This window comes from Marmota monax, unplaced genomic scaffold, assembly GCF_021218885.2.
Source record: "Marmota monax isolate L192 unplaced genomic scaffold, Marmota_monax_Labrador192_F-V1.1 WCK01_AAM20220418_F8-fsc00025, whole genome shotgun sequence".
NCBI lineage: Eukaryota > Metazoa > Chordata > Mammalia > Rodentia > Sciuridae > Marmota > Marmota monax.
The window spans coordinates 7,104,157-7,392,514 of NW_026691950.1; the positions used below are offsets into that span (position 1 = coordinate 7,104,157).

Genomic DNA, 288,358 nt, shown 5'->3' on the forward strand with positions numbered 1-288,358 from the left:
TTCTACTAAGAGTTTGAGGACGAGTAATAGACCTAAAGAGAAGGGCCAAAATGAATGACAAAAACAACTAAAAACAGAAGAAAGAGATATGAATCAAAGAAAATTGTACTAGAAATACTCAGAGAAGTTTCAGGATAAATTTAATTCAGAGAAAAACATAAATGCTGTTGTGAAAAGAAAAACATATTCAAGATATTCATACTTAAAAATATAAAGTACACATATTCATTAGTCTGTATTTGGGCAAAATATATTACCTGAAAGAAAATATGAGAAATCTCCCAGTATCTAGAGAATCAATCTAAAGGTCTTTGGAGCTCTGTTTAATGTGTCACCTGTACAGAAAAGAACAAAGGAAACAGAGGAGGAGAGAGGCATTTCATTTGCTTGTGCTTTAAGATGATAATTTTCCTGAAACTAGTGCCCACATTGAAAAGACCCCACAGAAGCGAAGATATAATTACTTCCTTTAACTTTCACTTACTAACAAAATAATAAAATTATAGTGATCTTAAAGTAATAGAAAACATCACTCCTTCAAGATGGGAAGAAAAGAATAACTCTAAAAATATTGAAACAAAATTTATATGAAATTTCTGTTTTGCAAAACCAGATACTAGAAAAATTAATGTCTGAGTGATATTTATTTTCAACACAAAATTACTCACATTAATACTTTGAATTTAAAAGATAAAACATAGATATTTTGAGCCAGAAATACTAAGGATTTTTAAGTCTGCTGAGAGCCATAGCCAAGTAGGAATGACGCATGGCATTTTTGGTTGAAAGGTGACTCCAGCAAGCCATCTTAATCATTATGTTAAGATATGCATTCAATTGGAGATTAGATCCTTGCTGTCAGCCTCGGCCTGCTACTTTGGAGCTCTCAGGGACTCCCGGAGAGTCCCCATTGGTTGGGGAAGTGCAGTAGGAGGGGATTCCGGAGGAGGGATTTCCTGTTGGTGTAGTGTGTCCCAAGAGAACGCCGAATGCCTGGTTCCTGGGAGAATTTCTGGGGAGCTTGTGTGGAGTGTGCTGGTGGAGTTCAGAAATAAAGTTTGTTCCTGCTTCAGTGGCTCATGATTTGTTCCCAGCCAGACTGTGGCAAGAGTCTTAGCTTACTTTTGGGAGACATTTTAAAGAATTCCTTGAAAAATTCATGCAAAACATTTTTTATGATAAAAATAAAGATAAATATAATAAGTATAAAATAAGCAGTATTACAAATCTGGATTATTTTCTATTCACAGTGATAGTGAACAGTAAATCACTATCTGTATTTTAATGTAATGTATGGTTACATAAAATTTAGAACTCATTAAAGTAAAAGTATATTATGAATAAATGTTAGTAGCATGAATGTAATGATCATTCAATTTAATTAAATTATCTTTACCTAAAAGCTATTTTAAAAGTTACATGATTATCCCTGATAGATCTTCAAAAAGCATTCAATAAAAACCTAATATGATTTGTACTTATTAAAGAATAATAGCAGATTTACATTTAAAAGTTACTTAGTTTTTTTAAAAAAGTGTAAGAAATTTATCAAAGACATCAAACTTCATTGTGAAATATTATATATAGTTTCATTAAGGTCAAGAAGTAGATAACAAAGATGTTATTCTTCAATGCTGTCCTGGAAATGTTTTGATAAGAAACATGTGTGAGATAAAGATATAAAGAAAATGTGATACACACACACACACACACACACACACCATGGAGTATTATTCAGCTATTAAAAAAAGAATGACTTTATGGCATTTGATGGTAAATGGATGGAACTAGAGATTATCATGGAAAGTGAAATAAGCCAATCTCAAAAAGTATAAGTAAATGGCAGAAAGATCAGTTAGTAGAAGGAAGGGAACAGGGGGAGGGTGGCGGAAAAAGGAGGGGAAAGTACTAGAGACTGAATAGGAACAAATTATATTCCATTCTTTTATAATTATGTGAAAATAATTCCTATTGTCATGTATAACTAACTAAAAAGAACCAATAAAAAAAAGAAACCCACAGGTGTTTGCATATAAACACACACTACAGCTATTGGAAAGGAAGAGAAGCAACTGTGAATAAATGCATCCAATTTGTTGTACGTGAACTCCATAAAAATATGAATGTTATACAATGATATATCTTCAGAGGCTAGAAATTATACTCAATACGTAAATTTCAGTGGCCAGACAAAATGATGTATAATCATCAATAACTCTCTAATACAACATAGAGAAAATTAAATAAAAATATTAACATAGCAACAAATGTCTGAGAAACCTAAGAAGGAAACATAAATGCATAATGTCTGTAATAAAGAAAATTCTGTCACTTTAATTAAGGGAGCGTACATAGACCACTGAAATAAATTTAGAATATTGCATAGTCTTGATAGAAATATTTATAAAATAGAAATGTCACTTCTCCAATTAATTTTAAACCTTAAAGAAAGTAAAAGGACAAATAACAGACTGTATAAAAACACCTGAATTATATGAAATTCACTGGAAGCAGAATGTATAAAAAACTAAAGAGTTAAAAAAAAAACAGGTCAATAGAGGCAGAAAATTCACCAAATATATATTATAAATAACCTACCCATAAAGATAAAGTTTCTCAAATTCGGAAAAGTTAATAAAAGAAGTAAATGTAAGTTTAAATAACATTGGGCATCATATTTAATTGGGCAGCAAAAAAAATATTTGACAGTTCATTAATACTCTTTGCAGGTAACATTCTGAAAAAGAGCATTCAGCAGGCAACCTTTAGACCTATAGGTAATTAATTATGTCAAATGTCCTGCACTTTAAGGTTAAGGAGTGTAAAAGGAAAAAAAAAAGAATAGTAGATAGCAAGTGTGAATCAGAGGATATGGCAGAGCTAGGTATGCCTAGAATAATAAAAAACAGACAAAATTCAAAAATGTACATAAAAGAAAAAGAGTAGAATTTATGGTGTTTTTTTTTTTGACATACAGAATCTCTTGCATATTCTAAGGAAATATATTGAGTAATTAATATACTTCACATGCAAAAAAATGTTAACATATAATTGGAATATAAAATAAAATAATCTTTCTTTTCCAGATACTGCAAACATGGCAAATCCATAAGCATCACAGAAGTAAAAATCAACCAAAACCTACAGGAGAGTCTAGAACTAAGCATGTAAAAGTACTCACCTCACAGAAAGGTGGCAGGATAATGGTTATCTAGAGACTGGGAAATACTGAGGTGAAGACAACATCTGGGTTGATCTATGAAATGAGTGATGAGCATAGAAATTGTAGAACATTTAGGTTGAGAAATCAGAAGCATTTTTTTTAAATATGCAAATGCTATTATTTTTGAGTTATAAAAAATGTAGACACAAATACATCCCATCTTGTTTTCTCATCAAGGATCCAACTTACAAAAACAAAAGGAGATGGAAATGGAGAAGTAGGGACAGGCTGAGAGATATTACTTTCCAGAAAGTAAGTTCCAATTACAAGCATTTGTGCCACTCAGGTCACAATTTGGTGGGTTCTGGGTGCCAGCCGTCAGTCTTCTCCACACCATCTGTCATTTAATACACACTGCTGACCACTGATACCACCATTTGTCAAAATGGAAACTTCAGTAAATTTGTGCCAGCTATTATTCATGCAGCTATAGTGAGCACTTTTTTTTTTCCTGAGAAATGAATTATCTATAGTTTTCCTGTAATTAGAAAGTATTTAAGGTCCCATTTTCTTTCAAAAAATTTAGACATTATATTCATAAATATTAATCATGCTGCTGTTACCATTACATTTGTGCGTTTGTGTGTACATCTATACATACACACATATAAGTGTGTGTGCGTGTGTGTGTAATTTTTTTTAGGCCAGAGATGAATTGTGAGTATGGGAAATTTGCATATATTTCACAGTAATACTTCGTTCTTCTTTCAAATAAAGCAAAAGACAATGTTGTTATCAAGCACAGTTAACAGTATCACTCGAGCAATCAACCTGCTGAGTATTTCATTAGTCTCTTATGACAATACTTGATACTTGACTGGAGAAATGATTAGGGTCATGACATGAAAGAGCATTTACAGTTGTGCAGTAAAATAAAGCATTCTATTGGTTCAGTTTTGCTATGGATTGGGTGGGAGAGGAGAAAAGTAAGAAAGAGCTACACAGTGCAGAAATGTACTTTGCAGTGATTCAATATGGATTATCTCCATGACTGGTTTAGATATGAAGTATTTCCCAAAAGCTCATATGACAATATAAGAAAGTTTAGAGATAAAATGATCAGGTTATGAGAGTTTTGACCTAAACGGTGCATTAATCCACTGATATGGATTAAGGGGGCAATAACTATAGGCTGGTGGGGAGTGGCTGGAGGAGGCAGGTCACTGGGGCAGGCCTTATGGGTTTATATTTTGCCCCCAGTGAGTGATCTCTCTTTTTGCTTCCTATTGCCATGTCCCGAGCTGCTTTACTCCTTGATACCCTTTTGCCATGAGGTTCTTCCTCAGGTCCTGAGCAATGGAGTAAGTTGTCTATGGATTCAGATCTCTGAAACAATGAGTGTCCAAAAAACTTTTCCTCCTCAAAAATTGCTCTTGTCAGTTCCTTGGTCACCTCATTTTAAAATCTGACTAAAACAATGACCAGACTCTAACCAGGCTCCTCTGAGTCCTCTCCTTCAGTAGGTCTCAACTTTGGCTTGTAAAGACTTGAACAAACACCAGCAAATGTTCTAAGGCCATACCCCTAAGATAACTTCATCTTCCCTTCAAATGCCTGAGGCAACTCAAGGCTGCCAAAAATTTACCATTGTTTCCAGCCAACACGGGAGCAAAGGGTCTAGCCCCATAGTCTCTTGGGATAATGCAATCTGAGGGGATCCTTGCCTACTACCAGACACAGCTGGCCTAGGGGTATTTACATTTATTCACCCCTCACTCTGTCTGTCTCACTAATTCTCTCTTTAAAATGTCCAGTCACCTTTGTACAAATTGAAGTTGAGTTCACTGTGGGCCCTTTGCTTCAGTGAAAAATCTGTCCTTACTTTAAGCAGTGTCTGGCTTTGGTTGTTTTTGACAGACGAAGTACACAAAAGTGCAAATTACACTTCTAAATACTAAGACAAGGAGTCCACTCTAGTGACTTTGCAGGTGTGAGTGTGAAATAACTGTCACATCTCCAAGGCAGACAATATTTTTTCTCACTGTGTACTGCACATCAGGAATCTGAGCCTTTAGCTGACTCAGATTCATCAAGGGTGAATCCTGCCTGTCTTTAGTTACTCCAAGAGAAAGGAAAATGCATTTTTTTTAAGAAACTCATCTGTCATCTCTCAAAATATCTCAAAACCAGCTATATCTTTATGGAACCAAATGTTTTACAAATATTAATATGAAAATATGATTTCTTAAAAGTGATTCAGAATCAAAGAGAAGGGAAACATGACCATTCCCAGATCAGTAAAGAGACTGACTTCCTTTTCATAAAACATCTTGAACACCATGATTCTTAATGGCATTTTTCCCTCCTCCCAGCTTTGTTCAAGAGAGTGGAAAAAGCATTTTCCTTCCCAGTATGTGATTTTACCTGTCCACACACTGGCAAAAATTTGGCTTCAAAATGCATTTATGTCCCTTATATCTTGTAATTTCTTCTCATCTTTTTCTATATTTATTAATTTTTTTAGTCTGTGTTTACAACACATCTCTCATCGTTCTACTAATGCAGAGACTCCGTTTGCAGGCTAACAAATAAGACACTTCACCACTTAATCTGTGTTGCTTTACTCTGACATAAGCAAACGTTCCTCCTTTTTTAAATCCATATTTCTCTTCTGAAAGATATTTTGATAGCTTGTTTATTTTCCTCCATCTTGAAATAACATTATCAAACTGAAAGGGAAGTCACCTTGCTAGGATGATAATTTATAAATGTCAAAAGCTGAAGGTTAGGCATTGGAGAGAAGAGAGTGATTCTCTTATTCCTGCTTCTAAAAAGAAAGGGACTTAAAGGTTACAAAATTTTGCATGTATTGGATGTAAAACCTTTGTTTGTTTTTTAATCTCTGGAAATTTTATGTAAGGGATTATATGATGATTCCATTTATCATTCCATTGTATAATAATTCCATTTATCATTTATGAGGGTACATCTCATGAAAGCTTGTTAATGTGGCAATTTTCAATGTCCTTTTTTTTCCTCACAAAAATAAATGAAGCATATTGATTATCAGAATTAAATTTTAAATACCATTAAGTGCCATTAGTATTTGGAAAGGATAGAAAACACTTAACTTCATTGCTTTTACAACAAAAGTAACATATGGACAGAATCCAAAGGAATTCATAAAGCTATGCAATGAATAATATATACCAAATGAGATTTACAGAATAAAAGTTATTTAGGGATTTAGTGAGGAAATAAGTAGCTTAATATGGAACTTAACCTTCAAATAAAAAATAAATACTTGCTGAAGTCAGGCACAGTGTTGCATGCCTGTAATACCAGCTATTTGGGAGGCTGAGGCAAGAGAATTTCAAGTTCAAGGCCAGCCTCAGAAACTCAGTGAGATCCCCACTGTCTTAAAACAAAAAATACAAAGGGTTGGGGATGTAACAAAATGGGAGAGTATCTCTGGGTTCAATTCCTAGTACCAAGAAATACGTACATACATACACACTTGCTGAGATTCAACTCATCAATTTATTGCTTTGACAAATAAGGATATTTATGTTCATAAGTATTTGAGTTTTTTATTAATTATTGTTTTAATTGTATATATTTATGGAGTAAAATGTGGTATATATGTGTGTGTGTGTGTGTGTGTGTGTGTGTGTATATATATATATATATATATATATCATAAGCAGATCGGGATCATTAAAATTTCATCTCCATAAATTTACATAAATATACATACGTTTTGAAGTATGTATAATACAAGTGTTTCAATTAACGTTGTAATGGTATGAATTTAAGGAGTAGAGTGATATTTCTACACATGTGCTGTATGTACTGATCTAATTTCCTCTACCTCCTTCTCATACTTTGTGTTTGAACCTTTGTACTCCCTCCTATTTATTCATAAAAATGTATAAAAGGTCATTGTGAACTATAGACCTTCCACTGTTCTATAGAACACTAGAGCTTACTTTTTGCTAACTATATTTCACCCATTGTTAAACCTCATTCTACCTCCTTTCACACCTTTCCAAGACACTAGTAACCACTGTCATACGTTCTGATCAACATTCTTCAGCATCTACATATGGGAGAGATCATGTGGTATTTCTCTTTCTGTGTCTGACTTATTTCATTTACCATAATTTCTTCCTGTTCTGTCTGGATGGGAGCTATGTACAAATCTCTAAGTCCTGAGTTAAGAGGTACTGAACAGGTACTGCACCCCACAATACAATTTGGACTTTACCTCCGCTCAGATAAAGAGAGGCAGCTCCAGGATCGGGCATCACCTGATGGGGTTGGATTACACCCACTTGTTTATTGTAACTCTACCCCCTGCCTCATTTGAATGGCATATCCCCAATAAATCCCAGTATTTGAGGCATGCTGTCTCTCTTTCTTGCCTGCCTTGCCCCCCTTGTGGCTGAGGAGTGGTCACTGAATCCAAATAAAAGGTATTTTCTGTGTCTTGTGTCTTTATTTGGTCCCCAATTTCACCTGGAGTGACCCTGACCAGTTTAGTCGTATGTCATGACACTATTTCATCAATTTTGCAGCAAATAATAAGACATCATTCTTTTCTATGGATGAGTAATACTCCATTGTGTATAGGTCCAACATTATCATTATCCATTCATTAATTTATGGGCTTCTAGATTGTATGTTTCTGTGAGTTTTGGACTGAGAAATGCAGAAGAGACAAGTAGCTGATCATAGTGATGACTCCTAGAATGGTGTGTTCTTATTTTGTTTTATTTGTACAGAGCATTATAAGAGGCTTAGTTTAGTGATCTCACTGCAGAATAGATTAGAGGCAGGGGGTCTGTCTGCAATAATCCATCTAAAGGATATTGTGGTTAGCTCTGTGTGAAATGACAAAGGTCAAATTTAAAGATATGGCAAGAGATGCAGTAGATGTGGCAGAAATTGTCAGAACTTAGATATTTCCTGGGTATAAATGCTAACTTTCACTATGGAAAAATTTATAATATGGACCTAGTTAAAACAAACTTAGGTTTAGGTGCTTTTTTTTTTTTTCGTAATTTCTGTGTCAGAAAATATTTAGAAAAAATGATACATATTAAACTATCGGTGAAAACTTATTTATGAATCCAGAAAATAAAAATGTAGTAGATACGATAGACATTTCTGGAAAAGTAACAATTATAAGGGATCCAAGAGCCAGGCACCTGATAGTCAGTCAGCGAGTCTATGTAGAATAGCATCTGTATGAGCACGCAGGTGTGAGAAAACATGACATGTATTATGTGTTAACTCCAACAGACTAGACATTTGTGTCACATACACACATATGATTTATGATTTAAATTAAGTGCTTAGTACAACCAATGCACATAAACCCACCTAGTATTCTTAGCTTACACTAGAGGAAGTATCACTGATAATTTAGTGCTATATGTTTCAGTTAAAGACTATAACCCATTTAAACCAAGAGCTGAGGTTTTTATTAAATCAATAGTCTAAGAATTCAATTATTCGGGTTTTTCATGGCAAGTACTTATTTTAGACAAGTTCTAAATTCTCAAAAGAACATAGTTAAGTGTCATGCCAGTTCAAACTTAAAGAAAGAATAACTTTAATGGCTATTGAGTGCCTACTCTGCTGCTTTACTATACTAGACAGTTAACACTGTCAGGTTGGATTTTCACAATGACTCTGGAGACTAGATGTTAAGTAACAGTCATAAAACTCACAAACATTAATTATTCAATGCTTGGCACAGTTACACAATGACCTAAATGTGTCTGTTCTTTATTTTTTAAAGATAAAACTACTGATAATCATTATAATGTGTAACTCTATACTTTTAAGTACCTATAAGTATCATTTATTTATATATACGACCTCATTTTCAAATAGCAGTGTATCCTTTACAAGAGGCTCTGTTACACTGCAGAAACCAACACTAGAATTAGACAACCAGTATTTTTCTCTCTTACATTCCATGAGCAATAAAGGTCAGTAGAGGACCTGTACTCATTGTAGTCACTCAGAGACCTGAGCTGACAGAGATTCCATCTTAAGGTTATGATAGCAGGGGAAATAAAATATGATTAGTCATGCACTAGATTTTAAAGCTTCCATACAGAAAAAAAAAAAAAAACCCACACATCTCATTACCCAAAACACGCATACAGCCACATCACACTTGGAAGTAACAGATGTAAACATATGCAAACAGCCTTAATGAAAGCCGCAAAATATGTGAATAATTTCTTAATTGGAAAATATCTCTCAATAATAATGACTACAACTAATTTTTTTGACCTAATACTAGAAAAATATTTCAAAGAATTGTATTCATATAAACCTTAAATTTATTTTCTGGTTACCAATATAATAGTAAATACTTGTAATCAATTTGAGCAGTACACTAATAGACTTGTGTCTCTTCTAACAAATCTATAATATTTTCTCTGTTAAAAAAAAACTAAGATGAATTAGAATCCAAATTTTAACCCAGTATTTTGAAAAAAAATCTAAATATATATTTAAAATGAGCACAGATCACAATGAAGTAGTTGAATCACTTATTAAGAATAAATTCTAAAAATGATGTATGGAGGTAGTTCAATATGCCTGAATGAATAAATAATTCTCAAGTGGAAAATATAAAGATGGCTAAGTTTTACAAGAAAAGCTTTTCTATGACTTGATAAATGCTTCTTCCAAGTATACCTGAATTTTAAATCATCATTTTATGGATGTGCTTAGCCTTGTTTTATGTACTGACCTCATTTTCTCAATAACCAAAAGCCTCTGAACACTCATTCCTTTACAGAAGTAAATTTTATTCAAAATCTGTGGGGAAAGGTTAGCACAATCAAAATGAATACATTACTTTAAATTTTATACCTCCTTAGCTCTCTGACTCACAGTATATATCTTTTAAGCTCTTGGAATTTCAACATCTCTAGCCACAAATTCGAATAATGTAAAAATATATTACATTACAATTTGTGAAAAATACCGAGAAATGCCAGATTTTTCAAATAAATTAATAAAAGTTCATATCAAATGAGGTGGCTATGCTTTTGGAGACACAGAGATCTTTTTTGAAGTCATTGGAAAAGTTACCTAAATTATCATTATATGAGGGAGAAAGAAAATTTTGCTGTTTCAATCAGCATTTCAATCCAGAACACTAAATGTTGATCCACCCTAAAAAGGTTTTATTTAACTTGCATGATAAATATAGGACAATAAGAGGAAAAAAGAAAGAGACTTAAATGAAGACTATCTTTCAGACATAATTGCTAGACAGATAAGGGGTTCAATGATTGAAAGATAGATGACAGATAACAGATGGATAGACAGATAGATAGATAGATAGATAGACATCAGTACATACATGTTCACATACATAAATATATAACTTGGTAACATATTGTGCTAGAACTTTCTGTTACTCAACAAGTATCTGAGATAATTTCTACAGAGAAAATGATTATTTTCTCTTGCAGTTTCAGAAGTTTCAGTTCATTTTCTTTTGTTCCATTGCTTGAACCTATAGAGAGTATGACATCGTGGTGGAGAATGCATGGAAGGGCAAAGTTTACCTCATAACCCAGTGAACTCTCCTTCAAGGGTACAACCTCCATGACCAGAAGATGTCCCACTGTGCCTCACTTCTTAAAGTTTCCATGACTTCCCAATGCACCAAGCTGGGGACAAAACCTTGAACTTGTGTACTTTGGGTGTGGGGCAGACATGTTCTAGCTCTGCTTTAACATTCTTATTTATTAAGTGAAGATAATAATACCCACTTCACTAGCTTGTTGTAATACCATTAATTATTCAAAATATATAAATACTCCCCTCCCTCCTCTTTATTAAAGGCCCTATGTTACGGTGGTTCCATCACTCACTCACTCAACTGGTTTTTTTAGTGCACACCAAGTTCTTAGTACTATGGAGGCACCAGGAATTCTTTATGTAATAAAACACAAAATAACCACCCATGTGAGACTTATATTCTAATGTTTCAATAACACTTAAATTTAAAAAAATGGAAAACTTTTATTTTATCATTTTTACCCTATGCCTTTAACAACTGATTCCTCGAAGGCAAGATTCAAATAAATGATTCTTTCTCTGCTCTTTCAATGAACTAACTACCCTATTCACTCTGCCTTTCAGAATTTTATAGACACAACATCACTTTATTGTTGAATAATGCACAAACATCTAGTGAAATTATTGTAAAAATATATAGAAAAGGAAAATTCCTATATTTTTCCACAGGTTCTTTTACTCCTTTCATAGCTTAATATAAGTGATATTCAGTTAGTTATTAATCACATCATGTGAATAGAGCTTCTGACTTACTGTGGTTCTCTTTAAACAATAAAAGTCAACATTATGCCTGGGAGTCAAATACAAAACAAAATTCATGTTTTCTTTACAAGAAGAAGTAAATTTCCAAATACTGCAAAACAATCCATGTTTTCAATGCAAAATTTTCAAGTAATGAACTGGAAATCTATAATTCCCAAATAGCAGTCTGAGGCCTGATGCTACAAAAGGAGTCAATGTCCTGAATTCTTTTGTCATTCCTTTCCTCTAGTTTAACTGAAATGCCTGATGTTATTGATATTGTGAAAATAGCTAGCTACATTTTGAATAGAATAATGTTCAACTCAGACACAGGGATTGTGAAAGAAAACAACATAGAGGATTTCTCCAGAGATCTAGATCTGATAATATTTCCACTTACTGCAACAAAGGCTACTGGTCCCATTGTTAATATTAAAAAAAATATCTGGTAAACTCTAATCTTAATCTCCCTCAAGGCAGCAGTTTAAACCTCTTCATACTATCATTTAAAATCTTGCTAAAAAAATATTGCCATGTTTGACATTCTAATCCTCAGTGGTCTTGTCAATCTTAGGCATTTATTATACCTTGAATGTTTAAATTCATGTATTTCAGCAAAAATAATTTTGTACTTTCTCGTCATCCTTCTAAGAAGATATTAAGCAACATGATTTTCAGATAATAAATCAAAATTTATAAAAACACAATGATCTAATAGTTAGTTTATTTAGAATTCAAATTTAAAGCAAATTCTATGTTAGGAGGCCTTAAGAAAGAATCAGTAAATTTATATACATTGAGACTATTTTCCAGAAGCACATTCTTACTTGCTCTTTGGACTTCTCATTTGCAAATGAAAATTTAATTACTATTAATTACTCTCTAGGTCTCACTTCAGTCCACTGGGACTCTTGTTAGTCTCCTCTCCTACCTCTTCTCACCCAAGGTAATAATCTTGTTCATGATTCCTCAATCTCATCTAGCAAGTTTAGGCTTCTGTGACCTTGCTCATAAACTCTCTGTTTAGATTTTGCCCTTTGTAGAGCTGACAGCTTTTCCTCCTTCAATCTTATGTTCTACTATCTTTTTATTCCCAAGAAACATTACCAGAATTCCAATGGTGTTTCCTCAAATCTATCACAGCACACCATCATGAATTTCTGCACCACAGAATAAATTAAATGTCTTTAAATGGAATCGAATGTCAATATTCTTGTCTAATCAAATGAAAATATTCTTGTGTCAACCATTACATTCCAATTGATTTAAGGACAGATTCTGTTTCTCTTTGCAATTATGGCATCAAATCTAAGCCTGGTAGGTAACAAACATGAATATGTCTGTTTGCTTTGGTGTAGGTGAACTCTCCGACACATTTATTCAGGAAGTCTTTAATATGTAATTACTGAGTTTCTACTAGGTGTTAGGTACTCTGCTGGGGATCAGAGCATATACCCTATAGGCAAATATAATAGCTCTAGAAGAGCTATGCGAGGGAAAGCACAGGGCACAATTGCAACCATTAGGGTATTTTAAACATGGTTTTGGAATTTGAAGACAATTTCAGTAAGACAATGATAGTCAAACTAAGGTCTAAAGTTAATACAGCTAGTGATCCTCTTATCTGAAACCCTTGAGCCAGATAAGTTTCTGTCAGACTTCACAATGTTTTACATTCTAGAGAAAGGTAGCATGATGCATACACAGCATATTTTGTAGCATCCCTAATGGGATTCAGGGCAATACTCCAGTATGTAAAACATTTCTATTTCAGCAAATAAATGCAAATATTTACTATAATTAATAAATAATAGGATAGTTTCACTTTAGTTCAGGTCAGATCTTGCCTCCAAATAAGTGCAGGTCAGGTTAGGTCTGATTTTTTGCCACAAAAATTCCAACAAGCTTTTTATTTCCAGAGCTTTGGGGATTTTATAATAGGGGATAGATTATTTGGAGCCTAGAAGACTAAGAGTAAACATTTCCTAGTTCTTACTTCTTTATATGCTTATGATTGAATTCTTATTACAGCCCTATAATGGGTATAGTATTTTATGAGGCAGACAGAAGTTAAGTTCATAGACTTAAAGTCACACTGAGGACTGGTTTAATCAGATTTTAGCAAAGGCAGTACGGTGCCAGAGTCCATGCCTTAAATAAGTGCACTGAAATGTCTTCCCATCATTTATCTAAATGAACGAAGTTAGCAATGGGGTAATAGAAAGGGAGAAATGAATGAAGAGGGAAGGAGGGCGAGAGCACACTCTAAAAAATATGCCTAGGGTGTAGCATTGGAAGTCACAGTTAAGGTTTTCTTATTTACTTGATATCAAATAGGAAAGGGGGTGGTAGACAGCAAGGAGCAGAAGAAATCAATAACTTTATTCTCAGCATTTTAAATTTCAGGAGCTCACAATTTGTTCTAAGGGAGGTGTTCTGGTCAAATAGAGAAGTGTGGATGGCACAACTGGAGGAGTGTGTGGTGGCTTTTCAGGGATGAGCCTATCAAAAAAGATGTATTTGCACCCAAACAAGTATGCTTTAAAGAGAGGGAAAGAGATAGGAAAATAATAAATTCCTGAAGAACAAATAATGTAAAAGATCAGAGGAAGAATAAAATAGCCTTATCTATGTCCTATATGCTGATACAAACATTATTGCAATGTTATTAGAATGGAGAAGTACTTTAAAAATACTATATTACAAACAAGAGAAGTTTTTGAAAATTATGAAAATATTTACTAAATAATGTGCTGGAGGAAAATGTAGAATCAACTTTTAGAATTTAAAGAAATTGGTAAAACATAATATAAAATTTTGCTTATGAAAGTTCTTGTTAAAATAAGTCAAATAATTATTTATTTGATTTAATACTGCATAAATTGATTGTAATTCCAATCATAATATTTTAGGATGATACATAAGACTCATGAAAAAATTGGTAAGTCAAGAATATTCACTATAATTATCATTACTTAATATTTTTCTGTTTTTACCTTGCAGTGTTTTGTATCAAATGAAAAAATAATGAGAAATAATATTGAAAAACAAAAAGGAAAAATAAATAGGGTTATAAAATTGGATGATTCAAATTAATGGCAATCTATTAAAATAATTTTTCTCTTTAAATAATTTTTCTTCTCAAAGATATTTTACAAAAAAATAAATAGAAATAATAAAAAATAAGAAGATAAAAGAAAAAAATCTTATGTTTAAGAAAATCATAGACGAAAGTAAAGTCCAACATATTTATTGAATCAAATACATAAAGCGCTCTGAAAGCAAATTTACTACGTGACATAAAGGTAAGTTAACTAAAGTAAAATTTTTATTCTCTGCTAAAGTATATGATATTATTTTATGGTTACATTGTTTCTTTAACTAATATGTAATGTTATTCTGTTGAAATGACCAATATTTTATTTGTAGATCTAACATCTTAAATTACTTTTAAATTTTTGTAAATAAACATATGAAAATATCTAAGAAATGTCTGAATTAAATAATGAAAACTCATAAATTCTGTTCCTCCAGTAGAGTACATGCAATATCGGACCAAAGGGTTTTGAAAATATTGTGTTTTGATTCAGAAGACAGTAGACAAATTGATGAAACAGAATTGAGATTTTAGTAAGGGAAGGAGATGTTCACAATATTTATTATATGCTAAAGGTGCTATTTTAAATCAAAGGGTATCATGCATTATTCCATAAATAGCTCTTAGAAAATTAATAAGACCCTTAAATAATACCATTTTACAACCATAACAAAGATTCCAGATATGTCAATAAGTGAATGAAAAACAAACCAAAAAAAAGGAAGTAAAAGAAAAAAGGCAGGTAAGTAGGAAATAAAGCTTTAAAAGCAACTCAAAAATCAACCATAAATGTTCATCCTATAATATAACAATAGGAAGAGTTTTATAAAACAAATGCAAACCCCAAAATAGAAATAAAATTATTAATTAAATTGTTTTTAAATAAAAATGAAAATATCTGCTGCAAAGCTGTCTTTCATAGACTCAACTCAAACATCACACTGAAGAATCTGTGGTAAATAGAATTCTAAGAGGCCAATACGATTACTACCCACTAATAAAGACAAGTTGTACAACATCTTCCCAGTTAGTGTGGGTAGAATTTGTGATGTGGTTCTAACCAACAGCAGATGGCAAAGATGAACAGAACTCTGCAGATGTGACAAGGTTTCTAGTCAGTTGATTTTGAGTTAGTCAGAAGAGACATGGGCTTGTCCAGACCTACTTAGGTGAGTTTCTTTTAAAAAGGTCCAGATTTTTTCATGAAATAAGAGACAAAACAGTGGAGAGTTTCCAACTGACTTTGAAGAATCAAGCTCTCATGACTTACAAGATGGCCATGTGTAAGGAACATTGACCTTGACTTTTACTTTGGATTGTGAGACTGATACTCTGGGATATCCTTTTGACCTGTTTTTGAGGTTTATTATTGCACATATTACTTTCACAATTAATTTTAAGAAAGCATAATCTGGGAGGAAACAGACAGCAGTGTGATGACTATTCCTGAAAGGAGGAAGGTGGATCAGATAAAGCAATAAGTAGTCAGAACTGAGATATTAAGGAGTCTCTTTATGATATGTTTAAATGCTGATGGCAACCACATGGAAATAAGGAGTGCTTGACAATAAAAGAAAGTGGGGTACGGTAGAATCAGACCCCAAGAGTGAAAAAAAGTAGTGGTTTTGAAAAAAAAAAATTCAGTGCTTCATTCTTAAGCAATCTGAGTTTTACTGGGCCATTCACAAGACCAGACAGATTAGACCTGTGACAGGTTGAACCACAGGAAGACAACATCTTAAAATTATTTTCCTGAATGCATTTCCCCCCTAGAAAGTTTGCCATTTATTTCTTTCCAGAAATTTTAGCACTGAATCTGAAAATAACCTGGAGAGCCTGTGTAGTCCAGAGATTTTCCACGCTGTGTTAAAGGAGGCAAAGAGAGTCCCAACTTAGATACGGTGATTCTCAAGTGAGGAGAAAGGTCAGGGAGCAGAGTAATAGAATACAATTGTAGGGAAGTACCCAGCAAGAGAAAAGATATTTCAAAGAGCTGTCACATTTATCATCTAATTTTATCCTGAAACATCCCTGAGGCAGGTAAGCCAGGGCTTATTATCCTTACGTTTCAAAGGAGCATCTGAGGTATCAAAGGTTAAGTAACATGGACACCTGGCAATTCTGTGCATATTTTGGTGATTTCTATCTATGACACCATGTGAAAACTCAGGGGCTTCAATGGCTTTTCTGAAGATCAAAACACCATTTGATTGTTTTTGAGACCTTAACGGGTTTTGTACTCTAAACTTTCATCTCTCTTGCCATTAAGTATAATATTGTTTTCTGATCCAAAGATTTCTTGACAGCACTTATTCTGAAAGGGAGGAATTATAGGTGATTTTTACTTTTCTTCTTCCTTTTTTTCTTTTTCTATAATAAAAATATCTCAGATTTATAATTCCCAATTTTTAATTGTTATAAATTTTCAAAATTTATTGTAGCATACTATCAAAGAATTCCAGACTACATAATCATGTTTAACCTACACTTAAAAATGTCCTACAGGTGGAGATAACTATTTTAAAGAAAAATATATTTATATCAAAGACCAGAGTCACCATTAAAAATAAGATAATTGTTTAGAGTATTGACTACAAATACAATTTCTCAAACCATACTTTTGGGTTCAGATCCCAGCTTTATATGACATAGGAAAACTCAGTAAACAATTGCTGCTGATACTGATGATAATTAGGCAAAGTGATCCAGATACATAAACCTCAGCATTAGTAAAACTTGTAGAAAACTGGCCTCATCATTATTGAATATGTGACCTCTTACAGAGCAGAGGTCCCAACCATATCTAAGTTGGGACACTCTAAACATTAGTATCCTCATGTGTAAAAGAGGGATATTACTCTTGGTATACAAATTTCATTGAACAGTAATGCTTGATTTTCATTACCAGTTAGATTGTTAATAACTAAATTAATTATTATTACTATCATTAATAATTACAGGACCTTTTTTGATATGGTATGATGACATTCATGAAGAATTAATTATTTTGTGCATTTTAGTTATTCTCTGAACTGGTATTAAGGAAATAATTCAAAGATGTCTGAGATAATTCTACCATGATCAGAAGAATATTAGCCAGTAGGCAGATTCCTTGGTGAGCCCCTGTGGAAATATGGCATATGTGTTGCGTACTAATTTAGCTTTGATAAGAAGACCCATAATCTTTTACTCAGAGAGTATTTCAGAGGAAATGTGCAGTTTGTGTGTCAATTTCAGAATCACTCTACATACTAAAAAGGACTCAAATCCACTTCTCTAACATACTCATCACCTACTGTCTCCCCCATTCAACAAATATTGACTTGTGCTCATACAGTAAGCATTATTCTTGGGTCTGAAAATAACACATCAGCAATGAACAAGACTGACAAGTTCACTTTCCTTGTCAAGTGCAGAATATAAGCAGAATAAGCAATAAAGATATAAATAAAATAATTTTGGGAAGAAAGCAAAACAATTATTTGATAGAGTGACAGAGAGAGGGCAGTGATCAAAATTATTACATAGGGTGGTCAGAAAAGACCTTTATAATGCAGTCACATTGGAGAGAAACTATGAGTGACAAGAAGGAACAGTATATGTAAAGCACAGGGGAAAATTATTATAAACAGAAAGAAATACCATAACTGGTTTGGTGAATGAGACTGACAATGATATAAACTAAGATTAAAGTGATTAACAATGACTAGATTCAGTACAGTCTTCTGGCTAAATCACAAGGTAAAACCTTCTTTGTGTCAGAAAAGGTGCAGGAACCATTGTCTGCAATTGGGATGTCTTGCATTTGTGGGACTCCATGTCTGCTATGGTACTATAGGGCTGGAGGGACGGGCCTGCCTCGGATCAAGAGAAACCACATGTATTGCTGATCTCTGACTTTCATTCTTTATTGCTGCTGCAACTAGATTAAAGATGTCAGACATTTTCCTTTGTTTACACTTTGTTCTAAGCAAAATGCATTATTATGAAGGCCAATATCTAAAGATCCACATAATGTATATAATAATCCCTCTTTAACTCTGTGTGTGGTAATGCAGATATATGTGTGTCTGTGAGTGACTAGTTTAAGAGGCGAAAAAGGAAGACAATTTATTCAATTTGTTTTCTTTCTAAGGACATTATGATGGTACAATAAATACTGTGTGGAAAAAAATGTATTATTCTATTTCTCATCATGTTAAAGATTAGAAATATTTCCATTAACAACTCCTGAATCTTTAACATTAGAAGAAAATGGGCTTATCTAGAGTTCCCCTGAAATAACTAGAGAAATATGAATGTAAGATGCCACTCTGTCTTTTCTGATTCACTCACCTGTCATTCAAAATAAGTACTCAGTATTAGAGCATTAATGTAAAAAAAGACTATTGAAATATGGGGGATGAATGAGGTAATAGCAGAACGATTTTCCCCCTCTCTATCATTTTCTTCATTTCTTAAGGTAAAAGCATTCTTCCCAACCATAGCTTTTGCTAGGAATAGATGCTATGAATGAGATTCTTTCAGACTATGTTTTGAATACTGCTAATCTCTCATTTTGCTTGTTTATTATATGTAAATAATTTTTCATTCTCTAGTTATCCGGAAAGAACAGGGCTTAATCCTCTTTTAATCCTTCACTTTTGATCATTCACACTATAATGTGAATTCAAGAGTGTACAAGTAACTGGCAAAGCTATAATCAAACTCTTATACTCCTCTTTCTGTGTGCACAGTGCTATACTGAATTTCTCAGCTTTACCTTGTGGATAGATCTGGTGATTTGACATATCACAGTCAATGGAATGTTAGGAAAAGAGATATCTGTCATTTTCTGAACTGACTATAATAACTTCTATGTACAGTTTGCTACACTATAGCTGCAGTAGACAACTTGATGAAGGATAATATTAGAAACCTGAAAGTCATGCATGTGTTAAAGTTGGTAAGGCCACAGGTGAAGGGGACAGTACTCCAAACCACCTTCTGGAGGGCCAATTATTGGTCAAAAACATCCCTTTGTGAACTTTATGTGAAAAAACTAAATGTCTCTATATTTGAGATCTTTTTGATACAATTATTTTAGAAGTTGTCACTTTTATGACACAATAAATTCAGAAAAAGAAGATATGGAGAAAATGTATACTTTATAACATAAACAAAATCAGACAGTAGTTCTCAGAGAATCTAAAACATCCAATCTTTCAGACACATGCTCCTGCAATGAAAGTCTTTCTTCAGGAGAAAAACTAGTCTTATACTCCCGCTGGAAATACCATCTTGTTACCATCAGCCCATTGACTACCAAAGAGACTTACTTAATAAGAAGAGGTAGAACTGGATGACAGGAAAAGTAGAATAAATTATTACTAATATCTCTTTGACTAAACATAAGAAATATTTCCACATGACTAATAAAATTATGCTATATTTTTAACCTACTTCTAAGTTTCTGGGTTCAAAAATTTTACATATTGGCAAAAAGGAAAATTAAAAAGTATTCATTTCTCATGATTTTCAATAAAACTATTGTGTAAAATATTACAATTAGGCTTTGAATTGAAGATTTTGTGATATTCACAAAGGGGGAAAGACATTATATGATCTAGTTTGGGCTACAAATTGAAATTTAGTTAAAGTCTATGGGTCATGCATGGTCTTATCTAAAAACAGATATTTTACATGAAGATGACACATGCTAATAAAAAGAATGAGGGTTAAAATAGGTTCTAACCATGGGCTTTAGCTAGTTTGTTTTATTATCATTTAGGTTCACAAGCCTTATATATGTGGATAGGTATTTTATTTCATGTTTTCTGGATTATCTGTAAATAAAGGTTCAGTTTCTCTTGGTTTCTCCCATTTCTAGATACATAGAACACATTAGAAATAAAATCCAAATGAGGTTCATTTCCATCACTGAAATTAAATAGAAAACTAAAGTTCAAGACATTATTTTTTAGCCAAACCTAAGGATGCTGCCAAAAGAAAAAGGAATTTGAATGTACTGAGTTTTCACATTCTTGAAAGAGTAAAATAAATCCAGGATGACAGCGCTGTCCTTCAGCACCACTGGTAAGTCAGCCTCTGCAGGTCAGCTATTCTTTCAGCTGTAGACTTCTTTGGGAACTTCACTCAGCCCCATCTGTCTAATCATTGTAGAACACAATAGGCCCAGAGGAGTGATTTCTCTCAAAATATATACCTACAAATAAAATGCAGGCTTCAAGGTGTCCATCTTCTCTTTGCCAATTATTCACTGAAACCCACCAAGTACAGAGTATTAATTATACTACGTATATGTTTTGGTTTGGAACTGAGGTGTCCCCCAAAAGCTCCTGTTAATGAAGGAATATTTAGAGGCAAACGGGTTAGATGATGAGAGCTGTAACCTAATCAATCAGTCCATCCCAGTTTGAGTGGACTGACTGGGTGGTAACTGCAGGAAGGTGGGGCATGACTAGAGGAGGTGAGTCACAGGGAGCAAGCCCTGGAAGGGTGCATCTTCCCTGAGGCCTTTCCCTCTCCTTCTCTGTAATGCAACAGCTGACTAACACAATATGGGAGCAAATTCTCAAATGCTGAAGAAATTTTCCTAGACCAAATTGGGGCCTCAGAAACAACTTGAGGAAATTCCCACTTGTAACTATGTAATTTCAGAACACTATAGATTTGTTCATTTTTTTTTTATACCAAAGTGAATTTCTGGAAATACAGTTTGTGCGATAACATTTTTAAAAATAAGCTTTAGGAAAAAAATGGTGGAATTTTACTGATTTTTTTATATGTAACTGTTTTAGAGATATCTTTTGTTCTGAACTTTGAAGGCATAAATTATCAAATGTCTCTTCAATTTAAAGTTAACATGTATATTTTTTCATTATTAGAACAAATAAAAGACCTGAAGCAATCAGATGTTTTTTGTTTTTGTTTTTAAAGCAAATAAAACTTACTCTAGAATAGTTTAGTTTTATTGAGCTTTTATTGCTGACTTTTGGGCAAGCATCTTACTCAGAATTCATCAAAGTTATTTTTACCTTATTTTTCAAACCAGACACCTATATTCAGGATTTTGTGTGGGGTGTGTGTGTGTGTGTGTGTGTGTACATAGATTACCTTAATATAGACTTTTTATGAAGTAGAATATACAAAGAGAAAAGTACAAATCACAGTTGTATAATAAAATGAACTTTCAGAAATTAAACACACCTATGTAGCCAGAAGCCAACTCAAAGAGAATATTATTAGCAACCAAGAAAACTCCCTCATACATACACTCTTTCAATTTATAAACCCCAAGTATAAATGCTTTTAACATATGGACTAGTTTTGCCAGTTTTTTACCTAGTGAAATTATATATAGCCATTGTTAGTTTGGGGCATGAGTTTATTTTTAATCTGTACACTGCAGTATATACTGTGCCATTGCATGAGTATATCACAACTATTTAATCACTCAACCTTTGATGTGTTTTTGAGTATTGAACATAAGAGCCCACAAACAGATTTATCCTTCTATCTCTTATTTTAAAATATTTTTAAAGTTAAAAACATATGTTCTTAGCAATCTCATGTATGGTTTAAAATATAGTCAGTGCAAATGGATATTTTGCCAATAGTAGGAGGAATCTTGAAAAGTCAGTATTTTGACATGGAAAACCAGAGTTCTTTTTTTAAAGTGCTCCATTCCAAACTTACAACAAATCATTGTAAAACTTCTCAAAAATAATCAACTTAGAAATCTCTTGACTGTTAAAGGGCTTATTCTGACATCTTATTCTTCAATACTATATTATTCATGATACCTGCAGAATTAGTTTTCTTTGCCTCGAGGAATTGTAAAGATTTCAAGTTCATGTATCAAGATTAAAGAGAAATTGAATAGTTAAATCCTTAAATGTGTGTGACAAGGAATAAAACTACTTCTGTACTTTTCCCGGTTACTCTTTGGCTGGCTGCCAGTGATGTTCAATCAGATGGAGACTTCTGACAAGAAGTGCTGTTTGTGAGTTAGAAGGTCCATATTAAAGCTCCTGACAAAGGCACAGATGTCAGTTGAGATGGTCCAAGTCTTCCAGCCTGCTGAAATTACTTTTCTTTTGTAATTCAGATAAAACTGATATTTCTCCATCCACTCAGTTAGACCCCCAAGACCCTTGCTTTTTTTTTTTTTTAATCAGATATGTGGCGGTCTGGTGCAGATTAATGGGGAGAAAGTGTTTCTCCATATCACCTCTGGCCCCTTTTGATTCCTTTCTTTAGGCAAAACTGGGTCTATTGAAGTATTTTGCTTAAACAAAAGTACATGTAACTTAAAAGGAGTTAACATCATTGGTGTTGCAATTTGATTGCGTCCGTTCTAGTTTTAAATTTTCATGTTTTGAACAATGTTTTTTTCATGGCATTTCTTCTTTGTAATGCTTATATTACAAATTCTAGGGCTGTGGGTGTAGTAGAGTGCTTGTCCCTGGGTTCAGTCCTCAGCAACACACACACACACACACACACACACACACATACACACACATAACCACACAGTTTACCTTTTGCCATGAATATATTTTTCTTTTCTTAAAGTTAGTTTAAACTTCATCTTCCCACCCCAGGACTGACAAACTCCTGTGGGGATGTAGTTTGGGATAAATTTAAAAGGTAACATTGTTGTTATCATTTTGGTAGAAGGAATTGAACCTGAGGATGCTTTACCTCTCAGCTACATCTCCAGTCTTGTTTAGTTTTCAGACAGGGTCTTGCTAAGTTGCCATCCTTGAATTTTCTATCCTCTTCCGGAAGTCTCCCAAGTGGCTGGAATTACATGTGTGTTCTACTGCACCCAATTCAAATATACTTGTAAAAGGCATGATGTTGAAATAATTGACTGTGATTGAATCTCAATTCTGACAATTATTGGTTGAAAGATCTTTAGCAAACAATTCAATCTTTTCTCCTTATGTAAAAAAAATGTAATAATAATAGGATTTACTCCCTAGGGTTGTTGTGAGTTGGTTCCTATGAAGTACCTAATCAGTGCCTGGCACATGATAAGCACCATATATATGCTAATTATCAACATTATAATTATTATGCTTCAGAAATACTACACATAAATATCACTTGTGAAATTCCAAGCTACAAGAAAATTAGAATAACCTGGAACCAGAAGATGGTCTTGATTAGGTTTATATTTTCTAATCTGCAAATGAGGCACAGTTATCTCTACCATGAAGAGGTGTTCCAGGGATTTAATAATAAAACTAGAGGCATGTTCTAGCCAGTACCTATAAACCTTAAATAAATAGAAGTTTTCTTTTTTATATTAATTTTTATTTATATATGACAACAGAATTCATTACAATTCTTATTACACATATAGAGCACAATTTTTCATATCTCTGGTTGTATACAAAGTATATTCACACCAATTTGTATCTTTATACATGTACTTATTTGGTTAACAGCTGAGTGGGACATTTTTATAGCCTACATTCACTTGACAAAGGGTGAAAAAAACAATGGTCAAGGTGTTAGAAGATGAGAGGTAGAGAGGCAAAATGAAATCACATTTAATCATGTCACAACATATTCTAGACTTGTGTTCAATGAACCAGCAGAAAAGCACACAATGTGGGACCTTTAAAAGAATGAAATCTAGTCCATAAATAAAACATGACACTCTTTATTCTTGACAGTTTTTCCACCACTGAAGATTTATCTTATAATCAGCCAAAAAGATGGGTGTACCTCAGGTAAGCAATATTCACCAACATGAGATTGTGTCAAATTAAATTCAAGCAATGACTTGCAATCACTGACTTAAATTTTTGTTATTTCAGAAAAATACAACTGAAAATATCCTTTAATCTTCCAATTATTTTCTTTGCTGGTGTTTACAACTGGAAAATAAGTTGGAGAGAACCAAACAATGATCACAATACCAAGGAACACAGTATTTATTTATTCTACAATAAGGCTGTTAACTTTAAAACATATGTAAGTAGAAATTTCATACATATAATAGTATGTTGGTTACTTGTACTAATGAAAGAGAGGGAGAATTAATGATGCTAGTAAATGTTATCTAAAAACATCATCTAATTATTCATTGTTTTGTAAGAGGGAAAAAAGAAGATGACTAAATACCCACCAATATACATTATTGGACAAATAAAAGGAAAATTAATCATTGATTTTTAGTATGAATGCAGTAATAACTGAATGAATAATTAAACCTAAGTTGATAATGAAAACATATTTTTCCCTTTAAATTTCTGAAACTATAACTTGTTATCATTTCTTAAGGGAAAGAAAATGGCTGGAATAGTTTTGGAGCTCTCAAGTTTTCAAATTTTGAATAAGAAACCTTTACATCTAGATAATACATCAATTTTTCCTTGAAGTATTTACAACTAGATGTGATTGATCTTTATGTATCTTGAGTTGGAAATTCAACTGAGGTCAAATATAAGAACTTGAGTTCCTTGCTTACACTGTAACAGGAATTCAAAGGAATTTATAATTTCAGACTACTGGCACTCTGTGTTCAAAACTATTCTACACCTGTGTTCCTTGTGCTAAATCCAACAACAAAAAAATCTGTTTTCTGAGAAAAACAAAATTAGCACATATGAATAATATAACTCTAGAACTGGTCCATCCACCTACGAGCAAAGGTCAACTCAGGAATCTCAGGAAAGTAAAATAACTTTAATATTCTCAAAGTTTTCTATTAACAGCAAATTTTTAACAAATATAGTGATTCTTCTCAAACTTCTTTAATATTTTGTAGGTATTTATATTTATTCCCTTCTTACAAAGGACAATTCTCCTTCATGGTAGCACCTAAGAATTCATCTCTTTTTCTCAGATACATGCACTCACACTGCTATATGGAAAATCAATTTTCTGATTATTCCAAATTCTTTAATACTAACCCAGATCACTTTAAAAACCTCCAAACTCTGAAGAACCTGACTAAGAATCATTAAGAAAAACTTTCTTCACACCACTCCTTTGGCCCAGCATATATTTACCTATTCTGTCTAGTTAAGGGTGCCATGTTTTTATCAATCCAATTTCTAAAGCCAGAAATATGGGAATACTCCAAGAATTTTATTTCTTCCTTTATGATCTATATATCTAATTGGTCATTGATATCTGTTCATCCAACCTCCTAAATAGCTCACACTTCTATATATGCACACATTTCCTGTACATAGTTGAGATAACATTTCTTGCTGGAACCTTGGTTGATGACCTTGTTGTTGTTTTTTTTCTTTTCTTTTCTTTTTCTATATCTTTCCATGACTGAACTGTAGTCAGAATGATTCTAAAATGAACCTGGACATAGTGCATGCATGAATATTTACTCTATCCACAGAATGCTTAGCACAAAGTCCCCGCTACTTAAATTAGCATACAAGACATTAAATTGATCCTTTTCTCTTCAATGTGAAATCCTATCAATTCAGCAATTTACACTCCATCTGCATGGCACTGTCATGATTTCCTTCAGGTCATCTTTTGTACACACAATATTTCTGAAGCATCCTTTTTTTTCCTCCTACTCCTTGTCCGTTCTTCATCTAGGTGTCCTTGTCTCAAGGACCCTATTGCCGAACATTGTTCTCTAACATCCACTAGAAGGTTAGTGTGATGAAGGCAGAATAAGGAGTTCAGTATACAGTCTTCCTTACAAAGTTGTTAAAATGCCTGCCTGAAATTTACTGTTAAATTTAATAAAAATGAAGAGAATAAAAACTTATGAAACTTAAATTATATTTTATCACAAAGTAGAAATTTAATAAGTAAATTCCATCATTTCTTTCAACATGTCAGATAATAGCATTCTAATGTGATTATTTAATGTAAATCAAATGCCATTAATATCAGATTTAGGAAAAAAAACTGAAAAATTAAATATAAGTAGATTATAGCAGAGGTTAAGATCTACATCTCCAATGTCACCAGATTACCTGGGTTTTATTCTCAACTTTAGTATTTATTATCTTTAATAATATGAAAAAGTAATTTAAATCATCTGAATTTCAGTGTTCTTGCTGAAACATGTCATCAATTTAGTAAATTTCATAAGGCTGTTATGTTTAAAAAATTAATTAATACATAGAGAGTTCTCAGTTTTTATAGCATTGTCCAGCACATCGTGACCATGAAATAAATGCCATTATTATTAGTGGTGGAAGTAGCAGTGGTAAGATGAGTAAAATCTTATAAATGAGAATAGCAGCAGAATGTGTGGTTTTAACATTTGAAAAACATTTTCTACTACCATAATAATACCATGGTAATACTTTGGGAAACATTAGCTTCAAATGGAATGGCTATGAAATTAAAAGGTTTTTTTTTTTTTTTTTTTTTTTTTTTTTGGTACCTGGGATTGAACACAGAGGTGCTTAACCACATCCCCAGCCCTTTTTAAATATTTTATTTAGAGATAAGCTCTCTGAGATGCTTAGCACCTCGCTATTGCTGAAGCAAAAGGCCATTTTTATTTTACATAAAAATTATTTCTGACAAGCCAACCAATTTCAACAGCCATTCATAAAATCTTATATGGTTATGTGATGCAAATTTTAAGAATTCAATAGTACATTCTTTATTTATTGGCTATTATGAACTATAATTATGAGCACATTTTGCCATATTATATAAGATCTGCCATCTCACTCTGCTGTAGTCTTTGTGACTTATTTCATTTTCTGAACACTTTAATCCCTTTCTCGTTTTTTTTTTTCTGCAAAGTATGTTTATAATAGCACAATTCACAATAGCTAAATTGTGGAACAAACCTAGATGCCCTTCAGTAGATGAATAGATAAAGAAAATGTGGTATATATACACAATAGAATATTACCTAACATTATTAAACGAGGATAAAATCATGGCTTTTGCAGGTAAGTGTAGTTGGAGAATATTGTTCTAAGTGAAGTAAGCCAAACCCAAAATACCAAATGTTGAATGTTTTCTGTGATATGAGGAGGCTGATCCATAATGGGGTTATGGGGGGAGCATAGGATGAATGGACAAACTTTAGATAGGCAAAAAGGGAGGGAGGAGAAGGGAGGGGGAATGAGTGTAGGAAAGATGGTGGAATGACATGAACATCATTACCCTAAGTAGATGTATGAAGACATGAATGGTGTGACTCTACTTTGTGCACAGAGACATGAAACATTGTGCTCTATATGTGTAATATGAATTGGAAATGAATTCTGCTTTAAAAAGAATGCTATTGCTCCTATAAATTTTCTTCTCACCCTTCCCATCTTCTCTTCAACATTACATTTTAAAGTAAGATTTTGACTGAATTTGAAGTAGTTCCTCCTCCCATCTCTCTCATGTTCTCCTATTCTCTTTTATTTTCTTCATGCCTCATTTCAATCATAATTTTAGCATTTTTTCATTTTCAGATTTTATTTCTAAAGAGAATTTACTCTACACAAAGGCTAAGATGATGTCTGTTCTTAATATAATATTGACTTATTATACATGCTCTCTTCTTTAAGTATTTCATGTAATTTCATCTTTATTCATAATATTCTAGTATTTATATCATGTAATTTTTGCTAATACTTAGCAAGTTTAAATTCATTTGAAAAAATATTATAGAGAAAAATAAAAGCTATTACATTTTATTACATTTATTGGATAGGCTAATTCCACTTGTCCTCAGGGATAGAAATGTAATGGGATATCATTTGCAATCCTAAATATTTGGATGAAACAAGTATGAGTGATAATTTAACTTCAGTTCTATCAATAAATGAGTCTTGTTATTTAATATTGATACTTAATACTGAATGACACTTGGATAATTTACCAATTCATGCAGAGTTTAAATTATTTTGTAAAATCTCAGCTAACAAAGATATGGACAGATATGATGATTAAAATGATGATTAATTTTCAGTTGGTAACAATACTATTGTGTCTGATAGCATTTGGCAGATTATTGATTTAGAAAGAAATTAGAAATGACTATATAATTTCCTCATTCTTATGTAAGCCTATCTAAAAATTATAAGACAGCCAAACAACAAAAACAACATATACAAAAAGAAATGAAAGTTAATGATCCATTTGACTAGTGCTGTCAGAAAATAATTAATATCTCATGCACTGAAAAAGCTGTGCTTTGTGATGATTTAGTGGGAATTCCATTCAGCTTAGAGCAGAAAAATAATTTCAGGGTCAGCATGTGTTGGACCTTAAATTCTTTGAGAAGTATCCTTATCTTTAAAGTAACAGTATCAGTGTACTTACATATCAGTGGTGAAAATAAATGAGGATATACTTACTGCAGAATTTTGCACATGCATAGTCACCATATTATTTCATACTACTAAATATTCCAATATCTACACTGTGATCTAAGATGAACTAAAACATTATGATTTGTGACAACTTGGAGGTTGTTTTAGTCAGTTTTTTTTTTTTTTTTTTTTTTTGCTGCTGCAACTAAAGGACCCATCCAGAGCAATTGTAGAGGAGGAAAAGTTTATTTTAGGACTTCATGGTTTCAGAAGTCTTAGTCCATAGAAGGCCAGCTCCATTCCTTGGGGCTTGAAATGAGGCAGGACATCATGGAGGAAGAGTGTGGTAGAGGAAAGCAGCTCACATGTTGATCAGAAAACATAGAGACTCCACTCTCCAGATATAAAATATAGACTCCATAGCCATACCTCCCAGTGACCCACTTCTTCCAGCCACACCCCACCTGCCTCCAATTCCCACTAAGTTAATCTCATTAGGAATCAATTCACTGATTAGGTTGAGGTTGTAACCCAATCATTTCTCCTCCAAACCTTCTTGTATTTTGTCATATGTGAGCTTTTGTTGGACACCACATCTAAACCACAACAAAAGCATACCTCTTAGTGAAAGATTCATTGTAAATTCAGTTTCCCCAATGAGAAAGCATTCTCTCTGATGTGAAAAATTCAAACATTTTCATTGCCAATAAGCATTGATGAATATGTACTGTTCCACTCTGAAATTGACATTTATAAGTTATAAACAACCCACATTCAGTATTACACACAGTAAATTGGTGATAATAAAAGACTATGTTCTTATATTATAAGCAAACATTGAATATTTGGAGATGTTAACACTAAAAGTTTTGCTTAGATAGATAAAGGACCTTGATAAAATAAATCATTCACAAACAAAAGACAATGAAAACAATATGCAGAAGATATGCTTGGTTAGGAATCTGAAGATAATGCAAACATCATGTAACTAGTTTCTATACACAGCATTGTTTTACTGGATTTCTAAGCTCCCAGAAGGAAAAAAAAATACCATATTTGCTTTCCCTTACCTGGAAAGCAAACAAAAACCAACCAAAAAACACTAGGAGCTAAAAGGTATGATGGCCTGAAGCAAATATTTGTATCAGTTTACAGTATTAACCTTGAACTTAAGTAGAGATAGAGATTCAAATATACCTACAAAAGCAAATCCATTTAGGATTTTTATTTTTCTTTCAACTTTTAATATTCTAAATTTGTTGTTGTTTGGGAAACTATTAGGCTAAGTGAATAAGCCAATCTCCCTCCAAAAAACAAAGATCAAATGTTTTCTCTGATATGTGTATTCTAACACACAACAAGGGAGAGGAGGAGGAGAATAGAAGTACAGTGGATTAGACAAAGGGGAATGAAGGGAAGGGAGGGCAGACAGGAATAGGAAAGAGAGTGAAACGGTTCTGACATAACTTTCCTATGTACATATATATGCAGTCGAGGGAAGAAATAAGAATGTCCACACGCTTCTGACCCTTTCGATGCTTTATTCACTCAAATTATCCAATACAGTTTCACTCTATAGATTCTTAATCAAGAAAACAATAATCCTTAATGCTAGGCACTGCAATAGACATAATCAATTCAGAGCAAACAATTCTAGATTAATTCTAAGCACTGCAAAACACACTTAATCATGATAAGCTAATGACAGACATTCCCTCTGCATGCTAAATTCAAAGGTCTTAAGTATTAGCCTTTAAGTCCAGCAGATGCACACTCACTCAGACCGTGATGATCAGGTCCGGAACCAAGGCAGACTTTTCCTGGTGTGGAGTGGACGACCTGTTGAGGAGGGGATCATAGAAGAAATTGCGGCTCTCACCAAGGTCCAGACTAGGTGATAGAGTTTGAGAGCAGTGAGGATCACGCAGAGGCTCAGGAATGATGACAAGTGATGGGATGTCAGATCCTCATCAGACTCTCCAGCTTGAGTGCATCCTTGTTTCGGCTGGCTGAATCCCTGTTCATTTGTTCTATCATTTATACTAAATTTTGGGTTGTTTTTTTTGGCCCTCCTTTCAATCCTTATCAGTTACCACTGGATTTCTCAGTGACATCATTTACCCTGAGGTCAGAAACATCTGGTCTGGTGGTCTCCACCCTGACCTTCTTGCTGTCCCTCTCATCAGGCTCATCAGGCGAGGACAGCCTGCCAGGGGCTTCACTCTCTTTTATTAGAGTGAGGGGAAGTAACTTGTTTGAGGCCATACTGGAGGGATCTATGGATGCGCATGGTGAAACTGCAGGTCTTTTAAAATGAAGTTTTTTTTTTAATGGAGTTGCTTAGGCTCAGGCCTAAAGCCATCCTAACAATATGTGAATACACCACAGTGAATTTCTGTATCATGTACAACCACAAGCCTGGGACCCTAATTAGAATAAAATGTACTCAATGTTTGTATAAATTTATCAAAATAAACTCTACTGCTATATATATTGAAGTATTAGTAAACATTAGTACAGTGCTTTAACATTTTCCTCCATATCCCTTTAGTATATTTGACACTGAACCAAATTATCCTATATTTAAGCTTTTCAAAGGAGCCAAAGATATCTCAAGAAAGTAGTAGGTCAGAAATCTGGAAGCAAATGCATATTTTCTCTGGGATAAAGGATACACAAGTTGTGAGGATTCCCACAAATTAAGATAAGCGTTACATGAATTAATAACCTAAGATCACTTAACATATGAGATTGTAGAGCTATTTGGATCAGATAAACAAATCAAAAAGATATTTCCAACTAATTTAGATTCCACCAAAACATTTCAGATATAAGATAAACAATTACAGTGATTATAAAAAAAATTAAAAATAAAAGATAAAAATCAAAAATTTTTAGGAAACGAATTTCAAAGAGTTTTAAGAAGATAAAAAATGTATCAGAGAATTTTAGAAATACAATACATAAAATATTGCAAACAAAATATCAATGGATAAATAACAGATTAGATATTACAGAAGAAAAATATAGTGAATACGAAGGTAAATGTGAGGAAATTACCCAAAATGAAATGCCTTTGCAGGGTATTTCAGGGATGAGGGAATTATAAAGACAAATAAATGAATCCAAATAAAAGAGAGTGAGGTATTCCATCAACTTTTTAATCAGTCATTAGAAAAGAGATTAAAGAAATCTGATATATGAAGAAAATGTGACTCACTCTGGAATTATAAAGAACAGAAATCCATAGACATAAAAAAGCAGAAAAAATACTAAGAAAGTTTTAAAAAAAAAGCCAAACAAATTTGTATAAATTAAGAACGGTAAAAAAAAGAAAGAAAGAAAAAGAGGATCCTGAAATAACCAACAATGTACAAATCAGACTTCTTACCATAAAGTGGAGACCAGACAACACAAAACAGGTAATCAAAATTCAAAGATGATTTCTTAAGAAAAGATTCTGTTTGTATAAATTTATCAAATATGAGAATAAGAGCTACGTTTCTGGAAAAGTTTCTACCAAAAATATTATATCATAATACAACCTACAAAATGAGATAAAATGGAGGATTTAATCTGGAAGAGAAAATATCAGATTACAGAAGGAACAGGTACCCAATAAAAAAGAATAGAATACATAAGAAAACGGGAGGTATGAACTCTAAGCATATATAAAAAAATAAATTGAATAAAAAAGAAGAAAACTTCATGTCATACAAAAAAGGGAAGGAAAGATTAAAGAAAATAAAAAGCATAAAAAGAGAAGAGCATATAGGAACCCAAAGAATGTAAATGTAGAAATAAGTCTATCTTTAAAAGCTCTCAGTAAACAAAACTGTATTAAACTTCTCACTTAAGAACACATTGACAAAAACGGATTTAAAATATCATTTGCAGGTAAATGGATGAAGCTGGAGAATATCATTAAGGAAATAAGCCAGTCCCCTAAAACCAAAAGCAGATGTTTTATCTGATGTGCAGATGCTAATTCACAATAAGGGGGTGGGTGCTAGGGAAAAATAGAGGTACTTTGGATTGGGCAGAGGGCAGTAAAGGGAGAGGAGGGAGTACAGGGTAAAAAGGATAATAGAATAAATTGGACATTATTATCCTATGTACATGACCAGTATGATTCCACATCATGTACTCCCAGAAGAATGAGAAGTTATATTCTATTTATTTATGATGTGTCCAAATGCATTCTATTGTCATATATAACTAATTAGAACAAATAAAAATGTCCTACAAAACTGAAAAAAAAATATAGTGGAAATTGTGTGTGTGGAGGCTGTGATGAGAATATGATGTAGTATATGAGATTTCTCTGTATTTCATCTCAGTTTTCTTTTATAAACACTCTAGAAAATAAAGTTAATTAAACAGAAAAAAATATTCAACTAAATGCTATTTTAAAATAACTAATTAAAATATAAGTACAACTGAGGATTCTAAATAAAGAGCTAAGTTGGGAAGACTGTTCATCAAAAATAAAATCATACTAAATGAACACAAATAAAAATTAAGTAGGATCACTATAAAATTATAAGATTTTTATTTCACCAGAAAGATACAACAATTCTAAACTCATATGTACTCAATAAAAGTCTCAATTACGAAAGCAAAAATTGATAAAGTGCCAAGTAAAAGCCAATAATGCAATCATAAGTTTATCAATTAATTACAGTTAAGACAAAAATTTTAGAAATATTTATGAATTTTGAATAACCCAATTAGCAATCTTGTTTTAAAAGGAATATGTTGATTTGTTCATCTGTTATTAAGAGTGAACATTTTTCTCACAAACTGTCACAAATCAAGTATAAACAAATTAAAAAGAAATATGTATCCAACAAGTATGTTACCTTTTTTAAAATTAATTATGTTGGAAACCAACAGCAAAATGTAAGTTAACAATTTCTTTAGTTTGAAAATATACTTCTCTGTAATTGAATATAAAAAATAAAGCCTAGAAGAGGTTTGAAATTAATTATAATTGAAAAATTAAGCAAGTACACAGAACATTCAGAGGAGGCGGTAGAAGCGATATTTGAAGATAATGAACAACTGTTGATGTTTATATTGGGGGTAGAAATTCTGAAAATTATAGACTTCATCGTATTTTTATTCTTTTCTCGACACTTCTTTTTTTACCATTTTTATTGGTGCATTATGGTTGTACATATTGAGGAGATTTGTTGTTATATGTTTATATACATGAACAATACAATTTGGCCATTATTATTCTCCAGCATTTATTGTCTCCCTAGATTCCTCTATTTACATGAAGAAGGCAGAAAAAAGCCAGAAAATTATGAACTATATGTGTATCTTCAAACACAAAAGGTAATTCTTCTTGGAAAAAAATTTGCAAAACTGGTAAACTCTGAGTTAGATTCCTAGTAATACAATGTCCATTTGTTAATATACTTTATGGGCACATAATGAGCCAGAACAATTGCTTCATTTTTCAACATCTCAGGCAATTAGTTTTGTCCATGTGATTAAGTGCTAGGCAATGAAAAGAAAGCAATTTTTCTTATAAGACAACTGTCACATGATATGTTTCTTTGTTGTTTTTCTTTGTCTTTTATATCTTCCTTCTGGCTAGATACACATCATGGCTGGGGATGCAGGAGCCATCTCAGACTCTCTGTCCATGGAGTGATTTTGGAAATAAAGGTTAAGAAGGGTGAGTACTAGGCTAAAATGAGGTGAATTCCTGGGAACCTGTGCAACAAAGCCTTTGTATTAGTCCTAGACCACCTGTCTTCAGATCTGAACAAAAGTCAATTTATGTATTTCCAACTTAGTCAAGCCAGTTTTATTTTTAGTCACTTATCAATTGCATTCAAATCTACTTTTCTTTTTTGTCTGATTATAACTATTTTGTTGGAAGAAAAGACTCTCCCAAGACAAACTTTCTGTTTTTGAATTTAAAAAATAAGGTGGATCATCAATTGAAAATTAACTGGCGAGGTGGGGGTGAATGAGGGTGAAGCATTGGTCAGAAGGAAGAAATAATATAATTATTAAAAGAAAAAGAGGCTCATTGGGGGTTAAGCTAGCATTGATCACACATTCTAAGGGCTTCCTCTTGGTGCTGACAGTAATTTAATGTTGAATAATCTATCAAGTGCCTAACTTTTCTCCAGCATGCGTTAACTCTTTCAGTTGAATTAGAGAGAAGGCAGACTATTTGAGTTTCATCAGAAGAGATTAGGGAGAGAACATATGGCAAGAAAGTGAGTGTGTTCACCAGAGATTTATCATTAACAAATGGAAACAAGGACCCAGATCAGTCCCAAGAGAAAAGTATTTAAGAATCGAGGAAGTAAGGAGATCAGGATTATAAAGGTCTCAGTGAAATTAAAGAATTTTGAGGACAAATTCCTTGGGAAGGGATATGGAGGATTTAAAGACCATTATGTGAGAGAGGAATAGTTGAATTGAAGATTTTCCAATTTCTCCTCAAGCGCTTAGTGTTGAGCTCAAAACCCATCTCCACCTCATGAAAATAAGACTAGGCAAAATATTGCAACAAGGCAAAACATTGTAACATAGTGCCTCATGAAGTGACAAATAAAATTGTTATTTAATAAGAAATTTTTAAACATTTCAAAGAAAAAAAATGGTCTTCAGAGAAACACGTTTCCAATAGCTACACGGAAGATGTTCTTGAGGAAATTGCACATTATTGCACAACAAATTATCAAAGAATTTAGAATAAACAACACTAAAAAAGATACATATACCTCTCACTACCCAAACTTCTGTTATATGAACTTTCAAACTCATTAGAGTTGAATATATTTCTTTATAGATTGTTCCAGGAAAAAAATATATCCCTTGTTATCTAAATTTGAACTTTATGATCTCTTTTTGATATCAGAAATAGAGGTTCAAATATATCTCTACAAGAAGGAGATCCATTTAGGTGTATGTATTATATTTTTCTTTCAATTTCAATCTTTTATATTCTAAATGTTTTGTATGGGATTATTAATAAACCTTAGCAAAGTATTTTAACATTTCTTTCCACATCTCTATTTAATATATTTGACATCTTTGATGATATCCTGCTAGCTTCAATCTTAAAACTTTTCTGCCTCTTCAATCATTTTTAAGCCATTTCACTTTGATTCTTCATTTGGCTACTTTTTAAAAGACAATCTGAACAAAAACATAAAATAATACAGAAAAATTTATGTGTCTGAAGTTTTTTTCATGCAAAATGGCTTACAGGACTTCAAACAGTTGCATATGTCAGAAGTCATTTTCAGAGTGGCATGTAATGTGCACAGGTGATCAGGATTGGCTGAGATAGTTACTAATAATGGTTACCTACACCTTTTCTGTATTTCCCTGGTGGGGTTCATTAGCATTGCCAAGTAATTTAAATTGAATAGGTTAGGAGCATAATTTCAAATGGTCGAACGTCTTCAGAGAAAGGAAGTTCATAAACCATAATAGATGATTGTGGGAGTTAATTTCATTCCAAGTGAAATTAAGATGCTTGAAACAGACATAAGCTCTAACCTCCATATTATTTTCATTAAAACTAAAAGTAGAAAAAATACCACATCAGCATAATGTATAGGTCATGGAGAACTACGGACTTTGAAAATTTATTAAAGGTTCCACTTAACATGAGCTACAAAAATCACAGTCATCTGTATGCTATTAGCTTACAGAAGCAATGGGCAGAGTCCAAAAGACATACTGTAATCGGACCAAGATGAATACACTCTACTTCAACAGCCATTGTCCTTTGCATTAAACAATGAGTTATTTAAAGTTGGTACTCTGATATGACCATATTCAGATTGTAGAAAACTTTGCTGAGAAAATTAAAAATCAATAGGGATGGAGAGAGACAGGAGAGGAATGTGTTTAAAGGGAAGAAGATGGGGACCTGAACAAGTGGAGGCTCTTGTGAATTGTGCTGCTATAAACATTAATGTTCCTGTGTCACTACATATGCTCATTTCAGTTCTTTGGGTTAATTATGGAGGAGTGGGATAGCCAGGCCATATGGTGTCTTCAATCCTAGTATTTTGAAGAGTCTCCATACTGTTTTGCAAAGTGGTTATATTAAATTTGCAGCCCCACCAACTATGCATAAGTGTACCTTTTCCTCACATCCTTAACAGTATTCATTATTGTTTAGCAAAACTATTTCTAAACCATTCACCAGGATATTAAATGCTAAGGGTTGGTCACACAATTTATACACGCTACATATTCTAACGATTAAAAAGATACAAAATCTTGTGAAAGAACCAGCACACTTCTAAAGTATTTCCCTTTAGTCATGTGGAATTTACTACTGACTGCCTTGAAGATGAACATTTTGGGGTTGATTTGTAAATAAGGAGCCTACATAATCCATGTGAAACTGAGAATTACAAGGCAGTTATTACCATTGATTTTACAAAACCACAGACCAGTGGTTGTTTGCTGTTGTTGTTGTTGTTGTTTATGTCATGATTATGGTCCATCACACAAACTCTGGAAATGATGGAAATAAGTCTGCTACAGTTATGCAAACCCCTTTGAGAAGATGTTTAACAGGTGAATCATATTACTCAAGGGAACCACAGATACACTTATTAGTCATTTCTATATAAGCATTTGTGTTTCCATAATGAAAAAAATGATTCTTATTATATACTAGAACTTTTTCTTTCATTATCCTGTGAGATTATATTAATGGTTATAAAACAGAACATTGGAGCCTCATATTAGTGTTTGTTCCCAGGTTTCCTTGACCTCCATTTACCTAGGCAATTAAATAAGGAGACTCAGTAAAAAGCTATTTCTAAGAGACAGACATTTTAATGTCACTAAATCTAATACAACTTCTAATAATACAACTAAATGAGTTTTCCCCATTGGAGGTGAGCAATTATTCTTTTATAAGAGAGGAAAATGCATCAAATATTACATCTTACTTGGAGTTTTGACATATCAGTAAAGTTTAATATATTTCATATACTAAAGCTATTTTTAAAATAATTTAGTATAATTTTCTGGAATTATAATAAATAGCTATGGAGTTTCAATAATATAGTTGTTATTTTTAAAATATTATTTTAATAATAGTGGTTGAGTCTGGTATTTTCTGTATGTTATTCTTGACGTTTTTCCCTTGCCTCATTTGTGTTTTACTTGGCTTTAGATATTCACTTTGGAATCAATTACAGAGACTTAAATGGAAAGAAATACTATTTTACATGAATATAGGCAAGATTTCTATTTTCTCAGGAATAATGTCTGGAGCATAATGTAGAGCTGTTGACCAAAATCCTTGCCTTACTTTTCCCTGGTGATGTGACTCTGGGCAAAACCTTACTAAACTACACTCAGACTTCTCATAAGTAAAGTGGGTATTACACAAGTACGTGCCTCATATTTATATGATACTTAAATGAGTAGATCCATGTAGAGTTCTTCATGAAGGGCCTGTCAAAGTAAATCTAGCTCTACAAATATTAACTGTGTTTAATAAGAATTAATGGTTAACAGAGGAAGAGAAAAAGAAATAACTTGAAAATAAAGAAAGGGATAAATCTAGCTCCTGGCTTACAGTAGATTGATGACATGGACACTTCTTCATCAGGAAGACACAAGAGCAGAATGGAAAGCTGATTTGGAGTCAAGTGGCTTGAAGAACTCCATTCTCAAGGCAGAGTCTCAACCTGTGGATAGCCAGCCATCTGATAATCTAAGGTAACCCAAACATCTATAAATGTGTAGAAATGCTTGCCTGGCAAAAGATTATGGCACATAATGTCGGTGGCACCTGTGATCAAAGTGAAAGTGGAAATGATCATAAAGAAAGGGAGAGAAAGGGTCCCTTGTTGCTATAAAATTAATTTTTATATGATTTTTAATATAAATATAATATAATTAATATAAAATAATGTAATATAATTTTAATGTATTAATTAATTTAATCCATTCACTCAAAACTCATGTGTTGAAACAGTCATCAATATGATAGTATTTGAAGGGGGTATTTGGGAGGTGATTAGATTATTATCATGAAGCTTTTCCCTGCTCCTTCTGCTATGTAAGGACCCAACAAGAAAACCAGCTCTCTATGAACTAGTAAGCTGACCCTCACTAGTAATTGACCAAGCTGGCATCCTAATCTTGGATGTCCAGTTTCCAGGAAATAAGGCCAATAACATATGTTATTTATAAAATACCCAGTCTGTGCTACTTTGTGATAGTAGCCAAAACAAACTAAGACACCTGTGAGCAAGATTAGCAGTAGATATACCTCTGATATACAAGGTTCTGATTAGCAAGGACTCACATAATTTCTCCACTGTTTTAACTTAAGTAGTATCAACAATATAATCAATATCAACTGTACTTAAAAATTAAACTACCCCAATAAAGAAGATACAATTGTTAAGATCTATTGCTAGTTTCTATAAGAATATTTTCTAACTGCAAAGATGATCAAAATTTATTTAAAAGCACATTGTGGACAATTTATGCAAGTCTGCCCCCCTGAAAGTAGCAGCAAGACCATTCTTTTTTCTACCAGTTATTACCTCTAAATTAGAAAAAGGAAGTCCATACTAATTGCTGTAGTTTGGATCTGGAACATCCCCCAAGGGCTCAAGTGTTCAAGATTCGGTCCCTACCTGGAAGTACTACTTGTAGGTGGTGGAAAAATTTAGGAACACCTAAGTCACTGGGAGTGTGTCCTTGAAGTGTATATTTTGTCCTCTGCTCCTTTGTGTCTTTCCCTCTGCTTTCTGGCTGCCATGAGATGGACACCTTTGTCTGTCACACTCTCTGTCATGATGCTATCTATCATCACAGACCAAGAAAAACAGAACAAGTGACCATGGAGGAAAATCTCTGAAGTTGTGAGCCAAAGTAAGTATTTTTTTTTCCCTGTAGTTGATTTATTTCAGTTATTTTATCATAGTGGTGGAAAGCTGCACAATACACTAATATTATTGGCAATTTTCAAGAAGTTATCAGGATATGGAAAATGGAAATGGCAACCACATACACATTTTGAAAATTTAATTTCCCTAAATGAAGTGCTGTAAGGTGAAGAAAGAAGGATATATGGTAGCAATGTCTTCTGGTAATTTGATTAAATAATACTAAAACTAAAAGTAATTAGAACAAAAACAGGAATATTTTCCACATTTATTAAGTCATCATAATGTACAAGGTACTGTATGTTAAATAATGTAGTACTGTCCAACAGTTCTATAAATTAGACACTTATGAAGACAGATAACACACTTACTTAATAAGTTAGAAACTGGGACCAGAAAAATTAAATCAATTACCCAAGATCACAGAACATACTGAAGGGATTACTAAAACTCCATGTAACAGAGGTGGTTAAATTGATATTTTAAACCAAGAGCACTGTAAAGACCAACAGGTACAGAAAATTATTTTAAGATTAGGGACATCAAATGACCTTAGTCATACATTTGAAAGTGGACTAGTCCAACAGCCAAATGTACAAAGAATGAAACTAAGGGTATAATATTCACCTATATGTTGGAAACTACTGGAACTTATTAGCTTCACTTTACTTCAATGCTGAGTGAACAGAGGGAGAAAACAGGGGTGGATAGGGAAGTTACAGAGTCTTTGGAAGACAAGGACATCTTAAATACACGGAACAAAGCAGATGTTTAAAAATGACATAACAGAAGATCCCAATCAGAAGATGAGAGACGTGCAGAATTCTGACTTTTAATTTGAGAAAATCTGAGCACCATGAAGTATGAGCAGAAAGCTATAGAAGGGAATGAGACAAAAGCAGAAAAGGAAATAGGAAAAAAGTGAAACAAATTATGACAAAAGACAAATGTTAATAACAAAATTAAGATAAGATTGGAAGGTTTAAAAATAATAAATTTGCATCCTGTAAAACCAGATGAATGAGCAGTTAAACTCCATTTATGTATGATGTGTCAAAATGCATTCTCTTGGCACATGTAACTAATTAGAAGAAATACAAAATATTTTAAAAGATTAAACCATTATGTACTAAGATAATGAGATAATCAATGTGTAAGAACCTTGAAAAAGTAATAAATTCAGAGGAAATCACATTTGCCTCCCTCGGGGATTAAATGAGAATATTTAAAAGAAAAGGAAAAAGTGACAAAAAATATGTGATAAAACAGATGACATAAAATGTTAAATAAAGAATTAGAGGTAATTTTGGATAAACAATCATATATTTACAATAAAACAATAATTGTGACATATTGTGGGGAAAAGTTGTGGGAATATGTTGTCATTTGTAACTTGAGACAGAAAATAGTCACCACTTCTCCAGAAAAGCAAAAAAAAGGAGGTCTGAACTCATGAACAATCTGAGAAATTATTTATATTTTAAGACACAAACAATTTAAGAATCCAAAGAAGACTGGGGATGTAGCTCAGTGATATAGAACTTGCCTAGTGTGTAGAAGGCCCTGGATTCAAACCCCAGCACCAAAATAAAATCAAACAAAGTAAAATAAAAATATGAAATAGTTAAATTACAAAGTAACATTAATTTTCTCCTGTAGACAAAATAATTGAAAACCATGAGTAGCCCCTATGAAATACTTAATGGAAAGCTCAGGACCAGGAAAATTTACATGCTTTAAAATTACCTTTAATGAATAATGACAACAGTAAAATATTTCAGAGAAATGAAATTTCAGCATATGTACCAGCAATATATTTGCTTGAAAAACATTCTAGCTAACAGAAATGACTCAAAATTAAGTTGGTTTTTTTTTTAAATAACAGCTGCATTCGCTTGTGGTCACTGTGACAAAATATATGTGAATAATGACTTAAGAGAAGGTAAGATGTATTCTGGCTTAAGGTATTAAAGGTTTCAGTCTGGTCAGCTGACTTCATTGCTCTGCATCTGTGGCAAGGCAGAGCATCTTGTTGGAAAGGGCATTGTGTAGCAGAGTTGCTAACCTTATGATGGCCAGAAAATGAGAGGAAGGAGGAGGAGGAGGACAGAGGAAGAGGAGGAGAGAAGAAAAGGAGGAAAGGAGAGGAGGGGATTGAGAGAAAGAGGGCAAGAACTAGAAATATCCTTCCAGGGTTCATCCCCTGACTTAGTCAGATTTGTATCACTGGGACAAAAATATCTGACAAGAACAACTTAGAAAAGCAAAAGGTTATTTTAGGCTAATGGTTTCAAAGTTTCAGAGGGAACAGAGAGAATAAACAAAGAGTTCCTCAGTGAACTATATCCTGCCTATAGGCAGGTAGGTAGCCTATCCCTACCTGCCTACAATTATCTCCCAGTTAATTAATTCAGGTGAAATAATCTACTTATCAGGTTATAGCTCTTATAATTAATAATTTCAGCTATGCACATTCTTGCGTATCTCACACATGAGCTTTTGGAGGACACCACATATCCTGGTTCAGTTATGGTTTCAACACCCTCAGTGGCCTACTTCTCCTACTTCTAATTGTACCCTACCTCCTACAATTTCTACCAACTCCCAATGCCATTAAAGGAGGCCAATTTGAGTAAGTTCCATGATGAATCAATCTAGTGATGTGGCTAGTGTACTCATAATTTAAACATGGAAATCTAGTTGCTGTTGATGACTCCCCCAGTGTGATCACTTTTGTTTAACTATGATTATATTTTAAACTAATGTCTAGGCTTGCCCCATTGTATTTAGTTGTTGTTGTTGTTGTGTGTGTGTGTAAAGAAAGAGATTACAAGAATTGGTTCATGTAATTATGGAGAGTGAAGGTTCATGTAACTATGGAGAGTGAAAGTTTCCATGATCTTCAGTCTATAAGCTGGAAAACTACTTATGGTGGTTCAATTCGGTATGAATCTGATGATTTGAGAACCATGGGAACCAGTTGTGTACATCCTGACTGTAGCCCACTGAAGATTACATAACATACTGTGTTAGTCCCAGTTGGATTATAGCTGTCATGGCTCAAACAGAGTGTATTCTTCCTTCCTTCAACTTTTTGTTCTATTTGATCCCTAAATTAATTGGATGATACTTTCTGACATTGGCGAAGGTGATAATTAATTTTATGTGTCAACTTGAGTGGCCTAATGCATACCAGATAGCTTTTAAAATAGCATTTCTGGAGGCTGGGTCTGTGACTCAGTGATAGAGCACTTGCCTGGCATGAGAGAAGCACTGGGTTCGATTCTCAGCACTGCATGTAAATAAATAAAATAAAGGTCTATCAACAACTAAAAAAAAAATAGCATTTCTGGGTGTGTCTGTTAGAATGTTTTCAGAAGCAATTAGCATTTGAATCAGTAAACTGAATAAAAAAATTTTCTTCACCAAAGCAGAGGAGAAGAACAAAAGTCTGAAGAACAAAATTGATCATTAATTTAAATTAGGCTGGATGCAGTAGAGCATACCTGTAATTCCAGAGACATGGGAGGCTGAGGCAAGAGGATTACAAGTTGTAGGCCAGCCTCAACAATTTAGTGAGGGCCTAAGCAACTGAGTAAGACTCTGTCTCAAATTTAAAAATAAAAAGGATTATGGATGTAGCTCAATGATAGAATGGTCCTAGATTCAATCCACAATACCAAAACAAAACAAAACAAAACAAAAAAACAAGATATTGTGATATGTTTACTAAGTCTCCCTCGTTTTTAGGTAGAGTTTGAATGAACATTGCAGGAGTTTGCTTCTAAGGATCTTCTTTTGTTAGGTTTCTGTGGCTGATCAAGAGTCCCTGCAATTTAAATTTTCTATTTTGAAATGTTAAAATATGTAATATGATTTATATTCGTGTCCATTAGGCCCGAAATGCATTTTATCTATTAAATATGAATTTAAACCTTATTTTTTAGTTTAGGATTGACTTCTCAGAGGTCAACTTCATTTCTTTGATTTCCAATATTTTGAAAGATAGAGGTGCATGTTTAATAGATCCCTAAACTCTTGGGATGATGTAAAAGTCCTGAATCTAAAATATAATATTATTTCAATCATATGTTTAATAAACTGCCTTTCAGCTGCAACATTCAATATGACAGATGTGATTTTATTGTGTAACTCTTAAAACCCAAGAATAATAATTGTAATCGAGTAAGAAAGCAGGCAAAGAGGCAGCCACAATCGGCTTGCTCAGAAACTCAGTAAGACAAATCCCATTTTTTTCTAACTTATATTCTACAGTTGTTATGCAATAAACACTGTCCTTCGTGTACTGGTTGTATATATATATGCATTCCCGTTCATCCCTATATTCGTAACCTGCCTGAACATCTGGATTCCTTGTAAAAACAGGACTTAATTTTTTTTTCTACAGAGAATGAGATGAGATTACAATATAAACATTTAAAATGAAATTTGAATAACATGGTAAATAGATATGATGTGGGTGCCTTTTGGGCTTTTTGTTCCAGAAGCCACATGTTTCCCACTCCACAAAGGACTGTGTTCCTCTTAATGAAGCCCAAGTGTTCTGTATTGCTGCCCTATAATTTTCTGGACAGAGTGAGCAGTTATCTGTGCCAAGAGAGAACTACACACTCCATTATCTTTTCAATAGGCTTGAAAATTATTTGTTTAAAAATCTTTTCCACTGTCACTTTCGGAAGTGTTTGTGAAAGTGATTGTTACAGATTTCCCTCTCTAATTACAATTTCAGAATTGCTTCACATTCATTCTCTCCTATATTTCAATAAGAAACTGAACTAGAAGTTTAAAAGTCACCTATTTCTTTCCCAAGGATCATCCCTTTTTATTCATCAATATTTTGGTTCACAAATGCTCTCTTCACATGTATTCAATTATTTACTTGTCATTCCCATGAGAGCACTTTATAGTGTATCTTCTGACGGACAGATTGTACCATGTCCTTAATTTCTCTCTTCACTACCCACAAAATCATCACATAACTGTGCCAGAAATTTATCTTGTACAAAATTGCTGATGTGTTTTAGCTTAAGGAATGCTATAATTCTGGGGTAGATTTTGACCATAATTTCCCACAGTATATTTCTAAAATAATTCACCATCCAATTCAATAAACAGCTTTATAATTTCAATAATCTTTATAGAGACCCAAATATAGTGCATATATAGAGAATTTATAATTTTTAAACTCTAGGCTGGGCTTTTCAATCTACTTTTAATTCTAGATCTACGTAATGGCTAATGAGCAAAATCAATCTGAAATAGCATTAATTCCTGACTACTATAGTTTGAATGTTGAGGGTTCCACTGTTGCAAGCCAGCCATGGGCTGTGTGTGTGAGCTATGGGCATTTGAGTGTATGGGAGGACTGGCCTGGTGTTGCATGCTCTTTGGGCCATGCAATACACTTGTGCACTTTCCTCTCGCTCTGCCTTTTATCCCACACAGCACCTGAGATGAGTGTAGCCTTCCAAGATGTCAGTCAATCTGCTGACTGCAAGGCATCACAAAGCTAGACTCAACCCCCTGAAACCTGACCCCTTGCCTTATTTGGAAAGAACATTCCATGGAACCTCACTTTGCGTCCTCCCCACATTAAAATAAAGAATCAGGTACAAGCTTTCTCTCTTTCCAACAGACCCCTAAGGTTGAGAGCCATCCCAGATTTTGAAAAGGTATTTCTGTGTGCTTGTGTGCTTTTGTCCTCCAAGGTGACAGTATTGAGAGGTGTAGTGAATCATTAGCATCTTACTGGAGATACTTTGCATTTTGGCATGCGCTCCTGAAGGCTGTATATGGAAAACCCACCTGGTCCTCTCTCAACTTCCTGGCTCATGATGTAAGCTGTAGCTCTGATATATATTCATATCATACACCACCATTTTCAACTTTTCAATAAGCTTGCCCAAACAAATGAGCTGCCCATTTATACTTCCAAACTGTGAGTTAAATAAACTTTCCCTTTATTTAAGTAAATCTTCTCAGGTATTTTATCACAGTGACACAAAACTATTACTCTGGCCTTATCATACACTACATTTTCTCACCATATAGTTCCCACCTCCAATCAGTACCCTTATTTTATTAGTTTTTCTACAACATGGAAGATAAAAGTTATTGTCCCTGCCAAGACCTGTTTTATATAATGAGGATTTCAATATTTTTATTCAGTTGGATCAGGCTTTATATCTGTTGTATTAGAAATCAATGCATTATATATAATTTGGTGGAATTGTTGCCTATCTATCCCACCATGTTTTGAATATGTTTTCCTGTTCTGTTGAAGTCAGCACATTAATATCTTGATTTTTCAGTCCTGTGCATCTAGAGCTATGGATTAGATTTGGATTCAGACAAATTGTTTAAATTCATCCAAGAATTGAAATAATGAAAACCATGAGAAGAAAAGTATCTTCTGCTCTGTTGTTCATGCTATGAAGCACAGTCCAGGAGATTTCAGGCCTAATTTCAGGAGTTATAGTAAAAATACTATTTTTACAGCTCTATAGAACTTTAAAGGCAACATAACAACATACATTTTGTTCATTTGGACTATGACTTAAACATACCATTATATTCATGGCTCTAAAGTATAGATTTGCCTTGGAATGATGATCTATTGTGGCTATGGTATCTGTCTCACACTGTGGTCTTCTTATAGAAGAGGTACCAGTTTTCTTGATAACCATTCTGCAGCACATCTTTGACTTCTCTAACCTAAACCTTCCTTCCTTATATTTTTGATGATTCTATATGAAATTTATATCCTATGAGAAATTCCTTTCTACTTAAAATTGAGTGGATTTCTTTTGTTCTGCATATGAATACTGACTTATAAAATAATTGGTAATGATTGTTAGAAATTAATGGTTTCATAATAAAATGAGGATTTGGAGGTAAGTGATCTGATTTCCTTGGCAATGTTTGTACTAGCATGAGTTTAAAACATGGTACCTTCTGACATTCAATATTAGAAGAGTTCTTTTAATTACCAATTATGTGACATTGGTAGAAATCATAAACCAGAGATTTGTGGCCTATATTTAAATACAGTTTTGCCATCTATTAACTGTGTGATTTTTTAAAATTATTTAACCTATCTGCCTCAATTTCCAAACCTTCATAATAGGACTAATTTATAGCTTTATTGTAAAACTAAGATGAATTAATTTTGAAAAAACCTAGAAAGATATCCGATATGGAATGCTCTCTTTGTTATTTGTAAATACTATAGTTATTATTGTTACCATTATGGTTGTTCAGTTGTTATGATTCAACAAACGTCAAGTATAAACTTTTACTTTACATGTCAGCTAAGAGGTTAGGCCTTCACAGTTTTCCAGATATTTGCAAAAGATAAGAGATTACTTGGTCAGAGACAAAAGAGAGCGTATTATTCACTGTGCTAACATTAGCCAGAATTCATTGCGTTTGAATCTATATCCTAAGCCTACATTCCTATGGGACAACAACAACAACAAAAAATCAGCAGACATATACACAAAATGTATTATAGTACAGGAAAGAAGCCTCAAGTTTGGGGATAAGAACCATTTTTAATGGCTATTAAACTATCCTGATGTTGGTCCCAGAGTAAAATATTATCAATATCATACTGGGCTGTAAATAACTGGACTTTGGCACTATCTCTGTCTTTCAAGGCTATCTACTACATAAACATATTTGAAAAGATGTTATGGACAAAGGTCATCAGTTCCTTTGCTCACAGAATAGGAAGAAATGTTTAACAATTGTGGAGAATTGTGTTCAAAATGTCTACTCCTTATTTCTGTGCTCTCTTTATTTCTGTTTAATTTTTCCATGAGTATATGCACTTTAATGACTTCTCTGAGAAATCCAAGTGACAGTTCAGAGTATATTTGTTCTCATGCAGCATTTAATTAATGCTCTTATCAACAGGATCTCTATATTGTGCCCATTTATGAAAGAAAGAGCTATTTAAAAATCCAGTGCCTGAATAAGGTAATTATTTAAAGCACTCAAGTTTAAATGGATCAGTTTTGATTTTATTTTAAAGCAACTGATATGTCTCATAAATTTAAAAGAAAATATACAGGAATATGAAAGGTATTCATTTTCTCTGATCTGGCTAAAGTTAGTTGTTAAAATTTTAGACCTGGAGTTTTCCTGTGGCCTAATGGAGGATTTTCATAAAGTCTTATTAAATATGTGAATTTTCATATTTTTGATTAATTCACTTCAAAAGTAGAGAATTACATGGAATTGTTGCACAATTTAATGGACAGATCATGGATTTGACATTTAATATGCTAAAAATATTTTTTAGGTAGTTTATTTAGCTTGTGCTCAAAATAAATTATCCAAAATGCATACCAAAGACATGAGAACATTAAAAAAAAACAAGAGATTAAGTGACATGGTGGATAGTGTGCAAAAATCTAATATATATATATATATATATATATATATATATATATATATGGAAGAGAAAGTATAGAGAAAAAGAAATATTTAAAGGAATAATGACTGAGAACTTTCTAGAACTAGGAACACCAGCAGATTCAAAGAATCCCAGTGAATTTCAATCAAAGGGCGTGAAAAAGCATAAAACCCACATCAAATAACATCATAGACTTCTGGAGAAAATGAATATTGAATATGTGTGAGCAATTCATAGTCTAGTAATTGGCATAGGAACATGCAGTTAGGCACAAATTTCCAACATAATGGACTTTGAGCTTGATACATAGTCCAGGTCAATGGAAAGGTTGTGGAAACAGGACTAAGCTTCACTGTATAAACAGTGAAAATCTAGGGATGCTAGCTTTTCTCCTATGCCACACCTAGTTATGGGATAGCTGTGAAGGCAGACAGACAGGAAATGATGTCAAGCCTGACTCTGTTCAAGATTAGTTCACAAAGTTTTCTGAAATTTTGTCTGTGGTGTGCTCAAATAATACAAAGCATGCTATAAATAATCTAGTGTTTCAGTTCTATTATTAAATACTAGCTGTTGTTTTATAATTTTAAAGTAGTAGGAACTGATGTTCAATTTAATAAAAATTATAATAATGTGTGCCTAATAACAAGTTATTAATAGTGATTTTCTGTGTAAACAGAACTTCATTATTCTAAGCAAAAATGTGAAATTATCAGATCTTGCTTTCAGAAAATAGTACCATATTGCCTTAAAATAAGCTAATTAGCTGCTTGTATTAAACATTACATATGATCACCATTTCTCTATCTGATTTTCCATATGGAATAAAAGGTATCCAAATTGTAAACTTTGCTTTATTTTGCTTGATAATAGTGTGACCAAACATGTATTTATGAAGATACTGAGTAATGAAGAAAAAAATAGATATTCTAGTTTCATCCTTGGTGCTTAACAGAGACTCTATTTTTCAATTATAACATTTGTTCCAACTCCATCCCAGTTCTGTTTCATTTTTAATCCTCTTGTTTTGGCCTTGTTCTTGTAATTTGTGTCTTTTTATTGTAAACTTTCTAGAACATTTCCTGCCAGATAATTTCTATTTGACATTACACTTCAGTCTTTCTAGTCATGGATTCTTTAGGATAGAAAACAGAGTTTTAATTTTGTTTGATAGGGTCGACATACCAATCATAGTCAATGTATCAGAGCTGCATCCACCTCCATACTCCTAGAGAAACCATGACAGTGTGGGTCAGTATGAACATAAATGGTCCACATTCCCATTAGATAATAGAAATGTTTACAATAAGATTTATGAAATGCATATGCACTTTGTTCTTTTATTTGCTCTTTTATGTTAACTTTATATAGACAAAATATTAATAATTCTATTATAAATTAAATCATTCTCATTTACCCCATTTTTTTCACTTCTTGGGCTGCTTTAAAATACCGCTAGAGCTGATAAATATTATATGAGAAACTTACCATATTGTTAAAAATTTCTTTGTTTTCATACCTTTTGACATGTAAAACTATTTTATCTCAATGATATCAGCAAAGGTAGCAATAATCAAGAGGAACTCATTTAAATAATATTGATTGTTAAAACATATATCCAATAAGAAAACTGCAAGATATCTGAGTTTATAAACAGAATCATAAACTGGCATCTATCTAAAGAAAGAAAATCTTATTTATTTTATTTTATAGTTTCATATAAAAGTAACACTTTTATAATAAAAGGTAACCAATTTTCTGGGTGAACTTTTCCATTGCACCACTTTTTTGTATGTTAGAAAGATCCCACTTTGCAATTCATGATTTCCCCCCAAATTTTCAGGACAGATTTATACTTTGTCTAACTGTATCTTTTTTTTTATATTTTAAAAAGAGTTTCAAGAAACTAACAACATTTAAAACCACTATGATAAAATAACATGTTATATCTCAATATAAAAAAGCCACAATTACAATAAATTCCATTCTGATAAGAAACCATGTAATCATTAGAGTATTAAAAAAACACAATTTTCAGATCAAATGTATTTAAATAAATTTTAATAAGTACAAAAAAGATAATGTTTAGCATTAACTTGCAAGTGATTAATTAGGAATTTTTAAACAGCAAACATAAGGACACATTCATTAAAGGTCAAATTTTCCACATATGTAAAACTAGTGGCTTTTCCCAATTACAAGGTCACAAATTACAAATATTATTAGATCCCAAATTATTTCTCAACCCAGGAAATATACGATATTAGTTTCACCCAGAAAATTTCAAATTGCATGTAATATAAATATTCAAAGTTTAGTGTTAGAGCTTCATTGTGAATTCTCTATGTAAATAATTTAAAAATTTAAATAGTAGCCAGGGGTAGGCATTTCATTTCTTGTATTTATTTATTTTACTTTGCTAATGTAGTAACAAATATGAAGCTTTTTCAAGTTTCCATGCACATCACCTCTAATGGAGACAGTTCATGAAATGTCAAATTCCTTTGTTTGGAGCACACCAAACATCTCAATTCATATCTGCTCAGAAAAATCTTGAAAACAAATAGGACATCAACAACTTAAAATCAAGTATGGCAAAGACCATAAGGAATCATGGACTTTTCTAGGTATGTTGAAGTTTAATTCATGATTATGTGGCTCAACAGTTCAGTTTCATTTATGCCTATCTAATCATACATCATACAGCTTTACACATGATTCTGGATTTAAAGCATAGAGCTCCAACTACTTTATTGAATATTCTTAAACAATAGGCATATTTGGAACAAATTTATATGTCATTATTTCTAAACCAATTCTGTGTTTTGCTTTTATAGTATTGTTTGTTTCTACAAATATACTTTGTGGGAAATATTTATATTTATCCAATAATGTAGGATGGCATTTTGGCAGCATGTTACGGCAAAATAAATCTTCTAAAAAGGAGAATAAAGACTGAATTTTCATTCCAACTAAGCTAATTCAACACTTTCAGTGGGGAAAAATGGCATTTATTTGGGATTAATTTAGGTTTCTTTTTATAGACAGTAATTTACCACAAAATGTTCAATAAAACCAACATATAATTCTTTAAGTCCAGCGTGTTTAAATGTCATGAAACTGACAGATGGCAAGTGGAAGCAAAACCTTTACAACTCTTAACAAATCTGGCAAAATAAGAAAAAAATTGAAAATAAATAGGTTAAGTACTAACTTTTGTTTGCTTAATCAACTGTTAAGCATTTTTTAAAAATAGATGTTAATTATCTATGGACCATAAATGGAAAATGCAATGTGTTTATATTTGTAACTACTGCTAGTGAATAATGAACATCACAGAAATGGAGTTTTGATTTCTGAACAGTACAGTTCTCTTGGTTTTGTCCTGTTGAAAAACAGAGAATGGCCTTCATATTTGAGGGAATTTCCCCAAAATGATATGAATATTCATTTAAATTAAAGCAAGGAAAAATGAAGTTTTTCATTTTTGTAAGTTTCCCTAAGATATGTTATACTGCTGTGTTGGTGTATTATATAGAAAATATAGTCTTCCAGAGTTTCAAGTCACACAGTGATTACGGTTATTGTGAATATTGAATGTTGAATGAGGTAATATAGTGTGTGTGTGCACGTGTGGTATATATTTATGTTTGTATACACACACACACACACACAGACATATGAAGGTCTTAGAACACTGACTAACTTGCAATGAGCTCCTGATAAGAATATACTCCAAATCCTTTTATTTAAAAAATAAAGTATAAAACAAATCAGTAATGAAAATAGATTACTTGACATTTGGAAATGATTACTGAGATATTTCATTTTGTATAGGAAAAAGAACACACAATATTTATTACACGTCTAAGGTGTGGGAGAATTAGACTATCAGATATTTACTTTTTAAAAGAGCTTCCAAAAACCTTCACTGAGAAACTTGGAATTCAGTTTTTTTCATATTACTTTCCTAAGCAGAATTGCAAGATCATTTATAACTTAATGGGTTAAAACAATCAACTAGAAATACTTTGGGAACATGTTTACATCCATATAGAAAGAACATTTCTAAATATATATGACTCAAGACCAATTATAGATAATAATTTGGTTAGACATCTATTGAAAAAGGAATTCCATTGACTGAATTAATTGCTATTTTAACAAAAGATACATGTGTTATTGGATTCATTAATTAAAAAATAAATAGTTTGGATATTATAAACTTACCAGAATTTCTCAAAATGCTCATTCTTATACACCTGGGAATTTTACACACACACACACACATACACACACACACACACACACACACAAAGCTAAGACCTTACTAAAGGTTCATTGGGAATATCACTCTATGCCAAAAGTGCACATGTTAATTGTTCTTCCTTACTGGCAATATTAGCTGTTATTATGTGTTAAGTACAACACAGAGTGGTTTATGGTGGAGTATAACTTACCTATACGACCTGTTCTTTATATAAATAAGCAGAAATAAAATATTTTAACTAAAGGAAATGGATATGCTAATAAGCTCCTAGTTAAGAATTTTTTTAAAAATCTTGTACGAAATAGATTTTGAATAATTTATCATTACCCTCCCCAAAGGCCCTTCACATGAACTATATCTTAGTATTTTAGTAATAATGATTATGGTGATAAGATCATAACTGTTAAACATTTCTGTATATACAAATATGTTCCTAATTTATCCACTTTCTTAGGATTTAAAAAGGAAGGATGCTGTACTTGGTTTAATTAGCTCCATTATTCCTGTGGGTTCTTCTCTTTGATATTTCTTTCCCTATTTTTCTCTTTGAATTTCATAAAAGAATGAGCTGTTAAAACTAATGGGAAATATGAATATCTTTAATAAAAATTTTGATAACAAAGGATCATTTTATGAATAATTCTATTAAATATAGTCATTTTTATATCATTAACAATACAGAAAAATATCATATGCATCATGTTCACACTAAGTGGTTTTGGTACAGTGTCTTTGGTTCCCAATTATACAGATGTTAAAAATAACTGCACCACTTGTCACTTTTGCTTTTATGCTCTGTGTAGCCTGAAGAGCTCATGAAGATCCATGAAACCTCAATTAAAAGGAAAATAAATGGCACTATAAGGCAATAGGTGCGCTCATGATTCCCTCGAAATTCTTAATCTTTTCATATGGAAAAAAAAAACCTAGCAGTTGCCTCAAAAACTTTGAAGATGGATGTAAGAGTGCCAGAAGACTAATAGAACAATTTATTTAGTATCAATATGGCCCCAGATTTCAAATTAAGTAACAAATATTTCCTATATTTCACAGACCGCACCTGAGGGTATTAAGTAGGGAACACGTGAAACAAATTCCTAACAGGTACAGAAGGACCATGACAATATAGAAAGTGATTTGAGCCATTTCATTTCTCCTCTAAATTGAATAATGACAGGTCATTCCAAAGTAAAGTGCCCACAGAGCTCAGGTGCCCTTCACAAAACCATCCTAATGTCATGGCCCAGTTCAGTTCCCTTAATCAGTAACAAGCAGAGTTACATAGATACATGTGATATATAGAGAACAATTTGCCTCTCTTACCAAATATATTTACCAAAGAAACATATGAGTAAGATAATAGGTTCTGTGTTGTTTTAAAAAATAAGATATAAATTTTTAAGGGAAAAAATTAGCAACGTGTCTCAAGGGGATCACTTATCCAATCCTGAGATAAATTCAAAGAGAGATCCCTGAAAAAGAATTTCTAAATGTTAACATTGGCACTTGAAAAGACTCACTGGAGTTTAAAAAATACTAAATGGTTAGATTAGTTCCATTTTTATAACCAAACAGAAACATGTATAGCAAAGAAGGCAAAACAGCCAACATCTTAGCATAGTAGTGATGTCATAGGTCATTAAACAACTCTCTGTACTAAATTAATTTACGTGACTCATTTAGCCTTTGATATTAAGTATTTATAAGAGTGAGATTTAATTCTCAACTAAATTATGTGAAGGTGATATGTGTAATATTAAAACCTATGTGTAATATTAAAACCAATCTCAGGCCATTGTATAGAATAGGAAGTCAAATACATAACTCTATTAAATATCTACTATACAATAGTGAGACTCTCTCTCTATATATATACATATATTTATCTATATTTTGTACATAGTGTAACTCTTTGTTGTTGTAGAACTGCATACAATAATTTATGTGTTATTTTGAAGGCCAAATAGACAAATATTAATATATAAAAGTGTGTTTTCTGAAAAATTGGCTTTATGGTGACAAATTCATATCATTTGTGTGTTTTTAAGTTGGTTTATGGAAAAGTGAATAATTATTAAAAACCCTGGTTCAGTTTTTCAAAATGCTTTACCATGGAACATCCTTCCTCTCTCCAGCAAGAGCCAAACCTTTTGATTTATCTGAACATTAAAAGAATAAGTACGGTGTAAAAATATACCAAAGTTATAGAAATCAGAAAATCATGAACAACATTATAGGGAAATTGGAGCCATCAGAACCATCATTAGGCTCAAATAGTATTTTAGTGATTGAAGTTAAAAATTCTGTTAGATTATTTCAAAGAATAACAATAAAGGTAAGTTTTCTATCAATCTACCATAAACACTCTAAAACTGTTGCCATCAATGTAGACACAGCCTTTTGTCAAGTTATAGATGAATCTTTTCAGTTCTCCTACAGAAACTGTTATTTACAACTATTTTTACATATGTACATATTTTATAATGATATAATTCATAATTTATATTCAGACATTAGGGAGAAGTGCAAATGTCTAAAATATTTTAAAGTGCATACCACACAAAGCATTTTTATTATTTGCCTTTGAGCATTATGAACTTTCTCATATTATTGCACACAAACCTAAACTACACAGAAGACCTATATGTTTAAATGTGTATGAAAATAGAATATCTGCAATTTCAATGCACATTTTCAAACTACTGAAATGACAAAGAACGTGTCAATAGAAGGGTTTTAAAGAAATACATTTATTGGCTCAAGTAACAATTGTATTTTATTTATTAAGGATTATGGATTACTTTTTTTGTGAGGGAATTTTTAATGTCAAGTCTCTCTTCATGGCAAATTCTGTTAATAAAGATGCATTTGTGACCTTGGTATTAATACAATCATGCAAAGCACATAGTAGAGTCACACTAAAACAAAGAAAATTAAAATAAATAAAAAAATAAATGAGGCAAAGAAAAAGCAATTTTTGTTGAGATTTTGCTTATTTTCATAAGATATTCTTTTATTGATTTGTAAACATATCTATTTTGCACTATACTCAAATACTGTACAAAATTGCAAGAAATGTCACTATTTGACTATTTGTATTTCTACAAAAACATCATTGTGAAGGTGCATCTATTATTAAAAGTCAGCTAATAACTGCTAATGTACAAGTCAATTGAAAGTATTTTAGATTTGCCAGAAATTTTGAATCTAAGCATGATACACAATTGTTAACTTTTATTAGCATATTTCAGGGACATAATGATATTTTCAAATAGTAAAAGAAAAATAAATTTACCCACTAATAATTAGCAATAATATAAAATTGTAATTTTGTTTTGAATTTAGTTATGCATGTGTGTGTGTGTGTGTGTGCACGCGCGCACGTGTGCACACATATATTTGTGCACGTGAACCCACAATCTGTTGATGATGTTTTAAAGTTATGGTTTAAAAATGTTCAACACTTACCAAAACCTCTTCTGGTATACAAAGCTGTTGTAAATTTGAGTCAGTGAACTTTAAAGTTGCAATTTACAAAAGCAGATTTACATTAATCCTTATCTGAAAGAGATACTTTCAAGACAGAAAAATGTGCCAACTAACTGCCCTTTCCTTTATAATTAGTGGCTTCTGAGTCCTGATGAAAAGAAGCCTTAAGGCAGAATTTGCAGTAAACAGGAAAGAAGAGAATCACATAAGTGCTATAGTCTGGAACACCTATGAATTCTCATCAGTTGGAGTTTTTGGCACAATTTTCTAATCCAGTATGAATGTTGCTCCACAGCAGCCAAACTGGATTCACTTTCCAGTCTCCAGCACCAAAATAAATAAATAAGATAAAATAAAATAAAATATTTAGCTGATTCATTTTAGTTCAACACATACCTGGAAAGAGTATGACACATTTGTTTTGTTTTCTTTTCTTTTAATTTAAGGTAGTCCCCAATGATTAAAATTTTGAAATAGTTGTGGAATCCCAATCATTACTTTCAAATAAACTCTGAAGCTAAAAACATAATGACCATGACATCCCAATAGTTATGAAATTGTAGGCATAATTAACATCCTGTCAGGGTGACTCATAATTGTTTGAGCTTGTCATGCTGTAATATGTACATGGCTATAGATACTATACAGAATAAGTAAAAGCTGATTTCAGATTTCTAGTTTTTCTTCTTCTGCGTGTCTGAGTCAAGCTTCCAATTGCATTAGCAGGGATTCTGTGCATTCATGAAGGGAACTGATGTTGCAGATATAAGGTTCTGCTATTTTGAAGTATTCATCTTTGAATGACAATGTTATCTTCTATCATAGATAGGCAACAGTAGAAAATAATCCTATTTAATACCTAAATCAAAAGGTTCCATAAAGGGTGATACAGGATCTCCACTTTCATCATTATTAGGATAGGAAAAAAAAAAAATCAGGTCATCTGAAATCCACTTGAAACCAAATCCTAGGGGAAATCTTTAAAAAAGACAATGGCTCTTTTGGCATGGGGTGCTTTCTGCCCATAGTTCCATGAATTAGCAAATGCATGTCTCCATTAAAGGTCTACTGGTAAGCTACATCATTATATACATACTGTACATATTGGTTCACAAATTAGCAGTTATTAGTCAGACTGTACAGAGCCAAACACCCAAGTTTAATGTTGCTATACATCCCAAAGATAACTTGTATCTAGATTCAAGGACTGACCCCTAACACAGGCTCTCTGTTTAAATACGTGGCCCAGTAAACTAAATTAAATGTACCAAACAAAACTGGGAAAACTATTCTGGACATTCTATCAATTTTGCTAACACTATTGAAGGTTTTCTTGGCTTCCGCTGGCTTGTTTTCCGGCTTCTTGTTGGGTTCTGGCGTGGTTGCGCTCTTGGAGATGGTGGAGAGTACTGGATCTTTTGAAAGATTCGGGGCATAATTGGCAACAGCCACCGCATAAGCATTGTTCTGTATCATGACAGAAGCTTTTTCTTTTTTCTATTGAAAAATATAAGAATTAACAGTGTGGGTTGAGCTTGCCACTTAGAATTTTCCAAACTCCAGTTCAAATTCTGAAGAAAAATATCCTGATATCATTACCCATTAGAAAAATGAATTTAGGAAAATAAATGACACGACTTTATTAAATCCTAAAACCATTAGGATTTTATCTCAGACTAAAATCATGGTGTTATTTTTTTTAATCAATTTTGTAGTTTTCATGGAAAATACAACTAGAATAAGCAATACATATTTTTACCTATGAGTCACTCAAAAATTTGTTGAATTAATGAGTGAATGAATAAATGAAATGAAGAAATATTTTAACAAGAGGAATGGTCATCTACAATAAATTATCCCATATTTCTAACTTGATAACAGAATTCCTTATGTTAAAAATCTTACAGCAACACTTTGCTCAGATGCTAGGAAATTGTAACCTTATGCAGATGGCAGTGTAAAATTGACTAAAACCATTTAAGGAGAATGAAATACCAATTCTTGGGATTTCACCTAACTCATCCCCAATCTGTTTCATTTTCTAATTGCTAGTTCACCTATCAACAACTCTTGCCTGGGTTATGTTATCTCCTGTCTGGATGAAGCAGTTGCTTGTGCTTTTCCTGAGAGGCTTGACCTTGGTTAAGTCATTAGACACACTATAGCCACAGGGATCTCTTTAAAACATAAATTGGATCACATCATTCCTCTGCTTAAACTTCTTAAAAAGTATCCCCTGAAACTTATGACAATTCTCACCATGACTTCTCTTTATTCATTACATGAAAGTCTTGCTGAAATAACTTTAGTTTTCTGAATACTTCCTCACTTTGTTGCCTCAGACCATACTACTTCCCCATCTTGGAATGCCTTCTTCTGAGCACATTTTTCACAAGATCAATTCCCTTTCGTATTTTAGTCCAAGTTTAAATGTCATTTGCTCAGAAAAACCTTTCCTTAGTCACTCTATCTAATGTAGTCTTTGTTTATCATCCATATCCTTTCAGAGCATCAAGACTTATTTCTTGGATAGCATTTTTTAGTGTATAAATTCTTAGGTTTGATTGGCATCTTCTTTTTTCATTAGGATCTAAGTGTGATGAAAGCTGGAACTGCTTCTTTCTTGTTCATCTCTGTAACCTTGGCAATTAGCATGAGACCTTCCATGAGGTAGGCACCCAATAAATAGGTGAATTAATGAAATCAGAAAGTATAAGTGGTATTTATCTTTGTTTCTATGCCAATATAAGTAAATTGTGAGTTATCTAAATGCAAAGAAACTTGAGCTAGCTATGAATTATTCAAAAGAGTAAGACCACAGATTTAAGGACAACTACAAATAAGTTACTTTAATAATGAATTCTCAAAATATTAAAATAAAATAAAATAAGGAAGGAGCTCTGAAAGCTCAGGAGGAAATGGAAACAGGTCTAGATTACCTAGCTTTCATTGGCAGGGTTTTTCCTACTGACAAGATGTTCTTCCAGATCTGCTTAGATTTAAAAGAAGGGACGAGGGATTACCATTTGGAACTTTATAAAAGCTAAAATAACAGCTCTCCTTCCTATTGATGAGTGTAGTTTCGTGTTACAAATGAAGCTTAATCACCATGTGTATTTCTAGTAAGAAAATAATAGCTATCACTTTTCCACCCTAGAGTGTGTCAGGTTGTCAAGTCCAGGGTGTCACCTATGGGCTAGGAAGCAATTTCCATTTTCACCCCACCTAATAAGTTCAGAAATGGAGGCTAACCAGGTCTTGTGACCTGACCAGGTAGTCTGTTAAATGCCTGAAAAAATCACAAATTAGATGTGTCTGACTTCCAAACCTTTGCTTTTAAGTTATGTTGAATGACCTGTCTGAGGAAGTTGTTTGAAACTTGGGAGTACATTTTTTCTTTCCTAAAATATCCCAGTTGAAATTTATATCCCTATGGCAATCTTCAAAAAGAACTTGGCAACTCATAAAGGGTATAATATCTGTTGGTTATACTATTATTTCAACTACTTCTAAACATCATTTATGATGAAATCCAATTGCACTTATACAGAATTGGGGTCTTGGAAAGGATCTTTAACCTTTCCCTTCTCTCCTTGCTCCATCTTTGGTTTGAAGAAAGGAGATAAGAACAACAACGCTACACTGGACGCTTGTAATAATAATATAAAAAAGTGAACTAATGTATATTCTAGCCACATTAAGAAATATAAATTTTCTTAGTGGAGTGCAGAGACAATGATCACTATTATATGTTGGACAATGACTGCTGGCACACAATATGCATAGATAACAATTTATTATGTATTAGGAGGAAGAAGACATAAACATTGTGTGGAAAAACTTAATGAAGTTTTTGTGGAAGTGATACATTTAAGCTGGATCAGGAATTATGGTAGGATTTAGACATTTAGACAAAGAATCATACAATGTAAATGTTTTTTGTTGCAATAGGAGGCTATAGACAGGAACTCTAAGCCAACATCCCTGTACTTGTATACCCTTCAGTTGCACATATATGAAAAAGTCATTACTAAAATCATTTAACAAACTTTAGAAAGCAGCAACTAACCAGTAATCAGTATAAATACCCTGACCAATCAGAGTGGACATTAGTGGTAAATAATTTGAAGAGATCTACAGCTGGTTCACCAAATATCATCCCTGCATATTTATATGTTAGCAGTGGTTTTTGTTTCATAATAACACTGTGGTTTCTATAAGAAGCAGTGTTAAAAAAAAATCACTTCCAAACTTATTTTACCTAACTAAGGTTTTATAAACAAACTCAGTGAGCTACTTAAGGACAGAATTCACCTTAGTTTTTCTTCATTATTCAAAATATGGCTTCAAAACCTGAATATAAGTAGAGAAGGGCTTAGCATTAAACACACGAGATGGTGTTGGCTTCAAAATGCTCCCTTGGAACTTGGAAACTTTACCATTTTCAGGACCAATATCAAGGAAAGTGTAAAAGCCATATGGTCTTTCTTCAGTCAAGATCCAGGGCTGGCACCTGTAATTTCTTACCAGTTCACTGAATGAAAGGCAGAGCCCCCATATGGTGCCATATCTCCTCAATTCCTAGCACACACAAAAAAGCTTTCCTGGCTCAGGATCTTACAAAATCTTGTATTAAAGGAGAAAATAGTTTCCCTCAGTCCATTTGAAAATAATAATCACAGATCTACAGTCAAGCACTGTTTTCTTTGTTTAAAATTAAATGTGCATAGAGGAAAAATACTATTGAATTCACAGATGACTTAATAATTTTAAGATAACCTAAAACAGAGTATTCAGATTAATTCCTCGTATTTTATTATTATTCTTTATAAGACAGATTTGACAGTGATAGTACCAAAGAATAGACATACCCTTAAGCCATTATTACTAGGAGATATTACCTTATCCTATTCAATACAGAATTCTATTAAAAAGGTTGAGAGAAATTTTACTGTAAAGAGCTCTTTGAATATCATGCATGCCCTGGATCAAGCCAGACCATCAGCAGGCTGAATACTTGGGCCAAATGACTTCGACCTCTCCAAACTAATTTCCCTACTTAGCATAACCCTTAGTTTGCAGACCCTTGAATAAAAATAGTACAATGAAACCATTGTTGTGTTCACTGTTCAAAAGAGTACTCACTGCCAGAAAGCCACTTTTTAATGCCCTTATAAAATTTTCATTTGAGAAGTAGGAAAGTTCTAGTAGTTCTTACTACCTAATGTTCCATAATCTAATTTAATCCAATGCTGTATGTCTATTTTAAGGCACTTAAATAAGCCACTTCATATCACTTGGAGGATAAGGCAGCTATGGCAGAAAAAAATATATATATATATCCATACATACTATACATACATATATATGTATGTATACACACACACACACACACATAGAGTGGGTTTCTGAAGTAAAAATTTAAAAGTAACATTAAAAGTAAAAATTGGAATAAATTAGAAGGAAAATCAAGATAGACTGACAATGCTATCTTCTTTTAATGTTGAATAATTCATGATTTTTTGATGCCTATACATGGATGACTATTAAAATATCTCCCGAATTCTTTTTTTAATATTTATTTTTAGTAATAGGTGCACACAATATCTTTATTTTATATTTATGTGGTGCTGAGGATGGAACCCAGTGCCTCAAGCATGTTAGGCAAGCGTTCTACCTCTGAGCCACAATCCCAGCCCCCACCCCCACCCTAGATTTCTTAACCACTATGTTTCACTTCACTTCCCCACCTACACATACCTCAGGTAATTAAAATATAAACTATCTAGAAATACACTTAGCCTAAATGCTCTCTCACTTTCTGCCCAAGTCTGTATATCATCCCGTTCTCCCTGACCTGTGAATGGTACCATAATTCCACAGGAACTGGTAATTAACTTTACACTGGTCCTCCCATCAGAGACATTTTATTTTCTTACCATCACCAGACTAACACTGACTCAGTTGTGAGTCACATGTATTGAGATGTCACTTCCTGTTGCTGGTATTATGTAGCCCTTCTATTCCTTTCCACAGCACTCTGGCACTTATCTCTATATTGCACATGTGTAGTTTTTTTTTTTTTTTCTCTCTCTCTTTTTCCCTTTCACTTAATTGTAAGCTCCTTGAGGGCACAAGGTGCTGCAAAGCTCCTAGCATAGTTCCTGGCACAGAGCAGAATCAAAAAACATTTGCACAATGATAAGTGAATGATAGTTACTAGAATGATTATTATGATAAAATGCATATATACAATGTAAAGTATAACATAAGAGACTATGTTTATAAGAAACAATAAAATATTTGTTAGATTGGTAGAAACAAAATTCAATTGCTTTTCTACAACTCTATTATGTAAATTATCCCCAGAGTCCTGAATTTTACCATCTAGAGACATAGAAGAGTGGAAGTTAATAAAATAAGCTCAATCAAAAAATAATGCCATGGACTTTTTTATCTGTGACTGGGACCCACATAATGAAGAAGGGAGTGGAATTGGGTTTACAAATGAAATTAATAAATGACATCTTTATACACTAGGTGGGGGTAAAAGTGTAAACTATGCTGTTATGTAGTTTGCTGACAATTCAGTTGTCAGTAAAGTAGAATAAAAAGGGAATGTAACTCATAATGTTCATTTCAACATTCTAGATGTTTTATAAGATTCAGAATATTTTTAGTTTATTACAATATTAGAGTCTCTCAATACATATTTAAAATGTCAGGTCAGGTAACTTCCTGACTACAGAAGTCAAAATGTCTTACACAATGGTGGCAAACCAAATTTGCCCTTCTTTCTGTAGTAGGGAAAATAATGTCCTAAGTAATTTGAGCAAATGACTACCTATGATGTATACACTAATGATATGACATGTTAAATGAATGAAAATAATAACTGCATGGTTCCAAAGTTGGAGAGTGTCTCAGAAATTGCTCTTTATGAAAAAAAAATGGGCTTCTTATATCAAACACTGTATTAACAAGCTTTGGAGAAAACCTGGGTCTCCAAAGTACAAATTTATCTTCTACCATTCCATGTTGCCTTTTTACAGTTACTGTGGCTGCTAAGAAGCCTGTTATTTGTAAAACAACAACATGCTCCCTGGCCAGATAATCTATGGCCAACTGTCTGCTAACCACCCTGACTAAGAAAAGTGATACTTACAGAAGATTGTTTGAAGGTTAAACAGTCCATCCACTTCTCTAAGTACTCTAAAGTTTTTCCTTGGATTAAACTGGGCCATGAGAAAGCTACATACTTGGACCATATTAGTTTAGCGCCTTGAAGAATTGCCTTCACTGAGTTGTATGTTAATATAATGCCTTCAGCTTTTATTGAAGGGGACTACAAGAAACATCAATATGAAATTCATTACTGAGTTTACTGGGAAAAATTTGACATCACTTACTACAGTAACCAGTTTTCCTTATGATAAACCCCACGTGGCATTTTGATTTTAAAAAAGCAATTTCAGTAGAAGAAAAAGCTTTTCACTGAGAAAATTTGTTGTCATTATTTGATTAATGAAAAAATAATTCCCCCCCATGTGTTACATTTGTTACCAAGAAGCTTATAAATTGAAACTCTACTACTATAGCTGTGGACTGCAAGCTAATGTTGGCCCAATGGTGGATATGTCAGAACCTATTTTCGTTTATCCTGGTTTTCTATTTTTATTTTAGTTAATCATAGTTTAAAAACATGCATTCTATGTTAAACTGCCTGAAATTCTTTTGGAACAAGACAAGATGTTAAAAATGGAAATAAATAAATAAATACACTTGAAAAATGTGATGTTTTCTATGAATTAAAGTGACTCAGAAAACAATGGCACATTCCAAAAGAGTTTGGATAGTATGTTGATATGTCTGTATCTTAGATAATCTTTTATCTCTGTATTCCATATTTTTCTTATCCAGTTTAGACTTACTGCCCCAGATTTATGGAAGCAATCTTAAGAAATTAAAGTTAATGAATTTTTAAAAACTATACCACAATTAAGCTATGTGCCAGATGCTGTGCTAGAGCAGATACAATAATTAATAAAACAAAACTTATTTTCTCTCATATATAGTAACCTAGTGATAGAAAATGATTCACTGACAATAAAACTAGAGATTAATGAGATGTTATAAAAGGAATTTGTGCCAAGTGCTGTGGAAATACAATGGGAGATGTCTATTATATTAGTCTGGAAAGTTTTGAGGTTAAATAATATCAGATATATCTTAAGGAATAAAAAAGGAATTTGGTATTCAAGAAAGGAAAGAGAGAAGATTATTACAAGAGGGCTCAGGGCCTTAATATATGCAAAATACTGTGCAAAGGACAAAGAAATAATTTATTAAAATTAACATCATTATCATTATTATGATTGGTGAAGGAGCTGAAAAAATATGCAATTACAAACTATGGTAAGGGGTCTACTGAAAATTGGAGGGCAGTGTACATATTTGCCACGAGGTCCTAATTATTTTTGGACTACTGGTGCTGAGAAATTTCCTGAGGAATTGACATATGGGCTAGGGAGGAGCTGGCTGGGAATAGCAAATGGCTGGGCAGTATGCTTACTGATGCAGATAATCCTCAAAATATTGTCAGCAATATTCTTAAATAGGGGACTTCACAGTAAAAAGTAAAGCTTAAGCAGCATCAAAGAAAGCTGAAAGGACTGTCTTTGGGAATAAATAGGAACATATGCTAGAAAGGCTGGATCCACCATGAACTCTGGCAGAGAATATGAAAACACAGAAGGAATCATGGCAGCTTCCAGGATATGAGGGAAGGAAGCTGGTATTCTGAATTCTGTTTTAAGAAGACAAAAAGTTTCAGGGCTGCCCCTGAAATAGAGTCCTGGGGCATAACAGCAGAAAGGTTCAATAAGATCCCTAGAGAAAAATGGAAAACTATCCAGTCTTAAATATGGAGGCTACTTGTGCCCCTCAGTTACAGGATAGTAAATGGGGGAAAATCAGATTACAGTAGGCTAAGAATTAAACTGAAAGTAAGCATTTTTTTTTTTCAAAGTTTGAGTGGAGAAATGAAGGTAGAATCTGAGGAGGGAGTGCTGTTGTTGATTTTATGGAAAATTAAGCATGTTAAGCATTTTCATAGGCTAAAAGAAAGTCATAAAATGGAAAAGATTATTTTGATGAAGTAAGAGAAAAAAAAACATAACTGATGGAACAAGTTTGATAAAAACCACAGACAGAAAAGATTGAAGAGCTGGAATGGTAGAATTAGTCTTGGACTAAAGAAGGAAAATTGTATGTGAAGGAAGATTCTAGAAGTATTTGGAAGTTGCATAGATAGGTACTTTTGTATACAGAAGGGCATAAAAATTTAGAGTTGGATTCTTTCATCCAGCAATACAGATTTAAATTGATAAAGTATTATTGTTCAGTTTCACAAAGGAGGCTAAAAATAGTGTAAAGTCCTTTCCACACTAAGAGAGCAAGGTAGACTCCATTTTCTAATACAGGGTTCAAAAGAAACTTGAACATAAAGGAGTGAACCTGCCAAATCTGCTAGTTTATTTTCAAAAAACATCTATAAAAATCAATATGACACAATCTACAAGCAAACAGTGGATTGTTAAATCCATATTTAAATATGTTAAAAATATATTTACTGTTTATAAAAATACCCAATCAATTTATAGCTCTGAGAAGTGTGTGTGTGTGTATATATATATACACACTTTGGGGATAGTATTGGGTATTGAACCTCGGGTGCTTGACCATTGAGCTATATCTCCAGATATTTTTATTTTTCATTTTGAGACATGAGCTGACTAAGTTGTTGAGGGCCTTACTAAGTTCTGAGACCGGCCTCAAATTTGTGATCCTCCTGCTTCCGGCTCCTAAATCAGTGGGATTACAGGTGTGTACCAGCAATCCCATCTCTGAGTAGTTTTTCTTGTGAGGTCAATTGGTACTTGCTATTTTACAAATTTTAAGTTTTCTTATGCTCTTTTTATTGACAGATAATTTAATCGTATCTACTTATGTTCACAAAAGCAAAAGACTTCCTTCAGACATGTTAGTCTAAAAGGACACCCATAATGGGCCAGGTACAAAACTCTTTAAATCAGAGGTAGACTGCATTGAAATTTCTTTTTGGCAGATAGGACATCTTTAGCACTTCTAATTAATTTCCTCTGAGTTCTAAGAACCTGTTTTTTGTCTAAGGTTTAGGAAATATCTCTCAAAATTCATCTGCATCATGAAATTGGATAGAGTACCCACTTTTAAATTCACTGTTGTAAAATGTTTAAAACATTTTCATGAAGGCAAAGGAGTCCTCTCATTGGATTTAAGATCAGAAATTCATTTATTCAACAAATATTTTTGAAGTGTCTCAGTGTCAGGCACTGTGTTAGTCACTCTACCTAAGGAGAAGCCAATACAAACAAGCAACATGTCTGATGTGTTATTCTAAGTAAACCTCAGAACTAAAGTAATGATGTTAGTTGCTTTCTTCAATATTAGATTGGAACATCAACAATTTCAACACAGATTTATCTTGTCCATGTGGGCAGACAAATCCAGTATTGGTTAGTACTAGGTTATTGCATTTAAAAATTATTAAGAAGTTTTTTTTTTTTTAATTGATCAGGACTTCAGTTTTCATGTAGAAGAGTTGAGAAGGTAATTATTTGATAGGCCTAATCAAAATGTTAACTTGATTGGCACCACCAAGTATTGAAAATAATACACCAAATAAAATCTTACAACAAAACTTTATAATTTATCTTTTGTAACATATTCACGAAGTACTAATATTCTATCTTAAAAATGCTAGTACAAAAGAGCATGTGTGACTAATGCAGCTAAAAATAAGTAATTGCATAGATAAAATGAAAAGTTTTACACTATATGGGAAATGAAAACATAAATCAACCATAAAATGTAATAGAAATGCTGAAATAGCCTAGAAGTTAAGCATAGAAAATTGATCAGATACTTTTTAATATGTATTAATTGTATCTGTTAGTAGGCCAGAAGAAGAGTTGATAATATGAAATAAAGCAACACTCTCTAAAACTTCTATAGATGATGAAATTTAGGACAAAGAAGCAAGACTTTTCAACTAAAACAATCATTATATATATGTTTAAAGGGCTTTATGTGATAGAAATGAAAAATATACATTCAAATAATTAAAGAAGAAATAAAATCAGCAAATGTTATTCTAAATTTAAAGAAATAAATTTAGTAGACATAGAGTTGAAAGAAATTCTCCAAGTAGAAGTCTCTACTATTATTATGAATATTTTATATCTTATTATAATCTAAAGCCTTCTCTTAAGGAAATAATTATTATATCAAAATACCCACTAGCTTCATTACTTGCAACCTAAAATATGGAAACGAATAATATTAAAATAAGTTAATCTTAAAAGCAAATAACTTTTCCCATTTAGACTATATGAGCAATTTAAATTCCTAGGTATTCTAGCACCTACATATTTATTCCACATAGTATGGGGAAGATATGAATTCTATTTGGGCTTTTACAACCAAGTGACAAAGATGGGAAGAGGTGAAGGATACTCATCCTATTGATAGAACCTGGAATTCTATTACAGTGAAGTTAGTTCCCATTTTCTTTTCACAATCTCTCCCCTTATTCAGTGTAGTGATTTACGAGCATGAACTTGATGGTCAAATAGACATATCTGGATTCGAGTACACTTATTAAACAGCTGTGTGAGCATGGTCAGGTAAATAACTTTACTAAGCTTCAGATTCTTCATCAGTGAAAAATGAGAATTAAGGAGAGACCCTAGTTTTAAGATGGCTGTAAAGATTATGTTGAGAGAGCATATGTAAAATCTTAGCACAGTGTCTGACACATAGAGCTCAACAGACGCTGGAGAGTGGTTTTAACAAGTGTTACTACTGCTATAGGCACTCCTAAAGGATTTCAGGCAAGAAAATACTTTGGTAAACATCGATATGATATACAACCATATATGAATCATATACATATATGAATTTCCTTAATGTCAAATTAATATCTGCCACAAGGCAGATGTGTTAGGGGATTCTATTAAGATCAGAAGGGAGTTCTCACTTACCTTGTCATTTACTACACTCTTCCCATCCCAAGCCCATCCTCTTTTGGTGAAATAATTAACAGTTGCAAATTCAATTAGGGCAGAGAACACAAAAGCATAACAAACAGCAATAAACCAGTCCATGGCAGTAGCATAAGCCACTTTGGGGAGAGAATTTCGAGCACTGATGCTCAGAGTTGTCATTGTCAGAACAGTTGTTACTCCTGCAAAAGAAAAGATGGAAACCAACACATCAATAGGTATTAGCAAGAGAGTGTTAGAACCAGTTGTTCATTTTTATATTGTTTCTTTTCCTAAAAGCTATCTTTGGATGCCATTTTAATTTCCCAAAAATTACCTGGTTTAAGAAAACAGTGCAACAGTGTTTAAATAGTTTTAGTTTTTGAAGTAATGACTCCTGAACATGCCTTCAATTTTCATTATTTTTCTGTATAAATTATCTTTTTTTGTTTTGTTTTTAGCTAGTTTAGGTTAAAGAGACTGACAACAGTGATACAGAACCTTTGAGGAAAACCTTACACTTTAAATTGACCCAGTGCTCATTAACATAAATTAAAAAATGGACACACAACTCACATTAATTTGTTCATCAACTGTTGGAACCATTCTAAGAGATGAGCCAATCACACACACACGCAGGTGATCACAACGGAACTATGATTAAGTTCTTCATTCAAGTATGATTAAATAAGTATAAAATTAATTCTGGGTTGCTCAGCGTTATGAGAATAGTTGCTTTTCTTATTGTAGCTTAGAATCTACATGAAATAAAACAAGGCTCTAAAAATAAAACTTTATAAAAAGTATATACCTATTTTCAAAGAATACTTTATATCCTTGTTGGTTTAAAATAAAATCTCATTCACTTTCTAGTTTTTCTGCCTATGGTCAGGACAGTCACACTTGTAAAAATAAAGGAAGGCGGTGACTCAGGACATAAGTTGTGCTATCAGCACTGAAGACGGCCACTATCACCCGTTTTATTAGAGGTCCCATAGACTGATGAGATATTTACTTTTGAGACTTTTGTACAGAAGATAAATATGAGACATATACACACATATACACATATGTAAATAGATGATAGAAGTTTATATGTACACATATGAGAAAGGTTACTCATTATGTGAAAATGTACTTAAATTCACCATCAGTCAAGGAAATACAAAGCAATAATGAGATACTTTAAAAAAAACGATTATCATCAAAATACTAGCAAAACCGTAAAGGACTGATACTGTGCTAATGTTGAGGAGAATGGAAGGCAACAAATATTCTTTTTCATAGTGATTACAAGTTGGTGTCATAGCTAAGAAATTGGATATCAAATTTTGAGTATGATATAAGGTAAATATCCAATTTATTCTTTTGCATGTGGATAGACAGTTGTACCATCACTATTTATTGAAAAGGCTTGTTCCCCATCATGGGATCTCTGTTGAGAATAAATTAACTTTACTTATATGTCTTATTTCTGGGCATTCAATTCTAACCCAATGACCTCTATATCTACCTATATACAAGTTTCACACTATTTTTGATAGTCCAGCTTTAAGTTTATTTTTCAGATCAATAGGTTGAGGTCCTTTCTTATTAAACATATCATTCTTTTTCAAGTTTTTTTTTTTTGGCTATTTGTAGTCCCTTATATTTTCATATGATTTAAAAATCAGCTTGACCTTTTCTGCAAAAAAAAATGTTACTGGAACTTTGGTGGTTATTGCAGTTAATCTGGAGATTGCATTGGGTAAGTACTACTATCTTAAGCATATTAAGAGTTTCAAGTTTTAAACATGGGATTTTTTTTTCCATTAAAGATAGAGAAACTGGATAGATATAGATAAATAGAAAATGTTTCCATGTTTTTTTTCATTCGACAACATTCTGTTGCCTTCAATGTATAAAATTTTCACCTTCTTTGTTGAAATTTTTTATAGATGTTTTATTTGCTTGGATGCTAATGTAATTGGAATGATTTGCTTAACTTTATGCTCAGATTTTTCATTGGTGGTGTATAGAAATACAACTGATTTTGTAGGTGCATATTGTACCTACAATTTTGGTGAATTTTTTTATAGCTCTAATATTTTTATGCTGTTTACTAAAGGAAGTTTCTATGTAGAAGTTCATGTCATCTGCAAATAGACTTTTACTTCGTGTGCCTTTAATTTTTTTCTTTCTTTCCTAATTGCTGTGGCTATTGCCTGCAGTATAATGTTGAAAGAATGAATGAGAATAGACATTTGTATCTTGTTCTTAATGTCAAGGAGAATGTTTGTAGTCTTTCACATATATATTTCTTAAATACCTTGTATCAAGTTGAAGAAATTCTCTTCTATTGCTAGTTTATTGGGTACATAAAAAAAAGTTGTGTATTTTATCAAAAGTTTTTCTGTTTCTGTTGAGATAATTTTCATTTTTTTCTTTCCATTTTCCAGAAAACAATGTTGAATTACATTGATTAATTTTTATATTTGAACCAACCTTGCATTCCTGCAAAAAATCCTACATGCATATGATATGTAAGACTTTTTATTTTTTATTTTTTAATTTATTTATTGGTTCTTTCTAATTATACATAACAATAGGATTCATTTTGACATAATTATAAAAGAATAGAATATAATTTATTCTTATTCAGTCTGCAGTAATTCCCTTCCCCTCTCTTACTTCCTATCCCTGTTCTCTTCCCTCTGATCTATGGATCTTTCTGCTATTTACTTATCAATTTGTTCTTTCTTAATTAGTACTTTGTGGATGAACTTGATGTTGAGATTCACTGTGGTGTATTCATATATGTTCATAGAAATGTTAGGTCCGATTCATTCAGCTGGCTTTCCCTATCCCATCCCTCCTCTCTTCCCTTCATTCCCTTTTGTCTACTCCACTGTGTGTTTAACCCTTTTTAAATGTGTCTGGCCTCAGTTTGTTTATATTTTGTTGAGGACATTTGTGTTTATATTCCCAAGGAATATTAATCTGTGTTTATTTTCTTCCTGATGATTTCTTCCTCTGGTATCTTGATAATATGGCATAGAACTATTGAATGTCCTTGTTATTGTTTCCCTGTAAGTTGAGTTGCAATGCTCCCTCTTGTTTTCCTGGTTTTAGAAATTCAAGTCTTCTTCCTCCTCCTTTACTTATTTATTTATTTATTTTTGTACCAGGGATCCAATCCAGAAGCCCTAATCACTAAGCCACATCCCAGTCCTTTTTATTTTATTTTTATTTTTTACTTTGATACAGGTTCTTGCTAAGCTGCTTAGGGCTTTGCTAAGTTGCTGAGGCTGGCTTTGTACTTTGATCCTCTTGCCTCAGCCTCCTGAGCCATTGTCCTCGTCACCTCCTCCTCCTCCTCCTACTCCTCCTCTTCCTTCTCCTCCTTCTTTTCTTACTCTTTCTAGTTAAAGATTAGGAAATTTTGTTTATCTTTTAAAAATCAGCTATGGTTCAATATTGACATTATCTATTTTTATTTTTATTCTCTATTCCATTTATCTCTGCTCTAACATTTATTGTTTCTTGTTGCGTTGAGTTTAGTTTGCACTTACTTTTCCACTTTTTAAGGAGAAAGGGGTTAGGTTATTGACTTGAGATCAATTTTTGTTTTTTAAAAATTTTTATTTGTTCTTTTTAGTTATTCATGACAGTAGTATGTATTTGGACATATCATACATACATGGAGTATAACTTCCCATCTTTGTGGTTGCGCATGATGTGAAGTTAAACCGGTAATGTATTCAGATATGAACATAGGAAAGTTATGTCCAGTGAATTTTCACTATTTAACATAGGTATTCACAGGTAAAAATTTCTCTTTGAAAAATGTGTCATAGTCCATAAGTTATCCTAAAGTTTTTAAATAAGTTGACATATAAAATTGTGTATATCCATGTGGTACTATGTGATATTTGATACATATATACATTTTTAGTCAAGTATTTTCTAATTATATTTATTCTATATAGGTAAATACAAAAGATAATATAAATATAATTATTATTTTAACTCCTTTTCTTCCTATCAGATTTGAAACATAGGTGCATAAGGCAGTAATTATATATCTATATTGATATATATATATATATATATATATATATATATACACACAATGTATAAAGATATAAGTTGTGATATAGCAGCATAAAGAAGGGGATGGAGCTGTATAAAAGCAAAGTGTTCTCATATTATTAATATTTTATCATCAATAGTGCAAGCTAGATTGTTAAAACTTTAATCTGCAAGACAAACACTAAAAATAATTTAAAAATATGTAGTTATAAATAATAAAAATTACATTAGTATATTTCCTGCTGCTGTTACAAAACACTTGAAACTGGACTTTATGAAGAAAAGGATTTATTTAATGCAAGATCAGGTGACCTATCTCTTCAGACTGAGATGAAAGGATACTGATTAATTACTCAGATTCACTGGAAGAAATAAAGGACAACAGTAAAGATATCTGAAGATACCCTTTAGAGTTTTTGTAGACCAGGTCTGCTAATGACAAAACTTAGTTTTGTTTTTCTAAAGATATTTGATTTCTACATAAATTTTGAAGGATAGTTTTGATGAATATAGGATTCTTAGCAAACACTTTTCTTTTCAAAACTTTGCATATGATATCCAACTGCCTTCTGGTTTGATTCTTGAAGATTTGTTAAGGGCTAATTACATTGAGGATGCCTTTACATGAAATGTCATTTTTGCAAAAGTGAGTTTTCTCATTTGATGCTGTAAGTCTGTATCCTTTTTAAGTTTAGGCCCTAGGAGTCTCTGTTTTGTTAGTTGAGTGATCACCTAATGACTAGACAGAATTTTCCTTAAACACCTGAGGAAAAGAAACAAACATAAACAAAAAACCCAAGCCCTTATCTTTGCAATATAGTTCTGTGTGCAGTTCAGGCTATGTTTTCAACATTCAGCCTGGCTGCTTATATTTCTGCCTTGGTATTCACTTCCTGCTTGTATAAACCCTCAATAACAACCAGAGGTGAGAAAATAGGGCTTACTCTGGTCTTTCCTGAAGATGTATAGAACACTGGGTTATATATGTGGCCCTATAGACTCCAAGAAATATATCAGTGCTTTTCAAAATTCTTGTGTAACATTTCATTCTACAGCCTTTCTGACGAATTTTTGGTTAGTCTATTATTTGACCCAGATGTTATCTGTTGCTTCAGGTAGGATAAAACTAAAACATTTGTCTATAAATACTTTCAGTGAATGAGAATTATCTGTCTGGCAAACTAAAGACAAACGTTTGGACAGGGTCTTCCATGGAGCCATCATTCAGATCAAATGATGACAATTCTTCTGAATGAGCAGTTGTAGCCAAGTTGAGTGGCCAAAATAGAAAATGCACTTGTGACTGATTTCTTATTGTTTCACATTTTTTTTTTGTTTGTAAATGAAATACCAGGAAAAATTAAAGGATAAAATCTATAAGGAAAGACTATAAGATTGTAATACTAGTTAGTTATGGTAATTAATAATGAAGGGATTTTATCACTATTTTTTTCTGTGTTTTATTTTCCTGCAGTAAACATGTTTTCCTTTAAGATAAAAACATACAAAGGTTTTAAATTTAAAAAGAGATACTTCATGTCATCTCTCATTTCTAATTCATGTGTAAATTCTCAGGACAACTGATGGATGACTAAAAGCTAACAGACTTTTTAAAAAAAGTTAAATACCTCTAGTATAAAATAAAAGCTCAAATGATGGAAAACCATAGATTAAATTCTGTTTCAATGTCTATACTTGTATCTTAAAATTAGATTTGTGTCTGTTCATTCACACTAATAAAATATTATAGCAATTTCAATATGAATTTACAGCAAGGCTATTTTTCATTATATTCAAATCTCCCCTCTATCTAAATTTGTTTTCTTTCATTTTATTTTGGAATTTTGACAATAATACTGATAACATTATCTATAGGATCCTCCCTTCCCTTCCTGCATTCTTTCCCTTTTACCATTTAACTAGGAGGACAAAATTTTTATGTTAGCTCTTCTGTTTACTGCTTCAGCCTCGCCTGATCTCATTACACTGTAAATAGAGCAGAGCATTAATAGACAGGTGATGTACTTATCTGGGAAGCTCACAAACCTTGCATGTGTCTGTCTTCCAACCCTGGGCATTTTTCTACACCTTGTAAGATATGATGTAAATGAGTGCTCCCTTAACATCCCTTCAACAGACTGTCTCTTCTTTCATCAGCTCTGTGCGACCTTCACAACATATTTCCCCTATGAAAGACTTACTTGTCTTTTTTCTTAGTAAAATAAAAAAGGCAAGTATCTTTGGTGCTCTCAGCACAAAAATTCCTTGCTTATATCTGAAATGTATCTGATCATTCCCCTTGCACAGACAGTAACATATGGCTTTTAAAAATCCTAGTTCATTTTACATATTATTTCTTATTTAAGGTGTAGATGCCAAAAACATTACACATCTAATTGGTATTTAAACTCATAGTAGTTTAGCAAATGGTATTTTAGCAAAGGTGGATGAAAACATGCACTGAAAGAAAAAAGGTCAAATCAGAAGAGGTGCTTTCAGCACAGATACACAGGTGGGCTCCATGGCCAGGTTTCTGTGTTCTGAATCTATGACCTTGGGGAACTTTTCTGGCCTCTTTTTATCACAGTTTCCTCATTTTTAAAGTGGTGATTACAACCATCAATAGTATTGCTTTTGAGATCAACTGAGTTACTGCATGGAAAGCTGTGCTTCTATTATAAAAAGATACTTTGATGCATGCAAAGAAAAATCACCCTGAAAACATAATCAAACAAATTTAAATAAGAAAAATAATGTAAAATGAAATCCTCCAGTAGACCTTTATTTTATCGAGGGTTTGTATGTCAGTGTTTGTATTGGGGTGTTGAATGGAAATTAGAAATCAGACACAGAAACTGCAATACAACAAATGTAAAATTGTTTGATACCACCTGCTGGTTACTGCTAGAAATGGCAGAACAAAAAAAAAAGTGTTGCTTTTTTTCTTTTTAGAAAAGCAATAAACTCTTTCCAAAATAAAATAAAATGACATTTACAAGTACAGACTAAATACACTATAAAAGATTATAATTTTAATTCATAACTGTACTATATTTGAATGATTAAACCACTAAACCTTCTACATGTTAGAGAAATTAAAATCTGAATAACATATCTTTGTCATAAAATCTAATGCATTCAAACTCCACCAATTTAATACAGAAATAACTATGATCTAGAAGAAAACATTTAGAAGACTAATTACTCTGTGGGTCACACTCTTGAGGGAATGACAAATTGATTTTTTGTTTGTTTTGTTTTTCTTACCTGAATATATCTGGGATTTCATATATCCAATATTCATATCACTCTCCCTAAACCCTTTTCATCTTGAAGTTTGACACTCAGTGAAAAGCTCCACAATCTAAATGATGCCATTTTCACATTCAAGGTTGAGGTGTAGAAACATAAATATTTTGTCAGTCTGGGCAATTGTACGTGCTATTTACTCTACCTGGAGTCTTTCCTCTATCGCTCATTCCTCTCTTTTCTATTTAGCTAATTCCCATTTATTCATTTAATAAATTATTAATGAGCACCTACCAAATGTCTGGTAATTTTGCAGGCACTGGGAACGCATCAGTAAACAAAATAGCAAAGACTCCCACATCTCAGAGTACACATTCTGTTAACATTGCCATATACATAGCACAGTTTTTACAATCTGAAGGATTTTTTTCCCTAATGACACCTATGACCTGATCCAATGCACAACTCTATCATATCCTATCCTTTTCAAATTATTTGTCGGTTTGCACAATTTTATACCCCAATAAACTATAAGGATTAGAGCCTATTTTTCTTCTCTCTAATATCTAGGATGGTGCCTAGTGGAAGGTAAGAGCCAATTAAATAGTTTTTGAGTGAATTAGTATTTATTGAAACCATGTTCCCAGTGATCTGTAATGGATAAACATTTATTTATTAGAATAATTGCAAGAAACCTATTCCTGCTTTCATGAAGGAAGCAAGTATTTCATCTTCACTTTGTGCTGGCTCCGTGGAGCTGTGAATGGAACACAAGCCAAACCAGATAAGCTAAAAGATATTAAAAAGCAAGAATAAAAAGTATTCTCATGCATATTGGACAAGGTCATGCTGAGCTACGATAGGGCAATCTATCTGGCCCAGGTTAGATAAGTCTTCCCTAAGGAAACAAGGGGAAAAGTAAAAGGGGGCACCAGAGAAGGAAAGTTAATATTAGACTAGAAAATAACATGTGCAGAACCCAAGGAAATGGCAAAGTGGGGAACTTAGGAAGAATGTTAAGAAGGCTGCGAGTAGGGATGGCAGAAAATGAGGGTTTAAAGGAAGGAGATGACTCCTGAGAAGGTAGAAGGAGCCAGACTAGTCAGGGCCTGTTTGACTATGTCGAGGTATTGTAAGTTGACTTCAGGAACAATGGATAGCTGCTATAGAGTTAAATTTCCTCAGGGTAGTGACATGATCACTAATTTTTGTTTAAAATATTAATTTGGCTATTCTTCCTCTATAGTTAAGGTGACAATTTATTTATTATTTTACTTTTGGGTTTTTTTTTTCTTTCTATAGTGATTTTCTTTTTCTTTCTTTCTTTCTAGATTTCCTCTGTCTTTGGTAACTCAGTTTTTTGAAGATACAAGCTGGTATTCATGGTATCTTTCTTCTTGTACTCTTTATCTTTCTTAGAGATCTGTGAACTTTCTCGATCTGTGGTCTGTTGTCTGTTTTCATATTTGGAAAGTTCCTAGCCACTATTACTTCAATAAGTCTTTTGCTCTGTTCTCACTTTCTTTTCTTTCTGATATTCCAATCACGAGTATGTCATATCTCTTAAAATTGCAGCACTGTCTGCAGGTCATTTGTTTTGTTGTTTATCGATTCTTTCATTCTTTTTCTACTTGAGTTTCTCTTTAGGAGTGTCCATGACCTAGATAGGACCTTGGCCATTCTTTCCTTAACCATGCTGAATGTATTGGATGAGCCTATTAAATGCATTCTTTACTTCTTTACTATGAATTTAATTTCTATAACTTACTTTGATTACCACTTAGAGTTTACCTATATTACCCATCTCTGGCATATTGTTTCCTTTTCTATTAGAGACATTGTCATAGCAATAGTGATTAATAGTACTTTAAATACCTTGTTCAATGATTTCAACATCTCTAGGGTCTGGTATTTGCTTTGTTTTTTTCTGGCCATTTTTGTTTTTATATTTCTTTTTGTCAAGTGATATAATTTTCTGATGAAAGATGATGATGTAGATTTGAATAATAGAAACTTAGATAAATAGACTTGTAGTGTAAGATTATATCACCTCTGCTAAGAATTCAGTTTAATGTCTGCAGTGTTTAATACTTTTTATAATTCTGGGTGCCACAGGAAAAGAAAGTTAATACTAGACTAGAAAATAACATGTGCAGCCTTGTTTTTGTTACCTATCTCTCACTTTGTTATGGTTTAGATGTGAAGTATCCCCAAAAGATCATGTGTGAGACAAGGTAGGAAGTTTTAGAGGCAAAATGATTGGGTCATGAACCTTAATACAATCAGTGAATTAATCCCCTGGTAGGGATTAACTGAGTGGTAAACAAATGAAGGCAGAGTGTGGCTGGAGGAAGTGGGCCATGCTTTTGAAGTATACGTTTTGTCCTTGATGAGAAGAGAAGTCTGTCTCTTTGTTTCCTAGTGTGATGTCCTGAACTGTTTTCCTCTGCCATGCTCTTCTGCCATGAGGTTCTGCCTCACCTAGGTCCCAGAACAATTGAGTCAGCCAGCTATGAACTGAGACCTCTGAAACCGTGAGTCACAAACTTTTCTTCTTCTAAAATTGCTTTTGTCAGATCTTTTGGTCACTGAGATGTAAAAGCAGACTCAAACTTCTAGTACTTCTCTTTATCCTAATCTAGTTCCTTGAAGCCCCAACACTGATAGCTATGGGGTTACCTCCCACTCCCCTCAGTTATGTCTGTGAGGCTGGAGGGGATGAATGGGGAGGAATGCTTTGACATCACTTGGGGTAAGGCCTTTGCCAAGTCTCTCCCCTTGAAGGTGGGATCTTTCTTGGAGAAGAGTCTGGTCATATTTCAGAATTACTACTCTTCTTAACCCTTCTCCTGCCATAGTCAGGAAGGATGATTTCTCAGATCTTTACCTTGAGACCCTGGTGGGATTCTAAGAGGTAAAGCCCATGAATATGTACAGTGCCTACAATACTGGGGTTGAAAATTATCTCTTCGGTGCTCCAACCAGAATTTGGTTTCCACAGTTTCTCTGCCAGGTAAGGTGATCCTGGCTATGTCATTCTGAATACACCTGCCTTTTCACAATGTGAGGTGACAGTTTTGCCTGTCACCTCAGCTCTCTTGTGAATGCAATAAAAGTCTTTATTTTTCAGTTTGTTCAGCTTTATCTTGTGGTAAGGCCAGGAGTGACAACTTGCGAGCCTTGCACATGTCAGCATTGAAGCTGATGCTCTGGGCCTTAATGTTTATATGTGTATTGTTTTTGTTTTTCCCCCAATAATTTCCTATGCTATTGGTTGATGCTTATTCTTTTTCTTCTTCTGAGTTTTTTTAAAATTTTGTTCTGGGTAGCTGAGTTTGACAAATAATCAGAAAAACTGGGTAATAATTAAGGTAATGAATCAATATAATATAGGCAATCTTTGTGAGTTAAACAATATGCTAACATCAGCAGGTGATTGATACTCAACAAGGCAAGTTCATAAATCTCTGGATCTTGCCAGTATGATTAAATGGACACTCGGGTGCTCTAGCAGTTCACTATCTTCCAGGTAACTGAATCTTACAATAGGAACTTAGAATATGAAACTGAACTTAAAATGAATTCTAATATAATGTCAAAAGGTTGTTATAATACTGCTGCATCTATGGCATTTTCAAATAACTTGCTAAAAATGAAAATTCAAAAAGTGTTTAATTACTATGAATTACTATGTATCTGAAGTATTCTATCAGCTGGCCTAATCCCTCCATTTACATATATACCCATGGATATTCTGGAATTCCTGGGAATCAGTGTGGAGCTTTAAGCTGTGAGAATGAATGAATATTCCAATTCTGGGTTGAGTCACTTCTGTATTACCAGATAGTACCTTGCATATTTCCATAACATATCATAATATATAGCTTTTTGTTTTTCCTTCTTACCTTCTCAAACAGACTCTAATCTCTGTGAGGGTAAGGATCATCTCTTTCTTGTTACCACTGTATCTATAAGTCCTAGCATAAAGCCTGGAAAGTATTGACCAACTGCAAGAATAAATACACATAATATATAGAGCAAATGCCCCTATCTGTGTGGATATAGACATAGAAATAAGGGAGTTTGGTTGCATGTATTTGGGATTAAACATAGAAAGCCTGATGGTAACTATTTTTTAAGAATTCAGTCTACAGAAATGGTGACTTTGAGATTTTTACATAGAAAAAAATCATCATTTTGAAATTTTTAAATAAATGTTTGTCTGCTCATAAATCTATTCAGAAACCATACATAAGTATTGGAAAAATTGTCAAGCTAAGCACCCAATAAAGGCTACTCTTGGAGTGAGCAGATTGCATAAGATGAAACGAATTTTCCTCTCCTCTTCCTTCTTATTTAAAAAGTGTGACATAAGATATTCAAAGGTAGGAGAGACCTAGGACTCATCGTTTTTATTGTGTGTCTCATGGCCTTGAAGTTGAAGAAGGCTGCATTCTAGTAAACAGAAAGGCAAAAAGGGAAGGAGAGGAAAATATGTTTCCTTTGAGCACATATCAGTGAAATTTAGGCCACAAACTGAAAATTAAATATGTAGGTTTTATTTGTATCTCTTCAATAATTTAGTCATATGATCATACCTGGCTATAAGGAAGGTCAATAAATGTAGTATTGATTCAATGCACAGAGCTCAAGTCAAAACTTTTATTATCATTTTTGATATCAGGAGATAGCTAATCATCTCTGACTGAAGGAGAGTTGTGATCATTTAGCCACAAGCTGTGAAAATTAGATCAAACTTGGACAGAAAAGAAAGAGTATTTTATGTTGACCCTCTAAAATCCCAAACTATCTAAGAAAATAATATTCGACATAAATACAGTGACCTCTTGCCAGGCATTCAATGTGTTTGCTATGAAAATACAGCTTTGGGATAGTTCTAAAATCTCTTTCCCAAATAGTTTGGTCTCATAGAATCAGAATTTCTAGAGCTACTACTATTTTATACACATTTTATCTTCTGACCACTACTCTTTTCTTCCCTTTGACACTGGTCATTTAATTGGTGGTAGTCTGCAAAGTACCGCACAGTCCCTCTACTCTTCTTTCTCTATTCTCTCCCTTGACAATCTCTTTATTCTCATTTATCAACCTGCTCCCATATGATGTTCATCCTGGATGCATTCGATGAGCTCCAGACTCAAGTACTGCACTGTCCCTGAGCATCTTCACATATACTCAATAAGTTTTTGAATCTTCCATATGGCATTTATATATTCATTAAAAAATGTACCCAGATTATTATGTGCCAGTCACTTTGTTAGATATGAAAACCATGAATTATACTCTCAGGGAAAATACAGCCTACTGAAAGATGGAGATAATAGCCAGACAATTTACATCAGATGAAATATGAAAGGGAAAGTAGGTATCACTCCAAAACTATCCATGGGATACCTTATGCAAGACTTAGGAGTTAAAGAAGCTTCCTGGAGGAAGTAATATTTAAAATAAGATTTGAAAGTCCAATGAACCTGTTTAATACACAAAACTCATGTTTCTATGTCATATGTAGGTCAACATAGCCAAAAGAAAAGTTCCAGCAGGTTAGGCTGGGTAAGCTCATGATGGTAAGGGGTTAGTCAATGGCTGCCACTTAGAGTCATGGAAACTTTTCAGGTGGGAGAAGGTTTTATAACTGGAACTAAGTATTAGAAAAATTACTCTTGCTACATTGTGCAGAATGGGATAAAGAAGGTAAGACTTGAGACAAGGAGATCAGAGTCATTGATGGTATACCAAGAGAGAGGAGACTTACAGAAAGCTCAAATGTAAAATACTCCCAACTAAATCTACAACCAAAACCTATTACATCTTTCAAAATTCTCCATTGCAGGAAATAAATTTCACTATCTATTCATTCAAATAGAAATCTAGAAGTATTCTATAATGCCTACATTTCACTCGCTCACCATGTTTACATACTTTCCCTCCCTAGTGTTTCTGAGATCTGTAATTTCCTCTCCACTAACATGTATGTTCCTATTCCAGGTCCTCATTGCTTCTCACCTGGATGATGTCAATTATCTTGCCTCCAGTCACCTTGTATTCATTCTCATCCCATTTAAAACTCTATTTATGCAATAGTCATCTTAATAACCTTCCCCCAACTAAAGTTTGCCTATTTAACTTCCTTGCTTAAAATACCCTTCAAGTAGTGTCAAGTAGATATAAGGTTGCTCAAGGACTGGGTTCTATTTGAACATGTGTAAAACAAATGAATCCTCTGCTTAAGACAGACTAATCAATAACATGTTGTATTCCATATGCTCTATAGTGTTTATGATAATTGTGGATCCTGTGCTTAGAATTTGGCCTTGCTAATTTGTGAAGTTTGCCATGACTTCCTTAGATAAAATTTATTCTCTTCTTTGTGTCATTAGCTTATTTTGGAATATTTCTCTTTCATCCCCTGTGGGCCTTTGCTACATTTATTTATTTACATTAATGTCTAATGCCTCCACCCTCTGAGCAGCTTGTGGACATAAGCTCTTTTTAAAATATTGCCACCAAACTCAGATTCCAGCAACAATAATAATTACTCTTTATTTGTTGGTTCACTAAAAAAAATATTTTTAAAAAATCATGAAAAATTAACACTAGTGGGTGGTACTTACAGATTCCATTAAAAGGGATATGCAAGTTAAGATTATAGTAAAGTTTAGAATCAAACAAAGCTTTAATCACTTTATATTTGCTCAATTGCATACATTTATGTCTTTTGCATATAACTTTTATATTCCTACATTATTCCAGATTGAATAACTTAAAATTGTCACTTAAAAGGAGTTACTATGTGTCAGTTTCTATTTTTAACATGATTTCATGTGTTATTTGTGCAATTCTCATAACAACCTTGTTATTTAGGTATCATATCCTTGTTACCGAAAAGAAACTTCAAGCTGAAGGAGGTTTAGTATCTTACTGAAGATCACACTGTTAGCAAAAAGTAAAGGGGAGATATAAAATGGTAGACAGACTCCAAAATTTGACAATGATAACTATGTTATAATTTACCACTACCAAAGTCCCACTACTAATGTGACTTTCGAAGCCACTGGTATGCCAAAATATTATATTTTTCAATATCATTGATCTATTCCTCACTTGTACTTTAGTGGCATAGAACCCAAGTTCTTTATAGATTTTAAAGTTGTATAATGTTGCAAAGTGTGTAAATTGCTTAAAGAGTAGCTATTCTTAGGGAAAAATGGGCACAAAGGTCAGGCTGAGGTTTGTATTCTACTTCTGCCTCAGGAGCTATGTTAGTTGCTACGCCTCAGACCCTTTCCCCATTTACATAATGGAGATTATACTTTTCTAGAGAATAGAGTAAGGGCATATACACAATTGCCCAACCAATATAAAATTCTCCTTTCTCTGTCTATCCCCACTCCTTTTCTTCTGAGCTTCAGTGACTATCTCCAAAATGAAAACTAGAGTCAGCATTTTATAGACATTCAAATACTGAATGGCACATGCAAATGCCCTGCGTAAAACATGTCAGATACAGAATACTATAGCTTTTCTGCTTCCTTTAGTTCATTAGACCCCCAAATAAGTTGTGCATAAAGATGTTAAGAATACAAACGAAGGATGCAAGAGTCCCATCTAGTGGTAGTTAAAGAAAAAAAATCAAAGAACAGTGATTGCAAAGAAAGCCTAAGGCAATTTTATTTTAGTTATTCATTTCTCAACTTGAGAAAGAATTTAATGTGGCTCATAAGGAAAGAGAAAAAAAAGTCCTGACCTAGATTTCCTTCCAATCTTCCATTGTTCCAACAAAGTCCATAATCTTTTTGGAATGGATTCACATAATTCTGGTGTCATTAAACCCATCGCTTCATGACTGAACTACTCTGTTCCTACATTTCCAAAAGGATATGATTCAGATCCATAATTAGGCATAATTTAGCAGTGTCATAATGACCCAAGCCCAATCTCTTGCAAGAATAACATCTCATAATCTACTACATTTGAGATGATTTCCAAGAAATCTAGCATGGTTCACATCTAATCTCAAATGAAATAAATTGGAATAAGTTGGAGTTTGCATTAAAGGAAGGCTGAATCTACGAACTCTCAAATATGGATGCCTAAGACCCCTGTCTGTCTGCTCCTTTACTCAAGAGGGTCCATTCTAGTGTGGCTACTGTTAAGCATCACAGTGATATTCTGATTTTATGAGTATAAAATAAAATTGTATGTTTGATATGGTGACAATAAGACAATAACAGAACATAAGTCTACAGAAAACCTATCCTACATGACTCCCCATTGTTATCTAATTCTTTTTCTATTACAGTCTTATAAATTGCACTGCCATAAAATGCAGTGTGGCTGTTCAAATGTTAATACTTTGTTGATTTCTTATAACTCCATAGGATTATTTAACTGGGGAGATATCATATTATTTGTGATGAATAATGCATAATTGGAGAATTTTTATCACAAAAAAAGTCACCCAACAGGAAATCATTTCCTTGAAAGATTAGAACATATTTGAAAATAAATAATAACTTTTATTCTTTTTTTGAGTTAAAAAACTAATACATAAACACTTAACATGTTGTTGTTGAAAGTAAATGCGTCACTATTTAGTGATTGTGAACCAAATTTGGAAAAATATTAAAACAATAAGAGAAGTCATTATTTCTGACATTATGATCTCAAAGCTTAAGCCAAGAAAACAAAAACTATATTCACAAAAAATCAAACTGGAATAAAACAAGAACAATAAATGCTCTTAAGCCCTTGCTCCAAAGTATATTATGCAAACATGAATTTATAAAATGTAGTCAAAAGCCATAATCAAATTATTCATTTTAGATTCCATGAAGTTTCTAATGACAAAGATGATCCAATTACAAGTAGCTATACATTTAAAGACCTGGAATCAGCCAAGTTAATTTTGATTAAAAATACAAAACATGACATAAACTGGATAGAACTTTGAAAGCCATTTTCTTGGGTAATTGTTGTCCCATAATTTGAGAGTAACAAATTTTGTCAAGATATCCAAAATACCTCAATAAACAGCTCCTGACAGCTAACAGTTTAACTGGGAGAATCCAAATAGTTCTGATCTACATTCAGTGAACCTGATTCTCAAACAGAAATTGCTCATTTATCTAGCAATCAGCCAAGATATTTTTTACTTCAATCTCTAAAAGAAATAAAAGAGAAAATGAAAGGTTTGTTTGATGGTATAGGCAATAAAGTAAAAGCGTTAGAGAATTCTAAGGTCCAATTCTTTCTTTGGTACTGGCCTGCTGTTTTGATAAGGGAGTAGCCTCTTAACAGCTCTGACTTTCAATGTTCTTGTCTGAAAAGAGCAGAAAATGTTCCTTTCCTAACTGGGATCTTTTTCCCAGAATTACATGACAAATAGGTTTGACATGCCTGATACAGTATATGGTGTACTGAAGTGCTCAATAACTGCATTTTAATTATTTTCTCATCATTATTACTACATAGATGTCAGTGCATGAAATGAGAGTGGATTACATGTTCTTATGTCTTAAATGGTCATAACTGGATTAAGGGAATATTTTCATGTCCTTACCCAAACCTCAAAATTAAAAATTAGAAAAAGATTTTAATTCTGTCCTCATTACAAGGAGACAGTAGTTCATCCACATTGATTATACTTAACCAGCCTACCTATATTCCTGAAACAACTTCTCAGCCTACCTCTAGACTAGAAGGAGTATGGCTGTCTAATTTTCCTTGCCCTGGTTTATTAATATATTTTGCTTCAGTCACTTTCCTAATTGGCAGTGGGCTGACTGGGATGGGACTCTGACAGCATCAGGGAGATGGGTGGCTGTTGGGCTGGCAGCTTGCATCTGATTAGCATGTGCTGTCTGATGCCAAAGTCAATTCTGGGATGCCAGGTATGCCTCCTGTTAGCACTCTGCAGCCTATTTTCTGGAAAACAGGGATTGGGACTCAGTTTTGCTGAAATTATTTCTGCCCTGTATAGGCTTTCTGCTCATTATTTTCATATCCTGCTACTGTCCAAGCATTCTATTTCCACTGTGGCATTCTTCCTAATTTCCAATTAAAATTATGTCTCCTTTTAAGGTTGCCTCAATTCTTTAGCCTGGACAAACTGAAGCTATGCTCAAGTGACTTTCTGATTTTTTTTTCTCTGTTTTTTCCAGGGTTTATGGGATGCCTTCTCCTATCTTAGCATGCCCTGGTCCATAAGCTTCAAATTCAGATGTCCACAGGGACTTGGAAAGAAAAATCAATCAGTAAGGTAAGCAACAGAATGGAAAGGGTAAACTAAAGATTGTGGATCAAAAGGGACTCTATTCAGTCTCAGCCAAGGGTTGCCATGCAAGAATATAAATCCCCATTTTACCAGATCTTCTGAGTTTTTGATCACCTTCTTAATCAATGGAAAATAGTGCATGTGTATGCATGTGTGTATGTGTCTACATATATAATAATATTTCTATCACCATTATCCTTCAAGTCCCAAGTCCTATGTATGGTATTAGCAATCCATCCAGATATAAGACATAAAAGAAGTAGTCTTGTCTAAAGCTACTGAAGATTATGAGGCAAGGGGAAAGGAATTTAAATTCAAGAAAAAAACACATACAGAGAAACACACACACACAAAAACAACCTACTTGAATCTACAGCACATTCAAGAGTATCCTTGCTTCTCAGGAAATAAACTTACTTGCAGCTTGTTAAATGAATAAAATAATATGTATGTAAAATAATATGTATGTATATAAATATACAAGTTTACATAAATTTAACTAAATGAGATTGAAGAAGTCCTTTACTTACATAGTTTCAAGTATCTTGTTACCATCAATATAAGGGTGATAACATGTACGACATTAATTTACAGTAGAGCAAACACTGAGTATAGAGAGGTCATACAATGTTCTCATGCTAAGAGTCATAAGTGATGCTAGTTCTCTTTATTCCTGATATAATATTCTTTCAATCATGTGGTTAAGTCATCAGTAGTGTTGCTTGTTTTATTATTGAAGAAAAATTTCTGTATTCCCTACTTCAGCTCATGATTATTGTTGTTATGATGATGATGATGATGCTGATGATGATGATGCTGGGGATGGAACCTAGAGCTTCATGCATGTGAGGCAAGCACTGTACTACTGAGCCACATCCCCTGGCCCCATGGATATCTCTTTATTAAACACTATAGTAATGTAATTATTGAGGTTTTTTCTTCCGCAAAGATGACTTATTTCTCAAAAGTTGTAAATGGGATATTCTCCTTTTTCCTCCACCAGTTTTCTGGCCACATAGAGTACATAGCTATGATTCAAATAACAGTTACCTAAACCTATTTCCTGTGTAGCTTTCTAGAACTCTATGAAGATGCATGTTTTTAACTCACTATTTCCACTGTAAACAATGTATTTCTAACTTGAAATATTTGATTGGACATGCTAGTGGGGGAAAGGAATGCTGTGGACTAGGACTAACGTGATAAAGGGATTTTCATGATGATGAGGGAAACAGGACAAAAGAGGTAAGGAAGGGGAATAGATGTAGAGGAGTAGAGACAATATCAACAAAGGTATAAAGGACACAGATAAATTGATGAATTAAAATAATAAGCTAATGATTAGAAAATTAATATTTTACCTTATATACTGTATGTTGAGCAATGAGTCCTAACCTTATTAAAAGAGAGGTCTAGGCTTTGTCCTTGGTTTCTGTAAGGTAACCTCTTGGCCTTGAAATGTCATCTGGTATGAGAAGATTTGCTTGGAGGCATTTGGCCAGCCAGATAGAACAACTTCTGAAGAATTGAAACCTGAGGTCAGCCTAGTTTACTGTGCCCCAGTGACAGAGCCAAGATGCAGGTAGGCTTCCCTGGCTGGCAACACTGTGTTATAACACATCAGAGCTAACAAGGTAACGCCATTCATGACTCACAGGGACAGGATAATGGAAGCTCCATATCTATAGCTTTTCCCAAATGAGGTGCTTTTTCCTTTCAATGTTGCTAACCTGTATCCTTTTCCCAAGATAAACTACAACCATGGGTATAACAATTCTCAGTGAGTAATCTGAAATATTCCAGTGAACTGTGAAAAGAAAAGGTGATTTGAGAGCCCCCAGAACCTACACTTAGTGTCAGAGTGATGCTGACCCTGTGGATTATGTTCCCTCTAAATTTCATAGTTGACTGTTGATACATGATTTTAATTTTTTACCCAATATTCATTCCATCCTTTGGAGATGGTTCTCCATGTTCTTATGACTACTTGCCTGTTGTACACTTTTAGTCTATGTGGATTTAGTCTTGCTCATCTAAGTCTTGATAAATTCATAAAAGTGTGTGTTTGCCTATCATTTATATATATATATATATATATATATATATATATATATATATATATATGAATCTATTACCTTTCTACAATCTAACTATATAAAATAATTTTCCTTTTAATTGTTTATTGTCTCACACCAGTACCAGTGTTTTGATTTCTAAATTATAAATTCTAGTAGTAGAAAACCCCCTTTTCATCTCTCTGCCTTTTTATTTATTTTTCCTTTCTGTGTCACAGTGATGTGTTATTCCATATTAAGAGTCATATTAAATGAAATAATATTTACATTATTAAAAATATCACATAGAAATGTCTCTCTACATGTATTCAGATCTTCATGAATTCAAATACATATTTCACAATAAAGTTTTACTGAATTCCACTGTTATAAAAAAATGGAATCTTCTTTCCCTGTCCTTTAAGTTACCTAACTCCTATGCCACTATGCCAGAAACCTAAGGATCATGTATGTTAAATAATTACAGCCACTTCGATGAAGACACTTATTGATTCTAAGAACTTATAGTTGCATGATTCTGCTTCAAACTACACTATAATGTATAAATAATAATTTTCTTATATTTTGGGGATGCAAATATTTTATCCATCATGCATTAATTCATTGTAATATTAATATTAACTGAGAACCTATTATTTACCATACATCCTTCTTAAGCTTATCAGTTAAAAAGTATATGAGAGGGGGGATATCTTCTTTCCTGAAATTTAAATTCTAGTCAGGGAGATAGAAATTAAACAAAATATGGACTGGGGATGTGGCTCAAGCCGTAGCGCGCTCGCCTGGCATGCTTGCGGCCCACGTTCGATCCTCAACACCACATACAAACAGATGTTGTGTCCGCCGAAAACTAAAAAAAAATAAATAAATATTAAAAATTCTCTCTCTCTCTAATAAAAAAGAAATTAAACAAAATATGTTGTCTATAGAATATTGGAGGATGATACATGTAATGGAGAAAATAAATAGAGGTGCCAAGAGTCAGAATCAGGAAAATGCTTGAAATTTCAAGTCAGGTTATCTGACACAGCTCTTCAAAAATATGGTAATTCAGAAAAGCCCTAAAGAGGCAAAAAAGAGAGCCACTCAAATATCTAGGGACAGAGAAGCCCAGAAAGAGGAAACACAAAAAAACAGTGGGCGAATGCCTGGCATGTTCATGAATAAAAGGTCAGTGTGGATGCTAGTGATAAGGTTAGGGATGGGCAGAGGAGCAGAAGATGAGCTTGGATGTGGAGGGAGTTCACACTATATAAGGATTTACTGATTTTAGATAGACTTTTGTCTTGTACTTTATGGATACTGGTGAGCCAGTGAATAGCTTGGAGCATAGGTATGACATTATCTGTTTTAGAGTTTGAAAGAATCGCCCTAGTTGCTGTACTAGTAACAGACTTACACCAAAATGGAAGCAAGAGTTAAGAATATACTACAGCCAGTTGGGGTGATTTGTAATCCCAGAAGCTGGGGAGGCTGAGGCAGGAGGATTATGAATTAAAAGCCAGCCTCAGCAAAAGCAAGTCACCAAACAATTCAGTGAGACCCTGTCTCCGAATAAAATACAAAATAGGGTTGGGGATGTGGCTACATGGTCAAGAGCCCTTGAGTTTAATCCCCAGTATCCCTCCCCGCCCCCAAAAAAGAGAGTCTAATGCAGCCATGCTGGTGACACACTTCTATAATCCTGACAACTTGGGAGGCTAAGGCAGGAGAATTATAAGTTTGAGAATTGGCCAATGGAGTAAGAACTATTGAAGATTCTGACTGGAATAGATTTGGTAGAGTAGCACCTGTTTACAAGGGTTTGAGAGACCATAGGAGGAGATTTATATTTTCAAGCAAAATCTACTCAAAAGGTTAAAATGAGATCAGCTGGTATCTAGGGAATTAGTGGAGAATTAGTGGGGATTTTATTTGATGATTAGGTGACATGTTAGTCAGCTTTTCATCACTGTGTCCAAAATACACGAAAAGAACAACTTTGAGGTAAAAAAGTTAATTTTGCCTCATGGTTTCTGAGGTTCGGTTCATGGTTGGCCTACCCTATTGCTCTGCACCAATGAAGCAGCAGAACATCACAGCAGCAGGCCATGGTGGGGTGGGGTGCGGGGCGGGGGGGTGCACTGCTCTGCTCATGGAAGCCAGAAAGCATACAGAGAGAAAGAAGCCACAGGGAAGATGGATCCTTCCAGAACATGAACCCAGAGAGCCACCTCCCTCAGTCATGCCCCACCTGCCCACAGTTATCACCCAGTTAGCCAATTCAAGCTAGAATGGACTGAAAAGCTTATAGTCCTCATAATCTAATCATTTCCCTCTACATATTCCTGCATTAACAGGAGGTTTTGGGGGACACTTCGTATACAAACCATAACATTTAGTCCCACAAAAGCTCATGTCCACCTCACAATGAAAAGTGCATTTTGTCCATCGCCCAGAGCTCCCATACACTTAACAGTTCCAGCATTGCCCGGAAGTCCAAGTATATAGTCTCATATGATACCAAAGTCAAACTTTTGGCTGTAAGCCCCTGTAGAAATTAAAAACAAGTTACATATGCCCAATATATAATGGCACAAAGTAAACATTTCCATTTTTGAAGGGAGGAGTAAGGGAATAGGAAGAAGAAACAAGACCAAACTCAGCTGGTCAAACAAATCCTGTAGCTCCATATCAGCATTTGGGGCATGTGGTAGCAAGATGGGATCTTCAAAGGACTTGGGCTGCCACATCCTTTTGCCTTGACTACAGACAGTGGGGCCTTTCTCTTACCCTGGCTCTGACCTGAGCCGACAGCTTTCCTTTGCAGACATTTCATTTTATTGGCATTTTTAATCCCTCGGGTTATTTATTCCAACTTTGCCTTCTTCAACTTTACAGCTTCACCCTCAGCCCTCTCAAGGAAAACCTGCAGGGATTCCAACACTAATACACTTTGCCTGGCCTCCCAGTCCTTCCTTTGAAAATTTGATGTAAGCCTCCATCATCCCCTAACTCCAGAATCCTTGGTTTCTGCAAAACCAGCAACACATGGATGATGTCAAGTCCATGGCCAGCTCAAACTGTAGCCAAGGCCCCTTTGACCATTACTGCTATGGCCTCTCAGTGTCCGGGGAGCCAAGCCAGGTGATAAAACATTCTGAGCCTTCCTGTGTGAGTAGGGTGCCCCAAGGTCTCATCTAAAATGAATTTTTATTTTTATATCCTTGAGCTTGTGATGGTTGTGGTCTTGCCAATTTCTGATATACCCTAAATTCATCTTTCCTATCATCTCTGTAACAATGGCTGTCATTTCCTTAAGAAGCAGAACTTCTTTGGCTCCAGTTTTCATGCATTTTTTTTTCTGGCCAAACTGCAAGTCTTAAAAAGTCTTCTGCTATACTTTCTGCTCCAAATTTTCACAGTAAACCATGGTAAAAACCAATAGTGATATTCATGCCACCACCTAAATGCTGTGCTGCCTTAAGATTTCCTCCACCAGATTAATTAGTCCATCACTTCTAAACCTAACACAAAGTCTAAGGACATGGGCAAAATGTAGGCAAGTTCTTTGCCAGAATATAACTCGAATGGCCCATCAAGAAATTCCCATCTGAAACCTCATGAACAACATCTTTACCATCTGCATTCTGATCCACCAAAATGATCCATTAAGCTCTGATTACAACATTCTAATTATTTTCTATCTTCAACCATTTTCAAACTCCTCCCACAAACCAGTTCCAAAGGCTTTTGAAACACATGGTCAAATTAGTCATGGCCAGAACCCCTACTTCTAGTAACAATTTCTCTGTTAGTCAGCTTTTCACATGTGTCAAAAATACCTGACAAGAACAACTTAGAGGAGAAGAGTTTATTTATTTTGCCTCACATTTTCAGAGATTCATTCCGTGTTGGCCTATGACATTGCTCTGGGTGCAAGGTGAGGGTAGAAAATCATGCTAGAGCATGGGAGAGGACGATGGCTCACCTCATGGCAGACAGGCAGCAGAGAGAGAGAGGGAAAGGGACCACAAGCACAATGAACCCACCCAGGCATGCCTCCAGGAACCTAGCTCTCCTAGCCTACAGTTACCACCCAGTTAGTTCATTTAAACTAGGGTGGATTGATTAGGTCACAGGGTTTATAATCTAATCATATTACCTCTGAAAATTCATGCATTAACACAGGAGCTCTGGGTAGACACACCATAACCCAACTATAACAGGTAATTATTGACATATTTGTCTCTTTCTAGGGATAACTGAGTGAGGAAGGGAGAAGTGAGGACTGCTGGAATAATGGTCTTTAGCAGGTGAAAGGAGATGCCTTCTGGTGCACAGATGAATGGGTTGGCTACATACAGAATCATGCTTAAACAGGGCATGTTGAAGGCAGTCTCCAATTCTGCTTTCCTTTAGAACAGTACTTTATTTCCACTTTCATATCGACAATCCACACTGGCTCAAGGAATTACCTGTGACTCAAGCCATGCTAACAAATGTTTAACTGGCTAGGCACGAGCATGTGAACCATGTCTAACCAATAAAATTCATTTATGGGATTTCAGCACAATATAAACATCTAAGATGTTCTTTCTTGCTGATGCTTATACATACAAGTTCATGATTAATAGCAATTAAGTTAACAGGCATTAGACAATTTGACTTGGATTTCATTTCAACTTTCAACTCAGGAAGCTTTTATTAAAACTGAACCAGTACTGGTATATTTTGCTTAGATAATAAAATGTCAAAGATTTAAAAATTCTCTCAAGCAAAACCACTGATAATATGATGTTAATGAAGCTATATTTCTGCCCAAAGCTATCCTCTTCAGAGGTTCATAGAATTCCTAGCTCCTGAAATTGGCCACCTTGCAATGTGATTATAACTATTCAAACTGAAACAAGATTTGACCATCCTTTACCTGTGTGATGAAAAAAGAAAGAATTATGTATCCAATAAGAAACAATCAAAATAATAACAAATACTTACATAGTACTTCCTCTGTGGACCAAATTTGTACTAAGTGCTCAATTTGTGCATGAACCTGAGTGCATACACAAAATTCTCTAAAGTGCCTAATGAGGAAGATATTATATTAACTCAGAATTATGGAAGATGAAACTAAGGCACAGGTTAAGAAATTTACTAGAAATCACAGTTTCATAATAAAAAAAAAGCCAGGATTTGAACTAAGATACTCTGGCTCTAGAATTTGTACTCTAAATCTGTTCATAGCTTACATAGCAACAACCATTTTCTTTATTGTGTCAGAAACCACAAGCTACCAATGTTATATGAGCTGAACCCAAAATACCATAACACTGAAATTACTCAAGTTGGCAATTGTTCAGACCCTCTGGTGATAAGATTGTTAGACCACTGTATTGGGAAGGATTCAGGAAATGCTCATTATATGACAAACAGAAAACTATAGGTTTTCTACCTTTCTTTACTTCTTCCTGTTTCTTGGAATATGAATCTAATGACTGGACTACTATCAGACTTTTTGGTCTATGAAGCAAAATCACAAGCTAAGGACATCAAAGAGAAAAAAATGGATACTAAGTGCCTAATGGCTACTTGCTTATGGATTCCTTTTACCTAGGAGTATATTCAAGCCAGTATATTTGTGTTCTCTAATATAAAAAGTCAAATTGAATCAGGAAAATCTGTGGAACTCAGAAGAAAAAAAATCATCAATCCAAACACATTCACTTTGGGGTTTTAATTATTCCAAAATTTATATAAGACATGCTGCTAGTGTCTTCACATATGCCTTGAACTTTGTACGCAATAAACCATTTGAACTCCCTGTTCTTTTTCACCAAACGCCTACACCCTAACGGATGTCTGTTATTTGATTTTAGTTTTATTGGAAAAAATATTATCTGCTATACACTGACTATAATAGTGAGTCAAAAATACAGGGAAAAATTCATGTATACTTATTCAACAATAAAAAATGATTTGGCTTCAAATATAGAGACAGTAATTTTCGTAAATTCTTCACAATTATTTCTAATTTATAGGAAGTTCTGAAGAATGTCAAACAACTGAAAGGACCAGAAGCCATAATTTCTTAAAATCAGCTGTACCTCAAAATGAGATTTGTATATTGTGAATGTGTTATTTACTCTCTCCAGCCTTGAAAGCACAACACCCAAAGAATAAGATAAAAGTATTCCCAAGTGCTTTCTTACATTGGCAGCAGAAAGCAAATACCTCATCATGAAGGGAGCTGTGTTTGTTTTCTGTTCAAGGATGTTTGCAAGCCTCTAGAACAGTGCTGACAAATAGATGCTCAGTAAGTATTTGCCAGCGTGGAATGAATAGGGAATAGTCACTGAGAGGAAGTCAAAGGAGGCTTTTATCATTGCAAGATGCAAGGACAGTCTCTTTGAATTAATATCTTTGAAATACATCAGGCTGGGTCAGTATAACCACAAAATAAATACAATATACAAAAAATGAATAGAAAAAAATCCAATATAATGGAGCAAATTCTATCATCTCAAGGGATATACACACATTCAAGTTTCAACTTCTTCGCCTAATCTCTTGTTTACTCTATTTTCTTATTCTATTCACATCATGAAGGCCAGAAAGACCTCAAAAGTTGAAAATTCAACATCAGTCTCTCAGAGTATACTAATTTCTTCACAGTAGTAATTTTTTTTTGTTTTGTTTTGTTTCGTTTTTCTGTATTTTGTTTTGTCTACCACATGAATGGATTACCCAAAGCCTTGGACCAGGGGAAGGCCAGATGTTGTAGCCATCTTTCACCAGGGAAAGAGGCTGTAAATGTGCCTCCGAATTTAATGTGATAAATTTCAAGAGAGCAGAAACTTTGACTAGGTAACTGCTGGGCATCATGCAGATGATGTTCATGCACACAACGAAGCAGAAAACAGTGAAGGGTGTTTGAGTGTGTACAATAAGGAAGTTGGATAACTTATAGGTCCCATTTCAGGCAGGTCTTAGCCTTTTTGTCTTTTGGTAGTTCCAACCCACACAAATATACCAATATTCAAGCAGAGTTAAATTTATAACAAGCTTTACACGGAGCAACTTGTACAGGTTATATATCACGTTTCCATTACCTAACCATCTCAATTTACTTGAAAGGAGGACTTTCCATTTCTTAAACCTACATCGTAAATAGTGCATATAAAGTTTGTGCATGCAAATATTGGCCTGGATTCTTAATTTTACATTATATTTATCACCAATCTCTAAAATTATTTGTAAATATATTGTAGTTAAATGTGGTGGTAGCCTCGATACTAACACTTTTTGCTGATTCAAAGTTAAATATTTATTTATCTATTTATCTCTCCTCTGTATTTGAGTAGGTAGAATCTTCTATTGGCTTCTTTGAAAATATGCATCTATGAAGTTATGCTATGATTATCTTTTTTTAAGCATAGTAACCATTTTATTTTTTTAAGCATTACAATTCTTATAACACATATAGGGCACAATTTTTCATATCTCTGTATATAAAGTATGTTCATGCCAATTTATGCCTTTGTGCAGTACTTTGTTGTTTTTTTTTGCATTACAATTCTTTTATTTATTTATTTATTTATCTTTTTTTTTTTTAGTTATCGGTGGACACCACATCTTTGTTTGTATGTGGTGCTGAGGATCGAACCTGGGCCGCCCGCATGCCAGGCGAGCGCGCTACCGCTTGAGCCACATCCCCAGCCCCATTACAATTCTTAATACACATATATACCACAAATTTTCGTATCTCTGTTTGTATATAAAGTATGTTGATACCCAATTCAAATCTTCATATATGTACTTTGTATAATGATGTCCATCACATTCTACCATCTTGCTGTTCCCCTGCCTCCTCCCTTTTCCTCCCACCCCTCTTCCCTATCTGTTAGAGTCTGTAAACAAGTCAGGATGGCGCCTGGCAAAATGCCAGAGGGAGTGGTTTGTGAAGTAACACCAGCGAGCTATTAAGTGTGGAGATTTCTTATTGGTTGACTGATGTATCTAGTTTATGCTAATTAGATAAGCTGTGTGGAATGTATAAATACTGCTCCTGTCCTGCAATAAACGGCTCCCACTCCTGCTGTATCAACATACACAAGTTGTTTGTCACCCCCCCGGTTATTCTGCTGCAGCCGTACTCCGGCACCTATCTAGAATTCATCTATTTCTCCCATGCTCTCCCTCTCCTACCCCACTATGATTCAATCTCCTTATATCAGAGAAAACATTCGGCATTTGTTTTATCTTGATGCAATATTTCATTTTCCTTATAACTTTTATTGAATGAAGAGTGAATTATTTTATCTAGCTTGTTATACATTTACATGTTAGTCTTTCTGCAATATCACTTATGCCCCAGTAATTTCCTGCTTTTCATTACTACATAATTATTCTCTAAATGTTTTTCCTGTCTTATTTTTGCTCTGAAAATCATGATGTCTTATTTTTCAAGTAATCTGAAAAGTTTCTGTTGTTTTGGTTACATCAACTTTTGTCTTTGAGTAAATAATTTGCAAAATATGATGGAAGATTCCACATAGTCTTAATTCTGAAAAAAAAATAAGAAAACAATGATATGGGGCTGGGGTTGTAGTCAGTGGTAGAATATTTGCCTAGCGCATGTGAGGTGCTGGTTTGGATCCTCAGCACTACATAAAGATCAATAAACAAAATAAAAGATATGTGTTTACCTATAACTAAAAAAGTTTTAAAAATCAGTGATATGAAAATCCAACACTATTTTTTCTTTAAACTCATGACTTTTCACAATTACTTAACTGCAAAGAAATTCACATAACATACAATTAACCATTTAAAAGTATATAATTCAATGGCATTGAATGCACTCACAATGATCTGACACCACCATCTCTCCAGTTTAAAAATATTTTTAATCACCCCAGAGGAACACATTTCTCCAATAAATTAGCATTCTCTGTTGTAGAACACCCATCCACTGGCCTCCAGTAAACCATTTTCTGTTTCTATGCATTTACCTATTATGGATAATTCATTTTTTTAAAAAAGGAACAATGCAGCATTTATTGGCTGGCTCCTTTCATTTGGCATAAAGTTCTCAAGTTTTTTCATAAAATTCCATGAGTCAGTACTTTAATTTTTTTATGGATAAATTATATTCCAGTAGGGTTCTACACTACATTTTATGTATTCATTCACCTGATGATACAGATTTGAGATATTTATACCTTCTGACTAGAAATGGTAATGGTATAAGCATCTAGTTACATATTTCAGTGTGAACATATATTTTCATTACTTTTGGAGACATACCAGGAGGTGGAATTTAATGAATCATATGGTTATTTTTTTTGTTTAACTTTGTGAGGAACTCACCAACTGTTCCAAATTCCCACCAGCAACATATAAAGGTTGCTATATCTTTCTATCCTGCAATACTTATTGTTTTCCATGCCAAAAAATATTATTGCAGTCACTCTAGTATAAAATATATTTCACTGTGGTTTGAATTTGCATTTCCTTAAAGACCAATGACATTGTACATGGTTTTACATTCTTGCTATTTGTATTTTTGGTGGGAATGTAAAGGTGATTCATGCTAATTGTTCTGCAAATATTTGATAGAATTCACTACAGAAGGCTTTTAGTCCTAGACTTGCTGGGAGGTTTTTAATTACTCATTAAATCTCTTCATTATCATAAGTGTATTGATGATCTATTTCTTTTTCCCAACAGGATTACTAATTTTTATTTTTCTAGGGATGTTTCTATTTCTTCAAGATTATCTAATTTGTTGGTACACAGTTGTCATATTATTTTCTGTAAAGTTGTTAGTAAAGTGTTCACTGATTTCAGTTTTTGAGTTTTTCCATTTTTTTCTTAGTGTAGCTGAAGGTTTTTTAATTTTGCTAATATTTTCAGAGAACCAACTTTTGGATCTGTTTACTCTCACTGTTGTTTTTCCATTTTCTATTTTATTTGTTTCTGCTCTAATCATTATTTCTTTTGCTCTGCTGGATTTATGTTTAGTTTGTTTTTATTTTTTCTATTTTCTTAAAGTGTAAAGATAAGTTATTGATTTGAGGTCTTCTTTTTTTAATGTAGGTACTTATTACTATAAATTTTCCTCGGAGTACTGCTTTCACTGAATTCCACAAGTTTTGGTATGTTGTGTTTTTATTTTCATTTATCTCAAGGTAACTTCTGATTTCCTAATTGACTGATTATTTCACTAATTGATTAAGTGTGTTTTTGGATTTCCACACATTGGTGAATGTTCCAGTTTTCATTCTGTTATTGATTACTACAGTCATTGCAATGTGTTGAGAGAAGAGACCTTATGTAATTTCAATCTTTTTCAGCTTATTGAAAATTATTTTATAGCTTTAAATATGGTCTCTCCAGGAAAATATTCCACATGCACTATGTAACCAATTTTGTTGTGTTGTGATTTCTTTTCATTTCTTTTATTTCACTGCATTTTCAGTGTGTGTTTGTTATTTTTATGGTTTGCATATAAGGTGTCCTCCAAAAGCTCTTAGGTTAATGCAGGAAGTGATTTGATTACATTATGAGAGCTGAACCGAATCAGTGGATAAATCTATTTGATGGTTTAATATTTTGAATAGATTACTAGGTGACAACTGTGATAACAATAGTTAGAGGAAATGTGTCCCTGGGGGTATCCTTGGGGATTATATCTTTTATCTTCAGGTTCTCCTGCTCTCTGCTTCCTGCTTTCCCTGAACTGACACCTTTCCTCTGCCATGCCCTTTCTCCATAATGTCCTGCCTCTTCTAACATCCAGAGCAATAGAATCAGCTGTCCTTGGACTGAACCTCTGAAACCATGAGTCCCAAATTAAGCATTTCTTCCTCTAACTGTTCTTGTCGGGTATTTTGACCATACTAATAAAAGTTGACCAACAGGCATTTTTCACTATGCCCATATTAATTTTCTATAATTGTGTCATCTCTTTGTTAAATTTCTTTGTTCACATCTCCTACATGTTCTGTTAGTTATTCTAACATGAAGTCTTACAGATACAGTCTATATACTTTTATATGTTTATCTGACTTTGTTCTGCTTTGTTGTATACAAAACAGTAGAAACATTTGTTTATGCTTAGAGTTGAACATATTCTTATTTTCTGATACTATTTTTTTAGTAAATTTAACATTGAGGAGTTGTCCATTGCCACACATAACTTAATTTCTCCTCTGTTCAGTTATATGTTATGCATTCATCGTATATTTTAAAGCATTTATGTTGTTCCAAGCTCTATGGTAATAACTGTATGTAGAAACTCTCTGAAGAGCAGGACATGTTTGTAAACAGAATAAATGTAATAAAATGTGATCAGTGCCACAATATTAACATGTAAAGCACCACAAGAGAAAGATGGAGCTTTTTAGAACTCTTTGGCACATTGATGGGTGCAAACATCAATGTATTAATACATCATACTACTTCATGTTGAAAATTATGTATCCATTCAAATTGAAGGCCATTGTTCTCTTGAAATTTCCTACAAAATCTTACAAGCCCTAAGTTGCATTTCTATAATATAGTGTCCCTATATTGTTTCTTCAATGCACAGCTTTTAAAGAACCATATATATTATGAATATTGTCCTATATAATTAAGCTAGTGGTTATTCAAATATCAATCACTTATTCACTGAGCACAAAATATTCAATAAGGCATGTATGTAGAAAGCAACCAACTTATACAAAACACCATGTAAACATTTCAATTTCTCTATAATGAACTAGAATTACTTGATCATAAGTATGTGATATTAGTGCAAAAAATGATTGGCATTGTAGTAATAGGTGTTAATAATCCTAAGTCATATTTTATTTTTCAGATATATTCTGAATTAAATTTCATATTTGAAATATTTCTATTTTCATATATAGGTGAGTACATTTTAAAGGAAATATTGATTTTTTTTATTTCATTCTCTATTCTTTCCTCTTGCTCTACTTGTTTATTATATACATGTTGTGTTTGTTTAGTTCTTTCTAAAATTTTTTCCATCAAATCTAATCTGCAAAATGTTCTGCTATAAGGACTGGAGTGTAGCTCAGTGGCAGAATGCATACATATCATGTGTGAGCTGCTGGGTTTAGTTCCCAGTATTGAAAACACACACACACACACACACACACATACAAAGTTCTGCTATATATATAATGTATAACTTGTTTGCAATTTTAACACGTTATTGCTTGAGATTATTTATAATATAAATCATGTTTATAATTAGTGTTACAGTCTCTAATAAAACGTGTTCCTCTAATAATGTAATAATGTAAGGTGTTTTTCCAAGATTAAGAAATATCTGTGTGTTTGTTAAATAGTCAGGCCAAGATTTGTAAAGAGGAAAGCACTAACACTGCCCATATGGGACCCATTATTATAGGGATTGGGAGGCACAGTTTCTCTTTGATGTCCACCCAACCTGATCCCAAGCATTTTCTTTAGCTAATTGCTCAGCTGAAATTCCTCCTCCTCCCATATCTTCAAACTTTTTCTTCCTAACTCCTCCCCCTTAAAAGAGAGTCAAGAAGGTAACATAATGTAGTTGAAGAAACATAAGCTATGGAATAAGTTTCTGCTTCCAGGACTTGGGGAAGATACTTCAAATTTTAAAGACTCAGTCTTCTCTCTAAAAGGGAGATGTTAAATTCTACTTCAAGATCAACATAAGAAGTAAAGAAGTATGTAACATGCCTAGCATTTAGTTTGGCATAAAGTATTGCCTTGCTTTTCAAATTTCCATATTAATAATGTTATATTCATGATAATTATGGTTTAATAATAACAACAACTCACTTGTCTATTTTGATACCTTAACCTTTCTCCTCTTCAAATTTTCATGTGTATTAAGCTCCTTCTTTTTCTAATTCTCACTCCTATTTTAATCTGCTTTTAGTTCAGAGCAACTTTTCTCATTTAATTCATTAATATCAGTAAGCTTCTACTACTCAAATTTCTTTAATGCAGTTTGTACTTATTTGTATTGATATAATACCATACATCTAAAATGGCCATGTGTGTGTACATGTATTTGATATTTCAATTTTATTGTCTTCTGACTTCCTAATTTTCTAATCATTTCAGCTTTCTTAAATTTTCTAAATCCTGCCATTTTAATATTTTTAAGGATGCTGTCCTCTCATTTCTCATTCAACCACCTAATTAATCTGGGAGACAAGTTCTAGATCTGTAACTTCTTTCAGCTCGTAGCTAATGAATACTGTGATTTTCAACAGCCCCTACTATTCATCTATGCTCCATATACTTATTTCTATTGGTCTACTAGACATCAAATTGATATTACAAAGAACTTCAAAGTACACATAATTCAAACTATATTCATTTTCCCTATTTCTCATTTTTCTTTAGTTTTATATATGGCAACATTATTCACTTAAACTGGCCAAGAAAAAACTGAAAAATATTCTAAAATATTATTTTTTTCTGTAGTTGCTATATATTTCAACAAATCTATTGCTTCTCTTCCCTAGCCTCCTTTCATCCAATCCCCCTTCCTTTGTTGCTCTGTCTTCTTGGGATTAACAATTATGTCTCATCTGGACTATGTCAGTAGTCACCTAACCTTGCAATCTGCCTTTGGTTACTTCCATATTCTAACTCATCTTCCCGAAAGATGCCATATCTTCCTAAAGTACAAATAGGATCATACTAATGGCTAGAAGAATATCTTTATTTTGTCAATATAGATAAGATCTCCAGAATGAGTTCTACTGTATAGCACAATGCCTATAGCTAACAATATTTAATAGTATATTTAAAATTTGCCAGGAGTGAAAACTTATGTCATGTGTCCTTAAGCCCCCAACATGCGTGCGCATACACACACATGCACACACACCAACAGTAATAAAGGAGGTAAGAATAAACTTTGGTAAGTTATAGATACATCTATGGCCTTGATGGTGGTGATGGTTTCATGAGTGTGTATTAATTCCCAGTCTCATTGAATTGTACATATTATCTATGCATACCTTTGTACATGTCAATCATAATTCAATGAAGTAGGTAGAAAAAAGGAATAGCTTACAATTGTATAATACTTACTAAATGAAAAACACTGTTTTGAGAGCTTTACTGATACAGTCTCAAAACACTGTGATGGTTTGTATATCCTAAAAGATAAAAGCACATTCTGTTAATAGGGCCTATTGGGCCACTCTCATGTAGGTCTCAAACTAGCTTTCTCTCGGCACCTTCACTGACACAGAAGTAGCTCACAGTCACTGAATATGCCATGTTCTTACATCCCACAATGTCACTTCACCTCTACCCTTTTTATTGATTGATTGATTGATTGATTGCGATACTGAGGATTAGATCCAGAGCCTTATGCATGCAAGGCAAGTGCTCTACCAACTGAGCTATATCCCCAGCCACAACACCTCTACTCTTTCTGGCAAGAATTCTTGACCATATTATCTGCTTGGAAAACTCCTATCCATCCTTTAAGAATTAGCTTAGATATTCATTCAGCCAATTACTCAATTAGTTCTCCTAGGGAGGATACATGTCACCATTTTCTATAAAGATTTGTACATGCTTCTTATATAATGATTTTACCTTATATTGTCATTGCCCTTTTTCCACTTATTCTGCTGCTATCCAGTATACTAAGCTCTTTGAATGTAAATCTATATTTAATCTGTACTTGGACCTCTAAACCCTGGTACAATATCTAACAAAATAAATTCTCAATAAAACTTTTCCAAATAAATGAGAAGACCAAATATATGATGGTTTTCTGCTTGGTTATAAATACGCTTAGTATAATTCTTATGTCCCCAAAATAGGAAGCAAATTCCTCTATAGGTTTTAATCAAGAAAGTGAATTTTGATATTAAACACACTAATATAATGAAAAACACCTCGTTCTCTCTCTTATTTAAAATACAGAGATAATATTTTTTCATTTCACAAAAACATAAAAAGCATAGAAAAATACTATTCCAGACTCTAAATTTGAAATCCCTTCTGTCTGGTTTCAATCAAGAAGATCAGACACAGTAATAGAAATAAATGAAGTCTCCCTCCATCCCTTCTCTAATGGGAAATACTAATATTGTCTTTTTTCATCTAAAAACAAAAGAAAAACAAACAAAGGATTTGTAGAAATATGGTACTCTCAGGCTCTGAATTAAAACCTCTGAGAATATTCTTATACTAACACGGAGACAAATGTTAACAAATAATGATTTAAAAGAAAAACTACTGAATGTATTTCTGAGGTATTAGAGTACAGCTTATAGGCTTATTAACAGTTGACACTGACTGTTTTTTACCTCTGATCCTCATCTTCAATGTGAAATCAATACAGCCTGCCTCATGTTTCACAAAGTATTGGTGTGAGAAGCAAGAAGGAGAACATTTTGGGGAGTACGCTTTGAAACATAATGTACTGTACTATGACGTGTGTAGCTATTCACTCACCAAACACAGTTCTTGCAGGCACAGATTCTCTGTTAAGCCAGAATGACACTTGGGAGAGAATGACAGTCATGATGCAAGGCAAATAGGTCTGAATCACAAAATACCCAATTTTTCTTTTCAAGTGGAAATGAGCTGTCATTACAGTATATTCACCTGGAAGAAAAATTTAAGTAGCTTAAGGAACTGTAATAGTCAATAGTTGGAACATTTTGAAAATGGAAAAGATGTTAGAAAGAATAGTCCCTGATTAAAAAATAAAATGAACACATACATATCATGAAAACTATACCAAACTTGAAATCCCTCATTAGCACTGCAAGAGCATTTAAGACAAATTTCATAGTTATCAAAAAACTTGCATTGCATGTTTTTTCTTTGGGTCATGCCTACTGACCATCAGGATTCAGAATTGAAAAGGCTCTCTGCTGGTGGATTATCTTACTTGCTCAGGTTTCTTATTATCACTGGTACTCACTTCCAGCTTCTGCTATAATAGATCTAATTTGGTCCTCCCTGGCTCTTCAAAGTGTTGATCTCTGGCCTCATACCTAAGACTAGTCTTCTGGCCCAGATTCCCACTGCCAACCCCACCACCCGTTCTGGATTTCTCTGTGCTGTGTGTCTGCTCCAATTTGCTTCAGTCAGTTCTATGTGATCTTTGTATCTACCTTCCCTTCTTCTCGGGGTTTTAATTATTGCCAGATGTAAGCTAATTAGTCCAAACAGCTGCTATTTTCTTAGATGAGGGTGGCCCTTAGAGAGAGAATGAGCTTTTCCACACAGGCTAGTAGTAATTATCCATAAATCAAGAGTTGAATAATCATAAATTATCCAGAACAGAAGGAAAAGAATCAGAAAAGAAGGGAAGTTGTCATCACAGATGTGGAGACAAACGTTAAAATTGATCTGAAAAGACAGCCACTTTTTGAATATGTAGTATATTTTAGGCCAGTGTCTCTGAAACTTTAATGTGCACATGAATCTCCTTGGAATCTAGTGAAAATACAGGTCCTAATGTAGAAAGAGCTGTAGCCTAAGATTCTGAATGTCTAAAAAGCTTCTAAGCCACCTGAGCTGATAGTTCATGGACCTCAAGAGCGAGAAAGTTTTTAAGTAATCTGACCCATTTCCTATAACTTTAACCTATTAATTTTTGCAGGCATTAGTTTTTCTTTAGACTCATTTTACTAACCTGTACTGGATTTAATTGTCTCCTTTCCAATTGATTGGCCCAGCAGATCATATTGATTTAACCTGGAGCCATCAGGAGCAACCTGTACTGAGTCAGATGCATTGTAAGTCCAAATATAAGTGACCTCTGAAGTTGTATATGCATCTGTTGGAAATCAGAAAAAAAAAATCTTAAACACTTTAATAAGAACCACCAAAAGAATGATCAAAGGTTGTATATTTCATAGAATTACTTTTTATTAAAATAATATTTAAAGAGGTCACATTTCATGGCAAAAATAGGTCCTTGAAGTTTATGATTTTCATATGAAATGTGTGAAGCAGACCAACATAACAATCATGAGAACCTGAGATTAATATCATTGCAACCATTGTGAGAGCTGAAGAGCAAACTTCTCTGCAAAAATCACCAGGCTCTTAGATGGTTATATTGTTGCCCTTAGTCCTAGGGATTCAGATGAAGACACTGTATTAAAGAAATCTACTGGAGTAAAAATAGCAACCATTTAGGAAATAAAAATCATAATCCAAAATTATGCTGTCTTCTGAACATAAAAGCAACTTAGTTAAGTCAAATGACTTAGCAATCAAATTAAAATGCATTGCAGGAATGGTGTGACTCTACATCATGTACAACCAGAGAAATGGAAAGTTGTGCTCTATTTGTGTAAAAAAAAATATTACAATGCATTTCATTAGAAGACTGAGAACTAATTGCAAGACATGTAAAGTAAATCAGAACACTATATAGTTCAAACATCGGCAAACTCTTTTAAAAACATTTATTTTTAAATTAATTAATACACACAAATGTCACTAGACTACAATTTTATAGCATACCATTTAACTTATGAATTCAGAGAAAGAGATAAAACAGAGACAAGGTAGGCCTATATGATTTCTTAGGCCTAGGATGCAGAACTTGCCGAAGTGAGATGACTCTAGAGCTGGAGTACAGGTGAGAGAGCTGGTCTTAGCCTTCTGCACTGGCATTTCCTCACTCATGCGTGTTCTGTTAGAGAACAGCTGACCTCTCCTTGCAGGCAGTTTCTCCACAATTGAAAAACCATAATTTCTGCTCTAACAATGACTTTGGGAAGAACTTCTATGAATTTTGCTCATGTAAATGCTTAGAAATATTAGTTACTTCTGGTTCTTGAACAAAATTCAGCATCACAGTCAAATTTTTAGCTGGGGAGGAAAAGGACCAGTTGTCTTGGGCAATACCTCTGCCTCCAGCCTGCCAGGACACTGACAACCTCATTTCTTTGCCAGGTATAAGTTACTTCCCTTAATACCACTGGGCTGGGGTGGTCCTGGTGCTGAACATTATTCGAGGTCCATAATGGCAAATGAATTTCAATTTAAGCATAAGTAATAATACAGTGAATGTTTATGAGTTCGTGTCTTATTTGTTATGCTGCCTTTTCATGACATATTTCAATATTCTCTGGTTTTCTGAATGTTGTTTCTAAATGTTAATATAAGCAAAATACTGTTTTCATTACACATTCATTCATCTACATCCACAATTAAATTATGTGAAAATGTTTGAAATAGGATTATAATAAATAAAGATATATATTTCTGCATTTTTAACACAGATAAATATGTAATATTGTAGATGAATGAATTCTTGTCATTTTAAAGTCTAAATTTCTTAATAATTAATTTCAATTAATTAATCACTGATGATTTTACTGATAAAAAATCACATAATAACTTAGTTTTGCAGTAAGTAGCCCATTTGAAGATCATAATGTGGCTTGTTATTTTTCTTCCATAAATACACATTACTGTCCCTCTCTTCAAAATAATTTCAAATATCACAAAATCAACAGATTAAGAAGATACATTGCCTTTATCACTTATATATTAGAGAATCATATTCTGTAGTTGAAATCTTAATAAATTATGAAGTTTTTAAAAGTAAATACAATTGTATAACTTTTGAATTTTAGGGTTACTTTTGTATATATAAGAGAAACAAAAGCCTATAAATGTGATTTCATTCCTAAAAATTTGTGAGACACTCATGAGCAGAGATTCTGATTCATGTCTATAAATAGATTATAGCTTGTTAATGTTAGATTAATTTTGACTAAAATTAATATTTTAATTATGTTATAAAAGATGCAGATCTCGAGAAGAGCCTGACTCTTTTTCAGAAAATGACTGATCCTGCATCTATTTTTTACAAATGAAGTCACTGCATTGCATTAATTCAACAGGAATCTACTGCATTTTATTTTTTAGATTTGGGGTTTGATGACAAAACATGTAATGGAAAGTTGTACAATGCAGACTGAAGAGGCTGTTCTGGTACTCTAACATATACCTAAACTGGGAGGCCAACATGATGCTTCTCAATTAAGCAAAAATGGAGAGAAGGATACTTTGTTTAGCAAAATTCACTATAAATCCCACCACTAACCTAGGCTGCCTGTAAATAATTTTATTTAATTTTGTTTAAAAAATCCATGTTTGAGTCATGTTGTGCACTATACAAGTACATACTGACTGTTAATATTTGGTAACCAAGCAAAATACTCCCAAATCACTTTTATCTAGTAAATTTTATCCTAAAAGAGGATTTACAATGCATTTTTGGCTAATACACAGAATAATCCTAGACTTCTGTTCAGGAAGTTTTAAATCCAGGGAAACAAAGAAGAATACAAAGATGTGAGACAACAGGTATAAAACAAGCACAACTGAATTTAAAATTGTACACATGTAGAAAAGATGCTTCTTTTATTTGAGGACAACAACAAAGTCCCAGAAATTCAATCATTTTTGTAGGTGGGAAGGACTTGTAAGTAAGCATGGAATCAATGTCTAGGGGGAAAGTCATAGCTGCTTCTGCCAAATTTTGCTGTGTCAACATGTTAAGGTTTGGCTTGGCTAGTTGGTCTATTATTCCACACTGGTGTCCATACTTTTAACACCTATGGATCAAAAATCTACCATAGAAAGATAAATAAGAGAATATGCAAATTTTTATTCAACATGTCAGCATATAAATGTGAAGAAAACAAAATGAATAATAACTATTTAAATAGGCAATGCTTAACAAAACTTTTGTGCATTGACCATAGACTTTCTGGATACAGAAAACTATAATCTTAAGCATGCAATATTCCACTACTCTGTATCTGCAATGTATCATATTTTTAAAGTTCACATAAAATATTTTTGAGCAAATTTATCTCCTTTTAAGTACTGAGACATCACATCATTTATATTTGATGTCAAAATTCCAATACTTATCGACTGAAACATGCCTTTCCTTATATCATTACAGGCTCTTGGATAAATTCTTTCTTTGGTATGAAGGCTTTTCAAATTTCTGTTTAATGTCTCTTATGCAATGCAGATGAGTTATTCTTCTCTGCATCTGCTGTGGTTTTCTCAGCATCATGTTTACATTGTATAACATGATTGACTATCTTAAATAAAGTTGGAAGAAATGCCAGTGTTAAAGTGATGGTTTCCATGACAATAAAGAAATGCTTGTAGTCTGACAAAGAGGAGATTCTCAAAGAAAATTGAGAACAGACACCTTTTGTAAAAATGTTCAGAACAAACAAGACTGAACTTCTCACTCCATGAAACTATGGTCTTCAAAATTATTAGGAGGTTTTGCATTCATTTTAGCCATCATTCTTCCCCCTTTCTTTAACTGGCCACTGTCAGTGAGAAGAAGGTACACTCTTTGGTCATACAAAGTTTTAGTCAGGTGAGAGAATTGTCTTTTTGTATTCAGCAGAGAAAAAAAAGAGCCTAAAAGTGTTTAAAATGAATGGACAAAGATGGGGGTTCCAGAAAAAGCACAGCTTCTAAAAAGATCAGAGAAGAGGACGTGCTCACACAAGGGAGAAGCTGCTTAGCTGGGTTCATGAGTTTAATTTGAATCTGCCTGGAGTGTCCTGTGAGCCTAGGAGGAGGATTTGACCTTCCCCCTTTTCCATTATTCCGGGAGTGTGCATGCTTCAGCTTGACATACAAGATATAACCCAGGGACCTAAAGAATAGCCAAAGGCACAGAGCCTTTTTTGAAATGTTCTAAGTACAGAAGGTGCCTGTGTAGCAATCCATCTACATTATCTTTACATTTATTTTAAGGAAAAATAACCCTTCCATTATTTAGACAGTAAAAGACAATTACACAGACCCTGTTCCTGTGACTGTCCTTTCCAGCAGGCTGATGACAAATAAATAGAATCTATCTTTCGCAATTCATTCTTAGTTGATGAAAAAAGACATTTATTTGGCATTTTTTAAAAAAATATTCTAGCACTGGAAAATAAATTAACTACAGCCCTCACCTTAAAGGAGCTGCCGGTCTAATTTTACACAGGTAAAAGACACACGATGTTCCTTATCAGCATTAAAAGAAGTGACCATTTAAGCACCATGATTAAAATTATTGAGAGTACCAAGGGCTAGCCAATTAGTTCTTCAAGGGGAACCAGCATGTCTTTTATTATAGCATCTTATTGGGCAAATAGTGAGCATTTCTTAACATGAGAGGAAACTACACAACTCAGCAGCACTGCTGACTATTACTGATATTATTGACCCAAAGCATATATTTTCATCCTTGTACTTACAGCTGCCAAATTTCAGAGGGCATGAATGAGCATCCATTGGAAAATCCTCCAAGTGCATTGGACATTCAGCTTGAACTGTAAGCCTAAAAGTCAAAATTCCACTCTTTGTTTAAGCAAATTGGCAAGTCAAGAAAAATCACTCGAAAAGTCACTGTTGTCAATAGAGTTAATGATGAGGTAGGACTTTCATTACAGCATCATGTTAGGCTACTTCACATTTAAATACATTTTTTTTCTTTCACATTTAGGAGTTCCCTCAGAAGACACTGGCATATACAAAATATGAACAAAATAACAATATTGGTTATTAAAGTCATACTTTTCATTGTCACTTTCTACCCAGTAGTTTGTTATGAAGCAAAGAAATTCTATATGCATTTTTGAAAGGCTGTTTCCCCATTAACTTTACTATTAATATTCAAAATCTTAAAAATATTTAAAACACCATCATAAGATGAATGCCATTTTTCCCATCATCTCATCAACAACTGTGCAGCAAATATAAGAGCTCAATATTGGTTGAGAGGAACTCCCTTCCAAATACGCCAATTGTGAATGAGTATCATGCTGTACATAGATATAAAGATGTAAATATATATATCTCCTAGGATATCTTGTTGATACTAAATCTATGTCCATATTATGCTCACAGACTGTGAAAGTTAAATATATTTTTCTATATCTAAATATAATAAAGATCATGATAAAGAATAATTGTAGGAATTTTTTTCTTATAAAGAAAGCTTTCGATTACTCCATTGCACAGAAAGGTAAAATGAGTAAAGTAAGCTCTAAAAGGAACTCAAAGAATGATCTGTTTTAATTGGGCAGAGCAAATGTGACCAACGATTTATACATGATATATATTTCTAAGAGAGTACTTAAATACAGCCCCATGCAATATTTTGTAAACTTTTATATGTTCTGTGCATATATCTTGCTTAAATACCAAATTTCTAATCATTACTTTAATCCATAAGAATGAGTAACCAAATTGTAAAGTCAGCAGGAGTACTGCATCTGAAGATAATTGTAGATTCAGTGAGAGAGGCAGAAAGAATAGCCAATAGTTCCATTCTAGGTAATGGCCATCTAGTAATGAGTCCTCAGGAGTGGTTTCTTTCCAGATCAGAAATAGTACAGGGCTGCATTATTGCCCTTCTTAAATAACTTTCATGACTGAAATTGAGCACTTGCTTTGCATATGAAATGAGTAACTCAACAAATGATGGAACACAAACATCTGCATACACAATGTTAACAATTATCCAGTCTTTAAATCTTTAAACATTAACTTTTCATTCTGCATCATTTTACTTGTTACTTTTTTTTTCCTTTCGTAATACATCTGACTCATTTAAAATATCCATGAGAATAGTTAAAATGGAATAGTTTTAAGAATACAACTGTATATCCTTTGATAATTTCATTAAAGTTGAACCATATGAAATTGATGCTGTATGACATGTTTTGATTATAAAATGGCAATTTCACATGGTCCAATCTAGTATATATGCTTATGGTATTCAATATACTTATAAGCCTTAGTAATCAAAAACTCTCAAATATTTTTTCCTAGGGAAACTTCATAAGGGGGACCAAAATATTAAACTAAGTAAAATGATGCTTGAAAAATCACTTAAACTTGATGGAATATAAATATGGGATAGCTGATGGAATAAGAAAATGAAATTACATACTCATATAAACAAAATTAAAGTCAAGGTATTAAAACCATACTTGGTTAAAATGCAGTGTTGAAGAATTAATAACCAAAAAATAAACCCTCAATAATTAAGGTAGTCTTAAGCTTGAAAATATTGTGATTAAAATTGAATTTGTAAATACTATTTTTTTTTTGCATTTTTTACATATCCAACCATGTACAAAGCATATTATGGGTACTTCAATAATCTGTTAGGAAAATGTTCAACTTTTGCTAATATCTGACAACTGCATTGCCTAGGGTTTTGATGTATAGACTTATCAGTATTATATGTCACATCAAGCCTAGAAACATACCTCATTGTGTACAGTAGAGTCCCGTCATCCTGGATTCGAAGCAGTTTATTTGGCATTGTCATATTATGAGCTACTGACTTTTTGCCATTGTGAAAGAAGGTATCTGGAGTCCAAATTTTGCTAGCCATTAAATTGTTAAGTCGAAGGATATTCATAGGTCCTTTAAATTTCAACCGTTCATCTTTCCATTTTTGTCGAAAGAAAACATCTATAGTGTATTCCTGAAATACAAAATACCATTCTTTGAAGACAACAAAATTTTAGATATAACAGGACCCTACAAAATTCCAACCAAAATAATGTTCTAAATAGTTCACAGAGAGCTATGGTGAGAGAAGTAAATTTTACCTCCAAAGGATTACACCTTTAGCTTGTCAATAAATGTTGCCAGTTAGAATGGGATAGAATATATGTATTTATATACTTAGCTACATAGTCATTTGAAAAGAAAAGAAGAAATTGACTGTGTCTGGCCTCTTTCAGTTGAACAACTTCTCAGACAAACTGCTTTACTGCATCTAATAGTTTAAAACTTCTTGAAGAAGGCATATGCTCGGACAGGGTCTGGGTAGGATGTTTTCATTAGATTAGCCCAAGAAAAAATGAGCAGGTAGACTTCTAGGAGAAAAAATTAATAAATAAGAAGAAAGGAGGAAGAGGGAGAAAGAGAAAGGAAAAGAAATGACTTTTAAGCATACTGTCCGAACTGTGTGAGTCATCATTTCCTGTTGCCAAAGAAACTGTAGAATAGCATATTTCATTTGTAATAAAATATAGTGGGATATCATATTGTTAACAAGAATGTGATAGGGAATGATTTCAATAAAGTTTATTTGTGAAATTAGTTTTAACACAAGTACTTTACAAGTTATTGGACCCTGAAATATGAATATTTTGTAGTAGATATTCTCAGGTTAAAATGTACTTTCAAATATTCATTGAGACTAACTAGTGATCAATTTCTCTATTATCATCCCCTAGTCCTTTAATTTAGATGAACCTCTCTCTCTCTTCCTCTTTTCTTTCCTATTACTATCTTTTCCTCCCACTTTCGTAAGAGAATGTATGTATGATAGATGAAATACACAATTCACAATTGTGATTGACACTAACAATCTATTGGATGTTAAAATTTTTGCCAATGTATGTTTGTACATTTACATTTTAAATAATTAAAATGTTCAATTATACACCTGAGATTGGAAATTCCCAAACTATCCTTTGAGCACAAAACCAGTTATCACATATTTGGAAATAAATATCCTAGCAATTGAGAATTTCACTTAACTGATTTTTTTTAAAAGACAGATTAAAAGAGCCATATGATGAAAACATCATATCAGTTACAGAAATTTGAATCAGGTGATGATTTTCAATGATTCATCAAAATTTGAATGGGTGATGATAAAAGCAAAGTATCAACCACAGATAATGAGTAGGAGATGAACAGTGGCTCTGGGCTATGCCCTTAATCCTGAAGGAAAATTTAATAATCTAATCTATCCTCTCTTCATGGTATGCTTATTTACTTTTTAATTTTTAATTCCATTTAAATGGAAGCAAAAGACGAAGAAAAAGATGAAAAGATAATGCTTTGTACTAGAAGTTTTCATTCAAGTATTTCTTTTCAACAGTGGTCCCTCAAATTTTAGCCTAAACTAAATAAAAGTGGTGTTATTTTTTCCAGGCAAGCTGAAGATGTTTTAAAACTATTTATAAAACCTGAAATTCAATTTTTCTACTTCTGTAAAAGTAGAGTAAGTTTTATCTGTTTCTGAAGCTACTGATGTGGCAATCATTTCCAGGAGATCTACCACATAGGACATTCTTGAAGTTTTCAAACAGAAAAGTTTCAGGCGATCTTTTTCTAAAACTTGTTTTCAGGAGCAATATCTATCTTTGAATCCTCACAATGTCCCAAGTGAGCCCTGTCAATCTATTGATGTGATCAGTACCTTTTAATTACACTCCCACTAGGCAAACTCATGTTACCCTTTGGCCAACTTTAGCAGTCCTCCCTGCTTGTCATTCCTTCAATACAGCAAGCCCTCCACTTGCCTGCACCAGGAACTCTACTCACAACCACACCCCCATTGCTTCACCTGGAGTCAGTGGTGGGAGGTGGACTTTGCATATATATATATATATATATATATATAATATATTATATAAATATATGTAATATATATATATATATGTAATATATATATATAACAGCAGAATGCATTACAATTCTTATTACATATATAGAGCACATTTTTTCATATCTCTGGTTGTATACATAGTATATTCTCACCAATTTGTGTCTTCATACCTGTACTTTGGATACTAATAATCATCACATTCCACCATCTTTAATTACCCCATGCCCCCTCCCTTCCCCTCCAACCCTTGAGAGGGAGTATGGGAGGAAGGGGATTTTGTACTTTTATAAAGCTCTCCCCTACTGTGATGTGGTTTTTATTGCAATTATATATTTGCTCCTCTACTGCCCAACTACCTGGCAAATATTTAAGAAAGGGACACTTCTTTCACTTGTACTCTATTTCATTTCATTTTCAGAAACATAAAATAACATAAAGATTATTACACAAAGCTTGCAACCATCACCTAATTGAAATATCACAAAGTCTGGAACCCTCCTTCCTCTATTCCTTCCCCCCTACTCCCTGAGGAAAGAATTATCTTGAATTTGGTGTATACCATATACTTATACTTACAAATTTACAATATAAATAAATGTACTAAGTGTCACATGTAAGCATTTATTAAATGGTATCTTACTGTGTTGATTTTTCTGATATTTGCCATTTTTTTGGTACTTTGTTAAGGCTTATTCATTGCAACATATCCAGCCCTTGGCTTCAGTTTCATTGTATATAACATTGTATTGGAAGGCTATCTCACTAGAGAGTTGTGTTTTCCTTGTCTTTCAATATTTCCTCTGTTTCCAGCTTATCACTGTCAAAAGGAATATTGTTGTGAATATTCCCCTTCAACAATTCAAGTACAAAGGTAGTAGACTTACTCTAGACCAGAGCAGCAATCTTTTTCCATAAGTAGCTAGTTAATAAATGCTTTGGAATCTGTGGGCCTGTGGTCAGTATCACAACTATTCAATTCTGCTATTCTAGTGTGAAAGCAACCAGACAACAGGACCGCAGTGAGTCAGCATGGCCATGTTCCAATAAAACTGTTTAAAAAATAACCAACTGACAAAGTCAAGAATGCTGAAGGCTATTGAAAGCTCAGGACTAGAGTTGTGCAGAAGCCAGAATGTAATGAGTTGAGGAACAAACAGGGTGCAAGTGGATGAAGAGTAAAGTACTCTCCTTATTCCTGAATTTGCAAATGCCAGTAAGGAAAATCAGAGTTCAAGCAGCAACAAGGCTGACCACTGTCCTACACTAAATCTACTAGTGGAATTGCTGAAGTTCATTATACATGCACCTTTAAAGTAACTAGATGTTATCAAATTGAAATCCTCAGAGGTAGGTAGATTTATATTTTCACTAACAATGTAAAAGCTTTGTTTCTCTATAATTTGGTATAGATAAAGACTATTTCCACTCAGCCATTATGCTCAGTGTAAAAGTTCCTGGTGTTATCATGTGCTTTTCTCTGCTATGAAATTTAATATACTTTCTTGTTTATTAAAAATTCTACTTTTCTCTTTTATGAATTGTCTGTTCATTTCATTTACTCACTTTCCTTTGAAGGTGTCTGTCTTTTTCTTATAGAGTTAAGGAAATACTTTATATATTCCATATATAAACATTTCTGAAGGAACACATAACTCAATATGAATTATCATATCAATATACTAAATATCATAACTGTACTCCTGAATATTTCTTTTAAAGATATAAAAGTTCTTTCTGCTTCTCACATTTAGGCTGTTCCTTCAGCTGGATTTACTATGTTTGATGGAAGGTAAAGGTCTAATTTTATTTCTTTTCAAGTGGAAAAAATCAGCTTTACCAGCACCATTTATTGGCTAGTCCTTCCTTCCCCAGATATACCATGGTATTTCTATCGTGGATTTAGTGACCATAGAATTATGAATCTGCTTCTGGTTTCTATTTTTTTACATTTTTTCTATTCTAAAATCAATGCCAAAATCATGATTACAAAATCATAAAAGTTTGAATTAATAATATTTTCAATATTATTCAGTTGAAAGTATTTAATAATTCCCATATGGCTTTTCTTTTTCTACTCTTGGAGACATTGTGGTGAACTGTGAGGGTTTTTTTTTTTCATTATTTCCAAGTGTATTCCATATTCCCAGGCTATATTTTTTAGTGATGACAATTAAAATGATGGAAATAGAAGAGATAACATTTATATTTACATAGTTATATGATGAAAATAAATAAGAGGAGAATTCAGGAAAATTAAGGAAGAACAATAAAATGAAACACAGAGCATATACACAAATTACAGGAAACATATTAAATTCAAAGAAAATTTTGGAAGATCATCAATGATGAAGACTACAGAAAGATGATGAAAGCTTAGGACTGGAGACTGTAGAGGTCAGAATGCAATGAGTGCAGGAGCAAAGAGAGTACAGGTTGCAGTTGGTAAATTACTCTCTCCCTTTCCTAAATTTGTAAATCCCAATAAGAGAGATTGGAGAGTTCAAGCACTAAAAATCTAGAAACCAGCTAATATCAGTTAGATGCTGCTGTGTAATAAAAAGAAAATTCAGTAGCTTAAAGTAACAAGTATTCATTATGAGCCCAGAAGTCATGAGGCTAATATTGATAGACCTGACCTGGACTTTGTTTGATCTTGGCTGGATTTGTTCATGCATCTGTGGATTAGAAGGCTATTGGCTGATTTGGGCCACCTGGACAATTCAGCTTGACTCAGTGTTTCTCTTCTCCTCCAGGGACCACTGAACTACCCTGAGCTTGTCTTTCTAATATCAGTGGCAGGAGTACAAAAGAGAAAACCCAAATGTATAAGCCAATTTCAGGGCATTGCATGTGAAATATTTCTTACTATCTCATTGGCTAGAGTATCTATCTAACATGTCTGAACTGGTTGACAGATAGTATAGGAGGTGACCCTACCCACAGTGGGAGGCATTACAGAGTACTTATGGTCTGGATATGCAAAATCCCAAAAAGTTCATGTGTTGAAAGGATGGTTATCAATACAATAAGGTTCAGAGGTGGGACTTTAAGGCAATAATTGGATCACAGGGGTTCTGACTTCATCATGGATCCATCCTCAACCATTTGACAGATTAATCAATCCACTGAGAGCAGGATGGACTACTGCAAAGTGGGATCTAGTTGGAGGAAGTAGATCACTAGGGATGTGCCCTGGAAGGGTTTATCTTATACCTCTCTCACTCCACCCATCTCTCTCCTAAACTGCCATGAGCTGAGAAGTTTATCTTTGCCATGATGTTTTTTGTCATGGAGCCAGTCAAACATGGATTGAACTTCGGAAACCATGAGCCAAAAAAAAAAAAAAAAAGACACCTTTCCTTCCCTGAGTTGTTCTTCTCAGGTATTTCAGTCACAGTGATGAAAAACTGACTAACACAAAAGTTAAATGAAAAAGGTGTAGATAAGGAAAATATGAAGAAACAGAGCCAGAATTCCATGTTGGCAATTTAGCATAGCAGGCCTCTGTTAGAGAAAACTAAGATGTTGGTAGTCTGAGAACCTCTGAAGCTTCAATGAAAATCCCATGAGTCTAATAATATGGAGGCAAGCAGTTTATAAATTAGTAAATATAATAAACTACATTATACCAAAATGAAGAGCAAGATTTTATGCAGGAGCAGGATAATCAGTTTAGACCAGTGGTTCACAAAATGGATATGTACACTCATTTAAGTGTAGGAAGAAACAATTAGAATTTTAATTTTTATAAGCATTTTTTTCTAAATAGAAGAAGTAAATGAAGCTTTGCAAAATGATAACATACAATATACTATATTTGATAAAACAACATGATATTAGCATTCTCACTCTGTTTACAAGTAAATTCAGGCCATACTTTAAGGAATTCTATGGAATGTGGGGGCAATACTGGAATGATTGAGTGATACTTCATTCATTTGTTCTCAATGGACTGTGACTATGCCCAGTTAGGTGCGTTTATAATACTTGCTTGGGATTAGATTAACTCTAATTAAAATGGGAAAAGGGCTTCAGAATATTACTATGAAGACGCCATGGAATAAAATAATAATTACACAGCATAAGTAGAAAACAAGAGAAAGAGTACATCTATGCCCAATGTGGGTCTTCATTAGCCACATGAAGAATGATAAACTAATCAACACTAGAAATTTCTATAAAACCAAATTTGAAATGACACTATTAAATTAGGGCCTTGCATCTATTATAATACATATAATATTAAGTATGGGATAATGATAGTATGTTGTTATTGCAAATAGCAAGGCATTTTCAAAAGCTAAACATACAGAACATGAAGACAAATATCTAAGATTGGTGAATGACTAAAAAAAAATGAGAATCACAATTCAGTAAATATTGGCAAAGATGTGCATCTTAAATTTGAATTCCCCTATATTTCAGTTATCACAGTCATTATAACAAGTATAAAAATAATATGAATTTATAATTAGATATTTGAATTGTTTTATATCACAAAATATTTTAGGAAAATGCTTAAAAATAAGAAAGCACATTTAAGTAAGTTAATTACAAAATATTATAAAAGTTGAGGTGAGATTTAAAATACTTTTTCTCAGTATTTGAAAGGAATATTCTTGAAGTTTTCTTAAAATTAACTTTAGTTTTCTATAAGTATATGCTAATACAATAATGACTTGATTTGTGCTTTACTAGAAAATTACCAAAAAGTACAACACAGCAAATTTTTTTTATAAATGGAGATTCTAAAATAAATAAATAATAACATTAATTACATAATTTGTAGTGGAATACACAGACAACTTAAGTATAAATTTAGTAAAAAACAATAACATCAAAAAAATAAGGACATATTTGCATACATTTCTCCTACAGAGTACATACAGGAGAAATAAGAATGATTAATGGATGAAAACAAGGAGTTGAAAGATCCATATTCAAGATTTGAAAAATTTCTTATAGGAAATTTAATACATCTTCTTCTTTGATAGATGTGGTCATAGATAAATGTAGTAAATTTCCTGTTTCCAATATCAGTAGGAGCACAACCCAAACAAGTATGCATTTTCAAGTCCAATGGTTTCACCACCAAAAAAAAAAAAATCTACATTTATACAATAAAGTCCTTCAGTATTGTTTCCATAATTTTTCCTGCAAACAAGCAGATCATTAAGTCTCTTTTTCATATCCTGGTAAATAAATATGATTTCAAGGACATATTTACTTAGTGCAGACAGCATATTCTTTAGTGCCTGTCTTCATTAATTAGAAGTCAATATATATAGACAATTTCTGAAGAATTATATCTACTCCCTAAAACACAACCAAATTGCAGGACTGATCTTGGAGTGATTCCTTATTTATTTTGATTTACTACATGTATTTAAAAGCACCAAAATGCATTTTATTATTCCCCTTTTGCTAATAAAGGCTAGTCTCCCCTGAGTAAATTCCAATCTGTGTGCTGCCTCTATAATGAAGAAAAATGTGGTTCAGAAAGCAGGTATGCAGCAATTAAGTAAACAACACCCTTGGAATATACAAGAATAGTAAACCTCAAAGACTTCATTTGGCACTTAAAGGGAGCTAGACAACACATTTAGCATAGTATTAGTGTTTCAAAAATTGCAAAGAAGTGGGTCACTTAAGAACAACAGATCAGCAGAACGCCAATAAAACCAATTAGTACAAAATCATAAAGCCCTAATATTCAAAGAGGCTCACACAAACAGAAATCATGAAACAACACATTTACTACATATTTGGGCTTTCCCTATGAAATTAGTGGCCAGGCAAATTTCACTAGTAAACTAGAAATTGATACTAAAGATTCAGATTCTAATAGCATGTTACTAAAATATATTTAATAAAACTATTCAAAATAATTAATTATTATATGCAATGTAGCAATTCACTTTGATTAATTTATGCTATTTAAAATTTATATCAACTTTATTAAACATGCAAAATTATATCCACTTCACAGGCAAGAATTCCAAAGCAATATTAATTTTTTTTTAAAAAAGCCAAATTTAAACTTAAACCCTGTGCTTGCAAACATTAGGATCTTTTCACTATACTATATCAAAGAAACAACCTCTAAAGGCAGGACACAAAAGTAAAATTACCTTCCGTCATAGATAAATAAATGGATACTAATCATGGGTAATGAAAGATTACAGAAAGAATTAAATTGCAGGATTGAGACTGGAATTTTAGAATCCCTTAAAAGTATACTCTTCAATTAGTGGAATTGGAAAAACTGGATATTCACATGCAAAAAAAATGAAATTGGACCTTTTTCTTCCATCATATGCAAAAATCAACACAAAATGGATTGAGGACCTCCAAAAAGTCCTGAAACTCTATTCCTAGAGGAAAATTAGAGGAAAAGCTTCTCAACATTGGTCTTGGCAATGATTTTTTTTTTCTTTTTTGTATACCAAATACTCATGTACCCGATTACCAATAACCTAGATAATGAAAGCAAAATTAAACAATTCAGACTATATCAAACTGAAACCTTTTTCACAGCAAAGGAAACAATCAACACAATGAAGACAGCCTATGAATTAGGAGAAACACAACTCAATAGCAAAAGTCAAACAAACGTTAAAAAAAAAGTTAAAGTAACTGAATAGACACTTTTCCAAATATAACCTAAAATGGCCTAAAGGCATATAAAAAGCTGCTCATTACCACTATTCATCAGAAAATACATATTAAAACTACAAAGAGATAATAATCACATATCTATTAAGATGGCTATTATAAAAAAGACAATAGGTAAATGTTGGCAAGGATATGGGTTAAAGGAAACACTTGCATACTGTGGGGAGAATGAAAATCATTGTAGCCATTGTGGAAAATAGTATGGAGGTTCCCAAAAAATAAAAATAAAAACAGACCTATCACATGTTCCAGCAATAATTCTGCTGGGAATCCACTGAAACAAATTCAGCACCTCAGAGAGACATTTGTACTCCATGTTCACTGCAGCATACAATAACCAAGACACGGAAATGACGTAAGTTTCCATTGATAGATGAATGAATAAAAAATTGTTTACATATATGTATGCATAAAATATAAAATTGTGTATATGTATATATATGTATGTGTATATACATGTGGAATACTGCCATTTGTGACAACCTGGATGAATCTGGAGGACACTACACTAAGTGAAATAAGCCACACTTGGAAAGAAAAGTAGTGCATGATCTCACCTATATGGGGAATCTTTATAAAAAGAAAAAAAAAAAACTAGTACATGGAAACAGGAAATGAAACTGTAACTACAGGCAGAGAGAGAGAGGCTACAAGACAAAGGATAAAAAGTTGGAGATAAGTAGAATAAATAAGTTTAGAGATAGAAGGTAGTACATGAGGACTGTAGTTCTAATTTTTTGCTGTTATGAAGTTACATAAGAGAATAGATTTTAGGTGATCTTACTATGAAAGAAAGGAGGAAGGAAGGAAGGAAGGAAGAGAGAGAAGGAAAGAATGGAAAGTACAAAGTAACTATTTGAGTTATTATATATGTTAACTTTCTTGACTATAATAACTACTCCACCAGGTATAATTATACCAAAGCATCATGTTGTACACATTAAATATATGCATTAATAAAAAACTTTTCATAATTAAAACTAACTTACATACAAGATCAAAGGATAAAATGCTAATAAATTAATTTATACGAAATTGATGCAAGAGCAGTCTCTTACATTAGGTAGATCAGGGCACCTGACCTTAAGCAGGTTATTTAATCTCTCCTTATGTCAACTGATTTATTTTTAAAAATGGTGAAAAAAAAATAAAACCTACCTGCTAGGACTCTTATAAGGAAGAGATAAGGTAACATATGTAAAGGTTTTAGAAACAATTTGGACATCAAAGAAGGTAGCCTGAAATAAATCACCTTCAAATGATCCTCCTCCCTCCTCTCATATCTAACAAAAGTGTAGCACAACAAAATAGGGACATCCAACAGCTAATAGTCATAAAGTAGGGTGCAGGGCAGCAGCTGAGTGGGATGCCACAAGAGAACACCAACAGAGGACAAGGTAGCCGTGTTATGAATGACTACATAATGAGATCCCCCAGAGGAAACATAAGTGTGCCCTATGAAGGGACAGCATCTCTAAACCATTTATCTACAATACAAGTGGCCCTGATTGTTGAGAGAGATTTACTAACCAAACCAGATAAGTAAAGGGATATTTGACCCTTTCTAATCTCCCTCATCCTTGCCTTGACTCTGGAGAACACAAAGAGGAAAGGAGGAGTAGATCACTGCCCAGCCCACATAGTACATCCCTCAGCTGTAAATCAGGCTGGGAAAAGGTGAGAAGGTGTACAGGACTGAAGGGAATGGTGCAGAGCATGCACTGGACTGGACACTTTATGAGCTGCGGAAAACACTAGGATATTGTCATGATGTGGGAAAGGTCATTCCAAATAACAGTGTGGTTAAATTTGGTCAAGTTGAATTTCTAAAGCCTTTGGAATAAAGTGCAAACACTTCCACTGTCTTCAAGGACCTACATGAACGTAACTCTCTAGCCCTATCTCTCTCTCTCTCTCTCTCTCTCTCTCTCTCTCTCTCTCTCTCTCCCCGATATAGTAATATGATATGCACACTCACCGATCTCTGCTGGAATCACTCTTCTCTAATAGCTCCCTACTTCTGGCCAACTTCTACTCCACACTGAGAACAAGGGCCATGACAACCTTCCTCATTGGTGAACACATGAGGAAAGCCATCAGAAATTAAACATAGTAACAAGGACTCACAGCAACAAAGTCCTTAGTGGGACACAGGGATAAAAGGCATCAGCAAACACAGTCAGCAGAAAAGCTTTCAGGTGTTTAATGGCAAATAGCCACTTGCATATAATACCCTAATTCTTCCATTCACAGGTATGAAATGTCATGTGTGTGTATGTGTGTGTGTGTGTGTGTGTGTGTGTGTTTGCATGCTGTGTCTTTGTAGTGTATTAAACTATTCACAGTAAGTTTTCATTTGGTTTAATAGTTATAGTTGAAGGATGTAAATATGTCCAAAAAAGCTGTGCAACAAGAAATTACCTGATAAAAAATCTGTTTTAAAGTTTTATTTGTGCATATGTGAATGTCTTATAGGGGCAATTAGCTGTAACACCCTTAATACAGGGACTCTGAGTACTTTTCTAGCCCCCTCTCCCACAATATTCCTGAGAGCATCCATGAACTTTTTTATATTTCATCAAACTTAGCAAACCCTTTCTGTTTGTCCTCCTCAGCTATCTATTCTTTTTTCCCTAGAAATCTTTGCAATGTCTAGATCTACTGCCCACATTCCCTCAGCTACCATATTCATCCATATATGCTTCAATAAAGGACTTATCACACTGTTTTAAAATTAATGATTTTTCTTAGCTGTCGCCCACTGTACTAGGGCAAGTCCTGGTTATACTTAGATATTTCAGCTCCCAAAACTGTGACTGTGTGTGTGTGTGTGTGTGTGTGTAAAGTCTTGTTGAAATAGACAAATATAGTCGTGTCTTCTAGGAGACCAGATCTCAGGAAAACAAAAAAGACATGTAAAGATTTTTATAATCCAGTGTGCAACGTCATAAAAAGCAGAATCATTGTGAAGTGCAGCATTAGGAAAAGAAGGTTTGACTATTTGGAGTCACCTAAAAAGACATTAGAGAAAATAAAATTTGAGCTTGGCCATGAATACAAAAAAGATCTCCAGTTGGTGAAGGAGGGAGGGAAGTACAACAGCAATGGGGAAAACACATACAAGGCCAGAGCTGTTAAGGATAATGGCCTGTTTGGAGAACAGTGAGAAGTTCAATGCAATCTTTAAAAATAAAAGCCTCATTGAGAGTTATAATGCCTTATAACTGTTGCCCTCTGTCTCCCCTCCTTTCCTCAACCATGCTACTTAAAAATGCTGCTTCCACACTTTCTCCACTTCCTCACCTCCCACATGCCTCCGCCCACTGCAATCTGGTTGCTTTTACCACCACCAGCAAACACCTCCTTGTTCTTAATCTATTGACACATTTAAACATTTTTCTTGGCTTTACCATAATATAGGACATGGTTATTTTCTCCATGCTTTTGCAATGCTCTCCTGTATTGACATTCCCAAACCACACTTTCCTGGTGTTTCAGCAACCAAAATGAGATTGTTCCTCCTCCTGTGGAGGAACTATGAGATCTTAGCCTTTCCCCCGCCTGTCAACTATCTATATGGAGTGATGTCTCCTGGACAATATATGGGAGTAAAATATAAAGTCCATTATTCACCCAAGAGACAGGCTCCAGACTTGCAACCCAGAAAAGAACAATTTCTGCAACTTTTATTTCCAGAAATCATAGTTGTTTTTCATGTAGTTTATGCAAAGTACAGGAAGGGTTTTAGGGAATTCTACTCTGTCCTTAGGAGACCAAGAGAGCTAAGAATGGATGCACTAAGTCTCCACAATCCTTTTTCCCCTAGAAAGATAATAAATAATGTTAGACTTTTTAACTCGCCTCTTTCCTGAAACTGTTACCCCACTTCCCAGGCAAGGTTTAACTGTGGGCAAATATTGCAGGTTCATGCATTATCAAATGAGCCATATGACCTTCAGTGTACAGAATCCAATTTTGGTAAAGAACTGTGATACAAGTATCGGACTAGTACTCATCATTGCATCTGATAAGGAATGAAGTATGGCGGTCTCTGACTTTTGTTAAGGATCAAAAGTGCAATCTAGTTCCATGAAGGAAGCCACACTTCATTTTGTGAGACTCTCACTATTTCTCTCTCATAGTGTCCTCTGCAATCTTTTAAATATTTTTTATGTTGTTTAAATACTGGCATTCTAGAGTATCTACAAAAGTACAGGGCCAATTCCACTCCAATCTCTTTCCTTCTACAATTTAATGTATACTTAAGTTTCAACAACCATCAAATGGCTTCCAACCATTTGAAACCCCTCTTCTGAACTCCAGATCGACTCTGCTACCTTGACACTCTAACTAAATAGATCTTAGTTCATTATGTCCAAGAACCCAAAAATCCATCCCCTAAGCAGCAAAGCAAAAGTAAACAAATATTTTACTTCTGTATCCCATGTCAATGTGAATGGTACCATCATCTGCCCAATCACTCATGCCCTCATTCTGTATTTCTACCAACCCTTGTAACCAAAAGATCACCAAGTTTTGTCAATAAACAACAGACAGATCTTTGAAATCATTTGGGGTCTTTATGTCTTCTGTTCCTCTACCCTGATCCAGTCCATAATTCTCTCTTATATGAACAACAACAACTTTCTGGCTTGTTTATACATTATGGGATTGCAGAAAATCTATACATGCCCTCAAGCTTCCACCTAATCCCCCAACGATCTTATACTAGATTTTTTATTCACTTAAAATAAAGTCAATGCTTAAATGATTAAAATGCAGACTATCATGCCCACAATTTGCAATTATAAGTCCATAGATCTTATAATGATCCCAGAAACATCCAATTTAATACATACTTCAATGCAGGTGTATATAAATTACATTTTGAGAAATATTTTTAAAATTTTCTAATATTTGCTGAGTGAATGAATATACTTTAAGTCTAATTCCTAACCTTCCATAAATACTCATAACCATCCAGTAAGAGACTTCAATGTGCTAATTTTAAAATGGGTAAACATTATTACTTTACTTCTCACATACAGTGTTGGCCATGTTTGTAGCATGTTTCATTAAATGATGACATTTACAAATGACAATCTCTGATAAAGTGTAACAGATGAATCCAGTGTCAATTTTCAACCAGATATTAACATCTAATAATTCTCCAACTCTCTGATATTAACTACTGAACTATGCAACATCCCAATGGTTTCTGAGCATGCTAAGAGATAATTCTATGTTTACAGAGGAAGAAAAGTATTAACCTAGTGAATCAATATAATCAATAAACCAAAGTCACACTTACTTGACTGCCTGTTTCTTAAGAGCTTAAAAATAAACCCTGGATCAGCAATTTCAATATTTCTTTGCAGTTTCCACTGTTCATGCTCTAACCCTAACACTTAGCAACAGTCAACCATTTGGGCTGAGATATAATAATTGCTTGCTGTACCAATTACTCCTGAAGAATATGTACATACAGTAAAAATAATCCCCAATATAGGAAAGTACATCCTATATAAAAACCAGAAGAGGAAAAAAAAACAAAAAAAAGAGTTAGTTAGAAATTGCTATAATGCAGACGCCTACTATAAACTTTGTCAGTTGTCAGCAACTAGTGCATTCCAACATTTAATTACCTTCTTACTCATGAATTTTTAAAATGTTAAAATAAAAGATTTTTAACTTAATTGCAGACACTGTAATTAGAATCTTTAATTATAATTTAGATCTACAACTTTCTTTGGACAATTACACTCCTTAATGTTTCTGAAATATCTGTGTGTATGTGTGTATGTATGTGTGCGTGCGCCCGTGTGTGTTCCTTTGTTTCTTAATTCTTTTTGCTATGCTGCTTTTTCCTCTCAGGCTAATGCCACAACAAATTTGCATCACTGACCTGAACAGGAGAAGTTAGGGGTGTAGATTTTGCTACTGAACAGAAATAAAAGTGCACAGAAGTGAGAGTACACTGCACAGAAATAAGAATGTATCAACTAAGCAATTAGAAGTGAGCTTAAATGTATCCTTTTTTTTCTCATTAACAACTTGCTTCTATAAGACATTATTAGTTAGATATCTCCATATTCTCTCTCACTTGTAAGTAATAATACAGGTGTGATTTCACTTCCCATCAGGATCATATTTCTATTTAGATTGTCACAGGCAACAGTGTATACTGAACCAATTCAAACTTTTCCTTATTATTTATCTTACTTTCCTGAAAAAGTATAATCAAGATTAAAAGCAATTCTTTTGGTCATAATGAAAATCATTTCTCTTTGTAAAATGTTTAAATCAAGCTCCATCTTCCTTAGTAGACTTACATTGCAAGTATGTGAGTGCAAGCCTGTATGTATGTGTGTTCCTTGTGTAAATATGTTTTTCCTCATTCATTTTCCCCAGTTTCAACTTTCTTCTCTAGATTTAGACAATATCAAGTAGAAGCTATTAAATAACCAAATTATCTCCTGATCCTCACTCTGCACCCTCCCTACATCACACATAATTACATATAGTAATGATCCTGCATTGCCTCACAACTCCAAATCCACCCTCCTTTACCTTTCTTTGTGATACAGGAGTTGAATCTGTCAACATTACTCTCTTGCCAGCAGATGCAATGTCTGGCTTTGACAACAGAAGGTTGCTGAAGGGTTATTCCATCATCATATCAAGGGAAGGGTGCTTCTCTTTCTAGTTCTCTTCTCCGGTCAGGTCCACTCTATTTGCACAATTGCAAACAATTGGCATGCTTTGAGTTTTAGTCACTAGGCAGGGTATTCCTAGAGACCAGATTCAACAGGTATGCTCACACTCTTCACCAACAGCAGCTGCACATTCCTGTTACTGTGGTACCCTCTGGACCGAATTCACTGGCCTTGGGGGAAACTGCCCTCTCCCAAGAACCTTGTTCAAACCTGATTCATGATGCTGCAACCCAGAGGTGGATGCTGCTTATGTATTTTGTAATTCTATATTGCTTCTTATTCATTTATTTTTACTTGTGTGGTTATAGGGATTGAACTCAGGGGCACTTTATCACTGAGTTACATTCCCAACACTTTTTAAATTTATTTTGAGATGCGGTCTCACTAAATTGCCCAGGGTGGGCTGGAACCTTGCAATTCTCCTCCCTCAGTGACACTAATTACTGGGATTAAGTGAATATGCCACCACACCTGGCTATTTCTTCTTTTATTGAGTCTCCTTTTAATCTTTTCACATTTAACCATCTGTTACTAGTTAATGATTCTTTATTTTGGATTTTCTCTGTTCAAATTCCTATTGTAGATTCTATCCTCTACATGGGTCCTAATGATACAGTCCATACCCATTTGTGCTTTTGAGAGCATCTTGATCCAAAACAATTATTGGTAAAACAGAGAAAACAAGGTGAACAAAGATGGAAATGAAGTAGGAAATCTGACATGACCAAAGAAATTTTACAGGAGTGTTTCACAGCAGACACAACTCTTGTATCACAAAGAAAGAGAAATGTATCATTAGGGGAAATGTCTAGGGCCTTCAAACCTTTTAAGAACTAGGTTGATTTTGAATATGTATTTCATTTTGAAGAATATTTCTAAATAGGTACACACACACACATACACATACTGCTTGCACTCCAAAATATGTATTCTAAAATATACAAAGAAAACTAAAAAACTCAAAATAATTGATTTATTTTAATGTTATCAATTGCCATTCCACTCAACTTAATTAATATATAATTAGGAGAGTGAGCATACCGAAATGCTTAATATATATATATAAAGTGAGCTATAAATCTTCAAATGTGTATTAGTGGTTCCAAAATAAGATCAAAACAAAGAAAGGTAGAGGATTAGTCTAATGCATTATCACTAATAGGGAAAAATGTTTCTATTCCTTTTGCCAAAAATATGTGATCTGAATTTTTCTAAAATCCTTAAATGTCTTGTTAGATGTGTATATGTTTATTTGTTTATATTTTAGGTAAAATTATTCACTTTGTGAATAAAAAATAATCAATGCAGTAACAGTTACCAATAATATTCACAACACACACAAAAAGCTACAACATTGTAAACTTAATTGATATTTTAAGATATTTTATCATCTGCCTTTCTGTTTTAGCTAACAATGAGACACCAAAATTAACCACATAAGTGTCATATTTATATAATATTCTGATAATTTTTCAATGTAGTGTTTGATAAAACTTTGAATCTTCACACTTGATTCTACCTGGAGATTAGCTATTTATTCTCACTGTATCTATCTTTAATACTTGGAAGCATTTATAAGATTAATTTATAGCCAACAAATAAAATTTGGAATACATGTGGTTGCTTAATATGTCTTTGTCATCATTCCAAGGTCCTATCCACTTAAACTGACCTATGGACAAGTGCAGATTAATATTTCAGGTCAGGGGCCAGATGTGTAGCTCAGTAGCAGAGCACTTGACAAGCATGAATTTTTTTTTTTAAAAAAAAAAGGGAAAAAAATTCTCAAGTCAAAATGTAAAATAAGGCAAGAGAGAGGGGAAGGTCATGTTGAACAGGGTTTTGTTGGTTTAGGTTTTTTCCCTGGTGTTTCAGAAGGGTGCCTAAGACCCAGAACTATGGTAAGAGGGTGTGTGGAGGAGCTTAAATTTTCACATTCTGAATTTGGAACAATTTTAAATACCTGACAGTGTTTGTTATCCTCCACCTCCTCAAAAGTGAGGATCACCAATATCTACCAATAGCACCTCACATTTCAGCCACAGAGCTCCATTTAAGAAAAGAATTGTGACATCAGATAGTGAGTAATTCTGATGGAAGAAGCAAATTTTTTAATGATAAAAGTGGCTTTTATGCTCTCTAATGGAAAGGCAGGAATTTCTGATACATTGACTAATAATATTTATGAGTATCTGCACAAAAGAAAACAAAAAGGAAAATCTTCCACTTTTTTTTTTCTTTATCTAGATGGAAAATACTCAAACTTGTCAACTTTCCCCCTCAGTTATCAGAGAGAAGGCAGAAATTGGGGAGAAATGACACAGTGGGTGATTCCTGGGTTAAAAAATGACAAGGGCATCTCCTTTCATTCTCATTCCCTGGATCATAAGGAAAATGGTCCCTAAAGAAGCACTGGGTCCCACAGTGAAGGATCCCAGAGGTGTGAATGAATTTGTGAGCCACAAGCTTGCCAGGGAGGAAGCACAGAACAAGAGACAGGTACATCAGGGGAATGCAAAGGCAAGCAGGTGTCAGCCACAGGATGTAGCACAATCTAACAACAAGGTACCAATGAACAAAATATTATTTCAACAAAAATTCTATTAAATAGAACTATAGGTAACAGTAGAAATGGCAAACTGGTTATTGAAATTTCATCCATAATTGGTAAGTTATCTTGAGTGATCCCTAGTCCACCAGTTTCTAACACTCTAGACCAATGTTCCCCCTCTTATCAATTTTATTATAAAGAAAAATAAGTAAAGGCCAGTAACATAGACTCCAAGAATAGCAACTTCTAGTTTCTTCTAGATTGATTTACATGTGCCTACTATGTATGTAGATTGTATGACAGACACTCACCTAGCTCAGTGCCCGTTGGAAGTTTTTCTTGTATATCACTGACCATGATCACATCCTCTAAGAAGCAATTTTCTGTGAAGTTGTACAGACTCACAAAACTGCAAGCACTTGCCTTCATAGTAGAAAACTATTCTCAGTAATATGATTTTTTTTAAAAGTAATTGTTTACCACACAGTATCTAGGTGGACAAACTTTGAAAATAATATATATATATATATATATATATATATATATATATATATATATATATATATATATATATAGAGAGAGAGAGAGAGAGAGAGAGAGAGAGGGAGGGAGAGAGAGCGCACTAATCTGAACATTCAAGCTGATACTGTGCTCCATAGTACCAACAATTAATACCCTTATCTCTCTGTGTTTTGGGACAAACTACATGGACTTGGGACAAATATATAATTATATAAAAATAAAACACTTTCTATCCTAAATTACCCGGCACTACCCACCATGTAAAGAAAAAAATACTATTTAATAAAAAAACTCACCATATCTGTATCTGAGACAGGGCCAAAACTGGTCACGTAGATATTAGTGAAGACTTCAGTAATACTGTCTAATATAGGAAAAAGAGATTGAATACAGATTTTATATAGTGACAACAATAGCAGAGAGAAGGAGTCAAGTACAGCATGATATGGTTAGAAAGACAGGTGATAAATTTAAGAATAACTACTTTTTAATTTCTCTTCAATTTTCACAACCAATAAAAAGCTATACCTAGAAGTAATCTGACATTCTTACTGAGAAAATATACCTAACTAGAACTTTCCTTTTTAAAATTATATTGCTCCGTATGAAGAGCTTCTTAGCAACCACTGAAGTAAATTAGTTAAAATAAATATAATAGTGGTACTGACAATAAAAAATGCTATTATTTGACATATTTCTAAATTTGATCTTTAAATATATCAACTGTCATTTCATGATGGTAAGATTTACACTTCGTAAATCATTATATTTTTTTTCCATAAAGCACAAAAACAAACTGTTAATCATAACAAACATAATTCATATTAATATAAAAAGCTGTATTATTCAGTAATATAAAATAAAAGCAAATAACTTTCATTAATCACAATGGATTACTTCCAAACAAGTTTACCATTAAATGTATTTAAGACTGCCTGAAATGCTATATTGCTAATTGCATTCAATTCTAAAATTATGTAACTTATTAACTGTAACAAAATTAACTGAATTACTCAATTAATCAGATGATTTAGATCTTTGATTTTAAATAAAGCCAAATAACAAAGGGAAAAGGTTCAAAGAGAGAATTTAAAACAAAAACCCTTTCAATTTCCTTGTATGAAGGAAAGTTACATCGTTCATTTCTACCATCAGAAACCGAATGCCTCATCTTCTGTTGAACTTGTAATTTCACACAAACAATATTAGGAAATATTTTTCATATTGTACTGAAATCTATAGCCATTTAGAGACCAAATTTTATCTGTGATGTTGAGTTAAAAATTTAAAAACTAAAATCAATTTTTAAAATACTTTGCTGACTACCTACCACATATTCTTCATAGGACTAGAAATATGACAATCTGCATGACAAAGCTATGTGATAGATTCTTGGTAATCATCTCTACCCATGTGTACAACGATGAACCCAAACGTTAACAAATGTGCCCAATGACCCACAGCTTAGCAGAGTAGAGAGAGCCAGGTTTTAGAACCCAGCAATCTGTCTCCTCAGTCCTCAGGCTAAACCAAAGCATTACAACACTGTCACGGATAAACACGAAACTAAATGTAGCTTCTTATTAACTACATATTTCTAACCATCACAATACCATCTGCCAAAAGTACCTAGTATGCCAATAAATCTGTTTATTTAACTTTATTTCATATACTATTTCAAGCCTAAATCTGTATTTGTGAAATTTTATTATAGAATCCCTTTAAAACACATATTTGTAAAGTTATTCTCAGCTACCACCTACCCCAAACACCTGCACAGAGTCAGTTTTCTGGGCACACAATGTGTGCTATCCTATAGAAACCCTGTCCAAAAGAGTACCAGGTTTGGTTTAATGTTCTGCTTTTGCTCTCTTCAAATTCTTTTTATTTTTTAACAAACTTCTCATGTTTTTATTTTGAATTGGACCTCACAAATTATGTTGCTAGTTCTGGACATAAATTATATATGAGATTAGAAAGAAATTATGAACATGAAGTTCAAAGTTGGGTTTTTTTTATCTTTTTTATATCAGATCAATCAAGCTAGTGTGTTTATTCAGTAAACAATTGAATAAAACTTTAGTTATTACAGCTATTAATTTTAAATGTTCCAGAGAAAAGAAATTAAAATGTTAAGGGAGTTTTCACCCTAAAATAATCAGCAGAATTATTTTCTTTAGTCTGAGTAGTAAAGTTAAAGGGGAGAGGCTATCAAAATTGTGTGGATGTGCTGATACTAAGGATGTGAATAACATTCACTATGTGCCAAATGGAAAGCAAAGGGTGAGAGGGCATTGTCAATACCTAGTGGCCACCTTGAGGTGTCAGCTAAGAAGTGGAGAAAGAAATAAGATTAGCCTTGAAGATCTGAATAAGAGAAACATCTAAAGATGCAAAATATAGATACACAACATTAACTTAAAGAAAGAAATTATTCCAAAGTTTACTGACATCATACATACAGCTAAAAACATATCATTGGAAGGGATAGTCTCCCACCATCCAGGTTCAGAACTAGGAATATCAACAAGGCAATCACTGATCATGAATATCCTATAGCTGTCAGAGCCTGAGAAAGGAGAAATCTTACTACCAGGGGGTTTGTTTCAAAGTTTGTCTGTTTCAAAGACAATCTGTGTCTGTTTCAAAGTTCAATCTTTGATTTTGATTTGGCTTTCGGCAAGAAAAGAAAGGGGAAGGAGTTAGAAATGACATCATATGAATTTATGCTATGTGTAGGTCTTGTGACACTCATTTGTCTGTCTGTAGTATTTTCTGGTTATGTTTTGTTTTTTCATGTTGATTTAGAATACAGTGTAATTGCACCACTAATATGTTACTATATTCTGATTTGTGGTACACATGTATGTAAAAAGTAAACAAAGAAACTCATCAGGTTATCACCCTTGATGGTTCTGCCTTTTAGGAGCCAGGAGTTGCCCTCTTAAGCCCTGACCATTCTTGTACAGATCACACTAGGGCAGACCTGACTCAGAGCCTTTACACTGGCCATTATCTTTTCTTTGTAAATATTAGTTAATTGCTTCTCCATCTTTAATTCTCAATTTAATTGTTTTCTCATTAGAGCAGGGGTTCACTATCCTGCTATCCAATATAAGAATTCTAATCCCATTTTCTATCTTTGACACTCTATTTTTATAGAACTCTTTTGAACTTGCCAATATATTCATGCCTAAGTATATTTTTCACTTGATTTTTGTTTTGTGTTTGTCACATCTCCTCAAACAGGATCCATGGTCCCTATAGGACAGGTACTGTGTCATTTCCTTTTATCTTCATGTTACAAGTGCTTACTATATGGTTTGTCATGTATGAGGTGTTACATATTTGAATAAGCAAATCAATTTCCATTATAATTCTTGTAGAATATCTATCTTCTCCTAAAGTATTCCATGAACTTTGAAAATGGCCATGCATAATTGTCACTACTCATAAGGAAAAGACAATTATTTGTGAAGGCACAGCCCCAAACTTTTCATTGACAAAGGCAGGTTGAAAATTTAGGTAATAGATTCCCAGTGAAATAACAAGACAAAAATTTGATTCTAATCAATTTTGGCAAAACCTTACCATTTGATGAAGATGGTTGCTGAATAAATCATATTATTGTCTGTACTTTTCTGAATGTCTGTGATATTTCACAGAAAAAAAAAGTCCCTGAAGGATATCCAAAATCAATATATGAATAATTTCAAGAAAGTTTCAAATTAATTCATGAAAAACTGTTCCTCACTGAGTAAGCCAGCATACAGTAACAAATAAAGCTTCTTTACAAAATCCTCTGCAAAACTATGAAAGAACTAATATTTTTATTCCACAAGATTCACTTGAGCTAGACCTTTGGGGCTAAAAAGGAAGTGAGACAAAAATCTCTGCCTGTGAAGAATTCACAACATAAGAGGCAAAAATCATTAAAGAATAAAGTCCAGCAATATGTGCTATAACTAAGAAGATAGTATATAGATGCTCAGAGAAGCAGCTTGGAGGAAGATATCTAGGTAATTGTTACCCTTTTGTGTTTTACAAGGGTGGTAAACATCCCCTGGGTCAATAAAGTGCCCAGAAGATATTCCAGGCTGGGAAGTCCCTATGAGCAAAGGTCAAGTCACACAAATAGCCATGTCTAGCTCATGAACATGGTTACCCTGGGCAGCAGAGGGAATGATCAGGTTAAAAAGAAAGGTAGAAGTTGTGTCAAAAAAAAAAAAAAAAACAATGTGCCACAGTGATGAGAATATTGTCACTATCTTTGTGGAAATGTGATTCCCTGGGGGACTGTGAATTGGAGAGTATTGTATATGTTGTTGGAAACGCTACATTACATTTATTACAGTGGGCAAGCTGAATCAAAGGAAACTGAGGACATTATATTCCTGTGTGGGAGGAATGTAACTATTAAGACAAAAGCAAAAAAGTAAAATAAAATAGGAAAAGATAAAATAAAAGGAAAACCTTGTTAGATATTAAAAGTGATATTATTGAAATAGACCATTTTGTTGAACTATTATGGAATTTGAGAGGCTGAAAATGAGCAATTTTAGTAGGACTTCCTGAGAATAAAACAAATGAAAGAGGGTTGGAAAGTGAATGGTTGATAAGGACAAGAAGAGAACAAGTAGAAAATATGCTTTTTAAAAGCTTGTCAAAAAAGATACTTGATGAACTCAAAATAGTTGAACTGAATGGGTAGTGTAATATACAATGGCAATTGAATTTTCCAAACAAAAATTTATAACATTTGTTAAGAACAAAATCATGCCTTTCATAAATGATTCATGGACATTTGATACATGCATTTTCTTTGCACCAAGTCTCCTTTCTTTCCTTTCCCAAAACACATTTTTTCCTTTATTTTCTCTAGATACCTATAATAGTATATACAATGTTAGAAATGAAATCATAAAAATATTTCTGAGAAATTCTGCATGCATCAAAAATAGCTGTTGATCTGTTGTTTTATCTAACGAGTAGCTCTGTTATTCTAGGAATGGAAAATACATTCTCTAGAAAAATCCTATCTCCTTCACTTCAATGACATGGTATCCAGCAGAACTATAATATAAATCATATGCAATTGAATGAAATAGTTTCTGAGCACAAAATCATCTGCATATTAGAAGAAAGAAAATGAACTTCTTGACATTAAATTTTAGTATGTTAACCAATCTTCAATAATTATGTGAATTAGTAAAAAAAAGGGAAAGCTTTCATTTATTGTTTTTTGTGGGTTTTTTTTTAGATTTATGTTCACAGGAATACATTTAGTATAGCACTTCCCAAAATAAGCTAACCACATAGATGGGAAGAAAACTATCTGAGTCTCCAAATCCCCATATGTGATCTGAGATGCCTATGTGTGGTCCCTATGTATGCATTTGATATTGAAAATGTAGCATAGTGTTCTTTATTCACAGTATTAATCCTTAGAATTTTCCTTGGATGAATTCTGAAACTATAACTTTCTATGGCTAACCTCTCTCACTCCTGTCTCTAACCTTTAGTCTTATTTTCTTAGAGAGTCTAAGAGGGTCTGGCAATGTGGCTCAGTGATAGAGCACTTACCCAGTATGCACAAGGCCCTGGGTTTGATCTCCATCATCATCCAAAAAAAAAAAATAGTAGATCTAAATAGCTACTGAGAAGTCAGAAGAGGTTGAAACTTGTCTACTGATTGAAAGATATTGAAGTTATAATATTATAATCAGTGCTAAGATGGAATGAGAATTTTCTTTTTTTTACCACTGGAAAGGCTAACCAGTTTTGTTGTTTCCATTGACTCATCACGGTTGGCTGTACAGTTTTCAACACAATTGTATATAGCCATGGTTTCTTGTTATTGCTGTTTTAACCTCTTCAATGAGGTCCAACCTTTTCCTTGTACTTTAAAATGTAACCATTTATTAATTATGTTTACTATTTGCTGTTTATAGCTACTAATATAGTATACACAAGGCAGATGTGGTCACTTAAATCAAATTTGAATTAATTAAAATTAAATAAAATTTAAAAATCAGTTCCTAACTCTCACTATCCACATTTAATCCATATATAGCTCCAGCTACCATATTGGAAAGCTCAATTGGACATATTTACTACTGTAGAAAATTCCATAAGATAGTATTAGTTTATATTCTCCCACTAAAAGCCAAGTTACATGAAGGCAGAGGGTTTTTTGTTTTTGTTTTGTTTTGTTTTGTTTTGCTCAGGAAAGCAAAACCACAGCACAAAATGATCCTTGACATTGTATTGTGTATGTTCTTAGCAAATCCTTGTTGAATACATCAGTAAATAAATTTTACTCTGAGTTCACAGTTATTTAAAGTAGACATAGCCACTGCTACAAATAAATTATGCAAAAATCAAATGAATAAACACTGCATACATAGTATATGCTACAAGAGCACATTACAAATGAAAACTCTCAGAGACACTTTCTTCACAGGACACCAAAATCTATTGATTTTATTCTAACCTTACTGGTTGCTCCTATGAATCATTCACTCCTGTCCCTTCAACCTGTTAATATTAGAAATATGTCTATTACACTTTCCAAACTCATCAAGTCTCAAAAAAAGAAAAACAAAACTAAGTTTTCTCCTTGAAATCAAATGCATTTCTATCTTCCCCACTTTGGTGGTTATTCTACCCCTCCTACTGCAGATTTTAGTTTTATCTACAAACTTTGTTTTTTTCTTTTCAAAAGTAAATCTACATAATATTAAACTCACCCTTTTAAAATGTATATTCAGGGAATTTTAGCATATCACAAAGTTGTGCAATATCATTATTATCTAAATTTAGAACCTTTGTATCACCAGAACAAACTGTATCCATTACTAGTCACTATTTATTCTTCTATCTCCCAGGGTCTGACAACTACTAATTAAGTTTGTATCTCTATGTATTTGTCTATTTTTTAAATTTCATTATAAATAGAATCCTTTCAATTCCTCATTTTAGAATTTTTTAATCATGAATGTATATTGGAATTTGTCTAATAATTTTTCTGCATCTAGTTAGATGACCATGAAATATTTACCCTTTATTCTGTTAACATGGTATGTTAAATCAATAGGTTTTCATGTGTAAAGAAACTCTGCAACCTGGAATCAATCCCATTTGATTTGGGGTGTAATTTTTGCATGCTGCTAGATGTGATTTGGTAGTATTATTTGCCTTTAGTCATAAGAGATATTGATCAGCAGTTTATTGAGATTTGACTGCTAGTTGTAGTACAGGGATAAAATTGGACTAATGAAAAGAACTGGAAGTGTTCTCTCCACTTCTGTTTTTTAGAAAAGTTTGTAAAGGATCAATGTTAATTCTTCAAATATTTGGTTAAATTCATGAGTGAAGGCATCTGGGTGTTGCTTTGTGGGAAAGTGTTTTGTCATTAATTCAACCTCAATAGATTCAATAGATTTGTGCAAATCTATTCAAGTTTTCTGTTTTGTTTTGTTTTTTTTTTTTTCAGCTAGCATTAGGAGTTTGTGTCTTTCTAAGAATTTGTCTTTATGCAGCTAATGAATTCGTTACCCTACAAATGCTCATAATTGTACTTACAGTAAGAGCAGTATTTATGCTCTTTGATTTAGTGACTTGAAGTCTTTTTTTTTTTTTCTTGGTAACTTAGCTAAAAGTCTGTTGGTTATGTTGATATTGTCAAAGAAACAAATTTTGATTTATTGGATTTTCCTATTGTTTTATACTTTCTATCTCATTGTTTTTCTTTCTAATATCTGTTATTTCTGTTTTCTCCTTGTCTAGGTTTTCCAGCATGACAAATTTTGATTCATGAATTGAGATGTTTCACTTTCTTTAATATAAGCATTTAGAACTATAAATTCCACTCCAGGCACTCCTATAGATATATCCGAAAAGTCTATGCAGTGACTTGATTTTCATTCATCCCAAGACATTTTGAAATTCTGCTTATGATTTATTACTTGAGTCACTGTTTCATGAGTATACTTTAAAAGTACACATATTTGTTAATTCCTAAAATTTCATTTTGTTTTTGATTTTTAACTTTAATCCTTTCTGATTAAAGAACATATATTTTATGATTTTTAATATTAAACTTATGGAACTTGAGTTTGTATCTAATATATAATCTATCCTGGAGAATGTTCCATGGGTACTTGAAAAGAATGTGTATTCTGATATCCTTGATGAAGTGGTCCATATTCCTATAAATCTATCAGGTTTAGTCGATTTACAGTGTTTTTCAAGACCTATTTTCATATTGATTTTCTAGTTGTTTTATCACTAATAAATATGTGTTATTGAAGATTTCAAAGGTTATTATTGAAACATCTATTTCTCAATATATTTTCTATTTTTTCTAACTTCATATGTCATTCCTTTTCTTTTTTGTTACATAGGTAATTTCTAGTATATCATTTTAATTCCATTTTTTTCTTTTACCATATTTTGTATCATTTCACTAATGAATACCCTGGGAATTACAAAATGAAAACTTATTTTTAAATTGTCTAATTTGCCAAGCATGGTGGTGCATACCTGTAATTTAAGCAGCTTACAAGAAAGAGAAAGATTACAATCAAGTTCAAAGCCAACATCAGCAACTCAGCAACTTAGTAAGATCCTATCTCAAAATAAAATACAAAAAGGGCTGGGGATGTAGCTCAATAGTAAAACACTCCTGGGTTAAATATCCAGTACCAAAAAAAAATTAAATTAAATTAATACCAACTTATTAATAGTAAATAAAATTTGCCCCATTTACCATTCACTCCATACATCCCTCATTTATGCAATTTGTGTAATATAATATCTTTATAATTTAATTTATTAAAATTATCAACACTATATATTTCTTTTTCTTTCTTTCTTTTTTTTTTTTTTTTTTTGTACTGGAGATTGAACTCAGGGGAACTCAATCACTGAGCCACATTCCCAGCTCTATTTTGTATTTTGTATTTTATTTAGAGGCAGGGCTCACTGAGTTGGTTAGCACCTCCCTTTGCTGAGGCTGGCTTTAAGTTCCAGATCCTCCTGTTTCAGCCTTCAGAGCCACTGGGATTATAGGTATGTGCCACCAAGCTCTGCAGGACACTGTATATTTCTTAGTTTAGGTATCCAACTTTAGGTGAAATAGAAAAAAGTCACTGATAAAAAACATTTATACCATTATATAATTACATATAGGAGTACTTTTTATTATGTTATTTGGACTCAAGTTACTCTCTAGTGTCTTTATTTCAACCTAAATGACTGTCTTTAGTATTTCTTTAGGGCATAACTGCAGTGACAACATTTCTCATTTCTTTATCTAGGATCTCTTAATTTCTTCTTTATTCTTGAATGATAGTTTTTCTGGGTAAAGATTGTTGGTTGATGTTTTCTTCAAGCAATATTAATATGTCCTTCTACTGTATTTTTTTCTAAATTTATATTTTCATATCCAGAATTTCTGTTTCTATTGAAATATATATATATATGTATGTATGTATGTACATATATATGTGTGTGTGTGTGTGTGTGTGTATATATATATATATATATATATATATATATATATATATATATATATAAAATCTCTCCTTTTAGTAAGAAATTATTTTTATACTTTCATTTTATTCTTCAGACATTTTTCCCTTTCATTTTTTTTTTTTTAGATTTAGAAAAGCTTATTAAAGTTATCTAGAAAGTTTCCTATGGACAGTTTGCATTGATTCATGTTTGTTTTTTATATAAAGCATAATTTTTTATATAAAGCATACAGGTATTTTATCCTGTTTTTTTTTGTTTGTTTGTTTGTTTTCCATGAATTATGTTTTTTGGTTAAAAACTTGAAACTTTAAATATTATAATATGATAACTCTAAAGATCAGAAATCTCTCATCCTCCAGGATGCATGTGTATTGCTGTTGCTTTTAGCTGCTACTGGTTTTTGTTGTTATTGTTGTTGGTTGGTTGGTTTGGGGTATTTTTTTGTTTAGTGACCTCAAAAGACTATTTCTGTAAAGACTATTTCTTGTTTATCCTTAGAAGCCATTGGAGTCTCTGTTCAAGTAGTTTAATGGCCAGGTCAAGATAACAGAGATTTTCTTAAGTGACTTGAAACAATAAGTCTCCCAGCCTTTGTTAAAGGTTCTGGGTTGGGACTTGGTATAGGGGATCCTTTCAACACTCCAAAACACAGGGCACAGTTTATAACTCTGCCTTTGCCTTCCCCTCCTTCTGACAGAGAGCCTCAAGACCACACCAAGTTGAAAGTTTGGATCTTTCTTGGGTTTTCATAAGGTATGTGAAATAGCCTTGCACTTGATAGTGGATTTTTAGATTTTTAGAAATATGTTTGAGATTTTAAAAACCCACTATTTATTATCATCTCAACCCCCAGTTTTTCCTTGTAACTTTTCTCTCCCAATTCTTGATAACCACAATTGGTGTCTTTATGTATACAGATGTGTCCCTACACAATTGCTGCTAACATCTTTTTTTTTTTTTCTTTCTTTCTTTCTGAAAAACCATCCTGGGAAGAATGCTTTCCACATAGAGGGAGTCAATTTAGATAAAGGGAAGCTCTGTAAGAATGAACATTCTGGTCAACCAGTGGCAGTTGTTTAGGGATAAAGCTTTGGGGGAATCTCCAAATCCATTCTTTACCTTCCAGCGGTTCCTCTGCTGCTGCTTTTTACAATTAGAATAATTCCAAACTGTTGTTTTTTAAGTCACATATGGAATCACAGAAAAGGGGATGGGGTGATGAATATTCAAATACCACAAAGATCAATGTGCTTACTGATACCCAGCCAGTTTTCTCACAACTATTCCTTGAATTGTGCAAATCTCCTGTTCATTTCCAGAGTATTGAGAAGGTTAATTATATAATTTTGCTATTGCTTTTGTTGCTTTTATGTAGGAACAGATTTTTGCAGTCCTTTCTCTGCCACTTCACAAATGTCTTTCCACAGTCTCTTCTTAACTCATGAATCAGATTGTGCCACATATCTTCACAAAACCTTAGAATGGCTTTTCATCTCAGAGAAAAAGCTTTAGTGTTAGATTCTTGATCTACTCAGCACCACATGATCATTTCTTCCTTTGCCATTGTTCTTTCTAGCCTCTGCCCCAGTGATGTGCTGGGTATTCAACAAGACATCCTCCTCTGTCAGGTATAGGTCTCAGTTACATATGAAGCTTAGTCTTTCCTCACTTATTTAAGTATGTTTGTGTTTGCTTACTCATTTAAAAAAAAACATTGGTATGTGGTCAACCACATGCAAGACACTTTCTAAACATTTAGTAAATACTATGTCATTTAAGTCCTTGTTCAGGAGTTACATTTTTGTTATTGTTGTTGTTTTGCTTTGTTTTTTTTTTCTTTTCAACAAGCCCAAATCGTCATTTTAATTTAAGTTGTACCTTCATTGTGCCTCAATCATTTTGAATTTTCTTTATGTTGTTTCTCTTCATTCCCTTTTTCCATAGAAATGATAACTTCCAACACTCCTTATAATTTGTTTATATCTTATCCACATTGCTTACAATAAAAGCTCTAAGAAAGCAGAAACAGTTGTATCTATTTGGTTTACTGATGTAGTTCTGGAACATAGTAGATTCTGAATGAATAAAAAATCAGTCACTGGGGTTGATTCAGCTTGGTATAGGGTGGGTGGAATTGGGACTGGGTTCCTCCACCAATTATATATTTGTGATTTCAAAAAGATAAAGTATAAGGATCTAAAAAAAAAAAGAGTGTGCAGATTGGTGGAGACACATGAGAGAATACTGAATTTTTACCAGTAGAAAGGAAACTCTATATTCAAAGATCCTGAAATGGAAAATTATTGGACTTTATAAAGGAATGAAATAAAGTGCAGTAAGATAACTAAGTGATTAGGAAAATAGTACAATGTAGATTTAGAGAAACAAATGAGATTATGTGTGCTTCATAACTGAGCAATATGAGACAAGTAGATTCACCTATAAAGTATATCTATACCTACCTCACAGACTTGTTATGCAAATTAAATGAGTTAATTTATGAGATCATTTATAGAGACATATACAAATACAATAGTGTTTCCCATTTATTTACATCTGTATCTACTAAGGGAGCTATTGGTTCAAATAAATAATCATTGGACAAAATGCCAAACATCTATGCATGTATGTTTCTTCATCTCTAAAGCAAGAAAGACAACAATAACCTCATTGGATCCATTTGGAGATGAAGGCCTATAAGAAGTGTAAAACAGTGCTAGATAATGATGTTCCATAATGTTAGCTATTATTACAGTACTGTTATGATAGACTATAACTGGAGTCTGAGAAGTGGATGAATTAAATCAGAATACAGACCAAGAAGGAAAAAGAGCATACATTAACACTGAAAGAACTCATAAAAGAAAATGAACCTGGAAATTAAGCAAGAAAAGAAAATCCAGAGAGACAGTGGAACCAAAAGAAGAGAATACAGTGTCTCAGAGACCAGAGATAAGAGTGTTACCAAGGCAATTTACACTTCTACAAAGAAGGGAATACAGACAGAGGTGCTGACAAATCACACAATTTTAAGGGCCACATATTTGCTGAATTTAAAGATCTGGAAGGCATCCAGAGAATAAAATATGTGTGCAGAGGCCAATTTAGAGGGAAAGAAGGTAAGACAAAAGGAACAACTAGAATGATTTTAAAGAAATCTTTAGAAGTTCATGAAGAGGAAGAAGATTCTAGTAAAGGAGCAAGATGGGGGAAAAGAGACAGGTTTGTTGTTGCTGCTGTTGTTGTTGTTGTTGTTTTTCTTGTTTCAGGAAGAACACAGTTGAGCATATGACAATATACACAGAGAGGATCTGGGCAGAAAGGGAGATGCTGAACATATAGGAGAGAGAAAAAAATCAATGCTGAAAGAAAATTCATGAGTAAACACTCAGGATATTTATTAAAGAGAATTGAAAATTGATACATGGAGGGAAGGGGAAGGAGGAATGGGAGAATATCCTTGAGTTTATTAGGAATGAGTAGTGAGAGAGAAACCCATACATCTACAGTCATTTTATTTCCAACATAAGTGCCAAGAAAACACAAGTTTCTTCAATAAATGATGGAAAAACTGACTACCCATGTGCAAAGAATGACCTTGGACCCTATCTAACTTCTTATATAAGAATCAACTTGAAAATGATGAATGATTTACATATCAGCCACGAAACTATAAAATTACTGAAAGAAAACACAGGGAAAAGCTACACAGCATTGATCTAGGCAATGATTTCTGCACATGAACCCCAAATCACAAGCAATAAAAGCAAAACTGGGCAAATGCCTCAAACTAAAAAGCTTCTGAAATGAAGAAATTAATAGTAAAGATACAATCCCAGGATGGGAGAAAATATTTGCAAGTTATATACCAGATAAGGGGTTCATACCCAAATTATATAAGGAAACCAAACAACCAAATAATGAGACAATTAATGACCCTATTTAAAAATGGGGAGAGGACCAGAAGTGATATTCATCAAAAGAAGATATACAAATGGCCAACAGACATATAAAAAATGCTGTTTCACTAATCATCAGGAAAATTAAAATAAAAATCACAATGCTATGTTCCATCACACCTATCAAAACTGTTATCACACAAAAATAGATAACTATTTTAAACAAATGTAAAGGGATTTGGGATCTAATAGTAGAGAAGCTGAGAAAGTTCCAAAAGAGACATTTCTAGTTATGTGTAAATATATTTAAATCTTATTATACTACACAATTATTTCAAGTTAAAACTTTGCTATTTTAAAAATTATATTAACTATATTTAAAATATTAATACAAAAAAATATTATTATACATATACATACAACCAATTTTGAATCTATAGTCAGTTCCTTGTTCATATTCTCTTGACAATCCTGATTCTTCTACATGCTGTGGTGTTCTGTTGCAACCTCTAGAAATTCTCTGCCTGAGTGTTCTCTGGCTGCAAGTGCTCCTGGAAGTAACCCTCAACCAAGGACTGATGAGAGATATAAGAAACACAACTCAGCTTTCTCTCCCGCTAAGTGGAAACAACTGAGGCATGTTTCACACCATTTATCAGAGGTCCTCAGTGGGAATAAACTCCAGTTTTCCTCAGCAGTTGCTTGCTCATTAGTCTACCTTATCATGGTTTCCTGGGGTCACTTCATCACCTCCTCTAATAGCTCCTCCTGACATCATTTCTCAAATAAGTCCACATCTTAGTCTGCTTCTGAGTAAAACCAAGCCAAATGCAAGCACTTTTAACTTACTCTAAGGAAGAACAACATTAATTACAATGTTTACAGAAAGAAAGATATTAGTTGTATTCACTGGCGCTAACCATCCAAGCAATAAGACATAGTGTATTCACAATTTAGGTATTAACAGTGGTATCAATGAAGAAAAGAGTCTGCGATATTGAGAGTAAATCAAACCGCAGATGACATCCCTTCAAGATTAGGATGCTAATAATTTTGTTCCTCATATATCATAATTAAAATGTCATGCACATATTTTAAGACAAGTTAAGTCATTGTTATGTTTAGCTTTACCCTCTCAGAAACAATAAAGAAAGTCTGCTTCCTAAGATGATTCTTATAACACCTACATGTGTCGTTTGTCATCAATCAATTTCATTAGTCAACAAATACTTATTAAGTGACTTCTGTGAACATGGCACTTAGTGTTCCCTACTAAGAGTTGAAAATGTTAAATTTGATAATACAATGTGCCATTATTCTACCACAAAAGAATTCTTGCATCTTACCAAATTACCCTACTCTCAACAGACACTCAATATATATTTGATAAAAAGGATGACTCAAACAATATAGTGCTATATTTGGGTGCTCAAAAGCACCCATTAAAGCAAGAAGAATTAAGAACAATAAGAAAACCAGCATATATTTTGTTTGGGTAGAATCTTCATGTGTTCTGATTATTGTAGTTTTGTTTGTTTACCTTCATTTTTTCAATAAATAAAAATGCATTGATTTAAAAAAAAATATGTAAGGGGCTGGGAATGTAGCTCAGTTGGTAGAGTGCTTGCCTTGCATGCACAAGGCCCTGGGTTCAATCCCCAGCACCACCATCAAAAAAAAATTGTTTGCTTATTTTGGGCTGGGGATGTGGCTCAAGCGGTAGCACGCTCGCCTGGCATGCGTGTGGCCTGGGTTCGATCCTCAGCACCACATATAAACAAAGATGTTGCGTCTGCCAAAAGCTAAAAAATAAATATTAAAAAAAATTGAAAAAAAAATATGTAGCCCATTTGGGCATAACTAAGAATGAAGTATCTGAAAAAAAATCGAGAAAGCAACCCCATATACAATGGCATAAAAAAGGAGCAAACAAAGAGGTAAATGATTAACATACCAAAAACAATAAAACATTGATCAAAGAAATTAAGGATAAAACAAATGAATGGAAAAATATTCTCTGTTTATGAATTGGAAGAGTTAATATTGTTTAAATATTCATACAGATTCACTAATGCAATTCCTACCAAAATGCCAAAGGCATTCCTCACAAAAATAAAATATAATCCTAAAATTTACGTAACTACAAAAGACCCAGAATACCCAAAGCTATTTTTACCAAAGAAAAAGCTGTAGGTAGGACTCACCCTACCTAACTTCCAAATATTCTACAAAGCAATAGAAATCAAAACAACTTTATAGTATATACTGGCATAAAAAACATCTCATCAACTGAGGAGTGAGTCCAGAAGTAACTGCCGCATCTACAGTCAAATGACTTTCAACAAAGATTCCAAGAACACACATTGAGGAGAAACTCTACTGAATAATTGACGTTAGAAAAAGTGATTACCCACATGCAAGAAGACAGACTGGGACTTAAGCTCCCACCATGCAAGAATCAGTCCAGACTGGATAAACCAATATTGGATAAAAACAACCAGCATTGGATAAAATTTAAATATAAGACCTGAGGTTGTTAAACTACTAAAAGAAAACACAGGAAACATCTACACAACATTGATCTGGACAATGATTTCTTAAACATTTAGCCAAAAGCACAAAATGCAAAAACAAAAATGAACTAACTGCATCAAGCTAAAAAGTTTCTGTACAGTGAATGAATCAATTAATAGAAAAGACACAATCAAGGGATGGATGAAAATATGTGTAAATTAGACATTAGGTAAGGGGCTCATCCTTCATATATATGAGAAGCTACTTGTTTTTGAGAAACTACTCAAAAATAAAATAAATAACATTCTTTTAAATGAGCAAAAGACTAAAATAAACATTTCTCAAGAGATGATGGCCATTAGATGCATAAAAAGATTGCTTAACATAACTAATCATCAAGGAAATGCAAATTAAAACCACAATGAAATGCCACTTCACACCTGTTAGATTAGCTAGATGAAAGATAACAAGTGTTGGTGAAGTTGTAGAGAAATGGAACTCTTGTGTACTTTTGGTGGGAATGTAAATTAGTAGAGCCATTTTGGAAAACAGTAGAAAAATTAATTTAAAAACTAAAACCAGAATTAGCACAATGCAACAATCCCACTACTGTGTATACTAGGTATACACAAAAGAATGGAAATTGGTATCTGGAGGACTTGTCTGCACTCCTGTATTCATTACAGTACATTCACAATAGCCATCATATGGAAACAACCTAAAGAAGGCCCACCAATGGAAGAATGAAAAAAAAAAAAAACTGTGGGGTGTGTGGGTGGGTATGGGTGTTTGTGTGAGTGTGTATTTACTCAGTCTTAAAAAGTAATGAAGTTCTTTTTGTGACAAGAGGATAAAATTCAAAAGACTGGTGAAATAAACCAGTCACAAAAAGACAAATATTGCATGATCTCACTTGTGTGTGCAATCTTACAAATTCAATCTTATATAACTAGAGAGTTAGAATAGTGGTTACCAGAAATTGAGTGGTGAGAGGAGTGGGGGCATAGGGGAATGGCTAGTCAAAGAGCACATGCTTTTAGTTATAAATTATGGGAGTGATAAATTATGGTAATATGGTGCACTAGTTCTGGTAACTATAATAAGGTGACTGATGAATATATGGTACACTTCAAAATTACTAAAATTACAAAATTACTAAAAATTGTGAAATTACAAAATTACTAAAAAGTAGATTTTAAATGCTCTTACAATAAAGAAATAAGTATGCATTTGATGGATATATTAATTGGGCTGTTGGATAATTCATATATATATATATATATTATATATTTATATATACTACATTATATATTATATATTTTATATATTATATATTATATGTTTTATATATATAGGTGTGTGTGTGTAGGTGTATGTGTGTGTATTCTATTGGATCATTCCATTACACACACGCACACACACTCACACACACAGAGATCACATTGTATCCTAAAAGTTTCTATATAGTTTGTCAATCAAACTTTTAAAGTAAATACCTTTAGGCTTTTAGATGACATACATACAAAAAGTCTTTAAAGAATTGCAATGCAGTAGTATCTGCCTGTGGGTGACAAATAAATCTGACTTAGAAATCTTTACGCCAAGCCTGGAGATTGTTCTGGCTCTGAGAAACTTCCTGTAGTTAGATTTGCACTGCTTTCCCTCTCTTTGAAATTTCTTTCTCCAATATGAATGATTTGACTTCTGCTGATGGGAAAGTTGAAGACACCATCCTTCCCAAAGCACCAGTGAAGGAAATCCTCTAAGAAAAGAGAGACTGATCTGCCTTGATTTAATGTAACCATTTGAATCAATTAACAAATATCCACCAAGGGCTTACTAAGTACAACTCAGAGAAATTCTAGCATTACAGACAGGAAGAGAATGCTTCCTAAGGGAAGCTGCTTGTGGTATCATGGGCAGTTACATTCCTGAAGGTAATGTTTCATCAAGCAACTGCTGCATATTCATTCTGGGGCTTTGATGAGGAAGTGAAGATGCTTTCAAAGATACCCATTTATTACATGCTAGCTTCTCCTGGAAGGAGATTTTAGGGACTCTGCCCCATTCCAAGTTGATAAACAGGTCATCCAGAACGCATGGGTTATTCTAAAACACTAAGAGTCCAAATTTTAGTCAGAGAACCAGCTCCTGATGGTCTACTTGGGATTGTTGGTAAATTTGTAGCTTATTAGGAGCCATCCTGAGAGCTCATCCTGTTCCCAAGTGTAGTAATAAAAAAACAGTTTAATTGTTGAGCTATGAGAATTTAAAAACTATGCTGATATAAATATATATCTTGCTCCCAATATTCATTTTAATCTGAGAGAATGCAATATATAATAGGTGTAGAATATCTTTTGTTTTCTTTTGTTTTGAGGATGCTAGGAATTGAACCCAGAGCTTAGTGCATGCTGAGCCATATCCCTGGTACTTTTTAACCTTCTTTTGAGACAGGGTCTCCCAAAGTTGCCTAGGCTGACCTCAAATTTTCAAACCTTATTCCTTAGCCTCCCAAGTTACTAGAATTACAGGTGTTGAGTTCACAGGGCCCAGATTAGGATTTTAGTATAATGATTTATTTTACAAATCAATATAAAGATTCTTAATGCACTAAGAAATACAATTCTTAATTATTACTAATATTAAAGGATTGAAAATCTTACCATATTCATTTACTAATAAAGGGAACATAATTTAAAGTATTTAACAAACTGTTTTTGTTTTTTCATAAACCCCATGTAATGCTACCATTGATAACAATATTTATGTTTATCTTGAAAGATACTTTTTCTGTTCTTTATTTTATATTTTGTAAAAGGAAAGCAGTTAGATAAAAGTATTACCACTAAAAATACAATCCAAACAATTTTAAATATAATCAATATCTTTCCAATATATAAGATTCTGCCTCCTTCTTTATTTTGAGCCTTGTTAAAAGGCACCATCATCAAGGTAATGGTAACTTTTTATTTTCCTGGTGCTAGAGACAGAACCAAGGATATTACAAATGCTAAGCATGTATTCCACCCTTGAGTTATACTCCTAGCCTCTCAATATAGACTCTGACCTATATTTCACATTAACTTCTACTGGGTTCTTTCAGGTCTATTTCCTATAAAATCCTTGTATTTTCCTATCCTCTCCATCCTCACATCTGGAATTATTTCTTCAGGATTTTCCTGCTTCCAATCTTGCCAGCTCCTGTTTACCTTCTGTGATACTACCAAAGTGGTATCTACTAATTAGAAATCTTCTGATGCCTTTTCTATGATCATTTTTTTTCAATTACTATCCTTTGCCTGAACAGATTTTCAAAGATCTCAGCATGGCACATGACACCCTTCACAATATGTCTGTCCATGCTCGCATGCTGACCCACAGCCATTCTGTTCTGTGGCCCAGCCCTGAAAAACCCACATTGCTCTCCTTCAGACCTCTGTGTTTGCTTTTGCTTTTACTTCTATGTAAATGTCTTCTCATTTAATCTTTGTTCTTAAAAAAGTTCAGCTCAAATAACACTTCGGAATATTATTCTTGGTATCTCTGGGATAGTTCAACAGTCTTTCGGTTTTATTAGTTTGTATTTTTTTTTTTTTTTGGTTCCAGGCATTTTTGCTATTTGGGGTTTGAGAATAGTTGATTTGCTCTTTGTTTCTTTTGTTTTATTTTCTTCCAATGAAGTATTCAAATTATATTGTAACTCACAATGCATAAGAAATCACGAAATGGACATTATATTTGCCTCTCAACAACTCCCAGCATTCCTTTCAATAGGAGCAACACAGAACATCACATACAATCATAGAATTAAACAAAGCAACATCCCAAGAAAAATCACTTTATTTTTTAATATTTTTATCATCCAGTTGTTTTTCTTTTAGAAATATGGCTAAATAGGAAATTAGTTTTGAAAGCATTCTTTTTGGATAGCACATTATAATTAAGAATAAGGCCATATAAATCCTGTCACACTTAAATATGAATGAGTCAATTCTTTATACCATGAATAATCTGGAATCAATTACATGTAGGAAAATTATTAGGGTGGCAATTCGGTGAATTCCATAATCTTTTTGGAAAAATTTAAAGGCAGGGTTTTTAGATTTAGATGCTGAAAAACAGGTTTTAAGATCATTTGTTTGTTTCAAGCAGAGTACAGTGCTCACATTCAATGGTTCATCATTTTCCATCTACAACAATCCAAAGTTAAATGCATTCAGACCCTTGTTGGCAACATTACAAACTCATGCTATCATTCCCTGAATCTTCTGGATGAGCCTCAAAAAGAAACTGTATTTATAACACAGATCTTATTGATATTCTAATTTGATGACAGACTTTCTTTTTTTCACTTTCTTCTTAACAATAAATTTAACTTAAAAGACTATAAAAAGAAATCTACTAAAGTAATTAACTTTACCACATATTACTAGGTGTTATTTCCTAAAGCTATGTATATTGGAAAATATTATGATTACTTTATAGCTAATATGTAATTATGAACTTGTAGAAACCTAAGTAGCAACCCTTAAGTACTTGTCATATCTATTGAATTACCAGTGTAAGATAATAAAAGCAACTTACCAGCATTAAGCATTAACTCTATGCCCATATAGTAGATTAAATTTTTGTATGTGATTATCCTATCTACATGTCATACCTATACTAATTATGGTACTTCAAATCTAAATCTAAAGAATTATATCATTGTATATTAAATCTGCAACTTCCAATAAGGTCTACTTGTAGAAATGGATAAATTTCTACACTGAGAAATGGATAAATAAACTTTTTTTGTCCTTTTGTCCTCCTTCAAAGAAAAAAAAATATTGAATACTTATTATACCATGTCATAGAAGACAAAGAACATAACATGTAACCATCATAGTCTTGAAAAGAAAAGAAACAAATAAATATATCATTATCCATAAAATGTAAATAGATAGTAAAAACAAGCAAAGGGTAAAAACAAGTAATGGGTGGTGTGGGGAAACAAGAGATCTGATAAGGAAGGAGGAAGATGGTCTTGAATTAACAGCTAAGTGTCAGTGAAAGCTTCCCAGAAGCAGATGTGCCAGGTCACCTTTCTATCCATAAAGCATGCTTGCTTTTATTTTTTTTCTTCTAGTTTAAGAAGATAAAAATCAATTCAACTGATTTTATTATGTGTTCTCATAGCTGCAGTCTTAAAAAAAAAAAAAGGAGAGAGAGAACACATTAACAGCAATGGATATTAATACTTATGATAGGCTACCTTGATGAAGTCCTGAGAGATTTAGAGCTCTACATGGTGAGGAAGGGTTAAGAAAATAGATGCGGTAGAAGGTTTATGCCTACAAGTGAGTGTAGAAATTGGTAGTAACAGGAATTTAACAAAAAATTCACTAGACACGGAAGAGCTACAAAGAGGATGAGAAAATATAAGTATGAAATGAAAGTAATGGTAGAATTATCTGATGGTCTTCAAAATGGTTTTGGAAGTTATGCTTACACCTGGCCACAAAACACTCATTAATTCAAGTTCTCAAAATGAGCATTCTTTGTAAATTTATGATATATGTCTACTTCATTATAATACTGTCCCCAAATCTTAGCTATGTTTTTTAGAACACTAAAATATTTTTGTTTTAACATTTGCTACTAAAGAGAAAATAGTCAAGAGATAAATTTCTTACCAACAAAATTTTGAAAGTCAGAATATCAGATAAGATATATGAATAGTAAAAATATTCAAGACTTAAACATTTAAAACTGACTTTACAAGGAAAATTATTACAGACTATGTTTGAAATTTAAAAATTGGATTTACTATTCATTGCACTAAAGCATATCTAATTTGTCAGCTGTGATCATGTCTCATATAAAATATTTTAATGCAAATATTCAAATTGCTTTATTCTTTTTTTTAATTCCATTTTAAGCTTTATTCTTTTTCTTTCTCTGATGCAATATTCTATTATAAAATAGTTTTTTTTCCCCCTGTCCTAAATTCAGTTTCCATCACTATTTCTTACAAAAATATTTGGTATATAAACTTGTAAGTTTGTACATATGGAGTTTTACCAGAAAATGATTCCCAAATGCTCACCTTGCTTGTTCCTGTCATTCTTTCTAGTCTTTCAAGCTACTGTGTCAGCTCTCCAGGTAGTTCTAGGAGGCAATTGGGGTACAAACCTAGCTCATAGATCAGAGAGTCGCCACCCTATGTCTGCCTTCACTGATCCCAAATGTGAAATTGTGAGACCTTTAATAAAGGCATAGAACCACTATAAATAAGTCTTTGCATTTCAGGAAATAGAAAAACATCCAGTTTGTGGTCCAGGAGACAGGGATAGGTAAATTGGGGGATTCCATTTGTGCCCTGATACTCCTCAACCACACCATTCCTTCTTGAAACTGACACTGCAATTCTGAAATCTATTTACAACTGTTGAGCCTCAGTATTTTGCTTATATTTGTGACTCACCATTTATGAAGGGGAAAAAGAAAACCCAGAAATGGTAAGTAAACTACATAATTTATTTTTCCTTTGGTCCTCCCAGAAATCATAATGTTTGCATCTCCTCTTGCTATGAAACTCTTTATGTATCCCATCTGTAAATGTTCACAAGAATATAAATCCAATACAGAAATGAAATTCATCATTTCCTGAAAGCACTGTGTCAGTTCTCTTTAGTTCCTAAGGATATATCACCACATAAGGAGAAGGAATGAGATCCACTTTTGCCCTTGGAAAAGAAACTTAAGACAGACTTTGGGGCCTTATTTAGTCAGGTAATTTCATCCATTGTCCATTTCTATTGACTCTATAGCACTTGTCTCTATGTGGCCGGAGAACAATGAGCTCATGTCACAGGGCTCTTAGAAAGGAGGACCATTTCCTTCAATCAAGAAGGCCGTGGGTAGCCATATTGATTTAGGAGAATGGCTATAGCAAAGTACTTGAACCAGACAACCTAATGGGGGATGAACAGGCAGGGCGAGATGTAGATGGAGCTGTCAAGTAAAAGAAGTTTTTCCCTAGGAAAACCTGTAATCTTTTTGTGCCTTTTGGTTTTCCCTGAGCAGTAGAATTGTCCACAGACCCCTCAATGGTTGTATTATCATTTATTTGGCACCAGCTTTTCATATATACATTTAAATGAGTTCTGAGGATGATATAAGGAATACAATAATGTAAGTGTGTAAAGCAAGCCATAAATTTTAAAATAACAATAATCAATTATTATAACCCTTTCCCATGCTTACGCCAAACCTTGTAATTATCTTCAATTATCCTCTTTAATACCCTCTCTCCTCTCACTATGAAAGTTTTTATGTATCACATCTGTATATGTTCACAAGGATATAAATACAATACAGAAATGAAATGCTTCGATTCCTGAAAGCACTGTGGCAGTGCTTTCAATCCACCAGGAAACATATTGACTCAGTCCAGTAAGTATATCCCTAAGCAGACAGGTATGGTGGTGCACACTTGTCCTCCCAACTACTCCGGAGGTCTAGGCGGGATATTCATAATTAGAGGTCAGCCTGGGCAATTTAGTAATCTTGTTTCAAAATAAATTATAAGAAGACATGGGAATAAAGGTCAATGATAAGGTGCTTGTCTAACATGTGCAAAGTCCTAGGTCCAATCCCTAGCTACACACACACAAAAAAAAAAAAAAAAAAAAAACTGTGTGTGTGTGTGGAGGGGGGTTTTTTTGAGAGAGAGACTTTGGAGATTTATTAAGTCAGATGAATTCATCCACTGTCCATTTCCATTGACTGTAAAGCACTTGTCTCTGTGTGGCCAGAGAACAATGAGGCCATTTTGTTTGCAGATAGATAGATAGAGATATCTTCAAAACCAGATAGATAGATAGATAGATATCTCCAAAATCCTATCACTTTACAAGAATTCTACTAGTATGCTACTATGACCCTGGTTCAAGCCACCAATGTCTCTCACCAGGAAAGAGCAATGTTCCCTTAATGGTTTCCCCACTTCCATCTTTGCCCTGGGGTTGTTCACTCTCATTACAGCATACAGAGTGGACTTTACAACAAGAATATCAACTGAAGCTAAGCCTCTGCTAAGAACTCTGCCACAATTCTCCATTTTACTGTGAAGTGGCGGTCAAGGCTCTAATAATGCCAGCAGAGCCCTGCGTGACTAGAGTCATCCTCATCATTGAATGTCTGAATTCATCACCTGCTAACCTAGCACTCCACCATGTTGGCCTCCTTCCTCTCTTCATGCTCTCCCTGGGTACCCTTTGAATTGACTGTGCGGCTTGCCATCCCAGAATGCAAATCTTCCATCCAGTGACTTCTTCAACCTTCCAGTCCCCATTGAAATGTCAACATCTCAACAAGGCTAAAATTAACAGCTCCATATAAAGTAGAATGCATATTACTCTCAGTTTTCCCACTACTCATTTCCTTGCTTTACTTTTATTTATTGATTTTTATTTTCTTCAAAGCATTCATCACTCACAAACTATATATTTTGCCTCTTTAGTAAGTTCATTATTCTGCTCCATTCACAAAATGTAAATTCACAATGGCAGGAACCTGTTTTATTCACTGATAAATTTCAATGGATTAGAATAATTGCTGACACATACTTGGCACTCAATAAATATGTAATACATAATAAATGCATGAAAAATTAAGACAAATATTCTCTTCGTCTGAGTACATATCACATTCCAGGGCTTTGTTAAGTATTTTGCATACATCATTCTTATTTCCTCTCATAAATACTGTGAGGTAAGTATTACCCTTCTTGGCAAATACAGAAACAAATATTTTAGAGTTTGTTACTTGTTCAAGGTTATACAGCAAGTAAGTGGCAGAGCCAGGATTGAAACTCATATCCAACTCTAAAACTTGGATGTTAACTGCTGTGACATGTTGAAAGTAGCAACTTGTTTCACTACACAGTTCTGCATAATCATGAGTCTCTCTTATGTGTAGGCAAGGATTTAAACTTTCTGGATGGGGAAGCAGAAAGTAATTATCAAGAGTTATGCTGTTCCAGAGTGTAATCTTAATTTAGCAAATTTTTCACAACAAGACACTGGCTCATAATTTCTATAGAGAAAGGCAAGAAAAACACAGGGAACATGAGTGAATTTTAATTTGTTATTCTTTTAATTTATTTCATTATTTCATGTTAGTCAATTCTCCCCCAGGGATTATTCCTAAATATCTCTAATACTTGACCTCTGTTTGGGACCTCCAACTCACACAAAACCCCAACTGTTTGTAAATTCAGAATGTTTAAGTTAACTAGATGATTTCTTTTTAAATCATTCAAGCTCTTTGTTTGAAATCATGGAAAACAAACAAGCAGCTGACCCTCAGTGACTCGGGTTGCTTCCTTTTCAATTCAGCCATGATCCCAAGAATTCACTTGGTCGCTGCATAACGAAGCCTGGGAGTCTTTAAATTCCATTGCTCATGGTGCCAGTGTATGCACTCTGCCCTCTTCTTGTACGCATAGCCTTGTTTCAAGCTTGAATGTGTCATCATCGGGATGGGAATTGTGCCCATCTGTGTCATACCTGGCTCCATCTGTGTCTTAGATTCTAAACTTCCATGGGAGAAAGACCTGGTTATAATTATATATACTAACTCACTTTATACAGCCCTCACAGGCACCCCTGAAGTGAGTAGACTCTTAATATGTGCATTCTGATAAAAATATCCTCGTCTGCTCCCCGATGAGGCACCCTCCACCCACGCCAACACTTCACTTTCTTTCTCATTTGGCTGGTGAGTCATATCAGTGCTGGCAATTTATATTAAATGCTTCAATTCTGATTTCTTCCTTTCTTTTTTACCAGTATTTTCTTAACCTGAATAGTCCTTATATGTGCAATTGTTCAAGTCTTACGGTATAAACACAGAGGGATGTCTAAGCAGTCAGCTGGCTCCAAGCTTTTCAAAGCGATGAACAATAATTTTTAGGATTAAACATCCATCATGCTTTAAAAATACTCCAACAGATTGTCTTTCTAAATAGTGCCTTAAACAGCAGTTGTCCCTTCCTTTGTAAGCTCCGAGAAGCGATAACATATCCTCTGGGGTCAAGCTAAGCTCCATTTTCCCCCCAGCAGAGCCTTTAACTGCAAATAACTTTTCTTAAACGGATTCTCAAATTTCTTTTTAAATCAAGTTTATTATTAAATTAAAGAAAACAAGAGGGTATTTGTTACGTGTACAAAGCATTTACTAAGTGAATTCACCAAGCTACCTGCAGTGTAGCTTATTTAAATATGAAGGACTTCTGATTCTTTCATTGCCAAAGTACCTCCTGGGTACAGGAACCCCCAAATAAGGGCTAAACTAAGCACAGCACTACCGCATAACGTTATTGGGAGAAAATACATTATAGCCTGTTCTGCAACAAGTTTTCCACCTTGCTTTAATTTACTTATAATTTTCTACGTTACTTTAAAATATTACTAGGTTAATTAAGATGGCAGGTCAATAGTAAGGCTCTGTAAGCCTTTCTGAATGCATGTTCCCATCATATTATGAGACGACTTGAAAATAAAATGTGTTTTGAGCAGTTTTGTTTATATTTTTATTCATTATTCTCATAATAGCAACAATATAGTTAGTTACTTATTCAAAGAGCTATATGGACTCATCTCCATCATCATTGAAATTGCTGAAAATTCCTTGTTTCTATCATATAAAGTATGGCAACCTCAAACCCTGTTAATCATTACTTAGTTCATGGTGCTCAATCCCTTGACCACATTAACCCTTAAAAAATAAATGCCATTTCCTTCCAAATTCACCCCATAAACTCCAAAAATCACTTTCTTCAACCACTGCTCTCTTGCGCTTCTTAGAAAATTATAATAACTCCGAGTTCTCCAAAATTTTCTGAGCTTTCTCTGATGTGTTTATAATTTCTTCTCCCAAGACTTTCACTTTATCATCCTGTCCAGGTTCTCTCTGTGGATGTGCCAAAGTTGATCTGCTTGCTAATTTTCTGTTTTTTCTCAAACCCCCATTCAAGGACCAGTTCACCAAAGACTCTTTCCATCACAGCTCAGGAAGGAAATGTACTTGCAATTATCCAGGGGTATTGCAAACTCACTGAATATAAAGCAACTCCCCAAATCTAAGGTATCTAAGATTTCCCCTCCCCAATGTCTGTCCAGGAATTACAAGGCAGCTGTATCAGTAAGTGCACAAGAACTTAAGTGTCCTCAGATGAAAATCACTTCCAAAGCTTAGGTGAATCCTGAGCCTGCACAGATTGTCACAGGACACTTGGGAACTAATCTCACAATTTCAGGATTCTCATTTTCTACTTGCTGAGATGAACAAAAAGAAATAAGACATAACAAATACCCTAGCTCAGTGTTGGGAGGAACACTTAATTCTCCATGCCTCACATTTTCAAGGACATTTCTCTCTCTGGAGGGAACATTCCAGCCCCATTCATTGCCCAATCATACTTCCCTTGAGAGTGAAATAATGACTTTTGTGACATACAAGATTGAGGGAAAGAACTGAACATGATCAGCTTTGCTATTTGTAGGATATTTAGTACTCTCTCTGCCCAGGAGAGACACACCAAGGCCACTACCGGCCTGTCACACCAAGGCCACTCTGAAGGAATATCGCTTCCTGACTGCATACATTGAAGTGATGAGGGGCAGGTGTGTCTGCCACAGGTCCCAATACTCTATCATGAGGTAGGTATCAGAGAGTCTGACCATGGCCACACAAATACGGCACATTCGCCCATCTATCCTTGTCAGTAACAAAACTGACATTCTGATCTCTGTAAATCTCCTTTCTAGGTCTAGCTTCTATTTGGTTTAAGGTTTAGAAGGGGAATCAATAAATGGATCTTATTACAGGCCTACATATGCTCAACATCAAGAGAAAAGCAATTATGAAGGTTTTTCACCCCATACATTTTGCTCTATGAGGACTATGTGAAGTGAAAAGATTTCAGTTTAATTCTGAATTCTGTCATTACCTATCTGTATAAATGTGGGTGTAATTTAACCTCTTAGCGTGTCAGTTTGCCTCAGCTTCCTTGATCATGAGGAATTAGTATTCAACTAATATTTAATGAGCACATACAGTGTGCCAACCACCATTCTAGAATCTGAATCTACAGGGTCAACAGTCAGACAAATGCCTGCCTTCACTGAGCTGTTATTCAGTAAAACTGAAATAGTCCTATGATACATGATCAGCATAAGGATGGCATGGGTTAGTGTATGAACCATGTTTACAGTTACAGTTTTCGGAGCATAGTAAGCACTCAGAACATGATGATGATGACAATGATTATCTTTGCTTCACTGAGGGAAGCAATGCCAATTCTAGAATAGTTTTTGTTGTTGTTGTTGTTGTTGTTGTTTTAATCAATACAGCCCTTTCTCTATCACAGTCTTAGAACTTCAGAATGTCCCACAGTGCAAAAATGATTCTCAGGTAAATATTGTACAACTTCTCTTTTCTAAATTCATTCACAAACCCTAAACTTAGCTCTTGAGAGGATGTTGTTATTTAACATGCTATGCTATATCAGGAGGAATTATTTTCTGACTTTGGAAGTACAGGACTTTCATTTTTGTTTTGCAATACTCAGGTAAAACATGCTCTGTATAGAATATCTTATTTTTAGTTGTATAGCAATAGGCAATATTGAAAAAAAATGTCTTTCTCTTGTCTTCTTTAAGACAGTAATACATTGCAAAATAATTATAGCTATGAAGTCAACAAGGGTGTTACCAATCAGAATTGGCACCTCTCTAGAAACATTATAATCACGACCATCATTACATGCATTGGATAGTTAGGGATTCCCCACTCCCATATCTGTTCATTTGGTTCTAGTATAGAAATGTATAAACTCCTATCCACTGCTACTATTTCCAATGCAACTGAACTAGATTTAATCTTGACCAAACCTCTCTGCATTGTCTTCTACCAATGAGTCCTTTCATCTATATGCCATGCCAGCTGTAGTGATTTCATATGATACCTTGGTTACTTGTTAGAATCTGTCCATTTGCATTCCTATCTAACCCTTTGCAACCACTCCATTTATCTCAGCCACATTAATATTCTATACATGAGGAATGATGAGCTTTTTTTTAAACAGGTCATCTACAACTATGAAACAGCTCATTTCTTTATCCATTCATTCAACCATCATAGCCACATGCCTTTTATTTACCAAATGTTGCAATCTGTGATTTTACCTTCTTTTTTAAAACAGAAAATGACAACTCAGGGCGCTTAAGCATAGTGTACCTGCAGCCAAAGGCAGTATGTAGCGAATATATTAATCAAGGTATTTTCTTCTTGACCAAATGTATAAACTCCAGACGCCAGTCTGAAATTTTTCCAGATCTGCCCAAATTACATTGTAAAATATAATGAAAACCAGTCACTCCAAAGTTAAGGATCTGGTCTTAAACTAAATCCTTATGGGATCTTACAGTCTTCAACACATTCATTCCATTTATGTTCTCAAGTCTAATGAAAAGCACTCCATTCAGAATTTAAAGTGATACGCTTACACTAAATCTTTCTTTTCTTTTTTTCTTTCTTTTTTTAATGTGGGGTTGGGGATCAAACCTGGGGCCTAATACATGAGAGAAAATTGTTCTACCACACTGAGCTACTCCCCAAGCCTTAACTAAATCTTCAAAGGAATTACTCTCTGAAACTTTATAGGCCACCTTCAATTGTGGGGACTCATATTCATTATTATTTTATATCACTCAAAAAAACTTATTGCCAGCACCGCTAAAGCTATAAAATATGATTGGTAAGTACCGTATTTTTATTCACTTAGTAAAATTGTTTTTGCTAAAACAACATATCTATAATTGTCTGCTTCCAATATAATATATTAAGTAATACTGGAAATACATTTAGTGAGCTATTTTTTAGATCTAATTTTTTTCAAAAATAATTATTTTCAACAAGGAAGGACTCCTTCATATAGTGATTTTTATTTTATGTTATAATGCTGTATGGATAGAAACCTGAAACAATTTAAAAGCAGAGAGATATCCATTCACATTCCTGAAAGAAAAAGAAGGACAGGAAAAAGAAAACCAGAATAAAAGAGGATCCCTTGCCAGGCGCTGTAATCCCAATGGCTTCTAGAGGCTGCGGCAGGAGGATCACAAGTTCAGAGTCAGCTTCAGCAACTTAGTAAGGCCCTGAGCAACTTAGACCCTGTCTAAAAATTAAAATAAAATGTAAATGGCTAGGGATGTGGCTCAGTGGTTAAGTGCCCCCATGATCCTGGTACCAAAAAAAAAAAAAAAAAAAAGGATCCCCTTTCTGTCCTATTAGTGAGCTAGCAATGAAACTAAATATAAATGCCTTCTAGCCCTTTGGGAATGTGATTTATTCAAGAAATGGAAATAAGTAAATAGAAATAAAGTGCAGTTTATAAATAGATCTAGCTTTAAAAATACTTAGATGAAACCATGATAACAGAACTGCAAAAATCTACTAAGTTAAAGATTTGGGGTTATGTCTCTAAACTTTTCATAATCTGTTGTAAGCAGGGGCCATGTGATTGCTGGTCATTATTGAGAGAAATTTAATTCTCAGCAAATTTACATACAGTAAAGCAATGGTTTGCAAAAGGACAAGAGATGATAAAGTTAAGCTAACTTGTTCAATTATTAAATATTTAATGGGTTATATTTTATGTAGGGTGCTGTGTTAAGTTCTATGTGGATAAAACACTTAACTACCATGGGCAAAAAGTTAACTACCAAGGTCAAAAACTTAATTACCATGGTCAATAAATTCACAATCTACACAAGAAGCTAAGGCATGTACAACAGTAATTGTAATTCATACCTTTCCTATTTACAAAAAACAAAAGATCCTACCCCCTTGCCTAAGTAAACAACTGCTATTGTTTAGCATTATTGGGAGGTGGTAAATCCATAAGAGTTGGTACCTCATGGGAGATCTTCCAGACACTGGACTTCAGCTGGGAATGAGGGGAGGGTCATGTCTTTGAAGAGAATATTAGGACACAGGCTCAATTCTCATTCTCTCTGTTTTTTGGTTTCTTACCATGAGGTGAATGGGCTTCCTCTGCAACAAGCCCCTGCCATAATGTGCTACCTTGTCACTAGCCCAAAATCAGTGGGGTCAACTGATCATAGACAAAAACCTCCCAAAGTGTGAGTGAAAGATACATCTTTTCTAGCTTTAAGTTGATTTACCTCAGGTATTTATTTTAGTAATAGATAACTAACCAAACAACCTATGAGCCATCGTTGACTTTTCTCCTTCTTTCACTTCCTCCAGTCTGTTATATTTCTACTACCTATAAAACATCCCAAATTGTATATTTTGCAAAATAACCAAAGAAGCCATGGATAAAATAATTAGGCTGAAGCCATACCTTAATGGTAGAATGCTTGCCTAGTATGCATGAGTCCCTGTGTTCCATGCCCTGCTCCGTAAAAATAAAATTTAAAAAAAAAAAATACATGATCAGGAGGAATAAGGAAAGTAAGGAAAGAATTAATGAAGTATTTCATGAGGACAGAAAGGAGAAAATTGGCAGGGGGAGAGTTAAGAATTAGTGGAGGTAGCTAATGGGTAAACACTATTGAGAAAGCCAGGAGACATTTACATATGCAGAGCATATGTGAAGTCACCAAGCTGGAAAATGATTTTGGAAAAGCATGTGCAGAGAAGGGCAAGCTGAATCCCTAAGAAAGAATGAGATAACTGGGAATGAGAATTGGAACAAAAGGTGAACTGAAAGAAAAGTGGGAAGCCATCAGAGAGAACAGAGGCAGAAACATTAATAATAACTAAAAGCAAGACAAGATAATGGCCTATTTGAGAATATTTAATTAATTACAACTTATTTAACTTATTTAATTAATTACAACTTATTTAAAGAATAATTTTTCAATTAAATGCTTAAAGAAAAAAGGACTTTACTATATAGAATTCCTAATATTTAATAGTTTTGCCATTTAGCTATAAAGTTAATATTCTGAGAATGTTATAAAATATATACTAAGACACAAAACCATTAAAAACCTTAAAATAGCCTTAAAAGGCATATATTTGACATACACAAGCTTAATAAAAAGAAATTAAAGATGAATGTATCAATAATGCACTTTAAAAATTAGTCATTTTGGACTATGTAATTTTACTCAGATTAATGACAAGTTTGAATTTCAACTGACATAAAAAAAAATTCTAGATATGATTCAATTCTTCCATAACAGTTTTAAAGAAAAGTGCAGTCAAGAGATGTGGTTTCAAACCCAATCACAGTAGTAATCTTGTCATATAAAAAATAAAGTGAAATTTCTCAATCTTTCGTTGAGGGTTCAGAAATGAGACAGTTTATCGGTTGAGTGTGACATCAATGTCTTCTCATTCTGTACATGACATGCTATTACCTTCATAAAATATCTGTTTCTACATAATTAAGGGGCATACAAGACCCCAGACTTGGAATTAGAGAAATCTAAACTATTTTCTGATTTATATACTTATTACTTCCTGATTCTGAGACCATTATTTAACTTGTATGAGATTCAACTTTCTCATCTGTTAAAGGACTCATACCACCTATCTTACAGTATTTTTATAAATGTTTTCATAGTATTTTTAAACATAGATGATGTCTCTAAGTTATACTATGCCTAACATAGGTCAAACACTGAAAAAATGGTAATTTTAAAAATTACCAATGAAAGTTGTGTTAGCTATCTATTACTATGTAACAAATAATTCCAAATGTAGTGGTGTAAAGCAATATCTATTTATTAGCAAATAATTCTGTAGGTGAGAAATACCTCAGAGTCTCGATGGGTTCTCTGCTCAGGGTCTTACTAGGCTAAAATCAAGTTATTGATTGGGTGTGTTCTTTTCTGAAACCCCTGAGGAAGAAGCAGCTTCCAGGCTCCATCCTGTTAGCCAAACCCAGTTCTTTTCAGCTGTAGATGGAAGATCCCATCTTCCTTACTGGCTGTCAAATTTCATCTCCCAGAGGCTATCTGCATTCTTTACCAGGTGACCTCACCCAGCAGTGGAGAATCTCACTTATGTTCAAATATTTCTGACTTCTTTGTTTCTGATCATTTGATCCAAATTTAAAAGAACTCATGTGATAAGAACAGACTACCTGGTTAAGACCTCCCTTTCTTCAAGACAACTGCCCTAAAACAAAAGCTTATGGTGAGACTCAGATAGACAATCCCAAGATCTATACAGGACATGTAAAACATGTGACAAGAACCTTTGAGGCAGGGGCATCTTAAAATTTTGTCTACTTCAGTAGTTTCGTTACCATTCTTAATAATTGTCTATTGTATAATAGTTTTAATTATTTTTTAAAATTACCTTTTCAAACTTTGGAAAATCATAAGTAATTGTGATTAGAAACCTATCCAAATTTTTCATGTTATTATATTGTTAATGTCTAGCTATATTTATACATAGGAGATCATTGTATTAATGGAATTTGCATTTCTAAAAAAAAAGCTTGAAGAAGCTACATTTTCATTTACTTGCTTGCTCAGGTTTTCTCAGAAACACCTATTTTCCTGTTTGGTTCTGCACTTCACAGAGGTAATCTTTGAAAGTCAGCATTCCTCAACATGTGACAAGAAATACCAAGCAATTCACAGATTCTATAGAGAATTCTGTAATTGTCTTCTACTGGCAAGGATCCCACAAAAGAAAAGTTTAATCACAGGTAACCCTAGGATCAGTGCTTACATAAAGATCACCAAACTCCAAGAATTCCCTAATGAAAATTACCACCTCATATACAATTTTTAAAGTATCTCCCATTTAACGTATTATTTACTAAGTTGTGAAAACATCTTTATATTATGGTATATTAGCAAGAATCAAGGGGCATGTGGGAAGTTGGTCACTAATAAAGACCTACCACATGCCAGGCGCTTTGATGGGAACATTACGCACGTGATTTCATTTAAACTTTGTAACCTTGCTATGAATGTTACCTATTTTATACCTACTGGTTTTTTTTAACTAAAAAAATAAACTAATGCTTAAAGAAGGAGACTAATGTTTATTAAAACTATATTTTTAAAAAGTGTATTTGAGCCAAAATATAAACCCTGATTTAGTAGTCTCTAAAGCCTTATTTCTTTCCAAAGTACACTAGTGCCTTATAAGATTAACAAGGGTTGAATAAGAACAATGAAGCAGTCAAATCAATGCATCTAGGAAAAGGCCTCTTGCATTTAATATGCCTTCATTTTTTGACTTTCATACACTTATTCTTCCTTCATGTGCCATATTTTTAATATTACTTATAATAAGTTGATTACAGTTGATATTTATATGAGTGATTACATCATTGCCTTTATTAATTCCACAAATAATCTAAGTACCAATTTATTATGTATCAAGTAATGTTAGAATTATCTCCCTATAACACATAGTCTTCTTGTATCCTCTTCATTAGCTTTCTTGAACAAAATAATAGCAAAAGCTCTGATTCACATCCAGTAAGGAAAGATCTATCAGCAGAATAAGAGACAAAGATTCTGCTTTAACTCACAATGCCTTAGTAGATTTTCTACAAACCCTTTCTGTCCCTTCATGTAAATCCAGATCTTGGACATACATCAAAGTTAAGGCTGACTAAGAAAAGCAATGATGAAAATCTCAAAGCAGGTTAAATAGGAGGGCTATACACATCTTTTTCCTCCCAGAGGTACACAGCCAGAGTCAAATGATTATACAAATATAATGAAGAGTAACCTCCAGTCTGTCTCCCAAGGCAGGAATAGCTATAATTGTTGCCATTCACTATCTCTGTTGGATTTGGTGGTTCTGAATTCCCTATTGATGAGACTCTGGATAAAGTTTATTGAAAAAGATACATTAGGTGGAATATTCTATATCTAACACAAAATAACTGAGTGAAAAAGACAAGTAATGTGTCTTTGGTTTTCGTTTTCTTATTTGTAAAGTGGGGAATCATCAAATTCATTACAATTTAAATCATAAGTAAAGTGACTAAATTGGACCTGGAACTCAAAAATATATTATATATAATTATTAATTTAGTGTCATTTGAATTATTTTATAATAATTATATGCCTTCTGTGATACAACTGAAATATAAATGGTCCACATGCAACTAATAATTGTTGTGCACACTCTCCATATAGAAACACATTTAGGCTGATGTTACTCAGGATGTTGAAATACATGTTTGTAGTTCTGCTCTTCTTTCTATCATATTCAATCAATGGCTCTTCTAGATCTCTCATTTGGTGTTAGAATGTAGTGCTATACATCCTACAGAGAACAGAAAATATGGAACCTTTGTTCATGATGGTCTGATATTCAGTAACAGTAAGGCCTATGAATAAGTCCATCTCATTCTATTAAATTCAAGCTCATTCTAGTGAGTCTAATTTTATGTGCTACTGAATTTAACATTCAGCATAGCAGTTGAACCCATCTATCAATCATCGTTTCTGAAAAGGATGACTCATCGTTAGCGATGTCAGAAGTCTAAACCATTAAAATTCAGAAATAAAAATGTTAAATGCCAGAAATGAATCTGGTAACCCAAATAAGTTGCTTTCCACAGTACAGATGTGTTTATGCATTTATATTCACATATGTATCAATTGACCAACAGTGAATTCTGGGTATTATGTGCCAGGCATTGAGGACACAGCCCCAAACTAGAAAGACACAGTTTCTGCTCTTTTCCCATTAAGTTTCACTCTCCCTGGCAATTACTGTCACAGAGATTGAGATTTTTAGGTTAACACTTCAAATACTTGCAACTGGGACTATGTCTTCACAGCCCAAATGGGAAAGCTTTTATTCCAGGGAGCTGGGGAAAAGACTTTGAAGGTATATAAAATCAACTGTGTCCAAAGAAACCATAACAATTAATTACATAAACACTATGCACAAAAAAAAAACATAGCTGTAAAATTATATATCTTAAAATAAGATGAAACCTGTGTCATCAAGCAGTTCTATGATTAGCCACTATTGAAGAGGACCTACACCTGATAAATGGGTCCTTTTTGCTAAATGGGACAGTCTTTTAACTACTTGCCAAGTATTTCCATTTCTGCATCTGGGTTAATGACACGGTTGCACTTCTCTGGTCCCACTGAAGTTAAACACATCTGTGCTACTTCCTTTCAACAATGGAATTTGATCAGAAGTGAGTTTGTATCACATCTGGCAGAAGTCTTGATTAACTGTATGTATCTGGCCACACGTCTGCCCTAGTCAGCATGATCAACAATTATTTAGATAGAGGAAATTCATCTACTTGAAATGTTCAGTGAAGATGACATGAAGGAGCGTTAATCCCTACACATCCAACCAACCTCACTGAGCAATGTTGGGTCATGAGCAACATACATGAGAGAGAAATAGACCTGGATACTTGTTACTACAGCATAAGCCAGTTTACTCTGAATAATTTGCTTATTGAAACATGAAAAGGAAAGGAAAAAAGTAGGTCCTTGACCTTATCAAACTGAGAATCAGCTCCTAAGAAGAAGAGACAAAAAGAAAGCTCTTTCTGGAGGTTATTGAAAATGCTAAGCAACCTCACTGGCAAGAGACCAATATTACTACACACATTTTTTTTTCCTTTTAATTTAAAAGGATACAAGCAAAGTACTATGGCTGAAAGAAGGGAGAAAGCACCACTTTAAACCAGAAACTTAAATACAGATGATTCAAATCAAGAACATTTGAGGAAATGTAGGTCCTGGGACCAAAGAATCTTTGTTCAATTTCATTTAACAAGTTCTGCAATTGATTCCTTCATACCCTGCATGAAAAAACAAAAACAAAAATCTTTGTTTAGTACTAAAGGCTATAAAATAATATTCACAGTATGTTTTGTTTGGGGAGCACAGAGTTTAGTTTTCATCTGAATTAGAATTGGTTGTCCTTTAAAAATTAAAGAACTTCCCATAAAAGTCAAGATTTCCAAAAAATATTTGAAAAATAATCGGAATATCTGGAAACTCTAGCTTCCAACACTTAGGTGTCATTAATCAGATAGAATTTAGCTCCCTTCATACAAGAAATATATCCCCAGTTCTCCAGTCTCCAAAAACTCAACTCATTTCTTTATTTGTCCTGTTTATGGGAGCACTTGAATTTGAGTCCCCTTGTTCATTCAGATTCTTTAAAGTTACAGTAAACAGAGATTATACTCTAAATTGGGGGAGAAAGAAAAAGGAAAACGATTGAAGAATCTTGAACAAAAAATTTACATAATCAAATCTAATTAAAAATTAGAAATCTTGCAACATGAAAAGAAGGATAAGGTTAGGTTTATAAACTCATGTGTTTCTTTTGATCAGCATAATATATGCTGGTTAAATAATTAATTTGACTGAGGAACATGGACTAATGAGATCTCTGGCCCAATGTAGACTACTATAACAAGGGGAGCTATTACCCACTTTCAATGAATTACTATCATTGGGAATTTCACCTGCAATCACCAGATCTGTTATTTTTAGAAGAAGAAACAAATACACATTTTTGTTGGACATGTCCTGATTTTTAAACATTTTATGTTAATTATTTATTTTAAAACAAAGGAGGCCAATAAAGCAGATTGATACCTGTGGATTAAAGGAAAGCAGGATCAGGAGACTGAGTAGGAGTAAAGAGGATTTGAAAAATTATTATTATTATTATTTTAGCTTTTCCAGCTTGACAAATATCAATAGCATGAACCATGTAAGAGAACCACAGGATAAAAAGCAGTTTCAGTTGGCACCATTATGAGTTTATGACCTAGAAGTTGCAGTTCAGAAATTCACATATGAAAAAGGATAGCTCCCTGTTTGTCTATTCAATAAATACTACAGTTACTATCTATCTCCAAGAAATATATATGATACTGAGGATACAGTACCAGACAAGACCTTTAGAAATCTTAGATTCATAAAACAGAGCTTCAAGATTATGCCCAATATAGTACTGGCTGATTTGTTTCATACAGCGACGTGAGAATGTGAGCTCGTGTGCCCTTGTGTGTATGTGAGTGGGGGTGGCAGTCATGTTAGGCTTCTAGAACATAGCGACATCTAAGTCAGAACACGAAGAAAAGAAAATATGTTCCCAGCAGAAGCAACAGCTTGTACAAAGGCCCACAGGCTAGGGAAGCCAGATGCATTAAAAAATAAAAACTGAAACGAGGTCAGTGCATCTGGACCACCACAAGCAAAACAGATGAGTAATGAGAGATGAGGCTGGGAGCGCAAACAAGGCCAGCAGCCATCCGGGCCATTCCAAGTATTCTGGACTTGATCCTGAAAGGAGTGGGTGGTCGGAAAAGGGAGCTCATCTGGGGGATAACCAGTAAATTTATATCAAAAAAAAAACACATATGGACTAGGGTTTGAAAAATTTGAATTAGCTACACGAGGGGTTACTACTTGAGGTTCTAGGATTGTATGGAATCATTCTGGAAAAATCATTAAAGTGGAAATCAACACAAGTTAAAAGTATAGAATTTTGAGGCCCATCCACACTTAAGAGAGCAGATAAGGAAAAACTGCAGAATGAAAACTAAAGGGAGGAGTGGGGGAGAAGAGGAAAAAAGAGTGAGTTTCAAGAGGTAGCAGATTTAGGATGCCAAACAGAGCAGGGGGGTAAAGGGAGGGAGTAGGGGGCTGGATGCTATCCACACCACACACACAGTGCAGAGCAAGGTTCAGAAATAGTGATGAATGTCATTTGGGACATTTGTTAATACCTCAATTGTACAAATCAATTTATCATTAAACCTGACTCTGCTTTAAGAGAAGCTGTTAACTGGAATTTTCATGCAATGGAAGAGTTCAGTTTTATACAAGCTCCTAATTGTTAGGTGTCAGAAAACCAAGGCAGCCTTTGTATGCTTCAAGGCTGGACACATTTCAGGACTCAGAAGCCTTATTCTGCATGCTTAGATTCAGCCACATACTGTCTTTCTCTGCAATGAAGAAAAATACTTTAGACTTCTGTTCCAAGAACCTTATTTTCTACTCTATTTGCCTTGAAACAAGCCACAGAAAGATGGAAGAAATTTGTAATGAAAGAATCATTGCAGGTCACTGGCTACAGTTCTCTCATCTTCATGTTTTAGAAACTGAGGCACAAAAATAATAATTAGTTTCTCAATGGTAACAAAGCTATAATTTTTAAAGAGTTTTTCATGTATAAACAAGTGGGTTTTTAAAAAATTCTTATTTATTGTGTTTCCATGACAATTTCCTCTGATAAAATGAAACTCCCATTTTCCTCTTAGCAAATCTTTAAAATAAAAATGCCATTAGTTTCTTTGGCAATTTAGGATACTCTATGTTTCAATAAGTTAATTTTTATCAGACATTCTAATATAAACCTTACATGGTATCATTTTGAAAACAACATTTTTATCTCCCCAAAAGGAAAATTTAAACATCCTAAAAGGAACAAAAGAGAAAGTTCTACTATTATTCTGCCCCCAAGATTTCACGTGTGGTAAAATCTTATTTACCATAATATTATATTGACATTTACATAATGTTGTAAGTTAACTCATGATCAAACTATGTGGGCATATTTAGTTCACAATCTTAATGTCAGGTTTTTCCCCAATAACTGGTTAACTACAATATCCAACATATTTTTGTCACAGCAAATACTACCACAACATTATCACAGATTAATTTTATTTTTTAATATACAGATAGATATAGAATGTGATATAACCATGGGTTCTCATGACTAGATAGAGAACTTATCTTTAATATTACATAGTCAATCCACTGAAATTAATTGTTAATCTAGTAGTTACCATCAATTTTATAAAAGCCTATCATAATGAATAAATATGTCTATGATAATACTCAGCCAAAAATAAGGTTTATCACCACCAGACTCTAGAAATAAAAATTGTGAATTCTTCATTATCAGAAAATACATATATATATATATATATATATATATATATAAAGGTATATATATTTATAAAGAATATGATGCAGAGAAGATGGGAGGACCTTGAAGTGCTTAAGTGCTTAAGTGCTTAAGCACTTCAAGGTCCTCCCATCTTCTCTGCATCATATTCTTTATAAATAAAAGAAACATGTAGACCTGGTGACATCCCTTCTTTTTCTTCCCACCTCACCATAGAGAAGACAGCTGTAGCTAAAGTAGTAATCTTGGGATCAAGAGGCGACAAGCATAAGGACAAAGTAAACATTAAAGAGGAGGGTGGAAAAATGAAGAATCTGTGTCCCTCATGCCATCATTTAAGAACTCAGTGCTGGAAGCTACCTCCCACCAGACTTCCTGTTTATGGGAAAAAAACCTGAACCTCAACAAAGTCACTGTAGTTGGATTTTTTTCTGTTACTTTTAGCAAAAAACATTCCTGCTTGATAAAGGCCACCTTGATATTCTTCTTTTGGCTGTATTTAGTTATTTGATTCCAATGTTGGAGGGCAAAGTTTCTTTTGTTTCCAATTGGCATTATACTTGCAGTATAAAAAAACAACTCCTCAGAGCTAGTCCTCTTCATATGTCTTCAGACAGAAGTATGTAAGTGTCACATCATCATGTCTAAGCGGGTGGGGAAAATGACAGACCACAAAACAGTTCCCTCAAGGGAACGGTTTTGATGAAGAGACATCTGCTTTCCGCCCCACTAACTTTCACATCCACTCACTTAAACACGCACCTGCCCGCCTTTCCTTATCTGTTGATAGATTTCTGTTTAACATCTAGGCTGTTCCAAGGCCGTGACAACAAAGGCTGAAATTGCAGCTGCTCCCTGCAACTGGTGGCAGTCAGATGTCTGAAAGGGTGATGCCTGCAGTAGAAGCAATCACCAAAAATGACAGACAAAATTGGGAGTGGTAGCAGCTAAAGGAGAAGGACAAAGACAAGCAGCATCCGTTTAATAAGCACCTAGACGTAACTGTCTCCATCCTGAGTCAGCAGCTGGATCCCCTGGGATTCATCACGCCTGTATTTCAGAGAGTAGCGTAAACCCTAAGAGACCCTCCCTGCTAAAACTATGAGTCAGCCCTTCAGTTCAGTGGCAGCCAAAAATACCTCCAAGAGCCCTTCAGATTATCTGGAAAGCTGGAAAGAATGACAGTTAAAAGGAATTCTTCTGCAACAGCAAAATTCTCCTTATTGCTATGTCGGCCTCATTATCTCCTCTTAAGAATCCAGATACTGTTTATTCTGATGCATAAATAGATGAAAGGTTCCCTGTTTACTGGACACGTTTTCCAGTAAAAAATGTCAACAATTTTTGATTTAATCTATTTAAATGGTGCCACATTTTAATATATGCATTACTAATAATATGGTTCCTTATACACATTTCTGGTTAGTTATCATTGATTTCCCAATTCTGTAAAATTGTTACTAAGCCAAAAGCTACTCAAAATAATAAAAGGACACTCAGTTTTAAGCTTTTGTTATGAAGGTGCTTTACGGTTCTCTTAGTAAAGCTCCAATGACCTCTTCATTAAAAGTGATTCCACATTGTTTACCCCCATTTTTCATAATATCTTCATCATGTAAGCCCACCCTACTTAGTCTCTCAATTTTCTGAAGTTTCTCTTACTTTATCATCTATTAGACAATGCTTTTGCTATTCTTTCAAGCACAACCATCAGCTTCACATTTGTTGCTCTGACGATTACCTTTATATGCCCTAGATAACTAATTAAATCTATCCTCCCATATTTCCCTCTACTCAGCCTAAATACCAGTTTTCCAGTTCCATTTTCTTTTAATTAAGACTTCCTCTCTTGACATGAAAATTTTAATCTTCCTTCTAAACCTGGCTGACATTTAGTCCACTCTTTCATTTCTTGAGAATTTGAAGTGTTTCTCTTATATAATCATAGCAACAACAATGAACTTGTTCCATTTACCACAACTCTCTGACTATGACTTGTTAATTCTGTTGTAACAACTTCTAAAATGTTTATATAGTTAAACAATTTGGATTCTCCCACCCCACAAAATTTGAGTTGGAACTTGGCATCATCAGCTTCAATCTCTAAAATCTTCTAATGAGTAATTAAGATTAAACAGAAAACTTTCATCTCTTTCTAAAACTTTCGCAGTAGCGTCTTCTTCCTCCTACAAACTATTCCAATTCAAGTCTAAGGTTCTTTTCTATCCTGGCAAGGATTTAACACACAATATTCTAAAAGCACCTGATTCTTTTACCACATTAATGGAAGCCAAGTACCTCCCTGATACTTACTGAACTACTCTAAGTATCACTATAAAATACAACCTAGATAATGGAATTTTAAATGAGATTAGGAAACACTGGTAATTTTAATCCATTTTTCAACCTTCCTTAACTTTATGATCTAACTCTACTACTCTTATTATAGAGGAAACCCAATCAGACTACTCATTATACCACATCCCTAAAATAGTCACAATAGTTACTAGACTTTACAACTATCTTCATAAAAAGTTGAAAAGAGCAATTTTCTTATTTTTGACATATTGTTCTATGGATATTATATGCATACTAAATATCAAAAGCAGGAAAACTTTACCTTTCTTGTTATGCTTTAAATCAAATTAGTAATATCCTAACTAAACATATCCTCTACAAATTCCGAAATGTTTCTATATAGAAAGAAGGCCATCATACCTATTCCTGGAACATTTTGCACTTATTCCATTAAAAAGTTACTGACATCCTAAATGTTAATAAAGATATTTCTAAAAAGAATGCTCCTATAAAAGAGTACCAATTTTAAAAATTTTGTGTGAAACCATGTTTTAAATGCTGAAATAAATAAGAAGGAATGTAAAACTAAAATAAATGTAACTCATATCTAAATTAATATGGAAATTAACTCATTTTTCTATATGCTAGTTATCTGAATATAAAAACAAAGCATTCAAAGATATGAAAATTACTACCTAATTGTAGTTTCTTTAAATGAAAAATCCAATGGAGAATTGGAGTGGATCTGTATCTTTTGTTATGCAGATATCTTCAATTTAATGGGCTTCTATATGAAATATTTTGATATGTAAATATCAATTTTTTATCATATCTTATTTGTAATGATTACACCTATACCTCAAAGAATGAGGGAAAGTCAAGTTAGAAACAAGTTTTCAGAATTTTATACTAAGTCAAATCATTATTGAAGAAAGTAAATTTAGTGCTCACTATAGTATTCCTTGTAAATTCACTAAATTTTGCAATGAATATGTGGTTTATTTTTATTTACCTGTAGATTAAACCACAGTAAGATAAGACAGAATATATATTTTTTCCCTAAGAAGATAACAGAAGCATCAAGAAGTTTCAACTGGAGTTAATGCTTGCCTTAGCACCTCTGAGAATGCCATCTTAACATGAACACACTCAACACCAGCTGTGGACACAGACAGTCGTGAGCTCTGGGTATCACACTCTTCTGCTGATATCATAATTCATAGCCTGCCAGCAAATGTACCAGAAATCACTCTTCTCTTTCTGAAAGAAAGCTTTTGGTTCAATGAAGAAAACATACAGTGATTATACAGTATTCCTAATTAAGAAGGGAAAGAATAAATCAATGTCTAGGACACGTAAAAGGCAAAAACAGCCAAAATATAGTGTGATTTGAATTTATGCAAAGACTGAATCTTTTTCATCATAGTATTCACAGCATCTAAAATAGTACCCAGCAACTTCAGCCCTTAGTAAGAAACATTTGAATGCCTGAACTGTACTTATAGCTACAGAACTTGACTAACTCTGGTACAAGCAAAAGAGATTGCTTACATCTCTAGATTTCAATAGCATGTTCTTTTCATGGAATATGTGTGATAATCAAACCTGTTTGATAATGCGCATGTGTTATCTGCTTTCCAAAAGACTTATTTTCTATTTGTCTGGGAGAAAAACATTGTACCTCATACATCTTTATATCCTGCAGAGTGCCTGGCACATCACATACCTTCAATCCACAAGGGTTAAGGAATGCAATGCTAGAATAATTTCATTTGACTCTTTTCATGTTAACACATTGAACAGTAATGACTTGCTGACTGACCAAGCTGTTCCTTTGGCCATCCTTCTCTACCAATGGAGATTTCTACAATATGAGCTGTAGCAATCAAAAAATAACACTAAAACAAATGGATTGTTCATGCCTATGGTTCACTCTATCACTGTGTATTAAAGGATCAGGGGCAGAAAACTTTCACTGCACGTGAGTTAAAGTGCTAGAAGGAAAAAATCGAGTTAGTGAAGCATGCTAGTGCCAAAATATGAATAAAGAGACAAAATATGAATCCCTAAAAATTATGACAGAGGGCAACATCTTTCTAGCATTTGAAAGGACAGACTGCTGTTAATAATGTATATATTACATATAATATATATACATACATATATATGTATGTATGTGTGTGTGTGTGTGTGTGTATATATATATATATATATAGAGAGAGAGAGAGAGAGAGAGAGAGAGAGACAGAGACAGAGAGAGAGACAGAGAGAAAGAGAAAGTCCTAGCATTGGCATTGGCTCATTAAGACACGGGGGTATTTTCTGGTTCATGTGCTTCAATGACATCACTGCCAATTTTGCCTGAGAGTGACCATATGGGGAGAGAGTGCCACTATTTAATCCAACCTATGCCAGTGCTGTCGTACATTCCATCTGCCTTTCCTGTAGAATCATCACAGACTATGTATCTATTTAAAACAACAAATGGGACAAGTTCTGCAAAGCCACTTCACTATAGCCATTTTGAAAGAAGTATAGGTACCATTCTGCAGCAGAGAGTGGGTAAAGCAATGGACAGTGTTAGTGAAGGTGTGAAAAATGCTAAAGGCTTGCTAGTTATGCATTTAAGTAAAAAAAAATCCCAAAAGCTATACATTATTACATTTCTGCTTTAACCTGGCATGCACTAAGAGGAAGCCCATCAGTGTATTATTTCCATGCCAGATAGAAGTAGGAGAGCCCTGGACAAAATTGAAAGAACTGACTATGAAAAGCCATGTCTACAATGTACAGTGACATGCCACTTCAGGCAGCCAGTGGCTTTGGCTTTCTGTATGTCCTTCCTCCCACAAAATAACGTTAAATAAATAAGAGATGACAAATGACTTGATATCAGTCATGTACTCTTTGATTGAAAGCTATTTACACACCTGTGTGAAATCTTTCCAATTGTTTCCATTTTCGTACTCATTGAAATCTCAAGTGACATGCTCCTTCTGATCTTTTAGGCAGACTCAAGTGGATAAATCTAGTGCAGAGCATGGGAAAGGGTCTGAATATTATATTGATGATGATGATGATGATGGTACCAGGGATTGAACCCAGGGGTGTTTAATCACTGAGTCACATTTTCAGCCCTTTTTTGTATTTTATTTAGAGACAGGGTCTCACTAAGCTGCTTAGAGCCTCTTGTTAAGTTGCTGAGACTGGCTTTGAACTTGAGCTCATCCTGCCTCAGCCTCACCAGCCTCTGGGATTACAGGCATGCACTATTGGGTCCAGCTCTGAAATATTCTTATGCCTGCCCTGTAGGTTATCCTGATGCAGCCTTTCTTGGAGACCCCAGGAGTCTGAGTCAGATGGGAAAGGAGACTAGAGTCTCAGCTGCCTGATGCCTCTGCAGGAGGATCAGCCCCCACTGCAGCTGCCAGGATGAGCAAAATGCCAAACATCACAGCTTTTCAAAGATGCCGTGACCTCAACATCTGGAGCTTACCCTGCCTCCATCTGAGACTAGAGCTGCTTAATACCTCAGCTTAGCTCAGTCACTCCCTTTCTAGACATATTGCAAACACCTTTCCTCTATTTTCCCCTCACCTCCTCAACTCTACAGACTGAGAATTCAAACCATTTCCAGCATGTTCTCTCCTGTTTGATACCTCTAACACCACCCCCCACCGTAAAGGTATTTATAATACTACCCTCCATGGTTGCAAGAGCCAGAAATTCTGCCAATCAAGTACCTGGCACAACCTAGGTAAATTGGTGGGCATGTTTCAATTTCATGTCCCTAAAATCAACATCAATGTCATATAGTGAGCTTTTATTGTTTGAATATAACTTTGTTTTAATAGGCAAACTAATTTTCATGAATTGATGACTACTAGTTGTCAAACATTTTGAGAATAATTATGAAGGACAATGAATATGTCTTTTTGGGGGGAGTGATTTTATTTTCAGAGATTCTTACAAAATTGTGTCTACAAAATGAGACTGAATGAATAGTAAACACATAAGCATCTCCTTTCTTTAAGACTGCATCACATGCTCCAAATTTATCAATTTTAGAAGTCACAGCTCTTAAGAATTAAAGGTGACACTGGGTTCTGTTTTTGTTGCATTTTTAGTAAAAATAACCAAAGAAGCAGCAATATCTGTAATATCTACTTGTATTGAGTTCCTGTTCTGATTGCCAGACACTGTAAAAGAACTTACACATAAAACTTAAAATAAACCCCCTGAAACCAACAAGTAACACAGTATTACTTCCACTTTACAAACAAACCAAAAAGAGAGGCTGATTAATATATTAAATGATATGCAGCTAATATATTATGACCACAGAACTCAAAATCTAAAGTGGACATTGATCTTACCATTACTTTATAAAGGAATATAATGAATATTCTTGAGTTCAGATTCATTTTTAAGTTCTGGGAAAGATCAGATTTTTTGTATTAATTTTGGCCAAGTGAATGTATATTTTATTTTTATAAATTTAAGATTAATTAAATTCATAGAAACATGTTATCATACATTTCTTTACAGCTTGAGGATAAATATCCAAGAACATAGTTAGAAACTGACCCTCAGACTATGATCTGACCCTTTGTTTTCAAGGGATTAAGGCATAAAGCTTCTTCAATATTTCTGAGTAAAAAATAAGAACACTGCAGGAAAAATTATTTCTAGGTAACCTCCTGAAAACAGCTTTTCAATGTAGTTAAGCATGGTACTCAATCTAGATTTTCCAGACTGAATCTATTATTTAAATACCAAGCCTTGTCATTTCTAATAGTTATCACTGTTGGACATTGTGGATTTTAGCTGTCACAAATATATGAGGCCTGTCTACACATTTTATTTTTCCATTGACCCCTTAACATTGATCCAAAAAATAAATGTTGCTCCTTTTATTCTGTTAAAATCCCCCAAGTGGTTAGCTCTAATGTGTAACATGAAGACCAAAGGAAAACTTGATTCAGTTATTACTTCTAGCTAATCTGAATGTAAGGTTTTGGCAGATAAGATTCTGAGGCAATCCCATCTCAGGTTTCCAATTTCATATAGAAGTAAATCTTCTGAATGCATAAGTCCTACCAATTTTTCTTGGTGTGTTTTTAAAAAATTCTACCTCTAAGATAATACTACCTCTTAGAAGTTCTTAGGAACTTTCCCCTATGCTATTCCTAATAATATTACTACTGATCAATTTTATGTATCATTATGCTTTTTCAAAAATTTTGAATTACTTGATCCATGCAATATCTCTGTTAAGATATAAATAGCCTAAGTACAACCCATTCTCCCATTTCACAGATGCATAAAAGAAGCCACAGATGGGACAAATGAATTGCCCCAAATAACACATTTAGCTTATGGCAAACTCAAAACTAATTCAAGTGAGGAGTTTGAGTGACTGGTAGAATAATTGTTCCAATTCACCAAAAAGTCAACCTAAATTATGCTGATGTTAGTAGCAAAGGCCAATGTGGTAATTAAATCTTAATTGTTACACTGATTTTAAAGATAATATAAGTTCTCTAGCTGATTCTTTTCATGATGGTATCCTAAAATATTAATTATCAATTAAATTATAATTCACTTAAGGGACATTTAATTGCCTGATAAATACGAAGCACTTTTCTGGATGCTTAGGATAGATTTATCAATAAAGCAAGCAATAAAACAGGAAAAAAAAATCCTTGACTTCATAGATACTACATTTATCTCAGAGAAAAATAAGTAAATGACATAGTGATGTTAAATAACAAATATTATATATTAAAAGGTAAATGGTTAAGGGAAAAGAAAAAAATGCATCAGAGTAAAAGGGATAAGGCAGTGGACAGACTTTTGTGTGTGTTAGGTTGGTCATGGTGGGCATCCTTGAAAAGGGGAGATAACAGTGGACGTCCCACAGAAGTAGAAATGGCCAGAGAAAAGCTCCAGAGAGCATCCTGGTTTGTTTAAAGAGCAGGAAGGAAAGCCAGTGTGACTGAAGCAGTGTTAGCAAGCCTAAAGTTGTATGAGATAAGGTTAAAAAAAATGGCAGAAAGATCATGTTGGGCCTTGGAGGCTACCAAAGAAATCATCTCCAAATGAATATAGCTGCATTACAGGATTTTGAGCAGACAAGTGGTGTGATCTGACTTAAATTTTTAAAAGGAATTATTATGAATCATTAAATACCTCAAACTTTTATAACCTAATATATTATATAACCTTTGTCATATATCTGAATCCCAATATACTCTCCTCCTCTCAGAATAAAATATTATTATTCCTATCTTCCCAAAGAAAATATCAAGTCTCAGAATGTCTAAGTAACTTCTCTAGGGTAAGATCCAGTAAGTAAGTAATGGAGTCAGGTGAAAAGAACAATTTTTCTAACTTATAATTAAAAACTCCTCCCTCTTTTCTAAGTACTGGTAAATTAAAATAACAAATGAGATTAGTCATCTAGATTATCCATCAACAGAGATATTCATTTCAATATATTAAAAATGTACAGAACTTAAAACCATTTTCCCTTGTTGTAAATTTCTGAAATAAAATGATAAAGGTGATTTCCCTGAACATTAAGCTTAAGAATGTTGGATGCAAAAAAAAGTGCTCATGTTAATTTAAGTTTGCAACAATACGTATGAAAATAATTTCAAAGCCTATTAGATGTCACTTATTGACTATTAGATGCCAGTTATTGTGCTAAATTCTTTACATATGTCATCATGTTTAACATTATCCAAAGAATGGTAATTCAAATAACAAAAGTGCATCCAGAGAGTTCAAGTTACACAACTTAAAGTTGATACTACTGCTGGGGTTTTACCTAAGTCTCCATAGGATAAAGTTAGTTTCTCTCACTAAGCTATACTGTCATATGTTATTCAACATATCACCACAACATTTTTAACTAGAAGGTCAGCAAAATATGAGTAGTCCCATTTTCCAGATGATTAACTGATTATATAAAAGTTAATCAAGCAATCAACATTTATTTTATAGTTACAATATGCAAATCAATATTTAGTTGCTGAAATCACAGAGAATTTATGATACAATATATTGCCTCAATGAGCTTACAATCTTATTATGGTGTCAAGAGACATATAAAGGTGTAATAAATAATACAAGATAACATAGAATAAGTCCCCAATGAGATATAGAGCCAAAAACTGCTAAAGAAATTCCACAGAGAGAAAATTGAATCTGGATGCTACAATTCAGTAAAGAAAGATCTTTATCAAAGAGGACTGGTGTTAAGATGATTTTTCCAGGAAAAGGTAGGTATTAGATAAAAGCCGAGAGGAGTAGGAATATCACTCCACTAAAGGTCAAAGAACAGATGGGAATGAATTATCAAGAGAAAATGAATAGAAGAGATGAAAGAGCAAGTTGGATGGGAGGTGAGATAAAGTGGTAAAGGAAGCCAGAGAAGTAGATTCTGGAAAGCCTTGATAAATTAGAAATTTAAATTATGAGGGGAAGAGTTGGTATTTGTTGAAATGTTAGTAGGGACCTATGCTTGGTATACACTTAGTGTTTGTGTAATCCTCCCGACAACCTTACAAGGTAAAAAGGTGGATAAAACAAAAGGCATTTTAAATAAAAGGAAACAGCCCCTATCTTGCCAAGGCACAGTGTTGTGTGTGTGGAAGGAGGAGAGCTCCAGTCTACATCTATCTGGCCTCCAGTGCCTATGCTGCTTCCACTATCCCAAACTACCAACTACCAAAGGCAATGCAAAGCCATCAAAGAATTTGATCAAGAGAAGAGAGTCTCATATGGAAAGCAGCATAAAACTAAAAGAAGACTAATAAGACTCTGATATTTTAGCATATGTTCAATATCAGAAGATTGATAAGGCAAGAAAAACCACTTAGTTTATTGCATTGGTCAAAATAACAAAGCAATCAGAATCTATACTTGAGTCAAACAATGGAAATATAGAAATTTAAGAGATAATAAAAAACAAAGAAAGAGATCATTGGAAATATTCAAATCGAGGTAATTTTTGCTACCCAGCCACATAATAATCGGGAAAATATTTCCCCTAAAAATATGTAGAGACAAAGTCCAAAGTCTACCTTGAATACCTTAATATTTTTTGACAGCATATGATTTATTTAAAAATAATAAATTCTATGCCTTAGAAAAAAAATCTGCATTAGTGCAATATATATCTGAAACCACATCATGAATCATGACAGGCTTGTGCTAGAATTACTTCTATTATATGAGTTTGGCAATAGCCTATTGCCACATATCCTAAGATAGATGGCAAGCCCTTATAGTCATGCTTATTAGATATATTAATTACTAAAGTAACATTATTTTAATTTTTCTTAAATATATATGAACTTAGATATATTAATTACTAAGGTAACATTATTTTAATTTTTCTTAAATATATATGAACTTATTGAATTCTCCCTTAAGGAAATAATGTGTCATATTTGAGAACATTATTCCTCCCTATTACTTCTCTTAAAATGAGATATCATTCAGGGATTCAAGTGAAAAAAACTAATATTGACTGAATACCACAATATTTATCAAGGAGTTGGGTCTCCTGTGACTTTTTCTTACCCCTGAGCAATCCAAAAAATACAATTTCCAAAGGTATATGTCAAATACCCACCAATGTAGCATACATAAAATATGCACATTCATTTTTCAAAAGATTATTCACATAAATATTCAGGTATTTAGTCAACAAGTTTTGTTGGGATACTGGGAATTAAATCCAGAGTGCTTTATTGCTGAGCTACATCCTCAGCCCTTTGTAAATTATTATTATTATTATATTTTTACATTAAGATAGGATTTCACTAAGTTGCGGAGGCGGGCCTGAAATTTACAAATCTCCTGCTCAGGCTCCCAAATAACTTTGATTATAGGTCCCCAGACAACAGAAATCTCTTAAAGTAACTTAATATCAGAAAGTTGCCAAACCTGACAATAACCAGATTAGCTGAGTAAATCTTTGATTAATATCAATTCTTCGATCAATTTGTCTTGATTTTTAATTAATGTCTTAGTAATTATGGATACATAAGTGTATTTATCACATGTAGGTATGATTACGTATATCACATATATCATATATGCATGTATATATATGTGTGTATACGTGTGTGTGTATATCATATTATAATTAATCAGGAATGGAATGTTTTGACTCAAGAATACTTTTAGGAATTATAAACCTACCCTATTTTACCTAATTCTTTAGCAACACCTAGCAATGCTGAAAGATAATTAAAATTTTACGTATTAGCCAAGCCTAATTTCCTTTAAATTCATGGATTAAAAAAAATATTCATTTCATGAGTTGAAAATTAATGCTTAAGTTTGAAATCAAACTGTGCCACAACCAAATAATTCAGGCTTATAACCAATTTATAGCTAAGATGTCTGAAAGTTTGAAGGTAAACCCATGCAATATTTGCATGTAAAAACTCATTTTAGGGTCCTAAAAAGTGTATTTACTGAGATAGAATCCAGATTATTTTATTTCTTTATGTTTCTTATTTTTGCATAACTTCCCTGGTATGAGACAGGCATCTATGAAATATGCTGAAAGTAACCAAAAATATTACACTGGAATATCAGCTCAGTAATGGCAGACTCTAACATACTCTAAGATTCAAACATTAAGCTATTAGAAATAAATTAATTTGAAAAGTATTCATGCAGAAAGTCTGGGCTTCATATGATTTTTGGCATTCTATAAAAAATATGCTAAATACATAATGTAGGTAGAAAAAAATCACAGATAATGTTTAGTTCATATAAATACTTTCTATTACCTATGATTTTAATACACAGCAATGCAGTCAAATATAAAATATATTAAAATAGGAAATATTATCCTTACCTTTTAAAGGCATTATTTTGTGAGAGTTTTAAAAAGAAAAATATTTTTACCTCCCAGTCCTGGTCTAAGCCGATTATCGTAACCATCCAGAAGTCTGTCTAGAATTCTTGTAAAGATGGTAATGTTATTTTTAGCCTCATCTTCTTGGATGTTAGCCAGCACCAACCTAAACAGATAATTTTACAAGCTGATATATACACATATGTGTGTTTTGCAAGTGCCACCATTCTCTTATTTCTTGATTTGATTTTAAGGCTCCCTAAACTATAAGTGCCACTCATTTTTCTCCTTTTTTTTCACCTTTGTAAATACCAGTAAGTCTATAGGGAAGGTGAACATGCTGTTAAAAATGGATACTACATTGTAGCTTGTCAGAAGTTTGATGATAAAACTATTTGAGATTTCTACCGCTTAGCATTTTAAATGTTATTCTTACTATTTCCCTAGAATTACAATGTGATAATAGATTATCATTTGCAGACACTATTAGTAATTTATTTCACAGTCACAATAATAATAATCAATGAAGCTCCTGCTATAACTCTTCACTGTTTTGAATATTAATTTGAAAACAAATTGCCTGATTCAAGATACAAAATGTTTCCATCTTTCTCAAAAATATATTTTTCTTTTTATATCTTTTGCTCTTTTAAACCAAGATTGCTTCCTTACTTTGGGTATACCTCCACCCAATGGCCAACTGCAATATAGACATCAGGGAAACTCCTCTGGCTGTGTGCCAGGCTTCACTGTAGCCAGAAGGTGGAGGTGGGCTCTGGAGGCATCAGCAACACACACAGCTGCAGAGACCTGGAGGGCTAGTCCCTCCTGACTGGTCTCAGAAGAGGACTAAGGGATCACATAAAGATTAAAATGCCCAGTTACCTTTTTATGGTGATAAATTTGTAGGAAGAACAAATGATCTTAAAATATCATGAGAAAGGGTTTAGAAACGGTGCTTTTCTCCATTATTTGTCCATCATAAAGCCAAAGACCTGATTTTGTGACATCCAGCAATTTGGTGAAGAAGGAACTGAATGTATAAAACAGAATGTCCCTTTTCATTGCCTTTTTTTTTTTTTTACTTAGAATGATTCAGAGATTTAAATTACTGGCCCCAAAAAAGAATCATTTATATAATAGAATAAAATACTAGCATGAACATTTCTGGTCAAATATAGAACAGAAAACTAGTAGAGAGAATTTTAGTTAACCACTGAGGCTTTGCAATCATTATTAATTGAGGATAGAGTGTTCATGCCTTAAAAATCAAAGACAATAGATAAATTACCTTCTGATCAAGGTGTATTGTGTAAAATACCATTCAGAGAATGCATTTATATTTAAATGAATACAGAGCTAGTAGGTAAGAATACTCTTAACACATCAAATAATCATAACTAAATTCTAGTAATTATTGCTTTAAGAGTAAATATTTTAAAACTAACATGAAAATAACATTTTACAAATTATGTAAGTAAGTTAGTTCATACATTCTAGCCTCAAAAGTTTCTATGTTGCCTACTTACGCTTATTTTAAAACTAATCCCCAAAATAGTCATCAAGTTTCACCTAGAGATTTTCATTCAAAAGTGTTTTAGTCACATTTCATATTTTCTTTCTAAAGTCAATACTCAGATGTTAAACTAGTAGAGATTTTCAAATTACATTGTCTTTATCAGTATATATTTTCTTCAAATCTGGAAAATATTTCCACACTTTGACCATTTGGGGGGATGGATATGAAACTTAAAGGGAATTAAATGATACCGTTTTTTTTTTTTTTTGTTTTTGTTTTTTTAAAGCATGGTTACAGGATCATTCTCAGGAAACTTGTATTTTAATTCTTCTGGTATTTGGTATGTCATATCCTATGATTATAAAAAAAATCAGAAAAGACTAAAACTAAGATGAAGTTTTTGAAAGCAATAAAAATCAATTTCATGTTTGTTGAGCATAGGCAAACTAAAATTAGTTACACATTTGATATAAGTACTCCTTTTGACAGTAACCATTTGAGTAATAAAAGATCTCTAAATTAATAATTTGCAAAGTTGATTAATAAATCAAGCTTTTTGTTTTATTGTTTGTGATTGTGGAGTTGTATACTACCTCCACCTAGAGGTTTAAGACTCACACATCATTTGGGTTTTCTATGTTGACTAACAGAACCAAGACCATCTTCAAAACAGGAAAGAAAACATTAAGTTACAACTCAAATAATTTAACTGGTACTTTGCTGTCTGGCTTGAAGGAAAACTTGGCTTTTTTTTTTTTACTGAATTTTGTTATTTAAGTGTCTATAATTTAATCATTTTAATTCCTTGTATGAATATGCCATTAAAAGGATATTTTTCAGTGAATTATTTGTATAAAAACGTTTCTTTTCAGTTTTACATTTGATTGCTAAAAACAAGAATCACCAAACTTTTCATACTTTCTGCCACTTTATAGTTAACTTACTGGTACAGTCCCTTTTCATGAGAAATAATTGTTCAAAACACCCTGATTTTCACAAGTCACAGCTGCACTGATGGCATTTAAAAACACACCTTTACCCTGAATTAAAAGTTAAACACAGGAAATATCTCACCTGGCTGGATCCCACACCAAGAAAACAAGTAGCAGGGACTGCATGTTGGAGATATCCAATTTCGCCTTCATCACCTCTCTTTGCCAAGCAATGGAAAATAAAAACAAAATACACTTAAAATTGCCTTCAGTCCCATCACCCAAGTTACCCCAAACAGTGTCATTTCATTTGGGAATTGGAGTTAATGCTATGAAAATTATTCTGTGAACTGAGTACAGGGGGAGGAGAATTTTCTTTTTTCTTCTTTCTTTTCTTTTTTTGGATAGCAAGATGACCAAGTAATCAAATCAGTCTTTGCTCTGCCAGGGGGAACTTCCCCAACCCCATCCCCAGCAAATACTGTTTTATCATTGTTTTATGCACACATGAAATAATTACGCCAGGACTCTAAACTGACAGATGAGCTGGAGAAGGGAATAGGTTAGAGGGGAGAGTGGGGAAAAAAGGATAGATGAGTACTTCATGCCACAACCCCTTTAATCAAGACCACCCTCCACAACCACAGCGGGAAAAGCAAGGGGCAACCAGCTCACTTTTTCAATTATTATTCTCTTCTTTGCAATGAATTGCCGTCCTCATGTCTTCACTTCCTCCAACATACAATAAAATGATATTAAATCAAATCAAAATTTCTCTCCCTGCCCATCCATGGTTGCCCAAGACCACGTCTTGGAGGCAGCTGGTTGCAGATCAAATGCTGCGAAACGACGCGTTTGACAGCTGCTCTGGAGCAGAGGACCACAATAAGAGAAGAAGCGTGAGGCTCCCTGATCAAACACCAGGCAGGCAGGCAGCAGCTATCACAGTGTGCAAAGTTGGAGACTATAAAAAAGCTAGGCTAAGGTGCTGCCAAGCAGGCTCCAGGGTCTTACTGTAGTTGAAAATGTGTTTCTGATGATCAGTATTAAAATTATTTTTTTAAAGGTTGGAGAGAAGAGGGGCATCTGAGCCTCCTCGGTTTCCAGGGAGCATCCAAGAGTGGAGTAGGGGGAGATGAGACATGCAGGCGAGGCAAAGGCAAATGGTAAAAGGTCCCTAGCGGGGCCAACGTGTGCGACCCTACCTGAAAGAGCAAGGCGAATTCGATGTTTTCCTTCCTTTGCCCTGATCTTGAGAAGAGAGGAAACTTAGAGAGAGAGAGAGAGAGAGAGAGAGAGAGAGAGAGAGAGAGAGAGAGAGAGAGAGAGAGAGAGACTCTGACTGCAGCAGCTGAAGGAGCCGGGGAGCAATGGGCTGGTGGAAGCCAAAGGAAGCGCGAGGAGCGGCTGAGGCGGCGCGAGGAGTACAAGGAGGCGAAGGCGTCCGTAGTGGCGGTGATGGGCGGAGGAGGAGGAAGAGGAGGAGGGGGAAGCGATGGCAAGAGCTGGGGAGGGGGGGCGCGGGCGGAGGCGCGTTGCGCGCTGGCGGTGGCGGGCACGAGCCCCGCTCATGGAGGAGGAGGAGCTAGGCTGGGGAGGAGGGCTAACGAGGTTCCAGAGAACGCAGGGACCCCCCCCCCCGCCTCCCCGCCCAGACACATACACACCCACCCCAATCCCGGGTAACCGACCGCCGCCCTCCCCGCACCTGCAGCGGCACCGCCAGGGCGGCGTCGGGCGCCGGGGCGCGCCCTGAGCGCCGCTCCCGGTGCCCACGTCGCGCAGGAGGAACGGAGCCCACGCGCCGCCTGGTGCTGCTCCCTGGAGGCCCTGAGACTCTTGGGGGGCTGCTGGTGGGTGTTGGTGCGGAGTCGGAAATGCCGTGTGTCTCTGAGGCCCTAGATTCCCTGGGCTGAGCCCTGCCGCTGGTCCCCCGACATCCTTGGGCTGTGGAGCGACGTGGCTGCCTAGAAGAGGTAAAGAGGTATCGCTCCCGCTGGAGGGCGAGGGGACTGATCACGCCTTTACTTAGTCATCACCGCATCCACGCAGGACCAAGTTCAACGCGTGTTGCGTGGAATCAGGCAGCAGGAAGTTTCTTTGATTTCCTGAGCCCTCTTGATATACTACTCATTCTTGCACACTCTTGCAATCAAGACCAATTTCCCCTCAAAACTCTGAGGGCTTGAGACTTCCCGTGAGCCTGCTAGTAAAGTCCATTTGCAGATTGTACACCTTGGGACAGCTCCTGCTCACTCACTTTCAGCAATCTTTTTTCCTAACCTCTTTTCTCCCTACCAAGTGATGAAATTCAATCAACAGCTCTAAAAAGTTTACATTACCCCTGAGCAAAAAAGGACCTGCTGTGCTTCTACTACCTCAGCAGTTCATTTCCCCAGGGGTTGGGAGGTTTGAGGTTTTCCGTTTTAGGGCTTTTTTGCTGGCAGAGACTTGTAATTCCGTTCCCATCATACACTTTTAGCATTGTGTGTTTTGATCTGCCTGATTTTTCTTCTATTTTATCTGAGGTAATGAAATCCAAACGTGCAACTTGAACAAAAAGAGCAGGAGACAGGTTTTTCCTTTTTGTACTGCACATACACAAAATGTTATGCACATTCTACTAAGGCAAAGTAGATCCAGTGTTTATTTCTTCCAGAAGTTGTTATAAATGTTAGACACTTTTAAAGAAAAGAAGATAGGTATGGTGATATGTTTTTTGTCATTTGACATTCAGAGTCAATATGTGCCAAACACTTCAATTTTGTTAGTATATGCACCAAAAATTCAGATGTTTCTCCTAGATGGTGCAGTTTTCATAACAGGCACTGCTAATCTACAGTAAGATTTTAGCTTTACTTTGAAGATTATGTGAGGAGAGTAAAACCTCTACATTGTAAATATTTCAAGTTGTCCTTTTAACCTACATTAGCTATCACTTTCTGAGCATTTAATATGCTACAACCTAAATAAACATTTGCTCTCTTATTTAGCTGGCTCTGTGAAGAATGGAACACCACCCAGCTTTCTCCTCCATCATTAATATTCCTTTCCTGACTTGCCCATTGCAGAGTCTAATTGAAATTCACAAAGATAAAAAGCATGCCATTTAAAACCTTGCAACCAGGGAATCTAAAAGTCTTATACTTGGCGTGAACACTTCACTTACTACTGTATGTTCCTTTTCCATTTTTCCATTTCTATGAGTCAATCTTTATTAGGAGCTCTATCATTCTTCTTTTTATATTACTGCAAAATTGTTTATATTTTGGTAATGGAAGTTGAGCAGAGCATGGTTTCTTTCCAACCTTCATTGTCATACTCCAACAAAATTTCTTTCATGAATATCACAATTTTGTAAATACTTCATATATTATTTTCATACCTACCACTATGGTCTTTTCCCTGGATATTAATACTGACTTATAGATCTTGTTTTTAATTGCTTTATTTAAAAATTTATAGCTATTGAAATTGGTTGCACTTAAATACCAGCTATTCCCATTAGCACCCTTATTAAATTTGTAATCTCATTGACATATGACCCATTTTTATGGAACATCACAAAAGTTCAACCTGTTCTGAATTATTTTTACCCATTATTTGGGGGAGGGGGCAATATTATATGTTACAACAGCTCACAGATTGAGATATGCATTTAGTGGGCCTACAGTAAAAACTAGATTAAAAAAAAAATCCTGATTTTTGTTTCTTGCCCACAAACTGTTTTGCAATTTTAGTGACATTTGATAGCTGTAATTTAAACTTTAAGTCTGATGAAAAGGAATGGAAATTGGAAAATCTGCTGACAGTAGACCTCAAATTTGTAGCTATTATAATTCTGATTATAATACTGATATTTCATTGTCCAGAAAAATTTCTTTGGAAATTCAGAATATTGTCCAAGTTCCCCAAATATCTAACAAGTCCAGCCCAGTCTTCTCAGCATTGATAAAATGCAGTTAACCGCCTGAGATTGGAGAGCCAGCCATGTGGATGGTGACTAAGCCCTTTCTACCCACCCCAATGGGAACACATCCCAAGGCAAACAGTGCTGAAGAAGAACTGGCAACTAATTGATTGCCAGTAAATTCATTCCTACCCAGGTTTGACCAGTGAAGAACCTCCTATTTGAACCTGTTTAAATTATTCTCCCACAAATTGGAATCTGGGTGTCATTTCTCCCATCCCTAACATCCATATTTCTTTAAGAAATTTTGCACATAAGGACCAAGAATAAAAGAAAGCCAAAGAATTAGGAAATTCTTGATTTTGTATGTCTTTTCTTCCCTTATGTTCTTCATAATATTGTAAAAATTTTTAAATTTCTTACAAAAACTATGTTTTTGAACAGATGTTTCTTAGAGATTCCATTATTAGGGTCCAGCTTGGTACTGCTTCTATAGAGAACTACTACTCTTTCTGCCCTGGGGCTTAATGAGTCATTAAGCTTTCTGATATATATATATATATATATATATATATATATATATATATATATATATATATATATAAAATATGTGTGTGTACAGGAGTTTATACACATATTATTATATATTGTGTGAGACATATGTGTATATAATATGTATATATGTGTTACATATACCTATATACCTATATGTATGTGTACCAATTGATAGCTATCTAGATGAATAAAAATAGCATTGACTATTTGGATTTAATATTGCATGATTTGATTATGGTGATTTTTATATACTTTGAAGAGAAATACCAGACTTACCTCCATAAGACTTGCATTTCACCATATCAATTTTTAAATATTACTATATAATAAATTTTATATATTTAAGTACATACACTCTTGTGTGATTTATTCATTCAAATGAGGATATGGGTTTGTGAAAAGTTGGGAACTGAAGTACAGATTATTCAGTTTTCACAAGATGAAATACTGTCTTATACTTTCCCACCTGCATGTCTTACTAACTTCAAAATATGTTTGGATGATAATTCTGTTCACACATATTTACCACATTACAAAAAGTCAAAACCAAAAAACAAAACAAAAAAAAAAAACTGGAGCAAAGAACTATTTGGCAATTTTCAAGTCAAAATTGTTGCTAGATCAAGCTTCTTTTTTTCCTACAAGCTGAAATTACATGGATAGGTAGGCTCCCAGATTTTGAAAGAAAAACAGCTGGAAGGTGGGAGTAACTAGTCTTATAAACAAATAATCCCCAAACTACTCTCTACATTAATGTATCTAGGTCACATTTCATTAGAGCTAAATATATCATGTATACTAGCTTGAATAAGCTGTGCACATTACCTTCTTCAAATTGAGTTAGTAACTCTGTTTTAAAAGTAATTTTACAAATTATTATCTAACCTGCAAATCAAGAATATCAAGCATTCAGGCTATCTTGGTGATTTCTGATATTTTAAAACTATTTGTACTGTCATACAAAAACAGAGTAGTAAGGAGTTTCTTTTTATCTCCTTTTGTGAAATTAGAATTTCTTTACAGGTAATTCAATCATATCCTAAAACAAAAGGTAAAACTCCAGTGATTCAAACTAAATACCCCTATAGAAAAATATACTGTATATTTTGTTGAAGGATAAGTTGTCACATGGTCAGCAGCTTTTGCCTGAGATATGTCCTCTAAGAAGTAATCATAGTCGTGAAAGTAATAATCATATGATTACAATTTCTTCATTTGTAAAACAGTTTAGATTTAATTTTAAATACTCTGTGTACATTAACTCATTTAATGTTCAAAAATAAGAGACTGCTACCCTTCCCATTTCACTGATGAGAAAATTTGGGCACAGAAAGATCATGGTCTTTCATTGGTGGAATCAGGTAGAGCAAAACAATATGACCCCAGAGTTTCCCTTCTTAACTACTATACTGCTTATAATAACACCTCATGATGCATAATTATGCAGAAGTAGCCAGCAACAATAATAGCACCAAAGTCAAGGGATGGGAGACCTGGACCTAACCCGAGTCTGTTTTCAAACATTGCAAGTAGAATAATTTTGACTTCAAACAAAGGAATGTTCTTGTGTCATTATTTACATCATCAAAATCTTCTGTCTTGAGAGAAAGAGAGGGTGAATGTATGAAAAATAAATAAGTGAAAAGCAATCAAGCTATGAGTATTTCATGGTCAGTCAGAGACGTGAAAGAGAAAATATAAACCAATTATTTTTAAGATAAAGTGAATAATGCCATGCCAAATTAATTATGGATTGCCAATGATTTTAAATATAGATCATTTCTCCTTGGTAGAGACTCTTTGTATTTGCCAGAGTGGCTTGCTCATAAATACTCAATAAATAATTGCTGATCTTTGTAGAGTTAAGTACTTTGGAATAAAAATTGGGAGACGCAGTTCCACCATTAAAAATGGCATGACCTACAGCAATGTCAGCTACAGTAGATGCTAGTCCCTCCCAAATCTCTGTCTCCAAAAAATTCACTATCACTCCTAGACTTTTTTTTCTTCATAAAGTATAACCTTCGGTATTCTATAACTTACACCTTGCCACTACCCAAATCCTGAAAACTGGGAGTCATCCTGTACTTGTTTTTCTCAATACCCCACCAGTCCCACATAAACACACTTTTGATGACAAAGTATTTCATTTCTATCCAATATCTGATTTGTTCTCTCCTTTACCAAACCCATAACCTTAGCTCTCATGTGAAGTACTGCAATACCGAAAAGCAGTGCTTACTAACTGGTGTCTCTGCTTCTGATCTCAGTTTTCTCCAGTTTATGTGCCAAAATGCCAAGAAAAGAGTCTTGCCAAAACCAATTTTGACACTGTCACTCAGTCACTTAAAAATGTTTTCTTGGTAACAACATAAGATGCAAGACTCTTTCACATATCACCTCTGACTCCAGCTTATATCTTTAGCCTTGACTCTGCTCTTTCCATGGACACCTTATCATGTGTGTGCACAGATGTGTGCATGCACACACCACACACACACACAGAAATAAAAAAAAACAGCATTCATTTCTTGAAGTATCATCCTTTCCTTAATGCTGCCACCAAATAAAACTCTTCATGTTTTTCTCAACTGTGCTTAATGCCTCTACGCTTTTGGTTCTCATTACTCCCTCTATCTGGATGCAACTTTCATACTAGAAATCATCTATAACCTTCCAAATAACTGGCCATACCTTCCTTTGGTGCATCTGCTGAATTTAGCACAGGTATATAATGTCAAACCTAGAATATTCAACTGAACTTACTAGATTTTCTATGTATCATAGTCATTTGTGGTTGCTATAACAAAACACCACAAACTGGGAAGCTTTTAAACAATATAAGTTCATTTTGCATAGTTCTTGGAGGCTGGAAAGCCCAAAATCAAGTCACTTGCATATTCATTTTCTTCTGGGAACTTAACTTCTGGTTCATAGATGGCAGCTTCTTACTGTGTCTTTACATGGTATAAAAGAGAGATCTAGCTTTCTGGGATTTCTTTTATAAGGGCACTACTCTCATTTATTATGGCTCCACCCTTTTGATTTAAGCACCTCCCAAAAGACCTCACCTCCCAGTACCTTGGAGGATAGGAATTCAACACATGAATTTGAGAGTGACATGAAATTTTAGTCATAATGCATATCATACTAGTTGGTGAGCTCTATAAATGCAGGAATCTCCTCTTTATTATCTTTGCTTTCCATGTGCCTAGACAGAACAAGTCGTATATGATCTTTTGAGAAATTCTTCAGGAAAAACTAAAGATGAATGAATAAACAAATCAATACTTAATGAAATAATGATAAAAAACATGAGCATTTATGTTTTAATATGTATATGGGAACCATAATACTTCCTTGATTAGCAATAAGATGCAACAGTTGTGCCCAAGAACTTGGTCTCTGGTCCTCAATACTTAGGTTCAAATCCTAATTGTGGTGTTTATTCAGTAGGAAATCTAGGACAAATTTCTCAGCTTTCCTATATCTTAGTTCCTGGACCTTTAAAAAAAAAGTGATTGTAGTGGGGTGCAGTATACATGCCTCTAATCCCAGTGAAGTAGGAAGATCCTAAAATCAAGGTCAGCCTCAGCAACTTAGTGAGGCTCTAAGCAATTTAGCAAGACCCTATCTCAAAATAAAACATAAAGCGGAGGGGCTGGGGATGTGGCTCAGTGGTTAAGTGCCTCTGGGTTCAATTGATGGTACAAAGAAAAAAATTATTGTAGCACCTAATTCATATGGTCCTCATGAGTACTCTGAGAGTTGACAGATATACACAGAACAATACCTGGCCTATCGGCACACTACACAGTGTTTGCTGATATCACTGAATGGTTTGAAAGCTGTTGGATCACAGCCTCTACATTTAGAAGATGAGATTTAGTTGTAGTCCCTGCCCTTTCATGTACTGAGTCTTTGGACTCTTACTTTCCCCATGATTAATTTCCCATTCACCCTTTCCCACCCACATCCCAACTCCACCTTCACAACAGAATAGTCCAGCACTCACACTGGCATCCTCTTATGTTGCCTTGTTTTTTCCTTCTCATGGATACATTGTTTCCCTCATTCTCTCATTTTTCTCTGTTCTTTTTCTCCCCTCTCTGTCCTCTTTTTAGCATACCATGCCCTCCTTTCTATTCCAGCCTGGCCTGCATTTCCATTTTTTTGTTAGTTCTCTGGTGTCCCCCTTTCCTCCTTCTTTCTCATTAGAATTCACATAGAGCACAAGTCTGCTTTGTGTAGGCACCTGTCTTTTGGCATAGGGAAGAATGTGTGTTTATGAGTGAATACAGATAAGAAGGGGTGTATTTAGGCAAATGCGGGTGTGATGTGCACAAGTGTGGGCATCCCCGACTGTCTTTGTGTGTGTAGGTCTCTGTTTAAGTAGAACTAACTGTTAAATCCACTCAAGTGTATTGTATTGACCCATTACATTAATTACATTGAGAAGTTGAATGACTTTCTCATTTGAATCAGCTACAGATTTACCTGAAATAAAGAAATTGCCTCATCTTGAGTCTTAAAAAAATGGGGGGGGGTGGGGGGTGGAGACCAATATCTGTAGCATCTAAGGATCCAAACTCACTTGTAAATGAAGGTGTGTCAGCTGTCCCCTTCTAGTCATATCCTCAAATAACTAAGCTTAACTTTTCCTCTTCCTTTCTGTGTTTCTTCTAGGATAGAAGCATCTCATGAGAAGAGAGGAATATGAGAACCATCTGTATTAAGAGTTAGGAGTTAGTAAATGATCTTTAACAGTTTTTTTTTTTTTTCCTTGTGAAGAGATTTTAAAAGGTTAATGGCAGATGCTTGTGCTGTCCAGCAGATTTTGATAGGTATATAAACAGATTGAATTTCTTTATTCTTTAAATTCAAAGTGCAAATGGAACTTGCTTGTTCTGACCACTGGAAGGTGATCAAAACAAACAAACAAACAAACAAAAAAAAAACATGAGCTATCTCCACATGAATGAGTGAAGCTGGATGAATGCAGGCCAGATTGAGCATGTTGCCTCTCCCCTATTATCTGGTTGCTGTCAATGATAGGCCAAATGGTGGTTGGTCATTGGATCCTTGAGGGAGGATGACAAAGACCAGAGCTCCCCACTGACTTGCACTGAGTATATACCATGAGAAATAAATTTGTGTTGTTTTAAGCCTCTAATATTTGGATTAGTGTCTACAGAATAACTTAATCTATCATAACCACTGAAGGACGGAGAGAAAAAGGAAAACTTTGCTGTTTCCCTTAATTTTAATATCAAATATCGAGTGATGGAGTAACTTCTGGCAGCATGATGTTTTTCAAGATCCAGAAATTACAGTTCCAAAAAAACTATTTGCAGAAGACTGAACCAACTGATTTCCTTGGGTAGTATTCGTGCTCTGTTTCCATCCTTCCTTCTTTCTTCACCTAAAGACCCAGAGGGAGTTAAGGCAAAGTCTGAGGTTGTGCTTGACAAACATTTCTTCTGAAAATCGACCTCATCCTTCCCCCACATGGCACAGGCAGAAGGCACAGACATCCAGTGGGTGGATTATATTCATTGAGTTCCAACAGGAGCTCCGATTGTTGAAATACCTGACGGTATTAGAAATGGGATGGAAAGTGTTTTTTTGTTTGTTTGTTTTTTTAAGTGGAAGTAAGCAGAACAGGCTTCATTGTGCCAGCAACTTCTAGATGTTCAAGTGAAAGAGAGATGGATAAGGAGACTGGTTCTGAGTAGGAATTCATGTTAGGATTATGTTTCCATATCTCTATTACATCAAGAAAAAACAAAAAAAAAAAAAATTAGTCTCTGATCTAAAAAATACAATGTGAGAATTTTAAGTCATTTTCAGAGTTTTCTGAGAAGGTAGAAAAGGGCCAGTCACAGATTTTAATATGAATTGGATTGTCATTGTATGATTCACTAGAGCAAAAAATTCTAGGTCTGAACTGCTTTTAACTAGTCAATCAGCATCATTCAAGAACAAGTCATTGCAACAATTTAACATTCAAACTGTGAAAAGAAAAACTTACTTCTCTTTAATAAACTCTTGAGGGAGCAGAAACTGATTTATTTCTCTTTCTATCCCTCCTAGTAGTTCTCATATAGAAAGTACTCAATAAATGTTTTTAGAAGGGAGGATGCATAAATGAATAAATACATGAGTAAATTAATAAATGAATGCAAGTCTATGTCAAAGAATTCTTGAATATTGTTCACTGTTGCTCATAAGATCACCCTTTAGCTACTCAACACTCTCCAGCCTGGCCTGCATGTAGTAGTCTGAGTGATATTTTCACAGAGCAGATTGGATCCCACCACTGAACAACTTAAAATCCTTCAGATATTTTCTGTTTCTCAGATAGTCAAGACCAAAATCCTCATAATGGCCAGTGTCCCAGATGCCTTGACACCTCCCTGACCCTAAGCCATGGCTTCAGGGTCATCAGTACCAACTTTCTCTCTATTCCTGTAATGGGCAAACCTCCCTACTGCCATTTCTTCTCCTGTGTTGGAGCATCATAGCACATGTTCCCTTTGCAGAAAGACTTCTGCCACCTTCCTTTACCTGATTAGCACGTAGTCATTCTTCATAGCAAAAATTAGGAAGCTTTGTTTCCATTCTTCTTGCTTTCTCCATCTAAGCATCTAGAGGGGTTGAAACAAAGTCTGAGGTTGTGCTTCAGCAACATTGCTTCTGAAACTTGACACAGACTCACCCACTTCCTCAAGAAAGCTTCCCTGCCACAGTCCCTGCCTGTCTTTGCTACATTTCTTTGTTACATGTGCTTTCTCTTAGATTATCTTGTCTCAGATTTTAAATAATTTGTGCTTTGATTAAAGTGTTAAACAATCCCTCTATGTGTTCCATAAATTCAGAGATCATGCTTATTTTTTGCATAACATTGTATCTCCTTAAATGAAGGCATTGACTAATTCGGGGTGAGCACCCAAGATTAGAAAAACAAATGAATGTGTAACCAATGCAGTATTTGATGTAAAATGTTACTTTCAAAGTCAGCATGTCTTATCTCTAAAGTCGAACATTCAATCCAACTACATGGATCATTGCCAGTATCATAAAGAGTCTATGAAGAATGAAGAGCTGAAGATCATGTTACTGATACTCTGTATTTATGAGAAAAGAGAAGAAAGAATACTTTGCTTTTGTAATTAGTGGGTGGTATAGGCGGATTAATCAGGGTGAGCACACAAGAGAATACATTTGGTTCACAATGAGGAAAACTGAGTTGGTGATCCTTGAGATGAATAGACTCAGCTGCTAATGGTAAATTCACTTGTTGGTATTTACCAGTGTTCAAGAACTGACCATCTTGACAAATCATGCCTTTCTATTTTCTGCCTAGAAAGGGATGATCTATTCTTATTTTGTGGGAGTGTAGTACTAATTAGAAGCCCCAAATGAATCATATGGATGCAGGAGCTGCAAGTATTCCTAAAAAGATCCTTTTTTATGAAGGAGTTGCAGTGGATGAATTGTAAGATGTCTTCTATTTCCTTTTTATCCCTAATTTATGATAATTCTCTGTATTTCTGGACAGTGAATTTTCCTTAAAAAATTAACATGGTATAAAGTTAATTCTTTATGTCAGTTATTCTTAAATCCAAGGTTACTGAGTCTGATTAAATGTTCCTTTACCCTTTCTTCACCTAAATTCAAGCATATGCTGAGAGAATTGTTTTATTTTACATAAACATGTAAATAAATGAGTACTTGCACACATGTGCATATTTGTGTTTATAGCATGATTAAAATGAATCAATTGATTCAGGATTGATTCTGGTCTTCCATTTCTCATTGTATTTACAGGTTTAATGAGTCACAGCCACGTCAGCTTTTTAAAATATATTGTCTAATGACCAAGTAGTTGCATCAGAGACCATGTGTCCCACAAATGGTCACTCTGACCCTTGAAGAATGAAAGTTTGCCAACCTCTGAACTAAGCAAAAGTTGTGCACATAAAATCTAAGTAGAAATTTAGAAAAATTGGGCCGTATAACAGGATAGTTCTTTTGTATCTTTTAAAACTACTCTAAGATATCATCTCATGCCTCTCAGAAGGGAAGTAATCAAGAATACAGACAACAATAAATGTTGGTGAGGATGTGGGGGAAAAGGCACACTGATTCATTGTTGATGGGATAGCAAATTGGTGCAACCAATATGGAAAGCAGTATGCAGATTCCTTAGAAAACCTGGAATGGAACCACCATTTGACCCCGCTAGCTATTCCTCTCCTTGGTCTATACCTAAAGGACTTTAACACAGCATACTACAGGGACACAGTCACATCAATGTTTATAGCAGCTCAATTCACAATAGCTAAACTGTGAAAGCAACCTAGATGCCCTTCAATAGATGAATGGATAAAGAAACTGTGGTATATATACACAATGGAATGTTACTCACCATTAAAAGGGGATAAAATTATGGTATTTGCAGGTAAATGGATGGAGTTGGAGTAAGTGAAGTAAGCCAATCCCAAAAAAACAAAGGCCGAATGTTCTCTCTGATAAGTGGTTGCTGATGCATAATGGAGGGTACATGGGAAAAATGAAGAAATTTTGATGGGTCAAAGGGGAGGTAGGAGTTGGAAGGGGGCATGAGGGTAGGAAAGATTATGGAATGAGATGGACATCATTACCCTAGGTATATGTATGACTGCACATATGGTGGGGCACTACATCGTGTGCAATCATAGAAATGTAAACTTGTGCTGCAGTTGTGTCCAATGAATCAAAATGCATTCTGCTTTTATATATATATATATATATATATATATACACACACACACACACACACACACACACACACACACATATATATATGCTACAGTGTATTAAAAAAGTTTAAGTAGCAATTTAGAAAAATTGGGCTGTGTAACAGGATAGTTCTTTTGTACCTTTTTAAACTATTTGTAAGTCTCCTTTCTAGGTTCTATGAGAATTACTATATAACTAATATAAAAAATGTTTAAATCAGATAAATGGTTATCTTTTTAAAAGATGGATTAAAATATTTTGTATATAATCTATCAGATATAAAATACTATGCTAGATCTTAGAACCACATTAGAATCACCACCCCTCCAGGAGCAGTTTGGTGAAAGAATATGAGATCTAGACCAAAACCTACCACATTTAAGTGCATAATCATCATCACCACATAACCATCCCACTATTTTCTGTTTGTTTGTTTTCTGTTTTTTTTTCCCCTTTGGTCCAAAAATTGGTTTATAAACTTTAATTGTGTAATCATTGCTTGGTATGGTAAATGTAAATAAAGTAGCAATGTATTCACCAGTGGCATATGCCTTTGTCTTGTAAGCCTGAGCTTGGAATTTTCAGCTCACAATCTCACATGCAGTGTCAATATTATTTCCCAAAGCCAACTTGTAAGGTCTGTTCAGAGAAATGCAGTGCTAACAATAAACACATCTCATGTGATTGGCACTGAGGATAGCAGGCAAATCAGATAATGAAACCAATGTTAGTGGCACAGAGTAAATTTTGTAAGTTTATACTTTTCAACACTGTAGTAAATTTTCTCAGGTAATAATATTTCGATGATAATGCTTAAGTCAGTAACAATTAGTTTGTTTGATTTTTTTCGGACCTGAAAAATATTTGCTAAACTGTGATGAAGAAATGATGTACATTGATTTGGACTATTCAGTTTTAACATGTATTCATAAGTATTGTATGCATCCTAATCTTGAACCAAAGACAGTTTAGGAACAAATGATTTCTAAGTAATTCTAGCACAATTTTTAAAAATTCACATGATAGTAGCACCCTACTTTTTTACAAAAAAGCATAAAAATCAGTGATGATTATGTGGTGAAATAATATACAATGAAAGGTCTTGTGTGCATCCTTCATGTAAGTGGATGTACTTCCCCTGTGTTCTTTTACCCTCCTCTGCAATAATAGGTTTACCTTTCTCTACAAGAAAAAGGTGAACTCTTTGAGGACAACAGCTAGTAATTTCTTTCTTTCCCCTTCTGTATAGCACACTAATGGGTTCTCAATAAAAATTGGAAGAAAGATAAATTAAAAAATGGTAAATAAAAGTATGCATGAATGATTACAACAAATTAAGACTGATATTCTACATTTTTAAACTTGCCATGAGCAGAAGATCTTGAAACACTTTGGCCTTGAAGGGTGAACATTTCTGTTTTGTGGAGGTCCACACTTTCCTACCTGGTAAAATGCTATGAGTATCAACATTGGGGTTGTCTGTTCATTGTCACCTAACCTTAGCAGAATAATTTCCTGGTATTTTAGTCTAATTCATGTCTGTTGTAACAGGATTGTTCTAAAATCTTTCTGCTGTTTAATTTACACAATGCTCTGAACTAAACAGCAACAATTTACGTCAATTGAAATGTTATCAAACTATCTTAAAGCAGAGATAAAACAAAATTGAATCTAAGCAAGAGCAGATTGCATTATTTGTTCAGGTATCATCGCCTGCCAATTGGCAAGCAATTGATTGTCTAGAAAATCAAAATTCAATATATTTAATCTCTACAAAGAAATGTGAATTCTCAGACTTTGACTTTTCTACTATTATTTGGTAGAAGGTGTGGGTACCTGAATAAAATATGGATGTGGGTATAGAAAGATAACAGAGAAGAAAGAATCTCCTTAAAATGTACACTGGGAACATGATGCTTACTGCATAAAAATGCAAGTGTAAATAATGGTTTAATTATTCTCAATAGTAGTTAAGAATAGACAAGACTCTGGAGTAAATAAAGCAAGGCAGTACCATTTTATCCCTGTAATATTTGTAGTAGGTTATTTAACTGTTCCCAAGGATAAATCCTACCATAGAGTCTTAAAATAACTAGAGCAGAATAATGTAGAGTCCCCTGGAAACAGAGTTTAATGACCAAACCTCAAGTCAGCCTTGCTGTCATTCCTGTCTGGTCTGACCTTGTAGTAACAGAATCCTTGGTTCTGATTAGGGGCCCTGATTTATTCCTCTGCACCTGACCCCTGCTTTGGTTTATGCTTTCATATCCCCTCTCTTCTGGTAATTGGTGCTATTTTACTCTTCCTTGTCCTCTCTGCTCCTCAGATTATAATCTCGAACTCAAAGTCCCTCTAGCTCTGTTCTTATTTCCTTGTTTACTCATTCTTTGCATTTTCTTGAGGATTTCTCAATCATAGAATAGGATTTAGTTCATTAAATGGCAAAATCCTGATAGCCTGAGCAGGCTGCCAGTCTGATGGGTCACGAAGAACACTAAATTTAAAGAACCATAGACCAAAGAGTTGCAAAGGACCTTGAATGCCATTCAAACCTATCCTTCCATCCTTTCCACCTAGGACTATATCAGACCTATAAAGCTAACTATCTTCATGATGTATTGTTGACTTTGTTCATTAAGTCACATGGAGCTCAAGTATGAACCCTCTCAACCCCAAACTACTACCGTCACCACAACATGGTTTGTTCATTTATATTTCCTGAGTGTAATTAACTTTAAATATTTCAATATAAATAGTATGTCATATGTATATAGACAGTTAAATTTAATGTCACAGAAGAAATCAATTGGCCTAAGAAATTTCTCAATTGTGAACAATCCCTTGGGTTAACTAATTAGCATAAGACCTATAAGAAATAACCTTTCCTTGGTAATAATAATGTGAATTTATATATATATATATATATATATATATATATATATATATATATATATATATATAGAGAGAGAGAGAGAGAGAGAGAATTAAGAGGAATTGAGAGGACCCAAAGTCCTTGCATGAGTAAAAGGAAGAGAAAGTGCATAAATGCCCACAGTACAGCAGGCCACTCTTTGGGCCTTTGACTCAGAGATGTCCTACCACTAGAAGAAATTACTAAGTCAGCAGATACAGTTAGGACCTCCTGTGTCCTGTTAGAAAGAATGCCATGTAGAAGAAGCTGGTCTGTGTACTTAAGGGCAAAATAATGAACTTCCCTAAAACTAAGAACTTCTGTGTTCTGCCAGCTTGTGAGTAAGTGTCTTCTGCTTGGCAGATTTTAGCCTCAAATCTGCTTCCACTGTAACTTAACATCTGGTGGAGAGGTTGAAGACTAAGGAAGGGTTGCTTCTAACTGGGGGATGTTACTGATGTTTGCCAAAGGAACCTGACATTCACTAAAGGACCAAATTGGCTTTGGCATGCCTAGAGGACCTAGAACTATTCACAGGAACTGTAGAGTTTGAAAATGAGAGAACAAGGAGTGAGCAGCTGGTATTTAAGCAAACGTTGCCATGGTTTTATAGTTTTCACAGGGTAAAAGGTAGCAGTAGTGGCACATGTCAGCTGGAGAAGGAAAGACACCACACATGAATCTAGCTTCTTCAGGCAGGACAAGACCTTCCTGAAGAAGCAGGTTGGGGGACTTGGTTAGTGCAGGTAGAAGAACTTGGGGCAGAAAAGTTATTTTAGTTCTTAGAAAACTTTGGGGTAATATGGAGATAAATTCTTGAACATGTTTATGGATACATACTAGTCAGAGCCAGAGATGTAGGTTTTTGCAGACTTCTCTCCAAAAAAGCTCACTATGGCACATGATAACATGAATATGAAAAGAATGGAAAGATCACAGATTTACAGCCCTGGATCAGAGCTCATGAAAAAACTAAAAGGTTAGCAAGTCTAAGCTAGTGGCCACGTAGTCATTAGATTCTATTAGATTCTATATTAGGGGAGAGTATGATTAATGAGTTAATAACCTGGATTGGGAAGGCTAGATAGAACATTGCAAGAATAGAAAGCCCAGCAGATCATTTGAGAAAGTCTTCAGTGTCCCCACTTACAGATTTACATCTATATCAAACTCTATGTGGAGAAGATTAATGTTCAGTCCCATCTCCCTCCTAGCTCATCTTCTTTTTCTCAAATATAGTGGATAAAATTGGAAATGATTCTGATTCTTTCTATTTGGCTAAATCTCTGTCTAACATCACCTTGGGCCAAGGAAAGAGAAATGCTAGAACTTTATTTTCTTTGTTCAATTAAGTTTCACAGGAATCCTACTATAACTCATAGGAGAGGTAAAATGTGTAAAAACTTTGTGTGTTCACATTAAAAAAAATTGTCATAGTCATATTTGATAGAAATTCAAACCTTGGTTTTCCACTCACTTTTAAAACATCAAAATAAAAAAAAAAATGTAAAGGAGCACAATGTCCGTGTAATATTTATAAACTTTGCATAAACTAAGGAACCTGGTTATGTAGAACAGAATATTGGGGTGTAATGCCTAGGTGGTTAAGCATTTAATTTATAAAGCCCAAAATTATCTTTGCAAAGAAATATTGCTGATTAAATTCACCAAACCTCTATGTTACATCCAGTAACAATACCAACTTACTTAAATAAAAATAAAGAAAAAGAATCATTTTGGCTGTGAATATAGAGGCAAATTCTTCATTTTTAGCAAAACTTAATAATAGTTCACGTTTTTGGAGCCATTGTGCTGCACATCATATGGTAAAAACAACTTTATATACAGCATCTTGTGGCTTTCTTCTAACATTCCTCTCAGATATTCTCTCTGATTTAAAGATTGGGAGAATAAGGTTCAACCTGGTTGAGTTATGCAACTCATTCAAGACCAATGGGCAACTCAGGGCTGCATTATGACTTCATAAGCTCTAGGCACTTTGCCTTCGTGGGCCCCTTCCTTCACAGAAAACATTATATCTTATAACTGCCTATATATACAAAGACAATTATAATGCAATTTGGACTCACTATTACATATTTAATATTATTATGTTCAATTATTTCCTCCTGGTTTCAAAATAAATCAAAATTAAAATATTTCTGTGAGGACCTTAAAAATTTCACGGTAACAAGGCAGCATGCCCACTGGACCTAAAAAATAAATTTTCCCTACACAGATAGGATTCAAACCAAGTCTAATGGAGTGAGACCAAAAGCTATGTCCTTTGGTGCAGTTCCCTTATCTTGGCCACCACCCCATCAGGAATCTCACATTTTCTTCCACTCCCTGCCCCACAAAGTGACTTTTAAAATATAACAGCCTTCTCAGCTTAAATTCTAAAAGTTTGTAGAACACTAATTTCTTCTCTCTCAAGATATCACATTCTGAAATTAGTTCAGGAATTGACATAGAAAATTGCCACAGTATTTGCAATGTTGTCAAGAGAAAGGAAATGTTTTATTCATGCCATTTGAACTATTAAAGCCATAAAGAACAAAGATGCCTAACCTGTCCTTGTCTTTCATTTATGTGTTATTGAACCAAAACTGCCTGCAGGTGCATGTGGCTATTTAAAGGAAATTGTAAATTGCTTTTACATCTTACTAACGTAATAGAAATGTGTAAATAATTGCACATGGCAGATAGTGAGTCTACGCCAACACATCACTGTGCTTACAAGCATCTGGATATCAACTACTTGGCAAAGGAGCCACAGGATGATGTTGCTGAGAAAAAACTATGAAGTCATTTGCAAAATTGCTGAGTGGCAAATATTTAAGTGACAAAAGGAATACATTAAACTTGTGCTAATGGAAAGATCTAAGTTAAATATAGAAATTTACAAGACAAATAATGACCATAACAAGCAAGTGCTGGTATGCTTACTATTAATATTTCCTGGGACATATTTTTTTCTTTTTTTACTTTCTTGTAAAATAAAGAAGAGAAAGTATGCAGATAGGACTATAGACTAGATAATTATACAGCTGTGTTATATAGATGATACCGATACCTACATGGATTGTAAGATAGAAAGCTACAGAAACATGATTAGAAATATTTGTTTCTAAGAAAGAATAGTTTTGTTAAAGGGTGATATATTGTATACTTTTTTTTTTTTTTTTTTTTTTTTTTTGGTGTTGGTGCTCAAGATTGAACCCAACGCCTTGCACATGCTAGGCAAGAATTCTACCATTGAGCTACATCCTCAGCCCTTTTTATTTTATTTGAAGAAAGTATATTGCTGTGTAGCTCCAACAGGCCTTGAATTTGTGATCCTCCTGCCTTGGCCTCCCAAATAGCTGGAATTACAGGTGTGTGCTGCCAAGCCTGGCTTCTATATCTAAATTCTAAAAGAAATCCTAGGTATGTTACTTCTTCTGTCAGACAGTTTGAACTTTGTTCATTGATGGAGAAGCTCAAATAAGCTATGATCATTTTTTATTATGGCTCATATACCACTGGGTCACTGTGAATATTTAAGGAGAGAGAGACAGGCTTTCTATTTTCAACTCACTCGTTTCAGCATACAAACCATTATTTCCTTTTCCGTGTTAGTCAGCTTTCTGTCACTATAATGAAATATCTGAGGTAAACAAAATATAAAAAGAAAAGTTTTATTTTTGGGTCACAGTTTTGGAGGTTCTAGTTCATGATAAGTTGGCTCCTGTTTTTCTATTGAAAAGGAGAGAAAGAGGAAGAGACCCATAATCCCCTTCAAGGGCACACCCACAATGACCTGAGGATCTTCCATTAGGTCCCATCTCCTAAATGTTCCAGCACCTTCCAATGGGTCCATCCTGAAGACAATGTCTTTAATCCATGACCCTTGGGGAACAGTTAAGATCCACACTATAGCATTCTATACCTTGTCCCCCGAAATGCATGTCTATCTCACAATGCAAAATGTATTTATTCCATTATCTATTGTTCCCCAAATTTTCACTGCTCAAATATTGCCTAAAATTCCAAGGCCAGATTGTCCCCCATGACTCAAGACAAACACAGACATGAATCCCTTAAAAAAAAAAAAAAAGATTGTTACATACTTCCAAGATACCACATACCAAGATACCATACCAAGCCAAGCATGGGATAAAAATGTCTTATTCCAAAAGAGAGAAATTTTCAACATAAAAGATGGAATTAACCCAAGGTGGTACCAAAAGCCAGCAGGACAGTTGTCAAATCCCAAGTCTCCATATCTAGCACCTGTTGCACACGGTGGTGGGATATGGGCTTCCAAAGGTTTAGACAGTGCTACCTCTACAGCTTTCCTGGTTACATACCACAGGGCTTCTCTCTGGGACTGGCTTTGCCTACCGCCCTCAGCTTCCCTTGGGAGGTGTTGCACACTGCTGGCACTCCTGTCTTTCTGGAATCTCCACTGTAGCTTCCGTTTCACTCTCATAACATTTCCCTGCCAGGAACTACTTGTGGGGACCGAAATGCTGCCTGGCCTTCCAAGCTTTCCTCTGATATCTTGCTGGAAGCCACTGTGACCCTCATAACTCTTACATTTACCATGCTTGTAAAAACAGATCACATGGATGCCACCCAACATCTGTCACCGGAAAGAGCTATACCTGGGCCCACATGAATCACAGCTACAGTGGCCTCTGAGTGGGCTGACCACAGGGAAACAATCTCAGCAAACAATTCCCTAGTTAGTCTTGGGTGAACAGGACACCCCAGGGCTCTATTCTCAGAGGTAGCTCTTTCAAGCAAATTTTCATTTCTACACCTATGAGCGTATGGTGGATGCATCAGCCTTGAAGATTCCTGAGACATCTTCCAGTTATCTTTTCTATTGTGCAAAGCACTCGCCTTCTTTTTACTGGTGTTAATGACCATGCCCCCTTTGGCCACACATTTGTGTTTGCTCCTATTTTGACCAAGCTGCAAACTTTCAAATCTTTCCAATAGAATACTTTTGCTCTTGATTTTCATCATAAATGTTGCTAGAGGCAGCCAGTAATACTCTGCGTGCTTTGCTGCCTTTAATTTTCCCCTGCCAGATAAAGTAGACCATCTCTTTAAGCTTGACCTCCCACAAAATCTCAGGGCACACAAAATGCAATGTTTTTTTTTTTTTTTTTGGTCATGGTGTAACAAATATAGAATCTAGTCCAATTCCCAAGACTCCAGATTTCCATTGAAACCATCAGCCTTTACTGTTCATATTCCTGCCAAAATTGTTTTCTTCTGAGCTCCCATCAGTACTGCCTATTAAACTCTGCTTATAACAGTCTAGCCACTTCTCCAAATTGTTCCAAACTTCTCCCATATACCAATTCTAAAAGCACCTTCACTTAATCAGGTATAGTCCCAGCAGCCCCATTTTTTAGTACCACTATTCTGTTGTTGTTGTTGTTTTTTTTTTTTTTTTTCACTGAAATGAAAATAAGTGAGAAGATCCACTTATAAGTAGAAAAGAATTATTTTGCCTCACAATTTTGGAGATTCCAGTCCATGATTAGTTGAATAGGAAGCAGAAGAAAGAAAGAGGAAGAAACCAGGGACCCATAATCCCCTTCAAGAGTACACAACCAACATCCTCAAGATCTTCCACTACGTCCTTCCTCACAAAGATTCTACTACCTGCCAACAGCCCCACACAGGGAACCAAGCCTTCAAGACCCAAGACTCTGAGGGAACATTCAAGATTCAAATTATAGCCCCTTCTTTCTAAATATCGATCTTCAAAGTTAATGTTTTGAGTATACCACCTTTTATCCTTCCATATTCCTATTTTTACTTTTTTATCCCTTTTATCTAGTACCACAATTCTTCCTAAGTTCACAGATATATGAGACCTATTGACCCTGTCAACCTTGACCATGCCCTTGTCTCTCCTTGCCTAACTCATTTTCCATGGTGCATCACCATGATCATTCATTTGTCTAGACCTCTTCTCCCAACTCCTCTCCTACTTCATCAGACTGATTTGGGAAGAGTGTAGTTCTGGTTAAACCCAATTCTACATATTTGGTTCCAGTTACTGAGCTGACACATGTGGCCAGAAAAATAATACCAAAACCCTCAGTGGGCCTACGCACACTCCAGGGCAATCTCATTGTTCTTCTATAAGCAGCTTTCTCTTACTCTGCCAAATGGTGATTTCATACTGTCTTGTCTCCCTTCAAACACCCACAACTCCTCTTTGCCTTACTCTTTGATGATTCTTTTGCTTCTTTAGGTAAAAATAGAAGAAAAATAAGACTTTTCTCATACTCCCACTACCAAATCTAAAATCCTATGTGGTTTTCATGCTGTTATATGCGAAGATTATTTAATTCTCAGTCTTAATTATTCAACAGCATTGAAAGACTTGCTCAATCTCACCTCCTTGAAATACTGTCTTTACTTGGCATTTCGACTCTATTTTGTCCATCTTTCTGCTTTTCTGGCTATTACTCCTTTGCCTCCTTTGCTAGATTCTCTCATCTACCCTTCCTCTAACCTTCAGAGTAACCAGGTCTCTACTTTCAGACTGTATTTTTTTTCAGTTTATGTTCACTTATTAGGTGAATTCATCCATTCATGCTTTTAAATGCCATCTATACATTATTTATCCATTATATATCTCTATCTTTGAATCACAGCCTCATATATCTAGTGTGTACTTGACATTTCTACCTAGAGGCTCAATAAATCAAGGCAATTATCATACCTAGCACTGAACCCCTGGTTTCTTTTCTTCAGGTATGTTCCTCTCATATTTGTTTTCATCTTCATAAAACAACCATTTAATTTTAATGGTGTTCAAATCCAAACTTTAAAGTTCTTGTTGACGGCACATTTTCTCTTACACACATTGTACAACCTATCTACAAATCTTTTGTTTCTACCTTCAAAACAAACTCAGACCCTTCACATAAAGCCTAAACTCTCTTAATTGGACTGAAAAAACTGCTTCTTTTCTGAGTCTCTCCTCGCCTCCCTTCAGCCTATTTCCATGAACACCTGCATCTATATATGGAATCTTTGATTTCCATCCCCAGGAATGTGAGACCTTGGATAAAGTGTGAACCTCAAGTCTCAGTCATTTTGACTGTGGCTACTTCTCAATATGCAAAGTTATTACCTCCTAGTAAACCCATCAGAAGTTGAAAATATTTTAAGTAGAAAATACTTGTATCCTACAGAACAGCTTAGCAACTCAATAAAACACTGGATTATTGGCCGTTTTATTCTCAAGATTGCATGCTGATTTGGAGCCTCATCTCATTGCCACTGCCAGGGTTAGAAGAGGGCAACACAGACTGCTAGCTCAAGAAACTATCAAAATTCAAAATTCACAGTATGATTTCTACTGAAGGTGGTTCATTTTGTGCCATATTAAAGAGAAAAAATACTAAGTCAGGAGCTGTCTATAGTAGGAAGCATATTGTGTATCATCACTTAAAGTAAATGTTATTTCTTCTTTTCACCCTTTCATATTTTTATTAGTACATCATAGTTACACATGATCGTGGTGTTCTCTTTGACCTAATCATACATGCATGGCATATAATTTGCTCCATTTCATGACCAGTACTTCCTCTTTCCCTCCCTTTGTTCCCCTTCCTCTCTTTCACTGGTCTCTCTTTGTTCCCCTTCCTCTCTTTCACTGGTCTTCCTTCTATTTATTTATTGTTTTCTTTTCCTTTGGTTCTTTGTAGATATGAATAAAGGTCAAATTCACTGTGATACAGTCTTATGTGTACATAGCACACTTTGATCAATTTCTTTCCACAGTTCTCCCCTTTACCATCCCTCCTCCTTCCCCTTCAATCTTCTTCCTACTCTTTGCTGATCTCTCTTCTGTTTTCCTTGGGATTCCCCCTTTCCCCCCTTATTTTTGTCTAGTTTCTGCATATGAGAGATAACATTTGAACCTTGACTTTCCGGGTCTGACTTATTTCACTTAGCCTGACATCCTCCATTTCCACCCATTTACCAGCAAATGCCCTAATCTCATTCTTCTTTATGACCGAGTAAAACTTCATTGTGTATATATACCACATTTTATTTATCCACTCATCTGTTGATGGCCACCTAATCAGGGTGACATAAATGTGTGATTAAAACCCAAAATATTATAGAGAATTGCACTGACAACCTAAAGCCCACTTCTAACTGCTGAGCTACACCACCTCAAAAGCAGATATTTGAGAACATTCTAACTGCCTTTTCTAGCAGTTCATTTTTATAACACAAACAACATGCATAGGTTATGTCCTGATTAGTTGATTTCATTTATCCACAGAGTTCCTGCTATTTTGGACAAGAATTTTGGTCTCTTATAAGTCAATCCTTCTTATCTATCTCATAGGCCCTAAATGGTTTTATCACTAATTCTAGTTGAATGAATACATAGTACACACACAATTATGGTTAGGTAAATATTTTTCACTGGAAAGCCAAACAAAGTTATTCTTATGCCATTTTCCCCGTTTTTTTTTTAAAGCATTTATTTCCCTAGAGTTTTCATTATCTCTCAGTTTTCTTACTATATTCTCAAATGTTCTGTTTTTATTTTTATTTGTTCTTCTCAGTTATACATAACAGTAGAATCTATTCTGATAGAATTATACAAGCGTAAAATATATCTTACTCTATTTAGAATCCCAGTCTTGTGGATGAACAATATTGAGATTCACTGTGGTGTGTTCGTGTGTGTGTGTATGTGTGTGTGTGTGTGTGTGTGTGTACAGGAGAATTATATTACACTTTCTTTCCTTTTCCTATTCCCCTACCCTTCCCTTCATTCCCTTTTGTGTAACCCAATGAACTTCTGTTCTCTGCCTAGCCCCTGTTGTGTGTTAGCAGCCACATATCAGAGAGAACATTTGACCTCTGACTTGGGGGGATTGGCTTATTGCAGTTAGCATGATAATTCTTTCAAACACTTATGATGTCAAGAATTTTAGCAAGATAGTCTCTTTTTATCTTTCTCTTTTTTTTTCCTATAGCTCTCCCTGTCTGAGTTCTCTCATCCATCTCTTGTAAATTGTGTAATATAATTTTGAGCAAACTTATAGTTTGTTCAAAATCATTTTCTCTAGGGTTAAGACTGATTACTTATTAAAAAAACCCCAAATCTTCTATATGCCCTTCTTAGTTATTCTGAAGATTAAATAAGACCTACAGAAATACTTTCTCAACTCTAAAGTGCCCAAAGGTATTATGGTATTATTATTATTATTAAATTATAATTCTTATGTTGAATTGTCAATCAATTTCACAAGTGCAAATTGCTAAACATTGACATGTTTGAGTGTCTGGCTGGAAGATAGTAAGAAACATGGCTGGGTTTTTCACTGACGTTAGTTAAAGTGTATGGTTTAGATCATACATGCCCCCCAAAGGCTCATATGTTGAAGGTTTGTTCTCCAACTAATGGCACTATTGAAACTGTTAGGAGGTAGGCCAAATATAAAAAAGTTGGTCACTGGGGGCATGCCCTTAAAGCGGATATTGGGACCTCAGAGCAATCCTCTCTCTCATATTCTTCCTAGCTACCATAAGGTGAGCACCTTTTCTGACCACATATTCCCCACCATGATGTTTAGCCTTGCTACAGGCCCAAAGTGACAAGTCCAAGAAACCAGGACAGCAACTTCTGAAACCATGAGCCAAAAATAAAGCTTTCCTCCTTTTGAATTTTTTAATGTCAGATATTTTGTCACAGCAACAGAAATCTGACTAACACATGAGGCTTTTCAATTCCATAATTTGCTATTATAGTAGTAGCTGTTTTATTTTTATTTTTTGTAATAAGGATTGCATCAAGAGGCCCTTAACCACAGAGTCACATCCCAAGCCTCTTTTTTTTTTTTTTTTTTTTTTTTTTGAGACTGTCTTTCTAAGTTGCTTAGGGCCTTGCTAAATTTCTGAGGTTAGAGGTTGGCCTTGAACTTATGATCCTCCTTCCTTAGCCTCCCCAGCTGCTGGTATTACAAGCATGTGCCACCATGCCCAGCAGCTGTATTTAATTAGTCAGAGTAATGCTAGATGCCATAAGAAACTGGCTGGTGTTTCAGTGGCTTTTCATATCAATTTCTTTTTCTTTTTTTGTATAAAAACAACCCAATATGGTTGTTCCACGTTGGTGGTCAACTCTCTTCTACCAAATTCATGAACCAGTGTGTTTCCCACGTTGTGGTTCTGCTAACTTTATACAGTAGCATAAGGGAAATGGGAAGCCAGAGAAGGTCTCACATTGCTTGGTCCAGAAGTGATAGGTCTCATTTCTACTCATATTCAACTAGAGAAAAACAGTCACACCTCGATATAAAAGAAGGAGGAAGGTAGAGAAATAGTTTCTACCTGTGTGGCAACTACTTTCCAGAAACCACTTCACTTTACAAATGAAGAAAGATAGATTATACTGGACAGCAATCCAGCTCTTTGTACTATTTCACAAGTATTGGTGGGAATAATACCTAATAATATACCTAAAACTACTTTAAGAATTCTAACCTGTGATTAAATTAGCTCCACCTGTGAGTATGTATGTATTTGTGTGTATCTCTGTGTTAAATATTTCATTATTAAGTCCATATATCTGAATAAATATGTTAAATATTTCATTATTAGGTCCACATATCTGACTAAATATCAATCTTTGGAGGAACTCTGCTAAGTGTTAAACATATTGTTCTAAAGGGGAGAGATAGACAGAAGTATTACCTGCCAGGTAGTGCCTACAGGCAAAAACATATTATGAGATAAATTAGACTTAAATAAATAAATCAGACTTAAAGTGCGACTGGGTTTCTAAGTATTTAGGAAACAATTTCTATTAAAATGTAAAACACACCAACAAAAAGCCTATGCAGGGAAAAATATGGGAGATAATGCACCAAACAAAGCAAGAAATTTCTTATAGCATGACTTTTCACACATTGGGAATGTACAAAAGAAAACCCAAATCACAGATTACTAAACTGACTGACTTACTTATACACACTTCAACTAAAACCTTGTAGAACATTGCCACTTGAGAATGTCATGGCTAGGACATATTCTATCACAGTTTTATGAGTCAAAAACTAATAAATTTTAACTCTCAATATTGTTTTTGTTTTGTTTTATTTTTTGTTTTTTATTTTGAATTGACTAGAATTTTGGATTTAAAACATTTGATTTTTTTCTTCTCAGAAAATGTTCTTATTTAGGACATGGTGGGAAACCAGAAAAAGCACCATCAGTTGATAGGGGATAGTCAGATCCCAGACTGGAGATTGGAACATTTCCCTTTATTAGTAATATTTATTTTCTTTTACTTTACTTTTTTTTTCTTGGTACTAGGGAATTCAGTTGGGCTACTCAATCACTGAGCCACATCCCCAGCCCTATTTTATATTTTATTTAGAGACATGGTCTCATTGAGTTGCTTAGCATCTAGTTTTTTCTAAGGCTAGTTTGAACTCAAGATCCTCCTGCCTCAGCCTCCCAAGCAGCTGGGATTACAGGTGTGCACTACCATGCCTGGCAATTTAATGTATTTCTTATCCTTTTTCATTCTTTAGCTCCTTCACTCTATGAGGTACCAAATAAAAACTCACACATTACATTAAAATAAAAGTTATGTAGATTTACTCTATTCTTATGTTCCTGAAGAAAATACTCCTGACAAATGTCTGAAGTCTCCTCTAAGGAATCACTTTCATACAATTACTGTTCACATTACCTGCCCTAAAACTCACTCCTGGGAAACATTATCCTTAATTCTGCTCAATAAAATGCCAATTAATAATTATTCTTTAGATACTTTCTCCCCATTAATTTTAACTTCTAATCCCTAGGTATTTTTGCTGCTGATATAATCAAGAACTATTTTGTTCCATGACAAATGGTAACAACTTATTTTATGAAATCTCTTTGAAAAACACACTACAATTTTTCTTATCTCTCACTCAGTATTTTTCTTTCTAAATAAATCCAAGCGTTATTTTTTAGGAACACTATAGGTCTCATTATCAAGGCCATGCTTCAATAAAACCAGGCATGTTTTCAAAATATGTTATCAAAATAAGGTACTACTCTTGACCTAATAGACAATAAAATGACTTTGCATTCTATTTCATTTTATTTTCCAAATAAGTATTTTAAATTAAGTTACATTTTTTATATTTTCTTAAGTTTACAAATAGGAAAATTGATGAATGCTGTCGATTTTATGCTAAGAAAATCTATTCATGAGAAATTCCTTCTGAATTAAGACGTACAAAATAATCATGTTTGCTGAAAACTTGTCACTGGCCAGAGTCCTCTGGATCCTGCTAAAATCAAAAAGTGAGTTTTATGCATGGTGAGACACAAGGATTTAATTTCATTTTGCTACATATGGATTTCCAGTTTTCTCAACACCATTTGTTGAAGAGGTTATCTCTTCTTCAGTGTATGTTTTTGATGCCTTTGCCAGGTATGAGATAACTGTATTTATTTGGGTTTGTTTCTGTGTCTTCTATTGTGTACCATTGGTCTATATGTCTGTTTTGGTGCCCATACCATGCTGTATCTGTTACTATAGCTCTGTAGTATAATTTAAGTTCTGGTATTGTGATGCCTCCTGCTTCACTTTCCCTGCTAAACATTATTTTGGCTATTCTAGTTCTCTTATTTTGCCAAATGAATTTCATGACTGCCTTTTCTATTTCTATGAAAAATGTCTTTGGGATTTTAACAGGAATTTCATTAAATCTGGATACTGCTTTTGGTAGTATGGCCATTTTGACAATATTAATTCTGCCTATCCAAGAGTTTGGGAGATCTTTCCATCTTCAAAGCCCTGCTTCAATTTCTTTCTTTAGTGTTCTATAGTTTTCATTGTAGAGGTCTTTTACCTCTTTTGGTAGATTAATTTCTTTCTTTTTTTTTTTGAGACTATTCTGAATAGTTTTTTCTAATTTTCTCTTTCAGTAGATTTATCACTAATGTATAGGAACATAATTGATCCTGGGTATTAACAAGATGAAATTAAACCCCTATCTCTCACCCTGCCCAAAACTCAACTCAAAGTGGATCCTGAACGTAGGCATTAGATCAGAGACCCTGTGCCTACTAGAAGAAAGAGTAGACCCAAATCTTCATCATGTCAGCTTAGAAACTGACTTCCTTAACCAGACTTCTAAAGCTCAAGAAGTAAAAATTACAATCAACAAATGGGACAGAATCAAACTAAAAAGCTTTGTCACAGGAAAGGATACAATTAAGAGTGTGAAGAGAGAACCTATGGAATGGAGAAAACAATCTTAACCATGTGCACCTCAGATAGAGCAATAATCTCCAGGATATAAAGAACTCAAAAAACTTAACATCCAAAAAACAAATAACCCGATTAATAAATGAGCAAATGAACTGAACATGCACTTCACAGAAGAAGAAATTCAATTGGTCAACAAATATATGAAAAAATGTTCAACATCTCTAGCAGTTAGAGAAATGCAAACTAAACCTACACTGAAATTTCATCTCACTCCAGTCAGAATAATAATTATCAAGAATTCAATTAACAACAAATGCTGGCAAGAATATGAGGGAAAAGCTACACTCATACTTTGCTGGTAGGACTGCAAATTTCTGCAACCACTGTGGAAGGCAGTATGGATATTCCTCAGAAAACTTGGAATGGAAACACCATTTGACTCAGCTATCTCACTCATTGGTTTATACACAAAGGACTTAAAATCAGCATACTTCAATGATGCAGCCACATCAATATTTATAGCAGCACAATTCATAATAGCTAAACTATGGAACCAACCTAGGTGTCCTTCAACAGATGAATGGATAAAGAAAATGTGGCATATATACAAAATGGCCTTAAAGAAGAATAAAATTATGGCATTTGCAGATAAATTTATGGAACTGGAGAATATCCTGCTAAGTAAAATAAGCTAATCCCCCCAAAACAAAAGGCCCAATATTTTCTCTGATATACAGATGCTAACTCACAATAAAGAGGGTGGGTAGAGAAAAATAGAAGTACTTTGGTTTAGACAAAGGGGAACAAAGGGAAGGGAGAGGAGATGGGAATAGGAAAGACAGTAGAATGAATCGGACATTACTATCCTATATGCATATATGATTACACAATCAATTTAATTCTACATCATGTACAACCAGAAGAATGAGAAGTTATACTCCATATATGTATGATATGTCAAAATTCATTCTACTATCATAATAAATAAACAAACAAATAAATAAATAAATAAAACTGCAATTTATACAATCTCTAGTTATTACATTTTTACAAAAGCAGATTGTTGGGAAAGTTACCCCACTAATTCTCTGTTTACTGATAAGCTCTGGAGTAATGCAGTATGGCTTGGCCAGCTCAGTGAAGCCCTGGCTGAGAGTATGGTAGAGTCAGAGCAGGACGGGGCAGATTAAAAGCATTGGCATGGATTGTGGCTTTAAATAGGACAAGCTCCTTTATTTAGTTTCTTCTTCGCTCTTTTCTAACTTCCTTTGAGAGTCATGTGTTAGACATAAACGCTAAACGATGATATTTTCATGGTGTCATTTATTTCATTTGACCTACTATGGGGAAGGCAGATGGCTTTACTCACAGTTTGCAAAAGAAGAAATTGAGACATGAATAGATGAAGTGAGCCAGATGGGGTGGGGTTATCCACAGGTCTTCATCATCATGTAGAGAACCAGAGATCCTCCTGGTTCACACCCTTCTGCCACTGATTGTGCAATTAGCTCTTTTCTAAGCCTCTGTTTCCATGTAAAAAATGGGGATGATGCTATTTACCTGGAAGGATTCCTTGTAGCATTAAAGGGAATACATATATTGCCTGCTTAGAGCAAAAATTCTTAAAAATAGTAACTATCCCACAGGGGCTTGTGATAAAGCTCAGCTTGGGACTGGACTATTCTCTTTTCACTAAATCACTTAGAAGTCTGTTAACAGAGATTTTCAAATTAAAAAAAAATAAAGGCTGCACAATTCTCTACATGACTAGACATAAATCCACTTCACTCAGAGAATTTAAAAATGACACAGAAGCTACTTTTTCATAGTAGCTCTTTCTGCTATTTATTTTCTTCTAAATCAATTTTCACTTTCCTTTTTTAGAAGACTCAGCTGTCTCATTTTATTTTCCAAATAAGCATTTTGAATTAAGTTACATTTTATGCTCTCTTAAATTAACAAATAAGAAAACTGATAAATGCTGTTGATTTTATGCTGATAAAATCAAATCGTAAAATGTCATATATTTTAAATTAATTTTATACATTATTTTTAAAAAATATATAATATCACAAGTCAGAAGATTCATTCTGATACAGGCCAACTGATTCTTAAATTCTCTCACCATAATAGTGTATTTTGAAAAGAAATAGAGGCATTTTGGGTTATATTACAGTAAATTTTGACCCTTTTAAAATAAAAATCAGTTCTGAGCCACAAAAACATATGAACACTAAAGAAATAAGAAAGCAATGGTAGAGATTAGTTTTAGGGTGAATCTAATAAAAATTATTGTATACAATTCTTAATTTAATGTACTATACAGGGATGTGCATTCATTTGCTAACATTTTGATATAGAGATATAGACATAAGGCATTTTCTTTAGGTTTAATTGAAGAGTGACATTGTCTCTCATTCGTGAATCACATCCAGAACACACCATCTTATTTTCTCTTTGTTTCCTTTTAAATTTATTTTTTCATTTCTTTATGTACTTTTTTTCTTTCCTCTCTTCTTCTTTCACTCCCTGCCTCCCTCCTACCCTCCCTCCTTCCTATCCTCTCTCCCTCCCTAATTCCCTTCCTTCTGGTACAATGAGAATGTGAAGAGCCATGGGGAAAAATGTCTAGATTCAGGACACAGTTACAAATCAATCATTAGTCCTTACAATTTCACCTTGGATTTTAGTTTTCTCTTCAAATCATCAGAAATATTTTATCAAATTCATATCCAGCAAAGCATAACAAGTACCATTTTGTTTTCATGTTTTATCAACAAATCAGTACTGCACTGGCAATTACAAGTGGCATAAATGGGTATGAGAAAAGTATCATCTTGAGAAGTATCCTAACCAAAGAGGGAGAAAAACGTACGGGTGTGCACAATTGGTGAATGTGGGCATCAGTAAGTGTATTTGAAGGAGAGAATGATAAATATACTTAGCCAGTCGTTGAGGCAAAATAAGAATCATTTACTGTAATTACTTTCAAAGCATTTGTAAATTTGAGCAAAACGGATCCCAAAATGTTCTTCGGAACCTGGGTCTGAATAAATCTAATAGGCCATACCAAATATCTGGCCAGCCACCCCTAAGCTCCTTTGTATTTTAAGGTTCGTATCCAGTAGTGAGATTATTAGGGAACTTCTGGGAGCAGGAACAGCAGGACCAACCATGGAGGATGCATGTGAACATCACTTGCTACAGTGGACTAATTAAGTGGTTTGATTTCAGTCTAAATAGTTCTAAAACATAAGTAAGGTGACAAAACCAATCTTACTTTTTAGGTTTATACAAAATTGAGGGAAAACATTTAAAGCAAAAAGAAAAGCCAGTCCTTCTGAAATTTCTTCTTAATTCTCTGACATCACATGTTCCTTCTTGGTTTTCAGCAAGGGCTGTTTCCTCTATTTCAATGGATGGTTTTCCTCTTTATGGCCTTTATGTGACCTCAGCTCTCTGATGTCTTAAGCATTTCTTTATCCTACTGTTAATGCCTAGATGAGATCCATGGATTCCATGGGTTGAAATGACTGATAACTCCAAAATTTAAACTATAGACTTTCCCAGAACCCTGACATCTGGGATGCAACATTCAGGTGACTTAGAGTCTCTGCTAAGGTTGGATGTTTCCCTTTGAAAATGCAGTGTGATGGTATTAAGAGGTGGGGCCTTCAAAGGGTGATTAGGCCAGAAGTCACCTTCCTTGTTAATGGCATTAATGTCCTCAATAAAAGAGGATCTATTCAGCCAGACATCACCAGTTGTCAGTGCCTTGTTCTTGGTATCCCCAGCTTCCAGAATGGCAAGGAATAAATTTTTAGTTTAGTTTTTTTTTGTTTGTTTGTTTTTTTTTTTTATAAATTACCTAGTTTCCAATGTTTTGTTATAGCATCACAAGAAGACAAAGTCAGCCTCCAGGATGAATTTGATTCCTGCTGTGCTTCCAAAGGAGGAGAGCTCCTCCTTGCCTCCTTCCTGTCCACCTCACAGCGCTTCCTGTCTCACTCAACAGCACTATCATTCTGCAACTAGCTCAGAACAAAACTCATGGAGACATTATTCAACTTCAACTAATCCCTCCACAATTCCCCCTGACTTGTCATTGAAATAAATCTATATACTAACCACTTCTCATTCATTCTACTATTGCTCTCCTACTCCACACCATAATCATACCATGCATGGATAATGGGCACTTGTTTTTGTCTTAATGTGTGCTTTCACTCTTGCCATCCCCAGTTTATAATTCACAGGGTAGCCAGAATAATCCTTCCAAGATGAATCATTTCTAGTCAAATCTCTGTGGTTTCCCCTATTACATTAAAAATACTAAAATATATTAACATATGGATTTGTGTGTATACGTCAGAATGATTCACAGCCTTGTGATACCAGGGCCTTACCAAATTGCCTACAGAGTCCTACAATATCAGACACCCATTCCTTCTTCCTACCGCACTTTCTTATGCTTATTGTGCTATAGCCACAGATTCTTTCTGTCATTAGACAGGCACAACACAAGTGCTCTGCCTTGGGCTCTTACTTTTTCTGTTGTAGAATTGGCATATCCATATCGGTCCCAGATATCTACTATCTCTGACCACCATTAATTATCACTGCAAAGAGATGGCTTTACCACTTCATCTAAATATAGCAATTCTAAAAACTCCATGCTACTTTTGCATTACTTTTCTCCATGACACTTCTCCACCCGACATTATAGTACATATCCACTTGATTATTTATGTACTGTCTGTGTATCCAAATTGAACAACAGATCCAGGAGAGCTATATTTTTTCTGTTTCATTCACTGATAGAACTTAGAGCCTGAAGTAGGGAGGGACACAGCATAGACATCTAATTAATATATTTCAACAACTGAATCCAGATAAAAGCAGAAGATTAGGGCACTCTCCTAACACCCAATTTATATTACAAAAAAGAAAACACATGAGAAGAGTGGTGTTGATGTCCTACTCTTATCCTGTTTCATGGATGTCTCAGCATTACCACAATGCTCTCTGAGAACCTAGAGTAGTCCAAAGTAAAGAGCCAAGAGTGAGCAAGCCATTTCTAATGGGCATTGAACACCTAGAGTGAGCTTGGCACTTGCCTGAGGATTAGATACACAGATTATTCAGAAATGCTCACTGAGTTCCAAAGGTTTGTCATTTAAGAGAATTCAAAATAAGTGCAGTGCACTGTGGTAAGTAGAATAATTGATGTAGGATCCCATAAGTACTTTGTTAGAGACCTAAATTGTGAAGGGATCATACTGTGCTAGACATAGTAAAGTTGGAAAAAACTTCACAATGGATTCTTTTTTTCAAATTAGCCTTCGAGCTAAAACCCTATGTGATATATGTCTTTTAATTTTTTATAAGTTGACTTGATGAAGAAATGGTAATTTATTTTTAGAAATTATAATTTATTCAATTGAAACCCTATTGTAATTAGTACTCCTTCTCCTTGACAGATTGGAGACAAATAACTTTCTTATCAGTCTATCCAAAGAAAATACAGAAAAATAATCTGGTTAGTCAAATAGAATATATGTCAGAAATCTGACTTTGAATTTTTAAAAATGTATTCACAGGAAACTTATTAGACAGTTCTGAATACATCAATAACATTGGTGGTTTTATACTTAGCATTAAGCTCAATTAATTAGATGATATAAATTAAAATAGATTTCAAGGAGAAAAAATGAAGTGTGGAAATATTTTAGTGATATTACTTTTATGTAATTTTTGAGAAAATATACTTTAAAAGGAGTTAATCAGAGGCAAATTATTTCTAAATGGCTTAAAACACCATAATGTATATTTTTTTCCTGCATACTCAGCTAATTACTTCATCTAATTACTTCATCATTATATTTTTGATGTAAAACTTTTATAAACTGATGGATAGAGATAGCATATATGAACATAATTTGGCTCACAATAGAAAACATTTTCCTTAAAATGGCATCTTCTATTCTATTTCAAAACACACACAAAAAAAAAAGAGAAAGAAAATAAAACACATCACATCTTATTTAGTTAACTAAAATATCTTCTCCACAGCTTCAACCTTATTTTGAAAGCAAGTGGTGCCATAAAACTTAAAACACCTTACATTATTGGGCATATTTTTGTAACTCATATCTACAAATATGACACATAAACCAAAGTGTCCTTATTTTACCTTTAATTTTCATTTCACAAATTAAAAAATATATAGAAAAATTCCAGTGGAACTGACCAGAAATAAAACATTTGTAAAAACAAATTTGACCTAGCTCTGGGCCTCTGGGAAAAAAATTATACTGTTACCCATTTAGGTGAAAGAAAGGAGCAAGAAGGAAAGGTAATGATGGTAATGCATCTCCTGGCTTCACGTGTGGCTTAGGAAAGCATCTGCTCTGAATTTTACTACTTTAAAAAAGCACCTTAGGGAATCATCTAGGCTTACTCATAGCTAATATTTTAATGCAAACAATACATATAATTTATGGTCATTAAGCTATTAAAATGATTTTGTAGAGGATTCCAACTACTGATCAGCTACATAATATACTCTCACACCCCAAATTCAGGAAATGGTTTGGAGTATTAAACCCTTTGAGGATTAAATAGGAGGGAGAAGAGCATTGCTTATCTTTTGGGGGGGCAGTCATTGGCTCATAATGGATGGGCTAATGTTTAGTTGGTTGTTTTGCTGGCAGCCGTTTCCCCTCCTCAAATACTGGGGTGACTCTGTTTGTTCTGGTGTCTATTTCCTCACTTTATATATTTTTTTTTAAATTTAAATTTATTATGACATTTGACAATTAAAATTACACATATTTATGATATATAATTTGATGATTTGATATATATTGTTAATTAATCACTACAATCAAATTGTCATTTAGATAGTTTTTTTTAAATGAGAATACTTTTAAAAATCTACCCACTTATCAAATATCACATTTACAAAAAAGTTTTGTGAACAAAACTGTTATATAATCATTCTCTAGAGGTCTCTAACCTTCCTTCCATTTATTGGTGCAGTGGTAAGCACACAACCAAACTTTTGATAATAAGAAATGGGTAATCTGCTGTAGTTTTTGGAAAATACTCCTTTACTCTTAAACCGAGACACCAGAGAAGAAGTGAAGGTGTAACCCATAACAGCCATTTGCAATTAAAAAGAGACTCAGTCTAAAGAGATTATATTATGGGGGGCATGAGTACAGAAAGATAGAAGAATTATTGTCCCCCATGTTATCACTGATTTACAAAAATAACTAATTGTGGAAACACTGTATTTCTGAACTTGTCCTTTTGTCTTTTTCTTTGGGTAAAATGATTTCCTTATGTTATAGCTTGTTGCTGTTACTTGCAGCCAAAATCATGTTACCTGCTTCAGAATCAAAAGGAAGAATCATGCACATCCTGGTTTTAAAAGTGCATTATTAAATTGCAAAAGGTGCAAATCCCAAATTTCTTCACTGCACATCAGTGATTTCTTTATTCCTAATTCTCATACCCAGATAAAGAAATATACTGCAATCATGCTGCAGCTGCTGAATGACTCAGCCTGGCAAGTTTGCTGTCTGGAATTCTGTGCTGCTGTGAGTACCACTCATCAAACATTCACTCCAGGAGAAGAAGTATGTGTAATCAACAGATATTAGATGCCATGATTGAAATACAGAATCATATGGAATAGAACAGAAGTCTAAGACATGGACTCTGCCCTCATGATGCTGAACATCAAGTTAAGAGGAGCATGAATAAATGAAAAATAAAAATACAAGAAAAGAATGTCACAGATAGCATAGTACCAATTCCCGAAGGAATGGTCAAATTCCACAAGCAGGAAAGGGGAAAAAAAATCAGCATAATCTGGAGTACTCTGTAGAGATGACAAAGTTTATATTATGGCTATTAGACAAGTAGAATTTGGAGTCAGAAAAAAAGAGGAAAGAATTTTTAGTGATATTCTTTAATTCTTCATGGTACTATATTGAATTGAGCAAAAAAAAATGTACAGAGAACATAGAACAGAAGGATGATATAAAGGGAGATTCAGAGATAAGGGAGGACACGAATTTGAATTGGGTGTGAAGGCTTTGAATACCAAGAAATCTGACTGATTCTGTAGGTGAGAATGTAACAGATGTTTTAAGCAGGGCGGGTAGAATGGGGAAAGCTGTCCTCTTGAAAGAGATGTGTGGCATCTGGATGTAGGATCAGAAGGAAAGGTTTGGAAGCAGAGCACCAGAGATAACACTGAAACAGTCCACTGTTGTGAGAAACAAACTAGAGTTAAAATTCACATAATTAAGCAGGGTTGTCACAAAGTAGAACTAAATTGCCTTGAATAAGATTGACAGTTTAGTAAAAGAAAGCAACCCAGGGCAAAGTATTTGATGCCATGTAAATTAATAAGCAAGATATTCATTGCTTTTATCCTTTTGTAAATTAGCATTATTGTAATAGAGTTTCATGTTCAATGTGGGAATTTCCAGTTAGTACAAAGAGAAAAAATGTCATTCATTGTCCATCAGCAAAATCAAACGATCATGTTAAATTTATTAATCAAACATGATGTTTTGATGTACTTACATGTAGTAAAATAGTTATTATAATAGTTCTGAACATATTCATATTCGATATAGTTACCATTTTGTGCCTATCTTGATTGTAGTGAAAAGTATGTACAATCTATTCTTTTAGCAAAATTTCTTAGTCTTGTACAACATTAACTCTAGTCTTCATCTTGTACACTAGATCTCTTGTTTTATTCATCTTGCATCATCTGCAACTTTGCATCCCTTGACCTATAACTCCCCATTTCCTCTGATTGTCCCCATCCCTGGTATGTGTATGTGTGTGTGTGTGTGTGTGTGTGTATGTGTATGTGTGTGTATGCCTGCAATATTCTACATATAAGTGAGAACATTACGCATTTTTTTTCTGAGTCTGGCTTGTTTCCCGATGTAAAGGTCAGGCGAATGTCAGAGGAAAAGACCACCAAGAGACTGTCTCATGCAACAGCAAAGGGTTTATTGGGGGTCCAGCATGCTGGGGCTCAGAGCTCACTTCGGAGGAGCAAAGAGCAAAGAGCCCCAGAACAGCTTGAGCAGAGCTTATATACATTCTTTGAAAAGGGCAGGGACTTCACATACAGCATAACAAATCACCTCACACTGTGGGAAAATCAAACAACAACTCTAAAACATGATTAGCACATTCACTGGCGGGAACAATTTAGGTAGGGGTGATTGGTCAGTACAAAAGGGGTATTCGTTTGAACTGATTGGTTTAAGCCAAGAGGGGTGTACATGCTGAACTAGATGGTTTCCCAATATGTTATCAACCACCATAAACTACTGGGAGGGTCATCTGGCATCCCAGGTATTTCCCTGACTCATGCTGATTGGTGGCTGCTAGGGGGCTGCTATAGGTCCCCACCTAGCCTGACTGAGTCAGGGACACCTGGTGCAGCAGATCTCTCTGTTATTTGTAGATAAATAACTTAACAGGGTGGGAATGTGCTTAGGAGTGCTCTGTGGGTTTTTCCAAGGACAAAGGCCATGTCCCTTCCTTGGACAGGCTTTGCTCTGAGACAGGGGCTGGTTTTTCACCTCCTAATGTACTCCAGGCTCATCCATGCCCTGGAAAATGGTACAATCTACTATTTTCAAGCTGAATAATATTCCATTGTGCACAGATGCTACACTTTATATCCACATACATTATCTGTCCACAAAAACTTGGATGTTGCCATACCTGCAATAAGCCCAGGAGTGCAGGTATCTCATGAGGAGGTGATTTCATTTCCTTTAGATGTATCTATCCATGAAAAGCATTGCTTATCATGGGTCATATGGTAGTTCTAGTTTTATTTTCCTTAGGAGTCTCAATTTTATTTTCCATAATGGTTGCATCAAATACATTTTCACCAACAGTGTACAGGAGTTCCCTTTCTTCCACACCTCACTATTTATTTCTTGACTTTTTGATAATAGTCATCCTAACAAGTGAAGTGATATGTCATATGGTTTTAGTTTTCATTTCCCTGATGATTAGTGATGTTGAGCACCTTTTCATATACCTATTGGCATTTTTATGTCTTCTTTGAAAATATCCCTATTCAGGTCATTTGCTCATTTAAAAAAATGGGTTATTTTTCTGCTATTGTGTGAGTTATGCATATATTTTGGATATTAACCCTTTATCAACTTTATGGTGTGAAAATTTATTTCCCCCTAATCTGTGGAATGCATTTTACTTTGTGGATTTCTTTCTTTCTTTCTCTCTTTTTTTTCTCCTTTTCTTTCTTTTTCACTACGAAGAGCTTTTATTAGCTTCATGTAGTCTCATTAATTTGTTTTTGTTTTTGTAACCTGAATTAAGATATATATACCCATACATTTATATGGAGAGAGAGAGAGAGAGAGAGAGAGAGAGAGAGTTTAGGTCTTTTAAATATTTTGTTTGATGACTACTGTTAATTTGTAGCTATAGAATCTGCCTAAAAATGTTGCTTCAGTATTCTATGTACAACTAAATTAGTTGGAAATAAAAGATTTTACTTCTTCCTAACAGCATTTTTGTTTCCATTAATGAAGCTTAATGATGAGATTCATTTCTTCAGCCATTGATTAGACATTTTTAAATTATGAAATCCATTTCTTCATCCAAACATTGTTGTAGTCAACAATATTTATACAGGGAAGTTTTGGGAGTATACAGGAGAGAAAATTAATCTAGCTTGAAATTCTGAGCAAAGATGATATCTTGGTTTTACTTCTATCACTTAATAGCTATGTTATATTCAGCAAATTAATTAACTTCTGTGCATCACTTTATTCATTGATCTAATGGTATTTCCTTTATTGGACTGTTGTAAAGAGTGAAATTTATGGGTGTTTATATGTGTACACTCAAGTGTGGTGTGTATGTGTGTGTAGTGACTGCTACATAATGAACTAAACACTCAATGAATATGAGCAATTACTACCATTATTATTTTATTATCATCATGATAATGCTGAGTCATGGAAAATGAGTAAAAGTCACCCAAAGAAATGAGGCATTAAGGGAGGCTATTTTATACAGATGAATTATAAAGTCTAGCTGATGGGTAAGAATGGAAGAAATCAAGAGCAGAACTTAAGGAGAAAGGCCAGTTTTTTTGTCAAGGAATCTTCTGAAAATGAATTCTTGCTGTGTTTAGTCAGCTTTACATCACTGTGACCAAAATACCTGCAAGAACCACTTAGATGGAATAAAGTTTATTTTGGGCAAATGTTTTCAGCGGTTTAGTCCGTGATCAGTGGGTTCTATTGCTCTGGGCCTCAGGTGAGGCAGAGCATCATGGTGGGAGAGGATGGCAGAGGAAAATTACTTGGCTTATGACAACAGGAAGCAGAGAGACAAACTGAGAGAGAGCAAAGAGCCTGGGACAAAATATTGTCCCCAAGGCAAGCTCCTTATGATCTGCTTCCTCCAGCCATGTCCCATCTGCCTACAGTTACCACCCAGTAATCTACTCAAATTTTAGTCCATCAAATGAATTAATCAACTGATGAATTTATAATATTCATGATACAATCTTAGCCAAAGATCTGTCTCTGAACCGTATTTTATTTGGGGCTATGTTTTCAAAACATAAACTTTTCAGGGGATGTTAGAGGACCAACCCTAAACACTTGTTAAGCAGCCTATTTTTTTTCTGGTTTTCAAGGCCTGGCTACTTTCTCCTATCTATTTTCCATTCCATATAGAAATGTTACATATAGTTCTGCTGTAAGCAGCTACCTCCAAGTCTAATCAAGCTGTAGCAATACAAAACGTGTTTCATCATGTTCACTATATATTGAGAAAATGACTGTTTTACATTTAAGAAAAACTCCCTTTTGGTAGAAAGCTGAAGGCCCAAACTCATCCCACCTATTAATTTTAACCCAACTACTCCAAACTTAATCGACAAACATGCAGATATCTGTATGTAGATATTTGTCTCTGTGCACATTTTAACATTTGATGAGAAAGAACCAATACTGCTATCAGATTTTCAAAGACACTTATGATTCTCCAAAATTTTTCCTAAAATAGGATGATAATTTTGGCCAACCTTCACCATAATCTCTTTTAAAGTATATCGCTCAACCAATAAGCGTGTTTACATATCCAACATACCTATTTAACTTATGATATCTTCTTTCCAGATTATGATATGTTCTGGAACATTACATTCCACAAGTATACTCTCTATTATAAAAAGCAATTTCTATTTTCTTGTACTAAAAATCCTTTAAGCATCAACTTACATTCACAAATTCTAGGATTACCGGAGCTTGGAAACAAATCCTCAGTGAAAAGTAATGTAGGGCAGTGTTCCTCAAATTACCTGTGAGGCAAGACCATATATATGTATTTGTTTTTTTCTTTTCTCTCTAATCTATTGCAAAATAACCTTGTTTCAAAATAGAATGTCAAGTTTCTGCAAAAACCTCTAAGCACATTCTTTGAATTTTTGTATTTATCACAGATCAGAAACAAGTAATTCTCAGACCATCACCGTTTGTTCTTATGGATGTACTTTGAGCAGCAGTATAGGATACTGGAGAGAGAATGCTCCACCTTTTACGGACATTTACATTTTATATGTAAATTACGAAAATTGAAAAGACTACATGTTTTTAAAGATTATTATTTTTGTCATAAAAATAACAACAATTCTACCCTCCTAATAAAGTCTTAAGTGTACAGTACAGTATTAACTGTAAGCACACTGTTGTAACAGCAGATCTCTAGAAATTTGTCCCTTGCATGAGCTAAACTCAATACCACTGGACAGTAATTCCTCTGTTTTCCCTCAGAAAGAGATTATTTTTTCATTGGTGAAATGTCTACTTACATAGGTGATAAGAAGGGTAGGCAAATTGCTAACCAAGTCTTAATGTGTTATGGAATGATTAAATCAGGTAATGTGTATATTCAGATGGTAGGATGAAAACAAAAATCATGAACTCAATAAAAGTCATTTCTCTTCTCCTCTAGCATGCCTGAAAACCTCATGATGAGGGAGACTTCTGCATTCTTGACTTACACGCAAAAATATCAACTATTACCTTGTATATAGCCTTCCACTTTACATTATTTTTAAACAAGGGAGCTTTAAATACATGCTTTACATACTTTTTTTTTTTTAAATTCTTAAACTATGATCAATCCCAACAGAAAAGTGTACAATAAATAAAATCAGATTTTGACATGCTTTCTTATAACAAAAACATAGAACTTAAAAATGAATACAGCATGGGGTATTGCAGGATAAGTAAAGAAAATAAGAAGCAAAGATATTTGGGGAATGAAAAATACTTTTCTTAGAGGTAGCAATAAAGACTAAAATTTAAAAAAATGTTTTGTGTCACTATTGAGTTATTTTGTATGTTTTAAACTTTGGGGGGACACAATCTTTAAAAATTTTATGTGAGATATGCATCATGTATTATGTGATGATTCAGAAACTATAGACCAGATCTCTTTAAAGGCAGAGGCACTGAGACTATAGACCAGATCTCTTTAAAGGCAGAGGCACTGAGACTGAAGATACTCAAATGGAATTCTTAGAAAGTACAGTTGAGACATAGAGCTCATGTGAAGAAGAAAATATCCTGATGTGAGTTATATTAGAGACTGAAGAGGAGAAATGTCACACAGAGTATCCTGCATAAAATGGACAAGATTAAGAATTTGTTCTTAATTCTAACAATAAGGAATTCGAAAGGGACAGGTAAAAGAGTAGAACAAGGAAGTTGAGGAGAGGATGGATACTTTGCATTATTATCACAGGTAGCATGCTGGCATATCATCAAGATATGAATAATACTATGCTCACTGAGAACCCAACTAAAGCCAAACAGCTCAGTTCACTTCATGGAGTAATCAACATTAGGAAAATTCCCTGAATTGATTACAGGGAGATTCCCTGAGTCATCTTTAGTGTTACTAGATAATTTAACATTTCTACGGATGAATATGAACAAAATTATGTTTGCGTTACTCTTCCAAATAAATATACAATATGATTATATAAGAGAGGGAAATGACTCACAGTATCTATGAAACCACCAGACTTGAATGTGCAATAGCTTATCTCTTTGATTAGATTTTGTTAAAGATAGACTTAGATTCCCATGACTATGATGATGATTTTAACGAGAACTGTACACTGGATTAAAATAAAAAGCAAGATGAAAAAACAGTTACCTGATCAGATCTTGTCATAGTCTATTTATGTCATGCTGAGTTGGTGGCTCCCTCCTAAGCACTAAGTCCACAGTTCTATCTCCCAAATAAGTAAAATCTTGAAATCCCACCAACTCTTCAAATAAAAGATGTAACAACAACAACAAAAAAAACTAATTTATTATCTTTCCTCCTCCAGCTCTTTGGCCCCCTGTAGTTTCAAGTTTCATTGAAGTCATTCTTATTCTAGGCACACAAGCTAGGAATCCTACAATAAATTTTATTCTTTTGTCTTGAGCATTATGGTGAATATTGTGTCCCATTACAACATGTGCATAAAATAATGAAATAGGCAATATTCCTTGAGCGCTCATTATGCCCTGGGCTTTATGCTAAATGATTTGTAGTTGTTTGTTTATTTATTTATTTTTATTCGGTCCTCATGTCCATGCAAATTTGTACATAGAAACTTTATTTTCCTACTGCAAATGAGGAAATTCAGACTTGGAGAAATTAAGTAACTTGTTTAAGTCTGTGCACCTAGGAAGTGGAGGAACAGGGGTTTGAATTTATGTTCTTCCCACAGTACTGTACTCCTTCAGCTCCTCTGCATTCACATGTATTGTCCTATTCAGTATCTGATCAGTTTTTATTCCCTCTAAACCACATCCTCACTGACATTCACAGAATAGCTCTAAATCACTTTCATACTAAAGTATCACAAACATATTGACATTGCTTAATAAAAGCAATCCAAATTTTATAACAAAAGGATGAAAATGTTCATAGTTTGGATTTAATTTATCTTTCCGACCTTTTTCCAACTTTATCTTTCCCCATTTTCAGCCATACAACCCATGCTACAGCAAATTCAACAATGTTGCTTTCCCTTAGAATATTTTGCATGTGCAAAAATGCTGAGAATTGAGAGTTGAGAAAGAGTGAGTCATGCCTACAGGGTAGTAGGGACTAGACTGGGAAGGTGGCTGTGGCCAGATTGCAAAGGAACTTGAGTCTCAGGCTTAGGAGCTTGACTTTGAGCTTGGGACTGGGGTAGAGACAAGGGTAGATGAGAAATATTTTGAAGCATCAGTTTTATTCTCAGAATTTTGGGTGATAGTCTGTCAAAATAAATAACCTAACTTTATTTCTTAGAGTCTTTACATGAACATGATTAAGAAAATTAGAACCTATAGCAAAATCAATTAGTTTGCTTCAAAGAACTCAATGGCTAATGAAAACTCTGAGACAGTCTAGGACCAAAGTATTCGATTTTCTCAAGATTTGAAGAAGTCAAGTTGGGGGTAATGTCAAAAGGGCTTTGGAAAAAAAAACTAATCATGTAGTTATTTTCAAAACAAAAAGGTGATATAGATTGACCTATAATTTGTTGTTTTGATGAACTATGACAGTGAAATCAATCTGTTATGAGGCATTTTTACCTCAATTACCCAATTTTTGAATTTTTCTTAAAATTTTTCTGATTATTAAAAATATTTTTGTTTAATATGATCATTTCTTCATCTAACTTTCTTAGAAAATCCAAGACATAAGGTATCTATTTTTACACACATTTATCTTTTTATTTTATGCAGCTTGTGAAATCAGAAACAAATATCAAAACATCTCAATTAATAAGTAAGTTCACATTTTTATTCTAAATAATTAACAATGCCTTCTTTTATTTTAGGTTTTACAAAAAATAATATTTAAAAATTAAGAATGCAATGGGAGAGTTCATTAATTAAAATGTTTTTTAAAATCACCAAGTAGTTTCTATTAGGTGATTTAAAAAATAACGTACATACATTACTGGATTACAGGATAGCATTCCTCATCCTGCATTCCATGCATGTGAAAAAGAATGCTTAGGCCCAGAAGTGCATGTATTTGGAAGACAGAATCCGATGGGCATGACATTTTCTAGCCAGATAAAAATATACATGCATATGTCTGTGTGACTCATTCCACACAACTCAAAATTGCTGTCGAGTGGGTGTAGCTATGAATATTATTGCACAATGTAGTTTTCAAAGAAAAAAAATCAACAAATTTGGCAGCTTCCAATATTCTTGAGTAGCTTTGGATTAATTGAAATTTCAATTAATAAAATGTCTAATTAAAATGCATTGAGGGTAAGTCAAGTATTGGAGACCAAATGAGAAAGAATGAGTTATACAAAATCAGAGTGATAAATAGTCCATAAATGCATATATTTTCTCTGTTGACTACCTTTTAATTAAGTTAAGCAATATCTTGACCAGTAAATTGAAATAAGAAACTAACTTTTTTTGTACTTCAATTTCATTGTATTTAAAACCGAAATTGTGAGATTTTAATTGTCCAAATTTGTTTTTTTTCCCAGGTGAAGCATAATTGTAGCTTGGTTACTACTTGTGAATGATGAATTTCTATAAATATAAAAAATAAGAGATTTAATAGTTATTACTTTTGAGTGTTTCTTAATACCAAGTATGTGACAAATTGTTTTATATGTATTATATTAAATAAAAAGAGAAAATATTAATTTCATGCTATTATTACCATTATTTGCAGGTAAAAAACAAGTTAAATACTATCAAATATTCCAGAAAGCTAATAAATGACATAGTTAGAATTAAGCCCCACTTTTATCTGATGCTAGATCTTGTCTCTAAACTAGTACCTTATTAAACATCTTTAAGAAGAACTTGCTTCAGTTTAGCAAAAATGATGGAACGATGAGTAATAATTTAAATACAGGTGAGGAGATGATATAAAGGCATATCCTCAGAGTTTCAAACACTTATGTAAAAGGTAAGATAATTATATATATATATATATATATATATATATATATATATATATATATATACACACACACACACACATTCAGTTTATTTACTGCATATTCCCATTTTACATAATTTACCAATTTATACAAATAAATTCACTCAACTTTACATGTAGCAAAACCAATATTACCATTCTATTTTTGCACAAAGGCTCATACAAACATAGTAATATACAGAAGTTGTGTAGGAAGCTTGTTGTTGGAAGTTTTTAAATGGACTCATTTTTATCCATAACAGAGCCCAGTTTAAGATTTTTTTTCAAATCACTCCATGGAAATTCAAAGAAAATTGCATGATCAATAAAGGTGAAGTCCTGCCAGACCATTAGTGGATAAATTCACTTCATAAGAACTTTCTCTGCAGACAGAATAGCACGTCTGTATAGAAAACAGTCTGCTCTGGTTAATTTTGGGGCATCATGATAGCCAATGCCAATCACTGCAGCTTTTGCTATTGCTATTGATAATGGAATTGGCATTGTGAACCATAAAGGCTCTTGATGCCTATCATCTTTTCATTGACTTAGGCACAAGCGAGCTTTAGTCAGCATATATTCTCCTTGTGCATACTGAACAAAGCAAAAGCAAGCAAGCAGGGGAATAACCCTTTGCTGATATCCTGTGGGTGCTAACCTAGGCTCAAAGGATTCATTCACAAATACGTAATTGCCTATATATTTGTGACCTGAAAACTGGTTCACATTGATCTCATCCTTACTGATTCCACATGTTCCTATTCATCTGAATAATATATCTGCCCTTTGCTATCAGTCAGACTTGTTTTTTTTCTAATTGTTTCACATTTTTTTTCTTCATTTCACAGAAAGAAAATGTCCATAGATGGTAAATATAAGACTTTTAATGCCAAATGAGTCATATTTATTCATTTTTCCATGTATGCCCCATTGTTTTCTTCCATTCAAAAAAGCTTTATTATGAAATTACTCAACACTACCGTAGCTTTCTGCTTTGTTAAACTGTGAAAAGTTGCTTAACCACCCTGAGCATCCGTTTTCTCCTAACGTGTGTATGATCAAAGTGAATTAAAATTGTGGTAAAAAAATAAGTGAGAACATTGCTGGAAAGTTCATAAAACACCGCCTGGAAGGTCCCCAGAGCCTGGTGATTCTTGCATTTATTTATTAAAGCCTTGATAAATGATGAATTGGATAGTAGCAACTGGTGAGATTCATCCAAAAGATCAACTAAATCATCTGTGCAGACGTAGTCTTTTCTCTTGCTCCTTAAGAAAATTGGACTTTTAGTCACGGGTCGTATCTGGAAGCTAGAGAGGAAAAAGAAAATGCAGAGTGAGAGTATGGAAATTTCATGAAAATCCAAGGGAGGTCAGTAAAGTAGGAGAAAGAAAGCACGGGGAGGGAGCAGTAGAGGATAGAAGAAATACTAAGGAATGATGTTGGCCCCAATATATTGTTATATTCTGTGTATGTACAAATATGTAACAACGAATCCCACCATTATGTAAAATTATAATTCACCAATAAAAAAATAGAAAAAGATTAGACTTTTTAAATGAAAGTCAGTTACATACGATATATTCAGGAAATTATATCAAGTGATGATGGACGTTATCCTTAGAAACAGGAAGGAAAAAGTAAATTGGAGATAGAATGGAATAAAGCAGAAGAAGGACCTTTCGTGGACCACAGATTAAGAGCCAGAAATGGAGAATTGCAATTGATTAACCTCCTACTTCTGAAAAATCAGGAGAGGAAAAGAAAAGAAGAAAATAACAACAAAAATAAAAATTCATTCATCTGGTTTTCAGGCACTAGGAAAAAATAAATATTATGTATTCACAAGTGAGTAAAGATAGTGAATGTAGGTGCTTGTAAGTGAAGTATCTCCAGCTACCAAGTTACCTATCTATATCTATCTACCACCTGTCTATTCGTCTCCCCTTATCATGCCATAAATGTTAATAGTATTCAACTATTTACAATGGGTAAAGCAAAATTTGGCAAACACAATAGGTGTAGGCACTGAATTGAACTAAAAGAATGCATTTTATATAAAATATAATAATGATGCTGTTTTATATCTCTACAAAGAGATTTTTTAAGCCAAATATCCATGATCTACATTTTCCTACTCGTAAAAATTACCTCATTTATTATCTTAATAGCAACAAGCCTCCTAGATTTCTCTTGTATTTCAAATGATTTAAGGTCTACTCTTCAGCAAAAATAAATAAATAAATAAAGAGACTATATATACAGACTTGGTAGCAGAATATTGCTGAGAATACTTTTCTTCATAGCTTTTTTCTATGCTACAGTTCCAGCACAGAGCATGTTGGCAGCAAGGCATTTAGAAAAACAACAATGCTAATTAGTTTCGTCACATGTTAGTTAAAAATGAAATTGTAAAGATCCTCTTCCAGAGTGTAAGAAAAGCTATTTAAACTTCATATAATATACCTTGAATAATATCCTTTTAAAATGTGTCAAAAATGTATTATTTTACTCTATGTTCATTTTCAAGGAAAAGTAAAATTTGAAGTAAATTTGAAGCAAATTTTCTTCAAATTTGAATTTGGGTAAAGATATAAAGACCAAGACATTGAAAAAGTTGTATTCATTTTGATCCTTAGGTTACTTTTATGGTCTGTTTTATATATATATATATATATATATATATATATATATATATATATATATATATATCATAAAGGAAACATTATCAGACCTCTGCATAATTTTAGCAAACTGATGTACTTAAAGGATGCATATTATATAGCAAATATATTGACTTGGATTGAATCATGGATATTAAATTTTCTTTAGCATAAAATACACAACTACAAATAAATTATTATCCTGCATATATAATAGTAAAGAATAAAGTACTCCCTACAAAGACTTATGGAATTTTGCTCTTCATAGAAGAGTATTCAATTTTTAATATTTGGTTAACAGTTATGTGGGAAATCTTGTCCCAATTTGTCTGTACATTAGTGAGTTTAATTATTGCAAAGAGGAAAAAAAACTTTGCCAAGATCAGTGTATTACCAAGAGAAGGCAGATGCCTGGAGGATAAGAAAACTTAGAAGATGGCATTCACTCAAGGGTATCCCAGGGACACATTCCTTCCATGTGTGAGAACTCAGGGAACAGATGCCAAGAATTCATGAACAGCAACCCCCATCCTTACAAGGCACTAAATGCAAAGCACTTTCTCATGTGATTCTGCAGAAGGTTGTCCTTTGAGTACACCTTGAGAAGCACAAATTTAGGATCTGACTCTCACTCTTTCTGGCTCAGAAAACCCAAACAATTTTAAGTACATTAACTCTATCTATCCAGAACAGACTTAGATCACACAGAAGTTCACTGAGAGTCATGAATGTAATTCATGAGCTCACAAAGTTTATAGAAACCAATATATGAAAAAAAGATGTCAAAGTATTAGTTACAATGAAAATTATAACATTCATGCAAAGCACTATAACTAGATCACTAAGGCAAGGCAATTATAATCAGAAAACTGCTTAGAAAATAAAATAAAATGATCTATAGAATTTTTTAAAAATGACAGCAAGGTACAAATTATTATTGATCTCATGAAAATCTTGTGAGCTATACAAAATGTTTTTGCTATCTCTATTTTTATGAAGGAATACCAATATATATATAAAAATTTGTAAAAAACATACAATATCCTTTCATATCTCTACCTCTCAGAATAACGTTAAATTTTTAATGTATTTCATTCTTAAGTATTTTAATGTATTGATACTTAAGTATTATGTAACTTATACATGTCACTGCATGTGACAAGTATTATATAACTTATACATGTCACTGCATATATTGTCCCTTTGATCATAAAATAATATCAATAAATAGTAATGATCATTAACAATACTGTACACACTTGAAGTGCACTAAGAGAAAAGATCTCACTAAACACACACACACAGACAAATGATAACTACACAGAGGTGATAGATAATTTAATTAGCTGGATTGTGGTGATCATTTCATAATGTGTATATATTTCAAAACAGCAAGCTCTGAACCTGAAAAAATGTACAATTTATATACATCAATGATATCTCAATAAAGCTGCTTAAAAATATAGATACCTTCAGTATTTTCCTTGATTTTGTTTTGTTTTGTTTTGGTACTGAGGATTAAATCCAAGGGCACTTTATCACTGATGTACATACCTAGATCTTTTTATTTTTTATTTGAGACAGAATGTCCCTAGGTTGTCTCCAGGTGGCTGAGATTAATTTCAAACTTTCAATCCTTTTACCTCAGCCTCCCAAGTCGCTGGGATTACAGGTGTGTGTCACCTTGCCTAGCTTCCTTCATATTTATTGCAAGTCATTACATGAGTAATGCATGAGCTGCCAGAAATAATGATCATCTCTATGAAAGTATTGAGTGTTTGCTGCCATACTGTCACTGTTAGCTGCTGCCTGACCATGATGCTACTGCCCATTTACTGTGTATCCAGGGCTGTTGAGAGCAGGCTTAATCAATACAGCATCCTGAAGTGCATTCTACATGTGTAAATACAAAGAAATAACATGTGAGAAAAATATCACATAATATTACTATCTAATAATTTATCCTAGAGATATAAATATAAGCAAACTCTAATAATAAAACAAACAAAATAAATAGGAAGGAAACCCTCCCACAAACAGAAGTTTACATTACAATCAGAAAGTAAGTTTGGCGGGCGCAGTGGTACACACCTGTAACCCCAGCGGTTCAGGAGGCTGAGAAAGGAGAATGGCAAATTCAAAGCGAGCCTAGGTAAAAACGAGGCACTAAGCAGTGCAGTGAGACCCTGTCTCTAAATAAAATACAAAATAAGGCTGGGCATGTGGTCAAGTGCCCCTGAGTTCAATCCACAGTATCCAAAAAGAAAAAGAAAAAAGAAAGAAACAAAGTAAGATTTATTGGTATATAAAAATATGTAATCTTTAAGTGAGAGAGTAAATATTTTGCTTATCTATATAGGTCAAAATAGTCTGTAATGGAGATAATTCAGACAGACTTTTATGAGGAAGGATATTCTCTCTCTCTCTCTCTCTCTCTCTCACACACACACACACACACACACAAACACACACACACTCACACACACTTTTGACCACAATAGCTGTCTTGAGCAAAAATGAGTGAACAGGAGAAGAAGGATGTCATTTGCAGGGGATGCATCATGGGAAAAATCCCAAGTGGAATTGAGCAAGCCTGGTGTAGACCAAATCTCAACACCACCTGGACTATGTATGGCTCACAAGAATTGATGAGAAGAATATAAAATATGGGTGAGTGCTTAAGAGACCAACCTTGACAATGGGCTTTTTCAAAGTGATTTACATAGATCAACATTCAGCATTTTATAAAACACTGGTTTTTGTTTAGGTGTTTATACTATCCCTCTTCCTTTCCAAACAATAAAACTTTGGACTTAGGAATGGCTGCTTTCTACATGCTTTCATGGCAATTTATTGTACATATAAAATATATTGTTTCTATCCTACTTTGTAACAAACTTTTTTATATTTGTTTATTGTTTTAGTCCATCTTTCCTTTACTATAACTAAATGCCAAAGATTTGATGTATACAAACAAAAGAGGGTTACTTAGCCCACATTTCTGAAGATAAGGGCCTGGATCTGGTGGTGATGGCTTTCTTGCGGGCAGAGTCCCAAAGTGGCAAAGGGTATCACATGGCAAGAGAGAGGCAAATGTGCCTGCGTTTCTTTTCTGGTCTCTTTCTTCTTACAAAGCCAACATTATTCAATCACATGAGCCCTACCCTCTCAAATTCTAGTCACTTCCTGAAGGCCCCACCGACCTCTAAACACAGTCATCAAGCTGAGTTTCTACCCTCTTAATATTTCACTAGGTTAAGTTTGTACACAAGGACTCTTATGGGCAGGTTCAAACCACATCCAAGCCATAACATTCACTTAAGTCATTGAACTCTTTTTTAGAAGATGAGCAAATTCAATTAGTTTGAATTTGCAAAACATGGTGAAAATAAGTACAAGTTTTTGAACAAGGGAATAATATGGTTAAAAAAATCAACATTTGGGGACTAGAATGAGGTGGAGGAAATGAATAGAGGTAGAAAGGAGAAAATGAAATTGTAGACAAAAATTGGCAGGTCAGGTAATGTTCTCGTAGGGCTATGAGGTGATGGGAATGCCTGTGTGTAGCAGAGGAAATGATAAGAAAAGCTGCAGAGAGACAGTGAGACAAAGGAAAAGGACATAACAGGGACAAAAACCGCTGTGGGTATTAAAAGCTCCTCAGCTTGCTTTATCTTTTAATTGTCTTCAAAAAGATAAAGGAACTTAAAGAAATCACTGGGGATAAAACTGAAGTTCTAGGAATGCATATAGAGATGCTATCAAGGAAAAAAGTAGAATTAATGAATTTTTAAAAAGGTAGAAAATAGCTGGCTAATGAAGAAAACAACACGATTGTTGATCATCCACATTTTAATATTTACGTGTGTATAAACTAAGTAAATCCATGCCATTTTTTATAAATACGTGTACTATTAGTAGTTTTTCTATGCTTATATATTAATAGAATATGAACTGATTTTATGAAATATTTTTGAACTCTGTTTTCTGGAAATCAAATGAGATTTTAGTATTCAATTCAGAGGACACATAAGATGAAAGAAACATGCTGAAAATAAATATAGGAATCTATACTAAGATTTCTAATAGTTCATGGGTTAGTGTTCATAGAAAAGTGTTGCTATAATTAATTTTTCTTGAAGCCCATGATAAAAAAACAGTAAAAGGAAAAAAAAAAAAGAAGCCAGTTAATTCTCTACACACTGTCAATATCAGTTTCCTGTGGAATGACAAAGTGAGAGAAGTCAGGCAATAGTAATTTCAATCACCTTGAGATTGATTTATTTTCAATTGCAAGTTCAGTCTGGTGAAAGGTGTTATAATGGCAGCTGAAGATCCCCAAAGTAAAGTAAAACACGAGAAGCAGTAATTTAAACTGTTCCACATGCAGGCCTCCATCTTGACCTGGAGAGAACAGCAGTTACTGGACTCCTGTTTACACTAATGCTACTGAACTTGAATTTCATCTTTTGAGTGAAGCATCCTTCACGTAATTTCTATTTTTGACTTCAGTAAATAAAACACATGGTGCATTGTGTTTCAGTTGCAGTAATGTGGCACTAAACCATTGTCTCTATGCTGTTAGAAAATGTAAGGCTTATGTATAAAGGATACTATTAAAAGTGTATACAATACTTTGTCCCTTTCCAGAGTACTTGACATTATTATCTTATTTGGTATTTAGCAATATTTTGATTAAATTGTCTTAACAATTGATTGAGTGCTTTACCTTTGACTGTGCCAATCACAACATAGCCATATAGTTCACACCAGCATTTTCCAATATTGTATTAGTGACACTCTGGGCATCTGCAAGTTCATACACTTTAATGTTTTCAAATTTCATTTCATTAATAAATAATTACTATGAACCTCCTGAATAATGTGAATGATCATCTTAAAATTGGGTACTGATGTATTTCAGTTCCTGCTTCAGAATTTGGGTTTGCAAACACACACTATTTACCAAGTGAGACCCTAAAATAACATTAAACATTAAACATATTTTTTTCTCAAAATGGAGTTCAAAGAGTGAGATATCTGTAGATGTCTTCCTGGAAAGATGAATACTGGGGGTTCAGGTTTCAGCTTCAGAGAACAAAATCCATTGAAGCTTATACAAGCAGAAAATGATTTCATATGTAATAGTATGAAGTAATTTGCAAAGTCATTGGGAGGTCTAAAGAAATAATGTTCCAACAGAAATAATTCTCAAATATGCCACAGAAATGGGCAGCCAATAGAGCTGTGCTTCTACTCCATACAGAAGCTGCTTCTTTCAGTAAGCAAACCAGTCCTGAGTCTATTGGCTCCAGACCTCGTGATCTTGGACAGAAAACACAAAACATAGCAGCACTTGTGTAATTTATCTTTATGTATCCAATAGAAACAGACGTGCAATCATTGTATGCTGAACAGATGAATGGATGTTCTTTCTCATCTATTATATTGTTCCATGCATATATTCTTGCACAGCTTGTCTTTTTTGAGTTCATTTGGGTAAATGTCCAAAGGAGTCAAATAGTTAACTATGGCCATGGAGAAGAGCTAGATATCAACAGTTAAGCATATTGGTATACAATTTTGAATTATTTAATGTAAGAAGCCAGTATGATGGAACAAAATCTCAGAAATTTCAATGATTCAAGAAGATAATTTTTCAAAATAAAATGAACTTCCTAGGCAGTGGGGGAAATGGAGGCTACTCTGCTCCATATCTTCATTCACAGAAGAGAGTCATTGAAAGTCATGTGATGAATATAGCCAAATTTTCTGTAGCTTGAATCAAGATTCAATTGGCAATAATGGAGCTGAAGATATTTATTGTCTAGGCCTTGAAGTGGTGCACAAATTCTGTTTACATCCCATTTGACAAGAACATTTATATAGCTCATGGGACTAGAGTAGAGACAGGAAGTACAAAGTAAAGTGTATTTGTGTACTTTATCTCCAGGGTGGATAAATAGGAAGCAATTTTGTTGGATATGTCACTCTGTGGCAGTGTTGGAAGAGAAAGCATAGCATTTGATTTATAAAAATCATTATGTCAAATTTTAAGGTGAATGTTAGTTTTGAAAGAAATTCATAAGCAATATAGATCAAAACACTTGATCTGTTAATAATGATAGGATTTTAACTATCCTTCTAAAACCACAATGCTGTGTTTTAAAGTGTCTTTGGATGCATTAAAAATAAGATTTATTTTTCTGCCCAGAAACTGACCCAGGTTATTTGCACTATGCTGAACATATAAACATCTTCCAGGTGAAGCAGTTTGCAAGTGCTGCCTTGCCTCGGTGAGGTATTCTTTTTTTTTAAAATTTTAATTTGTTATATATGATAATAGAATGCATTATGATTCATATTACACATATGGAGCACAATTTTTCATATCTCTGGTTGTATATAAAGTAGAGTCACATTTTGTGTCTTCATACATGTACTTAGGGTAATAATGACCTTCGCATTCCACTGTCTTTTCTACTCCTATACCGCCGAACCCCTTTTCCCCTTTTACCTATCTAGAATTCATTTAATCTTCCCATCTCCCCACTCCCACAGCATATTATGAATTAACATACTTAAATCAGAGAAATCATTTGGCATTTGGTTTTTGGAGATTGGCTGATTTTCCTTAGCATTATATTCTCCCGCTCTATCCATTTACCTGCAAATGCCATGATTTTATTCTCTTTTATTGCTGAGTAATATTCCATTGTGTATATATACCACATTTTCTTTATCCATTCATCTACTAATGGGCATCTAGGTTGGTTCCTCAGTTTAGCTATTGTGAATTGTGCCTCTATAAACATTGATGTGGCTGTGTCCCTGTAGTATGCTGTTTTTAAGTCCTTTGGGTATAAACTGAGGAGTGGGATAGCTGGGTCAAATGGTGGTTCCATTCCAAGTTTTCCAAGGAATCTCCATACTGCTTTTCATATTGGCTGAACCAATTTGCAGTCTCACCAGCAATGTATGAGTGTGCCTTTTTCCCCACATCCTTGCCAACACTTATTGTTGCTTGTATTCTTAATACCTGTCATTCTGACTGGAGTGAGATAAAATCTTAAGTAGTTTTGATTTGCATTTCTCTAATTGCTAGAGATGTTGAACATTTTTTCAGATATTTCTTGATTCATTGTATATCTCCTTCTGAGAAGTGTCTATTCAGTTCCTTGACCCATTTATTGATTTTTTTTTGCTTTTTTGATATTAAGATTTTTGAGTTCTTTATATATTCTAGATATTAGTGCTCTATTCGATGTGTGTGTGGTAAGAATTTGTTCCCTATTAGTAGGCTTTCTATTCACCTCACTGATTGTTTCTTTTGCTGAGAAGTAGCTTTTTAGTTTGAATCCATTTATTGATTCTTGATATTAATTCTTGTGCTTTAGGAGTCTTATTAAGGAAGTTGGGGTCTAATCTAACATGGTGGGATTTGGGCCTACTTTTTATTCTAATAGACACAGTGTCTCTGGTTTAATTCGTAGGTCCTTGATATACTTTGAGTTGAGTTTTGTGCATGTTATGAGATAGGGGTTTAATTGCATTTTGTTGCATATGGATTTCCAATTTTCCCAGCACCATTTGTTGAAGAGGCTATCTTTTCTCCAATGTATGTTTCTGATGCCTCACATGGACTGTGGAAGCAAGCAGGGGTTTCCATTCTCATATCAAATAAAGTAGACTTCAAGCTAAAGCTATTCATACAGGATAAAGAAAGATGTTTCATACTGCTCAAGGAAACCATGCACCAACAAGACATAACAATTATAAATATATATGCCCCAAACAATGGGGCATCTACATTCATCAAGCAAACTCTTCTCAAGTTCAAGAGTCAAATAAAACATAACACAATAATCTTGGGTGACTTCAACACACCTCTTTCATCACTGGGTAGATCTTCCAAACAAAAGCTGAACAAAGAAACTATAAAATACAATAATACAATCAATAACTTAGACTTAACTGACATATATAGAATATTTCATCCTTTAATGAGAGAATCCATTTTCTTCTCAGCAGCACATAGATCCTTCTCTAAAATAAACCATATACTATGCCACAAAGCAACTCTTAGCAAATATAAAAAAGTACACATACTACCCTGCATTCTATCAGACCATAAAGAAATGAAATTAGAAATCAATGATAAAATAATAAATAAAAACTACTGGTGAGGTATATTTTTGCCTCTAGACAAGTAGTAAGCTGCCTTGCTGAAAACATCTGTGTTACATGGGAGTGTCCTTTAACTGAGGCTAATACAAAATTTTTATTGCTAAGAATGGACACTTTAAAAAGAAGACTAATGCTGAATCTAAGTTGATGATAATTGTGAAAAGCAGAAATGCAGGAGCTGGCAGACAGAAACTTCCAGAAAGGGGCAAAATCTTACAGCTACCCTACATACAGGGAGTTTGCTTCCTTCTGTATATTTTCCTAAATGCTATGAATGGAGTAAAATAGTGTCTAATAATACCTGGTTTTATAAGTTAGATGATGTCATATTGAAAATATAGTTTAGAAAAACATGGGAGGATCAGATACAACATTCCAAAGATTGCACTTGCAGTCGCAATCTAATGCAATGCTCTTTATGGTTGTACACTTCAATAAGTTATTCTGAAAAATCATCTTTAAAAGCAGGTTTAGGATAATATGGTTTTTCATTATATAAGAGCCTCCTACAAGGTGCACAGGCAATTATTTAATTAGTTTTCAGACTTATTTTCCAATTTTGTCCAGTATAAATTTAGCTATGGTGAAAGGTCTTAGAAATATTGATATTTTATTTTCATTTATGTATACGGAATTCTGGAATAGTGTTGGAATAAATTATTGGAATAAAGTGCTTGATATTTAAGGACCATTGGTATATCTTTACAAATTATTTATCTTGAAATTTATGGCTTTTGTTGATCATATATGTTCTACAAAAGTATTTATCATTATTAGTTGGAACTATTTTTTCTTGATTTTAATAAGGAAAATGTTCTTTTTTGTACTACTTTACAATTTTTTAACTAATAAACATTTTAATTGACCACTTAAGTTTTCTTTTCTTTTTAATTAGTATGTTCAGTTTCTTTGAACTTTTTTTCTATTAGGATGTTCAACTATGTCTTATTAGTTGATAAAATTCTATTTTTTTTCTTTTTATTGGTGGTAGGGCAGGGGAATGCTAAAGATGGAACCTAGGGACTGCACATGCTAAGCAAGCATTCTACCACCAAGCTACATCACCAAAATCTTTCATTTTTATTAGAGAATGTAATTTATTTTCCCTTTTCCCGGTCTACTATGACTATTAATTCTAGGTTTCATTTTCCTATTATTTTGATTAAGGTGGTATATATTTTTTAATGCATGTAGAATTTTTAACTTGTTTTCTATTTTTCTTATGATTTCATTTGCTTTCATGCATACAGTTTTCCTCCCTATCTTAAGCAGGTTCAAATTTGTAATATTTTTCTTTTTTTATTGTATTGTTTTATTTTTACCATTTAAATGAACATAATAGTGTCCCAGTGGTATCCACATCTTATTCCACAGATCTGTAAATATGATATCTTATAAGGCATACAGTACTTTGCAAATATGAAAAAATTGAAGATCATGAAATTAGGAAATTATCCTGGTTTATACCAATGATATGGGCTAAATGTAATCACAAGGGTTTTTATAAAAGGGAGGAAGGGGTTCAAAGTCAGAAGGAGACATATGACTGTGAAGGAAGAAGCCAGCATGACGCAGCCACTAGTCAAGTCACCCTAGAAGCCTCTAGAAGCTGAATAAAGACATGGAGCCAATTCCCCTGGGTGCTTCCAGAGGGAATGCAGCTCTGCCATCACTGTGACTTTAGTCTGATGTGACCCATTTCAGACTTCAGAACCCCACAACTGTAAAATAATAGTTTGCTATATTTTAAGCCATAAATAATTAGTTATAGTTGTAATCATTTGTAATAGCAGAAATATGAAATTAATACCATTCAGTTGACTTCAAAATTATTTTTAATTTAATAAAAACAAGATATATTTTTCCAAGAGGCAGAAAAAAACAAGGGACACAGAAATTGGTGATAGTATCTGGGGAACAGAAGGTTCCCTGAGAAACTTTGTGTGGCCATTAGGTTACGGTAGCAGTTTTTAAGTTCTGGGATGTTCATCCCCAGAACTTCAGTTAGACTGGCACAGTTGCTAAAAATTTCAGTAAGATACTGCAACAAAAGAAAGAAGATAGAGCCGCCCCCTCCCCCTGCACCGGCAAGGTAGAGGGAACTGTGACCACGCACAGAGCAGGCCCAGCGGCCTGCTGAGGGGCAGAGCCGCCCCCCACCCCCCGCGCCTGCCAGGTAGGGGAACTGTGACCACGGACAGAAAAGGCCCAGTGGCCCGCGGCGGGACAGAGCTTCCAATCACTCCTGCAAGGTAGGCGGGCCTGCGACCCACCGGCAGAGGAGGAGCAGCGACCTGCTGAGAGGCAGAGTCGCCCCCTCCCCCTGCGCCGGCAAAGTAGAGGGAACTGTGACCACGCACAGAGCAGGCCCAGCGGCCTGCTGAGGGGCAGAGCCACCCCCCATCCCCCGCCCCTGCCAGGTGACTACCGACAGAAAAGGCCCAGTGGCCCGCGGTGGGACAGAGCTTCCAATCACTCCTGCAAGGTAGGCGGGCCTGCGACCCACCTGCAGAAGAGGAGCAGCGGCCTGCTGAGAGGCAGAGCCGCCCCCTCCCCCTGCACCGGCAAGGTAGAGGGAACTGTGACCACGCACAGAGCAGGCCCAGCGGCCTGCTGAGGGGCAGAGCCGCCCCCCACCCCTAGCGCCTGCCAGGTAGGGGAACTGTGACCACGGACAGAGCAGGCCCAGCGGCCTGCTGAGGGGCAGAGCCACCCCCCACCCCACGCCCCTGCCAGGTGACCACCGACAGAAAAGGCCCAGTGGCCCGCGGTGGGACAGAGCTTCCAATCACTCCTGCAAGGTAGGCAGGCCTGCGACCCACCTGCAGAAGAGGAGCAGCGGCCTGCTGAGAGGCAGAGCCGCCCCCTCCCCCTGCACCGGCAAGGTAGAGGGAACTGTGACCACGCACAGAGCAGGCCCAGTGGCCTGCTGAGGGGCAGAGCCACCCCCCACCCCCCGCGCCTGCCAGGTAGGTGGAACTGTGACCACCGACAGAAAAGGCCGAGTGGCCCGCGGCAGGACAGAGCTTCCAATCACTCCTGCAAGGTAGGCGGGCCTGCGACCCACCGGCAGAAGAGGAGCAGCGACCTGCTGAGAGGCAGAGCCGCCCCCTCCCCCTGCACCGGCAAGGTAGAGGGAACTGTGACCACGCACAGAGCAGGCCCAGCGGCCTGCTGAGGGGCAGAGCCACCCACCACCCCCCGCCCCTGCCAGGTGACCACCGACAGAAAAGGCCCAGTGGCCCGCGGCGGGACAGAGCTTCCAATCACTCCTGCAAGGTAGGCGGGCCTGCGACCCACTGGCAGAAGAGGAGCAGCGGCCTGCTGAGAGGCAGAGCTGCCCCCTCCCCCTGCACCGGCAAGGTAGAGGGAACTGTGACCACGCACAGAGCAGGCCCAGGGGCCTGCTGGGGGGCAGAGCCGCCCCCCACCCCCCGCGCCTGCCAGGTAGGTGGAACTGTGACCACCATCAGAACAGGCCAGACCTGCAACCGAGAGACAGAACAGGCCCAGTGGCCTGAGGAAGGGTAGAGCCGCCCCCCCCCCGCACCTGCAAGGTAGGCGGACCTGCGACCCACTGGCAGTACAGCCCCAGAGGCCTGCAGAGGGGCAGTGCCGCTGCCGGCACCTGCAAAGTAGACAGAACTGTGACCACCCACAGAACAAGCCTAGCGGCCCGCAGAGGGACAGAGCCGCCGCCCGCGCCTGCGAGGGAGACTTTGCAACTATACAAGACCAATATAAATATATAGGGGGAAAATTCAATAACACAACAGTTTCACTAAGTAGAAAGGAACGTGAACAGTATGAAGAGACAAGGAAAGAAAGGACCACAAGCAATGCAGGTCAACTCAACGTTAGAAGAGGTAATAGCTGCAGCAGATGGAATGTCAGATAAAGAATTCAGGATATACATGCTTCAGATGATCTGGAGTCTCAAGGAACACATCAGACAGCAAAATCAGACAATGAAAGATCACTTCAACAATGAATTACATAAACAAATCCAAGAAGCAAAAGATCAACTACACAGGGAAATAGAGGTTATAAAAAACAAACAAACAGAAATCCTAGAAATGCAGGAAGCAATAAGCCAACTTAAAAACTCAATTGAGAATACTACCAGCAGAGTAGAACACTTAGAAGACAGAACATCAGACAATGAAGATAAAGTATTTCAACTTGAAAAGAACATAGACAGCTCGGCAAGACTGTTAAGAAACCATGAGCAGAACATCCAAGAAATATGGGATAACATCAAGAGACCAAATTTAAGAGTCATTGGGATACAGGAAGGGACAGAGTTTCAAACCAAAGGATTGAGCAATCTATTCAATGAAATAATACGAGAAAACTTCCCAGACTTGAAGAATGAGACAGAACCCCAAATCCTAGAAGCCTACAGGACGCCGAATGTGCAAAATCATAAGAGACCCACACCTAGAAACATTATAATGAAGATGCCCAACATACAGAATAAGGAGAGAATTTTAAAAGCTACAAGAGAAAGGAAGCAGATCACATTTAGGGGTAAGCCAATCAGGATAACAGCTGATCTTTCAACACAGACTCTGAAAGCTAGAAGATCCTGGAATAACATATTTCAAAAACTGAAAGAAAATGGGTTCCAACCAAGAATTATGTTTCCAGCGACATTAAGCTTCAGGATGGAAGATGAAATTAAAACCTTCCACGATAAACAAAAGTTAAAAGAATTTGCAGCTAGAAAACCATCTCTTCAAAACATCCTTGGCAAAACATTACAGGAAGAGGAAATGGAAAATAACAATGAAAACCAACAGTGGGAGGTAGGACACTAAAGGGGGGAAAACAATCAAAGAGGAAAACAAACCATGTTTAGTAACATAAATAAACAAATATGGCTGGAAGAACAACCCATATCTCAATAATAACCCTAAATGTTAATGGCTTAAACTCACCAATCAAGAGACACAGGCTAGTAGAATGGGTCACAAAACAAGACCCAACAATATGCTGCCTACAGGAGACGCATTTGATAGGAAAAGACATACATAGGCTGAAGGTGAAAGGTTGGGAAAAATCATATCACTCATATGGACTTCGGAAACAAGCAGGAGTATCCATACTCATATCAAATAAAATAGATTTCAAGCCAAAGTTAATCAAAAGGGATAAAGAGGGATACTACATACTGCTCAAGGGAACCATACACCAACAAGACATAACAATCATAAATATATATGCCCCAAACAATGGTGCAGCTATGTTCATCAAACAAACTCTTCTCAAGTTCAAGAGTCTAATAGACCACCATACAATAATCATGGGAGACTTCAACACACCTCTATCACCACTGGACAGATCTTCCAAACAAAAGTTGAATAAGGAAACTATAGAACTCAATAACACAATTAATAACCTAGACTTAATTGACATATATAGAGTATACCACCCAACATCAAGCAGTTACACTTTTTTCTCAGCAGCACATGGATCCTTCTCAAAAATAGATCATATATTATGTCACAGGGAAACTCTTAGACAATATAAAGGAGTAGAGATAATACCATGCATCCTATCTGATCATAATGGAATGGAACTGAAAATCAACGATAAAAGAAGGAAGGGAAAAGAATACATCACTTGGAGAATGAACAATAGGTTACTGAATGATCAATGGGTTATAGAAGACATCAAGGAAGAAATTAAAAAATTCTTAGAGATTAATGAAAACACAGACACAACATATCGGAATCTATGGGACACATTGAAAGCAGTTCTAAGAGGAAAATTCATTGCTTGGAGTTCATTCCTTAAAAAAAGAAAAAACCAAGAAATTAATGATCTCATACTTCATCTCAAAATCCTAGAAAAAGAAGAGCAAAACAACAGCAAAAGAAGTAGAAGGCAAGAAATAATTAAAATCAGAGCTGAAATTAATGAAATCGAAACAAAAGAAACAATTGAAAAAATTGACAAAACTAAAAGTTGGTTCTTTGAAAAAATAAACAAAATCGACAGACCCTTAGCCATGCTAGCGAAGAGAAGAAGAGAGAGAACTCAGATTACTAACATACGGGATGAAAGAGGCAATATCACAACAGACGCTTCAGAAATACAGAAGATAATCAAAAATTATTTTGAATCCTTATACTCCAATAAATTAGAAGATAGTGAAGGCATAGATAAATTTCTTAAGTCATATGATCTGCCCAGATTGAGTCAGGAGGATATAGACAACCTAAACAGACCAATATCAATTGAGCAAATAGAAGAAACCATCAAAAGACTACCAACTAAGAAAAGCCCAGGACCAGATGGGTATACAGCAGAGTTTTACAAAACCTTTAAAGAGGAACTAATACCAATACTTTTCAAGCTACTTCGGGAAATAGAAAAAGAGGGAGAACTTCCAAATTCATTCTACGAGGCCAACATCACCCTGATACCTAAACCAGACAAAGACACTTCAAAGAAAGAAAACTACAGACCAATATCTCTAATGAACCTAGATGCAAAAATCCTCAATAAAATTCTGGCCACTCGGATACAAAAACTTATCAAAAAAATTGTGCACCATGATCAAGTAGGATTCATCCCTGGGATGCAAGGCTGGTTCAATATACGGAAATCAATAAATGTTATTCACCACATCAATAGACTTAAAAATAAGAATCATATGATCATATCGATAGATGCGGAAAAAGCATTTGACAAAGTACAGCATCCCTTTATGTTCAAAACTCTAGAAAAACTAGGGATAACAGGAACATACCTCAATATTGTAAAAGCAATCTATGCTAAGCCTCAGGCTAGCATCATTCTGAATGGAGAAAAATTGAAGGCATTCCCTCTAAAATCTGGAACAAGACAGGGATGCCCTCTCTCTCCACTTCTGTTCAACATAGTTCTCGAAACACTGGCCAGAGCAATTAGACAGACGAAAGAAATTAAAGGCATCAAAATAGGAAAAGAAGAACTTAAATTATCACTATTTGCAGATGACATGATTCTATACCTAGCAGACCCAAAAGGGTCTACAAAGAAACTATCAGAGCTAATAAATGAATTCAGCAAAGTGGCAGGATATAAAATCAACACCCATAAATCAAAGGCATTCCTGTATATCAGCGACAAATCCTCTGAAATGGAAATGAGGACAACCACTCCATTCACAATATCTTCAAAAAAAATAAAATACTTGGGAATCAACCTAACAAAAGAGGTGAAAGACTTATACAATGAAAACTACAGAACCCTAAAGAGAGAAATAGAAGAAGATCTTAGAAGATGGAAAAATATACCCTGTTCATGGATAGGCAGAACTAACATCATCAAAATGGCGATATTACCAAAAGTTCTCTACAGGTTTAATGCAATGCCAATCAAAATCCCAACGGCATTTCTTGTAGAAATAGAGAAAGCAATCATGAAATTCATATGGAAAAACAAAAGACCCAGAATAGCAAAAACAATGCTAAGCAGGAAGTGTGAATCAGGCGGTATAGCGATACCAGACTTCAAACTATACTACAGAGCAATAGTAAAAAAAACAGCATGGTACTGGTACCAAAACAGGCGGGTGGACCAATGGTACAGAATAGAGGACACAGAAACCAATCCACAAAACTACAACTACCTTATATTTAATAAAGGGGCTAAAAGCATGCAATGGAGGAAGGATAGCATCTTCAACAAATGGTGCTGGGAAAACTGGAAATCCATATGCAACAAAATGAAACTGAATCCCTTTCTCTCGCCATGCACAAAAGTTAATTCAAAATGGATCAAGGAGCTTGATATCAAATCAGAGACACGCCGTCTGATAGAAGAAAAAGTTGGCTACGATCTACATACTGTGGGGTCGGGCTCCAAATTCCTCCATAGGACACCCATAGCACAAAAGTTAATAACTAGAATCAACAAATGGGACTTACTCAAACTAAAAAGTTTTTTCTCAGCAAAAGATACAATAAGAGAGGTAAACAGACAGCCTACATCCTGGGAACAAATCTTTACTCCTCACACTTCAGATAGAGCCCTAATATCCAGAGTATACAAAGAACTCAAAAAATTAGACAATAAGAGAACAAACAACCCAATCAACAAATGGGCCAAGGACCTGAACAGACACTTCTCAGAGGAGGACATACAATCAATCAACAAGTACATGAAAAAATGCTCACCATCTCTAGCTGTCAGAGAAATGCAAATCAAAACCACCCTAAGATACCATCTCACTCCAGTTAGATTGGCAGCCATTATGAAGTCAAACAACAACAAGTGCTGGCGAGGATGTGGGGAAAAGGGTACACTTGTACATTGCTGGTGGGACTGCAAATTGGTGCAGCCAATTTGGAAAGCAGTATGGAGATTTCTTGGAAAGCTGGGAATGGAGCCACCATTTGACCCAGCTATTCCCCTTCTCGGTCTATTCCCTAAAGACCTAAAAAGAGCATGCTACAGGGACACTGCTACATCTATGTTCATAGCAGCACAATTCACAATAGCTAGACTGTGGAACCAACCTAGATGCCCTTCAATGGATGAATGGATAAAAAAAATGTGGCATTTATACACAATGGAGTATTACTCTGCATTAAAAAATGACAAAATCATAGAATTTACAGGGAAATGGATGGCATTAGAGCAGATTATGCTAAGTGAAGCTAGCCAATCCCTAAAAAACAAATGCCAAATGTCTTCTTTGATATAAGGAGAGTAACTAAGAACAGAGTAGGGTCGAAGAGCAGGAGAAGAAGATTAACATTAAACAGGGATGAGAGGTGGGAGGGAAAGGGAGAGAGAAGGGAAAATGCATGGAAATGGAAGGAGACCCTCAGAGTTATACAAAAGTACATACAAGAGGAAGTGAGGGGAAGGGGAAAAATAATATAAGGGGGACAAACGAATGTCAGTAGAGGGAGCAGAGAGAGAAGAGGGGAGGGGAGGGGAGGGGAGGGGAGGGGAGGGGAGGGGAGGGGGGATAGTAGAGGATAGGAAAGGCAGCAGAATACAACAGACACTAGTATGGCAATATGTAAATCAATGGATGTGTAACTGATGTGATTCTGCAATCTGTATATGGGGTAAAAATGGGAGCTCATAACCCACTTGAATCAAATTGTGAAATATGATATATCAAGAACTATGTAATGTTTTGAACAGCCAACAATAAAAAATTAAAAAAAAAAAAAAGAAAGAAAGAAGATAAGTAGGAAACCCTAATCTGTTAAATTAAAATCCTGACTTACAGAGGTTCCTCTTCAGGAAACAGTACTCTCCCTTGGGGCCATTATGAAAGTGACTGAGGACTGGCTCTCTGGAAATCTTTTTCATTCTGTTTGACCAGGTATTTCTTTCTTTCTTTCTTTCTTTTTTTTTTGTAATCCTTAGATATGCTAAGATTTTATTTTTTTTATTTTTTTAAAATTTTTTTATTGTTGGCTGTTCAAAACATTACATAGTTCTTGATATATCATATTTCACACCTTGATTCAAGTGGGTTATGAACTCCCATTTTTACCCCATATACAAATTGCAGAATCACATCAGTTACACATCCATTGATTTACATATTGCCATACTAGTGTCTGTTGTGTTCTGCTGCCTTTCCTATCCTCTACTGTCCTCCCTCCCCTCCCCTCCCCTCCCCTCTTCTCTCTCTACCCCCTCTACTGTCATTCATTTCTCCCCCTTGTATTATTTTCCCCTTTCCCCTCACTTCCTCTTGTATGAAATTTTGTATAACCCTGAGGGTCTCCTTCCATTTCCATGCAATTTCCCTTCTCTCTCCCTTTCCCTCCCACCTCTCATCCCAGTTTAATGTTAATCTTCTTCTCATGCTCTTCGTCCCTACTCTGTTCTTAGTTACTCTCCTTATATCAAAGAAGACATTTGACATTTGTTTTTTAGGGATTGGCTAGCTTCATTTAGCATAATCTGCTCTAATGCCATCCATTTCCGTGCAAATTCTATGATTTTGTCATTTTTTAATTCAGAGTAATACTCCATTGTGTATAAATGCCACATTTTTTTTTATCCATTAGTCTACTGAAGGGCATCTAGGTTGGTTCCACAGTCTTGCTAATGTGAATTGTGCTGCTATGAACATCGATGTAGCAGTGTCCCTGTAGCATGCTCTTTTTAGGTCTTCAGGGAATAGACCGAGAAGGGGAATAGCTAGGTCAAATGGTGGTTCCAGCTTTCCAAGAAATCTCCATACTGCTTTCCAAATTGGCTGCACCAATTTGCAGTCCCACCAGCAATGTACAAGTGTACCCTTTAACCCACATCCTCGCCAGCACTTGTTGTTGTTTGACTTCATAATGGCTGCCAATCTTACTGGAGTGAGATGGTATCTTAGGGTGGTTTTGATTTGCATTTCTCTGACTGCTAGAGATGGTGAGCATTTTTTCATGTACTTGATGATTGATTGTATGTCCTCCTCTGAGAAGGGTCTGTTCAGGTCCTTGGCCCATTTGTTGATTGGGTTATTTGTTATCTTATTGTCTAATTTTTTGAGTTCTTTGTATACTCTGGATATTAGGGCTCTATCTGAAGTGTGAGGAGTAAAGATTTGTTCCCAGGATGTAGGCTCCCTATTTACCTCTCTTATTGTTTCTTTTGCTGAGAAAAAAATTTTTAATTTGAGTAAGTCCAATTTGTTGATTCTAGTTATTAACTTTCGTGCTATGGGTGTCCTATTGAGGAATTTGGAGCCCAACCCCACAGTATGTAGATCATAGCCAACTTTTTCTTCTATCAGATGCAGAGTCTCTGATTTGATATCAAGCTCCCTGATCCATTTTGAATTAACTTTTGTGCATGGCGAGAGAAAGGGATTCAGTTTCATTTTGTTGCATATGGATTTCCAGTTTTCCCAGCACCATTTGTTGAAGATGCTATCCTTCCTCCATTGCATGCTTTTAGCCCCTTTATCAAATATAAGATAGTTGTAGTTTTGTGGATTGGTTTCTGTGTCCTCTACTCTTTACCATTGGTCCACCCGCCTGTTTTGGTACCAGTACCATGCTGTTTTTGTTACTATTGCTCTGTAATATAGTTTGAAGTCTGGTATCGCTATACCGCCTGATTCACACTTCCTGCTTAGCATTGTTTTTGCTATTCTGGGTCTTTTATTTTTCCATATGAATTTCATGATTGCTTTCTCTATTTTTACAAGAAATGCCGTTGGGATTTTGATTGGCATTGCATTAAACCTATAGAGAACTTTTGGTAATATCGCCATTTTGATGATGTTAGTTCTGCCTATCCATGAACAGGGTATATTTTTCCATCTTCTAAGACCTTCTTCTATTTCTCTCTTTAGGGTTCTGTAGTTTTCATTGTGTAAGTCTTTCACCTCTTTTGTTAGGTTGATTCCCAAGTATTTTATTTTTTTTGAGAATATTGTGAATGGAGTGGTTGTCCTCATTTCCATTTCAGAGGATTTGTCGCTAATATACAGGAATGCCTTTGATTTGTGCGTGTTCATTTTATATCCTGCCACTTTGCTGAATTCATTTATTAGCTCTAATAGTTTCTTTGTAGACCCTTTTGGGTCTGCTAGGTATAGAACATTTCATCTGAAAATAGTGATAATTTAAGTTCTTCTTTTCCTATTTTTGTCCTTTAATTTCTTTCGTCTGTCTAATTGCTCTGGCCAGTGTTTCGAGAACTATGTTGAACTGAAGTGTTGAGAGAGGGCATCCCTGTCTTGTTCCAGATTTTAGAGGGAATGACTTCAATTTTTCTCCATTCAGAATGATGCTAGCCTGAGGCTTAGCATAGATTGCTTTTACAATATTGAGGCATGTTCCTGTTATCCCTAGTTTTTCTAGAGTTTTGAACATAAAGGGATGCTGTACTTTGTCGAATGCTTTTTCCGCATCTATCGAGATGATCATATGGTTCTTATTTTTAAGTCTATTGATGTGGTGAATACCATTTATTGATTTCCGTATATTGAACCAGCCTTGCATCCCAGGGATGAATCCTACTTGATCATGGTGAACAATTTTTTTGATGTTTTTGTATCCGATTCGCCAGAATTTTATTGAGGATTTTTGCATCTAGGTTCATTAGAGATATTGGTCTGTAGTTTTCTTTCTTTGAAGTGTCTTTGTCTGGTTTAGGAATCAGGGTGATGTTGGCCTCGTAGAATGAATTTGGAAGTTCTCCCTCTTTTTCTATTTCCTGAAGTAGCTTGAAAAGTATTGGTATTAGTTCCTCTTTAAAGGTTTTGTAAAACTCTGCTGTATACCCATCCGGTCCTGGGCTTTTCTTAGTTGGTAGTCTTTTGATGGTTTCTTCTATTTCCTCAATTGATATTGGCCTGTTTAGGTTGTCTATATCCTCCTGACTCAATCTCGGCAGATCATATGACTTAAGAAATTTATCGATGCCTTCACTATCTTCTAATTTATTGGAGTATAAGGATTCAAAATAATTTCTAATTATCTTCTGTATTTCTGAAGTTTCTGTTGTGATATTGCCTTTTTCATCCCGTATGCTAGTAATTTGAGTTCTCTCTCTTCTTCTCTTCATTAGCACGGCTAAGGGTCTGTCGATTTTATTTATTTTTTCAAAGAACCAACTTTTAGTTTTATCAATTTTTTAAATTGTTTCTTTTGTTTCGATTTCATTAATTTCAGCTCTGATTTTAATTATTTCTTGCCTTCTACTTCTTTTGCTGTTGTTTTGCTCTTCTTTTTCTAGGATTTTGAGATGAAGTATGAGATCATTTATTTGTTGGTTTTTTTCTTTTTTTAAGGAATGAACTCCAAGCAATTAATTTTCCTCTTAGAACTGCTTTCAATGTGTCCCATAGATTCCGATATGTTGTGTCTGTGTTTTCATTTATCTCTAAGAATTTTTTAATTTCCTCCTTGATGTCTTCTATAACCCATTGATCATTCAGTAACCTATTGTTCATTCTCCAAGTGATGCATGATTTTTCCTTCCTTCTTTTATCGTTGATTTTCAGTTTCATTCCATTATGATCAGATAAGATGCATGGTATTATCTCTACTCCTTTATATTGTCTAAGAGTTGCCCTGTGACATAATATATGATCTTTTTTTGAGAACGATCCATGTGCTGCTGAGAAAAAAGTGTAACTGCTTGATGTTGGGTGGTATATTCTATATATGTCAATTAAGTCTAGGTTATTAATTGTGTTATTGAGTTCTATAGTTTCCTTATTCAACTTTTGTTTGGAAGATCTGTCCATTGGTGATAGAGGTGTGTTGAAGACTCCCATGATTATTGTATGGTGGTCTATTAGACTGTTGAACTTGAGAAGAGTGTGTTTGATGAACATAGCTGCACCATTGTTTGGGGCATATATATTTATGTCTTGTTGGTGTATGGTTCCCTTCAGCAGTATGTAGTGTCCCTCTTTATCCCTTTTGATTAACTTCGGCTTGAAATCTATTTTATTTGATATGAGTATGGACACACCTGCTTGTTTCCGAAGTCCATATGAGTAATATGATTTTTCCCAACCTTTCACCTTCAGCCTATGTATGTCTTTTCCTATCAAATGCGTCTCCTGTAGGCAGCATACTGTTGGGTCTTGTTTTGTGATCCATTCTACTAGCCTGTGTCTCTTAATTGGTGAGTTTAAGCCATTAACATTTAGGGTTATTATTGAGATATGGGTTGTTCTTCCAGCCATATTTGTTTATTTATGTTAATAAACATGGTTTGTTTTCCTCTTTGATTATTTTTCCCCCCTTTACTGTCCTACCTCCCACTCTTGGTTTTCATTGTTATTTTCCATTTCCTCTTCCTGTAATGTTTGACCAAGAATGTTTTGAAGAGATGGTTTTCTAGCTGCAAATTCTTTTAACTTTTGTTTATCGTGGAAGGTTTTAATTTCATCTTCCATCCTGTAGCTTAATTTCGCTGGAAACACAATTCTTGGTTGGAACCCATTTTCTTTCAGTGTTTGAAATATGTTATTCCAGGATCTTCTAGCTTTCAGAGTCTGTGTTGAAAGATCAGCTGTTATCCTGATTGGCTTACCCCTAAATGTGATCTGCTTCCTTTCTCTTGTAGCTTTTAAAATCCTCTCCTTATTCTGTATGTTGGGCATCTTCATTATAATGTGTCTAGGTGTGGGTCTCTTATGATTTTGCACATTCGGCGTCCTGTAGGCTTCTAGGATTTGGGATTCTGTCTCATTCTTCAAGTCTGGGAAGTTTTCTCGTATTATTTCATTGAATAGATTGCTCATTCCTTTGGTTTGAAACTCTGTCCCTTCCTGTATCCCAATGACTCTTAAGTTTGGTCTCTTGATGTTATCCCATATTTCTTGGATGTTCTGCTCTTGGTTTCTTAACAGTCTTGCTGAGCTGTCTATGTTCTTTTCAAGTTGAAATACTTTATCTTCATTGTCTGATGTTCTATCTTCTAAGTGTTCTACTCTGCTGGTAGTATTCTCAATTGAGTTTTTAAGTTGGTTTATTGCTTCCTGCATTTCTAGGATTTCTGTTTGTTTGCTTTTATAACCTCTATCTCCCTGTATAGTTGATCTTTTGCTTCTTGGATTTGTTTATGTAATTCATTGTTGAAGTGATCTTTCATTGTCTGATTTTGCTGTCTGATGTGTTCCTTGAGACTCCAGATCATCTGAAGCATGTATATCCTGAATTCTTTATCTGACATTCCATCTGCTGCAGATATTACCTCTTCTAACGTTGTTGAGTTGACCTGCATTGCTTGTGGTCCTTTCTTTCCTTGTCTCTTCATACTGTTCGCGTTTCTTTCTGCTTGGTGAAACTGTTGTGCTATTGACTTTTCCCCCTATATATTTATATTGCTCTTGTATAGTTGCAAAGTCTCCCTCGCAGGCGCGGGCGGCGGCTCTGCCCCTCCTCCAATTGGGGCAATGTGCCTACCATGCCGGCAGGCCGCTGGGCCTGTTCTGCCGGTCGGTAGCGGGTCCGTCTACCTTGCAGGCGCAGGGGGGGAGGGCGGCTCTACCCTTCCGCAGGCCACTGGGCCTGTTCTGTTGGTGGTCGCAGGTCCGCCTATCTTGCAGGCGCGTGGGGCAGCTCTGCCCCTCCGCGGGATGCTGGGCCTGTTCTGCTGGTGGGTCACAGGTCCGCCTACCTTGCAGGGGCGGGGGGCGGCTCTGCCCCTCCGCCGGCCACTGGGCCTTTTCTGTTGATGGTCACAGTTCCGCCTACCTTGCAGGCGCGGGGGGAGGGGGCAGCTCTGCCCCTCAGCAGGCCACTGGGCCTGTTCCCAGATATTTATTTCTACCAATGATAACTTATAAGCGTATCTGGGAATTCCAGCTAAAACTATTCGGACAATTCTATAAATACGTTTTAAAACTAAATTGTATTATTTTCTAGTATTGAATGACAACATTGGAAATTGTAGCCATATCTGCTATTGTCTTAGTGTTTCCTGGCTATGTGAACATGGTATACTTCTTCCTATTTTGTGCTTGTGTGTGTGTGTGTGTGTATGTGTATATGTGTGTTTATGTGTGTGTGTAGCTACTCCTCTCTTATTTATGTTTCTCAGGAAGTTGAAATATTCTTCCTCAGCAAGAGGAGCTATATCCAAGTGATTGACAGGTGCTCTAACTTCAGATTTCCTAGCTTGAATCTTCTTCTACTACTTTAAATTGTTCTGTGATCTTGAACAATACATTAGCCTTCCCTGAGCTTTAAATTCCCCTCATATAAAATGGAGATAATAATAGCTCATAAGAATAATTTGAGGCTGGATTTAGGTAATAAATATAATATATTTTGACAGTGTCAAATGTAAAGTCCACACTCAGTTAACTCTGATTATTTATTCTTCTTTTCATCTCATGTCCATTTCAAACCTTACCACACTTCGGTGCCCAAATAACCATAATTCAGAAGTCATTTTTGACAACCACATATAATTATACTCTTCCCCCTCTCCTGGAACTTCTTAAAACTACTATTTGAAAAATCAAATATTTTTACTTCATTAGGTTCATAAAAACAGGCTGCTTAATTTTTAATTACATACATCTTTTTATTCAACAGTATTACATTTAATAATAAGTAATTTCCGTGTGATCTCTGGATCTCTGTTGAAATTTTTTCCTAAAAAGTAGGAATGCTAATAGGACTCATAGGCTCAAATGAGTTTATGTATATTAAATGCTTGGAAAAATGCCTGGAACATAGTAAGTGATAAAAATGTTATTTTTTTTACTGGAATTATCATCGTTATGTTCAAAACACTATAAATTTTTTTAACACTACAAAAAAAATACTATACTATGCACTTCTTAAGAAGGCCTATTGAATTTGTCTTCCTTATATCACATTGTAAGTTTTCAATAGATATCAAGTTGATGATTGGCAAAAAAAAAATGGATTGTGGATGTAATATTAATATATTTGATACAATCATTTAATGGAAAATTTGATGTGCAATTGGACATGTGAATATATATTTGTTTCAAAAGAAAGAAGATAGGAGGAGGAAATGCTTTTTTTTTTGTTCCCTGTGTCCTGTCAACAGAGAGGATTTGGGCTGCTTCTTTATAAGGTTGACTGGAAGGAATCAGCGGCAATAGCGAATGATCTGCACAAGGAAATGGCTCCGAATTATCTGAAATAGTGTGGATGGGAGGTTGCTTATATGTATGCCCACGCGAAAGCCCTGTAACAAATTCAGTAAACAGGAGATGTGACAGTGAAATTGATAGGATTTGTGCTTTAAAGGAATTTAGCTTGTAAAGTATAAAAAGAGTTCTCTTTTCTTATAATGCCATGGCAAAAGCAGAAATTTCTCAAAAGCTGAGAAATTTGGCAGAGGTATAATATGGGATGAGGCCAGAAAGGAAATTTCTGGAGATACAAAGGGTATCTATGAAGCACGCACTAATTATCAGTGCCCAGCTATTTTTAGTTGAAGCGTCCCCTGGAAGGGCTGATCCTTTCTAGATATATCTTCCAATCAGAAGGAAAAAGTAAAATCAAAGACCAGAATCTAGCACCTGGGTATTTCCCATTTTAGCCTATTCCAGTTTATATACTTTCTTTCATGTTGCTGGATTATTTGAGTACATCATTTTCAATATCATTTGTTCTTTCATTAGTTCATTCACTCACCAAGCATTGGTTGAGCAGTACTCTGTCAGAGAGACTGGCTAGATAGCCTAGCAGTAACAATCATAATTATTATCATCTTAATAATTATAGTAAACTTTGTAACACACTTTACAGAGTATTTTGAGTCAGACTGGGAATTGTTCAAAGCATTTGATTCTCACAAACAAATAATTATATAGCAAATGCTAACAATCCCATGACTTACAGAAGAGGAATTGAAGCACAGATTGGTGAGTGACCCTCCCAAGTCCATACCCTAGTAAAGGTCACAGTGCCCATGACTCCAGTCTGTGCCTTTAGCCAACATGCTGTAGATGTCTCTGGAATGATCCCATGCTTTAGAAAACTTACAGTCTGTTACAAGGAGCTGTACTTAAAATGAAGTGTGGTCAAAGTCCTACCGGGGTAATTATAAGGTATGGTGAGAACTCTTGTGAGAAGTATCCAACTCATCAGAGCAAGAATGAGCCCATCTAGGTATAATGGGGAGTCATGTTGTGTTAAGAAGTATAAATGTTCTAGGAAGAAGAACAGCATGCCTCAGGTGACAGGGTATACCATCCAGCCCTTTTGAGAAATGAAATCAGGTTCACTGGATGTATAGAAGAGAAAAGAGAAAAGGAATGAATGAACATAGTAATTTTAAGAAAAATCATTCTTAGGGTCAGGATGCAAGAACACCAGACTGAATCTTTCTCTCCCAAGTCTTTTTAAAGAGATAATGCCTGACCTGCCTTCCAAAGCCCCACTTTTAATAAAAGGTGCACTGATGTTTGAATGGGCTACTACCTTGCTAGGCAGAAACATTCATGCTGCCAGGAAGATTTAATGGGGAATATATAGCTCTGACCCACTGCTTTGCTTTCCAGAGAATTCTCCTGCTTGCCTTTTCTTAGAGTCAAAAGCAGACAATCTTTTTGAAAACGTTCTATAAAGAATCTTGTAGATCTTTAAAGCAAAAGAAATCAACTTATAATGATAAATGGAGGGAGAGATGTTAGAACAGGAAGAACTTATAAGAGGATTAAGAAAGCGAAGCTTGGATGTCCTTTCAAGATGTCAGAGAGTGACTAAAAAAGTTAAAAGTGATTTGAAGAACGATTTTAAAAGGACTGAGTAAAGACAAGGCTTTCAATGAGAAAGTCAATATTCCATAAGGCAACAGAGTATTCTGTGAAGAGAAGCAAAGGTAGACAAACAAAGGGGGAGAAAATTGAAATTGAACAGCAAAAATTAAAGTACAGGTGAGAGAATTTGCAGTATCAACGTAAAAAGTGTAAAGAAAATGCAAGACAAGAATAAAGACAGAAAACACACAATATGTAGAGAAAGGGCACAGAAGAAGAAATTAGAAATAAAGGTAAGTTTCTTATAAGAAAGAAAATTATAAGTAATATAAACAGTAGTTATGCATGCCAATAGCAAGAAATTACAAGGGATAAGAAATTATTCTACAATAGATATATCAACTCAGAAAACAAGTCTATTGATTAAGGCAAAATTTGGAGTTTCTTTTGGGTTTGCTGTTTGAGATTTTTTTTCTGTTGAGTCTTTCAGCCCTTTAAAAAGGAATTGTAAGAAAACGTTTGGATTGAAGGTATTTGGATAAGAGGTGAAAATATCAGTACAAGGAAAATTACCAGTAATAATTTTATTATAAAGGAGGGAAGAAAGGCTTTAGATCCTGGAAACCACTAACATCGCTGCACACTGATTACAAGACTCTCAGGCATCTCACTGCAAAGGTTGGCAAGCTTAGCAGAGGCGGGACACATACGCCAGAAAGCTAAAAATAGCAGATTGTCAACTTCAGAGGAGATCTGAAACAGGCTAAAATGAAGAGGTGGGGAAATTATTAATTAGTCTATTCAAAAATATGGCTTTGAGGATTAGCCATAAATAATTTTCTTTCAATCAAAATCCAAAATACTTTGCCAGATAAGCTGCTAAAATAAGTGAGGATGTTATATATCAAAATGACCCACACTCTAATGTTCCATGGGTGGGGGAAGAAATAAATTAATGTGACAGTGACAGTGAGGCAAGTCTACCCACATAGGTCCTTCATTTTCATGTGCACTTTGTAGACTCTCTCAGAAGAAAATAAATAACAAATCTGAGAGAAGACAAATGAAAATGATTAAAAAAAAAGAGAGAGAGAGAGATGCTATCACAGGTTAATAAAGCTAGGTACCTTATGCAGATAACATTGCTATGACGATAGCAGACAAACCAAACATGAAAATATTTAAAATCTGTAAAGAATACTTCAGGAAAGCTGAAGCAAGAGGCAGCACAACACACTGCTATAAAATGAGACAAAGGCAGATCTGATACTGTGGAAGATATCAAAGTGCAGGCTGGGCCACTGGCAATGCTTGACTTGCTCTGGAGAGGAAGAAGTGCAAAATGACATTAGTGCAATGAAAATAAGAGAACAGAAGATGAAAATAAACATAGGGGATTTGAAAATTATTAGGAAGCCGCATACATATAATTAAGCATTGCCTACTGCCAACTTGCATTTGCACATAGCTGCTCCCCCCACCTGCAGGCAGCTCCCTCCTTAATGAGTCATTTCAAAGTCTGCATGGAACAAAAGAGGCAAGAAAAGTTAATGAAAAGCTCCATGCCTCCCAGGAGAGAATGAAATGGTCAATGTCATCAAAGTGTTTCATCAGCTAAATTCTTTATCTTTCAAATATACCAAGGCAGAAAGTGGCAAAAACTGGGAGAGATGTTGAGGCATACTGGAAAATCACCAATTTGGGGAGTATCAGAGCTGTATAACCAACAGTAAATCTGGGCCACTTATTTACCTAATCAGTCTCCATTTTATTTTCTTATGTAAAAAAGAATAACAGTCATGCACTCGTGTTTCTCTCTCTCTCTCTCTCTCTTCTCTCTCTCTCTCTCTCTCTCTCTCTCTCTCTCTCTCTCTCTCTCTCTCTCCTAAATTCATAGTAAGAATTAAATGGGGATATATATACTAAGTGCTCAACATATAAATGCTCAAATATCTAGACAGATTTTAGTACAAGTAGCATTTTAAAATCCAAATGCTCAGAAGAAGTTAGGAAAGACAATACTGAAAGAAAACAAACAACAATGATGAATAGAAAGTTGGGGGCTTTAGAAATGTTTATATAGATACTAAATATCATACTATGTGTAATATTTGAAAGTGAAACAAAAACCTCACAAGCATGAGAAACGTAAAAAGAGGCAACAAGGAAACAGAAGACATTTAGAGCCATTTGTCAATGGAGGAGGAGGAAGATAAGATGGCTTACACTCACTATAGTCAGTGACTGAATATTAAGTGAGAATAAGAAAGAGCAAACAAAGGTTATGGTTATTCTTCAGGATAGCATAAAGGGTGAAATATTATTCATTCATTTATTCATTCATTCATTGACTTACAAATTTAACAAATATTACTATGCTAGGCATTTTTAAAATAAAAGAACTGCTAAAATAAATTACATAAAAGAAATGATGAATGTGCAAAAGAGGTCCATGCAGATTTGTTTGCATTATATTAAATTGTGATATGCTTAATGGTGATTGCAGCAGGATGGGGATCCATGTAAAGGAAATTAGGCCACTGCAAGTCTGTTACAGTGTCATGTGAGAATGGCTGGTCTGATCTTTACAAATCTGAAGAACGATTTTACATGGTACACTCAACCTTCAAGCTGCAAGGGAGATGTGCTTCACACAGGCTTCTGAGCTGCCCTTCAGCTGTTTTCACATCCACACCTCAGAGTCCTGGATAAAGAAGGTAAAACAAGGCCCCGAGTGGTTGTGCAAGTTTGTAATCCCAGCAACCTGGGAGGCTGAGTCAGAAGGATCACCAGAGTTCAAAGCCAGCCTCAGCAATTTAGTGAGGCCCTCAGTGACTTAGTGAGACCTTCTCTCTAAATAAAACATATTTTTTCAAAAGGGACTTTCAGATGCTGCTCAGTGGTTAAGTACCCCAGAATTCAGTCACTGGTACTGAAAAAAAAAAAGGAAATGAAAAGTAGAAATATCTGCCTTTAGCAAAGACTACTGCTTCTTTGGAATAATGCCTGAGAAGTCAGCTAATTCTGCATAGTAATAACTTTAGCTATATGGGGTGGCACATGCTTGTTGTAATCTTATCTACTAAGGATGCTGAGGTAGGAGGATCACAAGTGTCAGGCCAGCCTCAGCAACTTAGTGAGACCCTGTCTCTAAATTAAAAGTGCTGGAACTATAGCTCAGTGGTTGAGCACCCCTGGGTCCATTTCCCAGTACTGGAACAAAACAGAAACAAGAACAAAATCTTTAAACTATTTACTTCATGGTATGTAAACAGTCTTTGAAGGATATAAATCATGATGATAATAATTATAATGAAATATGATTTGCTATTGGCTTATAAATCACACAAGTGTCAGGCTTTTTCATGTTCATGTGCAAATGAATTTCTAGTACTCTGCACCAGGGCCTGGTACAGATATAGCATTTAAGATTTATGCTACTTAGCTTTTTCATAAATGTTTGTTTGTCTGGATAAACTTTTGTTTATTTACACCTTTGTATCATAATGACAATGTCTAAACTATTAACTTAGAAACTTGTAGACTAATAAAGTAAATCCCAATATATTCATTTAAAATATTCCTGGCTAACATTGGGGCCATTGAAGTCATGTTTTCTGAAATCTTTGTCTAATTGAAGCATTATATACCAGAAATATTTCTGAAAAAAAAATCAATTTAAAGATTGGAAAAGACTGCAAGGAATATAGTTGTAGTAATCAAGCTAATACTTATAGCAAAACTAAATTTAAAAAAAAAGAATATTAACTGTACTTAAGAAATGCTTATAATGTCAAGATGACACCCAGTATCTGTAGTTATAATGTTGCTATCACTCAGCAAGTAGCTGAATAAATTAGAAATAGAGCACAATATTATCCATTTAAAAGAAATAACCCAACACAAAAGGTTGCCAAGATACTGAGCTTTTATCATTTCTAAAGCTTGTTCTCCGGTTGCTTTTGTTCTGTCTACCCTACATGACTATGTTTGTTGCTATAGTTAAATCCAATTTTCATTTTCAGTGCTGTTGCATGCTGCTGAGATGCACAAAAGGCCACAACACTCTGTCTTTAGGCAAAATTCCTCTATCATGGTGCAACTTCAGCTTATTTCCCACAGTCATTTTTGAAAGTCTAAATGGCGTCAGGGTTTAGTTTGTGCCAGAACCAAGTGTTTTCCAGAGAAAAATATATTCTCACTCATTTATAACTGTGCTATGGGGAATGACAGATTCTCTCCTTGACCAAACTTTAGAAAACTTTAGAAAAGCTTCTCTGAGTTCTTTCAACTCTGCCCCATTCTTCAAGTGCCCCAAGAGTCAAGTTTTAGCAAAAAATCCTGCTAAATTGAGTTAGCCAGAATCCCCCATCCTCGGTACCTCATCAGTCTCAATATTGGACCCCATTTCTCATCCTCCACCATCCCCCAGATGATGTCTGAACAGCCTACCTGCCTTCAGCAAGAATTGTTCATTCAGTTCATCCTGAATTCTCCCTTACACCTGATGCTTATTCTTAGTTAATTTCTATCCACCAACCCTGAACCCTAATCCTTGGTTATAAATCTCCATTTTCCCTTGTTCAATAATGAATTAAGCCCCCTCTCTCTCCCCTGCTGCAAACCCTTGTTGCTGTCAGTCTCTATCCCTATCACAACAAACCTGAATAAATCTGTCTCACTCTGCTTTAACAAGTGTCTTGACTAAGTTTTCCTTTAACAGAGAGAGATTTCCTTCTCATTCTTATGTACCATTTCTATATTACATGAAATACTGACTATATATTGAAATGTTGCCTGGTAGGATGGAATACTTAAGAGGATTTCACCCTTATACAGACTTCACCTTGGATCATAACTTTAACATCTTTGAACACAGCATACTTTATATATTCAAGGAGTTTATAGCCTGAAAGGGGAAATAGACCCAGACAGTAAAATTGTATTGGTCCTGGTCTATTTTATTCTACTAATAGAATTAGTAGGGGAGAGGGAATTTATTTTGAAATAATGTGTTTTTCTATACTTTCACAATTTTCTCTAAATTGCTGTCATATTCCAGAAAAATAAAATCACATATTGAAAATTTGGATTATTAAAGTCTATGGTGCTCTGTAAAAAAATCTTCCAATCTTGGGGGAAAGTGTGCAAGGAACATTTCTCAAAGTAAGTCATGTCTCAGTTAAAAGTTGATTTGATATTACTAAAATGTTTTGCTTGTTTATTACTTAAAAACTATTCACAAATGCCTACTTTATGCCTCTCTTTATTCCATCCTTCCACTAGAAACATTCCCTCTTTATCATTATAGTGTCCATAATTTCTTCCAAACCTCAATTCACAAGCACATGCCCATGGTTATTTCAGGAGACAATTGGAAATACCGTTTTTGGAAAGCTATCCTGAATAAACCCATCCTATTGTTAAATTCTATATTTAGTTTTTAAAAAATAACTCACTGGAAAATCCATGGTGACAAAAAGCACAGGTTCATATCAGCATTTGTGTGCTGAAAATCCGATGATTCGCTATTGACTGTATCATCAAACACTAAGACTGCTTGCTGTCCAAGATCTTCAGCTGCCTGGCCTTTATTCTTAGAGTAGATGAATTTTGCTTTCTCTTAGGTAAAAAATAATTGGAAAGAAGGACTTATCCCAGTAAGGTATTGACCCCTTTATTGGTCCAAACTATTTGTATTTCAATAGATAATACCACACTAACCCAAATTAATCTGAAAGAGAAGTTTCAGTTGCTATGATTTTGCTATTCAATGAAAGGATCTATTTCAGGAGAGAGACATGTTTTCCTTGCAGAAGTGAAATGGTTCATTTTCCTTTAAATTCTCAAGTTATTGGTTCAAAATCTAAAATAACCAACTACATGCACCACAACTATTCCTCACAGCTGAACCTAAATATACCAAAATAATTCCAGACTTTATAATCCTTTCTCAAATTACACTCTATCTAAATTATTTTTATTCTCCTTGGATTGTACTCTGAATGCATGGCTTTTTACTTTAATCCACTGTTTTCACAAGATGCTATTTGAGTTTCCTACACCATCTTCTGGAATGTGAGTTACAGTCTGAACCACTGAACCTCTATACAAGATACTGAGGAATAACTGCTTTGGGGTGGGTACCTTTTATATATTGTTAATCATGAAACCCTCAGGTTTAATTAAACAAACTCTTCATATCTCTTTCCCAAAGTAAAATATGGTAGTATTTGAAGCCAAATGATTTACTTAATTTTAGTGAACAAAAAGAAAAATCAAATAATCAAAGAACAATGGAAGTAAACCTCATTTTTTCTGGATAGTGTACTGAATAAATAATTGATTTTGTTTTGACAAAATTTCTAACATTTACTGGTAGTTTTACAGTCCTGCACTGAAGTAAACAACAGTAATTTGTAAAGTGTCTACTTAAAGAATGGAGGCTGAAATGTTATTTTTAATTATAGCTTAAATTATTGCTAATAATTTAAGCAAGAGCAAGCATAATAATGGAGAAAAGCTTTTACAACACTGTGACAAAAAGTTACAAGTTGGGCTTTGTTAAAATATATGACTCATAGGAATGTGGGACAACTTATGCCTTTCTAGCCACAATGATGCTCAATTTCAAAACTAAATGTAATACTCACTTTATATCTTGGATAAGATGATAAAAGGGATACACAGAGCTTCATTGCTACTTCAGGGAATTAGTTTACAAAAGTATGATAGAAATAAATCTGAAGAATTACCTATGAGAAAATTATGTGTATTGGGGGATTAAATACAGCAGGTGGACAATGAGTATGGAGTAGAGAACTCAGTCAGAACAGAGGGTAATCTTTGACAGAGTTAGATCTCTCTGACTCAGAATGTTCTCTTTAAGAATAATTAGAGAAACTTAGAGGAATTTTATCAAATGCTGTTTGAGGGGCAGTACACTGAATTTAGTTCTTAGAGGACAGACCTGGTTCTGAGCATCCACCATGGTCTAACAGCACCTTTGGCAAACTCACCCTCTTCCCTCCTTATTTATTTATTTATCACTGTAAATTAAAAAAATATATATAGACATATTTTCTTTTGTATAACTAGATGGAATGACCAAATGAGATAATCTAGATAAACCTTATATTTTAACGAGTTCTGCTAAATTACTTAATGTGAATGGTGTGTGTGTGTGTGTGTGTGTGTGCATGCGTGCACCCATGTGTTTGTAGTAGTAGTAGCAGTAGTAGGAGAATGCATGCTAACTACTAGAATAGATATCTAAATTTAATCGAATTTTGATTAAAAATTTGTTTGATTAAGACAATGTTCTTGTTTTAATGGTTTCACTCACTTTCTTTGTTTGAAATTTAACAGCTTTTATTATAATCCTGAAATTGTGGTTCATGATATTAGTCCTAAAATCTCATCTCATGAGTTTGACTCTCACTTCTACCAGGAACTGGTAATCTATGTTAATTTGCCTTTCTCTCTCACTGCCTTAAGGTTTACTTCTTATAAATAGGGATAAGAGTAAGGGTACTTAACCAATTAGGTGATTTGATGACCTAAAGACATAGTTAGGTCAAGTGCTCACTACAATACTTCACACAGAATATGGAGTTAAATAAAATGGAAACATTCATCATCCCATTTCAATACAACCCAGTTCCTCCAACAGTCCCCCATACCATTCATATTTGGTTTTTTAAAAAAAAGACCTTTATTCTCCCCTTGCTTCTTTGTTATCTTTGAATTCCAATGCTTATGGTATTCCATCTTTAATGTCATGAGTTTTCGCAGTTCTTTTCATTACTAGATGACATTTTAGACAGACACTAAGAACGGATGTATCCAATAAGCTTGTTTTCATTCTCTCTATTCTTCCTGCCTCTCATGCTTCAGATCATCCTGAAATTTTTATTAATAAAACAATTCTGAGATGTTACACATATTTAGAACATATGAATATCTAACTTCTTTGATTCTGTAAATTCTCTACTTTCTTCTAATTTATAACTATGGCTTTTCACTTAAAATTCTTTCACTTTTGCTCTATTCTCTGTCTCACAAGACTCATGCATTTTCTTGGCTTTAGTGATAACCCCTATATAAGTGACTCATAAGTTTGCATCAGGGGCCTTTTCTGTGACCCAGACAGTAGAAAGCTCCAATTTTCCACTTGAAGTTTGATAACAAACGTATAACACAAACACATTAAGTTTTCAATCAAATTCAACCCTTTCTTTTAATTTCTCCACCCTTTCTATTGTGTTCTCATTGTTCTAGCCCCTTAGTCTTGAAACTGTAATCATTTTTGACTCATTCCTTTTCTTCATTTTCTATATTCAGTGCATAACCAAGGACTCCATGTGCTTTTTACTTGTAAATAATTATTTTTTCTTCCCCTCCTTCTTATCTCCACTGACAACACTTAAATATGGGTCTCATTATTTCACCAGCAACTGAATAGTTATTATAGTTCTTTAGCTTTCCCAGAATTTCTGTTGCTTCCTCACCCAATAGTTTTTATTTTGGCTTAAAACAGTTAAATTTATTATTATTTTTATTGCAGATATTTTCATCTTGTGAGTCCCTGCACAAAAGTCTAAATGCTCATAAGTGTTACTAAAGTTACTCTATAAACTCTCATACATAGGTTTCAGATTTCCCATTGCCTAAAAAAATCACCTGCATACAAATGTTCATTATTCCTCCTTCTCCTCCTCCTCCTCTTCTTCCTTCTAATTTTTTTTTTAAGACAGGGTCTCACTTAGTTTCCCAGGCTGGCCCTACCCTTCTCTGTAACTCTGTAACTCTACCATTCTATTCTGATCTGTTTTTTCATTTCTTCTCAAATATAGTTTGTCTTTCTTTCCTCATACCTGTTGTTATTATTATATAAGGATGTGCTTCTCCTTCCACCAATACAAATCCTACCTTACTATGTCTATCATCTTGTGTAAGCTATGCTGCAGTAATGAATAACTCCTAGTTCTTAGTGATTTGCAACAGCAAATGTTTATTTCTTTGTGGCTTTTGGTACATGCTCTTTATTTCAGTCCCCTAGCTGATAAGGTAGTTTCCTCTGAGATGGTGGCATTCTTGTTTTAGAGGGTGAAAAGAAGAAAAAAAAACTCATTAGATGCTTTTTCTTTTCTTTGAATTGCACATTTCACATCTGCTTACCTTTCACTGGGTAAGACAAGTCCCATGGTGAAGCCTAGTATCAGTAGTTCAGGGCTTGATCTTTCCCTCAATGGAGAGGCACAACAAATCTCATGGCTAAGCCTGATGTCAACAGAACTAGAATGTATAATACTTCCATAAAGAGGAGAGCTAATATTTTGAAAATTAAGAGAGTCTACTACAGTCGGCTCTTTGTCACAAATATTTATCTTACTCCTTCCTTTTCACAAAATATACTCACTCCCTGTCCAAGGTGGAACACCTATCACATAATATCAACATCAAAGGCTTTGATCTTATCTTTTCTACCTACAGCAGGTCAATATATAACTGCTCTTGATTTACAAATGTATTAACCAATCAGTGGGAGTACAAGGGCAAGATAATAAATACTGATTTAGAAAGGAGAATAATAGGTGCACATATGGGATTTATAGGTCCACTGACACTTGCCAGCCCTACTAGGGAAGTAATGAGGCCTGATACCCAGGAGAGGGGAGTGTTCCTCTATTAAACCCTGAGCCTACAACTTCAGGAAAATATTCTAGTCAACTGGTCTCCCTGGTCTTCTCCAGGGATACCCATGATGTTCCTCTTGCATGAATTCCATACAGTACCCATGACGTCCTTGAGTTTGATACTTTTTATTTTAGATATTCTGATATTATTGTTTATTGATATTATTTCCCCTCCCAAAAGCCTTGTAAATTTGTTTATTTAAAGGGACTGTATCTTATCCATGTTTCTGATGTGTTATTATTCACAAAATTGCATTTAGGACAGACGATTAAAAGTTTAATGAAGAGAGGGATATTTGATTCAGGACAAACTTCTATAAGGATAAGTTTATATACTCTGGATATTAGGGCTCTATCTGAAGTGTGAGGAGTAATGATTTGTTCCCAGGATGTAGGCTCCCTATTTACCTCTCTTATTGTTTCTCTTGCTGAGAAAAAATCTTTTTAGTTTGAGTAAGTCCCATTTGTTGATTCTTGTTTTTAACTCTTGTGCTATGGGTGTCCTATTAAGGAATTTGGAGCCTGACCCCACAATATGTAGATTGGAGCCAACTTTTTCTTCTATCAGACGCAGAGTCTCTGATTTGATATCAAGCTCCTTGATCCATTTTGAGTTAACTTTTGTGCATGGTGAGAGAAAGGGATTCAGTTTCATTTTGTTGCATATGGATTTCCAGTTTTCCCAGCACCATTTGTTGAAGACGCTATCCTTCCTCCATTGCATGCTTTTAGCCCCTTTATAGAATATAAGATAGTTGTAATTTTGTGGATTGGTTTCTGTGTCCTCTATTCTGTACCATTGGTCCACCCGCCTGTTTGGTACCAGTACCATGCTGTTTTTGTTACTGTTGCTCTGTAGTACAGTTTGAAATCTGGATTCGCTATAACTCCTGATTCACACTTCCTGCTTAGAATTGCTTTTGCTATTCTGGGTCTTTTATTTTTCCATATACAATATACAAAGAACTCAAAAAATTAAGCAATAAGAAAACAAATAACCCAATCAACAAATGGGCCAAGGACCTGAACAGACACTTCTCAGAGGAGGATATACAATCAATCAACAAGTACATGAAAAAATGCTCACCATCTCTAGCAGTTACAAAAATGCAAATCAAAACAACCATACGATACTATCTCACTCCAGTAATATTGGCAGCCATTATGAAGTCAAACAACAACAATTGCTGGCGAGGATGTGGGGAAAAGGGTACACTTGTACATTGCTGGTGGGACTGCAAATTGGTGCGGCCAATTTGGAAAGCAGTATGGAGATTCCTGGGAAAGCTGGGAATGGAACCACCATTTGACCCAGCTATTGCCCTTCTCGGACTATTCCCTGAAGACCTTAAAAGAGCATACTATAGGGATACTGCTACATCGATGTTCATAGCAGCACAATTCACAATAGCTAGACTGTGGAACCAACCTAGATGACCTTCAATAGATGAATGGATTTAAAAAATGTGGCATTTATACACAATGGAGTATTACTGAGCACTAAAAAATGACAAAATCATGGAATTTGCAGGGAAATGGATGGCATTAGAGCAGATTATGCTAAATGAAGCTAGCCAATCCCTAAAAAACAAATGCCAAATGTCTTCTTTGATATAAGGAGAGCAACTAAAAACAGAGCAGGGAGGAAGAGCATGAGAAAAAGGTTAACATTAAACAGGGACGAGAGGTGGGAGGGAAAGGGAGAGAGAAGGTTAGTTGCATGGAAATGGAAGGAGACCCTCATTGTTATACAAAATTACATACAAGAGGATGTGAGGGGAAAGGGAAAAAAATCAAGGGAGAGAAATGAATTACAGTAGATGGGGTAGAGAGAGAAGATGGGAGGGGAGGGGAGGGGGGATAGTAGAGGATAGGAAAGAGCAGAATACAACAGACACTAGTATGGCAATATGTAAAAAAAATGGATGTGTAAGAGATGTGATTCTGCATTCTGTATACGGGGTAAAAATGGGAGTTCATAACCCACTTGAATCAAATGTATGAAATATGATATGTCAAGAGCTTTGTAATGTTTTGAACAACTAATAAAAAACATTTTGAATTAAAAAAGGATAAGTTTATAGACCAAATGGAATTTCCATACCTACTATAAGAATAATATATGTTGACAAAGTGTACAAGTTTGCTCTAATAGTTTGGTACACAGTTTCTTGAGTATGGCCATGGCTATCTGTATATTTCTCTTGAATTCACTCATCTTTGACATTTATTTCATTAGGCTTGGGGGATTGTATTTTTATTATGCCGATATTATTGGCACATGGCACTCATTAAAATATCTTAAAGCATTCAGTTAAATACCTATAGGTATTATCCTAACACCTGCTTTGGTCTCAGTCTATAATGTGACATTGAAACTATAGTAATTATCCAGTGCTGCAAATAAAATCAAGAAAAATATGCTCTATCTATACTTCACTATTCCAAGGTGCCATAAGATGACCTGAAGTGACATAATCAACTTTTTTTAATTAAAAAAATTTTACTTGTAGATGGACACAATACCTTTATTTAATTGTTTATTTTTAGGTGGTTCTGAGAATAGAACCCAGTGCCTCACACGTGCCAGGCTGGCACTTTACCACTGAGCTACAAGTCTAGCCCCATAATCAACTGTTTTGAGTCCTTCATGGCAAAGAAATTTTCACTGTGATTATAAAGGTGAGGGATAGATACTATGAGCAAGTCTACCTTTAAGTACATCAGTCTTTCTATTTACTTAGATGAAATTAGAAAAGAGAAATGCTGTAGAAATAATTATAATTGATTGTGTTGTTAAGAAGATGCATTTGGACCATGGGTAATTTATGATTGCTCAAGAATAATACAATAATGCTTTTTGCCATTTATGTATCCTTAGAAATGATTTCTCCCATACAACTTTGTGTGATAAATAGATGTTTAAGAATTGTTAACAGGGGCTGGAGATACAGTACAGTTGGTAATGTGCTTGCCTAGCATACAAAAGGCCCTGTGTTCTAATCCCCAGCACCACATTTAAAAAAATAAAAAAGAAAGAAAGAAAAAGAAAAAAAAAGTTCTGCACCTGGGGTGGACTCAGCAACACATTGAAGGAATTGTTAACAGGCAAAAGCCCAATGTTAACAACTAGCACCTTAATACTCAATAGAATTTCAAGAGAAGTGAAGTGGAAGGTAGATGGCTTGTGAATCCCATTTTTCTCCTTCATTTTCTTCATTTGAACTTGGGATGTTCATAAAGTTTTATATTTCTTACAACTTCATCTCTTGATGACTTTCTTTTGTTTTATTCTGTTTAGTGCTTTATAATGCTCTCTAATATATTCTAGATACTTCCATGTTTTATAAGATAGTATGGGGACCTAATTTAGCATCATACCTGAAGGCATAGAAGCAGGAAAGTTTTCTAGCTTCTTCATATCCAATAAGTTTTAATGGCTGATTTTAGACATTGGAGATATGGATTTTATAAGATGCTAATTAGTCTGGGAACACTGAAAATGTAAATTAATTACCAGTACTTTGGATCATGAAAATGCTAATGAAACATTAACATTTCCCAAGGTTCCAACATTAAAGACTACATGTTGGTTAAGGACTATAGCTATTGCCTATAAAGTTATTTTAATATTAGCTAACGTTTGTTGAAGGTTTACTACATGTCAGGCATTAATTCTCAGCATGTCACATCTATTGGCCCATTTAATCCTTATAATAACACTATGAGGTATGCACTGTTATTGCTAATAGGATTTGAGAGGGGAAACCAAAGTATATAAGGATTAAGTAATCAGCTAAGGTTGTTTGATCAAGATGCTATCTGAGTAGTTAAGTTTCATAGCACCTTCTTGACCACTTTACTAAGTGGGTTTGTGAATGGTAGAATTTATTTAGAACTAGGAACTTGGTAACTGCCAGGATCTGGCCATAATATCATAGTAGTGGGCTAAAGATCACATTCCCATCTTAATAAAAAATTCCATTCTCCAAGTTAGACCTGTGCTGCCCTGATATAAGGGGCTTCAGGATTCAAGAGATTTATAAAATTCCCTAGAGGTCTATGAGCTTAACTAAATTTGAGTGTCATCAGAAGCCTAAGTGTCATATAGAGAATGAGAGAAAGCAATAGCTTTAGATGAATTAGATTGAATTAACATTTCATTTGTTTAGAAATCATCATCTGAAATGTGTGGCATTGAAAAGTCTGTAGTTTTCTATTATCTAGGTAGAAATTCTGCACAGAAAAATTAATATTGTAAATAGTTTCTAATGAGAATGTTTAACACTGAGAAGAGAGACACATCCAAAGTAGACATCCTGGTGTTAGACACAAGTTTAGCTAAAATCTTGTTCCCACCCCTCTAAACATTGCTACTAATGGTAATATCTTGTGTCTTGGGAGATGTTTGTCCCAGACTTCTCAATCTCTCTTTATTTTAAAGTTGTCTGGCTAACTTCCCACTGCTTTCTCTTCACTCAGTTTATATTTGTTGCTATCTGCTATCCTGACATTCACCTTCTGTGTGACTCTGAAATACATACCTGCTTGATATTCTGCCCACAGCTCCATCTCTTCTCTTCTTATCTATTAGTACATACCTTGTAGCTAGATTTGCTTCTCCAGCTTCTTATACTCACCTTAAAAATTTGTTGGAAATGCAGAATGATGTGATGCCTCTCAGCAATTTTCACATCAAGATACACACAGAAAAAGATAATATTTGTGTAGCTGGTATTATTTGATGAGATGGCTTATGTCAGAGACAATAACAAGCAAGGGATTCTAGCTGCCCCAGGCCTTAACTACCTGACCTTACTGCTGAAAGATTCTGTATAACATCTCAGCTATTGTTTACTCCTATACTTATTGTAGAGACCTGATGTAGTGGAAAGGGTAGGTAGTTTGAGGCCTGATGTAACAGGATTTCATATTTTGATTTTGCTATGGCATAGCTCTGTGACCATGATAAAATGACCAGTACTGTGGTGAGCCGCTTCTGCCGTTTCTGCAGACTATGGTCGCCATTAGAAGATGGCACCGGCTTCCACTGTGGCCTGTGATAAACAACTCCTTATATGGAGAATTGGCATGCAATCCCTTACCACCCTATGAGAAAGCTCCATGTGGCAGCTTCGCATTGGGGCTTGAGATGCTTTATTAAGGCTGGGAGGGGCATCCGAGAGGGAGAAGAAGAAATATCAAGGGCCTGAATAAACTGCTGAAAGAAGATTCCTGAGTTGCGTCTTCCTTGCGGGCAAGGGGTCGCGACAAGTGGTGCCGAGACCCGGGAACCAGAACTTTCAACAGTCAGGGGTGGTGCACCGGTTAGTCCCAGGTAAGTGGGATCCGCGATCAAAGCGGGGTTAGTCCCTAGTAAGTGGGATCCGCGACCAAAGCGGGGCAGCTCCTCTGTAATGAAAGAGAGAGCCTTACATTTTATTGCAGCTGCACTGTGTACTTTCGCTTTCTTTTTTTTGTGCTTCCTTTGTTGTTGTGTCATGGGTGCCGCATCTTCAAGTCCGCTTCTCCTGGCCCTAGATGGCCTGTTACGTTCCAAGGGACTGGAAGTGAAGCATAGTACTTTACAGAGATTTTTACAGAAGATAGATATCGCTGCACCGTGGTTTGCATTTTCGGGCAGCCTTACTGTGCCTAGTTGGGATAAATTAGGCAAAGATCTTGACTTTGCTTCTGAGCAGGGCATATTAGAGGGTGGGGTGATACCCCTTTGGAAAATGGTCCGTGGTTGCCTTACAGATGGTAAATGCCAGGAAGCTGTGAGTGAGGGTCAAGCTATTCTTGAGCAATTGCATGAGGAAAAATCTGAAGGATCATGTAGTGAAGTGGCAGAGAGTATTAAAAGTAACAGTAGTGAGAAGGCAAAAGAGCCTGAAGATAAAAATAGGAGAAGGCTCTACCCAGACTTGACCAAATTAAAAACGCCTGAGAACACAAGTGACTCAGAGAGTTCTGAGGACCTTGATATATTGTTACAACAACTACATAAGATAAAAATGAAAGAGAAGAAAAAGGAGACACAGGGCACGCAGGCCTACTGTAAGAAGGGGAAGGGAGTTAACATCGGTCAACAAAACTCTGAGGAGGAGGAGGTAGAATATCTAGAAGAAGATATGGTGCCGATTGCCCCACCTCCGTATGTGGGGGGGAGCCAAGGTTCCGGGAGATCTTTTCATGCACAAGTTTGGAGGACAGTTAATACAGATATGGGACTTGCATACCCTGTATTTCAGGACAATAACAGGGGAAGATATCATGAGCCTTTAGACTTTAAGATAATTAAAACCTTGGCAGAATCTGTCCGCACTTATGGCATAGATGCCGCTTTCACTCTCACTCAGGTGGAGGGACTTACTAGATTTTGCATGACTCCCTCAGATTGGGCTAGTCTAGTCCGCGCTTGTGTTTCCCCAGGGAAATATTAGGAGTCCAAAGTTGGCTGTTTAATGTTTCTGGCAGTACCCAAGACTCGGAGCGAGGTAGGAGGCTTAAAATTTCTGCAAATAATTCACAATTATCTAATGCTACATTACCCTCCGCAGCAGTCCGTCTCCAATCTCTGTTCCTGTTTCTTTTGGCTAATGTTACATTACAGGGGATGCTTAATTGTTCTAATATTACCTGTTATTTGTCTGCGTGTTGGAATGGCTCCTGGACTACGGCAGTGATTATGAAAATTCCAACTTTTGTCCCGATCCCGGTTACTGCAGATCCAGAGTCTTTTCCTATTGTTGAACTGATTAGAGCCCGTAGAGATTTTGGAATTACGGCAGCTATAGTGACAGCTGTGGCGGTGTCTGCTGCTGCAGCAGTTATAGCTGGAGTAGCCATGGCCAGCCAGGTACAAACTGCTGCCACTATTAATCAGGTTATTCAACAAACATCCACCATACTTGAATCTCAAAGTAGAATTAATCAACACATTTTATCTGGGATTCTGGCTGCTAATCAAAGGATAGATCTGCTTCAAGCTCAAGTTGAGGAATTGTCTGACCTAGTACATTTGGGTTGTGTTGACCAACGTGCACATTTATGTATAACCTCTGTCAGATTTAATGATTCCAGAAATGCCTCCCGCATCATCGGAGAGTATCTATCTGGAACCTGGTCCATGGAAGCAGAAAACATGATCCAGTCTCAACTAACCCAGATAGCTGTCTTGAACAGTACCCGTGTCGATCCCGTGACTTTGGGTCAATTCACCGATTGGATATCTTCTGCTTTTTCCTTCTTCAAAGAGTGGGTGGGAGTAGGCATTTTTGGTGCAATGTGTTGCTTCAGTGTTGTACTCTGTTTGTGGCTTCTCTGTCGCCTTAAGGCCCGCAGTGCTCACGATAAGGCTATGATCATACAAGCTCTTGCAGCTTTAGAAAATGGCAACTCGCCTCAAGTCTGGCTTGCGCATAGTAAGCAGTAAACCTTTGTCATGGTCGTTACACCCCAAGTTATTATAACATTGCACTGGGATCGACATGACTTTCCTTGTTATTCTCTTAGTGTTGGAAAGCCCTTGCACTCTGCCGGTCTTACTGCCATTGCACGCAGATGGGTTTCCACACTAGTACTTTTCTATCGCCTTGAAGTCCGTGCCTTTCTTTCAGGGTGCTGTCAACTTGTTTGTCATTATAAACAGCCACAGTTCAGCCTCAGCTATCCCCCTTCGTCCACCATCGTCACGATACAGGATGCGAGGCAAGGCACTGCACTTGAGTGATCCTTGACGTGGACCTCAAGGAGAGCATGTCCTATTGCATGCGGGTTAGACGCGTCCACGCCCCGCCCCACGAAAAAAGGCGTCGGCTGATATGGCCTCAGATCTGGGGAAGGCGCCTCCTTAGGACTGAGTCATACTATGCAGCCACTTCTGCACAGTGGGATAGGACCTCTACTCTCGCCTGTATTGTTTTAAGAAAACAGAAAAGGGGGAACTGTGGTGAGCCGCTTCTGCCGTTTCTGCAGACTATGGTCGCCATTAGAAGATGGCACCGGCTTCCACTGTGGCCTGTGATAAACAACTCCTTATATGGAGAATTGGCATGCAATCCCTTACCACCCTATGAGAAAGCTCCATGTGGCAGCTTCGCATTGGGGCTTGAGATGCTTTATTAAGGCTGGGAGGGGCATCCGAGAGGGAGAAGAAGAAATATCAAGGGCCTGAATAAACTGCTGAAAGAAGATTCCTGAGTTGCGTCTTCCTTGCGGGCAAGGGGTCGTGACACAGTACTCTATCTTCTGCTTTCTAAGCTATTAAATACGAGTAATGATATCCAAAAGTAAAAGGACGTTTCTGAACCTTCTCTGATAAGTCCTACATTTTCCTATTCCTTTGCTAATACTTTTCCAGAAGAGAAGTTGACAATTTGGTTGGTAAGTATTCTGAGGTATTCATGCTGTCATATGAATGTTAAGGACCAACAGCACGAACACATATTCTACTTTTTGCCTTCCATTTTGCCTTCTGCACGAAGTGAGACTGGAATCTTAAAAGCTGTTCATGAAAGGAAGATATAGCCAAATTAGAGCTTCCTTGCCCTTAAAAATTTGCCTGAAAAAAAACTGCACTGAAATTGTTAAGACATTACTTAAGTAGCTACTATATACCTACCATCTTATGGTTCACCTTATGGGGATATAAAAAATAAACAGAATGCTGTCCATCTCATTCAGTTTATTTGGTGTGAATCTACTTTGTATACAACCAGAGATGTGAAAAATTGTGCTCTATATGTGTAACATGAATTGTAATGAATTCTGCTATCATATATAACGAATCAGAATAAAAAAAAAACAGAATGTACTTTCTGTTCTCAATGAGCTTGGGGTTTATCTAAGAGAGGACAGAGAATGAGAGAAATATTGAGGAAAACCTTTCAGAAATACTGTCATGAAAGTGTGAATATGAAAACACATTGGCAATGTTAGGGACTTCCAGACATGAGTGGCTACGGTTCCAATAAAGGTATCAAGTGTGTTTTTCATCTCTCCTTCCCACTTATGTCTCTACTCTTTTCCAGGAAAGGGGATATTTCTGTTGCTCCTTCCAAAATTTATAAATGAACAGAACTCTGAGAGGCTACCCCCAGGCCTTTCAGTTCAATGCTTCAGGCAGCCATTTATGCTCTACTGATATGTGTCCTATTTGACCTGGGGCTTTTCTCAAAAGTTTACTATTATTCTCAGGCTACACCATGATAATTGAGAAACAAGATTCTTTTAATCTCAGATTCTTCATCATATTTAGGGTTCTTTTGTGCTCCCACAAAGAGGAGAATGTTACACTACTGGAGTTACACAACAGCAACTCCCTCAGACAGCATCTTCTGTTCCCTTTGCTATTCAGTGTTTGTACTTTATACTCCTATTCCAAAAGAGCTAATGACAGAAAAGCAATACAAAGGTTTGAGACCTCATACTGCTTTCCAGTCTAAATGCTCAATTCTCAAAAATCAAACTGCTATGTTTTTCAAATATCATTCAAAGACAGAAGGCAGTTTTGAGATAAAATCTTGATGGATATTCAAGTATCTTCCTCCAAAACCAAAATACATAAATATGAAATAATAGGATTTGCTACTGATTCCCAATAAGGTCAATTCATGCTGAGCCTGATAAGCTTCTAGGAACCAGTGAGAAAACTGATACAAATGATTTTATGAAAATCAACACAGGGATAACTTTCAAGGACAAAGTGTTAACCAGAATGGAAAAAAAAAAGGCAGAGAACATGAATGGTCAGTTCACACACAGAGAAAGGCAAAAGGCTAAAAATCATATTAAAGAATATGTACCTTCAATTATAATGAAAAACAATTAAGAATTACTTGTCTTTATCACCTTAACATTTGATTTAAAGCTTGATATTATTTAAAGCTGTCCAGGCATCACAAAACAGGTATTTCTAAACATTGCTGTGAGAAGAAAATAGAAGAACATCTGCTTGGGAAAATGACCTGAATGAAATATGTCCAGCTAACAAAGGGTACAATGTCCTTCAATTTAATATTCCCATTTTAAATATTTGTAAGAATAAATCAATATGCTAAAAAAGCTTATCCATAAATATATTTATCTTATAATATTTATTAAAATAAAACACTTGAAAAACGCTGCACTGTTGGATATAAAATAAATTATTTATATACACATTAATTTCTATAATTTGCTTTAGAGAAAACTCTCTAATATATTATATAATACATAAAAGTGTAATGCATAATGTTTAATATATAAAATCATATAAAATTATAATCATATATATTATATACAATATGCATACATACTGTGCATATTATATATGCATATATGATATATACATTATATTTAATATTATAATGTGTACCATGTAAAGAGATAAAAAATCAACAAATTTCTCCTAAGTGATTGTGGTTTAACCAATTCTTTTAATTTATTTTTCTTTTATTATTTGTACATTTTTAACATTTTAAAAATCAAGTGTTATTTCTATAACAGAAAAGTCATTATGAAGAAATCATAACAAACAAATGGAAAATAATAAAGAGAAAACAGCAAAGTTTTTGCATGTAGAAAAAAGTTTAAATAGAAAAAGTGTTAATTAGATTTGGCATTTAGAACATCATTTGTGACTTTTCAAAGTAATTTCAAGATTATTACAAGCTTTTATTGCTATTTTAGTGGTGGTGGGTCAAATAAATAGTGTAAATCTCCTATTCAAGACATCTCTTAGGGGTTTTGTTTGTTTGTTTGTTTGTGCTAGAGTCTGCAACCAAGAAGCCAGAGTCTCCTTACACACATTAAGTACATGCTTTATTACTGATCTACATCCCTAGTTTCCAAGGTACTAATTTTTAAATTATTGCTGAATATTAATTATACAGATGGTGGGTTTCATTGTGGCATATTAGCACAAACATATAACAGAATTTGATTAATTTCACCACCAATGAAGATGTGCGTACAAAGGAACCCTTAGAGAGTACTGGTGGGAATATAAACTAATATAGCCACTATGGAAAATAGTATGGTTATTCCTCAATAAACTAAAAATAGAACTACCATATAATCAAGATATCCCACTCTTTGGTATTTATTTGAAAGAATTAAAGGCACCAAACTTCAGAGATCCCTGCTTAACTATGTTTATCACAGTATAATTCACAGTAGCCAAGTTGTGGCATCTACTATTAAATAGGTACTATTTAAATAGGTGCTTTGGGTGGTTACCTAAATTACCTAATTATCTAATTACCTTATAAGTGGAAATTCATTTCATCAGTTATAAATGCTGATATCTCCAGATTATTCAGCATCATGTAAGGAATGCAATTTAAGTAAATGAGGCTCAGCAAGGTAACAGTTTCTTTACAATCTGTAACTAGAAGTGGGTTTTGATATAACAGGAATGGAATAGCAAATTCATTCAGAAGAACAAAACTCAGAAGGGGAAAAAAAAAACAATGCCACTCTTCTAGGACATAGTGTAAAAGAAAAGGGAAAAAATTCTAGATGAGGAAAAGAAAGGCATAGCTACTTTTTAATTTGGGGGGCAAGGTAATTCAAGTATTATGAAACTTAAGGTAAGAATGAAGGATCAAGTAAGGTTTTTTTTCCTATTTTATATTTTAATAATATGTTTCAGAATAATTGAGAAAGGCAGCTAAAAATTCCTGGGTCTAATGTCTACAAAGATAAGAATTCAAATGATCAGCTTGTTTACTGGTTAGATATAAAGAAGACAAAAGAGGGAAACAGACAAATCTTCAGCTAAAGCACATTAAGGGTATTTAAATCAATCATGGACCAATGATTCATCCACAAGCAAAAACAAAGTTGCAAGATTTGTAAAACAGATGAGTAGGCAACCATGTAATATCTAAAATATCTAATATTTGTTGAAGAAAAAATAAGGAAAAATATTGCAACCTTGGTTTAGGCAAAGATTTCACAGGTAAAACAAAAATTATGAGTCAAAGAAAAATTGAAGTTAAACTTTGTTAAGTTAACATTGTTACTCTTCAAAAAACACTTTTTAAGAAAATATAAAGACAAGATACAGCCTAAAAGAAAATATTTGTAAAGCGCATATTTTTATAAAGGATTATATTCAAAATATATAAATGAGTCTCTAATAATAACAAGGCAAAAACCAAAAACAGTTATATGGTATTGACAAACTTCACTAAAGAAATATGGGTGGGCTGGGGCGCACTCGCCTGGCACGTGTGCGGCCCGGGTTCAATCCTCAGCACCACATATAAACAAAGATGTTGTGTCTTCCAAAAATTAAAAAAATAAATATTCTTTTCTCTCTCTCTCTCTCTCTCTCTCTCTCTCTCTCTCTCTCTCTCTCTCTCTTTAAAGAAAAAAGAAGATATGGGTGATGAATGAGCATTTATAAAGATGCTAAACATCATCACCAATATGGAAATAAATATTGAAAGCACAATGAGACACCACTACATACCTATAAAAAATTAATATCAACATCAGTTGCTGGTGAGGATATATAACATCATGAATTATGATACATTTCAGATGAAAATGAAAACAAGAACATTACTTTTGTAAACAAGTTTGCAGTTCTTTACAAAATGAAACATACAATTATCACAAAACCCAATAATACTGCTCTGAAGTATTTACCTGAGAAAATGAAAGCAAACATCCTTTTAAAATCAATATACAAAAGTTACAGTAGCTGTCATCATCATTACTCCAAAAAGGAATAACACAGTGCCCTTCTACTGAGAGATAAAAAAACTAAGGTGCTACTCTATAAGGGAAATACCTCTTTACAAATAAAAACAATAAAAAAGCAACAAACTACCAATTCCTGAAGTAACATAGACAAATCTCAAATCTCAAACGCATTATTCAGTGAAAGAAGCCAGACTTAAAAAGCTATACTATATAATATTATTTAGGCAACATTCTGGAAAGGGGACAGAAAAAAATGTTGCTAGTTTCAGAGTTGGGGCAATAGGGTGATGGACATATTTTATATCTTGGCAATTCTGATGGGAAAATTCATGCAACTATACACCTAAAAAGGCTTATTTCACTATACGTAAATTACACCTGCATAAATCTGATTTGAAACAAACTTACTGGAAAAGAAAAAGGAGAAAACCATAAGATTTGAGCAAAACGGTGTTTTGGTTTTGCTTTGTAATTGTTTTAGTTTTGTTTTTTGACCATAGTATATTTCTTGAAAATTTTAGAGTAACCTTTCATCTGTTGAAAGTTTGTAATTGAAAAACTGGGACTTCACATAAGTAATTCTAAAATACATTATCTACCTGTCTTTCTTTCTTTCTTTCTTTCTTTCTTTCTATCTATCTATCTATCTATAGAAAGAGAATCTATAGGGAATTCTAGAGATCATGGTGAAACCCAGGTTTCATTTTCAAAATTCAAGCAGTAATATCTTTGGCTTACTTTATACTTGTTTCTAGGGTCTTCGTATGTCTTGATTTTCCTGGGACATTCACCTTTTGTTGCCTAGTTTAATTTATAAATAGCATCACATATTCCTCTCCATTCTTTCTATTTGGGCAATAAATTACATGTGACTCTACTTAAGAATGTGTCCTGTTAGTCACCCCATGGATATAGATAGAAGAATGGCTTTTTTGGTATGGAATTACTGGAAAAAGGTGAAACTTATCTTGAAATCACTTGAAAGAGAAAATGTTGATTTGAAGAATAATCTTACTGTTACAAAAAAATGTGCAGTTACTTACTAACATTTTTTAATATTCTATCAGACTATCATTTAAGAGTTTGCTGATCACACTACAAATTCTGGTCAGCATTTTTGAAAAGCAATTTAGTTACTTTTTAAAATAGGGAATTAAGCTATTAGTGAAAATTAAGTCTAAAACCATATTTAGTGCTGGCACCTCTCTATTCCTGTCCCATGGATCATCAACAGAGAGCCAAACAAACCGACCAACCAGCCATGAGGTCCCCATGGTGGCTAGAGCTGGAGGGATTAATGAGATCAAGTTACAAATTGTTCTTTGTTCTCAGGTCATTGCTACAAGGATAGAAGAAAATATAAATTATTAGGCTATTTAAACTCTTTGTTCAAAATTCCATTGAGAGAGAACTATGGCCCCATTTTATAGCTTATTCTGTGCCTTAAAATAATAGGATGATTTGAGAACACTTACTGAATTCAAATGAAGCCACTCTGAGATTTTTAGGCAAAACTATAGTGGTAGTATTTCCTACTATTTAACTGGTCCCAAAAAGAAACTAAAATAAATGGATTAAATATTACTTCTGGGTGAGTGGAAGCAAGATGAACAAATTAAATAATTGGGAAAATGAGAAATTAAACTACATTTTCAAAAATTAATGTAATAAAGTTTCTGTGAAAATATGAAGATATTCATCCCATTGCCTTTCTTTGTGTGTTTTAAAACTATAAATAATATTAAACTTATTTATTCTCTTAGGATAGAGCATTTCCTATTAACTTAGAAAATTAAATCTCTAAATCCCTGTGAAATATCTAAATTCTATCTAAAATAGCTGGAATTCAAGATTCAATTTGGGGATTCTAAAACCATTGGTAGAGCAGTTCACTCTCAGAAGTATCTGGTTTAATGCCAAAGCAATGCCTAAACAGAGAACTCCAATTGGAATAATTTACATACTGCTCAGCTATTCTCAGCTGTGAGGTAGGAAAGAATATATAGCTTATATCATAAAACACGTGAGTAACATTTTAGGAAAGTAGACACAGTAGTGTGACACAATTTGACAGTAAGATTAACATCTTTTAAATCAGCCTTGGTCTTAAATATGTTGGCCCCTAATATCCTAATGGCCATCTATTCTATTTTAACATTAATCTCTTTTTAAAGTGTGACCTCTTGATTTAGTTAAAAGATTATTCCAGTATTTAAGTAATAATCCAATATTATCATTTTGATTAGAATCTCTCATATAAATTTGCATTTTAAATATATATATGTGTGTATATGTATGTGTGTGTTTGTGTGTGTGTATATATATATTTCTAAGGTGTGCTTATTCACATTTATTCAAATACAAAAAAAAATTTAAAGGTACTTGAATAGCCAGGCATGGTGGCACCTACTTATAATCCCAGCTGCTTGGGAACATGAGGCATGAGGATCACAAGTTTGAAGCCAGCCTGGGAAATTTAATAGGCTGTCTCTAAATTAAAAAAAAAAAAATTAAAGAACAAATTAAAGGGTTGGGGATATACTTCAGTGGTAGAGTCCCCTTGAGTTCAATACTTAGTACCACACACATTAAAAAAAGGCAAGTAAGAGAAAGAAAATTGAATAAAATAAATCACGAGCAATATTTCTTATGTTTATAGTCAACATATTGGATATACTATGTGATTAGTTGAATTATTTTCCCCTCAATTGATTAAATTATTTCCATATTAACCTCATTTGGTCAATAAGTAAAAGAAATAATAAATAATGAGGTGTTAGGTTGTCTATCAAATTCTCAGATGACTATAAAATCTTCCTGAAGTACAAATTTTGACTTCAATTCAGTGTAAGTCCTCTGACAAGTGCTTGAGAGCATGTGTATATATTTGTATGGTATGGTGGGTAGCTGAATGCTTGTGTAGGCATTTCAAAGTTTTTATATTGGATAAGTAATATCTTCTTAATAAGATTGAAATAGATAAACACAAAACACTATGGATGCTGCATGTTGAAACTTAGGTTTGAAACATGAAAGGAAGAAAACTGACTTCACCAGAAAAATGCTTTGAGCAATTTTCTAGCAGTACATGAAGGCTCAGAGAATAAGTAGTACAGGAATGTGTTACAATCAGCTCTGCTAAGCATGGTCCTAAGTACACAAACACTGAGAACACCAAGTCCTCAGTTAAAAGGAAAAATAAATAAATAAATTTAGGACAATTATAGGAGCTGGGCATGTAGGAGGAATGGCATTTTGTTTTTGTTTTTTTAATTCCAAGGTGCTAGAGACAGACAAGTCCTAAATCTGCAGAATAATGTTGTGAGTATGTTAGTATCTCTATAGAAAGGGCAAGAAATCAAATAATATTCAGAAAAGGTATTGTTCAGTTCCATGTGGCTACAGGGAAACCCTGGCAATGATGAGCAGAACTGCTATTTGTATTAAACGATATTACTTTTTCTACTTGCACTATTTCCATTACATTTATTTCCTTGATCTTGGTCTTAAAACTTTTTTCTCTAATTTAGTGATCCTTCAGCTTAGCATAGTGGATCCTTGCCAACCTAGACTTGAGGTTTTCAAGATCTATTTCTCATAACGGCAAAATTGTGACACAAGCACCTCATGAATCAGTACAAGAAGAGTCCCCAGTTACATAGTATTGAGTAAGGAGGGCTGAAGGCTTCTGTGTCTGTTACAATCCAAAGGAATAAGTTAAGAAGAGGAATTATTTTCTATGTAGGGAGTAAATTTGTTTCAACCATGAAAAAGTGGAGTAATTCGTTTATTACTTCATAGTTACAATATTATGGATATTATGTCATAAATAGAAATTATGCAATTAATTAAGCAAATGTTTAGATAAAGTTAGGCCAGTTAGAAGGTTTTTGCAGCACTTCAAGAGATAGATGAGTAGGGCAGAGAGGGGGAGGAAATGATGACTTCCAGTAAAAAGGAAAGTAAAATGATAGCACATAATCACTTATTTGAGGTATAACTTGTCATATTAGAAATCCCATATCTATGACTTGCAGAGCTGTTTAGAAGAGGAGACTATAGAGAGGAAGAAGTACTGAGGAAAGATAATCACAAGTTCAGTTTGGCTCATGTAAAATTTGAAATGCCCCAGAAAAATCCAAGCATAATATTAAGTAAGAAAATCATTGTGTGTGTCCATAACTTAGAAAAGTCTTGGATCTAAATTATGAAAGTGCTCTATTTAGATACTGACTGAATTCTTGCAAATGAATATGAAAAAAATAGGAAAATATTTAGGGATTATTTTATTTAAAGGTCTTGAAGAAAAGAGTGAGGACAGAAGACAGATTAGTAAAGAAATGTAAAAGGAAATCCACAAAGACTGTATGAACAAAGGGTTATGCTGCTAAAAGGTTAAATAATTTAATAAATTAAGATTCCATAGGCAGCATAATTTTATTGAAGTGGGAGGGCCTCCCTAAAGAGTAAGGAAATGTAAAGAAAATAGAAACTCTAGGCCATTCTTGAGAAAAACATTTGCTCTGTTTTTGCACGGAAAGAAACAGGATAACTGGGATTTGGAGAGAGGTTTAATGGTGGAAGGTTGAAGGAGTTCCAAAATGCAGACTTATTTTTTTTATGGAAAGTAAGAGACTTCTGAAGTCTTACTGGATATGATGATAGAGAAGAGGCTGTGAATCCAAGTAGAATGGAAAGACTTGATATTGTTCTGGTGGACTATTATTTAAGTAAAATAATAATAATAATAATAATAATAATAATAATAATTATTATTATTATTATTATTATTTTATAATTAGCTATTTCCCAACTAGAATAGGGATATATATTTAAAACTTCATTACGGTTTGGATCTAGAATATCCCCTAATAAGTCATGTGCTGGAGGCTTGGTCCTCAGCGCAGGTGTGACTTTGGGAAAGGTATTGGACCATGAAGCACCTGAAACTCATCAGTGAATAAATTTACTGAAAGCTGAATGGGCTACTGGGAGATGGTGAAAACTGTAGGTAGTGGGACATGGTTGAAGGAAGTATGGCATTTGGTTTGTGCTCTGGAAGGGTACTTCTTGTAACAGGTCTCGTTCTCTTTCTCTGCCTCTGTCTGTCTCCTTCTTGGATGCCATGAGCTGAGTGGATTTCTTCTGCCTCAGCCTCAAAACAATGGAACTTGGTGATCAGGGACTGAAACCTCTGAAACCATGAACCAAAACAAACCTTTCCTTCTTTAATAAATTGTTTATATCAGGTATTTTGGTCATTGTGACAAAAAGTTAACTAACACAGAGTATAAATACCATTCGTATTGATGAATACAAACTGAGGATAGTATCATTCCAATATGGTTGTTTAATTTCCTTCAACCCATGGTCACCTGACCGGGCAGAAATGCAAAACAAAAGGTTGGGCTCATTATAATGGGGGCAAATTTTTCAGAAATGGAAGAGAGGGACTGAGATAATGAAATATGCTATCCAAGAAGTATAGGGCAAAAAATAAAGACAGGAAGATGGATAATGTAAACAATGACATTAGTGGTTAGACTAGTGATTAGAGATTAGTGAAATGAAACTTCCAATGAGGCCAAGGAAAGACAAGCTGTGGAAGTGGTTGAACAGGTAGTCTGGAGGAATAGAAAGATGGAGAATGGGATGTTCAATAAGTAATTCTGGAAGTGGGAGCAGGCTGGAATGACTGCAAGACCCACAGTGTAAGAGTGAGTGTAATTAGTTGAATAAGTGATACTGCAGATGTCATTTGTGTTGAGATGTAGCAGACATGCAGAGTCCATGGACCAAGCACCATATTATTAATTGAATGAAGCAGATTCCACAAGATGAACAAATACTATCTACAAAGAGGCATATAGGGCAGTATATTTAGGAAAATAAAAAGAAATTTCACAACCTTGAAGGCGAGAATTAGCTGAAAATTAACTAATTTAAATTACTTACATAAGGGAATTGCAAAGGAAGCAGTGTCCACAGGAGAGCAAATTGCAGGAAATAAGGAAACGTAATGATTATTAAAACTGAAGCTAACATCAAAGACTTAGATCCTTTGGCTATAATCAGAGCAAGCAGAGGAATATTCATCCTAAAGCATTTGGGTCTAATTTGCTGTATTTAGTTTTTGTTTATTTACACATTCAGAATAGAGAACAACAGTGAAAGCCAAAAATCTATAACTCCGTATAGGTAATGTAATCAAGCCAATTCATGGAATCTCTTATGGAATGAATCAAA

General features: G+C 34.4%; 1 protein-coding gene and 1 non-coding gene across 4 annotated transcripts; one reads left to right on the forward strand and one right to left on the reverse strand.

The window, feature by feature from the left end:
- Positions 1–50,267: 50,267 nt before the first annotated feature.
- On the reverse strand, positions 50,268–185,703 carry Gabra2 (gamma-aminobutyric acid type A receptor subunit alpha2). 3 transcript variants are annotated; one of them, XM_058583064.1, is made up of 11 exons: positions 184,905–185,138; positions 184,372–184,449; positions 181,829–181,944; positions 129,968–130,035; positions 111,064–111,284; positions 109,042–109,124; positions 104,430–104,573; positions 103,238–103,390; positions 68,081–68,283; positions 63,163–63,342; positions 50,268–57,494 (listed from the first exon to the last, which is right to left on the reverse strand). In XM_058583064.1, the coding sequence occupies exons 2-11, from the start codon at positions 184,440–184,442 to the stop codon at positions 57,198–57,200; spliced, it is 1,536 nt and encodes a 511-aa protein (XP_058439047.1). In that variant the 5' UTR covers positions 184,443–184,449; positions 184,905–185,138; the 3' UTR covers positions 50,268–57,197. The 3 variants fall into 3 exon arrangements, with proteins under 3 accessions (XP_058439047.1, XP_046298409.1, XP_046298503.1); XM_046442453.2 differs by lacking the exon at positions 184,905–185,138 and adding an exon at positions 185,435–185,703 and having other exon boundaries at positions 50,269–57,494; XM_046442547.2 differs by lacking the exons at positions 63,163–63,342; positions 184,905–185,138 and adding an exon at positions 185,435–185,699 and having other exon boundaries at positions 50,272–57,494.
- Positions 144,705–144,777, forward strand: Trnaa-ugc (transfer RNA alanine (anticodon UGC)). Its single transcript has one exon. It is a non-coding gene; the product is annotated as a tRNA-Ala (tRNA).
- Positions 185,704–288,358: the final 102,655 nt, after the last annotated feature.

Bases quoted from the DNA above. Each gene is read 5' to 3' on its own strand.
- Gabra2 (XM_058583064.1), bottom strand. From the start codon at position 184,442: ATGAAGGCGAAATTGGATATCTCCAACATGCAGTCCCTGCTACTTGTT. The intron at 111,285-129,967 runs GTGAGTTTTTTT...TTTGTATTTCAG, and splicing joins CTGTCTCAGATACAGATATG to GAATACACTATAGATGTTTT. The intron at 109,125-111,063 runs GTATGTTTCTAG...TTTGACTTTTAG, and splicing joins ACTCTACTGTACACAATGAG to GCTTACAGTTCAAGCTGAAT.